The sequence below is a fragment of the Dryobates pubescens genome, chromosome 1 (genome assembly GCF_014839835.1).
Source record: "Dryobates pubescens isolate bDryPub1 chromosome 1, bDryPub1.pri, whole genome shotgun sequence".
NCBI classification, from domain to species: Eukaryota; Metazoa; Chordata; class Aves; order Piciformes; family Picidae; genus Dryobates; species Dryobates pubescens.
Genome location: NC_071612.1, coordinates 6,724,591 through 7,012,948, shown reverse-complemented (window position 1 = coordinate 7,012,948; position 288,358 = coordinate 6,724,591). Strand labels below are relative to the sequence as shown.

The following is a 288,358-nucleotide window of genomic DNA, read 5'->3' as shown; positions in this document are numbered from 1 at the left end:
CAAAGTCTGCACATGGGGCTTCTGTCTCTCCTAGCAGCTCTGTCATCCTCAGGCCCAGCAATAAACCAAGGAACACGGTGACCTTTCCATGCAAAGAGTTGAATGGATAGGGGTTTTTTAAAACTAATGGCTAAATTCCAGATCCTAAACTGATGCCTTGGTGTCTGAATAACAATAGGGCATACAGCAATAGGCAGAGTGGATTTTCCCCAGCTGATTGATTACATTCCCAAAGATGCATGCATGCAAGTACTGTATATTGATTGCTGCAGATATTGTAGCATGTGGCTGTGTGGTTGTCAGTGGTCTGTGGCTCCAGTCTAAATGTCAAACAGATGTGAAGCATTTCTACATTGTTCACAATGCATAAATCAAGGTATCTAAAGTGAAGGTGCTTAAAATAAATCACTGTAAACGTGAGGGTGAGTTTGTATGCCTATTAGGTTGTGTTATTCCTCCTGTGTTTGGGACTCTGATGACACATCACACCTTACCTCACAGTTTCTGAGACACACTAACTGCTGATGTGCTCCTAGCTCAAAAAAAAAGGTGAGATGAAAAGACATTATTGCAACTTCTGTTGAAGGAGGTCTAGCACTGACTCACCAAAATTGTATTTTAGGTCAAAGATTTCTGGCAGTCTTCTTGTGCTTCAGCAAAGTGCCCCAAACCAGAGCAATCACTTGGAACTAGATAAGCTGCAATACTGAATAATGGCTGAGATGCAGGGAAATCCTCTCCCCATGGGCTGTGCCATACCCATCCCACTGGTGAAAGAAGGAAGACTTCTGCTCCTGGCATTGAGTTTCCAGTCTGGTTATGCACCTCTGCGGGGCAGGGATGAGTCACTCCCCTTTTCACTAACAGAAAGGGCATTTCATTATGCACAGATGATGTTCAGATGACTGCCTAGATTTATTCATGTCTTCACTCCTGGATCAGGATGGGGCTTGAGAAGAACATGGAGAAAAGCTTTTGGTTTGGTTTCTTTGTAGATACCCTTCTGGCAAGCATAGGAGAAATCTTGTTTGGGTTTTCATATCTGTTTTTTCAAACTTCAGATTCAAGTTAGAGCCGAGCATGAATTCTATGGTTTGATTATACATAGATTCCCTGGAAATAGTAGGTCTTCATGAATAAAAGTGTTCATGGGAGTAAGCTAGTGTTACTGGATTCCTTAGCTCAAAATAAGGAAAAAAAACAATCTCTGAAGCTATCCAAAGGTTTTGAGGCTGATATTTATTACATAGCACAGCATCCTGCACTTCAACTTCCAAGTGGTATAACCAGTTTCACAGCTGATGTTTATAGGGGAAAAAAAAATAGTGATGGTTAATACTGAGATGGACAGCTTTCAGTAATCTAAATTAATAACCAAAAGAGTTTGCCCAGCTTCACACAGAATTGTGTCCAGGTTTTGACATTTACTTACAAGGTTTGCAACTGGTATCTGTTATATATATATCTATATGAATTTATGCATACATAAATAAGTGCATGTGTGTGTAAATATACAGACCTATAGATCACAAAGTGCTCTTTGAGCAAATGCAGTCTCCTGGAGAACCACCAGGATCCAAATCTGGATTCTAATCCCATGCTCAGATTCCCACTGCTGGCCCCCATGCAGGTGCTCCTGTTCAGAGTGGAAGGGTCACGGGCTGCAGGCTGGCACTGGCATACACAAGCTCACAAAGATGTAACTTTGAGCACATGGTCACAGGGGTATATGCAGGAAATAAAATGGTACTGAAACAATGCATTTGTGTTAAATAAAAATGCTGGCACTTAATGAGCCTTATCTTTTCCTGTGAGATAGGAGCAGAGGAAGATGAGCAGTGTGTTTATCATGCTGAAGGCATTTCAGGCTTTGACCAGAATGGAAATGAGAGGAAGGGAAGAAAAAGGATGGAGGTAGGGGAACAATATTCAGAATAGGGAACAGCTTGCCAGCTTCCTCCGGGGGTAATGGGAAGAGAGAGATTTTCATTAATGGATAACTGGCATTCCTCTACTTTTCAATTTTAACAAACCTTCTAATGATAATTACAGACTTTCTGTATTTATAGAGACCCAGTGCATCTGTAGACAATAGCATCATCTACCAAGTCCTTTCTTCTGCCACCATCCCAATTCAGCCATTATCTTTCATGCCCTTCATTAAAATATGAAAGGAGGTAGGCAATATATAGCTAAGCCATTTCCCAGTAGTAGGAGGGGAGGATGAGAATTAACTCTGGCTAAGGAAAGCCAAAAGAAAATCTGAAGAAAGAGTTAGAAAGAAAGGTAAGCAGAGCTGTGCTCACACAAATTCCTGCTATCAGCTCAGGCTTATGCTTCTGGGAATGATCAAAGTTGGAAGTAAAACCAGAGAGGACTATAAACTCTTAGGGTTGAGGCTCCTGAGAAAGAGGTCCACAGCCCATAGGGATTTTGTCTGCACCAGCCATGACTAGCCAGGCAAAATTCCCATATAATCCTTTTTCTTGGTTCTCTTCAATGAATGACCACCTTGGTGGGATAAAAAGCTGGACATTTTAAACCTGTGCTCAGCAGAATTAGACAAGTGCCTCCTGTGTGGATTTATGGAAGCAGAAGGGGCACAAAGCACTACAGCAGAAGACAATCATGGGTCATGTAGCAAGCACCTGAGCCAAATCATGCTTTGGGGAAGCACACCTTTCTGGTTGTATCCAAGTTCTTCTTGGACTTCCATTAAACACGTTCTCCTGAATTATTACAGAATTTCCCCTAGTAACTTGATATTGGGGAGATTAAAACAATTAAACAAATAAAGGGCAGGGGAGGGGTGAGGGGAACCAACCCAATAGCTTAAGAAACTTGATTTAAAGGAATTTCTCCCAACAGCTGGCATCCTCATGTGTCACAGGCTCAAAAAATTAGTAGTATTCATAGAGAAAAGAGTCTTACATTGAAATGCCTGTCAGACTCGTATCTCTAGCAGTATACCAGAACATTTTCTGTGGATTGTGGACACACTCTCCAAAGCTCCTGGCTCCTGGCTGTCTCAGAGTTGTAAACCAGAGCAGTCATCATTAAAAGGCACTTTAATCTTGGCTGTAATTTTTATACTGCAAAAAGCGTTTGGATGATCAATTTGCATTAAAATAAGTCATCTAAAACATGGCACCTGCAGCCTTGGAGCTGTGTTGGAAACTGTCTGCAGCTGAAGTGCACTGCAAAGAACATATTTGGGGAGGTCATCCCTATTCCTGTCTACCCTTAGGGCCCCCTGGCATTTTTCTTGTGCTTTTATATTTTTACTGTCTTGTTACAAAGTCATAACCATCTCCTTGCTCCAACCGGCCTGAGCACATCTCTGAAATCACAGAATCATAGAATTGTTAGGGTTGGAAGGGGCCTCAAGGATCATCTAGTTCCAACCCCCCTGCCATGGGCAGGGACTCCTCACACTAGATCAGGTTGCCCAGGGGAAATCTTCCCCTTTCTGTATACCTAAAGCAGTTTCCTTTCTTTTCAATGTATATACTATGGGTTTAGTTAGAAGGCACCCCAAAAATATCACCACAGCATCTGAGACATGAAATACCTTGCTTGATTTATAACATCTGTGAAAAGAAAGGGCCATAGCTTGCTATCAGCTTTCTATCTGCTTATAGACCCACTATAGTTGGGTTTCAGCAGCAGTGAAGGCTCTGGGGCACTTTCTCTCTCTGGAAAGCAGTAATATGAATAAATTCATACAGATCAAGTCCTATAGCTTGAAATTGCTTCTCTAGCTCTGAAGTGTAAATATTTCCATGTTGCCTGAGTGATCCTAGCCATCTATGGCTATTTCTTTTAGAGTGCCGAATATCTGTTGCCAATACTTTGGGAAAAAGATAGGTCCCCTTTGCTGTGTGTGGGAGCTGCAGAGAAAGCTGCCCTGTTTTGCTGGAAAGCCTCTGGATTGTGGCAGCAACAAATCCACTGCAGCAGAGAAGGCAGAGCCTCGCATCCTCCAGAAGTGCTGTAGAGGTTTCTTTGCAGTCAGTCGTCGTGTTCCACGCTCTGGTGACATCATTTGTCACCTGTCCTTCAACAAGGTTATCTAATGATAGTGCTTTATTGATATTCCTAATGGTCGCAGAAGAGGACATTTGGTGGCAATTCTTCAAGAATTGGTTAAAAATAGCAACACAGCTAGAAGGCTAGGCAGGAAGATTGTAAGGAATCTTACAGAGAATTGCTTATCCACGGTCTCATTTCTGAGCCTTTGTTAATTTATGAGTTTATAAACACCGTCAGAGTGACAGATTTGATGTTCAAGTTACGGAGGTTATGGGACAAGGGGGAGCTAGACTGTAGAAATGAGGGTGTATTTGCTGCTTTCTGCAAATCTGAAGCACTTCCAGAATGATTTTTCTGTTCAGTTTTGCCTTTCTCAAAAGCTCTGAGTGCTTCCAAGCTAGCAGGCAGTTCCATTTTTATTTAGCGTTTGTCCACTTCGTCATTCTCCAGTTTGCATTTTAATAACATTACCAGAGGAGGCCATTTAAAAGGAAAAGTAACTTGTGTTCTTTCTTTGCTAAGATAAAAGCATTAAAGGAACCTGAGTACAGAAAGTGAATACATTATTAGGGGATGGCATTTCTAAGCAGTGAATAATGATGGTTGTTGCTGTAACTTACTGTCATTGGAGGAAAGCCAGAGCTGCCAGCTCACTGCTGCCCTAGTCCAAAATTTCTTACCCCATGGACCACTTAGCAAATGTACATTGCTGTTCGTTGTCTTATTGGTAGAGGGAAGGGATGCCTGCCTTTGTTCCTTGGCTTCCTCCACCCCTGCAATGGAGTAGAGCGCTGCAGGGAAGGTGGGCATCAGGTGCAAAGGCAGGTATGCCTGTTAGAATGCTGGTTCATACTGCACCTGTTGGTTGATGACTTTGTTTTATATTACTTTAAAAATGTGAAAAATGTGTTTCCTGTTGTGGTTTTGTATGACGATGAGCTGCAGTGCTCCAGACTGAGAGCAGAGGTCTGCATAACAGGGAATTGTCCAACGTGGAGTGAATGTAAACCATAGAATCATAGAATGGCGTGACTTGGAAAGGAACTTAAAAGATCTAGTTCTAACCCCCTTGCCATGGGCAGGGATGCCTCCCACTGGACCAGAGTGCTCAAAGCCTCATCCAGCCTGGCTTTAAACACTTGGTCTTGAAATGCTTGCATCCCCTGACAAGAGCAGGATGTTTTTCAAGGGCAAGAGCATGTCACAGTGCAACATAGCTCCTGAGGCTTCCAGGGGTGAGACTCGGGCAGCAGCAGTTATTTCCCTCCCTGATTGCTGGTCTGAGTCTGAAAAACCTCAGGCAGGAGATTTCAGCATTTGCCTTCTGCTTCCTCCATGCCAGCCCCCAGAGCCCTTGGGCAGCAGGCTGGATGCTGTAGCTCTGAGCAAACCCTGCCAGCTCACCAGCAGCACCACGCATGTCTCCACCGGTGGGGCTGGGAGGCTGAGCCCCAGGAGCCCTGCACATCGTCGCCTGCTTGGCCGCCTCAGCCCTGACAAAAATAACATTTTGGCTCAGAAAGGCAGGAACGAGACACACTTCCTCTGGTAATGAGACCTGCTGCAGGATGAAAAACACCCCTCATCCACCCTGTCCCCTGCATCATTATTTTTTAATTGCTAAATGATTTTTTTTTCCTTTTTATTTTTTTTTCTATCTATTTTCCTTCCTTTGCTCCTTTGAGCCTGGCGCCAGGCTGCTGAGCTGTGCCGTTACACAACCACCGCCAGCCGTCTGCCTCGGGGAGGCTCACCGTAACCCAGATGTGTCACATGAAAGTTGGGCTTATGACAGTCGGAAATGCTTTTGCCTACTTCTTCAAAAAACAAACCTTCCCAGCTTCATCCTACTAGTAGAGCTCAGAGTAATCCCTGCACAGTGCTCTGAGCTGCTGAATGAAAAGGATCCTTGCTGCTGTTTTATGTTGCTTTCCAAACAACTAGGTAATTAGGAAGAAAGATGAAAACTACAGCACTTGGAGACTGAAGCATCATCCCCCTCCCCAGTGTCAGCCACCAGGTCTTGATCAGTTAAACTGCTCAAGGTCATTGATATAAACCGATTTTTTAGAGCTCTCACCACAAAGTCCCCAGCATAACACTCACAGAATTACAGAATCACAGAATATCTTTGGTTGGAAGAGACCTTCAAGATCATCCAGTCCAGCCTTTGACCCAGAACTGCAAGACCAGCACTCAACCACATCCCCAGGCACCAGGTCTGTACACCATTTAAACACCTCCAGGGATGATGACCCTAGATGATGACTCCACCACCATTCCAATGTTTGAGAACCCTTTCAGTGAAGAAATATTTCCTAGTATCAAGCCTAAACGTCCCCTGGTGCAGCTTGCATCCATTTCCTCTAGTCCTGTTGCTTGCCAACAGGGAGAAGAGGCTGTCACTCTCATTGCTCCAACCAGTCTCCTGTCAGGCAGTGGTAGAGAGCAATAAGGTCTCCCCTCAGCCTCATTTTCTCCAGGCTGAAGGGCTCAGTCCATCTTTTCTCATACAAGAGAGAGCTCTGCTGATGCCAGTGAGTATGGCAAGCCTTTCCTGTGTCCAAAGCAACCTAGAATTAATATTAAGAAAATACCAATAGTTCTGACATGTATAACCCAAGGCACTTGCAATTCAGGCACTAGATACATAATACAATGAATGATCCAGGAAGAAATAATCCTTGAAGTGTAATGCAAAAAACAAAAACAAAAGCAAAAGAAACATCAGGATAAATTGCTGCATGAGTCAATACAATTAAAAGTCAGACCCAAACTTATTAGAAATCAATGAGTCTTCTCACTGATTCAGTGAAGAGGCTTTGAATCAGACCATAAATGAACCTCTGTGGCAATTTGATGGATATCAGAAATAAGTCTGCTAATGAGAATATTAGAAGAAAAACAAATCCAGCTCCAAAACATCTTCCTGTGATTAACTCCTCCACGCACTGCATAACGCAAACAAGAATTCCGCTGCATGGTTAAAGGTACAAATGAGTTTTAAGGAAATCACATTTTTACCAGCTCCAGCCCTGCATCCCACCCTAAGTTATTTCTCATCCTAAATAACAACTTCTCCTCCCATGAGAGTAACAGACAGTTCCTATGCTTAGGGCAGATCTCCTTAAAACTAAATCTGTCTCTCTCATGTGGAAGGGAAATCCATGCACGTACGGCAAAAATTCCCAGTGTAACTCCAACTGACTGGGCATCATGCTATGATGCAGGTTATATGCAGGTCTGTTAGCTGGTGACATTTGCAGTGCAGATAAGAATGAGTGGCAGTTATTTCTTTTGCATAATTGGATTGCCAGAAAATACATTCTTTCATCTTCTTGTTTTCTGATATCATAATCAGTGGTGTCACTGTACATTTCCATGCACAGAAACGCTTTCAGCTCTGTCCAATTTCTTGAACAGAAAAAAAATTTCCTTGAGCTTCTCAAGCTCCAAGTAAGCAGACATGGCCTCCAATTTATTTCCCTGCAAAAAATAAGTCACAGCCTTACTGCTCCTTCCATTTCCTAAGGATCAAGGCAAGGAGATCAAGCTGACAGGAAGGGAGGAAAGCTCTGAAGCTACCAGGCACAAAGGTAAAGCACAGACTGTGCCTGTGGTCTGACATCTTGCAAGCATCCATCTTTCAGTCCATTATGAAATTCTTCTACTTCTTTGCTGCAACAGAGGAGCAGGCAACATGGAGCATGTGACAAAAATGGAACTTGATTTCCATCAGGGTGTGGGATTGCAGGACAACCCTACAGGCCTGTGGTTTCAAAAAGTGCTTTGGACAGATGCAATAAACCCTCCTTCAAGCTTTTCAGCCTCTGGCTGGCTGTTCAGCTACTCCAACAAGAGAAAGGAAAAATAACTGGTGTATGAAATGTGCCTCTCAATAACACTTATATCCCTGGAAGAGGATTTCAAGAAGAATTTGTGAGTAAATTGGCTGGAATCACCTTCCAATTCTGTAGCACTGGCACATGCTATGACATGTCATGGCTGACCTGACTCACAGGTACTCAATCCTCTCTAGAGCTTTGCCATTAATTTCAGGATGAAGATAATAAGAAGTAAAATAGATTGAGGCACACTCCCTCCCCACAGCCCTGACTCATGCGCTTGGGTCCCTCAGCCAGGATGGAGAGGCACAGAGGGTATGGCTTTTTACATCGGAAACAGTCCTTTATTTAGCTATAAGCAAGAGATGCTTTGGCCTTCCTGGGCTGGGGTCTTTCAGTGGGACCTGGTGGTGGGCGATGAGTACATGGCTCTGACGCATGGCCAAGTCAGCCAGACTCCTCAGGGGTGCAGCACATCAGCTGTCACTACACATAGGCTCCATCTGAGGCAATTTACCTCCCATTTTTGGAGAGCTGAGGGGGTCTGTGTGAACATCAGTGGGGATCCATACAACCTGCTGTAACTGAGTGCTCCTGGCAGTGGGAGGATGGTGCTGGCAGTCCCAGCAAGGCTGAAACCTGGGGAGATAATTCGTGAGGATGACAGGATGCCTGACAGCACTGCTGCTATGGGGAGCCCTCCAGCCACTGCACCACGTCTAGGACTCGGTCACAGAACTTCAGCAATCAGAAAATCAGCCAGACATCAACCAGACCCCAAAATTATCTGACACTCCCTGGCAATAATTCTGTGGTGTCCTCTTCACTCTTCACCATTAGTTCTGAAGGGCTCTCTTTTTACTCCTTGAAAAGCTAGAAAACTGTGTTTCATCATGTCACTGGGGAGTTCAAGGAAGGCTGGTGTATTAATTAGACTTCTCCTCCAATTTAACCAGTCATTGCTCCAAGCTTGGGATGGAAACACAGCAATTAATCTTCTTTCTTTTTTTTTTTTTTTTTTTTTTTTTCCCCTTGGTGTTTCTTTCTTAAGGTTTTGGTTTGGTTTTTGGGTTTGTTTTGTCTTTTCTTGTTTGGGTTTTCTTGATTGTTTTGTTTGTTGTTTGGGGTTTTTTTTTCCCATCAAAAGATAACCATTTGAGTATCCCTTGTTAGCAGGAGAATAAACTTGCATTCAATTACTCAAGCTATTACCATTATTTATGGCATTACAACATACCCTGCAAATTGATTGTACAGCAGCAAGCAGCATGTTTAGGCCAGCTAAGGAAGGATTTGGGCTAAATAGGAGCTCTAATTCTAGTCTTCTAATCAAAGCTGTGTGAGTGCAGGAAGAAGATAGTGCCGTTCAGCCTTAAAATTGAGATAGTTCATGATTTACTGCAGTATCATTGATTCATAGAATCATAGAATCAAGAAGGTTGGAAGATACCTCAAAGGTCATCAAGTCCAACCTGTCACCCAACACCTCATGACTACTAGACCATGGCACCAAGTTCCACTTCCAGTCCCCTCCAGGGACTGTGACTCCACCACATCCCTGGGCAGCCCATTCTAATGGCGAACAACTCTCTCTGTGAAGAACTTTCTCCTCACCTCCAGCCTAAACTTCCCCTGGTGTTGTGGTTTTTTTTTTTAATCAGAGTATTATTAAATGCAAAATCTTTGCACAGCAACAAAGAAATCAAGAAGCCAAAACCATGTGGTGAGGCATTGACTAACGTTATGCTTTTCACAACCTTCATTCCCATTTTCCACATGAGCCATAAGGAGTGCTGGCTCTGAAATGCTCTGGGAAGAGCTAATGACTATGGCAAAGTTTTTACACGCCTTCATAACTAATGGAGAGTGGTTTGGCTGGCCCCACGCCAGCTCTGCTGTACACTGTGGCCATGATGGATCAGCAGCCACGTGCAAAGTTCAGTAACTAGTTTATTCGTGCTGCCATGCTCATGTGTTGTCCTGACACCACCACAATATGCTTGAAATTACTTCTGTATAACAAAAAATAATAATTAAAAAAAGACTGGTAGTTGCAAGGAGGAATTATTTTAGGTTTGGCACCTGGAGTCCATATAATTTCCAGCTCCTCTGCAGATTAGCATTTTGCATTTTAACCTTTACATCCATCTTTAGCTACCATTGTATCTAAAAGAGTAAGCTTTGGAAGAAATTGCAGACCTAGGCTAGATCAAGGATTTTAAATAATGTAAAGCTCTTAAAGAACAAAGAGTTCATTATGTAGTTTTAAAACTGTTCATTTATTTGTAGCCAGACCCTTAAAGAAAAATCTGTCAACGTGCACCCAACAATATCATTGCCCGAGTAGCCCTAACAGGGGAAGGATTCTGCTTCCTTTCCAATATTGCATCAAGAAAGCAGTGTCCAACAGCCAACAAAGCATTTTTGCAACAAGATTACAAAGTAGTTCCAACAGATTGAAACTAGAAAATGAAAAATGCTGATGAAAAATGAGAAATCTAAGTACTGTAATGCATAATTCCTATTTGCTTTTACTGTTCGAGGCATTGCTTATGTCTGGGATACACAGCACATTTCAGCTATTTATTTGCAATGCAAACATTTACAAACTGGAAGCCTATGAATCAGGCTGTTGTTATTGCTTTGTCTTTAACATCTGATTACTTCAAGTGATGTCTTGTTCTAGGTAGGAAGGAAAGCTGAGGTCTGTATTCTACCAGTCTGCCTGTTCATCTGCTTATCTCAGCCTTTCTGTGACGCCCATTTCTTTAGCAGGAAAAGACTCAACTCATCCTACAGCTCTAGAAGCTGTGGCAAGACTGCTGTGATGTGAATATTTCCCTGAATGGCCCTGTGCCCTTGTCCACATACAGCTCAGGGAGTCTGGGGCCGCATCCAGAGACGTGCAGTGATTATTTTATAACACATTTATTCAGTTTAATGTAATTTTGTGCTAAGCATACAAAAAACCCAACAACCCAAACCCCAAAACAAACCCAAAAAGTCAGAACCTGCTTACTGCCATGAATTTCTGAAATCAGTTGGCAAAACATCAGAGCTTGGATACAGGTAACAGATGCTAGGATGGTTAATAAATATGGTGATCCTGCTGTGGTGTGCAGGGCCTGGGACAGACCCAAGGCTGCAGTAGCACAGGCAGTGGCTTTAGTGGCCCCATGCTCCCTAGAGAGCAGAGCTCTGAAAGCAGACAGCACAGATTGGATTCAAATAGTTTCTAATTTATTTGTAATTTTGTTACTACAAGAAGCCATTAGTTGTGCATTAGGTTACCCCTTATCTTTGCAATGCTGTCATTTATTAGGTACTTCTCTGGATTAATATTTATTGTTATTGCTTTGTTTATTATCATTCTAATGGTTATTGATATTGTTGTGCTTCGTTTGTGTATCATGAACTTCAGCATATTAGCATCTGTGGTAGGACCAGGCAATGGCTAGGATGAAATTACTGCAAGATGCAGATTTTTCAAATGCTGTCTGCCCCATGCTTTTGGCTTTGAGGTAATGTGGGGATGAGAATGTTCGGCCCAAAGGTCAGCTCTGGGCACCCGGGACATGGCCATCATCCCAGGAAGGATTTCTCTCTGCTGCAGTCTATACCCAAGGTCCTCAAAGAAAAGTATCCCATTTTGTTTGCATGCTGTGCCCCAGGGAAAACTAAAGGATGTCCTCAGACTGTTCCTGGGATCAAGCTCCTTTAAAGTTTGCCAGCATCTAGCCAGTTTGGTAGCTGAAATGCAGCAGGGAGATGCCCATTTGTGTCTGCATTATTTACAGCAAGGCTGTTCCTGCCTGCCCAAGAAACAACTGCACTACATCACACCCGGACTGCTGATCAATTTCCTCTCCACAACTGATTCCTGGTTCTTCTCCTTAGTGCTGTTTTAGCCAAACCTGCTGCAGGGCCCAAGACACTGAGCTTAATGAAGTCTGTCCACTGACATGGTGATGTATAGCAGCTCAGACACCACAACTGGGAGCAGACCCTGCTGGCTGGGACTTCTACTGTTTTTTTAACTTGTCAGCCTCAGCTCAGCCCAGCACTCCTCATTATCTGCTGCCATAGATCAGACAACCTATGAGCTTCTCCAGCTGCCAGCAACTTGTGAGAAAATGTCTGAGACAGAATCAGGGGCCAGCTCACAAGGGGCATAAGCAGTTATGGATGCCTCACTCAAGGTGCACCCTGTTTCTGTTCACAGCTCACAGGATGCCCAGCAAAGGTGATGGAGATCAGGTTTAGGAAATGGATCAAAGTGTACGACTGTTTATTTGCATCTTAGGCTACAAGGCCCTCATTTGTAAGTGGATTTTTCTGCATCCTGAGTTACTTTAAATTACGGGATCTTGCTTTGACCTTGACACTTTTATGTGATATCTTCTTGCAGGGTTTTGCTAGCTTTCCCTTTAAAAAGAAACATCACCTAGGAATTCTCCACTCCAGATCCCAGATTAACTGTAGTGGCTATGGGTACAACCTAACCAAGAGCAAACTAAGCCAAGGGCCCATCAGGCCAGTATCTCACTTAAGTAACTATTCTGTCAATCCAGCTTGAGACTTCAGTGGTTTGGGGAATTTTGTTTAATTATTTTTAATTTTTCAGGATACAAAAAGTATCAACAATAGGAAAGGCAAAGAAAAAAGTGTAGGAAGGCAATCCATCAAGGAGATACAAGTCTGCTACAGGGACTCGCTGCCTTAACTATTCCCAAAGTGGAAAGCTTGTATCTTTGGATAGATACTGATGTCAGTTGTCAATGCAGCACCCTAAAGACAAAGTCTCATTACCTCATATACCTTTACCTTATAAAAATTTATTGTCCTACAGGAAAAGCTGTCAGGGAGATACTTTCACAGTATCACAGTATCACAGTATAACTAAGGTTGGAAGAGACCCCAAGGATCATCAAGTCCAACCTGTCCCAACAGACCTCACAACTAGACCATGGCACCAAGTGCCACGTCCAATCTCCCCTTGAACACCTCCAGGGACGGCGACTCCACCACCTCCCTGGGCAGCACATTCCAATGACGAATTACTCGCTCAGTGAAGAACTTTTTCCTCACCTCGAGTCTAAACCTCCCCTGGCACAGCTTGAGACTGTGTCCCCTTGTTCTGGTGCTGGTTGCCTGGGAGAAGAGATCAACCCCCTCCTGTCTACAACCACCTTTCAGGTAGTTGTAGAGGGCAATGAGGTCACCCCTGATCCTTCTCTTCTCCAGGCTAAACAATCCCAGCTCCCTCAGCCTCTCCCCATAGGGCTTGTGCTCAAGGGCTCTCCCCAGCCTTGTTGCCCTTCTCTGGACACGTTCAAGTGTCTCAATGTCCTTCCTAAATTGAGGGGCCCAGAACTGAACACAGTACTCAAGGTGTGGCCTAACCAATGCAGAGTACAGGGGCACAATGACCTCCCTGCTCCTGCTGGCCACACTATTCCTAATACAGGCCAGGATGCCATTGGCCCTCTTGGCCAATAGATAGATTTGATAGATGCTGAGTCCTTATTGCAACCCACCAACATCAAGGAAAGTCCTTCTTGCAAAAGGACAGGATGAAATCACTCCCTGGTCTTATATTGTAAAATATGTATTTGATAACTTTTACCTATAATGATTTTCTGGTCTTCACTGCCATAAATAATCTTGACAGCGTCACTCAAGCTTATTGAAAGCTAGGTCAAGCAAAACACATCAGACCAGTAAATTAAATTTCCTTACAAGAAGATTGACAGAACTGGGCACTGCCATTTGCCCTCCTTTCCCCCCTCTTCCTTCTCAAATGGCCAGAACTTCTTTTATGTTCTTTCCTGGCTCCTTCGGCTGGCTGGGAGCTGTCACCCAGGGCAGCAGTCACCAGACATTTTGGTTGGTTTTCCTTTGCACTTTTTACTACAATGATGCTTAAGGTTAAAAAATAAATAAATAATGAAATTGAAAAACTTCAGGATGTGAGGTAGGAGTCCTGAGATGGGAGCTCTTGACTTTCCACCATGGTCACTGCTCAAGCAAAATGTTCTGTTTTCCCTATCTATCTATCTAGCTAGCTAGCTAGTAAGCAAGCCCTCTGACATTCAGATACTGACCTATCTGATTCCCAGTATGAACAACCTCTTTAGTGCACGCATTTCCACAATCCCTGATTTTCACAGCAGGTTTTGCAATCTCCTTTGCATTTTTAAAAAGCTTTAATTAAAAAAAAAAGGAACAACAACACTGTGTAATTATGAGACCAAGAGAGGCCAATGCTTTATCCACACTTCTGCTCCTGGACCAGTGCTGTTGGCCCACTGGAGGCTCAGGCATATGCTAGCAAGGTTGGTTTTCTGTGGCTTATGCTCAGACATGTGTGTGCCATTTGTACTATATTTGTATCTTCTCTGTGATCGATACATGGAAGAATAAATAGACCTGTCAGTTAATTTCAGAGTGGAAAACATTTTGTTCCAGCATCTTCCCTTCCTTAAGGCAGTTGAAATAGCGAAGGTTTATTATTTTTATTCAGGGCTGGAGGTTACAAGACAAATTAAAATAACAGCACGTTCCAAATGAGATTGCAATGTATGTATTGAGTTTCTTTCATTTGATTTCTTTGACTGGGATATTAAATTGAATTGACTAGTCAGATACTTCACAGGGCAGTGAATTATTCACAGGAAGGCTTGTATTGCAGTTAATTTAGCCTCCTGCAGACCCCAGTTAAGCTGTTGCTTCCAGGGTCTGGCAAGCCACAGCTTTGGGTCTTCTGGACTGAATGTCTGCAACGTTCTGCAACATTTGGTGGTTTGGAGCTCTTGCAGTCATGAGCACCTGATGTGAAGCTGAGATGGGATATTCCCAGAGGGTGTACAGGGGAGGGTTAGCTTGCCTATACAGAAGTATGTAGATGCTGAGTCTGGCTGGAATTTAGCAGAATAAAATCTCACAAATAATATCTTGTGTACTAACATGCTCTCACTGTTTGCAGAAGTAATGGAACTGGAGTTAAGAGTAGCAGATGCTCAGCTCTGCTGAGAATTGAAGAGGCTTTATCCTCCGCCCAGACAACCCGGTGTAGAACAACTCCTTGCTGCAACAGAGACAGATTTCAGTCTTTTTTAGAGAAGAGCAAATTCCTCCTGCTCTGTGCTCGATACATCCCACTCCAGCTTTCCTCTGCACCATCGGTCTTGCTAGACCCTCCGTTTCTGTTGTGTACATAAGAAAGCAAAAAATAAAGCAGCCAGTTTTTACGGCTCCCGTTTTAGCAGTGTTTTCACAGTTACTATTGTGCCAGAACTCCACATGACACAAAGAAATCTACTAGGTCAGCGGCTCGAAAATAAAGTCTAATTTTATATTTAGGCAAGTTATATAAGCATTTGCTAATTAAGAAAAGTGTTTGCCTATCATTCTCCCAGAAGAGAAAAACACACACAGTGCTTGAAAGAGCCCTTAAAGTTAAAGCCAGCACTGCTCAGAGCTGCCCTTTCCATAAAAGATTTCTAAGAAATTTTTGCAGGCCACATCAATATTTAAAAATAAAATCAAGTGTTATGTTTGAAAACACAGTGAGAAATGTGTAGGGGTTTAAGTAGCACAGGATGATGATGTTAGCACCTCTCTAACAAAATCTCTGAAGCACTTGAAAGGACCCAATTAAATTAACAGGGACTTTTTGTTTTCTGCTTTTCATGCTGTAAAAGTAATTTGGCTGTCCTTGTCTGGTGATTTCAATGGAGCTGAACCAGGAACCAATTTGCCAGCAAGAGAGAGGCAGTAAAAATTTTTAAAGGCCTTGGGTTTTCACTCCACATGAATAATTAGTGGGATTGCTTTTGGAAAATAACCTAAATTCCGTGATGCATCTTCAGTCAATGGGGAAACATAGCAACATAGCTGCTCCTGGCTGGAGGGTGCAGCACCAGACAGCATGTTTCTGGGCATGGCAGGACTGGAAGGGCTCTAGTCTGAAACCTTTGTTTCCTCATGACAGATTAACCCAGACAGAGTGAGAGGGACAGTCACAGGGTGGCTGGGCAGAGTAAGCAGAGGATGGCAGGTTTGTAGAGTGGTGGTCTGAATGCTATAGCAAGCAGTGATTATCGTTACACTTGGTAATAAAAGTACATTTATAGATGACAAAGAACCAGCTGCTGTTTTATAAATGATCAATCCATCAATTCTACACTGTCAGAATTTAACTACAACAACAGCAACAACTCCAATAAATTGTAGATAATCGTTACCTGTATTGCATCCTGGTGGTGGGCTTTAATAACCATCCACACCACACACTCATTGCCTGCCTGTGCTTTCAGCTACAGGATTTAGCTTCGAGCTACAGGGTGAGTAACATGCCCAGCGAGCCAGCTTTCATCCCATATTAGTATCTTCTTTAACAGAAGATCTTCATTAGCTGTCTGCTCATTGCAAAATATTGGCAGAGGCTGCTGAAAGTTTTCTTTTGAAATGGCCCTGCTGAAGCAGCACAGGTTGTCTTTCTAGTTCAGTAATTTCTGTTGCTCACAGGCTTGGCTGAGCAAAAGTGTTGCTCCCCTCCTTTTGTACTACCGCTATCATTAGGGACTTCCAAACCCTTGCACCACTACTGACAAATCTGGCCACCTTCACATATTTTATAGCCTTTTTTCTTTCCTCCAGGTTTCTGAGTCCACTTAATTAATCATCTTTGTTCCAGTTCATTCTGCTTGATAATTAAGTCCATTTATTCCAACCAGCTTCCTTCAAACAGAGAGAATTCATATGTATGAAGGATACCTCTCAGCAGTGAGGAAAAGAAGTTGCTGAATGTTTTAGTCACATTGGCAGCAGTGAAAAATGTCATTTTCTTATTGGCTTGCAGGTACCCTTCAGGAATCATCAACTAAGGAATGTCTTTTAAAACCATGGCAAAAAATTCTTCTCAGACTTTTACTTTGACTAACTCAAATCTTTTGCTTAGGTGACTTTACAAGAACTAACTGACATTGTTATTGCAGCTTCATTATCTTTAGGGAGAAAAACTGCCTTTCCTAGAACACCCTGAATTTTCTCATCCCTCCAGTCTGCTTGGCCTTTTCTTCTCCAATAGATCTTCAGTCTGTGACATCTTATGTCTGTGGAGATTATTTCCCCTCCCAGGGCTCAGTGGTCATGAACCTGCCTGCCTTCCTGAGGCTGCTTCTGGAAATTAACTTTTCACAACAAACTGCTCACAATAAACAAACCCCAGCACCTAAAAGGATAGTTTAACTCCCTCCTGTTGCTCTGCTACCACTACCAGGGTCCAACACAAATTTATGGGGACCTTTCTTTAATGCAACTCTTTTCCATGTTTTGTTGGCTGGAGAGAGCTTTAAAATGAGTAGAAACTCACAGTTAATCTTCCCTGAGGTCTCCAGACCTACTGTGGCATTCCTCATTTGAATGCACCCTGCATCCATCACTTAATTTCCGACCCAGACAAAGCACAGCAGCTCCTGCCCTGCCTGGCTCTGGAGCTCTCATTACAATCACAGCCTGAGTATTAAAAAAGGACTAACACCTCTGAGATCACTGTCAGTCTAAAACATTCTTACTACACCTAATAAAACACATGTAGTTTCATAGGTGAAGACTTACTCTCTGAAAAATATCATTTTGTGACGATAAAACTATTCACAGTCTCCCATTTTGTGCTCAGCATTATTTGTGTATCTGTGAATCGCCTCCACTACCAAAAAGGGGACAGGGAAAAGCCAGCAAGGTTCCTGTGGGCAAAGACCAGCTGAATTTGTAGAAGGTTCTGTGTGGTTTGTGGTTTTCTGGGCAGTATTTGTATTCCTGTCATTTTACCAATGCCGAGTACATGAAGAACTCGAATGACAACAGGCATCACATCAGGTCTGTGAGAGTGAACTTTAATCTGTGCTTCGCACAGATGACAAAAAGAATTGATGATGAAGACCTCTGATTTACAGTCAGCAATTCAGTCCTTGGGAAAATGGAGAATTAATAATATTCAGAGGAATTACGTGGATTTAAATGGTGATATAAATCAAGGGGCAGGGCTGCACATTTAGAGGACACAGTCTCTAGATGCACCAAGGGAGGTTTAGGCTGGATGTTAGGAAGAAGTTCTTCATAGAAAGAGTGATTGGCCATTGGAATGGGCTGCCCAGGGAGGTGGGGGAGTCACCATCACTGGAGGTGTTTAGGAAGAGACTTGATGGGGTGCTTGGTGCCATGGTTTAGTTGATTAGATAGTGTTGGGTGACAGGTTGGACTCGATGATCTTGAAGGTTTCTTCCAACCTGGTTAATTCTATTCTATTCATGCCTTGCTTGTTCTGCCTGCAGCACTAAACAGGGGGAGACCTGAAGGGGGAAAGTAGATTAGATACCTTCAAGCTATCAGGCACTGGTAAACATAGTAGGGCTTGTGAATCAAAGTAGATTTGTGACTTTACAGGAAAGCCACCAAGAGATGGGATGTGATGAGTGAGTCTACATTCCTGGTCCCTCGCCATGGGCAGCTTGGTAGATTATCCAGCAATTAGGACTGAAGATGTGGCATCAGCCTGTGGTGGGGAAGAGATGTCCTGTGTTGGGCAGCTGTCACTCACCCAGTCAAAGCTTGTGACAGAGAAGAGGACATCTGCATCCCCTTTGGTTCCTAGCAAAGTTTGGAGTCCTCACTCAGCCAAGCTATTCCACCCTAGCAAGGCAGGGAGATCCCTAGAGGGCTACATTAGCTGAAGACTGGAAAAAACTCATTTATTAAAAAACTAAAATTATGTCTAGAATTCATTTGTGATGGAAGAAGGTGGCAGTGTTTCTGGCTGGCTAACGTGGCCTTCTTGCACATTCCTGGGGAGCAGAAGGTCTAAGGCTATCACATATGAACGACTTAAACACAAAGCCACATTGTTCGATGCTTGCATTTGGAAAGGCAAAGAGCTAAGTGTTTTAGTTCAATCGAAAAACTAAGTTTACATTCAGGTATTTGACTGATGAAAATAATTTGTTATACAATAAGCTTAAACTTTGTTTTAGAAAACACTTGCTTCATCATCTCAGCACTTGTATCCATTGTGCAATTCAAGCTTTCATCTCACAATCCTCTCTGGAAACATATTTTTAACAAAAGAGGGTAGACTCTTTAAAAAGGATTCTGCCTCCATTTCTTCACTCTTACCTGTAACTGATATAAAGAGAGGTGTAATTAGACATTAAAAAGTCAACACATTAAGCTTCTTAATTAATTATGATTTGCCTATTGAGTTAATGTCCTTGTAAATTATTCTGTAGGAGTTGTGATTGCCTTTTCCAGACATAATTGCATTGTTTATCTTATAGAGAGTTTCCACAGAGTTCTCTTAAGCTGAAGGTACTTGTTAATTGTGAGGATGACCCTTGCACAAAGCTGTCATTTGCACTGTCCTTTCTTGTCCTCAACTTCCAGATATGCAATTTACAAAACCCCACAAGGTGCCCATTTGCTTCTCAGGTACATTTTTTTTCCCTCTAGAATGTTATTACGAATATCCTAAAATCAGGACCAGAACCATAGAATATCAAGTTGGAAGGGACCTCAAGGATCATTTGATCTGACATTTCTTGGGATGTAGACTTATATGCCACAATTAAGATCCTTTGTATCTCACATTTTAGATCCAGTTTTTAGGCTCCAATCTTTTCATCTTTCAGGCCATGGGTTACATATGTTATGCTACAGCTACCTGTAGCTGTCAGAAAGCAGCACCACTGAATTTCAAGCTATTTCCCAAGGCTACAGGAAATAAACAGGCCTGATTAAACTCTTCCAGAGGAGAGCAATATTCCCTGTGAGCGTACACACATCATCCATCTATGATGACTACTAATTAACAGGGCACATATTACTGCTACCTGATACTGCACAGAGTATTGCAATGAGTGATTAACTTTAAATAGCCTGATAATCGAGTGCAAATTAGGAAGGGATGGAACTGGGATGCTGGAATCATTAAAAGACCAGGCAACCTCTGTTTCCTAGAGACAGAGACCTTAGTGGTGATCTTTGGTGGTTGACCATGCAATCTTCAGAGGAGGATGTGTGAATGAGAGAGGCAAGGAGACAACACTCACAGAGACATGGGGAAATTGTTCCTTGTGACTCCCAATTTGGTGTTCTCCATCCTTTCATGCTAGGCTGCAGAAGATGCATGTCTATACAGTTTACACAGCAGCAGGCTCTTGTACCAAGCTCCTCTTGAGAAGTGGGTTTGACTCAGTCCTGAAGGCCAGCAGCTGTCAGGTGTGTGCTTTGCCAGGGCCTGGGACCATGCAGAGCCTGATGCCAAGGCTCCTGGTGCTTCTTGTTCGAAACCTCTGCTCCAACCCCATTGCTTTTTTCCACATGGGAATTCATGTACAGCTGGGTTGTAAGCCCTACTCAGAAGGCAATTAATGGACTTTAATCCAGTTCTTTTGATGCTTTTGGTGAGCCTCTGAATATCTCCTGGGGAAGGAAGCTCCCAGCTGCATTTATCTTGCTGAATCAAATGGTACAAGCAAATTCAGGTGGTTGCTTTTTATAAATTAGAGCCCATTTCTAAAACAAGGCATAATAGTAGCTCCACAGCACTGATGTGGGGAATGGGAAGGACTGCAGCAATATCTGGTAACTTTTGAAGTTTTCTCTGCTGTGCTTTTTGTTTCTTTTTTGTTCTCTTAAGGACATATGGTTTGATAATGAGACACATTAGAAAAAAATCTCAGTGAAATTCTCTTTACTTCACCTTTTCCCTTCCCCATTTTCAAGATGAAGTAGATCTGCTGAATACTTTTCTTTTTCCAGTGGATCACTTCTGCTCTCTTAGCAGGAAACTCTTCCTCCTCACATCCTCCTCCTCTTTGGCAGCATTCAGATACCACGGTTGTGGGCAGAGGGACTCGCTGTGCTGCTGAGTTTCATGGGTGCTTTTCTGTGTCTGAGTTATTTCTGAGACTAATTAGCTTTTCAGCTCTTCTTGACAAAATTTGTTAAGTGCCTGCTTAAACAAAACAAACAGCAAAAGCTTTGAACGTTTAGAGAGATGTCATTTGGGGCTTTACCCCCCTTTTTAGTTTGGCACACCCCCTGCAGATCAGCCCTTCCTCTGGTACCTGCCTTGTCTCAAGCAGCTGCACAAGGCCTGCACATGTTATTTTCCTCTCTGCTGTCAGCTATTTTCTCCACATCATTTACTACTTCAAATAACACTTTGAAAAAGGAACTCTGATGTCTGCTTTCAGATGAAAAATGACAGTCCCTGGGTAACCTGTTCAAGCACATTGACAGGAAAGCTGTAATTTCAGGATGGCATCTTTCCTTCTACAGTCATGAGATTTATTGCAGTTGAATGGAACCACTGAGAAGTTATTTTAGTCACAAGTTTCAATAGATATGCAAGGAAATACCCTGGTAGACTATTGAGGAGATACAGTAGAGGCAGTTTGTGCAAGCGTATCCACCTTCCTCCTAGAATCACATAGCATCACAAGATACCTTCAGAAGTGTATTTCTCCAGGCAGTCTCAAAGAACTGCTTGGTTTTGTAAGATTTAATTGTTTCACTCCTTTTTCAGTTCAACCACTGTGTATAGAAAGAGGGTTTTTTTTTTTAGACTGTCTGTATCTACATGCCTTTAGGTGCTCCTGCAGACACCCCTGGGAAAGGAGAGGATGTAATTCCTGCTGTATTTCTGCAGCAGAGTGTTCCGGGCAAGAAATAAAGCCCTGAACATGTAATGAGGCAAGAAAAGGTGCGAAGCTGTCCTGAGCACTCCTGTGCACAGGAGGGTTGTTGTGCAGCAAATCCAACCAACAGCAAGTGTGTTGGAAATTTCAATCTCACCTTGAGGGTTTTCCTACATTTCCAGCCAGGCCTAAGTCCTTTCCAATAAGTGGAGAGAAGCCTTTGCCCAAAAGGAAACAGATGAAAGTGCCCAAAGCATTTGCAGCTTTTTGGCTGCTTGAAAATAGAGGTCATCTCTTAAGAGGCCATGATCAACCAGGTGACTATTGAAGAGCTGATTGTTTTAGAGAGAAAACTCTGCGGCACACAGGGCACAATGGGAGTGTTGGCAGCCTGTGAGCACGGTGCCATTTCTGCCACAGTTCCGATAAACACTTTGAAAAGCACTTCCAGTTAGTTTAAATTACTTTATTCTCTGCCTCCCCGAACTCTGATCACTTGCAAATTGAAGTGCTCTTAAAAACTTTAAGTACTCCATTAATTTCAAATTGCTCTAAACTGTACAAGCCCAGAAACCCAAAGCACTCTTGAAATCTGAAGCGCTACAATTACGTTGAACCACACCAAAAAAATGTGGGTTCAAAATCCATTTTATGTGCTTGCATCCCCCCCCCCCCCCCCAATTCATATTTTCCCTCGCAGTAAAACAATCAGAGTAGAGACATAACATCTTCATCCCCCTAGGAAACCCCCAGTATTCTGAGAACAAGTCTTCACCCAAATTGTTAAAACAAAAAGAAACAACTTGGAAATAAAAATCAGTAATACACAGCACTCACCAGAACAAGTGTGTGCCACCACACTCCTATCTACCCAAATCTAAGCTGCAGGCAGACATACTGTGTTTTCTCCCTGTTACTGGTGACTATTAAATTCCTGAAGAGGCTGGTGCTGCTTCCCTGTGCCCACCAGCAACAGACACCCTGGGCTGCTGATGCAGTATGTGATAGCCACTGCCTGTGAGTGCAGAAACCTTCCTGATTTCCATCTGGATTGATGATAAGCTTCATCCCTGAAAAAACAGCACTGAGATTCTGATCAATATTTTATTAAATCCCATGTGAACAGAAATGCAGGGTTGATAAAGTCCTGAAGTTATTGGCAGGATGTAGCCACAGAGTGTTAATGTTCCCACCCTTGGCTCTTGCTGTTGCAGCCTCATGCTGTGGCTGAGCTACCTGATCTCCATTGGCATCACCTCTCTGATGAGTGAGCCCAGTCATCTGGAGGCCCACAGACCAGCCACCTGTCTCACAGACACCTGAGCTAGTTGTGGCCATGCAGCTGTCTGGAGGAGTGCACGCCAGTAGGGATGTTCAACAACTTTAGAACTCATGAAGGCTTTCAAATTTCACAGGTTTTGATGCTATAATGTCACTACTTTTGGTGTTTCTCGCATCCTACCTGTGCTCCATCACACCCTGATGAATCCAAGGTCAGGTCTGACCCACCTGGGTATATCAGATATTTGGATAAATTTTCCCCCACAAAGCATGTTCCCCACTTCCATGGGCAGGACACTTGGGCACAGGGCAAAAAGAACAGAGGTGTCTCTAGACCAGCTCATGGGCATAGTAGCTTTGGTTTGCTTCTTTAGAGAAAGAGGAGGGGTAGAAGGTGCTCTGACTTCTTTTGTATTAAAAATGAGCTTGAGTTAACTGAGATACTGGAGATGTCAAGCTCAAAGGTGGATGTGACACATTGCACTCCTGTGTTTCCAACTCATACCATCCTCACTCGTCTGCTCAGCAGCTGTGCTGGCCTTCTCAGAGGACAAGAAGTAGACTCATCCTTGGAAACATTCAAGATCATGTTGGACAGGGCTCTGAGCAAGTTTATCTTGTTGAAGATGTCCCTGGTCACTGCAGAGTGGTTGGACTAGATGACTTTCCAGCCCAAACCAATCTATGATTCTTTAGTGTTGCGGGAGAGTTCTGAGCCCCACCTTCCTCTTGGCCCTGGGAATTGAGACTGCCTCACTTGTCTTCCAGATGATGGAAGCTGAAGTAACTCTTGTGCACGTACAAATGTTTGGCAGCAGAAAGCTTTCCACAAGAAAGAAGAGCAGTAAAAATAAGTTTTCAGACTAGCACCTCAAGAGATTGGCCAGAGCTGGTTGCTGGGCTGGCTGGGAACTGTGTGTGTTTCTTACTACCTATGTATCATATCATCCTTGGGAGCTGGGACTCCACTGAGACTCTTTGCTGTGCACATCAGGCCCCTGGGCTGGTTTGGCAGAGCAGAGCTGGGTGCTGGGTGCTTTGCCAGCATGGACAGGGTGACAATCAGGAGGCTCCTGCAGCCAAGCTGCTCCCTGCTAATACTTAATCAAAAGGAAATAGCCTTTTGGCAGGGTGTGGGAGGAGCTGCATGGTGCTGTGCTTCACCAGGGACAAGTCACGCTGTGATCTTCAGCTGCTGGAGGAGAGTTAGGGATGACTAATATGTAATAAAGCAGCACAACAGGTTTGGCCCCCTGGTAAAGCCTTTGATTTCAGTGGCAGCCGTTGACAGATGAAACGAAGGAATGCTTCACATGCTCAGATAAAGCTGTCTGAATACTATCATAAATAGAAACTTTAAACAGAGTTTTCCTAGGGGGAAAATAAAAAGGGGGAGGGAGGGGGAGGGGCTGAGACACAATAGGTGTGCAGGAAAGCTTTTGGGGATTTCTGTTATTTGTTCTACATTTGCTTTCCCAGAATTTCTCAAAGTAATATTTATCACAAAATAAATAATTCAGTATCTTTAAAAAAACATCAAAATATATATGTATATGTAGAAATAAAATGTAATCATTACTTCCAAGAAACAGTATCAAATATTTAGATTTCCCCCTTTCTAAAGTTACTGTTTCCATCACAGGATTGTGGCCTCCTGTGTGGCTGAGCAGTGCGACACTTTCATCTTCAGTCAAAACAACCATCAAATACTTCTGCAGCCCTCCCTGCCATCGGGAAAGCTGCTGTTTAAAAGCTCTCTCTGCATTTAGGCTCTGATCTCTCTGCTGTGTTCAGCTCAGGAAAAAAAAAAACTAAATTGGAAAAGCAATTTTTCCTCTCTTTGGAGAGATTTTTTTTTTTTACAAGTCCAAGTGCCGGGTGCTGCACTTTGGCCACGGCAACCCCATGCAGAGCTACAGGCTGGGCTCAGAGTGGCTGGAGAGCTGCCAAACAGAGAGGGACCTGGGGGTGCTGATTGACACCCGCCTAAACATGAGCCAGCAGTGTGCCCAGGTGGCCAAGAGGGCCAATGGCATCCTGGCCTGTATTAGGAATAGTGTGGCCAGCAGGCGCAGGGAGGTCATTGTGCCCCTGGACTCTGCATTGGTTAGGCCACACCTTGAGTACTGTGTCCAGTTCTGGGCCCCTCAGTTTAAGAAGGACATCGAGACACTTGAACATGTCCAGAGAAGGGCAACAAGGCTGGGGAGAGGCCTTGAGCACAATCCCTATGAGGAGAGGCTGAGGGAGCTGGGATTGTTTAGCCTGGAGAAGAGAAGGATCAGGGGTGACCTCATTGCCCTCTACAGCTACCTGAAGGGTGGTTGTAGCCAGAAAGGGGTTGGTCTCTTCTCCGAGGCAACCAGCACCAGAACAAGGGGACACAGTCTCAAGCTGTGCCAGGGGAGGTTTAGACTCGAGGTGAGGAAAAAGTTCTTCACTGAGCGAGTAATTTGTCATTGGAATGGGCTGCCCAGGGAGGTGGTGGAGTCGCCGTCCCTGGAGGTGTTCAAGGGGAGATTGGACGTGGCACTTGGTGCCATGGTCTAGTCGTGAGGTCTGTGGAGACAGGTTGGACTTGATGATCCTTGGGGTCTCTTCCAACCTTAGTTATACTGTGATACTGTGATACTGTGATATTTTCACTTTGGGAGCTTGGCATCTTCACTTGCCTTTGGCACAGCCCTCATTCCACAAGTACGTCAAAGTCAGACTTTGAGCCCATGTGCCCTGCAGTGTCCCCATGACTGCATTCAGGGAAAGATGTGCCATCAGAGTCTTGGGGGCACCGTGCATGGGATGGGTGGTACATACCTAGGCACCTCATAGCCAGCAGGGTTGTTTGGAAGGACTAATGGCTGTTCCAGCTGGCTCTGGCATGCAGAGGCTCAGTGTGGGATCAGATCGTGGGATCATAGGGGCCAGCACAGCCAGGCTTCCCTCACCAGTCCCATGGCTGTACCAGGGGACAGGGTGAGGGCAGTTTTCTCTGTGCCCCATGGAGCTCCCTGTCCCTGCCAGCTCCTTGCTGCACAGCACATCCCCATTGAAGTAAGAGGAAAGGGAGTCAGGTTGTTGCAATGATTTTCATCACTAGTCCTGCCTTATTAATGCCATGTAATCAGTCAGTCCACAAGTGATTAATAATGGCTCTAATTGCCTTTCTTCTGCTCTGCCCTCCCACTGGCAGGTGCATCTGCCTTTCCTGAAATCCACGTGTATGCTCCAAGGCAGTGAGCATGTAACTTCTGCATGGTTTTCACCTTGCTGCCTGGTTCTGCACTGGCACCTAGTATGTGATCAGGAATGGAGATGAGCACCCCATTTGTATTCAGACCTCTCTATTGGTGCCAAGGACCTATTTGGTTTATTTGTCAGTGATGGTATGGGTTAATTTATGCTTCATTTCAATGTTAATTACCAGGTCCTCACCCCAAAAGATTCTTTGCTGGTATGAGGGACATGTATATGCATTAGAAATGTAATAAACTTCAGCAGCTGAGCCATTTTGTTCCCAGAAGCATGCAACTGAATGTGAGTTGGCTCCCTGCAAGGTGCTTGTCAGCACAAGGGGCCATAAAGCACAAGCAATGCAGGCATGATGTGGAACCACGGTGAGATGGCCTCACAACTTGGCCAGGGATTGAGATGCAGCAGCTCCAGAGCTGCTTGTTGGCAACAGGAAGGACCAGCACTGCTTCTTTTCTTACTGAATGTGAATCTGGTAGGTCCAGCAGACATTACAGCGTGGTTTAAAATCTGCCAGGGCTGCACTGCTCCTTCAGCCCACCCCAGCAAACCAGGTTTAAAACGGTGATCTCAGCGCTGTTGCCTGACACAGGAACACGGCAGATCACCTCGGATATTCTGGTGTGGCTTTTTCTGAAGAGCAGCAAAAAGACAGGGAAGAAAAGATCTGGGAAATACTCTTAAACCGTGATTAACATGTTTGATCCAAAAACCTGTTTGCCAACATCACCTCAGTTATATGAGCGGCTTCAGGATAGGTCTGTGACATCCAGACCTTTGCGAGAGCTGAACTCCGGATATTTGATATTTACCAAGGCTTCATGGCTCTCAGTAGCTTAAGAGAAATGATTTGGAGTAATATCTGGATATGCCATTTCAGAGGGTACTTAATAAATATCTTGTGTCCCCAAAGGAATGATGTGGCAAGCTGGTGTAGAGAGCAGGCTGTTCACCTCATTTGTACCAGCAGTGCATCACGCAGGTGAACTTCAGCAAAGACTTTGGTGCTGGGGTGCCCAGGCAACCAGCACCAGAACAAGGGGACACAGTCTCAAGTTGTGCCAGGGGAGGTTTAGACTCGAGGTGAGGAAAAAGTTCTTCACTGAGCGAGTCATTCGTCATTGGAATGGGCTGCCCAGGGAGGTGGTGGAGTCGCCGTCCCTGGAGGTGTTCAAGGGGAGATTGGACATGGCACTTGCTGACATGATCTAGTTGTGAGGTCTGTTGGAACAGGTTGGACTTGATGATCCTTGGGGTCTCTTCCAACCTTAGTTACTGTGATACTGTGATACTGTGACCCCCCCAGCAACGTGCCTGTAGTTAGTTATCCAAAGGCTGCACAACATGAGCTGCTTGGATGTAAAATACATCCTAAAGCACTTTAACCATGATCAGCTACTAGAAAGAAAAATAGCTGGAAATCCATCATTATTGCATGGAAGCCAAATGACTGAAAAATCATTACACGTGCCAGCTATTCAGTGATGTGTGATGAGGGGCTTCAGCAGCTGATCATGGAAGAGGTGAAACTACTCTGAAAAAGAGGGGAAGGGGAAAACCAGAATAATCTGCTTACACCAAAAAGAACCCTCTCCCAGGGATGAGACTGGTTTTGTTGTGTGGAAGTAACTGCTTAAAAAGAAAACTATTGAACTTGTTGAAAAAATGGAGATCTCGGTTCAATAGGTAGAGTCCTGACAACAATGACTACAGTCTCCAGCTGTGCCTTTGCTCTAATAAAAGGTCCTGTTTTTCACTGCAAAGCCTGATGAAAACATTTCCACTGTGAGCAGATTCACCTCAGCACTTATGAGTGTTCTGCTGTGGCCAGCAGCCCTCCCGACACACAGTGGCTCAGAAATAATTGACTCAGGACTCCCCCTCTATTTGCCCTTTGGCCATTTTATAACTGATCGCCCATCCTCAAATATATCTCTCAGAAGTTGATTTCTTCAGCACATCTCCACCATGTTCCCAATCTTGCCAAGTGCAAATGCCACAATCTTTTTCCGTGCATGACCTTACCTAAGACTAAAAGAAAATGTGCATGGTTTCATCACTTTCAACTAAGCAGGACACCTGCCTCTGCAGCAGGGACGTCTCCTCTTCACCACTCACCCCAGCGTAGGTCAGCAACCAGCCATGTCTGATGGGATTTCATGTGATTTTTCCAGGTAACCTCTAAAACACTGCTTGCCTGGAAGTCAAGGGGTGATTTCTGTGGAGATCCCACATAGAGTAGAATAGAATAGAATAGAATAGAATAGAATAGAATAGAATAGAATAGAATAGACCAGACCAGGTTGGAAGAGACCTTCAAGATCATCGTGTCCAACCCATCATCCAGCGCCACCTAATTAACTAACCCATGGCACCAAGCACCCCATCAAGTCTCCTCCTAAACACCTCCAATGGCGGTGACTCCACCACCTCCCCAGGCAGCCCGTTCCAATGGGCAATCACTCTCTCCAGGAAGAATTTCTTCCTAACATCCAGTCTACACCTCCCCTGGTACAGCTTGAGACTGGGTTCTGTTGTTCTGGTGCTGGTTGGCTGGGAGAAGAGACCAGCCCCCACCTGTCTACAACCTCCCTTCAGGTAGTTGTAGAGAGCAAGAAGGTCTCCCGTGAGCCTCCTCTTCTGCAGGCTAAGCAACCCCAGCTCCCTCAGCCACTCCTCGTAGGGCTTGTGTTCCAAACCCCTCACCAACTTCATTGCCCTTCTCTGGACACGTTGAATCATGTCCACATCAACCGGTCTTTGAGAGGTAATTAATTCCACTCCTATTTAAATCACTTTGTGTTGATTTTGAACTGAATTGGTTTCTTGAACGTCACATTGTGGAGTGTAAAGTAAAATATTTTGCAGAAGCTTAGATCAACAGTCTTTCCTTTATTGAGCAAATTTGTAATCTCATTATTTAAAAAAATTAAAAATAAAAAAATCTGGTTAGTTTTAGAAGCTCCATTCCCCCATCAGCCCTTCTTGATGGGCATTAAAGATACTAGCCTTGCCTAATTCTTAATACCTGCAATTGTTTCTCATTGTCTGGGATCCATTATCTCCCCAGGATCAAAGCTCAGCAGGCCTATTAATGTCCAAATCACCCAAATTTCCCTTAAAAAAGGCAACTTTTCCTGCTGTAAATTTTGCCTGTACTCCATGATCTCTGCAAAGCCAGCAGTAGTTGGTCCAGATAAACACAGTGAGGTCTCTTCAAAACACTTGTATGCAAATTATTTAGACTGCTGCTTTGAAGGTGCTTAGCTGCTGTAACTAGAGCTTGCTACCCCCTGAACTTCTGCTGTTATGCAAATTGTTGTATCATCATCATCTGATGGGAATGCATCATTTGTGGTTGTTTTTCTCCCCAGATGCAGAACCCAGGAATATTTCATTAAAAACATTTGCCTTTCTGCATAATTATTACCATTTCTATAATTTCCATTTGGTAGCAGTCCAGAGACATAGTTTGGCTTCTCTTCTTCCCTAATATATTTTAAAGATTTTGTTTTCTTACTGCTCTTTTCTCGGTAGCTGTAGCCAGTCTCTCGTATTCTTTTCCTTCCCTTATCTAATTTATCCAGTTTCTAATTTTCATATTACACTAATTGCAAGTTTCCCTTTTTTTTCTTCTTCTTCTTTATTTCCCTCCCTGTTTGTTTTCTGTTTGGATGCAAACATTTCTCCTTTCATTGTTTCTCTGAGACACATTCGATTTCTGTAAACATCTCATGGCTCCCCTGCCAGAGGAGGGCCTGGGGCTTTCAGAGACTTTGTCTGCAATGGCCTACAAAGGTATTTCTGTATTTTCAGAGTTCTGTTTCACAGTTTTCCCCAGTCTACAATTGTTTTGTACTGTTAAACTAGCTTTTTCAAGGTACCAAATGGTTGTGTAGCTAGCTGAGATTTTCCGGCCCTCCCCCCCCCCGGCTTTACTTGGTCTGGTGCCCCTAGATGAATGGCTGCATCTCTGTCCTAGAGTTAATTCCTCTCTGCCTGAGAGCAGATACTGGCTTGTTTGGTGCCATTTGTTGTTTCATTAATTGGAATAAATTCTAAACCTTCAGTGGGTGTTGAGAAGTACACAGAGATGCCTGTTTCTGGCCAGCCTTCCCTAGACACTTTTTCATCCCTAGTTTCCACCTCCATCAGAAGAGCATCCTGAGCTGTACACATTTGCTGGTCTGGGAGAACAGGTGCACTCAGTTAGCAACTGATCACTGCTAGGATAAACAGCACAGAGCTTTCTGACTTTTCTGCATGGAGTTAATTTCTCAACTGATGAACATTTTCTGCTGGACAGGCAGCGCATTTTTGCAGTTATTTCTCTTTCTGTCTTTAGATAACAGACATATGTTATCAAAGGTCATCCTATGGCCATTATTGAGGATGTGACTTTGGCCCAGCTGCTGCTGTCAGAGCATGCAATGTTCTCAGTGGTAGGGTTTTACAAGAGGAAGAAAGGTTGTCAGGAATGTCTTGACACAAATAATGATACGGCAGTGTGCTGCCTTCCTTCTGTAGAAGTGTTCACTTCCATTGTGGCTCTACCAAAAAATGAGTGATACAAGCAAGGAAACCTGGCAGCCCATCCAGCACTCAGATGGGTGCCCTGGAGCTGCTGCCTTCCTGGGGTCACCTAGGCTTGCAGATCTGGGGCTGGATTCACAAGGGCCAGCACCTGTGATGCTGAACATTTCCTCTCTGGCTGCCATCTCTTCTCCTGCGTCTCGTTCAGTTTCTAGGGGTTTAACACACAGTGTCAGCCTTGAGGGAACTCCCTTTTTCACCCCCTCCCTAAATACAGGCATTCCAGATTTTATGAGTGCTTCTCAAGTAAGGAGCTCCCAATACAAAACTCAGCACATCCAGATAGTATGCGAGCCGGAACTTCACCCTGCTGGTGATGTCAGCAGGAGAGGAATGCCAGCAAACCATGAAGACAACACTCTCCTCTCTGATGGAGATGCCTTTCTTTGTGTTCTGCTCAGATTGTTTAAAACAAAATACATCCATTGCCTTCACACTGCACAGTCTGAATCTTCAAAAATAACACTTGGGTCATGAATAAATGGAGAATAGCATGTTATACTCCTGAGAAGTTTGAGTCTTTGGGGATATGGTTACCCTCTTTTGTAACTGCTGGTTCCATGTTGGAGCCAAATAAGTAGTTCTCCAGTAATTTATGTCATTAGGTTGTAATTATTTTCTAGCAATACTCTAGTGCTAGGCTCGATGTAAATACAGAATGTAAAAATATCTCATGTGCTAGGAACTTGCAGTTTAAGTGCCATATTAACAAACACAGGATCACAGTGGGCATCTTCTACCCATAGTTAATCATCAGATCAGGCTGATTGTAGAAGCCAGCACAATTATGTCACAAGCATCAAATCTGCTCACATTAAAATTCTTGTGGAAAGCCATATATACATTTAAGCCAGAAACCTCCCACCAACCCCAGAGTCTGAGTTAAGTTTACTTCAGTGATAAATAGAAAACAAAAAAGCATCCTATTAAAGCAAAGCATTGCTAGCATCTTTCTCATCTTGCACACCAGCCCATGCATTTCTCAGCCACTGACCTCCTCAGGAATGCTGCTTTTCTCTATTTACATCAAAACCTTCCATATGACCAACTATAGCTCACTCTGCAGCCAGCGGTGCAGAGTGTGGGCTCTGTGGTGACCATTTGCCAGGTGAAGGGTTGTGTGCGCTGGGAAGGACCCACATTTCCAAAGATCATGGCATCTAGGTACCTACAGCATCAAGGTTGTTCCAAACAGGCTCTTATAAGAAGGTATTTGTTGGGCATTTTGCGTTCTCAAGACAATATCAGAATCCAAAATCTTCTTTGCAGAGAAGATCTTCGCAACTCCTCCTCTGCAGAGAAGAAGTAACTGAACAGCATCTCCAGGAGCCCACTCATAATGATGACCTCTACATACACAGTAAAATTGATTAAATGTACACTTACTTCCCTGCAGCTTCAGCAAGGCCAGCAGGTCAATCACATTAATATCAGATACTCTGTTTTACTGGCAATTTCTTGCAGAAACAAATGTCAGCATGGCCACAGTCCAGGAATTCAAAGATTCACTGGAGAACTCAAACGTAAATGGATCATATCTTGTGGTTTGACAAAGTGTTTTCCATTGATATTTTTCCCTAGGCTCTTCAAGCTGTGGATGCAATACAGGATGTGCTCTATGATTAGGAGAAAGGTTTTGTCAGATGAAGTGTCTTAGCACAACATAGAAGGAAGTAAAGTGCAATGGTTTGGGGGATGCGATGCATCTGCCCTGACACTGGAGACATTATTTGAAGTATCTCTATAGCCATTAGTGGCATGGGCTGCTTTCATAGCTAAGGAGACAAATCAAGACTGCTAAGGCAGGAGCTATCAGACACATTTAAGGTACCTATCATAAAAGGAGATTGACCATAGCCTGGAAGCACCTGCTGTGGTCTCTGCAAAAGATGGTCCTCTTTATAAGAAGCCAGCAGTTTCAGTGACAGATGGCTCAGAGTTTGCTTGCAGCAGAGCTAATGAGACAGCCATGGCCCCATCAGCCCTTCCACTCTTTCTCCTTTTGCAGATTCCTGTCTGCAGTTCAGTCTCCTGCTTCCTCCATCACTTCCCTGCCCTGAAACAGCCCCTGTGCTGTGAGCAGTGTCACTGTTTTACCATTGTGGCTACATGGGCTGGAGACCTGAAGGCAGCAGAGCTTGGGGATTTCTTCTGCCTTGCTTCACTGCCCCAAACCAGACCTGAGACTTCCATACCACGTGCAAACCCCAAACTCCCAAACTGTAAAGTCTACAGTGCAGTATATTAGCAACACACCACACATTCAAATGTGCAACTTCAAGTATTGTAGAACAAGGAGTAAATTAAAGGTGAGTGCTTCAGTGGTCCTGTCCTCTCCTGCCCCAGCTTTGCACTAGCAGTGTGACACTGACTCTGTGCAACCTACCAAACAAAGCTCCAGCATCTGTTGAAACCAGCAAAATGACTAAGACAGGAAGACACTAGCACAGGGGTGTTTGCATGACTGGCAACTGCTTGCTAAATTTCATGTTTTGTTTACTCATCTTCATCCTTGTCAGATCAAATTAGGCTTCAAAACACTTTAAAAATATGGGACAAATCCAGTATATCATTAAGGGAAGATTCATTATCTGTGTAGCATTATTAAGTGTATATCTTGTACCCTTTTTATCAGCAGTTCTTTGTAAGTTAATTACCCAAAGCTTTTCTGCACCAAGATCACTAATGAAAGCTTCAATGGGTTGTAATCAAGCAAGTTTTTGCTAATACAGTCAAGTTCTTGGATTTATTTTTAAAGGGGAAAAAAAGAAAACAAAGAAGAGTAGTTCCAGGTCTCTGAAGAATACATGTTGTGTTTGCATTTCCAGAGGCTGGCTCATTTCCCTCACCACTGTGTCCCTGCACTACTCTTACAGACAGGGTAAATACAGCTGTATGAAGACAGTTGCTCACCAAAGCCCTCACAGTACCTGTAAATCACAGGACCTGTAAATCACAGGCAGCAGGAATTGTTTGTGGTCTCAGCTGTTTCCATGACTGGTTAAGAGCCAAGCTCCCATTTCAGACATCATTCTGCATCCAGTCCTGAGCAGCTAAGCCGGCTGGCAAGGCACGGCCAAGCAGCAGGGCATGGCCAGCTGCACACGGGGGATTTATGAGCCAACAGAGAATGTTGTAAAAAAAAGTGCAGGCAAAAATAGAGAAATGACAAGAAAAATGTCCCAGTGCTGTTCTTCAAATAGAGCAAAGCAAAAAGTGGAGAAGCTTCCAGAGTACAAGAAGAAAGAAAATAAGCCAACAAGACCTGAAAATAGCAGCAGTATGGGGAATGTATTGCAATTCCCTGTAAGGGAAATGGTGGTTCCCATCTCTGTTGTGTCCACCTGCAGAATGTCAGTGCTGAAATGCTCACCCCATACCCCCACACAGGCTGCACACCTCAGAGGGCACCAATCCTCTGTGCATCACTCCAAAAGGGGAGTGCATGAGCATGTGAAAGAGTACATCTCAATAAATACTGGGGATGGTGAAGTTTTGGGGCCTTCTCTGCCTCCATGCGGCAGGGATATTGGGAAGGGCTGCCCACAAACCCTGCTGTTCCCTGCTCTCTCTGGCTGAAGGGATGATGCTCTGCTGAGAGGAGCAGTAACAGCAGTTCCTCAGTCATGGGAAATTAGATAGCAAGACATGGTCCACTTATGGATGCTGTGACACATGCTCTGAGGGCTTGATAAACTGCAACAATATTCACCTAGTCATCCACTTTCTGCTTCAGAGAGGGAAAGGGCAGCAAATATTAAGGAAAGTGACCTTAAAAGACCTTTCTTTATATCTACTACTCCAACACTTTTAAGAGGTGAAGGACAAGAGGAAGGCTAGAAATAACCATGACACCTTTATTGGTTTATATATATTTAAGGCAGAGAAACATGCTATCTCATATGTAGGATATATGACATAAAATAAAGTTGTCTTTGCAGTGCTGTAGAGCTTTACATAAAAGACTGCAAGAAAGCCAGGCAAGCATTCAATGAACCATCCTGAGCTTAGCATTTTTTGGTACTCTGGTATAATTTATTGCCTCATAAGAGGTGGCTTGACCAGAGACCATACATATCTATGCAGGAGCATTATATGCTGTCACCTAGCAGGAAACAGCACAATGAAATGGGAGCTGTACCTAGTTAAAAGGCTGAAAAGACTACACAGAAGGTTTAATAAAGACAATATTAAATAAGCTCTGTAGGTATTCCAGCCCCCCCTGCATTGGGATTGGGGATCATGAGCACTGTAAAAGTGCGTGCGTGTTCGGTCAGGAATTATTGGGTGAAATTCAGGTTTGGAGGCTGCAGTCGGTATTGGAAATCCATTCTCATCACTTGTGACCAAAACCATTTGATTGTATCCTTCGATTTCAGCTCAAGCTGTGTCATCACAGAGCAGGGAAGGTTGGGCATCTTCCTCTCTCTCTCTGTAGGGAGGTGTCCCAGCACATCTGAGGATCTCATTACCTTGCTTGTCCTTACAGTCACGCCATAAAGATGTGGGGCTGACTCAAGCTGTTTTCTTCTACCACGTAGCCTGAAGAGCTGCAGAGGAGGCATACAGACCTGGTCCCTCTGCTCTACACATAATAAAACAGTTGCAGTAAATCAGCTTGCTGGAGATTACACCAGTGAGGCCAATAAAGCACCAAGTGTTTAAACAGTGTTTCAGCCCTGTTCTTCAAAATCTGATGTTCAGAAGAACTCTGCCTTGATCAGCACAATCCTATTAGAGAAATGAAGCCTGGCTCTCCAAAACGGCCCAAGTTTAAGACTTGTACTTAAGATGTGAGATTGGCTGATGAAGAGAGGGTGAAGAGGGTCTAGGTGGAGAAGCTCCCACTGAAACTGATGGGGAGCTGGTGGGTGTTCTGGAAACCCAGCACCCATGTGGCTGCAAGCTGGGCTATGCAGAGCATATGCAGCCCTTGAGGCAATACCAGATGGGAAGAGCTGCATCAGCCCTGGGAGATTGGAGCGGCTGTCCCTGTTCAGTACCAGGATGTTGCTGGTGTCACAGACCAGCTGCTGCAAACCACCTGCTGAAGTAGGATTTTGCTATAGTAAAAGCCATGCTCTAATTGAGGGTGGTGGTAGAAGAAACTCAGCAAGTTCACAATCTGAAAAACTATGTCCTGTGACACTGCCTACCTGTCACAGCTTGGTTTGCTGTCAAACAGGATCTTTATCCTGCTTATGTGTAACATCTCTGCAGACAGTGTTCAGTTCAGAGTGCTGCCCAAGACCAAGGCAGTTAGATGTTCCTGTGAATCACAGAAACCATGATACTGCAGGAGAATTATTTCTGTTAAGCAATCTGACCATTCTTATAATTTATTTATAATTAGCAGTGCTCCAGGATCATTACAGAAGACATTATCTTTTAAAGTTACAGGCTGAGGCAGTTCTATAACAATTTTGCTGCTATTATTATCCTCTTAACCACCACTTACATACAGAAACATTCATTTGTTTGTGTATCCATGTACATACATACAGTGCTTGGTATCAGCCCAGGATCAGGTTTCTTAGTGAAGAAGAAAATTTTGCAACTAACCTGAAAGATGCTGCTTGCGACAGCAAATACACAGGGAGTGGTGGGAAATGCAAATGCTGCACAAATGTTTGAAAGCTATCCAAAATGATGCTTTGAAAACCTACATCAAACCTTCCTGTTCTGGTGCTGCTGCTGCTGCTGTGGGATATCATGTACAGAGATGTCAAATTACTTAGCTAAGGCTGAAGTCTGTGCTGCTCAGCAGCTTTCCCATCAGTAAATTAGAGAATCAAAGTATAATCAAACTATTAGAGGAGGTTTCCATGTTGTAAAGAGGCATATTTCCCTGCATTAATATACTTTTAAGGGACAAATTCACCCAGCAGTTGCTTTAACAGCTTGTACAATGTGCAGTGTGAGCCCAGCCAACACAGCCAGCAGAACAGACCCAGAACTCTTTGCTGCTCAGGAAATTTGCTTTCTCTGTGCAAACTTCGGGAGCTTTATCAGTCTGTAATTTTACCAGGGCTGTATTTGGGCTGCGTTTCCCTGTGAGCCTGGATGAGCTCTGTCTCATTCAAGTGAGCACATCCCTGAGGGCAGATGGCTGCAAAGGGGTGCATCTTTCTCATTTGCCTTGTCAGGGAAGTCAGAGTCCATTGAAGGAGGGGTGAGTTGACAGCAGGGCTTGTGCCTGTGGGCACTCTTCACTGACTTTTCAGGGCTGCCCTAAGCCTCCCGAACACAGCAACCTCCACCAGCAAAACCACAGCCATGGGCTTCTTTAGATTTACATTGTAATGCCCTGGTGTTGCATTCCTAACTTGCCCATAAAAACGTATGTGTAGCAGAGACACTGAAATATCTCTGTGATTCAAAGGGGAAGGCATAGAGCTGAGTTTCTTTTTGTTGTTGCTTGGTATTGTCAAACTTGGCAAGGGATTGGTTAAAAGCAGGTTTCAACCTCTTTAAAATGGTGAGAGCCTAAAAGTTTCCCAGGAGATCTCTCCAGGAATTTCACAGGAAGCCTGGCTGTGATGATACCCATGCAAATAACTAAAAAAATGGTCCTTTGGAGTTATCAAAGAGGAAGTCCTTTGAGAAAACTTAATCACATCCAGCAGTTGCTGGAGAACTCAGAAAGGCCCCAAGAGCTCTCCTTCCAATGGGCCTTGGTGTGTCAAGATGCTCATCATCTTTTCCAAAGTAACCACAGGAGAAACAGACCTTTCCTAGGTGCGTGAGCTTTCAGTTTGAGGAAACCCCCACCCTCTACCTCTGCAAACTCTTTTGCTCTTGTCAGCCATGGCCAAGCTCCTGGGTGGGATAGTCAACAGGCTGGATGTCATTTGCATCCTGTCTGATGGCATCAGCAAAGTCTTTATGAGCAGCATCGAATCTGCTTGCAAAGTATGAGCCCACCCTTTGCTGAATTAATAGCAGAGACATTTCAAACCGCTGCAAGCCATGGCCCAGCCACCAGCAAGGATGCTCCACCAGCACCCCAGAGGTAGCTCTGGGAAGCAAGCAGGCAGCCGGCTGGTATTTGTGTCAAATTGTTGATATGTAAGCAGGGAGCAGGCTGTGCATTTAAATCACTTTCACACTAAATTTGGAACAGAAATCATTAAATATTTATTCTGTGCCTGAAATACTGCTCGAGCGTCCTACTTACTGATATTACATATTAATTCACATAGATTTTGCAGTGCTGATAATGTGTTCATTTTAAAATGGTGACTCTGAGGCATTCATGATGATTGGGCTGTTTAATAAAAAGTGAGATTCATAGCCCCAGAGGTATCCCATCTAGTCAGTTCTGTAAACCTGAGGAAGTGGCTTGTGTGAAGGGAGATTTAAGGCTTTATAATTACCATGGAAAAAAAAACCCATACCGCTAGCTGGAAGTTTTTAGTGATCTGTTAAAGACCAGTAAAATCAGCCCTTTCAGCACGAAGATACTTCAAAGTATAGTAGAAATTAGGAGTCATTTTCTTAGCAATGGGAGTAGTGTACATTCAGAGAAGCAATCACTCAGCCAGAGCATAATTGCTACAAATTGACTGCTGCCTTCCCCAGGTGCTTTCCTGAAAGGTGAAGACCGGCTGAAAAGACTTTTGAAACTTAGAAATAAGTAAATAGATGCACTTTGACTTGCAGTGACCCCAGGGATGGCAATCAGGCACTAAACAGCAGCAGCAATCCAGCCCAGGTTTTATATGAGCCTTGTGAATGCTGCAATTATTTCCAGGCTGCAATTATTTCCAGGCTGTGGGCTAGCAGAGTAGGGTGCATTTAATAAATCTCCCATGGTTCTCCTATCTTCAATAAACCACAGTCATTTTTAATTATAGACACCTCAAAAGCTGGAAGACAGTGCTGATTGTGCAGCAAAATATTGCTACAATCCTCTCAGCAATGTTTGGAAAAGGATTTTGGTGCTGAACCTGACACGGATGTGATGCTGCCAGTCTGGCCAGAAAGTGGAGATAAACAGCTCGCTTGTGGATTTTGCTGAGTAGCTGCAGACACCGAGTCTGCCCTCTTTCAGGGCCTGCTGGGTCAGGCTAACTTGGTGTTATTTATTTTAACACCTGGTGTAGTAAACCCTGGGAAGAGGCTTCAAAGACCAGAGCCAGGGTCCGAGCCAAGCACATCCTCGATGGCAAGCAGCTTGTGTCCAAGCCCAGAGGAGGAAGGCAGCAGGGCAGGAGGGCCAGGGTATGTAGTATGTTTCCTTCCATGGTTACGTCTCCACATCTCCTGCTCTGCATTATTAAAGACAACAATTCAACCTCTCCTCCTCTGCCCCTGCCCTGATATGCCTCTCATGGTTCATCACCCAATCTCTCCCTGCAGCGTTTGCTCTCCCAATGCCTCGGAGCAATACCGGGCATCTGGGAGAAACACATGAGGTGGATCATCACGAGCATTGGCCTCAAGGCACAGGCTAATGATGCAGAAGGTCTGCAGAAGGTAAAGGCCTGGGGAGGAACAGCATTGCCTTGGGAGGCCAGGGATGCTTCAAGCCCAGCCACCAGCACCCCACACACAGCCACAGCTGCCATGTATCTAAATTCAGTGACAGGGTGGAATAAGCACTCCTACCTCAGCACAGACAGCTATTTCTGACTCTGGAGCCTGGCTGCTGTGTGAGCTCTCATTTCCCTGCTGATGCTAATCAGGTCTGGAGAGCAGAACCCAGCACCTGCAAAGGAAGGAGAGGCGAGAGAAAATGATGGCTCAACAGACCATTTTGAAGGATTGAAATGCTTTCCCAAAGCATCTTCAAACAAACTACTCAGAAATAGATTAGGAGGTGACCTCATTGCAAGCCCCAGTTTCCTGGTGGCTCTGGCAGCACGGGGCACTCTGCCTCTCCTGGCAGGAGGGATCTGCCAGTCCCCAGCAAGCAGCTGCCACCAAGCAGGACAGACATAACTGGTCTCATCATGGAGACCCTCAACTGACTGGAAGCTGCCCTCTGAGATGGCAGTTTGCTAAAGAAAGAAACTTTCTTGTAGAGGTTATGCTTCAGGGAGCCCTGCGCTGTAAACATTTTGTGTGCAGAGTAGGGAGAAGGCTGAGTAAATGCTACAGTACTGTTAAGAGAAACTCCAAACTGCAGCAGTGGCAATCCAAGCTCTTGAACTGTCCACAGCTGCACTGGCTGGGTCTCCTGCAGTTCCTTCCTTCTCTATTCTAGGCTTCCTCGATGCTGAGAGGTTAAGCAAGGCCAGCAGCCCTCACTGGCCCCTGATTTGCTCCCAGCACAGCCCTGATGCAGCCAGGATCCCAATGTAAATATTAGCTGAACATGCGTGAACAGATGAAAAGAGCACCAGTTTAAGCCATTCTGTTTGGAAAACACAGCAATCTATATAACACTGTTACCAAGAAACAAGGATTGTTTTCTGTGCTATTTCAGGAGATAGTGAAACAACTGGAGCCTGGGACACACCAGGATTTCTATTTCCCCCTCTAAAATTAGTGTAATAACAAGCAGCAGTGTTTCACGGTGGCACTCAGCAGCCGGACTCTATTCATGACTAAAAGAAAGGATGTGTTGCTTGAACTTGCCCACTCACACAATTCCCTTTATCCAGGGTCCTAACTGCTGTTCTTTAATCTGCCCAGCTGTCCTGCCCCTCACAGCATGGGTCCAGGGACATCACAGTCAGACCTTAGGAGAAAATACTGGGTACTACTTGTTTTACACCCTAAGTCAGGCTGACCCTCAGTAGCATTCTGCTTCCTTTTTCAGGTGCTGCTGAAATGTCTCATTTTTATGAACTGGAAGATATGTGAAGTAGACTCTTTGCTACTTACTTTGTCTGTTCTTTTCCCCTTCCATTGTTGCCTGCTGCTGTACAAAATTCAGACTTGTCTTGTAAAATTGCTTTTCCAAAACAAGAGGTAAGGGCCAAGCAAATACGTCCTGTCAAAGGGTCAGGGATGTGGTGAGTAACATGGTCACAGATATCGGACTCCTATATGCACTGTGAGCAGCTGCCAGCAGGCAGTGTGGAATTCCTGAGTGGCTGGCACTGGGTGGCACCCAAAATCAGAAACTGGTCTGCAGTTGGTCTCAAAGTGAGGGTGAACCCCTTCTGAGGTCCCTGAAAAGCTCTCCAGCTTTTTCAGATCCATACCCAGCATACTACAGGCAAATCATCCCTGGCTCATTTAACCCACACTGTCTGAGCTAGGCAAGGGACAGAAGCTAGCAGATGTGGTGGATGACTGGTGGGGAGAAGCAATGAGCCCCCCAGCACCAGCAGCTTACCAGGCTCTCTCACTTTCCAAACCTCATGTTTAATGCAAGTGATATTCTGTAGCAGTGAGGGCTTCCAGAAGAGGCTGAACAGCACAAGAGATGCACTTTATGCTCTCTTTCCTCTTCTAGACCATCCCTGCAACTTGCTGCCTTTGGTGCACAGAGATTTTACAAAGGAGCTAATTGCTTCCAGCCCTCATAAATATTCTGTTTTAGGCCTATAACCAGGATTAATAAAAAGAGTGCAAGTCTGTTTGCTTTTCATGCACGTGAGCCTCCCTGTGGGAGCTATTTGGTTAAGCTCTCTCAAATGGCTGCTTTAAATAGAGTTTACTCTTTCTGAGATTTTCTTCCATACCATAGGATCCTGCCAGCCTGCCTTCAAAGGCAGTGTCACAGCATGAGTTGCCACATACACAGGCATTCTCTTTCCAACACAAGGACCTCTGCTCCAGCTCTTCTTTTCTTTATGACTCTTTCCACAAATCATTATCTACACTGATTTTCCCCTCCAAGGGGGAATAAATGGTGAGAGGGGTATGAATGATACAGCAGTGGCTTTTTCTAATATCAGCAGGTTCCTCCCTATGACACTGTACAAAATAGAAACAAATGTGAAACGGTTCACAAGATACTTCTAATACCCTTTAACTGAGGCTGCTTCCAGTCTCCGAGGTCACCTGGGGTCTTCTTTACACAGCCACAACGGTTGCAGCTGAGAGGTGAGAAGTGTTGTGTTGATCTGCAGGGATGGTGCAGGCGCTGAGGAGTGGGTGAGTATTTGCTGCTCCTTGTTTGTTGTGTAAACAGGAGCAGGCACAGAGGTGGAGTATTCCCACACGGTGCGCTCTGCCTGTGGCTGGAGCCCACAACAGAGCTGGCAACGCAGGTGCTTCAAATCTTATTAGGTAATTGTTATGGAAAGCACTTTAAGAACAGCAATTAATTTGCGATACTGGGAACAAACAGGTAGGGGCAGATTTTTTGAAACTCCTGGAGCCTGCTCCAAAGTGATAAGCTAGAAAGGACCATGGGTTTTGCAGCTACGTTGCATCTTGAAAAGGAACTACTCAGTATTCCATGTCCTTTCAACCCAAACAGTCTCTGGTTTAGTATCCTGAGCAAACAGCGACAGACACCAATAAAATATCAAAAATGACTTAGCTAATGCTCTCATTCATCTACATTTGCCCACTCATAATGGGCAGAGTCCAACAGCATGAGATTTAACACATCCAAGTGCCGGGTTCTGCACATTGGCCACAACAACCCCATGCAGAGCTACAGGCTGGGGTCAGAGTGGCTGGAGAGCAGTCAGGTGGAAAGGGACCTGGGGGTGCTCGTGGATGGTAGACTGAACATGAGCCTGCAGTGTGCCCAGGCAGCCAGGAGGGCCAATGGCATCCTGGCCTGCATCAGGAACAGTGTGGCCAGCAGGAGCAGGGAGGTCATTCTGCCCCTGTACACTGCATTGGTTAGGCCACACCTTGAGTACTGTGTCCAGTTCTGGGCCCCTCAGTTTAGGAAGGATGTTGGCTCGCTGGAACGAGTCCAGAAAAGGGCAACAAGGTTGGTGAGGGGCTTGGAGCACAAGCCCTATGAGGAGAGATTGAGGGAGCTGGGGTTGCTTAGTCTGGAGAGGAGGAGACTCAGGGGTGACCTTGACAGGATGCTTGGTTGCATGGTTTAGTTGATTGGGTAGTGTTGGATGATAGGTTGGACACGATGATCTCGAAGGTCTCTTCCAACCTGGTTTATTCTATTCTATTCTATTCTAATTACACAACTGCCCACCATGAAATATAACCAAGTGAAAGTTACACACACACGACTTTCGTGAGGGCTCCACTTGTGTTGCTTCTTTTCCTGCACCATGCTGGTTGTGGTGCAGATGATTTGCTGGCTCGCTTGGCCCTGTTTCAGGCCATCTTTCTTGATGGAAAGTTCATGTTTTTAACAGGGCAATATTCCTTGGGAAGTTTCAACACCATGTCAGCCCTTAGCTCCTGAAAAAATACCACAAAGATGTGTACAGGGAGGCCATCACTGAATTTCATTGAGAATCCTACTCCTCTTCTTGTCATCAGGGGGCATCCTTTTTTTGCAGCTGGAGACACTCTAATAATGCTGTGTTGTAGTAGGATGCACACAGCTGCAGGTGGGAGATGTTTCAGGGGAAGCTAGATACACCTCTCTGGAGAAAAATGTGATTTGGAAACAGAGGCCCGAGACCTTTTGACGCTCGTTCTTTCCTTTACTCAGGAAAAAGCATTCATGTTGTAACCATACATTCAGACATAACCACTGGGAAAACATGGCTGTGTGAACTAAGGAAAAAGAGATTGTAGATCATTCTGAGGGTAATGTGTCCCTGCTCCTCTGGACCACCAGTGCTCCCAGATGAACCTTGACTAATCTGCACCTGGATGTTGTCAGGCTGTCTCAAGCATATCCAATTTCCAAGTTCTCCAGTGAGCAAAATCTTACCCACTAAAGGATAAATATAATTCTGAAAGCTCCTAAAGGAGAACACATCTTTTGGGGTAGTTGTTTGTATCTATTTTGCAAAAATTACTTTAAGAAATCTTTTCTGACAATGTCAGAAAAGTCAATATATCTCTATAGACAATTATGTAATGTTTATGACGTTCCTACCAGAAGTTGTTTCTTTCATCCTCAGCTGCTTTCCTCTGGTGAATCCACCTCTGCAGAGTTACCTAAACCGTCCAGAGCAATCACCACTGAAAGAAAGCCTTCCATAAAGAATGGCCCAAGTTTCCTCTGATCATCTAAGAGAGTTTTGTCTGTCTGGGACAGGGAAGATGGAGAGCCACAGCTTTTGAACATCTACCTTCTTGACTATGAAGGAGAGCACCTGCAGCCTCAGGTTACAGAAAGCAATTTCCCCAGTCTTCAAAGAGTAAACAGCATTTCTTTTTTGAAAATCCCAAAGGAAAAGGCTTCTCTGTGGTGGGATTACCTACAGATAATATCACTTTAGGCACTAATAGAATCGATTCTATTTTTTTCTGCCACTGCAGCTGGCACAACTGGACTCCAGACAATGAGATTTTCTAAGGGGTGAAAGGAAAATGTCATGAATTAAAAACAAAACAAAACAAAACAACAACAACAACAACAACAACTTAAAATACAAAAGAGAACTTTTCTAAGGAAGAGATCTTTGAGATATTCCCATCATCTTTGTGGTAGTCGTCCTTGCGTTAGTCACGTTAGGGGCCACGTGCCAGGCAAAATGGCAGGAGGAGGTGCAATACAACCTGTCCCCATTGAAAGGTCTGTCACACAACTATATGACATGCCCCTTGGGTGAGGAGGATATCATCATAGCAATGATGTCATGGTACTTTTATCTGTTTCTTTGGGGAGATAATAAATAGGGAGTCATGAAGTGAAATGATACTGAGGAAGGCTCTGAGAGTCTAAAATACCTTTTCTAACCCCAGCTTAGAATAGCCTCTGTATGCCAACACTACACAACCCTTTCCTTTACCAGACTGAAGAGAAGGTGCAAACACAGGAAAGTGTCCCATTCTGCCAGCCATCTTCTTTGTCTTCCCTGCAACCAACCCTGCCACTCACCCAGCAAGCTGCCCACCATCACCATGGGCTCAGTTCACACTGTTTATTTCCGAGTGCCATGCAGGCTGCAGGTTGTCCTGACACAATGCAGGGGTGGCTTATGCCAGCTTTTGCCAGCCCAAGGTTTGGATCAACAGTATTGGCAGCACCTCCAGAGAAACTGGGTCATAAAGGACCATCTCTGGAAGTGGTCTCAGATGAAAGCAGTAGCTGGGCAGAGAAAGCTGTGTAGTTGTCCCAGCTTTAGTTTTCTCCAATCTGGTGTGCAGTATTCATTTGGCTTGCTGACTGCTGTTGCAGAAAATGTAGCATTGCTTTCCAGGAGTTGACAATGAGTGATGGAAACAAGAAGGGCTTGAAAGTGAGACAGAACTGGAGCTGTGTCTGCCTGGTGTGTCGGTGCATGTCAGCACCTGGCAACTTGTAGGAGCCCATCCACACCGCGTTGGGTGCAGGGCTCACCTGGAGTAGGCATCCTTGCAGGAGGAGAGGGCTTGAGACTGAGCAATTGGCAAAGATTGTACTTTGGAGAGCTCACCAAGACATATGAAGGGAGGACACCCTCCAGAGGGCTGGTCTCAAGAAGACTGAGCCACAGATATGGCCATGCAATGTCAGGGATGCAAGGCAGCAAATCCCACCCTTTCAAAACAGGATTCCCAGTGAGGAGCACAGAGAAAACTTTGCAGAGCTCTGGCAGGTAAGGCTGACTCAAACAGAGAAAGCTGTTGTTTTCTCCTGTGCCAATTTTTCTGCCGCTTCTTGTGGCTTTCAGAAATGCAGGGCCCTGAAGTTTTCCCAAACTCATCTGCTACATTGAGCTTTTAATTAGAAGAAGGCAAGAAGCTTAGAGAGCCCAGCTGATGTGACAATCCTGAAGCACGTGGTCTGAAGCAGCACCCGTCTCCCCTCCCATGAGCTAATCTCACAGCCTCATCACCAGGAAGCAATGTTTACCTATTCTCCCCAAAAGTGAAACAAACATTTATTAACATGTATAACAGGTGACAGGTATTTTGACATTTACAAAATAAGCCCTTGCTAATTGAGCAGAAAAACACAAACCTTGAAAACACCCACCCACCACAAGTACACATGTACACACAAATGAAGTCTCAATCAGACCTGAAAAATCACTGAAAAGTAAAATATTGAAAACACACACACACACACAGAGACACAGACAGAGTCTTCACTGATTCATCCCTTAGAGCTACTCTTGAAGCCTTCAGCTCGCTCCAGGTAATCTTCAAAGCAGAACACCACGATATCATTACACGTGTAATAATTAGTGACTTGTGTGAAATATTTATTAGCAGTATTGCTTTTCAATTAAGAGTTTTTAGCTGTGTTGAGGTGCAAGAAGAGCCGCTTCGGCAGAGAGCTAACTTCATGAGAGCCCCAAGTCTGCAGGGATTCGTGTGGCTCGCAAGGCGGTGGGGACACTGAGGGCACAATGTCTGTGTGGGGTTGTGGTGACGCCGAGAACACAACAGCATTTGCGGGGACACCATGAACACAGTGACGTCTGTGTGGGATGGTGGGGGCATGGTGGGCACAGGGGTATCTCTGTGGGGCCGTGGGGACACCATGGACGCAACGGTGCCTGCCTAGGATTGCAACAACTCTGAACAATAGGTGTCTGAGGGACACACCATGCCACCGTGCTAGCAGCGTGTGGCTGTGGGGACACGGAGGACACAGCAGTGTCTGGGTGGTGACATCGAGGAAACAGCGGTGCCTGTGTGGGGACAACCGAAGCACACTGGTGCCCCGGTGGGCGTACAGCCCGACGCCGGCCAAGCCGTCTGCTGCCACCGTCCCTCCTCAGGTTCCAGCCATGTCAGCGCCCCCAGCAGCTGCCGCGCCCCGCCGGCCCCCAGCGGACATGCGCGGAAGGACCGCTCGCTAGCGCTCTCTCTCCGCCTCAACCCCCCACCCCCCACCGCGCGCCGTGCAGCACCGTGGCCAGCGCCCGCGCGCTCGGGGCGGGGCGAGGGCGGGGCGGGGAGGGGCAGCGCGGGGGCGCGCGCGGGCGCGGCGACGAGCGGAGCCGGAGCCGGGCAGAGGCGCGCCGAGCCGAGCTGAGCTAGTGCAGCCCTAGAGCCGGCCCGGCCCCGGTAGAGCCTAACTGCGGCCGCCGAGATGCTGGACCCGTCGTCCAGCGAGGAGGAGTCGGAGGAGTTGGTGGAGGAGGAGAGCGGGAAGGAGTCGCTGGCGCCCGCCGCGGCACGGCTCTCGCCCAGTCGCCCCGGCGAGGGCCCGGGAGGTGGCGGCGGCGGCGGCGGTGGCGGCGGCGGCGGCGGCAGTGGCGGCGGTGGCAGCGGCAGCGCTGGGCTGCAGCCGGGCGGGCGCGGCAGCAGCGCTGCGCGGCCCGCCAGTCCCAGCCCCTCGGTGGCCAGCGAGAAGGAGAAGGACGAGCTGGAGCGGCTGCAGCGGGAGGAGGAGGAGAGGAAGAGGAAGCTGCAGCTCTACGTCTTCGTCATGCGCTGCATCGCCTACCCCTTCAATGCCAAGCAGCCCACCGATATGGCCCGCCGGCAGCAGAAGGTACCGCCGTGCCGGCTGCCCTGCCCTGCCCTGCCCAGCCGTGCCCTGCCTGCACGGCCAGGCCTGGCCTCCACTGCCCGCGCCTTGCCCTGACAGCTCCCCTGCCTGCAGCTCATCACCCACCCCTGCCTGCAACTCGTAACCCACTCCCGCCTACTTGCAGGCTGACTCTGTCCCCCTACCCACTAGCAGCAACCTTCCTGCATGCCTAACCCCATCCCACTCTCCTAACTGCCCTAGTACCCCCCCTGCATGCTCCCTCAAATACCCTGCTGCTCGCATCCTTGCCTACTCCACTGCCTCTATCCTGCGCTCCAGCAGTCCCATGGAGGCACTCTTCAGGCCTGCAGCCACCCGGGCATCCCAAGGGCAATCCTGGCACAGGGCACCTTGGGCCGGCATAGGTGCAGTTTGTTGCAAGCAGCCTTGTCCTGGGGTGCAGGGAAGCCCCTTGCCACCCATCCTTGCTGCTCCCTGCTGTGGTCTCCTGCGTGGAGCCGGAGCGCTGACATATGGCATTGCTCCTAGTTACGCAACATCAGGATTTGGGAAGTTAGAGTTGTTGGCCATGTAAAGGTTGTCGAAAGGAGAGAAGTGGGTTATGTTGTTGGGAAACACCATGTGGGTGTCCTTGCCTCCTGCAAAGGGACTCTGCAACTCCATGCTTGCTGCAAACTTTGCTTAACTGAGAGTGTCAGCACTGACTTGGGGAGTTACCGAGTCTCATTTCAACTTCTTGCAAGTATTTATGCATGGTGAGCTCCCTGATGCTGGTTTCCTGCTAAAACGTGGCAGCAGAGCTTTGTGACGAAGTCGCTGCTACAATCCTGACTCTTCCTCCCTCAGGGCGTCACCGCGGCAGGGCTGTGCGCTGCTCCAGGCAGAGCAGGGCAGGAGCTTCACCTGGGCTCTCCATCCCAAGGAGCCTTCTTGGAGCACGTCTCTGCTGAGGCACAAGCTCATAGGCCATGGCAGAAATTAAGTTTCTCCAGCATGTCAAATTGGGTGCCTTTCAGTCAAATGCAGCCAACTTTTTCCCTCTGGCAGTCAGAGTTAGGTCTGTGATGAGATGTAGCTCTCTGGAACAGCTGGCTGATGGTTTTTGTTTTTTGTTTTCGGTTGAGTTTGTTAGACTGCAGTTTTAGGCTTGATGCTGTTCTGTGTTCACAAATGACCTTTCCAGATCAAGCAGACTCCTGGCTGTATTGATGCAAATGACATTCAGTTCTGCTACACCACAGGACTATTATTAGTCATTGCAACATACGGAGGTAGGAAAGTGTATCCGTACTGTGTGTAGTTTCAAGGCAATATAGGACAATCTGGTGTTGCTGGAAGGTTGAACGATCTGCTTTTGTTTGCTGAGCAAAGTGCATAGCTGAAAATGTAGCTAGGTTTGAAAATTTTTTTTAATCTATATATTTTTATTTGCCTACAACTCTTTCCAATAGATTATAGATTTTCAGAATCACCTTGGCTTCCCCTCCCTTCCCCCCCGTGCATCTTCTTCATATTAGAAAAACATGCTGGAATTTAAGTAATTGCTAGTTTTGCAGAAGTTGAAACAAACAAACAAGCCCTGCAACTGTTTCTTACATAAAAGTGAACAGAGATTGAAAAGGAGTTTTTCCAAGGGAGCATCTAAGCAGTCTGCAGAAGAATGGCTGGGAAGAAGGGTGGATTCATAGTCCTTGAAATCAAAGTACTGTGCTATGAAGAGACAGAAAGAAGAGAGGGAAAGAGAAAAGGAGGGAGTGCAGTGCAGGTGAAACAAAGAAATGGAGAGTAATGAGGAAAATTATAACCTGGCAGCAGTACTCAGGGGAATGGGGAAGTTACGTAGGATCTTGGTGGGATATAATCCATGTTCTGTGAAATGAACGTAAGGAAATGCATCTGACTTATTTATACAAATAGCTACAATAGGTGTCTCTCTGGCACTTACCATCTCCCCTCAAACTTAGCAGTGAGGTGGAGCTGGGAAAACTAAATTTAACTTGACCACAAATTAAATTCACCCTTTAAAGGTGAATTCATTCTGGGTTTTGGCCTTCCGTGTATCCTTGTGTTCAGCTGTCATGCGAGTTCTTGGGAGTAAATCCTTGCTCTTTTTCCTTAGTCCATACTTCTACTAAAGTCAGTTGAAGGACTGCAGTTTGTTCGTAGTACATGTGCTCCTCTGCTTTTCTCACACATCTCTCTGTCATGGTGGTCTGCCACACTGAATGGTCTCTGTGGGGACTTTGAGTATTGGTGGGCCTTCGGTAATGTTGGAGATACCAGGTGCTCCAAGACTCAAGGGTGAAGCAAATGCATTGTGCTTCTCAGAAGAAAGGTGGGAGGAAACCAGGCTTTGGTCCTGCTCTGATGGGATCTGTTGCCTCTGTTTCCTTATCAGCATAAGAGGGATAAATGCACTGCAGACATGTTTTGGCAGAGCTGTGCAGTGGTGAGGACTGGTGACCTGTCCCCAGCCCTGCTCAGCAGGTCCTGCCTGGTGCTGGGAGTAGGAGGTCTGGCTTCACCTGACACAGTTCTCCTCTGTAGCATGGGAGATGCTGTCACCTCCAAGCACAGCCCGAGTAGGGTGACCATGGCTTTGCAGGTGAGGCTGTCACCCTGCACAGCAGATGCCTGGTACAATTCAGTCTCTCTGGGTTACCTGGTAAGAGTCAGCCCATCTCCATGGGGCCTGAGATGGGCTGCATTGCCTGCAGCCCTCACCAAGTTCCTGGAGCTCGAGATGCTTCTGTAGCTTCATCTGGTTTTGCAATTTTCTCTGAGAAGAAAGCAATTGATTTTGTTGCAGTCGCAGCACTGAAGTTCTTGCCTGGACTGATGATCACCATGGTGCCTCCCCTGAGGTGTGTAATCCTTCCTCCTTGATCCTGCTGCGCTGTGGTATCAAAGCTGGCCACTACCCTGAGCCCCAGGGGAGCTGCATATTACAGTGGTGTAATGCACGGGCACTGTGGGTACCGGATATGTATCAGCATGCCTGTATGAAGTGCTCAGGAGCTGGAACATGTGGCTTGGTGTTTTACAGCACTCATGAACCACCTTGGAATAAAAGGAAGCATGTACTTAAGGTACTGTTGCAACAGAACAATAATTACATGCTGTTTGATAAAACATAGCATACAGGAGAGCAAGGAGAGCAGAGGAAATGTGTGAATGGACCTCGTAGCTGGGTATATACCCCACGTGGGCATGACAGCGTTGTTTGTTTACACCAGCAGCAAATTCTGTTTCAGATTTCAAGATGAATTCAAGCACATGCCACTCGGAGCTGGTATCTTTCTGATTCTGACACCCCAGAAATTTCAGCAACAGAGCAAAAATTGGGTTTTAGATCAGTGTGTTCAAGCCTACACTTTCGCTTCAGGTTTATCTTGATGTTTATGTGGTAAGGCTTCAGTTGAGTAACTACACATCTGTGATGCCTGCCTGTAAGTTCTTTTGTTTACATCTCACTAGCGTTGTTTCCTAAGGGAAATACAATAAAAGGACTTACTAGATACCTGCCTGCACTGCCTTTCTGCTTAGATTTGAAGCCACTACTGAATTCCAGACACATTTGACAAGCAGACAGTGGTCTGCAAGACCTAAAAAGCTTGGTGAAAATAGATCCATTTTTATCTCCTACCCAAGGTGGGAGGAAGGTGGCAGTGTGCGGGCAGCCCTTACTAGGCACTTGAGAGTCTGAGCAAGAGATCTACTGAACATGTGGCCCAGGAGGAAAAGCTCCCATCAGAGCTTACATCTTGGCTCCAGCCTTGCGATGCAGCTCAGGAGGAAGGTGGCTTTGCCAGATCTGTTGCCCTCAGAACAACATGTTTTAGTACTGCAGATGGCACTTAGCTTGGTAATTGCCTGCCCAGGATGTATTTAGTGTTTTCTCTCACTCATGCTGACTTGTTGGAAGTAGAGTTGAGATGACTGGCCGGGCTCGGTGCCTCTTCCTGCTTGATCCCAACTGTCTGAAGCCTTTGAGAGGAAAGCTGGGGAAGTCAGTAGTGATGCAGAGCAAACACCCATCGATGTGGGGTTTACCTCTTGCTGAATACCTCCAAAGCACAGCAACCAAAAGGCACAATGCAACCCAGGAATCAGTTTTGTTCATTAAAAATAGAGTAAACTTCGAGATCTCCCCCAGATTTTCACCAGCCTTTTGAAAACACTCATTGTGAAAGAGGCAGCAGTAACTTGGTAGGAGATAAAACATGGAGAGCACCTTAGATCAGGCATCACTGCAGTCGTGATTGCCATCACCTGTTTTGCTCCCTGCAGAACGAGGGAGCAGGCAGGCAGCATGTGGGAGAATTAATCGGTTCCCAGTGGGATAAATGTGGGATGGAAAAAGTTCCAGCTTAGTTGCAGATTACTGGAGCTGCTCCTGGGAGAAGTGGCTTGTGATTTGGGTCCTTGTGTAAGCTGTGGGATGACGTCGGGTGCATTAGCAAAATTCGCAGTCAAATTCAGCAAAGCGCTTAAGCTTGGGCTTTGCTGAATAGTGATTGATTTAAGCCCAGTGCTTAATGCAGGACAGGTCTGAGGGATCAGAAACTGATAAATCACTTACGATGCATCTTAAAATACCAAATTTCAGCCATTTTGACATGCATCCAGATGCTATGGCAGTTAGGAAGACAGTAAAGCTAGTGTGGCCTTCCAAGTAATGACATACTACTTCTTTATCATGGCTTTGGGTTGTTGCTCTCACACCGTATTTATACAAGTTCTTTCTTACAACCACTGACACATTATTCTTCTGGGATGGACTGTGACTCAGGTAGTGTTGGGACTTGTTTTAGCAGCTTTCTGCTGAAGGAACTGCAGGTTTTATGATCAGAGTCTGGTCCCCAAGGAACCCTTGACGGTGTGGTTTCCTCTTCTCTGCAGGAGAGGAGAGGTAAAGATGTTGCTCTGTTGGTTTTTTTTTTTCTGTCTGTTCCTTGATTGATCTTTAGTGCTGTTTAAGAAGGAGGTGCAATGTCCAGGCAGATCTCAAGCATGAGCTGGACCCCATTCATGGCTCTGCAGTTGCAGCAAAGTTTACAAGACAATTAATAGTGCTATGCCCAGTGCTATACCTGGAAAGAGTAGTTAGGGGCTGCCTTTGCTGCTTAGCTGGTTCACTGTGGGCATAGGGCACTGCCACCACCAAATGAGAACTCTGTATGTGGCTGGGCTCTCAGCTAGGGCTGTCCCCAGGCTAGCTCTGTGGTAACCCTGAAGTGAAGATGGTCCCCACCAGCATTTCACTCCTGCTTGGAAGAGCACTGTCATGAGGAAGAAGGTCTGACGCAACTGAGATGTGGTATTCCCTAGCAGAATGGAGCACAGAATGTGGCTCAGATTGTCTGGAATCTGCAGTAAATGGTTATTTTCAGTTAAAATGCTTATAATTTATTTTGCCATGCCTTACCTTGATTTAATTCTAGCAGATGTTAAATATTTTCATACTTTGGCTGTTTATATACTTGTAGCTTATTGGATTGGGCCGCAGGTAGTTAAACAGGCTGTGAGGCTTTGGCTGTTGTAAAACTTTGCAGCCCTTGATCTGTAGCCTGACGATTCAGTTTTTGTGGGCGGCATTTCTTGGGCCAGAGATGTGTACTGAGAGTAGAGAAGCCTCATCAGATAGTGCAGCTCCAGCTCCAGCTAAAGCTTGTTGTTTCCATAAGTTATTATTTATGGCCTTGCTTTGCATAGTCTAGACGCTGTCCCTGAAGCACTTTGCCTTTTGCACAACTTGTAATTCCTTCTGCTGAATGATGAGTCACTTGTTCTCTGGTCACCTAAGTGGGAAGCGGTCAGCAAGTCATTTCTCTGCTTAATATTTTTGTTAGCTGGAGAAGTATGTAATTTGTTTTTGCTGTGGTTTAGCAGCAGGAACCCAGCCATCCCAACATTGCTGCTAGCAGTGTATGTACACAAACCCCTTACAGCTACTGCCAATGCTTTAGTCCAGGGGGGTACAAGGTAAACATCTTATTTCTATTTAATTATGCAAATCTGATTAGTATGTTAAGACCAATCAATCTAGTATAATCAATAAAGCTGTTGCTTGGTTGGTATCGATGTGAATTCAGCTAGTGGCAGCGCCAAGGTTTCACCCACGCAGTGATCTCTAGCAACTGCTTATATGTTAGTGTGTCTTAGAAAACTGAAATAGTGGAGTTCCCTTAAAACAGCAGATGAGGGATCTTCCCTGGTGGTGAGTCGGTCCTCTTCGTTTGGCACCCAGGAGGATGGGTGGCTCCTCTGAGGTGAGATTTCATGGGTGGCCCCTCAAAGGTCTTCCCTTCCTGGAAAATAACCAGGGTGAGGTACAATGGCAGGTGACACCTGTCTGCGGCTCCCAGAGAGCATGATGCAGGTGCAGAGCAATTAGAGCTTGTCTCCTTGCCTTGGCACCTCCACACAGCATATGGCATCAACAGCTCCAAGTGGGTCAGAATTGGGCCAGCCTTCTTCTAGGACATGCTTTGAGGTCCAGAAGCAAGGTCCAGCTGCATCTTCATGAGCGTGGAAGAGGGAAATGCAAGAGGTGACAGGTTCCTGGGGATTTTCCCTGTGTTGTTACCTTGTAGGTACTGAAAAAAATACATGGAGCATCCTAACCTGATGCTTGCTTTGGGAAGAGTTATTTGTGAGCACAGGATATTTGGGGGCTTTTCCTGAATTTTCTTGTGGATTGAATGGATATCGTTCTTAAACCTGTATGCAAGTGCAGTGCCTGAATGTTTGATGTGAATGTGTGAAATTGTTGTTTGAAAAGGTGCTTTTGGTGATATTATTTGTTTTTTTTTGTCCATGTTTCAGACTCAAAGTCAAACATTTTCTACAATTTAAATGCCAGGTTTCTCTTTGTCATTGTTCAAACCCTGTCTTTCTATGTCACAATAAGGTTGGTAGCTTGGACTTTTAGCATGAGGTATATAGTGACCCTTGTGAGGAGACATCAGTACAGGCCAGCTGCAGCCTGGAGGGGTTGGTAAACTGCCCTGACACACAACTCAATGACTTGAGCCATACAACTCTCTGACTTGACCCATGTGCTTCAGCATAGTTGTGTGATCGTGATTACTTAAGTGCTGAACAGCTGCCCCTACTCAAATGTTAGTGTTTGATGAAGAAACTTAATGAAATCTAGCTATGCCCATGTTTTATCCTAGCCCAAAGGGTGAGATTTTTCAGAATGACAGTGCTGCAGTGTTCATCTTTGGAGACTGGGGATGTAGTGTGCAGATCTTGAAGCAACCACACTGACTTTGGTAGGACTTTGGGCTGATGCCAGAATACGTTGGTATAAATACCCGGGCAAACAAGGCTTGTCTGCTAGGGGTCCAGCAGTGGCCTTTTGTGTTCTCATGTGCTAAATTAGGATGGCAGTCAGCCAAGGGCAGGGCACTCTTTGTCTTTAGAATACAATGAGACAGTCTTTGTGTGATCAGGCTTTGTGTATAAACTCCCTCTTTCCACCTCCTACTCCCTTCTCAGGTGGAATTTATATCCAGACTTGATGGTTTAAGATGAGCACCAGGTGTGAATTTGATCTGGTTCTGTAGAAGCATGGAACAGAGTGACCCCATCACCTGCTCTTTGTCTTCAGCCAGAGGAAAGATCTTGGGGAGGTGGAAGAACTGAATAAACTTTTTGGCAGTGGAAAAGAAACACTTGTTCTGGAAGTTGTCATTGCCTGACGTAGTTCTGCAGGAGAAAGAAGCCCTGCATCCAAAGTGGCTGCTGCACTGTGGTGTGCACAGGCTCAGCTCAGTCCCTCAGAGCGGGGCTTGAAGAATCATAGAATCAACAAGGCTGGAAAAGGCCTCAAAGATCACCAAGTCCAACCTGTCACCCAACACCTCATGACTACTAAACCATGGCACCGAGTGCCACATCCAGTCCCCTCTTGAACACCTCCAGGGATGGTGACTACACCACCTCCCTGGGCAGCACATTCCAACAGCTAACAACTCTCTCTGTGAAGAACTTTCTCCTCACTTCAAGCCTAAACTTCCCCTGGTGCAGCTTGAGACTGTGTCCTCTTGTTCTGGTGCTGGTTGCCTGGGAGAAGAGACCAAACCCCTCCTGGCTACAACCTCCCTTCAGGTAGTTGTAGACAGCAATGAGGTCTCCCCTGAGCCTCCTCTTGTCCAAGCTAAACAATCCCAGCTCCCTCAGCCTCTCCTCATAGGGCTTGTGCTTGAGGCCTCTCACCAGCCTTGAAGACAATCATTTGGGTCCAAATTGCCTGTCTGGTGTGGAGGAGGAAAGGCTGGTTTCCAAGCTCACACTATGAGGAAATACTGAAGCTTTTTGGTTAAGAAATGTCTTTTTGAAGAACTGTCTTTTTGAAGTGTTGCCTTGCGAAGGACCATCAGCAGTGTCTGCTCGAGCATCTGAATTTGATCCCAAGCCTGCTGAGCTGGAGAGGATGGTGCTGGGAGTTTGCAGATCCTGTAAGTTTGTAGTAACCACTGAAGTCTATTAGTGGCAATGTGTGTTTACAATCGATGAGGCATGCAGGGCACGCCAACTCCTGTAGGAAGCAATTCTCCCTTCCCTGGGGAATTTATCATGTTACCAGTCCAGTTGATGCAAAGTTGGTGTTGCCCTGAGATGCCTGAGGATATGTGTGGGAGTGCAGGATTTTTCCATTTGAAGCACAAGATGTGGCCATAGCTGCATTTTGGGGTCCTTAAGATGGTAAAGTCCTGCAGCCCAACACGCAGACTTACCCACCTGTGTTTCCCGGGGGAGCAGTCCCTTGCTTTCCTTAGAGCTGTTTGGAGAGGAGCAGTGATTTGCCTCTTTTGGGAGGGATGCAGACATGTGTTCACTGGGGTTGTTTGGGAGCCCAGGGAGTCACAGACAAGGTACAGACTTAGCCTGGCAACAGGAGGGGGCAAGCTTCCTGGTTAGTGGCACCCTGGTGAGATAAATGGACTTGGGTTTGATATTTGGCTGTCACTGGGAACATGATCTGATGCTCCTAAATACAGCATGATGCTTACTGGAATGGGATATGATTGTTAGCTCAACAAGGTGGCAGCACCTTGAGTACTGTGTCCAGTTCTGGGCCCCTCAGTTTAGGAAAGATGTTGAGATGCTGGAACGTGTCCAGAGAAGGGCAACAAAGTTGGTGAGGGGTTTGGAGCACAAGCCCTATGAGGAGAGGCTGAGGGAGATGGGGTTGCTTAGCCTGGAGAAGAGGAGGCTCAGGGGAGACCCTATTGCACTCTACAAATACCTGAAAGGAGGTTGTAGAGAAGTGGGGGTTTGGTCTCTTCTCCCAGGCAATCTGTGGCAGAACAAAAGGACACGGTCTTAAGCTGCACCAGGGGAGGTTTAGACTGGATGCTAGGAAGAAATTCTTGATAGAGAGAGTGATTTGCCATTGGAATGGGCTGCCCAGGGAGGTGGTGGAGTCATCATCATTGGAGGTGTTTAGGAGACTTGATGGGGTGCTTGGTTGCATGGCTTAGTTGATTAGATGGTGTTGGATGATGGGTTGGACACGATGATCTTGAATGTCTCTTCCAACCTGGTTTATTCTGTTCTATTTTGTTCTATTCTATTCTAGGTCAAAACCTTACGGTTTTTCATCCTATATGGAGAATATATTTTTCTGTATGTGACTTCATTGTCCTTTCTATGACCCATCTCATTTCCAATGGGTGCTTTGTTTGGAAACAAACTCTTATCCCAAGGAGAGATTCAGGGGAGCCCTGCCCAGCCAGTTGGCCAAACACCACAGGGAAGAGGTTTCTGGGCTTTTTGTGGCCAACCTTGGCACATAGCTGGTGCAGGAGGCTGTGCAAGGGAGAACCTCCTTCATAAGCAGTGGGAAGCAGTGAACAGCAATTCACTGCTTGCCTCACACTTCCCTGTCTGATGGGTGAGGGCCAGGAGGGAGAAGGACTTCAGACATTATATTTTAGGTGCAGCAACTATTGAATGATTTAGGAACAGTTAAGTGAAGCTGTTCAGGAGTTCTGTTAAGACTTCTGTGGATGCTGACAGCGGTTAGCTTTTGCAAGAAAAGGGTTTCACTTTGGTGTGCTGTGGGGAGGGTCAGCTGCTCTCACACCTCAGCAGCAGAGGATTTGGACAGCTGGGAGGTGATTCAGGCATCACACAAGCAGAATGCCAAGCAAAAGACAAGTTTTCCTCTAAGATGCCAAATAGCCCTTCCTGATTCATCAAGAGAGCAGGGCTGCTGTGCATATTGCACATGCTGAGTTTGCCTTTGTTGCCGATGCCCCTAGATTTCCCTTCCCTCCTAGCAGACGGCTCCCACCCTTCTTGCAACCAGAGCCGACAGACTCATCGCTGCCTTGGAAGGAAGCTAATGGGGTGACGCAGCAGGAGCCAGCTGCTTTGCTACCTGCTCGGTGACAATGCAAGGATGAAGGAAGGACGCAGCCAGCACTTCTTCAGCCACAGGAGAGGCTACGTGACCCGCCGGTAGCGCGCACTGCAAAAACCAGCGCTGTGCTTCCCACCGCCAGCACCGCAGACCACCCTCTGCCAGTGAGACCTCTAGGCAGAAGCCATCTGCTGCTGCTATCCGGGGATGTGCAGCTGTCTGGGCTGCACGGGGTTGTTTCTTGGTGCATAGCCAAGAGCTAGCTGGAGTTAGGACTGCAGAGACTTTGTGTGTGCTCAGTCATTCGAGAGGGCAGAGCAGCTCCCGAGCGTGAATCAATGCTGATGTTCTGTGGTGGGAAGGAGCAGGGATCTAGGAGAGGCACCAGGCCTGGCTGAGGGAATTTGGAGATGGGAAGTGATGGCTTGCTCCTTCCCTTTCTCAAGCCTTTAGTGCTTCTATCTGTAAATTTTCCCTCTTCAAAAAGGTATCTGTGAAGGAGCCAGGGCAGGGTGCTGCTCACAGCTCCAAGATGCAGCTGTGTTTTCCTTTTACATCTCTCATTTGCTTTGCAGCAAGCGTGGCCTGGGGCTTTATATAAATGATGGGGAATAGTACTTTTCTAGCCTCTAGCTGTCTCAAAAGAGAACTTATGTCCTCAAAAACTCGGGTTGGTCATGCAGTGGTGATTTATGTTGGCCAGGGATCTTACTGGTACAATTTCAGCTCATTGTTGGGTTCCCTGGACTTGAGTGGTGCCTTCTGCCCTTAAAGATGTAGGTCATGGTGCTGCGGAGACCCTGTCCATATCTTCAGCTAAGATCTCATGTGGTTTATCTGTTCTGAGGGCTCTTTCTCCAGGACTTCTTGTGGCCTATTCCTTCATGCCTGAGCTGTGTGTTTGTGAGGGAGAACATCTTACAGGATTGAGTGCATTTGCTTCAGCCTGACTGGCATAGGGAGGGAAGGTTGGGCAGAGAATGGCATCAGAAAGCTTGTTCTTTAAACGACAAGCTAGCTGTGTGCACTGGCTTCCATGAGCCTGTAAGACCAAGACATGGGCATCCCCCAAGGGTTACACCAACATGGGAGGGGTTTATATGTCTCCAGTGCAGTTGTGTTCCTCACTGCGAACAGAGCAAACATGCCTGAGGCACAGGTAGGGGACAGAAGGACCATGCAGTGGTGGCAGTCTGAAGAGCACATTGGAGGATGGGGGAAGTAGTTCTGGCATTTGAATTCCACTTTCAAACCTCTCTTTTTGCTTGCTGTTAGATGCTGTTACAAGTGTGTGTGGGGGGTGGGTTATGCAAGGGTTATGAGCTGAGCAGGGCAGGATCTCCATGGGTGCTGGAGAGCAACGTAGTGTTAGAGGGTTTCTCAATCAATCAATACAGGCAGCCACTGAACTGCCTGGATTCCAGTGCCATATGTGTTGCTGGCTGGTGTAAAATGTCTGTTTCTTTCTAAGGCTGTTTTGTGTCTCTGCTGCTGAACTTTTATTTGGATCTTCAGAGGCTCAGACCTCTGAAGCCTCTGTTGCAAAGTTCCTGCTTCGTGCATATTTCACGCAGAAGGGTGTGTGCGCCGGAAATTCTTCCTGTAACCTCATCTCTCTGTAAACTCTATTCTCTCAGTTTCTGTCTCACATCAGAATATTCTCTGCACAGAAGTCACCCCAAAAGTGAATCAGATCCTGCTGAGCAGGACAGTCTTCCCACCACCTATTTATAGTGCATGCAATTACCCTCCATGCATCTCAAAACTCTAATTGCCTTTTTTTTGCTGTTTAGCAGTGTGTTAAAGATTTGTGAATGCTCATGCCTTGTTTTCTCATTAGTTCTATTTATTTCTCTTTTGGCTCCCTTCCTCAACCTCATCAAATTTACCATCTCCTTGCCTTCAGGGCCTTGAGCAGTTCTGCCACTTCTTACTTATAATCCCATGCCCTTTCTGGTGTTTCTGCTCCAGATGCTTTGTGTTCCCTAGTCTTGCACTGACCTGCTCTCAGGGCCCATCTCCTGGACAGGGCTCTGTGCCCATTGTGATGCCAGTAATCCCTTTGCTGGGCAAGGATGGCTCAGACAAGATGCCTTGGCGTCTCCTAAGCTGGAGCTGGGCAAGGCTGCCCAGGCAATTAGGGGCAGGTACGTGATATGGGAATGGGGAGCAGTGGTCAGGAGTCTGGAAAGGAGCTGATAATAGGGATTGGGAGTTGATAAGCAAGGTGGGAGGCAGGCACTGTTGCCTGAGGTCTCCTGCATGGATTCCTTTTTGTCAGGATGGCCCAGGAGCTGTTGCATCACTAGCAGTTCCCACATGACACGGCCCCTCTCTAAAGCCACAGTGTGTTGAGCTGGGGGTGCTTACAACTGGTATCATTGGGATTGGATTTGTAATGCCTTTGCATGTATCCTGTACCTGTTTTCATCTGTTTGCTGTCTCTGATGGCCACGTTTGTGCTTGTACAGCGTCTGGCACCCTGTGTAGATAACTGGGAGCAAGCAGTAGCCTGGGTTTGTCTCATATAATTTGTGAGGGCAAAGTCCTTTTCGATGCTATTTGCTTTATGTTGTAGCCTTGTTGTGTGGCATTTCCATAGTTTGAATTAATTATGCCCCGAGGTGCTTGCTTGCTCACAGTTGTCCGGGACTTTATTGCCCTCCTTTTGTGTATTGAGGAGCCCACACAACTCTGAATCATCAGTAAATGTAATCATGGTGCTTGATGTTTGTTCTTCCAAGTCCATGATATATACAATAAATGAAGCTGGTCTCAATACCCATCTGTGCCTCCCCCTTCAGCACCTGCCATGCTCCAAAACGCTTCCTCGCTGTGCACGGCCTCGCCACTCGATCCTAACAGCATTTGTATTGACCTGAGGAATGAATATTTTATGTAAAATTGTATCAAAAGCTTTCTCACCCTATAGGTAATTTATGGCCAGAGCTTGCCTGCAACAACCTTAGCACATCTGCTAAGCACGGCGTCAGCTCAGCAAGGACCTGGTGACCGAGCTAAGCAGCCTGTGGCACTCTGCAGGTCGCAGGCTGGAAGCAATGAGTGCCCAGCGCTGCCAGCCAGCGTCCCTGCCTGTGGCCAGCATTAGCCTGTGACCTGCTGGTACCTGTGACATGGGCTGTGCGGAGCTGCCCTAGGCTGGCATCCTCACCAGTGGGCTCTAGCCAAGTGCAGGGTTTTGTTAGTCAAAGAGAAAGTTACTCAACTGAAACAGAACTCCCTGATCTTGAAGGGGTTTGCTGCTTTGAGTTCCTTGTGCTCCTGGGTGAAAGAAGAGGCAGAACTTGTCAGTTTGGATACTACTGGGGGCTTGACTTTGGGCTAGGTTACAGGCTCAGCACCCTGCTTGCTCCTTTACAATCTCTTGCAATTCACCAGATCTTTCTTAAGGATTTCTTTTTCCCCTGTGGAATGCTGGGAGACAGAGCTTATGAGATGCTGAGTTAATAGCTTAGCACAGGGTGTGCATATCCCTGGGAGCACCAGAACTGGGCCTGGTGACAGTGGCTGTGCCATAGCTCAGACACTGAGTAACCACAGGCTGTACCTTCTCTCCTCTCAGCAGCCTTTACAGCTGCTCCCTCTTATAATAAGACAATTAATAGTCTTGCATAATTCATGCTTACAAATTGTATGCACTTGATGATAAAAGGAGCTGGCATTTAATTTACACACGTGGGACTTCATATAGATCTTAACAACTCTCTGCACAATAGCTGTGCCCCCTTTCCTTCTCTCTGCCTTTGGGAGGGTGGGCAGCAGGCTGCCCACTGATTCTATAAGCAGGGAAATGTGGCTTGTCCACAGCTTGCTCCTCTGTTGTCTTCTGAGCTTGTCACAGGTGCCACCATCCTTCAGGACAGTGCAGCAGGGGGAATTAGAATACATACATAGAATACATAGAATAAACCAGGTTGGAAGAGACCTTCAAGATCATCGCGTCCAACCCATCAACCAATCCAACACCGCCCAAACAACTAACCCACAGCACCAAGCACCCCGTCAAGTCTTCTCCTAAAAACCTCCAATGATGGCGACTCCACCACCTCCCCAGGCAGCCCATTCCAATGTGCAATCACTCTTTCTGTATAGAACTTTTTCCTAACATCCAGCCTGAACCTCCCCTGGCGCAGCCTGAGACTGTGTCCTCTTGTTCTGGTACTGCTTGCCTGGGAGAAGAGACCAACATCTGTCTGTCTACAACCTCCCTTCAGGTAGTTGTAGACAGCACTAAGGTCACCCCTGAGTCTCCTCTTCTCCAGGCTAAGCAACCCCAGCTCCCTCAGCCTCTCCTCATTGCACTATAACGCAGAAGCAGGGCAGGAAAACTTATTGTTCCACTTCTCTCTTTGCTTTTAATGCTCTCCAACTCAACTGCCCCATGAAAGTAAGGCAGCCTGGAGCACTGAGCCTGGTTTTGCATTGCTGGGAGTGTGTGAAAGAAGGCTGTGCTCCAGATGGGTGCTCTTGGATTGCACATGCATGTTCTCCTGCTGCCCTTGCTTAGGGCATTCTTGCTGCAAACCATGGCCTCCAGATGTTTGTCCCATGGGGATTTCGAAGGCTTGCAGGGACAACCAAAATGGGACTAACAAGAGGTAGGCATTTGAATTAGTGTAACAGTTCAGCTGCCCCCCATAAGAGCAGGAGAAGAGCAGGGCCTCTACTTCTTTCCTATCAGCCAAATGCATAAATTCAGTGGTCAGCAAGAGGCAGATGGCTTGCTATTTCTGTGCCCTTGTGTTTGATTGCTGCAGGTCTGGGAGGGAGCTACAGCTGCTCCAGTAGTGTGGTAAATCATCTCCATTTATCTTCTGGTGTTACGCCTCGATGATGTCAGATGGTCTCCTTGCATTGCATATATATTCAGACTAAGCAAATCACAGTGTTTTTTCCATTAAAATTTAATGATGAAAGATGACACTAAAAGTGATTTCTTTTTTCTTTTCTTTTTTTTTTTCCCCCCTCTCCTTTAACCAATTGTTTCATTTGCTGTATAGCCCTCATGCTAATGGAGATAATCTTTCCTTGCAGTGGCTCAGGAGAACAGATGTGCCTTCTGAATTTATGTTCTTTTACCTGGACAGAATCTTTCTTGTGTTTTTCCCCATCTCTGGTCACTTGCTTTGCTTTTCCAAGGTGAAACTTGTGACAAATATTTGCCTGGGGAGAGAGACACAACCACCTTTTTGAGAAGATTAAGGCCTGTCAGGCAGCAACCCTCATTTCAATTAGACACCAAAGTGGAAATCGTGTAGTCTTCAGCATATGTCAAGGTGAGAGTAGAAAGGACTTTAATCCATTCTAAGACTTGAGTTGAAATCCTCCTGCCCTTTAATTGTTCTTGGTCAGTTATGATGACTAGGAATGAGGTGGGGTTAAGTCAAAAAGCCCACCAGCTGGCTTTGGTTTTCTTTCATTATTTTCAACCCCAAGCAACACTACAGGCTTGGAGAGCTGTCGGCAGAAAGGGACCTGGGGGTTCTAATCGATGAGCAAGCAGTGTGCCCAGGTGGGTAGGAAAGCCAGTGGCATCCTGGCTTGTATCAAAAATGCTGTGTCCAGCAGGAGTAGGGAGGTGATTGTCCCCTTGTACTCGGCTCTGGTGAGGCCACACCTCGAGTATTGTGTCCAGTTTGGATACCTCAATACAGGAGAGACGTGGAATTGCTGGAGTGAGTGCAGAGGAGGGCAATGAAGCTGGGGAAAGGCCTGGGGAATAAATCTTAAGAAGAACAACTGAAGGAGCTGAGGCTGTTTAGTTTGGAAAAGAGGAAGCTGAGGGGAGACCTCATCGCTCTGAAAGGACGTTGTGGAGAGGCTGGTGCTGTTCTCTTCTTACAGGTAATTAGTGATAGAACAAGAGGGAATGGCCTAAAGCTGTGACTGGATAGATTTAGACTGGACATTAGAGAAAAAAAATTCACAGAAAGAGTGATCAGGCATTGGAATGTGCTGCCCAAGGAGGTGGTTGAGTCACCAACTCTGAATGTGTTTAAAGGCAGTTTGGATGTGGTGCTTGGGAATATGGTTTAGGGGTGAACTGTGTAGAGTAGGGTTGGACTTGGTGATCCTGAGGGTCTTTTCCAACCTGAATGTTTCTGTGATTCTGTGAAAATTGTGCACAGGAGAACTCTTCAGTGATATTTTCTGTCATGTGTTAAAAGGCTTGCTGGCTACATATGGTGCTTGCTCAAAGGCTTGCTTGTGTCATCCCTCTAAAGACACAAAAATGACTCTGAAAATTGTGGCTGTAATAACAGCTCCCCCAGTTTTAACAGCTTGATTATTATTCATTTTGGCATGGGGTGGTAAGTGGTGTGTGAGCTGGGCTGTGGTGTGCATGACACAGGGGTACAGGCTGTGCTTTTGGGTTAGCATCCCTACATCATGTCTGGGAGATGTGGGGGGGCACAGTCTCCTCTCCCTGGAGAGCCTCAGTCACTGGGCTGGGTGTGTGCCTGGAGTGCAAAGCCATGGGCATGGTGCAGAGGATGTCTCATGTTTTGTGTTCCCATCTGTCTGGTGATGACGTTAGTTTTGTGCATTTTGACCAGAACAACAAAACCTAGGCATTTTTTCAGGCTGGCATCACCAGGGTGCATCCTGGTTTGGGCATCCCAGCTAGCAGGGCTTTTCAATGTTCACTCTTGGTGCTTTTTCTTACATCAGCTTATTTCATGGGAAGGATCTTGGAAAACAAGCACATTTTTGAAGAAGGAAAAAAAAATCCAGCAAAGGCAAGTGGAACAGGGATGCTGTGGCCATACCTCCCCAGGTGGCCGATAGGATCCTAGTCCCAAGTGCTGGGGTTGACGTGGAAAGGAAGGGGAACTTGTTACAGGACAGCAGGTCACAGGAGCAGCCCCCCCAAGGCCAGCAGCACCTCCATGACTTGGATGGGGTAGTGATGCTGCGAGGGAGGCCACAGCCAGAAGTTGCTGAGCATCAGCATCTAGGCAAGCGGTTGGACTTGATGATCTCAAAGGTCTTTTCCAACCTCGACAGTGCTATGGTTCTTTCTCTAAATAACAGGACAAGGAGTTTTTCCCATGCTGCTGGTGCCTTTGGGAGATGTGAAGCATGGAGCTGAGAAAACAGTTTGCTAAAGCAGAAAGGAGCTCATTAGCCCCAAGACTTTGAGGGGCTGAAGGGAGAAATTAGTCACATGGATACTTGGTATGGAGGCTTTTCTTCCCTTTGCTGACTTTGAAAGGGTAAATGGGAAGGCTCTGAAATGTTTTCATTCTCTCTGCTTGAAGAGCTGAGTTACAGTTTTACAAGAGGTAATGCAAATGAAAGATCTTGTTTCTGCTCCCCGGTCTCTCTTCATGTATCTGCTTCTCCGTCTGGCTTTCTCAGCACACATTAATGAAAAGTTGGGGGTGAGAACCAGCAAAAAAACAACTTGGCCCTGTTGAAACCCTGTGTACAAGGTCGTAGCTGTTTATGTAGCAAATCTCACAGGACTTGAAAAACGTCCTTGGTGTTGTCTTGTGCAATTTATCAGGGGTGTTTATGGAGTCGCAGCACTGCGTTGCACCAGACCGTACGCTGTGGTTGTACGGCCTGCCTCTTTGTACCGAGCTTGGGTGACTCAGGTTTGTAGATACAAAGCTCATAAACTCAATGAAAAAAATAACAAAAATGGGGATTGTGCAGCTATTTTCATAGCAAAACAGTGAATTATTGTTTCATGTAGACCTTGCATTAGACAAACTGCTCTAGACAGAGAAGCTCTATGAATGACTGTGTTCTTGGGAGCTGGACCTTGCCTGAAGGTTATTTGCAGGCACTCCATATCACCCACTTCCTGAGGGTGTTGAGCAGCTTGTGAGCCCCCTGTGGCTGGCAGGTCTCCCCCAGCCCTATGGGGTTTTTGCAAGGCAGATCTGGGCATTGTTCTTGGCAGCTGCTGGGAGTTAGGGACAGAGCTGAGGTGGGAAGGGCTGCAAACTGGGAGGAAGAGGCAAGGGAACAACCTTCTGCATCACGAGGGCTGCTGCTGAATCACTGTTTACACTGTTTCTGTACCTGCTGACTTGATGCATGGAAATAGAGTAGCTCTATTATTAGTTCTTACCTTGTGCATTCATGCACAATGCACACTGAAATTAGACTTTTTGTGATGGAAGCAGTTTCTTGCCTAGACAAGGAAAGTATTTCAGAGTTGTGGTATAGTAACTATTTCTTCCCCTTTTAACGTCATCTGCACAAGAAAAGAGTTGGGGAGAGCTGCTTGCTCAATGTAGTAGTAAAGCAGCAGGAGATGGACCTGAGTGCCTTGCAGCTGTGTCTTGTCCTTGGTGCTGTCCAGATGCAGTCCTGCCCCACTGCCTTTCTGGCACCCGAATTGCAGCTGCCAAATTTGATTCCATATCCTGCTGGCTTACTTTTCCCTCTCCTTCAGAGCTGATTTGGTACCTAAATATGATCTATTAACTACTGCACGTGTTTTGGTTTGCTGCTGTCAGTTTTTACTTCCTCTGGTGTCCTTTGCCCATCTCATTGCTCATTGATGCTAGTGGAGCAGTATTGAGCTCTATCAGCAGAGGAGTAGGTCCCAAGATAAATCCAGCACATTTGTGTTGGCAGGAGTTGTGTGTTGGCTGTTACCTGCTGCTGCAGTTAATTGTGTTGTGAAAATAGGCACTGCTTTTGCATATGAGCTGGGATGTTGAAGTGAGGTAAAGTGGTGAGCCGTCAGTGGCCAAAAATCCCACAGATTTCATTGGGATCTGGTTTATTCCATTTGTGCTATGGGAATGCAAAGGTGGCTGCTGGTGGAATATTCCAGTGACAACAAGCCCTTCTTATCCTAGTCTTACTGGGATTGACAGTGGCATTTTGGGAAGAGAAGAAATGAAAAGTGCTTTTAAATGTCTCTGTCATCCATGTGGCAGCAGCTCTGTGACACTGTCTGTCCTCAGCTGCTGTGGGTTCAGACCCTGGATGGGATTTTCCAGAGCTGATGAGATTATTTGACTTACTAATATTATTTAGGAGATGCATTTTTCCCTCATTAGTGCCCTCCTGGTGTGCAGGGTGCTCGTCCCTGTCACCAGAAAGCCTGGGAGCTGGTGCTGGTGCTGAGATGAGTGAAAGGATGCATAGAGCAATAGCAAACTGGTGTGAGTGCTGTGTCCAGTGCATACAAGGAAGTGTGACAAAAGGCTCATCAGGATTCCTGCCTTAAAACCCCTGTGCCCAAACCCTTAATGCGATATGTTCGTCTGTGATGTTCTTCCAACTGCCTTCTGGGCAGAAGAAAGTGGCAGGGGAGACCCTGCTGCTCTCAAGTTCTGGGAAAGCTTTAGCATCAGGTGGTGGGAATCACAGCTTTGACCCCAAGATCTCTGTAACATCGGTTTCTGGAAAGTCTGGTTTCTGAACTGCCATCCCCCAGCACGTCTCTTGCCCTAAACTGCTTGCAGCAGACCTGCAGCAGTCTTGCTTTCCTTACCCAGCTTGTTCAGAGAGTCAATATCCAGAAACTGTCATTGCCTTCAAGTTCAGATCCATTTCTCAAATAACAGATAACCATGCTGTGAGAGTTTGGATTGGCCAGGGGGAATGACATAGTCATTCTGGTACTCAGTCTGGCCTGATGGCTTTTGGCTCCTTGTGTGCCCTTTGTCATTACTGTGTCTTGGCAGCCGCACTCAGGAGAGCGCAGTGTCCTTGTGAAACCCTCGCTGGCTGGGCTCCTCCTCTTGTCTCAGGGATTTCAGGCATGAAGCAGTCACATTGCTGCAGAATAGCTTTGTGCCTCTGGAGCTGCACATGGAACTGCTGCACTGGCTTCTCCCAGTATGAAAAGGCTTGTGGAATTGTTTGGAAACTTCCCAGCAGGACAGAGCTTTGTTTCTCGTGCTCTTTGTGTTTGCCAGCCCAACTTGTGAGCTGTCTGCTAGAAACACACACGTGGATGTAAGGGCATTGGCTTCGTGTGCACTGGCTTTCCATTAACATTTGTGGCTGTCCTGTGGAGGGGCATCACCAGTCTGTCCTGGAAACCTCTGTGGCAAAAGGTGGGGAGAAAGGGAAGAAGGGAACTGAGGAGAGATGAGAGGAAGGTACTTGTGTTGAAGGAGAAATACCATTTGCTTTTGCTTCACTTGCCTGCAAAGAGATAAGGAAGACCTTGGGTCTGTGCCAGGATACTTCCACTAGCAGCTAGGAATAAGGTAGAGCAAGGGATCAGAACATACCAAGGAAGGGTTAGTGCTACCAAAAGATATAGTAGGTACTGAGTGGGAATCCACCCAAATCCCTGTCCCAGGCACTGGATTGTGGTGCCTTGTACCTGATGCTCTCGGGGCTGTGATGCTGGCGTGGAGGGGGGATGTGTTCCTCCTTCATGGTTCTCAGAGATCACTGGCAATCTTATTAATGACTCCTTAGAGGAGCAGGCTTAGAGGGTTATTACTAAGTTTGTATTGAAAAGACTACTTGTTAAGTAGGTTTTCCTAAGTTTTTTTAGACATGGATCCACACTACTACTCTCTTTTGGGGGAAGAAACACTGAAGGTTTGGGCACTTCATGTCCTTCTTTTCTGGACCCCAAGCTACATTGCAAATAACTTCTCTACAAAGATGTTGAAAGCCAAGCATCATGAGGGTGAATCTGTGTGAAAAGAGCTCCAGCTTTCCCCAAGGATTCTGTCTCCAGGATTATTCAGAGACTTGCAAATTAGAAGGGTGCTGAAACCAGTTGTCTTGATGTTCATTAGAAAAGGATTTGATGATATGTGATATCTTACTGATAACTGCCCAGGCACCATTCTACATTGGTGGTACTTTTCCAGTACCAATGGTATCAGTGGCTAGAGCTCTCTGCTTGGCTTATAGCTATGCTCTTATTTAAGGCACAGAGAAACCAAGGCAAGGGGAAGAAAGGCTGAGCACAGTCCATGTGGGGAAGATGCTCTTGAATCAGTACTGGGCTCTAGCTCTTTCCCCACCATGCCTGGGAATATGTCAGCAGTTGTACTGAGGATGCTCTGGTGCTTGGCATGGGGTACGTGACATCTTCTCAGACACCTGCTCAGAGGGCTGGTGGGTCAATACCTCCTTACAGCAAATCCATGTGTCTGGCTTGCCTTTTGCTCTCTAATTGCTTCCTTCTTACTTCCTATCTGCATCCAGTAAGCAAGCTGCTGTGATAGTTAATTACTCTTCTGGGCCGAGTGCTGTATTATAGTCTGGTCTGTCAATACTAATTGTTTTATAGAAATATGAAGTACCACTTTCCCTTCCCTCCAAGGACTTTGAGATACAATGTGGGCTGTAATGACACCACTTGCCCTTCTGTCCAGCATGAGCAGGAGAATACAATTTCCCTTTTGCACTGGGTGCTTAGGGTTATCTTTTGGAGAGCCATGAGCTCTCTGCTCTGCTTTTTGAGGTCCATTTGTCTTTCCATGCCCTGGTTCCTGGACTGTGGTGTGTTTATAACCAATCAACCACAACCTAAGACTATTTTTGTACTGGTGAATCCAGACAACCCTTCTTTATGCTGTTCCCTTCTTGGGTGGATGTGGTAGTTTCAGGCTATGCCTTGAAAATTTTCCACAGATCTTGAACAGAAAGTGTTAGAATGTAAATAAGTCACCATGTAAAGAGGAAAATAATGATGAGCTCTAAACAATCCCACTGGATAGATAACAGACATAAAACTTAGCTCTGTAAGCTCTCTTTCTCTCTTTAGGACTTCCTTGCTCTGGCTGTTGTTTCTTCTGGCTCTTTGCTAACCTTGGCTGCATTGCTCTGTTTTGTCTAAGTCTAACAAATGATTCTCTGCTTTTTCTCTTGTCTCTCTGTATCCAGGGGCGTAGAGGGAAGGGGGCAGGGAAGGGGAAGGTATTAGCAGCTCCCCTGTTTTTTGGCCAGGGGGATTCTTGTGCTGTTTATAAATAGTAAATACCTGTAAATATATGCAAATGTTGTATATTTTGTATATATTCATTGCATTTCTCACAGAATCACCCAGATTGGAAAAGACCTCAGAGATCATCAACCTATTACCTAACACCACCTGGCAACTAAACCATGGCTCCCAGTGCCACATCCAGTCTTTTTTGAAGACCTCCAGGGATGGTGACTTTCATTGTAGATTGTAGTTTTGCTTGTAAATATGGCTTCATTTGCTTTCCAACTGAGCTGGTCTGGCAATTGAATGCTGGGGGGACTTTTCAGCCCACCACAGTGGAGGTCCTTCCTAGCCTGTATCAGAAATAGTGTGGCCAGCTGAAGCAGGGAAGTCATTGTGCCCCTGTACTCAGCACTGGTTAGGCCACACCTTGAGTACTGTGTCCAGTTCTGGGCCCCTCAATTTAAGAAGGACACTTGAATGTGTCCAGAGAAGGACAATGAGGCTGGGGAGAGGCCTCAAGCACAAGCCCTACGAGGAGAGGCTGAGGGAGCTGGGGTTGTTTAGTCTGAAGAAGAGGAGGCTCAGGGGAGACCTTACTGCTCTCTACAACTACCTGAAAGGAGGTTGTAGAGAAGTGGGGGTTGGTCTCTTCTCCCATGCAATCTGTGGCAGAACAAGAGGACGCAGTCCTAAGCTGCACCAGGGGAAGTTTAGGCTTGAGGTGAGGAGAAAGTTCTTCACAGAAAGAGTAATTTGCCATTGGAATGCGCTGCCCAGGGAGGTGGTGGAGTCACCGTCCCTGGACGTGTTCAAAAAAGGATTGGACGTGGCACTTGGAGCCATGGTTTAGCTGTCATGAGGTGTTAGGTATTGGGTGATGGGTTGGACTTGATGATCTCTGAGGTCTTTTCCAGCCTGGTTGATTCTATGATTCACTGATTCTTGCTTTTCAACCTTTGGCTTAATGAATAGGTTGTCCAAAAGCGTATGTCAGTACGAAGAGGCTGTTATGTGGCCATCTCTTGAGAGTGCACACAGTAGCATGTAAAGATAACATCAAAAAGGAAACCTTCCTTTCTCATGCATGAAAAAAAAGTCAGCTCTTGGTGTTCAGTTCCATCTTCGCTTGCTTGTGTGGGCTCCGGCGGCCAACCACTGGTGATGGCTCTTCGCAGGAGGCTTTATAGTTTTGGTTGCGTTTTTATTGCTCTGGAGTAAACCCACATTCATTCATAATTAAAGGAAATGAGAATGTGCCCCATGTGTGTTCAGCTTCAGGTTCCGTGGTGTGTTTGTAGTGACGAACGTTGTGGGACTGTGCGCTGGTTCTCCTTGCCTGGCTGGAGGTTTTGCTGTTGGCTTTTGTCGTTAACATAATTGCGCAGAGCAGGATGAACTCCCAGGTGAGCACGAGAGATTTGTGCTAAATGTTGTGCAGAGATGAAATAGGAGAGCAGGGAAGGGTTTGCTCCCTGGTTGTGAGGGAAGCCCTGCTGCTGGGATGGTCCAGACCTAATCCTGACCGCTTTGCGGCTTCTTTGCACAACTTGCAGCAGAAGCCTCAACAGTGAGGTATGGGTGTGTCAGAGGTGCCAGCGTGGTTTCAGCAGAGATGGGGAGGGTTTGTTGGCAAAAGGATGGTTGGCAGTCGTGTTTCCTGATGAGACAAGGAGGATGAGAGGTGTCTCAGCCCCTCACTGTCGCACCTACTGCTTGGCACATGCCTCTATATTGCTCAACACCGCTGCAGGAGCACATCTTGACACTTAGATCAGAGCTTTATCTGCTCTCAGCTGGTTGAACCAGGCAAATGGAGACAGGCTGTGCAGAAAGAGGGCTGGATGCAAGGGTTGATGGTATTCCTCTGTCTTCCCAGGGGATTCTTGAAACATTGGACTTGCTTTCAGAAAATAGTTGAACTTCTGTTGCTATCAACGCTTTTCAACAGCAAGCGTGGGATGGCAGACCCACAGGGCCAGAAATACTCAGAAACTGAGGACTGGGAGGCAGGAGTGCTGATCTGTGAGTTGAGGGGTGGTGCCAAATGACTGCTGTCTACTCCCACTGGCATGCCATGGTGCTGGGACTGCCGGACATCCTCAGTGCATCCTGGTCGGTCTGAGCAATCTTTGTTCAAAGCCTGAAAGTGCTGCATGTAGGGTAAGATTATGCGGCTGTCAATGCAGGGCACAGCTGTTTCTCTAGAGGAGGTGGAGGAGAGTTTGCATATACAGGATTTATAAACAAAACACACTTCAGTATGGGCTGAACCTTTCCTTTATTCCATTAAAATACAAGGCAGAGGGGAAATTAGCTTTTAGACTTGGACTTCTCTTGTTGGCCTTCCTCCTGTTGAGGGCAGGGTGTTTTTGTAACCAGAGATTTGTTGTTTGGTTTGGAGTTCGTGTGCAAGGACTTATATCCCAGCTGAGTACTCTCAGTGACTTCTCAGCTGGTTTTCTCTGCAAAGTTTGATGGTGCTGTGACATGCAGAAAGTCATGTCTGTGACCTTAAAATGCATCCCACCTTCAAACCTGCTCTGTCTGGGGCTTGAGAAAGCCTGTGCCCATGTCCTTCATGTCCTATCAACCCAGGCTTGTTGAAGGCTGCATGCAGATTGGTCTCTGAAAACAGTTTTCTGATCCTGGCCACAAATCTGATTATGGTTACATTAGGGAATGTAAGTATGAGAGGCCGAGTCAGTACTTCAAGTTTGAGCAGGAAAGGTCAAGTTCAGTTGATTTTTAATCCTTTGACAGCAGCAGCCTCCTATCTCATACACCTGTGTCTACCGAGGCGTAGGCAGGAGTGTAGAGATCGGGCACCAGCAAGGCCAGGCTTTGCTTCCAGGACTTTTCTGGGGAAAAGAGGTGGGAATGTCTTGGCCTTCAGTTTGTTTTGAGATGAGGGCTTAGAGCTACCATCACTCAATGAGACCTGATGCTGTTGCTTTGTGCCCACTGTCAGTGGGATGCCGGGGATTCAGCCCTGAACTGGATGAGAGTGATGACACCTTGCAGTTTGGGACCAGCTTCTGGAGGTTCATGGCAAAACACACATGGGTTCAGTGGGAGTGGGGCCAGCTTCCAGGCCCTGTGACACAAGGACCTGTGTTTTGGGAAGGTGTGGGTAGCGTTCTTCAAAGGAGAGTGAGGCTCCCACACATGGACTCAGGGATGTGCAGCAGCTCAGGATGCCACCAACAATACTGTCTGCACCAACACATCTGTGTCTGCAGATCTTGGAGTGAGCTGCAGGTTCTGTTAGTATTTTGAGGCTGTTTCCTTCAGTTCCTTATTGAAATGCATGTGGTTTTCCTCATTTAAAAAGATTGTGTGTATCAAAAAGCTAATGATCACAATACCTGCCTTCCTTTTCCCCAACAAATATGACAGCAATGATATGAATCATTATGTTGCTGATTGTAAAATTGCTACCTTCAGGCACATCTTTATTTTAGGGTTGGATTTTTTGGCTGCCACAATTTATAAGAGAAAGACAGTTGAAAATTTTCTCCTTTGGTATGTAGTTTCCACAGCTCTGAAGTCTCTTTATAAAGTCAAGCTGCTTTGGCTGCCAGGCTGGAAGAAGCTGAAGATTAAAGTGCCTTTCTTTCCCCCCCTTTAATATGCAGCTGTGCATATAAGTATATTGTGGCTTTCCTGAGGCAAGATAAAGTCATAAAGATTTCCTGGTGGGCTTTTGCCTTGCTCAGCTATTGTGGTCCTTGCTGCAGCAGACAATGAATACCCTTTCCTCAAGACATTTTGCTCACCTGTTCTAAGCACAGTCACCTTCCTGCGGTTTATGGCATGGTCATTGTGAGACTAAGGACCTTCCTAGCACTGAGCTGCAGCAGCAGCTCCAACAGGGCTTGCACAGGCAGGGTTCTGAGAATCTGGATTTGGGTCGCTAGTTTTTGGAGTGAAATCTCAATGGGATTTTAATGCAGTGTCATGTGCAAACACAAAGGATTTTCTGGTTTGGTTTCTTTTTGGTTTGGTTGGGGTTTTTTCATTTTTAGCTTCTTTTTCTTTTTTTCCCCTCCCACCTTTGTGGGGAGATGTAAGTGCCTGTCTAGGAAAATCAGGAGCTGCAGAGTATCAGAAATGCCACCACCATCTGCCCACCTCCCAAACGGCTGAGGTCTGTGTGCCTGGTGAATGACGACAGTGAGCCCTATCAAGGGTATGGCTTGTATTTAATTCTGTGTAACAATCCCTTTAATCTAGGATTATATCCAGTTGTTTTCCTCATGCAGGCTGTATGCTGTCAGATAAAAGCAATAGCAGCTGGGAGGAGAAAAACGGCTCTGAAAGGTGGCTGAAAACCTTGAGTATCTGCAAATGCTTTTGTCAGAGGCATGAACCTATCTCACAAAAAAACAGTCCAGGCAGGTGCAGGGGCTGACAGGACCCTCCAGCTCTGACAGATGAAGACCCTGCAAAGGCAACTGGTTGCAAGTGAAATGGTAATTGCTTTCCCCTCACTGAATGAAATCTTCTCTGAGGCGATTACACAGATTAAAGCTTCCCACTGCAATGTACCAGAATAAATATAGCCTGTGCCTCTTGCGGGGGCTGTTGCGCAGCAGCGTGGGGCTGCGAGGTGCCTTCTGCAAGGTATGGCAGGATAGCTGGAGTCAAGAGTAGAAATCTTGTAAAAACAGGGCTGAAAGGACCTCAGGATATCTGATCATCTTTATCCCTTGAAGCAAGATTGAGTGTGCCCAGCTCGTTCTTGGTGGCATTTCTCCAGCTGTTCCTGCCAGGGGCGCAGGGACACAGGCTTCTGGACTTCTGTGTCCTTATGGGGACAGGGCTTTTTCCTCAGTATCCAGCCTAGCTTCCTTGCTGTAACACCTTTGATTTCTTGACATGTACACAGGGAATCAATTACTTTCTTCTTTGCAGCAGATTTTTTCCATGTTTTGAAGGCTCTTGTCAACTCTCAGAAAACATTCTGTGGTTCCCTCCCCCAGGCTCATGTTTCTTGCCTTGCTCACTTTCTAGGGGGCTCCCCAAGTGGCTGGTGCCATTAGGGTGGATCTGCCTTGCTACAGAAAAAGGAGGATGCTCCTCCTGCCTCTTCCCTTGCCTACCTATCACTTTGTGATGCTTTGTCTTTTTTTTGTTTGTTTACAATGCAATACAGCTCCTTTTGCTTGTGCTCAGCCTGTAGTTCTCTCCCCTGACAGCTGAATAGCATTGTGCAAATGACTTAATGCACCTCCAGCCAAGCACTTTACATTTTAAGTTAAGCTATTGCCCTCAATAATGGAAACGTTTTGCCAACTCGATAATTGGTAGTAGATGCCACTTTGACCAAGGTGCAAGGGAGACTTTGCTATGCCTACACAAAATCGTTTTCCTTGCTTATCACAGCATGATTTAAGTACCTGGTGTTGTTAGTGTTGCTTGATTAGGTTACGTGCTATGTAATTCCAAGTACAATTTGTGCATGGTAGTCACATAACACAAATTAAACATCTCTGAAGTGTACAGGAGTCACACATGTGAGAGTCATAGAAATCCTTTTCCACTCTAATTAGCTCCTTTCCAGAAGAAAAGAAAAAGGCTTAAAAAAATGCAGCTCACTTCAGTGCGTAGCAAAAGATAATGTGTTGTGTGGGCTTGGACAGTGCCACATGATGGAGCATCATGCTGGGTGGTACAAAGCTGTGTCTCCTCCCTGCAGCATGAAGTCTGACATTTCTAAGGTGGCTGCAAACCTGATGTGGGCAAGGAGGGGTACAGCAGGAGTGGAATACCCCCGCTGCACCCAGCTTCTCCAGACACTAGCAGCTTGGACTCCCTTCCCAAAGCTCAGTGCCCAAGGGACACAAAATTGTGCCCTTTAAAGAGCCCTGTAAAAGGCACTGCTCTTGACTTTTATGGATTATTATGTGAAATCGTTTGAGTTAGGAGCACTATGGGGCACAGGCTGATCAGGTTTCTTACTACTTCCATTCTGCACCAAGTGATACAGGGAGGTCACGAGAGTTTAGTTATCCTCAGCAAAAAGAGAAGCCCTGGAGCTCACCAGGGTGCAAATGGGACAAGGCAGCTCCCTGGGAAGCACAGGCTGCTGCAGAGGCAATTTTAGCCAAAGAGATTGGAGTGAACTGTAGGGGAGCACTCAGTAGTGCTTTGGATTGTGAAGGTGATCTCAGCACCTTCACCCCCTAATGAATCATCAGGGGGAAAAAAAAAAGTGTTTCTCCAGCTCAGGGCTAGTTAGGGTAATTAAAGGTCTGTTGCTCTTGCCAGAAGTTCAGGCAGAATTTGATGTAGTCAGCTAAGTTATTTGCTTAAGTGATATAATGTTGTTACGCCTGTTTTCCTTGAGCCCAAATTTGTGGTGTAAGTAACAGGACGAAATGATCTGTTGCTGTCTGTGGAGACCCGATGAGAAATGAGTGGTAGAGATGGTGGGGAGGCACTGCAACCTGGCAGGGGATCTGCTGTGAGACTTGATGGTTTTGCTGCAAATTGTAAGGGCCAGGGATGTGCCGACAACTCGCCTCGTGTGGCACGCTCGATAAACGGCCACCGCAGGCTCAGCACCTGCTTATTAAACTGTGCTGAAGAAAATAACCTTGACATCTAGTTTACCTGCTCTCAGAGGACTGAGGTTTCTATCTGGCTTTTTCTCTAAAGAACAAAAATCTGTATTTGTATCTTGGGGATGAATTTTCTCTAGGCTTTTACGTAACCCCAAAGCCTCGATGGCTTGAAGCACTTGTTGTGGTGGTGGGCTTTTCCTTCAGTCTGAACTGCTGGGCCATAATGGGGGATATAAAATAGTTAAGTTTAAGGTGGGATTAGTTTCTGTAAAGGTGCAATGATTGTGTAACTGCAGTCTGCTAAAAACCAATGAAAATATCAGCAGCTGTATTTCCCATGGTATCATGAATTTTACAAGGCAAAAATAACACTGAAGTATCACTCTGAAACAGATGTGGGCACAGCTGAACCCACCACAGCATGTGGTGCTGGTCTTGAGCAAGGGCAAGCAGAATCTCTGTCTCCGAGGTCCTGAACTTAAAGGTATCTGAAAATCACAGGAGTGTCTGTAAGAGGACACGGTCTCAAGCTGCACCAGGGGAAGTTTAGGCTCAAGGTGGAAGTTCTTCACAGAAAGAGTAATTGGCCATTGGAATGTGCTGCCCAGGGAGGTGGTGGAGTCACTGTCCCTGGAGGTGTTCAAAATAGGATCAGATGTAGCACTTGGAGCCATGGTTTAGTTGTTATGAGGTGTTAGGTATTAGGTAATAGGTTGGACTTGATGATTAGAGGACACAGTCTCAGGCTGCGCCAGGGGAGGTTTAGGTTGGATGCTAGGAAGAAGCTCTACACAGAGAGAGTGATTGCCCATTGGAATGGGCTGCCTGGGGAGGTGGTGGAGTCGCCGTCATTGGAGGTGCTCAGAAGGAGACTTGATGGGGTGCTTGGTGCCATGGGTTAGTTGTTTAGGTGGTGTTGGATTGGTTGATGGGTTGGATGTGATGATCTTGAAGGTCTCTTCCAACCTGGTCTATTCTATTCTATTCTATCTCTGAGGTCTTTTCCAACCTGGTTGATTTTATGATTCTAAGATGCAGAAACCTGAATGAGTAGGTTGCACAACAAGGACCTTACAGGCTTCTTCTCAGAAGATGTTATGTACATTTAGCTAGGAAGCAATACTTCTTTCTGGCTGCTTGCTACAGAGCTGTGCAAATGAAGCCAGATATAGCCAAAGAAATTCCAAAACAATACCTTCTGATTTTAAGCCTTTGTTCTTCCATCCCTGTGGAATTTAATGTGCACCATTTATTTTTCTTGTTATACTGAGTCCAAGCCTTTGCTCTTCCATAAATGTACTTTTCTTGTGACCTATGTTTGCACTAGGGATAGAAATGCAGCCTTAGTTCCCCATCCCAAGGATCTTAGTGGTGTTGGCAATAGTTGTTCATGCAATAGCTGCAAGAAACTCTTTGGTAGCCACTTGGCTCCTTCCAGCTTGTTCCCCAAGTCTGTACCCAGCCCCCACATAGACACTGGTCCAAGGGTTGACTTGTGCCATTGCTAACACCTCACTGGCTGTTTGCACCACTCCATCTCTGACTCCCCATCCCAGAGGAGATCCAGCCCTTCTTTGGAGCCTGTTGAACTTGAGTCCTGGCTGTTCTCTCATGCATGCAGTCACTATGATTTGTGTGGTACAGCTGCCGGGACTGTCTTAATGCAGTTCTGTACTTATCAAAGGCAATCATCAGTATGGGAGGCTTTTTGGCTTCTTGGCTGCTGCTTCTGTCAGTAGTTCCTATTAACACTAATGGAAATCATACTCTGGCATCAGCAGCACAACACCCCCTGCCTGGTGCTCTGCTGTCTGACAGCGTGATGCTGCAGGATTCACAAGAATGGGATTGTGGAGGTAATTCCTTCTGTGTCACACAGATTTTACTGTGAGGAGTCTTGCTATCCCTTCATGCATACTGTGCCAGCTTAATGTTCTGTTATTTTCTTTCTTGAGGAGAGCCCAAAAAGCTGAAGAGCATCATGTGTGTTAATGCTGGTTCTGCAGGCACCAAGAATAAGAGAAGAAAAGTCTTGCTTCTTTTGAACTCCAGCCTTTGACATGGCGCTTTAGAAGGTTTCTCTGTGGCCCTCTGTAGCTACAGGGAATGTTGATCTCTCTTCAGCAGCACAGCAGCAGCCGCTGAGCAGGAAAAGCAGCCTGCGTCACCCATTCAGATATCAGCCCATAGGCAAGAGGATTTGTGCAGAGCCTTAGCAGCTAATTTGTATACAGGCTTAGCAGCTACCAAACCAATTCAGAAGCCTCCTTGGTCTTCCAAACAGGCTGGTGGGTGCCTTGCTCTTACTGACTCACGTTGGCTAGACATGAGTCTGGATTGCTTGAGATAAGCACCTTCATTCTATCCTACACTTAGTGCATACATCTGTTGGCTGTTAGCCTGCAGCGTGGCAAAGGCATCTTTCTGTGCTGGTTTTATAGCTTTCTGATGCTATCTTACAAAGTTTTTTTACTTTTTTTGTTGTAGCTGGATGAATTTGGATTCATTTTTGCTTGCTTAAATCTCATTTCTGTGAAAATTGTCTAAGGAGTTAATCACATGGCTCAACAAAAATAGTGCATGGCTTGAAAAGAAGTGATCTGGAAGATTAAAGAAACAAAAAGTTATTTTTGACCCCTAAACTTAGGAGGAGCTTAGGTGTGCCCCAGGAGAAATGGGAGAAAGAAGTGAAATTGGAAGAAAGACAGTAACCTGAAAGAGTGACCTGAGCCAAACAGTTCTGTGTTTGGACTTGGGGAGGTTTGCCAGGGGGTACATACTCCTGAGGAAGACTTTGGCTTTTGAGTCAGTGAGGGGAAAGATATCTTCTCCAGTACTGGAGCTCGCCCTTTGCTTCCCAACAGGCAGTGATGCTGAAGTTCTCAGTTTCCTCCTCCCTGGCTTTTCATTCTGAGAGTTCTTGTGGGGGAAATTTGTTGCTAACTTTGGTTTGCCACAGCGTGCATAATCTCTGGCTTTATGAGCCTGCAGCCAGGATTCTGGCTGGAACCTGGCAGCTTTCTCTGCTGTGTGGGTCAAGCCAAGTGCTGAAGCCTGGCTGGAAATGAATTGGAGACAGAACAAAGTTTCATACTGCTTTGTCCTTGTCTTCTCAGTGTGGGCAGGGTAGTTGCCCACTCAAGTAACTGAAGACTCTGAAGTTTGGAAACTGTTTTAAAGGAGTGGCTGAACACAAACCAGCACTGGCATCATTGAAAACACTGCCAGTGGGAAACCAGTGCTGCACTGCAGGGTAGAGGTTTCTGCATGTGCCTTTGCCAGAGCTTTCCTTTCATGCACACCCTAGCCTTGCCCAGCTTTCTGCAAAAAACCTTCTTGGTCACAGCTCAGCTTGGTTCCTTCTGTTCTACGTGGTTTGGAGGCCATACCAGATGAGCTGCCTGAGCTGATCAAGCTACTGTGGTGATTCTTGCAGTGCTTGCCTTTACCTGTGCACCCCGAGGGCTCCCCCCTCTCTCCCCACGTGGCAGCATGCCTCCCCCCTCACCCAGCTGCCGGGGAAGCTTATCCCGAGGGATGTGAAGGCATTTGTGGTGGAGACAGCCATCACTCAGGGCCGCCTCCTCCTGAGCAGGCTGTGTGGGCCACTTTGGCAACACGTCCCAGGGCCGTGTGCCTAGGGAGAGGCGATGGCTGGCAGTGCCGGTGCCTGCCCATCGCTTAGCACCAGCAGCCAAACTCCCAGTTCCTCTCATTCAAATGTTTTGGGGCATTTTCAGGTAAAAGAGTAGGTTCCTAGATCCTCAATTCTGCAGCTTTTATTTAAGCAGTATTTCAGATGAGTATTTTTCTGTACAATTTCCACAGGTAACAGTTCTCTCTGATTCTTTGGCGTAGGCTGAGTCTTCTAATAGGAATGTTTGAGTTTAAAATAAAAAGAGTTAAAAAAGCAATCTCTGCTGTAGGCTGAGGTGAGCTGGAGTTGCTGGAACTGTGTGTGCATGTACAGTACAGCGTGGGATCTGTTTCGTGGTGTTAAGTACACAGGGTCTTCTGCTCCAGCTGCCACTGAGCTTTGGGATCTGCCACCAGTGCAGACCTGCTTCCAGGACACAGCCTGTTCCTCATGCTTGCCTGAAGGAGGAAAATGAGAGCAGTGACTCAATACATTGTGCTCACTTTGGGAGCTTACTTTTCCACTTTCTGTAGTTTTGACTCTTAAGGTTTCAATGACCTCGTCCAGGGCTTCTGAGAGCAAGAAGTGAAGCTCCAGTATGGAGAATGCTGTAGGCAAGTTTTGTCACAGCTGCCTTTTACAAAGAACAATTTGATTTTGTCTTTTCCTCTTTCTGTGTGCCCACGTGTTTTCTGCTCCCACAGAAACTCCTCTGAAATTATATGCTTCAGATCTGCAGTAGCTGTGTTGCTTTACGTGGGGGTTTCAATTTGTACTCTTGATGTGCAGACAAACTCATTACCAGATACAGTAACATGCAGTTCTTCCCTCTTGCCCTTTAGGATTGTGCTCCACTAGATGTGCACATCTTGCTTTCCTCCCTGGGCTTTTTCAGCCAGCAAGAAGGAGGACACAGAACTGTTGGAGCGAGTCCAGAGGAGGGCCACAAAGATGATCAAAGGACTGGAACACCTCTGCTATGAGGACAGGCTGAGGGAGCTGGGGTTGTTCAGCTCAGACAAGACTCCGGAGGGACCTTACAGCTGCCTTCCAATACCTGAAGATATACTACAGGAAGGCTGGAGAAGGACTTCTCATGAGGGTGTCCAGCAATAGGACAAGGAGGAATTGTTTGAAGCTGAAGGAGAGCAGAGTTAGACTGAATCTTAGGAAAAAGTTCTTCAGTACAAGGGTGGTGAGACTCTGGAATAGCCTGCCCAGGAAGGCTGTGGTGTTCAAGGCTAGGTTGGATAAGGCCTTGAGCAGCCAAGTCTACTGTCTCTTCTCCCAGGCAACCAGTACCAGAACAAGAGGGCACAGTCTCAGGCTGCGTCAGGGGAGGTTTAGGCTGGAGGTTAGGAGGAAGTTTTACACAGAGAGAGTGATTGCCCACTGGAATGGGCTGCCTGAGGAGGTGGTGGGGTCGCTGTCGTTGGGGGTGTTCAGGGCGAGGCTTGACAGGATGCTTGGTTCCATGGTTTAGTTGATTGGGTAGTGTTGGATGATAGGTTGGACACGATGATCTCGAAGGTCTCTTCCAACCTTGTTTATTCTATTCTATTCTATTCTATTCTATTCTATTCTATTCTATTCTATTCTATTCTATTCTATTCTATTCTATTCTATTCTACTCTACTTGAGAGTTGTCCTTGCCGGTGGATGGAGTAGATGATCAGTGAGGTCCCTTCCAACCTAAGCTATTCTATGATTCTCTCTTGGAGGCATATCAGACTACACAAAGGAAAAACAAAACCAAAAAAAGCAGGAGAAAAGGTAGCAATGTACACAGCAGATGAAACCACAAGAACTGGCACCGCCAGATGCAAACTGAAACTTCAGCAAAAGGGATGAACCCCAGCCCAGAAACTAGGGGAGAAACAAAAAATCTGGATCAGGAAACTTTACAAGCTATAGAGTATATTACAAGTCCCATAAACCCTGGGCAACCCCTTTCCTGTCACACAGGGAGCTTGCTAGTACTGTTTCTGTCTCCAGGCTGGCTTGCAGATGTGTGCTGGGGAGGCAGGTTGAACTGGGCCATGTCTGACTGCATTTGCTCTCTCTGCCAGGGAGCCAGCAGAAGATGGTTTTGTAGTTGGGTCCTGCTGCATGGGGCCGGGTGACTGGTTCTGGGTCACAGTGGGCAGCTTTGGGGGATGTTGTTTAGCTCTAATTGGACTTGGCAGGAAGTGAAAGGCAAAAGACATTGAGTATTCCAGCTGGAGGCACCAAGAGCAGGGGTAGTCACTCAGGAAGCTAGGATGTCCCTGTTGCTCCTGCCAGATGCCCCCAGGGGTGGTTTCAAGCACACGTTGGGGATGCCATTGTTTATTTCACTCTACCAGTGGGTTTTACTGTGGGGAAGGTCCAAGTGCCCTGTGTTGCCTGGACAACTCACCCTGGAGATCCCTCTCTTTCCAGTGATTCCTCAGCAGATCTCTCTGCATTGCAAGGCTCAGACTGATCACTGCAGCCTCCAGAGCCATCATCCAGCAAATGGCCTTTCTCTTGAAAATCATGCAAGGAGCTAATTGTCCTCTTTGCAGATGCCAGCGTGGGGCCTGCACACGCTCCATGTGCACCATAGTGAACATGATTTCCCTAGCTACATTTCATTTATATTTACAGGCAAAACTGAGAAAAGGCCACTGCTTCCTCCAGCCTCCCCTGCTGAGTGAAAATGCTCTGGACCTGGAAATCTGAGCACTTGCTTGAACTAAACCAACCTTGGTTGGTATGTCCCCTTGAGGCTGTAACCCTGCCTTTGTGCTGCAAGATTTACCTCTCTCATTTTCACCCTCCTGGCAAAAACTGGGTCCAAAGACTAAGGCTGTGGAAAGAAATTCAATAATTTTAACAGTGCCTTTGCTTAAAATAAACAATAACAAATCACCTCAGTGGAACAATGTTATAGTAAATGGTGCTCCCTAATGCCTGTGAGGGAGCAGCCACTCATTCTCAGCTATTTCAGGTACATACCAGTCACCACGCAGAGGTCTATTCCCTTTTCTCTGCCTGGCAGTGGGGATGGAAAGTTGTTGAAATGTTCTGTTTTCTTGTAGTAGTTTGCTGCCTCAGAACAAACTACCTTTTACCAAACTTTTAATTCCAGCTCCAAACAACATGCCCCTGTAAAATCTGAGATTACTCACTTTAGCAGGAAATGTGAGGAGGAGGAGGAGGTGCACTACAGTTTCACACCTTTTCTCTCTTGCTTTTCCATCTAGAAACAAGTTCTGTTCTGGCTTGACTGATTGATTGAACCTTTTTCAAGTGCTGTCTGAAGGAGACAGCTTTATCTTTTACTGGATCAGAGAAGTGTTTGGCTCTTAAACAAATGTTGTTAAAATCTGGGGTGTTTTCTTGCATTTTGTTTGTTTGCTGGAGAAATCACAGCACATGCACAGAGTAAGGGAAAATTTCAAACCTGACAAGTTGTACTTAGCCAGAACCCTGGTCAGATCTCTTGATAGGCTCCTTTGAAAATGTGCTTTTTCTTTTTGGAAAAGAAGTATTGCTCAAACCTGTGTGTCCCTCCCCTTCCACCCCTGCAGCCCAGCTTCATTTTGTTTTAGGCAGCAGCCCTCTGCCTTGGGGGGTCGGTGGTTCCTCCAGCTCTTGAGTATCATAGTCAGGGTTGGAAGGGACCACAAGGATCATCTAGTTCCAACCCCCCTGCCATGGGCAGGGACACCTCACACTAGATCAGGCTGGATCTGCATCATCCAGCCTGGTCTTAAACACCTCCAGGGTCGGCACCCCAACCACCTCCCTGGACAACCCATTCCAGGGCTTCACCACTCTCATGGTGAAGAACTTCCTCCTCACGTCCAGCCTGAATCTCCCCACCTCCAGCTTCATTCCATTCCCCCTAGTCCTATCACTACCTGATATCCTGAGAAGTCCCTCCCCAGCCTTCTTGTTAGGCCCCTTTCAGATACTGGATGGCCACAATTAGGTCACCTTGGAGCCTTCTCTTCTCCAGACTGAACAGCCCCAACTCTTTCAGTCTGTCCTCACAGGAGAGGTGCTCCAGCCCTCTGCTCATCCTCGTGGCCCTTCCAGCACATCCGTATCCCTCTTGTAATAGGGCTGATGGGTTTGTGCAGGATGCCTACAGCAGGGCTCAATGCTTCATCCATCTCCAACTGGAAGCTTCTCTCCATTTATCGCTTAACACTCACCAAAAATATTCCCTATGCTGGTATTTTTTTTTCCAGACCCAAAGTGACACTTTCACAGAGGCTGAGACACACCAGGAGCCTTTGAGTTTCCATTCATTTGTCTGTCATTTCTGCTCAGCAATAACTGTTTTTAAAATAGCTTGTGGCATGGAGGAGAATCAAGAGTTTAATGATGAAGATAGTACAAAAATGACTCCAGTGATGGGAGATGTACGTTACATTTTTCTTTTCAATAAAGGGACAAGACTGGGGATTTTGTTTGGAGATCTGAAGTGTCAGTAGGGGTTCTTCAGCTCTGGTTGTTTAATGTTTTCAAGTCAGCAGGAGCTGCTGTATACGTTAACCAGGAAGGGCGATTAGCTGCTGTGGTATGTAAGGTCTCCCTGGAGTGGGAACATCAGGATGGAAATAGTTCAGAGAGTGATTTAAAAGGCTCTTTCTAAAAGTAGCTTGCTTTTCTTCCCGGATAGCTCACCATCCTAGTCTGAGAGACTCTCAGTCTTTTCATGCATGTAGCCAGTTCTGGAGAGCAGTGAAGTGCTGTTATTCTCTTTTCACAAGCAGGAAACACAGCACAAAACAGCAGACAGTTGGGTTGTTTGAGACCAAGGACCTGCCTGGGTCCTGGGACACCATCCTCCTCTACTGAAGACTCATCAGCATGGACCAGCCTTGTCTTCCCACCCCATCCCTCAGCCACTTTTAGCATTTAGTATGTTTATGAATAATTAGATGTCCTTACATTGTGTTTGGACCATGCCTAACCTCTAAAGTAGTCCAAGAATTGAGATGCTTGGGACCTCAAAGATCATAGAATCAATAAGGTTGGAAAAGACCTCAAAGATCATCAAGTCCAACCTGTCACCCAAGACCTCATGACTACTCAACCATGGCACCAAGTGTCACATCCAGTCCCTTTTTGAACACCTCCAGGGACGGTGACTCCACCACCTCCCTGGGCAGCGCATTCCAATGGCTAACAACTCTCTCTGTGAAGAACTTTCTCCTCCCCTCGAGCCTAAACTTCCCCTGGCACAGTTTGTCTTGTCAGCAGTGTGGGTTACCAATCTTCTGAGTACTGTACTGTCCAAATAACACTGACCAGGGTGGTGGGAAAAGGTTTTCCACTGTTACTTTGTAGGAGCGGCTGAGGAGATGTCTCTGGTCAAAGGGATGCTGGCCACATTGATCATCTGAGTCAAACCATGCAGTCTTTATACAGTTCTTTCTTTTGGGTACCTGGGCATCATTTGTGAATGTACTTTTGTAGCACTTGTAGGAGATTTTGCACAACCCCTTTTTATTATTAAATAAATAGAGTATCAACTATCTATTGCAGATGATTGACCTGAGAAATTTCACATGCCAGTCTCTGTGACTGAGCAGGAGGCTTAGGGCTTTGTGGTCACTGGGTAATAGATGTGCAGCATCCATACCCCAAACTGACTTTTCTACTCTCCTTGTCAATAAGGCTGTAAAATATCTAAGTTCTGGAAGCTGACCCCAGAATATTATGAAAGGAAAGGAATATTAATGCCAGTAAGCCAATGTGTCCCTGAATTCTCCAAGGGACCATGGAAAGGACCACATGTGCCCTTCTTCCCTATGTGGAAAGTCAGAGGAGTTAATAGTATCTCTTGTTTGTAGAGTGGTTAACCCAGCCTTAGTCCTTGGATAACCCATGATGTTCTTCAGCTCCACACCATGCCTTTCCACTGTGCAGCATGCCATGGTCTTGAGGCACAAAAGTATGGGAGGTAAGGTCTTGGAAGCTGTGTTTTGTCAACACTCACAAGCTTCAGGAGACCATGTGTTGTTTTCCATCCACAAGAAAAAGAGAAGGAATGAAAATGTTACTTCCAAGACTGGCTGCAGGGCTGAAGATGATGAGCAAGATCTCTCACTCATTTTTGCTAGTTTAAGGGTTTTTTTGAGGTTTCAGAGCAGCAATGGACTGTACCTACCATACATACTACACTGCTGGAGTAAAAGGGCAGACCAAGTCATTTGTATTACATTTCTAGAGGGCTCCTACACCAGTCAAAGCAAACACAACTTCACCTGCACCTCTGACCAAGACCCTTGCTAGCAGAATTTTCTGGAGAAGGTTTGTAAGTGGTTGTGTTATTTTTCCCTCAAGATTCAGAGTTAACCAGAGGGGGACTGGAGGGAGCAAAGAAAGTGTTTGGGCTGGAGAGAGGAGGAGGAGACAAGCCAGCTGCAGCATCTAGCCTGGAGGAGGCCTCAAGGAAATAAAGGAATTTGCCTCCTGCCTTTGGGGCACCCAGTGTTGGAGGACTTTGCATGTCACCCTGCCCATCCTAGGCAGCCTCCATTCTATTTGCCTCCTGGTTTTATTTGCTAACTGTACTTCTGCTGGTATTTTTATGGGTTTGGTTTTTTTGTGTTTTATTAACAGAACAGCCACACTTTTACCACAGGCAGCAGGATGCTGTGCTTTCTGCTGAAAGCTGCCAGATCATGATGATGTGTTTTATGCAGCAGAGCTCACCAGGCATGGCTCTTGTCACAGCAGAAGTCACCAGGGAGGTTTCTTAGAGCAGCACTTGCCCCCTGAGCCCATGCTCAGTCACTGGCCCAGTATTTCATCATTGCTATTTCTTGCTTATATTTTGTGCTGGCTTCTCCATTCTGAGATCAAAGTCCTGTCTTTATTGATCAATAAAAAAATAGGGGCGTGTATCTGTTAGATCATATAGAGAAAAACACCCAGCAGGGCTGGGTTGGTCTGTGGCATCTATTGCAAACTCACTCTGCTGATGGCTTGCTTAGGTAAAATAAGATCATAGTTGGGAGAAGTCCCAGTTTTTCTGTGCTTTTGTCAGGTGGCTCCATCTTGGGGTTATTTGCTTGCACACTAGCTGCAGAGGAGGAACCAGCCAGGAGAAAAGAGAGACAATCAGGAGATGGAAACTTGTGGATAGGAGCAGAAGTTCCTGCAGCTGCCAGGGCTGCATTTTTCAGTAAGTGTGTTTGATCTTAATAGAAAAGGGGAGCCTTTGCAAGGGGAGATGCAGATTGCCATACGTGCACATGATGGCCACACCTGGTACAAAGGTAGCAAGTGAAGCAGGCACAGTGGCAAGGTATCTTTTGATGTGCCTACATCTAAACTTGCCTTGTGGTGGCAGGTTGCAGAAGGAAATTGTAGCTTGGAAAGCACGCAGGAGAAGGTTGTCATGGCAAAGGCCCAGTCCCAAATCATGGTTTTACCTTCCTCTTTTACCATTGTGCATCACTGTGTCAGAAAATAGGAGCATCTGTAGTATTTTAGGTCTTTTATGTATGTCAGAGAAGTGCACCTAGCTGGCAGAGAGAATCATAGAAAAGAGATGCACTTGGGGATTGAGAGGACAAAAAGAACATCCATGTATTTCAAAGAGAGCATCTCTGAGCCTGTGCTTTGTCTTTTCTGATAAACCTTCTACTGGATGTAGTCTGGAGCAGTGGAAAGGAGAGATCTGCTCTGCTTGATCTAGAAACTCTGTGACTGCAGCTGATCTAACCAAAGGGTTTGATGTTTTACTTTCCTGTTTCTTATCCAGCACTTGAACCTCTTTAAAAAAGAAATGGCCCATCAAGTGCCAAAATCATTCAGCATTCACTGTTCATGCTGCAAAGCTGCTGGAGTTTGCTTGTAATAACAGAGACATTAGAAGTCCTGGCAAGGATTGGAGCTGATGCTGTGGTAGTGCTCTGGCTGGGTGGTAGCTCTGCAGCTGGGCGGAGAAGAGGGTTTCCTTTCATATGCCGGCAGCTCTGGTGGGTTTTCTCCCCCCTGTGGTTGTGTTGCTGAAGCAGATAATGACCATTAGATTGGGAAATACTGTTCTTGGATTGTTGGCTTCCTGGGCAAGAGGTTGGTTCAGTCTCTGAGCTGCAAATCGGTGCGGGGCTGCTGTGTAAGCTCCCAGGGGCTGTTTGTGTTGCTTGTGCCTGCACCCAGTCTGGCCCAGGCAAGTGTTGCTCCTTGGAGGGTCCCTCTTGCTCTGACCCATCCCCAATATTGCAGTGGGCTGAGCAAGCAGAGCATGAGCTGCTGCCTGCAGAAAGGGTTGTGTGTGCCCTTCTCTGTCCCATATGTGTAAACCCAGGCACAGTGATGGCACAGTTGTGCGGTTTTTTCTGCAGCAAATCATCTGGGGACCTCTTCTGAGGGAGGAGAAGGGGTCAGCAGGGCTGGTGGCTGGTGCTGTACAAAAAGGATGAGCATGACTGAAGAGAGTGTGGGCAGTGTGGATGCACCAAAGCCTGTAAATCACGGGCAGAGCCAGGAGGCAACAAATCAAGTGCCCATGAAGAGGGAATTGTACAGACAGTGGTGGATCAGTGGGTGTGTGCACAGTGATCCACGTGTGGGCAGACTGTGAGCGCTGGCTCGGTATTCCTGACAGATCTATTGTGGCTATCAGAAACCAAAGCACAAGGAGCTCTCTATGGCAGCAAATTTTAAACCTCTCTGAAACAACCAGAAAATACACTGCTGGGTAGCTGGGAAAGGTTCCTGGCAGTTAATACTGATCACTTATGTTAGCAGGGTAAAGCCAGCAGTGTTCAGCTGTCTGCAGCACAGCCGCCTTTGCCCACAAGAGATTGCAATGAAACCCCCCAGTGTCACCTCCACTGTGGTACTCTCCCTACTGAGGGGAAAGCAGCATCAGTGCAAGGAGAATCTGATGTGTTTTCCCAGTGCAAAATAACCTGAAGTTGGTTTTGTTTTTTTTCTAGTCTCATGCCTGTTGCTGGGGCTTCTGGCCTCTCCCTGGAGGCCAGCACTCAGCTGCTCTGGTACCTCTTTCTCTCCTTCCCACATTATTCATGTTATGGCTGGTTTTCAGACTGTGGAAGCAGTGATGATGAGGGATGCTTGTTAGAATGGTCTAGCTTCTTCCTAAATCACCTGATGCTGAGGAGTAATAAAGTATTTATTAGATGTTACAAAACCAAACCTGGAACAACAGCAGAGTGAGCAGTTAAATGCTGCTCCTTGGCAGTGGCTCCTGCACAGCAGGTGCCCTAAGGAGCTCTGTGTTGCTCTTGGTCATGTGCTGTAAGATGGTCTCTCTAGAGAAAAGGCAGAGGTGCTTCCCCTGGGAATTACCTGGGGTCCCCAGCTTAACCAATTCCTTTGAGGCATGGATGACACTCATGGGCTGAACCATCAGGGACTGCTGTGTAGCACTTTGGTGCATCCTCACATTCTGGCTGCAAGGCAGACCCTTCCGGTGGGATGCATGGGTGCAAGAGCATCCAGTCCTCAGTCAGAGGTGTTGAAGCATGGCAGTAAAAGGGATTGCATCTCCACCATAGGGGTGCCTTTTGCTTGAAAACTTCCTTGTACAGAGTTCAGATCTGACTGCTATTCCAGCAGCTGTCACATTGATGGATATGGCTTTGTTAGCTGGTTTGAGTGTATGTGTGCACAGCTGTGGATGAGTTATTCTGTGGCCTGTCACTGACAAATCAGTGTTTAGCTCTAAAATGTTTGGCAGCCTGCAACCTAGGATGGCCTCTCCTTGTAAGTCTTCTGTTGGCTATGGTATGGCCATAGTGTAATGCAGGTTGCAAAGAACTTCTGGGGGTCTCTGGTCCTGCTTTTAAAACAGGGCTCCCTCCAAAACCAGATGATGTCATGCATTCAGGCTGTGAAAACTTGCAAGGTTGGAGTTGCTACAGCCTCTCTGGGCCCCTGTCTCAGTGCTGGACCACCCTCATTGCAATATTGTGCAAAAATGCATAAGAAACTCTCCTGTCTAGTGGCTTTCAAGGCATGTAATCTGTGGCTCTTGGACACCGAATGCTGTTGATGTGCATCATAGAAAGCTTGGAAAGACAACTGTCCTGTGAATGCAAGTCATCTTGTTTTCTTAACACATTCAGCTTTGAAAGTTTGCTTGAAAAGAGAGAAGATCTGCACAAGTTGTTCTATTTCTTGGAAGTTCGACACGTGTAAGTCTGGGACCCTGCTTCGAGGCCACCCACGGTACGGTGTGGGGTACATAACCCAAATCCACCTAACGTTGTGTTGTGTGAGGTAGGCCCTAAGCTATCAGCTGTGCTTACTCCAGCGTGCTCAGACACAGCAAAGCATTCTGGAGAGAGGATGGGGTAGTGAGGCACGTTGCCATGTGTAACTTTTTTTCAGGGACCATTTCTGCGGCGAGCAGCTGCTCTTTGCAGTGCTCACGTTCCCCGCATGTAGGCGAAGTGGAGTGGAGACAATGTGCGGAGTTGGTGCCAGGTGTTTGCTGGCTGGAACGGCTCCCGAGAATGTGCCACGGCTCTGTGTGCCCAGGTTTGCATTTGGCTCTGGGTCAGATGGAATGTGTGCAAAAATAACACTCAAAAAGAAAGCTGCTGGTGAGCATTTGTCCTGAGGAGGTTGGTGTGACATTTGCTGAGATTCGCCTCAAGCAACTTCAAGAAACTGACTCCATGATTTGCTTGTGACTGTGCTGGAGACGTGGCACATGCCAGAGCTTGTTCCAGCCTGTTTCTGAGGTTGCTACATTGTGCTGGGCATGCAGGTTCTTTATTTTATTCTTTTATTTTTAAGACCAAGAAGTTAGGAAGCTAATGGATGCCCAGATCTAGGCACTGGTGTGCTGTTCCCCATAATTTAGTCCATCATGGCAATGACCTCTCACTGACAGGCTTCTTATAAAAAGCCGTGCAGTCCACTGGGGATACCAGCCCAAAACTCTCTGGGTGCCCTGCCTGATACCTGTGCCAGGAGTTCATTATCCCTGACTTGGTTACACTTTTAATTTGCCTGTGTGTATCTGGGGTGACTTAAGTATTTGCATGCCTCAGACACATAGAGGCTGTGAAATACCCTGCTGCAAAAACACACCACAATATTAACTGGTGAGAGTTCACCTGGGTCCAGAGCCCCTGTATGGAGCAGGTCCAGAGGAGGCCACAAAATTGATCAGAGGGCTGGAGCACCTCTGCTATGTAGAAAAGCTGAGGGTTGGGGTTGTTCAGCCTGGAGAGGGGAAGGCTCCAGGGAGACCTTATGGCAGCATTTCAGCACTTAAAGGGGCCTGTAAGAAAGATGGAGACAGATTGTTTTTAGCAGAGGCTGTTGTGGCGGGACAGGATGTCATGTTTTTAAATTGAAAGATGGTAGATTTAGGATAGGGATAAGGAACAAATTTTTTACATTTGGAGTGGTGACACACTGGCACAGGTTGCCCAGAGAGGTGGCAGTATTCCTCATCCCTGTAAACACTCAAGGTCAGGTTAGATGGAGCTTTGTTTGAGCAGCCTGATCTACTTGAAGGTGTCGCTGCTTACTGCAGGGTGGGTTTGGCTAGATGATCCTTAAAAATCCCTTCCAACCCAAAGCATTCTGTGATTCTCTTCAAGCAGGGTGTTCTGCAGTCTGTGTGGAATGCTGTTATTTCTTTAACAGCTCTCATGCACTGAAAGCAGTTGTAGGCAAAAGCAGTAAGGACTGGGAAAGCGAGGGAAGGTAAATAAAGTAAACCTCTTCCATTCACCACAGTACTCCTGCTTATTCCCATGTCTCCACTTCTCTCCTGTGCAATGGCTGCTGGATTTGTACTTGTATCAGGGCAGGGAGCCTCTGCCCCACCATTCTTACGTGCAAGAGGCCTGCAACCCCACAGGGTTTCACCTGTTGGCAGAGCCGGTGAAAGGCTGTGCTATTGTACTGGTGTGTTTTGAAGGGGAAGTGGTTTTGTAAGCACACTACTGAAGGTAGCTGAGAATTGGCTTGTAGTGGCTCCTTAGTGGCCTTTTTGGATCTGCAGAAGCTGTTGGTTTGCTTTATCTAGCTGATCACTGGTGCCTCTAAGAGCAAGAGATAAATTAATGCTCCTGCCTTTAAAGCACTGAAATTCTCAGGTGAGCATCCAGGGTCTGTGCTCTTCTGGGCCCATGGATGGGTTGGGCTGGATGTTAGGAAGAAATTCTTCACAGAAAGAGTGATTGCCCATTGGAATGTGCTGCCCAGGGAGGTGGTGGAGTCACCATCATTGGAGGTGTTTAGGAAGAGACTGGATGGGGCGCTTGGTTCCATGGTTTAGTTGATTAGATAGTGTTGGATGATAGGTTGGGCTTGATGATCTCGGAGGTCTTTTCCAACCTGGTCTGTTCCTATTCTATTCTATTCATTGCTTGGCCCTGCTTTGAAATATGACATGGGGGCTGAGGCTGCTCCCCTGCCTCTGCCAGGGAGGTGGTGCCTCCTGGCTGCCTGCTAGGTTCTTCTGGGGTTTGGCAGCAATGCCCTTGGCACCTGACAGGGAGGGATGAGACATAAAACAGGAGACGGAACATGCCGGACAGATTTCATTGACTGATGGGTCTGACCACCCTCTGCTTCCCAGCTGGTGCTGACTTTCTGCTGCTGTGCTGCAGAAGCTAAATTTGAAATGAATGCAGTTTAATTTCAGCTCAAATTGACTGCTTTCTCACTAATGTCCATGACAGTGGCACAGGCACAGATCAATACACCAGTGCTGTTTCACGGTCTGGTGGGGATGGAAGACAAAGGCTTCTGTTAGCCAGGGCCTGGGCTGTGCTGCAGCCTGGTGTGATAAGAGGGGATTGCCTTTTTCCTGGATGGGGAAAACACGTAGAGCTTGGGGGCGAGGAGAAGGCAGCTGACACTCTGGTAGAGACAGATCTGATGATTCATTTCCACAGTGCCCAGGAGCTTGCGTGTCAGCTGCGTATTGGGAGCTTCTAGGAATTTCAAGAAGCATCACTCATTTTGAAGGTGGCCCATTCAATTCTGAGGAAGGAATAGAAAATATTGCTGCTAGATGGCATTATAGGAATTGAACAAGCAAGGGAGGTTGTCCTGAGAGATAACCTGGAAAGAAATATAATGAAAAATGCCACACACATTTAAAAAAGCCTAAATTAAAAGCCTCTTGGCTCAGATTATCAGTGCTCTTAGCATGTCTTTTCTTGTGCCTCAACATGCTGATTTCAGTGTTACCTGTAGTTTTCCTGTTTCTTTTCTTGCTTTCTTACAGCCTCTATTTCTCTGTCATTTCACAATGGTTGCTAATGCAAAATCGTTAATACATTTAATTAACATCCTGCTTTTCTCTCCTTCCACCTAATTAAATGCTTAATAAAAACAGACCTAGCGCCTTCCCACAGGTGTCTCCAACCTGACCACTACATTGTCTTTGGCTTCTCTTACTGCTGACCCAGTTTTCTTTGCAGTTCCATCAGGACCTTGCACTAGCTCAGAGAGGTTTGGAGCCTGATTTATGTCTGATGCTGTGTGTATTGCCTAAGAGCTCATGATATTTAAGGTGCTACTGGCAAACTGCACAAAGGGGTTTAGGTGCCTGATATGGCAGATGGACTCTTAGAGCCAAAAATTAGATCCTGCCAACCTTAAAGCCAGGAGGTTTCAGCAGTGTTTTTCCACAGGGCTCTGTGCAGGTGGTGCCTAGGACTGAGGGGGGTCTTATTAGAGAGACAGTCCTTGCTCCAGCCCTGTGATGCTAAGCCTTGATGTACATGTCAGACTCTGAAGTGTGGGGTGCCGTTTTGGGGGTGGGAATGAGCTGTCTTTCCAGGGATGGCAAAAGCTGTTCCATGTTTTCTGAAGTCTTTCTTTATGTCACTTTGATGAACACCTCTCCATAAGCATGAGGATAAACTAATCCCAGATTATCACATCAAATTGGCATTGCTCACTAACCCTCCTCAGCATGGTGCTGTAGAATTAATTACCAGTATTCATGATGTTCGTTACTGCAGTCCCTGAACACCCCACATGGAGCATCATCCAGATCTAATAATATTTATTGTTGCATTTTTCAAGTGGTCCCTCTCCTGCTTTTTATCACTACCTGTGTTTACCAGTCTTCATTATGCTTTAGTCATTTGGATGTCTGTAGTTTTCAGTACTTTATTCAAAGCTATTTAGACACTTAGAGCCATTAATTTTAGTTTTCTCTTCCATTTTAATGGAAGCTTTCTTCCACTGGCATGTAAGTGAGAAGAAACCACTCTTCTTTAGACCTTTTGGTCACTAGTAAATAGTTGTCCTAATTCTTACTGCTTTTTTTTCCCTTTAAGTTTGAAGCTGTCATATATACATCTTGTGTGTGCCTTTCTCTCCTGTCTAAATTAATTCCTATCCTCAAACCAGAAGCGACCCTGCGGTAAACCAGGCACAACTACATTTAAATCCCTGCAGCCCTTCAACACGAATATTATCTGCATCCTAAGATGTTATGCTGGCAGTGCTGGTACATAAGTTATGTGCCTGCTGTGACTTCGCACTACAAGCTGAAGAAGTGGAGTTTTTAGCTCTATCTGTTTCTAAACTGACAGATAAATTGGCAAACTAACGGCATGTTGTCTTATGAGGCTGGAATAAATCCTTGTACGCTTTCTACTGATGTCATTGTGCCAAAATTAGAGCTGTCTTGCAGGTTATACCAGCTGTATGCTGGACAGAAACTGTTTTGAGCAGCAGAAAGAGCAGAGAAAGTCCTTACTAGAATAAAAAGAATAGATCTGTCCTTGTGTGATTTCTTTGGCATTAAATTCTTTCACCGCTGTTCCTGACTGGTGCTTTGTATGTGACAAGCAAGGAAATAAAAAGTCCCAAGGCCCTGGAGTGCTGATGAGTGTCATCTTCAACAGCCAGCTCTCAAGGCTTCCTGTTTGGTGATAAAACCTCATCTTCTGAAGGGGAGATGCTAAGTGGGGAAGAGATTGCACTGGAACAGTTTTTTCCAAGCATGCAAACAGCAGCTTGCTTTTGACTTAGGTGTATCTGAAGCAGTAAAAGTTGTGTGCATTTTTGTGGTGTCAGATATGTTTAGACATTAAGTTAGAGGTGGTTTTAGGTGCCCACTGGGCAGTCTGATCTAATGGAGGATGTCCTGGCTCTCTGCAGGGGGGTTGAACTAGGTAACCTTTGGAAGTCCCTTCCTACCCAAACTGTTCTGTGATTCTGTGAATCATGATGCTTAAATGAACTTGCCAGGGTGCATGTGTGCACGTACCCACAGGTGGCTTGTTCCTCATCTGTTGCTGCTGTCCCCAAAGGGAAGCGGAAGGCATAAGTACCTCAATCAGATATCACAGAGGAATCAGTGGGGGCTTTTCCCTCATACATAAATCTTTCTTGACTAATTTCTTCCATTTGGCTTGTTTTGCAGATAAGTAAGCAGCAGCTCCAGACAATCAAAGATCGTTTCCAGGCCTTTCTCAATGGAGAAACCCAAATTGTGGCAGATGAAGCATTTATAAACGCCGTCCAGAGCTACTATGAGGTAAGGAGAGACAGTACAATATCCATGTGAATCCCTGTTCTCACCCCTGTTCACAGATGAGGTCTGATTCTAAACAAATGGATTGTCCTTTATGAAATGGCACAAAGCAAAGGCAAGTGCAAGGCCTCTTCTCTCTGGTGTCTGGTACAACACAAAGTTTGTGAGGTTCAGGGTTTGAGCACGCAACCATGTGGCAAGTGTGGCAACCCCTACACCATGGTGTATTTTACAGATTGATTATGGAGCAGATCACCCTTCCTTTAAACTGAAAAATATCTTCCTGATAGGTTTAAGCAGTGTGCTCCAAAAAAAACAGGGAAGATGACACAATTGAAAATAAATGTCACATACTGTATGTATGAAAATTCTCAAGAGAAAACTGGGCAGCACATTCAGTTCTTGCTGAAGCTTTTCCATTGTCTCTAATTGACTGTGGGATTTTCAGCAAGAGCCTTGTCTTTTCTGTTTGGTATGACAAGTCCTGTAAAGCATAGAGGGAAGGAGGAGGATGTATATCTAGAAAACTAGATACCAAGGAACATGAAGCATCATTTGTAATTGTGCAAAAGAATAACTATGCAAATACGTCTGTTTGCACCTCTTTGTATGCAGCCCATAATGCTGCTTTTCATTTCTCAGAAGGAAAGAGCTTCTAGTTTTGAAGGAGATCAGTGTTTGTGATCTGTATGAGAAGTGTTGCTTACCTTTTTGCTAGTCCTTCTGCAAGCCATTTCTCTTGCTCCCTAGAGCTGTTCTGTCATAAAAGGTGAGGATTTTGAATTGCCTACATGAAATATTTCTCTGACAGTGGATTCTAAGAGGGGACCAAAATCAGATATTAAAACTGAAGAGAGTTTTAACTGTATAAAAAATGTGGGCAGCTGCTTCTGTGTAAGGAAAACACAAATTATCTCTGGATTAACTGTAGTAAACCAATCTAGTAGTTACTACTTCATCATTCTCTGTACAGGAAGGAAGCTGAGAGTTACTTACATCTCTTATCAGAAAAGAAATCTCAGTTTATCACAGCTTCACCAAACAGATGCTCTCAAAAAAAGTTTTCAGAATGGCATGAGCTGCATTTTAGGATATCTGTTCCAATAAGATTATTAGGCAGGAAAGTGAAGCTACTTAAAACCAGGCAGAATATAGCCTTGTTTCACTGGTGGGTCTAGCTGAAAGTTTGTCCTGACTAGTTCCAGAAGTTGTATGTATTCTTACCCCAAGTCATCAGATTTACACAGAGCAGTTGATCAGGACTAGATCAGTGCTAGATGTCTGTAAAGCCTGTGTCTTCGGTTCAACTGGACAGTCCATTAGCTCTGTCCTACTTAAAACAGGCCCCAAAAGGCATAATGCATTGCTCTGAGACCTTTAGCATGACTTTCTTTTTCTTCTGTTTAACTGTTGGTATCCTTTAGTTTACAGCCATGTACTTTCAGCTTCTGTGCAGCTGTAGCATGGGTGCATGAGTCTTCCATCTGGAGTGGCTTAAGGTAAAGCCTCACTGCAGAAAGCCTCTGCCCCCTCACAGTGCCTCAGCAGCACTCCCCCTGTCCTCTCTTCTCTGCAGAGTGGTGCCCACCCTTGTTTGAGACATGTTGCAGTCACAGCAGATCCTACTTATCCCAGCTACTCCATATCTCAGGGTTTTGAGCAATTAACCACCCCTTAAATAGATGCTATGTGAAAATTAGCATTTAGGTACTGATTTATAAAGCTGTATGATGGCTTGGAAAATGCTAAAGCTTGACTTTTTGCTCAGCAGAAACTGGCCTTCTCTGTGTAAGACATGACTGGTGTTTCTAAGGGGTCTGCTTAGGAACATTGCAGATTAGGTTGATATCCTGGGGGATGATGGAGAAAGAAGGAGGTAAAGGTGGTGGTGTGGGTCAGGAATGTGTTTGGTCTTGCCCTGAATGTGCTCAGCCACATTCTGCTGTTAATGTTGCTGTCAAGGGATAAGCTTGTGGTTGTCAGTCTTAGACTAGTTCGTAGGCTGCCATCAAATGAAAAGATTGAGTGATCTGAGCAGACTGTGCTGCTGGTCTGCAAAGCATCACTGTGCCTTCAGGAATGCTGCAGACCCATGTGTGTGAGACAGGCACAGCACACTCCAATACACACTCCAGGAGAGCTTGTCTCATGTCCTTTTACTTCTAATGAGTAAAGCTTCATCTGTCAACTAGCACTCCGTGCTGCAGTCCCTTCAGTGAGTATTATGGAAATGCTTTGTTAGACTCATTTCCACTCTGCTGTTGGCAGATAGAGTTGGGGCCACTCGTGACATTGAGGGCTCATCTATGGATGTGGCAAGAGATACATGACCCAGTTAATAGAAACCAGTTCTCTTCTGCATGTGTTGGTGTAGGATTTTGCTTCAGCAGCTCTTGACTCCTGGCAGTCCTTCTAGGCAGTCTTGCAGCTGGGCAAGTCCCTTGTTATCCTCTAAATAAAGGAGCTTGTTCTGCAGGACAGAACACCTCTTTTATCTTTCTTTATCTTCCTGTTTCATAGTCTTTTTCTGCTGCCTTGTATCTGACTGATGCTCCACCACACCTGCATCTTCTGCCAACCACAGCTCTCCTTTGTTGGCTGCTCCGCTGCACCCAGGGTGGATAAATTGGGGCTGAGGGAAGCTAGGGAGCCAGGTCCCTCTGCTCACAGTGGCATCACCCCAGCCACAGGCATAAGGACCACAGCTAATTGCATCTGCTGGTGCTGGCAGGTGTGGGAAGTCATTAGTGCTGTCACACAGGGTCAGACCATCGGTATGCTGAGGCCATCCTGGGCTGTGCTGCCAGCTTGGATTTTAACAGTTCTCACCTATTACCTAAAAGCACCTCTTTGCACTCGGGGGTCATCACTCATAGTAAAACTCTGCAAGGAAAGAAAATGTGTGCTGGTATAAATTCAGTGTGGACCTAAGAGGCTGCTGGTGGCATCCTGCTTATATCATCTGCAGAGTGCCCTCATCAGCTCAGTGGTGTTGGAAGGAAACAGCCCAGCTCTTCCTCAGCACCATTTCTGGGCTGGTCTTGGAGCAAAATCCACTACTACTCCTGACAGATGCCTGTGCCATCAAGCATCTGGGAACACGGAGTGCCATGTTGCTGAGTGGTATAAAAAAAATATCTATGATGTCCTTAGGTCATCCTCAAACTCTTTAATTATTGAGAGCTGACAGATACACCCTGGTGCTGGCACAGCTTCTTCCCAGCCTTCTGTATTCATCTGTCCTCAGCATCATTAATAAAACAGCAGTTCTTGCTGGGCAGTGATTGCTCTCTTGTGTTCAAAGCTTGGGAGAGGAGAGCCAACACAATATTCCCCTGTCCTTCTCTCACCCTTCAGTTCTACATTGCTCCTGTGGCATTTCCTGGTGCACAGGGGGTCTCTTATGTTTTGACCCTTCTGCTGTTGTTGCAGTGGGAAAAAACATCTTCAGCAAGTGCCTTCTCCCTCCCTTCTGCTCTCAGGGTCCTGCACCTGGCAAGATGCTTTCTCTGTAAAGCCTTCCCAGGTGGCCTCAACCCACACTGAACCATCCTGTGCTGCTTTAGCAGAGCCAGAGCGGGAAGGGATTTAGCCTCATCCTTCTGTGGCCATGCCACGTTTTAGTGACCCTCAGATCCCCAGTTACCTTGGTGTTTACCCGGCAGTTTGCAAAGTTCAGGCCGTTCCTCTTTGTCCTTTCTTGGGGTGTTTTAATGGTGCTCTTGCAGTACTGGTTGCCTAGGTTGGAAAGACTAGGCTATGGGAGAAGTGGGGGCACAGACATTATTTAACTGAAGGTAACAGTAAATTAATTAATACAATCCCATTCCTGTCATGTGGCAGCAAGGCAGTCTGCAAAGTTCTCTTCTGGTGTAGTAGCTTGGTCCCTGCACTGGTCAGAGGTTTCCCAGGGGCCTGGCTGCCAGGTGAAATGCAGTGCAATGCTGTTGACTTCAGTAGGATGACTGGGCTCCTTCTATCAGGGCAGAACTTGGCTAGGTGAATGCAATTGTGCAATAACTCCCTTATTAAAATATTTGGTGGAGCAAAATATTACCCTGCTTTCCCCAAGGGCATTAATGTATGCAGTGAGGTGCAACCACAATACCAGATGAAGTCCTAATGGCATCAAAATGGTTTGGGTTTAGTGGACACAACACAGAAGCTTCACCTGATTTCATTATGCTTCACAAGGCACAGCTGAAGCCTCTCTCCACCTGGCAACGTGTGGTGGTTGAGTGAGGAGTTGGGAAGTGTTCTGGCAGCCAGTTAGCAGATTTCCCAGCAGCAAAACCATGTCTCGTGGTACTTTAAGGGATTTTTCTTTCCTTTTCTTTTCTTTTTTTTTAAAGTGACACCATTTGAAGTCATCCTTTTCTTTGTAGGTGTTCCTGAAAAGTGACCGTGTTGCCAGGATGGTGCAGAGTGGAGGGTGCTCAGCCAATGACTCCCGGGAGGTCTTCAAGAAGCACATTGAGAAGAGAGTGCGTAGCCTGCCGGAAATCGATGGCCTCAGCAAGGAGACAGTCCTGAGCTCCTGGATGGCAAAGTTTGATGCCATTTACCGTGGGGAAGAGGACCCCCGTAAGCAGCAGGCCAGGATGACGGCAAGTGCTGCCTCAGAGCTCATTCTCAGCAAGGAACAGCTCTACGAGATGTTCCAGAACATTCTGGGGATCAAGAAATTTGAGCATCAGCTTCTGTACAACGCATGTCAGGTAAGACCTTTCTCCCAGCCTGGCTGGTAGTGGAAGGGGGTTTCCTGGGGAAGGACTTGCCAAGGGGAAAATACTGCTGTTATGAATTGAAAACTTTGTGTCTGACCAGACTGTTTTTCAGAGAGCTTCCACTAGGGAAGGGGATTTTGGTTTGTGGTGGGACTCCTGCGCTACCACTTACGTTCTGGCAGTGCAAGTGGGCTTTCGCTTGCTCCTGCTTGTTTTTTCTTTCATTTGGTTGCTTAGAGGTCTCTGCAGATGTTTTTGAAGGTCTTTATATAAAGTTTTCTCTCCTGAAATCCCATAGGATTACTGAGATGGGAAAATTTTATTCCTCCATCTCTGTGTCTGGATGAGCAGATGGTGCCTAAGTGGGCTGTTTTGCTGGGACTTTCTTGTCTTCCCTCTTTCACATCACCAGTCTAAATGAGAGAAGAGCATTCTTGCAGCCTGCAATAACCTTATTTGTACTTGAAGCTCAGATGCCTCCGGGCTGTATGCCTTATGCAAACTCACTTCCTGAGGTTGTATGGATTCTCCTTAAGTAGAGGGAGCCTCTGTGATGCCTGTCTGCCTGTGGTGGAAGGAGAGAGCATCCCAAACCCCCACGACCCCGGGGTGGCTCTGCTTGTGTTGTGACTTCCCAGACTGATTAAACTCTTCCCATTCCTCTCTTTTGCTCCTCCAATAAGAACCAGTTCCCCAGATACTTGGAGCTGGGACTCTGCAGTGCTGCTTGTGTTCCTAGCAGCTTTTGCTGAGGGCTCTGTGTGGCTGTCCAGGCTGATGGTGACCCAGATTATGGTCCCCTGCTATTGGATATAAATATTCCAGGCGGGATAAAGGATGTCAGAGTCTCGGGGAGGGCAAGGTAATGCTGTGGAAAGTTTTCAGAGGAGGAGCAGACCTCAGCCTCATCCCTGTAATTCAGGGATTCTACTTCTCATTGAAATTAATACATTTGAAACCAATTCTGTCTGTCTTCTGTCTAGACATTTCCAATTCTTGTCAAGGCATGGAAAATTATGTTTGATCTGTTTTTCTCCTGTAAAGTGTTTAATTATCTTACATTTGATCTTCTTCAGCTCAGACCTTAGTGGCAGAGTGGGAAGAGGGTAATAAACGTCCCTGAGTAAGGTGTCTTCATAGCAAAAAAGCAACAGCAAGGACTACATCAGTCTTCACAAATTGTGTTTACAAACCAGATTTTGTGCCTCCATCCTCCACTGGAGGATTTTTTTTTTTTAATCAAACCCACAATGTTTTTGGTGATGTGCTGAGAGCTGAGTCAGTTCTGCAGTGGTTTTTGTTAACTTAAACCACCTCAAGCCCTGTGTCTCTCTTTCTCCCTTGCCCTGTGCTTGGCTAAGGAACTTGGGTGGTTTTGTGTGAGTGAGTGATCTTCTTCCTTTCTGGTTCCCAGTGACACAGAAACAATATTTAATTACAGCTGCCCTGATGTCTGCTTATGAGAGCCTTTCTGGCTGACACCACAAGCCCAGTGGCTGCTCCCCATGAATTGCCCTGTTGCATCAAGCAACCTGTTTCCTGCAGTAGGTCCTGGGTTTACTCTGAAAGTGAATGATTTAATTGTGGGTCTTTTCTAATACTCAGAGGGAGCAAACCTATAATTTAAGCTTTTAGAGAAAGATGTAATTTCTGTTGAAAGCAAGTATTAGCACGGGAGCTGCTCTGTTTTTAATACCTGGATACTGAGGATTAGCTATGCAGAAAGGAGAGCTTTTTATACAAGGCACGGCTCAGAAAGCTGTGAGGCCAGCAGTCATTCAACTGTTTGATATTTTCCTGGGGTACAGTGTGAGTGGTTACAGTGCTGTGCTGCTGCTGTGGTGCAGTGGAAACCTTCTGTCCTGGTTTGAGGCCAGGCAGATCCTCTCTTGCCCCTGAGAGGGGTGAAAGAATGACACTCACACAATGACACTCACACAAATGGATTGCGATGGGAAGTTTAAATGGAAAAGCAGTGAGTGTTTTACAGAAACTTCAAGCACAGTGACAAAAGAAACCCAAAGCATAGAGTCCCCTACAGCACACCCAAAAGCCTCCCAGCACTTCCCTTCTCCCCACCTGGGGGTATACCCAACCCCCCCAGGGCTCGCTCTTCCCCCCGCTGCTAGGCTGGTCTCAGTCTGGCCAGCTCTGAGGCTGCCCCTCCCCCTTCTCCTCCTGGCATTAGGCCTAGCCAGGCCTAAGAGGGCTTGAGATACTCCCCCACTGTTACCTGAGAGGGAGCATCTCCCATGGGAGCAGAGAGGGAAGAAAGAGGAAGAGAAAGACTTTGCAGCTGGATTTACAGGGTGCAGGATATTATGGGTATGAAATACGCAGCTTCCTGTGTCCACCTACTGGGCTGGAGACTCGGGACACCGGAGGTGTAACTTGTCTGGCAGCAACAGGAGGCACCCAGCCTCAACTGCCACACACCACCCCTTATTTCATACCATAATTCCTGCACCCAAAACATATCATCAAATTAGAAATCTTCAGATGATATGTAGAGCAAAGTCCAAGTCTTCATCTGGGTGTCCTTCCAAACAGTCTTCCACCTGCCCTGTGGAGAGATGAGGTGGAAGCAGGTTGCTGCTGCTCCTACTCCCATTCAGTGCTGCAGGGAAGGCAGCAGCAGGCACCTAAGGAAACTGCAGGCTTTGCTGCTACCTGTGCTTCAGTGCTTCCTGTGGTCATGTCATCTGGGCTATACCAGAGGGATCTCTGGAGCTCTCTGGCCACTCTCAGTCCTTAGGAGAGCAGCAGCAGCTACTCTGCACTTCTGATCTTGCAGTAAAATTGCTGTTGACCACTACTCCTTCCCACAGGGTCTCAGCAATCACTTGCAGCCATTCTGCTGTAGGTATAAGTAAAATCTATTAACATACAAATGTTTGTGTTTGCTGAGCTTGTATGGGCAGTTCCTTGCAAAAGTCAATGGTGCATGACACTTGACTAGCATGTTTTCTAAAGCAGAGCTGCGAGGGAGAGCAGAATATGATATGCAATGAGAAGTGATTCTGTAACCAGCCCCTTTACCCCCATGAAAGCTTCTTCCTGATCTCTCAGGATGAAGCATTGGCATCACCTCTGAAACAGGATTATTTTTTTCCTTCCCTTTTGCCTCCTAAGCATTAGTAGCAAATTACTTCCTACTCCAAAAGTTCTTGATGTTTGCACAGGCCAGATTTCAAAGCCACAACGGCAGCTGGGTGCCTGATTGCTGCAGGCTCAAGAATGTGCTGGGTTGAGGCAGCCCCCTCTCTCCCCACCACGGGCAGGAATAAAACACTCAGACAAACGGATTGCAAAAGTGATGAAAGTTTAAATGGAAAGCAGTGAAATGTTACAGAAAACCCAAAGCGCAGTGACAAAGGAAGATCCCAAAGCAAACCCAGAGGCATCCCATTCCCACCTGAGGGTACACCCGAGACCCTCAGGGCTCCTTCTTCCCCCTCCCTCTGCTGGGCTAGTCTCAGCTGGCCAGGCCTGAGACTGCCCATCCCCCCGTGGCCTTGGGCCTAGCCAGGCCCAAAGCCAGGAGACATCTCCCCCAGTTACCGGCTGGCGGAGGAGGAAGAAAAAAGAGAACGTGCTAGACTCCGCACTGGATCTTATAGTGGTGCAAAGAATTATGGTAGGAAATACACAATTTCCTGTGTCCATCCCTCTGGGCTGGACTTCTGGACACAGGAAGTGAACACAGCAGGGGGGCACCCAGCTCAAACTGCAACATGCCACCCCTGTATTTCATACCATAATCTCTGCACCTAAACACATCATCAAATCAGAAATCTTCTGATGACATGTCCGGCGAAGTCCACATCTTCATCTGGGCGTCCACTCAAACAGTCTCTCATTCAGGCTCAAGTGTCAGTCCATTCCAGTCCTTCTCCTCTCATCTAACGGAACCTCTCGCGATGCAGAGTTCACTCTTCTGCGGTGCAAGCTCTTCATGGATCCGTTGGACATCCTGGTCACCTGGAAAGAACCTCACAACTTCTCAACCAAACCTTCATTCCCATTTCTATCCACTCAGCGGCATATTTCCACCCCTGGGGCAAGTCAGCCAGAACAATCAGGCTCTGCTGCTTTTCCACCCCTCCAGGAAATAGCACGCTGAGCCTCTCTCAACAGTGCACGGACCTATCCCAAGCCCAATGCTGACCGCTTTCAGCCGCGGCCCGAGGCTCCACAGACGCATGCCACAGGTACACCGCCCCTCCACTGGGCGTTCGCGTACCGCAGATGTGGCAGCTCCAAGTACACAGCCCCACCCCGGGAGAGGGAGGGGCTGCTCCACAACCTGCTGAGAAGGAGGGAGGTGGAGCCAGGTGCTAGGCGCCATTTTCGGAACTCGTCCGTAAACGTCGGGGAAGAGAACAGGGCTGGCCCCGCCGCCGCTCCGAGCGCACGGCCCGAGCCGCCGCCGCCGCTCCGAGCGCACGGCCCGAGCCGCCGCCGCCGCTCCGAGCGCACGGCCCGAGCCGCCGCCGCCGCTCCGAGCGCACGGCTCGGCCCTCCGGCGCCGCAACCCGAGTGCACGGCAGGGCTCCAGCCACCTCTACCGCCGCGGTACAGAATCAAAATCGCCTCCACCCCTCGGGCATTCAAACGGCTCCTCCAGCGAAAACCATAAACGCGTCCCCAGGGCCCTTGAGAACAGCTTTCGAACTGAGTTCCCGTTCGCCCTTCCTGGGTATCGGGAGCCGGGCTCGCCCGCTCCGCCGCGGGTGGCCCTACCCCGCAGCGAGAACGGACCTGACTTTGATCTGCTCGCCGCTGCCCCTTCCCCCACTTCACCCCCCGCCGCTTCTGCCGCTCCGCAGAGAGTAAAAGTGGAGGAGGGCAGGTCCCGCATTCTTAAGCGATGCCCCAGTTCCGATGGTTAAGAGCCACCCCTGCTTGAAATAGCAGGAGGGGCTCCGTGCCACCGGCTACGCACCAGGTATCCCCCGGCAATCCACGAGAACTCGCACAATCGCCCCAACAACAACAACACTTGAGCCCCAACTGCCAGAAAAGCCAGAACGACGCCCAGAACTAAATTTAAACTTTCTTATCTTTTGCAATCCGATCTCCAGAATGCACACACTAACAAACTCCTCTCCTGCCTGGCTCGCCAAGAATGTGGTGGGTTTAGAGGCAGACCCCCTCCCCACAACAACCATCCTCTGCTACCAAGAATGTGCTGGGTTGAGGCAGCCCCCTCTCTCCCCACCACGGGCAGGAATAAAACACTCAGACAAACGGATTGCAAAAGTGATGAAAGTTTAAATGGAAAGCAGTGAAATGTTACAGAAAACCCAAAGCGCAGTGACAAAGGAAGATCCCAAAGCAAACCCAGAGGCATCCCATTCCCACCTGAGGGTACACCCGAGACCCTCAGGGCTCCTTCTTCCCCCTCCCTCTGCTGGGCTAGTCTCAGCTGGCCAGGCCTGAGACTGCCCATCCCCCCGTGGCCTTGGGCCTAGCCAGGCCCAAAGCCAGGAGACATCTCCCCCAGTTACCGGCTGGCGGAGGAGGAAGAAAAAAGAGAACGTGCTAGACTCCGCACTGGATCTTATAGTGGTGCAAAGAATTATGGTAGGAAATACACAATTTCCTGTGTCCATCCCTCTGGGCTGGACTTCTGGACACAGGAAGTGAACACAGCAGGGGGGCACCCAGCTCAAACTGCAACAAAGATGCAAGCCAAGCCTTGGGCACTGCCCTTCATGGCTTGGAAACTCTTCTGTGCCATAACCCCTTGGACTGTGCTGAGCTGCATTCGCTGACAGCATCTCTGATGTGGGAGGTCTGGCAGCAATTAGGGAGCCAGAGGCACCTGCCAAAGCCACAGCACTAAAACCAGATACATCTGGAGGGAGGAGAATTGTGTGCAGAGCATTGCAGTAGCCTGGATGGACTCTGGGTGGGAGAGGACTCAGAGCAGCCACAGGCAGGATCAGTTCCTTGCTTTCCATGTACCTGTGTGCTATGGCCATGGCAGGTCCAGAACATGTTTCTGCAGGACTTCTTCCAGATGCTCACTCTCTCCCTGAACACAACCACTTTGCATTTTCATAAATTTTCATCTGCAGCATCTGTCTCTCCCTGTTCAACAAGCCATCTTCTGTAAACAACTCTGCTCTGCCAGGCTGTCCTGAAATGAGCAGCGAGTTCCCTTCCCAGGTGGGTTTGCAAACAGCCCTCAGCTTGTGCCTGCAGCCAGAGTTGCAGCACAGATTACACCCATTGGCCTTGGGACACTGCTCCCATAACCTCTAAAAGTGGTTACTTATTTCCATTGTGCTATTGTGTTGCAGTCCAGATCACATTTTAGTCAGCCAGCCTATGAGCAGTACTCATTTGTCTCCCTGTGAAGACACACTGCCTCGGTCGGTCCAGCTTTTGTCTCTGATAGCAGAGTTTGGTAGAATTGCAATTTAAATCTTTTCCTTAGTAATTTGATTGAGGCTTCTCTTGCCTGTTTCATGAGAACAAAATACTTTGTATATTCTGATCCTAAATAAGCTTTAAGTAAAGGAAGACACAGTCTGGCGTTCTTCTGGATGTGCTGACATTGCAGTATTCCTAGAGACACCATGCAGGCTCCAGTTGTGCACAGGTGGGTGATTTATATGTTTGCTTTCCTCAGGCAGTCCACAGGCAGGTCCTGCCTAAGCCCACCACAGACCCTGGCGTGGCAGCCTGTCCTGGTGCCAGCCACAGGCTTCATGCTGATACTGAGCAAACCTCTCATACAAATCTGGGGCACATCACAAGCTTCCCAGCAGGAGGTTTGGCATGATATGAGCTATGCTCATTTTTGACCTAAACTTGTCTGCCATGCAAGGGAGGAATTGGGAAAGGGATCCTTTTCCCTGGCAGGATGCCTGAATGCAATTACTCTGGAGAACAGCAGCACAGTGCTGATAATGCAGTTTGTTAGTCAGTCACCTGTGCTTAGAAAATCAGAGCCTGTCAGCTTCTCCCACTGCTCCTGTTGGCTGGGAGTGGAGGGGCAAGCTGGTCTGACATTCTCTTTTTCCGCTTTAGTGGGCAGGGTGAAACTGCCCCAGAGGCTGGGCGAAGGGGGAAGGGGTGAGAAAGCTTTGCTTAGTTATTGTCCCCCTAAAGCATGAGCAGGAATGGTGCTGAGAGCCCCAAATACTTCCTTGAACTCTTGCAGTCAGGAAGAAGATGCTTTTCTCTCTTTGTCCTCCTGTTAGATCATCCTCACTAAGTGCATAACCATTACGTCACTAGGATGGCATTTCCAGTCACTTCTGAAAAAAATATTTTGTTTGTGCAGAAGGAAGATGATTTCTTAAAGGTTGTTTGGTTTTTTTAATGCAATATCCCCACCTGGTATGAGATAAGTGTATTCTTAATGTGATAATGGTGATAGATTAGAACCTGAGATAGCAACAGAGCAAAAGGGATTGATGCAGTTGGAAAGGCTTTTAGGAAACAGAGATGGGAAGCATTGTAGCAGAATGGCTGTGGAGATAATGGTGGTGTTAAGCACAACTCCTGAGAAGAACATTTTAAATAATACACAGAGGCTGAAGTTTTTTGCATACCATGCTGTGTGGCTTGGTGTTTCTGCCCCACTGGAGTCAACATGGGAATTGAGCTCGAGCAGTGAGCCACTCTGCGGTGTGAGAGGTGTGGTGAAGGAAGAAGTGTGTTCCAGTCTTGGGTTTCTGGTCCAGAACCCCTTGGTGAGACATGAGCTTAGCTCTTCTGCTTTGTAATTTGTAGCTCTAGAAGAGTCATACAGGAGCTGTTTTCTGTAAGTGCCAGGAATTCCAAACCTGAGTCTTTACTGCAGTTGCCATTTCCTGAAGCACAGGCCATGCACTTCCCACTGACCTTTGTGACAGCTGAATTGCAGAACCACCACTAAAATTCAGGCTGTGGTGGTGTTCTCCTCTCGTTCTTCCCCAGCCATAGGGCAGTGATTTACTTTTCTAGCTCAAGCTGTGTTTGCAAGTTGTTTTTAGCTACAGTGAGAAGAGAAAGAGCTAGTACAGTGCTGTTCAGCTAATCCAGCAGCAGCAGCTGACATCTAGACCACATCTATGATGAGCTGCATGCTTCCATCCTCCTGCTCCAGAGCAAGCACAGGACTCTGGGCTGTCCATGCAGGTCTGTTCAAATTCACAGGCTTCACAATCAGACTTTCTCTTCTTTCCTTCCACTGTGGCACTCATGCTAAATGTGCACAAAACCTTTGCAAAGCTTTCAATTTCAACTATTCCATTAGCCATGAGATTTGAAGGCAAACAGCTAAATGTATGCATGTTGAAGTTGCTGAGTGATGCCTAGTAGTGCACGGTTGTATCTCTTTGACATCTCTCCCTGTCCATCCAGGTAAAGGTAAAACATCAGAGAAGTGTGCATGTGTAGCTGAACTACAGCATAGACCAGGTCCTGTTCTGTTTGGTGGCTATTTCACATAAAGAAATGAAAGGCTCTAACTAGTGCAATTGTTTCATAAGTTTCAGGTGCCTGGGATTTTGGATAGGAAACATTTCAACCCAAATTATGTTGACCAGTGCTGCCTTAAAACTAGAATTCACCGTTTTGACATTTCTTTTTGCAGCTGAATTAGGACACTGTGTCCAAAGGCTGACATTTCTCACAAAGCAGAAAGTTCCCCTGCCAAACAAATTGGTTTCAGAAGTGTTAGCAGAAAAGTTATTTATGATTTCTGTCCTGAATCAAATGTTTGATTTTAGCTCAAGTCAGTATTAGGGATGCTTTGCTGAGGTGCTGTCTCACCTTCTGCCTCTCTTTCATCTCTGCAGTTTAGATGGTTTTCCTGAACTTTGTTTCTTGACTCACTGTGTTGTGTTGAGCCCATTGCAGAGATGCTGCAGGGGCACTTGGAAGATGCAGCCCAAGTCAGTGCAGAAACAAGGACAGAAGCTCCTGTGGGGTACTGTAACAACTCAGACAGTTGATCTCAGTATAAACATTTGGGTTGTGTGTATTCTCCCCAAATCAAGTATTCCTAGCCGTGCCTTGCAATGAGAATTGAGCCCAGCGTTTGTGCACAGCATGGAGTTACCTGTCTGTGCACATCTCTGTCTCCCTTCAGCTCAGAGCTAGAGGAATTTATGTCAGACCACTCCCTTCTCCCTGCTCATCACTTTTAAAGAACATAAAGCAATTCCTTTTTATTCTGGCTTCATCTTGAAGCTGTATGCCTATGAAATGGCCATCTGCAGTTCTGGGCATTTAAGCACTAAGACTGGCTGTAATGATCACCCCAAGAGGGTGGGAGGTTTGTTTCAGCCCCAGCAAACACAATGTCACAGGCGTGGTGGCAAGCCAGGACAGCTACAGGGCTGCAGACAAGGACCAGCGATCCTTCACAAGCTCCTTTCTCCAGAGCTGGATACCTGGACAACTGGCAGCTTTGGCCAGCACTACTGTCCCCCTTGCAAATCCCCAGGGCATCAAGCAGAAGCCTTGGCTTCTTTTATACCCCTCTTTCAGTCCTACAAAACACCTTTCAGTATAGCTCTGCCAGTTTCCACACTGTAAGCATTCTTCCCCCACACACCTTAAAACAAAGCTGCCACCAATAAAAACAGGTTTTGAGATGATGAAACCCCTCAAAATCCATAAAGCATCATAGTCTGTTTTCAGTAATTCAGTATTTATTTCCATGGAAACGAAAATGGCAGCCTGGAGCCTTCTGCAGGCTTGTAATTACTCCTGTAGCAGGCAGTGGCAGCCGCAGCATGTGCCTGTCAGGGCTGGAGCATCTCCCACTGACAGCGGTGATTTAGCACCCAATGGGGAATTGCAAAAGGGAACAGCTTTGGGAAGTGAAGAAGTTCTCCCCTTCAGAATAATGAGGTGTAGATACACGTGGTTCCCTGGGAAGGAGGGGGAATTGCCCTTCTTCAGCAGCTCGGGGCGCCGTATTTTGAAGAATGATATTGGCAATGGAAGGGCAGAGGAACCGAGAGGGACAGTGCAATGTCAGAGATGGGGCAAGCGTGATGTCTGGCTCTGCTGGACCCCCAGCTGCCAGCCACCCTGTTTGGGACAGGTTTTCTTACAGAGGCTATCCAGGAGGTACTGAACTGTCCTCTGATTGTCCCTGTTCTGTCCCATGCAGTGCAGAAGCAGTGATGCTGCATGTGATGCATTGTTTAGTGTCTTTATAATTAGGAGCAGGAGAGGTGGTTGAGATGGGATGTCTGTCTACTTCAGCATCCAGCACCCAGTCTTCTGCAGCATCCAGTGGAGAGCTGCAGGGAGGAGCCCAGCCTGTTGGAATGGGACATGGTGGACCTGGCAGCAGGGTGGTGTGCTGATAGTGGCTTTTGGGGGTGGGAAATGCTTCAATTACTCTCTGCCAGGGTGGGACCCGCTCTCCTGAGCTGTTGTCACCAAGTGTCCGGCTTGCACAGACGCGTGGACCTACACGTGCATCCATTAGCTGCGGGATCAGCTTACGTTCTGTGCTGTTACGGAGTTAGAGAGCAATCTTGGCCCCTGTAATTAAATTTAAAGCAAATTAGCTCTTCTATTAAACAAAATAAATCTGATGTAGCCTAATGCTGTATTCTCCAGCTATGGCTGATCAATCGCTCCTGCAAAGAGCAGGCAAATGCTGCTGAGCAGATGGTCTTGGCTGAGGCATGGTCAATTAAACTAATTAAAGATGCTTTCATTTAATCAGAGGGTGTTTTAACCCTGTTAGCTGCCAGTTGGGGATGTATGTTTTCGTGTGCTAGGAACTTCCAGTTCTGGCCCTGCTATGGACATCTTCTGGTTTTACAGCCCCTTTACAGAAACCAGGCTAGAGTGTGCCTCCGAAGAGCAGATGTTCAGCAGAGAAACTATAGCGTCATGCAACAATAGTGAAGACTTGCAGAGGAGAAGTCAGTCGTTTTCATCTAACACTAACCAGAGATGTTTATTAGGCTGAAGAAGCCTTCTGCACTGAATCCTTCCCACGCTACCTCCTGCCAGCTTTCCCTCTGGATTTCGGGGTGTGGATGCCTCTCTGCAGCCTAGCCAAATGCCACTTTGTTCCACCAAAACAAAGGGTGGCATGTTGTGGCTTATTATTTAAAGGACAGTAAATGGTTTCAGCATCCAGGCAGATTCTGGAGTGGAGAAGCAGCTTCTTACTTCTGCTTTCTGCTGCCCTGCAAAATGTTTTAATACATTATTTGCTGCAGGAGTCCACAGGGACTTCTCCAAGACAAAGCCCTGTTTTAGTTTGCTGAAGAGAGCGCTTAGTTGTCACAACCAGGAACCCTCACCATTTCCTGTCCCCACTTTCTAATCTACTGTGCTACTCCTCTGCCCTCACTGTTAGTGTGACACCACTTGTCAGCAAGGTGAGACCAAGAGAGCTTTTGGTCTAATGGAAGAACATGAAGAATTATCTCAAGAAGCATCAGTAGGGAAAACTTAATTCATGCCAACCATTATTGATCCCCTCACTGGGCAGCACCAGGGGGCTGCGACACGCTGGGACCAGCACTCCTCTACACTTCCAGCTGCTTGCACAAATTCAGTTAGAAACAATTGGGCTTTATCCAGGGGCCACATGGGCAACTTCATGCATCAGACTGGATCCGTTCTGCTCCAGCAGTATTGATCCCTGCAGGTACATTAGGGCAAAGTCAGGATGATTTTCAAGATGTTCATCCTTTGTGAAATGGTTTTTGTTCATGTGTTCAGTGAGGGGATTTTGTGGTGCAGTAACAGCGGAATGCTCTTGGTTGTCTGTGTGGACTGATTAATTTTTGCAGTTTAAGGTTTAAATTACCATCAAGATATCTCTTCAGTTTTATTTTTGTTTCAATTGGCCCATGAATACTTTTCATCATCTGCATTCCTGCTGCAAAGGAATGCATAAAAAATAACCATGCTTACCTTAAAATATCAATGACTTGACATTTTCAATCTACCTTAACCCCTCTATTTAGAGACTACTAATTGTCTGCTTTCACTGAATATCTAGTTGTTGGCTGACTTTCATGCTGTTGAGCCAGAGTGTTTTTTTCTCCCCTATGAGATCAGAAGGCTCATTTCAAATGGATATTTATTAATATGATTCCATTTCCCTGCCACCACCTTGCATTTTGGAAAGAATAAGTTGAATGGTGAATTACTGGCTCTAGATAAGAGCAACTGCAGAAAAGTATGAAGGATTGAAGTAGCTGATGATGTGTTGATCTGCTGATGCTGCCATTTGGAGACTAGCAGAGGTCTCTGGGAAGGGAGACACTTTAGCTCTGAGATTGTTAACTGGGTGTCTGCTGCTTTTACAAGTGCCTGGCTGCTTCCACCTCTGAGCTTTATTTTAGGAATAGAGCAGAGGGCAGGGTCGGGAAGATGGATCACTCAGCTGTGCAGAGGGAGATGCTGAAGCAGTTGGAAGGGTTTTGAAGGAGCTAGAGAATTAGGAAAAGCTCTTGGACATCATTAAATTTGATGACATTTGGGAAGTATAACTTGAAACTCTTTCGGTGGAGAGGAGATTTGGGGTAGCACAAAATGTAAACACCAGAGATGTTATTGGCAGGGAGGAGATGACTAAAAGAAATGGAGGAGCAAGTGGAGAAGAAGCTGTTGAACTCGGGGAAACCATTGAAATGAAAAACCCCAATGATCTCATGAGGCATGATGGCACTTGGCAGAGTGGCCCAGCCCAAAAATACCTGAACGGTCTGCCCAAGGAGAAACCAAACCAAATGCTGTCCAGCACGGAGGGTGGTAGGCAAAGGCAATACATAGAATCAGATATTTATTGTTCATCTCCCCCCAAAATAACCTAAAATGTAACTGATATGGGTCAGAGTGTGAGGTCTGAGTTGGGCTTCCTCATGGTCTGGTTCTCAGAGGTGGGACTTGAGTCTCAAAATGTTTATTTTGATCAACCTCTCTTGCTTCCCTAACTTTGAATTCAGTGTAAGCCACCATATGTAAAAGCAATTCCTCAGCATGTCCTGTGTTTTATTAGGGAAGGAAAATGTCACTCCTCCTCTTTGTCTTTTCCTCAACCAGAGATGGTGAGCAGAAGAAGACGTGACAACGAAATGACCCCATTGGCTCCTTTTGGAGAATGCAATCTTGTTTTTCCTTGGAGCAGCATTTCTTCCCAGCAGTACATGTTCCTGTCAATCATCTCAGGAGGCCTTGGGAGACAGAAGGGGTGTTATCCAGACCTCTCCCTCTTTAAGCAAGGAACTGCTAGCTGCAAAAGAACCCATATGTGATGCTTATCTTAAGGAAGGCTGGAATACTTAATAAGACATAACTGGTGCATGACCCTGCTCTATGTTAATGCCTCTCTTTCTCTTCCGTGTAACTGGAAATACAATGCAGCCGCTAGCATCTCATTTTGTATGTAGGTCTTTAAGTCTAATTTGAATTCCACATGAAAACCTCAGTGCTTTGCAGCACTTCAACCCTCCCTTGTGTATTTTATCACTGAAATCCTGTTGCTTCCTGGGGGAACTTGCAATGCCTATCTCGTGAGCAAAACTGGGAAGGTACCGTTGTAGTGGCATGTAGCAGGGTTTATAGCCGGTCATGCTGGAGGCTTGTGCAAGAATCATAGAATCAATAAAGTTGGAAAAGACCTCAGAGATCATCAAGTCCAACCTGTCACCCAACACTGCATGACTACTAGACCGTGGCACCAAGTGCCACATCCAATCCCTCTTTGAACACCTCCAGGGACGGTGACTCCACCACCTCCCTGGGCAGCACATTCCAACGGCTAACAACTCTCTCTGTGAAGAACTTTCTCCTCACCTTGAGCCTAAACTTCCCCTGGTGCAGCTTGAGACTGTGTCCTCTTGTTCTGGTGCTGGGTGCCTGGAGAAGAGACCAACCCCCTCCTGGCTACAACCACCCTTCGGTAGACAGCAGTGAGGTCTCCCCTGAGGCTCCTCTTCTCCAGGCTAAACAATCCCAGCTCCCTCAGCCTCTCCTCGCAGGGCTTGTGCTTGAGGCCTCTCCCCAACCTCATTGCCCTTCTCTGGACATGCTCAAGAGTCTCAATGTCCTTCTTAAACTGAGAGGCCCAGAACTGGATACAGTACTGAAAGAGCTCCAGGGTCTTCATTTCAACCAGCATTGCCTGGCTGGGGAACCTGGACTGGTTTTCACTGAGCTGTGCTAGCCTCACATTATACACTACTCTTCCAGCTTTCTTTTCATCATCTTAGAGAGCTCATTCTTGTGGCATACATCATCCACTAAGCGAATATTTTGGAAGTTCTGTATTAATATTTTAATGAGTTTTCTTTAATCTTGTTTCTGAAAGATGTGGTTTCTCTAAGGCTGCTTTTACCCCTTTGCCATCCATATTATGTTCAGTATTCCAGAAAAGAAAAGTATTCTTTTTTTTCAAAGAAGCTGTGTTATCCCCCAGTCTTTTCCTCCACTCCTTACATTTAATTCTTCAGACTACCAGTGCTTCTGTCTTACTTGACAAATGCTTCATGCCACAGCTTGGGATGTGATAGACAGTGTCATTTTAATTCAGAAGGAACTTCAAGAGTCGGATGGATCAGGCCACAGGAAGTACTGCATGAATATAAAACACAGCTGGGTTAATCTTCCAGCCTGCATCTAAAGTGGTAGCAAAATAAAAAGAAAATAGGTGTATTTCTTAAGAGAAACGAGGTGCCAAGCATTTTATTCTAAAGAATATCAAAGCAGGCGCATACTTGGCCCCTCTGAGCTGGCTATAAATTGGGAAATGATCCACAAACTAGATTTCATGCATTTCAAAGGCTCAGTCCCAATATCTCAAACTACAGGGAATGCAACTTATGTAAGCTGTCCCTTACCCCTATTTCAGTATTGAGTTTTCATATTCAATATACTATGTTTTTTCTGGAACATCTGATTCTACTCATGTTTCATGAGAAATTAGAGTGCAGGCTCAATAGGGAATTAGATTTAAGACAGCTTCAAATACAGCTTCTCATGTATTTAAAAGGCAGCTATAATAGCTTAAAGTCATATAAAAAAACTGCTGGCCTCCATTGCACAGACTTTGTTGTATAATGTAAGGCTGCAGTGATGTTTCCTAGCAGGAGTGATCTGTGCATGTGCTTTTCATGTGTCAGCCTTTGGTCCAGTTCTTTTGTCTCTGAAATAGAGGGCAGTAAGAAGATGGGGAGGTTGTGTCACAACATTCTTTGTCATTTGGTGTGAAGCCTTTGTGGAAACGTCATTGCAACGAAAGAGAGAAAATTATTGCACCCCTCATTGAACAAAGAGTGGGATGGTGTGACAGCCATTCCTTCCAAAGAGTATTTTGAGATGGAAGGCTACATCGAGCTGAATTGAGCAGTATGGGAAGACCTAGAAGACAACAGAGAGAGGTCAGGTATAGGTCTCTCTGGGGTTTGTGCAGCCAGCTCAAAGTCAGGCCTCAGGGGCATGCTGTAGGTGTTCTAAAATTTGAGACTGTTAATGTTAAATGTTGGTAGCTATGGTAGGGAAGTGAGCAGTTGCCCATTGTGGCTGTGTGTAAGCTCTAAGTGCAGGCAGCCTAGGACCGTGCAGTGTGGAATGGAGGTTGGAGTCTGAAACCCATGGTGCCCCTGTGACACTGGGCTCCCAACCATGACCAGGTTCTGCACTTTATAGGCTTTTGGGAGTTGGGGCAGCTGAGCTGTGTGCTTGTGTGTTCACACTTGAGCCTTAAGCCTTCCTTAGGGCGTGCAGAGGGAGAAGCAGCTGAATTGTAGGCATTGTAGGCAAAGAAGAGCAAAGTGCGGGGGTGTGATTTTACTGTCCTCTTTGAGCATGCAGCCAGGAGAGTAAGGTTTGCAATGGAAAAAGATACTAGGAAGGAAGCAAGCATTGCCAGACAGTGACCTACAGATTTTGTGAAGACCTGGACACACAGACTTTGCCCAATGTCCTGCTGAATTTTGGTTAAATGTAACCTACTCATTGTTGTGGGTGCTGGGGCATGCCCCATGCTCATTTCTGCATCTTGACCTGTGTTTACAGCTATACTGGCAACAGCAGCAATATTGCAGGTCTATCCAGTCATCATCAGTCAACAGGAAGGGACTCTGTACTGAGGGTATTTTGCTCCAGGTACCACCATAAAAAGGTAAAACACAGAACACAAACCAAGTATCCAATCACCAACAAAGCTGGGAGATCTTGGCAAGTAACACTACAGTTCCTGCTGGAGACGCTGGAGGGAGGCATCAAGTGTAAGGCTTTACTCCTTGGCTGTTCCTTAGCAGAAGGAGCATTATCAGTGAAGGGTTTCCTTGTTCCCAGCTTGAGGACCATGAGCTGTTATGGAGGGGTTCACTAAAACATATTTAGGTCAAGAAGCTAGTTAAGTCCAGAGGTGACAGCAAGAAAGTCCTTTGGGTGGTTTCAGTTACAAAATTCTAATAGTGGAGAAATTAAATGGTCTCTTGTCTATTCTCAACACCAGTCATTTATCCTGCTGATATTTCTGCCAGTTTGCTGGCGAGCTCATGTTGTACAACACTGGTGAAATAAGCTGCAGGCTTAGCTTAGTCTGCCATTACCAGGAGTCTTGCACTCCTGCATGCAGAGCTGAGAGCAGGACTGACAAAATAGCTGCGAAACACAGATGTCGTTTCATGGAGAAGCTATTGACACAGTGATTTTATTAAATCAGGTGATGCCTGTTGCATTTGATGAAATGTCCTTTGCCAAATGCAGCACTTTATTTTATGTTTCAAAATCGCATTCAACCCTAGTGCTCGTTATTTCTGGTGCGGGGTGCAATACCAGCAGCAGTTCCTCACGGCTGTACCCACCATCTCCTTGTGGCTTGAAGTCCAACTTCTGACCTTTCCTCCTCATGCATATCCAAATCCTCAAAAATGTGAGATCCTGAGCAGCCAGTCTCAGTCACCTTCTATCTCGGTTCTTCATTCCCCCTTTCTGCTGGTGGATTTTGTCTTTACTTGACCTTTTCCTCCCTAATGGCAGATTTTGTCTGGGAACTGTTATGCTCAGATGGTTAAGTAGCAATTGAGTGTAAATTAGCTGTGGCTGCCACTGTCAAAATGATTCCAAAATAACTTTGTGGAGGAGAGTGACCATTGGGTCAGACAAGAGCAGCGTGTTTTGGATCTGCTTGGAGGGAACAGAGTTAGAGAGGAGAGTACAGATTAGATTAATAGAAGAGCATTGCACTCTAAATATTGGTTTATATGCTGTCACAGATCTGTAATAAAAATTGTGGTGGCCACTTGTGAGTATTCAGCAGCAGTAGTATTTGGGAAAGGGTCTGTTTCAAACTCTGTGTTTCCCATGAACCTCTGCAGTATTCATGATGAGGACTGCCTGGTTTCTTCGAGGCTGGTGCAGTGCCTTTCCTCTGGGAAGTCCCTATTGACTGCATGGTCCTTATCAAAGTGAGCCAAGAAAACTGGCCACCATTTTGGCTAGTGGTTTAGCTAATTGATGTGCTGCTCTTCTCCCGGGGTGGCAGTGGCTGCAGCCCTGCTGCTCTCCCAGCACCGCCTAGTCAGTGGCAGGAGGTGACTCTGCTCCTTTCCCCTGCATTTCTTTTGCCAGCCATGTAACTCCTGATCTTCTTTATTACCACTTAACGTAGGCAATTGTTTGGGGTCATTGCCTGGTCAATCTGTTCTGCCTTTATGTATGGCAATTGCAAAACAGCTGGGGATGTCTGCCAGCCAGTAGAAGTCTTATTTCTGCTGAAAAAAAAAGAAAAGATATGTTCAAGGAGATAATTGGGATCATTAAACTTTCCTATTGTAGTGCCAGGGCAGTTTCATCCATTGTATGGCTAAAAACATAGGCAGCATCAATGAACAAAGAAGATAATCTATTTCCATCCCAAATACACCGTCAGAAATGCTGCCATTGTCACGTCAGAGCACAGGCCCGGTCTGAGCAGCATTGTTAGTCATCTTGGGCAGACCTGGGCTTCAAAAGAAGGGTGATTATTTTCTGGATGACGACAATCAAAGTACATTTTGTTTGGTCCAGATCAGTGATTATCAGCCTCACATGGAGCGCCGTGTGAGCCACTGCAAGTCAGTAGCTCTCCCTGATACCTGGGAGGGTTGGTGACTCAATGCCTGAAATTTTGTCTCCTGGTGGCAATAGATGCACAAGATGATTTAGGGAAGGGCAACGCAGGATGCAAGGACAGGAGAGCAAGCACATCTGCCTCACTGAGGCTTCATGCCATAACACATGCTACAGCAGAAGAGAATCTCTCCGCTGTTGCATGAAATTACTGGATGCTAGGTATCAATCAAGAGTAAAGTGCTCCTGTTCAAAGACACAGGGTTCATAAGAATTGTTAATAATGATACTGCTTCTGTGCAGAGGCTGCTGGGGGAAGGGGTGTATAATGGCTAGTGATGGGTGCCACTGAGCATAGGAAGAGAAAAATGGGTCAAAGTCCTGCTGGAGAAGAAGTACATGTCCATTGACAGTATCAAATCAGATGTAACTGGAAATGAACAGGAACACACTCTGCTGGACATGAATTGCCCCATGCCAACATGATTCCTGCAGAAGTGAAGAGCAGTGTGGTACAGCAAATAGCAAATAACAGCAAGGGGTGAGCTCAGAAAAATTCACCCAGCAAACCAGAGTTCAGCATGAGAAGGGAACATTGCCCTTTAAAAGTGACATTAGCTGTCTGCTGCAAAGCCATCTTCAGGCTGTAAGGATGCCTGCCTTAAAATTGAGCAAAAACCCATCCCTCTGACCTGACAGTAGCAATCTGTGTGAGAGCTTTTCCAGCTGCCCTGGAATGTCTTGATGTGAAACCTTCCCTGCTGCCTCTCTTGGGCAGGACTTGTGGACACAGTTGAACTGGAAATGCGGCCAGTCCTGTGTTGTTATAGCTGTTTACCTACTCTGTTTTCCAGCATTTGAAACAATTGTGCCACCCCTGCTTTTCTCAGGATGCAAGCTGGTAACCTCCAAGATAACTTCCAGCAAACTTTAGAGGAAGTTCAGCTCCTTTTTTTTTAATCCTTCCCCTCGTCCTCCCTTTTTGTTCTGTTTTTCTTTCTTTCTGCTTCAAAAGAGACTCTGGAGAGGATTGCCAGGGAAAGCAAGCTAGGAGGAAGTATGAACTGTCATAAGTGTTAAAGCAGGAGTCAGACTTGCAATAAGGTTAACAAGGTGCCTGGGAAGGTGGTGACTGAGTCGTGAAGGGTTTTCAGAGTGCTTGTGTATGATGCCTTGGGGGCATCAGTTTTGCTCAGGAGGTTGGTGTAAGCAAGGAGTACAGAATACAGCAACAGCCTCAGCGGGTGTGCTGAGGTCGTCAGCCACGGTACCAAGCCTTCGGCATGCTTGAAGGTTTGCCTCTTACAGGAAAGCATGAAAGAAGAGCCAGGCTTTGAACTCTGTGTGCATGAAGCAGGCAGCACCAAAGATGAAATGAAGACTGAAGGCCTGAACAGCACAGTTGGAAGAGCACATATATTCAAAGACAGAGTCAAGGGGAAGAGTGCTGAAGAAGGGATGAGGAGGATGTTTTGGGATCTGATGAGTGTAAATTAGGGACTCTCCACCCTTGCAGAATGTTTGACTTTCAGAGCACCCTCTGAAAAGTCTGTGAGTATAATTGTGTATGAATCAGTCTGAACTCAAGGGCAATGCTGCAGCTAGAGTAGCTACTCAGGTCTTAGCTAAATAGGCAGAAGAACCTCAAGAAACATTGGGGGATACCACTATCCTTCTATAGGGCAGCAGAAATACCTCTACTGTATCCAGCTGTGCTATAAAAATGCCTTGGAAGGGCCTTGAGGGTTGTGTAGACAGATAAGGAAGAACCTAGAGTTCCCTTACCTGGGAAATGATCCCAAGTAAGTTGATCTGTTTACAGAGGTACTGGAGTGATCTTTAATTGTCCCTGCACAAGTGCAGTAAAACTGTGGGATCAAAGCAGATGCTCTCAGCTGCGCTTCTGATAGGGCTGGAAGAACTGGGCAAAAGTTGTGACAGCCTTTCTCTCTCCTGAAGGATACACTGGATGTTTTCCTATCTGATAAGCTTGAACTTGAATGGAAGAGATGGCCTTAACACAGCAACTGTAGGCTGGATTGTACTAGGGGTATACAGGGGATTGCACAGGAAGGGGCTAGTAGTTCATTTTTGCCTGGGAGCCTGTCATCCTCGCATGGCTGGACAGGTTTTGGACACCATGAAAGTATCAGTTTGAATACAAACTCAAATTAGTTCACTTATTTAACTGAACTTTGTCTAGGCTGGTTAGTTCATTACAGTCTGGAGCAAGATTGTGGTGGGCTCTGGTAAGGAGCCCTGCAGCCAGGAGGGTTGGACCTGTTCCCTGGTCACAGGCAGACAAAAGCCAGTGCTGTGGAAATACCTGGGCTAAGAAGCAGGAGCACTTGGTACTGCGTGGTGATGCAGATGAGGTGATGGCAGATGAAGGGACACTGCTTTGCCAGATGAAGCTTGTTACAAACTCCCATCTGCTTGGAAGCAGAAACTATAAGGTTTGTGCTGTGCAAGTAATTATTTGTTATACATTTTTAAACATGAAATCTAGTCCAAACGGCAAATATTTTTAGCGTGCGTCATTGTGCATTTGAGAGAGCTGCCAGCAACATAAACCTGAGTAACTCTGCATGATGATTGGGGTGGGAATGGGAGGTGATTATCCTTCAGTGCCAGCCTTGCAAACCAGCTCTTGCATCAGGTGTCCTCTGCGCTGATTTTAGAGGGTGCCTGCAGAGAATATGGTTCACGAAGAGCAGTGGCAGTTTTGTGAGAGGTTTGTTTGTCCTGCTGATGGTGGCAGTGAGCACAGTGGGGTGTGCTAACACAGGAAAAGTAAATACATTTAAAGAGAAGGATTTTCTGCTTTGCCTATTTTCCCCTCCCCCCTTCCCCTACCCATTTAGGTACTCTTCAGCTGATCTCCTACTTGCATGAGGTAGCATCTTGCAGAGCTGGCTGCTTTCTCACCTGCTCCATTCATTTTACCTGTGACAGAAAACACACTTTGGCACAGCTGGGAGGTGTTTGGCTGGGTGGGAAAGTGGCTTCAGAGAAGATGGAGAGGGCAACAAGGTTGGTGAGGGGCTTGGAGCACAAGCCCTATGAGGAGAGATTGAGGGAGCTGGGGTTGCTTAGTCTGGAGAAGAGGAGACTCAGGGGTGACCTTATTGCTCTCTACAACTACCTGAAGGGGGGCTGTAGACAGGCAGAGGTTGGTCTCTTCTCCCAGGCAACCAGTACCAGAACAAGAGGACACACTCTCAGGCTGCGTCAGGGGAGGTTTAGGCTGGAGGTTAGGAGGAAGTTTTACACAGAGAGAGTGATTGCCCATTGGAATGGGCTGCCTGAGGAGGTGGTGGGGTCGCCGACGCTGGGGGTGTTCAGGGCGAGGCTTGACAGGATGCTTGGTTGTATGGTTTAGTTGATTAGGTGGTGTCGGATGATAGGTTGGACACGATGATCTCGAAGGTCTCTTCCAACCTGGTTAATTCTATTCTATTCTATTCTATTCTATTCTATTCTATTCTATTCTATTCTATTCTATTCTATTCTATTGCTGGTTTCCTTCCAGTGAAACATGGAAGAGGTAATCTCATGTCTCTTAATTTTCAGCAAATGCATCCCGTGGAGCAAGCCTGCACACAATTTATAACATAGGCAGATTTGGGATGAGTGGAGCATTTTTCAGATTTTCAAGGGGCTGGTTGAGTCATTTCAGCAACATTTTACCCTCTACTCTAAATCCTCCCAAAAAAAGAGCGAATGAATGGATTTGAAATGGATCTGAGCATTTTCAAACCAGAACGGCTTAGGGTTTTTAGATGGCAGAAAATGTCGTGAGGAAAACTGTCTGGAAATGAATGTGTTTTGGGGGGGTTGAGATCTGTTGTTGATTTTGCTCAGCCTGTGAACTAAATGATTCAGTTATTCCCTCAGCTTTCATGCAAGGTCACAGTGCAATCCTCAGTTGATTTCCTTGCATCTGCGAAGCAGCACTGGCAGGTATCAGAGCGTTCCCCAGCTGTGCCAGTTCCTACTCTCACTCTCCTCCACCTTTCTTAACAGCTCATAGCATTTGTGTCACCAGTCCTGTCAGAGGCTGCTTTTTGCTGTTGTTTTTCATTATAACTCCAGCTGGAAGGAAAGGGGAATGCAGAGAGGGCTAAATTTTTTGCACAGGTATGCAGCCAGGGTAGCAGTTGTGGTTGCACACGGTTTTTTTTCCAGTGCCCTGAGCACAGCTTCCCTCCCCTTGATTTCCACAGAACTGCTTGATTAATAATAAGGAAAAGAGGGGAAGTTTTCAGCTGCAGGCTCCATGCATGTGTATTCCTGTGGTTTTATGGCCAGCAAGAGGGCGGCTCCAGCAGTGCAGTTTTGACCTGGTTACAACCAAGAATGCAGAAGAAGCTGAATCCCTTAAGAAAGTTTCAAGCATTGCTTTTCTCATTAATGCTTCTCATTGGTGTGTTCTCTTAATTTCTACAGTGACCCTCAGCAGCTGTCTGAGATGGGCAGTGCTGTGGACTTGCAGTCACATTTGCATTCTGGCTCACATCTGGATTCCAGCTGTATATTCTGCACTACTCTCTCACGTGTCCTTGATGCTTATGAAGTGCATTACCCTCAGAAGCTTAAAGGGAAGACTAAGGGTAGAATACACATGAAATGGAATCAGAGAACAGCTTATCACTTTATTTTTGCAATGCACTGCCATTCGGGAAGCCCCAAGAGACCTCAACAATAGCAGCAACTATAATGCTGTACTCTCAGTGTGCCCAATATTTTTTTCACTAACTCAGTAAGCAGAAGCCTCCTGCCCTGCTAACAGTTTCAAAGGAAAGAGGTCATGCCTTGCTGAATGTAGTTTGAAATAAGCTACATTTCCTCCGAAAGCAGGAGATGAGAGTGCTCCTTGCAGAGGATCTGTCTGAAAGAGTTACTGTGCAGCTACTGTGAGACCTGTCCCACCACCCAGCCCATGTCCCATCCTTAAATCAGTCATCTTGTATTCATGGGACTCTGCTGAGGAGGACTGTGCCACCTCCCCCAGCCCTGTCCTTGCCTGTGCTCTCGTGGCATGCTGCTTCTTCCAGAGTTCATGGGTGGTGGGTGCTTCTCCTTCTTCTCCAGCTGTGTTGCACCCTGGCATGTGTTCAGGTAGTCCGGCCTGGATTGGGATGAAGTTGTTTGTTTTAAATACAAAGAATAATTAGTAAACCAGTGTGAAACACAGCTCTCTGCTGATGGGATGGTAAAGCTCTGCCTGGAAGCTCCATCTGTACAGAGCTCTAGGGAAGGATAATGAGGAGGCAGTGGGTAAAGCCTGGGGTGGGGAGGAGAGACTGGGAGAAAGCCAGTGGTAGGTTCTTAAACTCAGTGCAAGACCTTCAGGGCAGCACTGGTCCTATCTGCCTTGGTCCCCCCGTAAGCAAAATACTGGTGTCCACGTCATGCAGTACCTGCAAAGAGGCTGGGAGCAAGCTGTGTGTGGGGTTGCAGACAATGCTTTGGAATGCTCAGCAGCAAGCTGACTCCAGCCGCCATCTCGTGGTGATCACCGGCTGGGACTGAGGTCTGCTGAGCCGTGTGCTGTGGGACAGACAGGAGGACACCTCATCCCTCTGCTCTGCAGGCAAACGGCTCTCCTGCACCTGCCGGGACAGCAGAGCAGCTCAAAAGCTTCACGTAATAATATCCCACGTGGAGAAAGATGTTAATGACAGGCAGTGCGACTGCCTGCCTTTTCCCGTGGCTGCTCCAGTTAAATCAGCTCACATTAGCTGCAGTTGTATTTAACACTGTCTGTCTACACGGCTGAGTTTTTAGATTGTTAATTTTCCATTGCAAATCGCTTAATTATGTCTGGCTTTTTAGAAATATTTGCAGTGTGAGTTAATATTTTCTGTTGCGTGCAAGACACGTTCTGGAGGGGGGGAAATAATTGTTCTTGCTGCTGTGCAGCAGGTCTGGCAGGAGCCTCCAGAGCCTTGGCGCTCTCTTATCTGAAGGCTGCTGCCTTTTACAGCTGATGTGTCAGAAACTGTTATGGTCAGGAAAGCCATTAGGATTTATTTGGCTCCCCGACAAAAAGAAAATGTTTATTGTCCGCAGCACGGTGAGACTCAAGGCTCGTGACACCGCATTGATGTGCCATTGCTGTGCACCTGGAGCCTGCTCCCTGCAGCAGTATGAGCTGTGGAAGAATTTTAAACTGTGCCATTCTCAGGGACTTTGACCCCCAGGACCCTGAAAGCCCTTCCCCTGTTCTCACAGGGGGATGCCAGCTGCTCATCCTCCCATGCCTGAGAAGGGCTGTGTGTGGTTCATGTCCAGCAGATGTGGTTATTTGCCTAGATGAGTCTCTTGCAGGATTTATGTAGTCAAGGGTAAAAGACCAAACATCTCAGCTTTTTATATGCCCATCCCCAATCTGTGGCTCCTCTATTCATGGATGTGCTGAGTGAGGATGTCTGGGGCAGGGAGGTGGATGGGTACCTCTCCCAGCAGCTCCAAGGACAGCTCCTCAGCTGCATCCAACATTACACTGATCTTTAGAGCTTCCTGGGACCCTTGACTAGTCCACAGATTCATCAGTACTTAAAAACCCTGTGAGATGGCCAGCCTACAACAGCAGGAATGGAAGGAAGCACAAAGCACCATCAGGACCTTGGTGGGTAATTGCTTTTGGGGTGTATCTCTCCCTGGAGCAGTGCCTTGTCCTTCAGGGTGCATCCTCAGCCAGTGCCTGTGCTCCCATGGGCAGCGTGACTGTACCAGGTCTAGCAGGAGCTGGTAAGCATTGGCACAGGTGGACATCAAGGGTAAGCCAGGCATGCACCAAGTGTGGATCCATGGTGGGATAGCACAATATCCAGGCTATCCCAGCTTCACAAACTGACACAGTTTGAGTTGGTTGGAATAAAGCCAGCACAGGCCTAGGAGTGCCAGCATTGTGCTCCCCAGGCTGCTGTGCAAAGGGAGGAGGAGTGTCAATGCCACATTGCAGGAGCTGCTGCTTCCAGGCTGAAGCATTTTCTTCTGTAGTTGTTATGGTATCTGCAGACATACATTATTCATCTTACATATAATATGAACACGTAATAGCATTTTCCATACTGTGTAGATGGCTTTCTAGGCTGACCATCCTCACTAGTGAGGTAACCCCAGGGGAGGACCTGGCCCATCTGTTAAAATCTCGCCTTGCATGGTACCTTGTGCTGAACTCCTCTTCCTCTCACCTTGTGGACTAGCTGCTTTTAAAAGCATCACTTTCTTGTTCCCTGTGTTTATTTCTTCATAGCTATGCCTCTTGCTGCTTTTCTGTGTCTGCTTCAATTCTTCTCACATCCTTGATCTTAATACAGGTGCCAGAGCATCTTGCAAGGGTATTGTGCAGGCTTGAATTCCATATGACAGTTTGTAGCTCCACATGGCTCTTTGCAGAGGTGCCATACATCCTTTTTGTGCCTCTGGTTCTTCAGAGGCAGAATAGATCCTGTTGGAGGATGTCATGCAATAAAAGAGGTTGTGGATGTTCCCAGCTAGCAAAGTTAGGATCCACTCCCTGTTCCTTGTGGGGTTTTTTCATATTTTGAATGCTAATTATATAAAAAAGAAGTGGCTTTTCTGAAGTGCAGTGATAAATTAGATAGGATTGGTGTGGCCAAGGGTATTGCTTCTGTTTAAAACTAGGAAATTGCCCACAAGGAAGATTTCTCTGAAACCTTTGAATGACTCTGAGCACAACTGTCAGGGCACTGTTCTAAGAAAGGGTTTTCACCTTTTAATTAGCAAAGTATTATAATTTGTATATTACTAATGCTGATTACTTATTAAAAATTAAAAGATGCTGTTCTGTATTGGCCAAGAGGATTTACAGATGTGATGTTTCAGCTCTGGATTTTAATAAATTGATATCAATTAGTGGAATGTTGGATGTAACCTAGAGGGCCTGAAAATAGCTGGGTCTGCTGCGGAAGGCAATTCCCTTCCAGTTCTCCATTGCTGTAGGAAGGGATTTAATGTCAACATGATACTGAGATTCCTGGAGGAGTGTGGTCCTAGTCACTGATAGGACCAGCAACTTCAGCTCCCTTGGGATGCTGTTCTCTGAGAACATGTAGCAACCTGGAGAAGAGTTGGAGAAGAGGATGCTCAGGGGCGACCTCATTGCCCTCTACAACTACCTGAAAGGTGGTTGTGGCCAGGAAGGGGTTGGTCTCTTCTCCCAGGCAACCAGCACCACAAGGGGAGACACAGTCTCAAGCTGTGCCAGGGGAGGTTTAGACTCGAGGTGAGGAGAAAGTTCTTCACAGAAAGAGTCATTAGCCATTGGAATGTGCTGCCCAGGGAGGTGGTGGAGTCACCATCCCTGGAGGTGTTCAAGAGGACATTGGACGTGGCACTTGGTGCCATGGTCTAGTCATGAGGTCTGTGGAGACAGGTTGGACTCGATGATCCTCGAGGTCTCTTCCAACCTTAGTTATACTGTGATACTGTAACCTCTTCACATGCTGAAGATTTGCTGCCTAGAGGCATAATTCTCCTAACTGCTTTCTCCCTGACCTCATGAGAAAGTCTGTGGTGTCAAACCAGTGTGAAACATGTTAAGCCCATTCAGGAGAACAATCTCTGTAGGTCTCTGGCTGTGATAATCTAAATTTCACAAATACCAAAATGACCTATGATGGGCACCACTGCAGTTTTCTCTGACTTGGTCCTCAAAAAAGTGGGATCTGTAACTTTCCCTCTAGGTTCTTTGTCCTCCTTTTCTGCTGCTGTTTAGCACAAAAGGGAATCAATCTTGCACTTCATGGCCAAAGTCCCTGCTTTGCTAGTTTTCCCCTCAGAGCTTCTGCAGAAAAGCATCTGTTGCCATGCTACTGTGTGAGCCAGCACTGCAATTCAAACTCCAAGGGATGCCCCAACCTCTCAAAAGTATTTGTTTTGGAGGATAGCAGTGCAATTTCAAGCTGCATCTCTGTGGCAGGCTAATTTCTTTCTGAATATGGTTTTCTTAATGAATAAAAGTGATCATCATTCACAGGATGAGCTGTAGCTTCTCTTATCTCTATGTTTGCCTATATCATCATCCCTACCAAGCATGGTGCTGGTCTTTGTTTCACCACCTGGTCTCAGCCCCTGGAGAGTATCTGATTTTGTGTCAACAGGGAAACCAGCTAGGAAATTTTAAATTCATGGCTCCAGGAATTATATACCTATATTATATGCAAATTGCTTTAGCTTCAATGGTGAGAGCCCATTTTTAATTATGAGACAAGTGTATCTACCATTAAGATTTTAATCAAAAGAGGAAAATTCAAGGCTCTGTAAGAGCTCTTTTCCAGGATGACCAGGATGAGTTAATTGCAACTAATTCTCGCTGTTTGGAACTGAACAGTAGTTTATTATTGTGCATAGGAAGTTCAGGTGATTCTTTTCCTGTTAACTGTTGTGAACTTCAGCACATGATAAGTTGTAAGGAAACACAAGCAAGCTCAATGCCTTGGGCTGCACAAACCAGCCAGAGCTCCAGTTTCTTCTGCGGTGCTGCAGCTCAGCATATACTGCACACATGGCTTTGAACATCCTTATGCAATGCCATAAGAAGAGGGTATTAAGGCATGCCCAGAGGTCGGAGCCTTTGGACAGCTTAGTTTTTAAGCTCTTTTAGTGTCATGCACCTCCCATGGATGATCTTGCAGAGGGATTTGCAGGGTTCAGAAGTTCTCTGGCCACAGATGGAAAGGATGTGCCTCTCAAGTGGCAGTGCTTCACCATCCCTTTTCTTAACAGCTTGCAAAACATTTGCAAAGGCAGGCAGTGCTTTTTTTCCTTCCCCTCCCCGTTTTGCTGAATCTGGTTTTTCATTCTCTTTGATTTATCATTACACATAAATCTGGAGGTATCTTTGCACAACCTGCTAGAAATCTGCATGCTGTGTTTGCTTGTCTCAGCTTTCCTCAACCCTGAGGCGCAGCCTCGCAAAGCTGCAAAGGGCTACGGTGGTAGGCAGGTTGGTAACTGATAGGGCATGAGGGTTGTCCTCCTCTGCTACACAGGATCTGTGCTGATCACCAGCCTGCCCTTGCCACACCACCAGCCTGTGCTGGGTGATTTGTCAGCATTCTGCAGAGGAGCAGCGTGGACCCATGGGTGCTGCTGCTGGCTGCAAGGACAGGAGAAACCTCTGCCCGCAAGTGCTACCAGTGTTCCCCTGAAATATATTGGAAACCAGCACAGGCTGTGGGATAAGCAGTTATCCAAAAGGCAGCATATAGACTGGAGTTAATTTGAGAGTGTGTCTTTTGACCTCACCTGGTGAAGCAGGCACAGTCCCAGCATCTGTGTTGGATGCAGTGGCCAAGCCCAAGCGACTGGTGAAGCAGAGATCGATTGCAGTGTTGTAAGACTCAGTGCTTGGCTGAGGAAGAGCTGCTCTGCATCCTGGGGAATATTTTCACCCATGAGTCTAGCTCAGCCCTGAAGTTTGTGAACCGTGAAATAAGATTTCTCTTACAGAGGGAAGCGTAAGCCCTTACTGAATTACCCAACTCCTCTCTGCTGTTCTAAATCACACACTCCAGGACCCCCTGACTGCTCTCTCATGGCAGCAGTGGTTCATTAGATAACCCAGAATAACAGGAGTGGGCACCCATCCATGGCAAACAACCAACAATTCGCAGCCACAGCTGGAAGCAACTGCATTTGTACAGCAGGGCTGATTTTACCTACACAGGAGCAAGAGTGTTGCCATCTTTTGGGGTGCTGGGGTCCCATGCTGCGCTGGAGCAATAGGTGTGGATTATAATTCCTTGAATTTAAAGCAATGCTACATTGTGCTGGAGATACTCTGCATGACTCTGAGCCTAAAAATCTGCTTCAGGGAAGTCTGCTGAGGAGAGGTGGCCTTGAGCATCCCTGTCACACAGTAGCATTAGGAGAATGATCCTTCCAGGATGCTTGGGGATAGCACAGTATTGCAATCTCAAGAGCCAGTGGCAAGTACATGTCCTGCTGGGTGCCTCTAGCTCTTCCAAAATACTCTCTTGAACAACATGAGTGATGACTGCTGAAGCCATGGTCAGGCTGTGCTGGTGCTGCCAGTTTTGCTGACATGAGGAGATGTGTACCATAAGGAAGCTGTCTTTGTTTCCTCTTTGTTCCCATTTCAGATCCCAAAGCAGCTGCTGGTCCATGGGTTGTAATTTGCTGCTCAGAAGATTAGCATATTGCCCAGGTGCCCTACTGAGGCAGCTTAGCATCCAAATTGGGGAGGGAATGTTCAGATCCTCCTCTGCTGTCAGCTTCAGAGACACTGGCAGAGGTCAGGACCTCAAGCACTGAGCTGCCTCCCTCATGCTGCCCTTTGCTACTCCTGGAGAAGAATATTTATTGTTGGTGGGAAAATGATGCTACAGAGCAATCTGTGACATGGAGTGTGTCTCAGGAAGCTGTGTGTGGTTCATGGTGCTGCTTTGTCCTGTCTCTTGTCACTTTATCTCCTACAACAGTAGCTTTCCTGTAACAGAGAGCTTCCATGCAATGAGTCACTTTGGGGGCCATGTGTTTGTTTCAGCTGGAGCACCCCACTATGCTTATGCTACAAGTTGTAAGTACACGTAGACTGATAGATTAATTATTGATGGGGGCTTATGAATTTTTCAGTGTTTTCTCTCATGCATAACAAAGTAAAGCCACCTTTTATGAGACAAAGATATCTCCTAAAGCCCTACATCAAAGCTGCAAAATTGTCACCCATAGTGTGATCTTGTTCAGCCTTCATGTTTGCTTTGAAATACTTAATCAACCATTTGCTGAGCTACAGGGCTCCCAGCATGTCAAAAGATGAGCTCCTTGAAACTTACTCTTTGAGGCTTTTGGCACCTCTAGCCAAATACATGACACAGGTATTTGACTGTGTTAATTATTTTGGGTGGACTTAAACAGGGCTTAGAAAGGATATGAGTGGATCACAGCTTTTGTCTTTGCCCTCCACCCATGGAAAATAATTCACAAAGTGGTGTGCTGGACACAGGGACAGAAAATTCATGTTGGAGACTTCTAAACATGCCCCCAGCCAGGGCAGTCCCTGCTTGGTAGCAGCCTGTGTGCTCCTGCCTTCAGCTATACAAGAGGGATTGTCAGTCCCCAGGTGCCAGTGCTGTCACAGAGGGAAACCAGCGCAGATGGTGGCTGCAGATTTCACGGAGACCTGGACTAAAGGCATTTATTTGCAGAAGGTGAAGAGCTGGGTTTGTTTCTGTTCCCAGTGCTGCACAGAGCAGGTCACTGCAGCTCAGCATTCACATTACCAGAGCATTTAAAATGCAGTTTTCCAGAACCACAGTGCAAATGGCTCGTCCTCTGCTGGAGCATGAGGCACAGAAGGACAGCTGCATTCACCACCTCGTTGTAACCTTTCTCAAATTGAAGGGAAATACCTTCAGACATGTTCCAGTTATGCTGCAGGAATGTGAGTGCTGTAACAATTGCTGCCCTTACTGGAAAGCAGAGATCAGCAGCAACAGTGACTGGCAGGAGGGGTTCAGCTGTTCAATGATCCCAGTGGTTGCTGGCTGGGCTGATGGCAGTTACACCAACAGCACCTGTCAGGTTCATGGCACATGGCATAAATGCCAGGCTGATTGTTGAAGGTTGTATCTCTGTGTTGCATCCTGTCATTATAAAGCCTTGTAGCCTACAAAGTTATTTCGTTATAAACTTTTGAGGTATTCAGCAAGAGGTGTCCAAGAATAGAATAGAATAGAAGGCCAATGGCATCCTGGCCTGCATCAGAAATAGTGTGGCCAGCAGGAGCAGGGAAGTCATTGTACTCAGTACTGGTTAGGCCACTCCTTGAGTACAGTTCTGGGCCCCTCAGTTTAAGAAGGACATTGAGACTCTTGAACATGTCCAGAGAAGGGCAACGAGGTTGGGGAGAGGCCTTGAGCACAAGCCCTGTGAGGAGAGGCTGAGGGAGCTGGGATTGTTTAGCCTGGAGAAGAGAAGGTTCAGGGGAGACCTTATTGCTCTCTACAACTACCTGAAGGGTGGTTGTAGACAAGTGGGGGTTGGTTTCTTGTCCCAAGCACCCAGCACCAGAACAAGAGGACACAGTCTCAAGCTGCACCAGGGGAAGTTTAGGCTCGAGGTGAGGAGAAAGTTCTTCACAGAGAGAGTCGTTAGCCGTTGGAATGTGCTGCCCAGGGAGGTGGTGGAGTCACCATCCCTGGAGGTGTTCAAAAAGGGATTGGATGTGGCACTTGGTGCCATGGTTTAGTCATGAGGTGCTGGGTGACAGGTTGGACTTGATGATCTTTGAGGTCTTTCCCAACCTTATTGATTCTATGATTCTATGACAAGAGCAATGTGATTTCTAACAGTGCAGAGCTCAGAGCATGCATAGCTCACCTCTGTTTGTTAGAGTATCACCATCAGCATGTTTGGTGGCATGGCCAGATCCACTCTTCTCTCGCTGCCCAGCTGAGTGCTGTGTACAGTGTCATTAGTGCCACTAACGTTGTCCTCAGGCTGGAATGGTCAGCCCTGACTGCAGCCCTCTCGCTGTGGCTGATGGCATGAGGGTTGTACCCTACTTGGTCCCCTGGCCAGTTGGTCAGTCTTCGATGTTAATTTGAGTGAAACTGCTTTGGGCAGAGCACAGAAGGGAAGAGGAGGGCAGCCTTCGATGCCCCAGCATCACATTTGGAGCCGGGGCTGTGATTATAAATGTTTTGGCTTTAGGCTGTGATAAACTGAAGTTGGAGCATTAAATATATAACACTTTGGCTCCAAAACCAGAGAATTTAAAGTCTCCCTTAACACTGTTCATGTCCTTGAACTGCCTCCAGCATTTCCTGGGGTGAGTGGAGGAAAGCCTGGGCTCCTGGTTTTAGATACTACAAGGCTTAGGTTGGTGATACGTGGGAGGTCTCTGACACAGCAAACAAATAGTTTAGGCATGGATTTGGAAGGTGCCAACGTGTCTTATTGCAGATAGTATCACACAGGTTGGTTTGTTTTCCTCTGCTTCTGCCTTTCAAAATTGTAAAGAGATTGTCTTCCATTTCTCTGGGATAACAGGAGTTAAGTCTCACAGTGAATTTGTTTCAGGGTCTTGGAAGCAAAGGGTCTGCTTCTGCAGACCATCAGCTGATTCTTACCGGAGATTAAAACTGTTGAACATGCATGATGAACACTTCTAACCTGTTTCTTTCCTTTCCTAGTGCCCATTAAAAAATATTCCCTATTAACAGTTTATGTGTAAAACAAAAATTCAGCTTCTGCAAGATCTTTTCCTTGCAGTTGATGGGTCACCAGGGCTTACAGTAGGCTCATAGAATCCTAGAATTGTTAGGGTTGGAAGGGACCTCAAGGATCATCTAGTTCCAAGCGCCCTGCCATGGGCAGGGACACCTCACACCAGATCAGGTTGCTCACAGCCGCATCCACCCTTGCCTTAAAAACCTCCAGGGATGAGGCTTCTACCACCTCCCTGGGCAACCTGTTCCAGTGTCTCAACCCCCCTCATGGTGAAGAACTTCTTCCTAACATCCAGTCTGAATCCACCCATTTCTAGTTTTTTTCCATTCCCCCTAGTCCTATCACTCCCATACGCCCTGAAAAAGTCCCTCCCCAGCTTTCTTGTAGGCCCTCTTAAGATACTGGAAGGCCACCACAGGGTCTCCTCGGAGCCTTTTCTTCTCCAGACTGAATAGCCCCACACACCTCACAGTGCCTTCAGCCCTGGGCTGGCAGCAATGCTGGTCAGTTTTGAGTTCCACTGAGAATGTGATTTAGGTGTATTTGTTTGGTTTTCCTTCTTTCACTTTAGCAACTGTTACACTAACGTCGATAAGCTCTGCGGGGCAAGGGGAGAGAACTAATGTCGTATGCCGGTGGGAGTATGAAAGCAGCTAATTTACCAGCAGGCAGCTGGGTAATGATCAGTTGAGAATTGCAAATTATGTACGTCACACAGTTGTGGCACGTTGCTGAAGAGAAGCCCGGTGCCTGTGACAAATCATGTGTATACTGAAATGTATAATACTTTTCACATTCAATTGGCTGGGGCAACCTTAATGATTTATATCTTTGCTTTATTCAGAGCAAACCCATAACAGAGTCATAATGCAGAACAAAACTAATTCAAGCTTCTCTTCGACTTTGTAAATCATTTATGTATTTGGCTGTCATGTATTTGAATATAAAGTGGGCATGCATATGGCAGGAAATAAATAGCTCATTCTCTAGTTAAGGAATTGAGTTTTAATGATATTAAGGTCTGTGTTGCTGTACTTGGATGTTTGGTCTTGCTTCAGCAGCACGCTTTACGTTTGCCTCTTGCCTTACTTCACAGAGGTTTTATGGGCACCAGCCTCACTCTCTTGAAGGCCTAATGTAGTGTTATGACTGTGTAAAACTCACTCAGCTTGGTTTGATGGCAGCAGGAGCCTGTCCCAGGCTGAGGAGCAGTCAGTGGCTGAGCTGCTGGGCTGTTACTCTTAGTCTGCTTAAGTGTTCCAGGAGGACAAGCAGGGGTTGCATCAGTATCCTTTTCACAGATAAGAAAATGTCCTGTTGCCCACTGCAGTGACTGCTTTCCCAAAGGTCAGGTTTTGCCACAGAGCTCTCACACAGAGTCTTTGAAAGTATAGCCTGGTAAGATTACTTTTTCCCCTTTAAATACCAGGTTACCTGGCTTGGCCTTACTAATTAACCTTGGGAAACACAGCAGAATATAGCCTTGAAAGGAGCACATTCCCCACTCAACCACAAGCAAGGAAGCCACTGAGGGTGATTGTTGCCTCCGAAGAAAAGTAATCTTCTGCAGTCAGATCTTCCCCTGACATGGCTTTTGACACCTGTAACATCACTGGAGAACATCTGCAAAATCAAGATAGTGCAGAAAGTGTGAAGCAGTTTGCTGGCTCATTATCCCTCCACAAAAACAGCTCTCCTCCACAGCAGCATCCTTGATTTCTAAATTTAGGGCGAGAGTTATTTTGGGTAGCATGTGATTAACCTCAATTACTGTAGCTTGGATAGAATTCAAATAATGCCCCCTCCTTCAGAGTTGCAAAGAAATGGAAATCTGAGTCTGTACATTTCCTGTGCTTAGTGAAGCAGCTCTGAGAGATGTTTGCACATTGGTGGAGGTTTCTCCATGAACAAATGAGGACAGCTGATCTTGAAAGGTGCCGGTGCTCTATGGTTCTGCATTGGCTTTGGGACCAGGATTGTAAAGATGAAGGCAGCAGGTTATGTGACGCAGCTGATGTGAATGAAACCTGTGTGGCCACAGCAGAGATCACTGAAGCTGCAGTGGATTTGGGTCGTGGTCAGGACACTTTGTAGTTTTCCTTCCTGATTTCAATCAGTCATGGAGGCTAATCAAAACTTAAACTTTCCCTCAGTCTTCACTGTAATGGATGTCAGCTCTCTGGAAAATCATCAGTGTTGAATCAATGTGCAAATACAATTGTGCATGTCTGCAGACCTACACAAGTGTGTGCATGAGAGGGAAGACGCAGGATGCACAGACAGACACCCAAGAAGATGCTGTGGAAAGCAGCAGTGCTGGGGAAAAGTGGTGCAGCCCATCCAGGGAGTGCTAATGGATGAGATCATCATTCATCAGGCTGAGAATTGAAACTTTGGTTTTTGCTGTAGCTGTAACTTTCCAGTCTGCACTGCACCAGCCAAGCCTTTCCTCTGTCAAGCAGTTTGTCTCCAGAGGAGGATAAAACCCAGGAAGGTGGTTAGCACAACCCCAAGCCAGCCAATACAGCTCATTTCTGTGTAGCAGTCGGTGGGACAGCTGACTGACAGCAGGTTGCAGCAATTGCTTTTCCTGACAGGCAGAAGGGACCAATATTTTTGCAAATGAAGGTGGTGTTTATATTGAGGAACAAGCCCTGAAGTCACATTTGCTCAAAGAGGTGAAGCAAAACTGTGAGGTTTTGCACCAGATTTGGCTTAGTTTGGTGCCTCATGGCAGTACTGTGACCACCCAACTGCTGCACAATTCTAGCCTTGTGCTGTGGCCACTAAAGAGTGGCTAGTCTGGAAAGCAGCTATAAAATTGCCACCTCATTACAGCAGCTGTCAACTTCTTTGGGGACTAGTTGATTCTGTGCTTTTTGTTGTTCAGTAATTTATGTCTGTGTATTCCCACTAAAAATAACAGATCTGCTCCGAGCCCTACCAATGGGAAACTGTTTGCAGCAGTTACTGTGCCCCTTCCATGTGTTCTGTAATTACTTGCTTAACTGGTAGAAACAACATTTTTACCCTCAGAAGATATTTCAAGGCCAGGCAGACACTGAACCATGGGGCTGTGGGCAATGTGGTGCAAAAAAAAAAAAAAAAAAACAAGAAGAAAATCTGCTGAAGGCTGCAGGAAAAGCAATTGCACAAGTTGGGTGGTAGCACAGGGATGCAGCAATATGGGGGAAAGAAAATAAGCAAATGCTATCGCTGTGCAGATCTGCTGAGCTGCCTTCTGTCATTTTCTGGATAGCAAGCAGAACATGATGATCTTTGACTTGGGGACCTGGAACTGCTGTGTGTCCTGTCCTACCACAGTGGTGCTGTGGCTGCCTAAGCACCAGCAAGGTGATGGTCTCTGGAGGGCACCCCGCTTTTCAGGGCTTCAGGTGGTCACCGGTGTAGGCTTACTGGCTCACAGGGCACAGTGGGTGTAAGACCTCAAGAGGAGGATGCTCAGCCCCAGGGAGGCATCTGGGCAGGCATCAAACCAGGGTCCCACACAGTCCCCTGGTTGTATCTCTCTTGGCTAGTGAACACTGTATGTGTCCTTTGTTGGGGACTTGAGATGAAGATGCTCAGCCCCAGGAGGCAGCTGGGCAGGCATCAAACCAGGGTCCCACACAGTCCCCTGGTTGTACCTCTCTTGGGACAGTGAGCACTGCACGTGTCCTTTGCTGGGGACTCTGTCCTAGAGCAGAGTCCATCACCACTCCATCTATGCTATACTTAGTTGAGGGTGTAATATCTTCATCCTGAGCTGCTTGTGAAGGTGCTGCACTGCTTGATTTCTCACCTTGATTTGCCTTTTGCTTTTATACAGCTGGACAACCCAGACGAGCAAGCCGCACAGATCAGACGCGAGTTAGATGGACGTCTCCAAATGGCAGAGCAAATTGCCAAGGTAAAGAAAAAGAAGTCTTCAGTGTTAGTAAGCTCTTAGTATAGAATTACATAAGCAGTTTGATGCAACCCCCAGGTCCTGTCCTTCTCTCACAGGTCTCTTCTCCCAGGTAAAATATATAGGATGTTTAATTTTAAAAATTAGCAGATTTTTAACTACAAAGAAAACAAGAGCTGCAGATGAAGCTCTTGTGATGTGCATTACTTGGGGTGCCCTGATGAGCTGGGAGAGGTTAGGCTCCTGCAAAATCCCTTATGAATCCTCAGTGGTGGCGGAAGATACTGTCCTGAAGTGCTCCAGCTAGATCTGCAAATGCATGTCTGAGCACCATAAGGCAGTAAGGCAAGTGGTGGCATGTAAACAGGATCCAGGAATTGCCCTGATGGAGTTTGTGCCCATTTGCTGGGAGCCACAGTTCCCTGCCCTTAGGTAGATGCTGCCTCAGGAAAGGTGCTCCAATTGTGTTGTCCCAAACAAGTCCACGCTTTACCCAAGAGCAGTCAGGCTACCACTGCACCATGCAGACATCACTGCCATTGAGAGCAGCAGGTGTGGGACCTCTGAACAGTTTTCATGAGGCACATAGCTAAACTCTTCTGTAAGGGACAGCTCTCTAGGAAGAAATCACACCGTCTCACAGAACGGATTCACGTGGCCTCTGATGGATCATAAATGGTCAGAAACTCTGAATCCTGTTGACATCAGTACAGCTGAGCTTTTTCCTTGCCTCTAATCAAGTGCTCTAAGTCACTACTCAAACCCTGATGGGCCTGAAGTCTTTGGTAATGATCTATCTGGCTGTTCTTGATAATCAAGAAACCATTATAAGAAGGAAAAGAAATAGGTCTAATCAGAGAGACATAGCTGAGGCTACAGTCTTGCCTTTCAGCAGCTGTCCTCCCAGCACTGCTCTGTGTCCAAATTGGTTCTGTTGTTTGTTTTTTTTTTTCTGAGAAAGGTAATATCAGAGCTGTTTGCAACCATCCTGGTATCCTTGAGTGTGAAAAGCAGAGAGATTTCATTTATGGTCAGGTGTTAGCAAGGATGCTGGCAGCACCTGCACAGTTCCTGCTCACTAATGCTTCCGTTAAGCAGCTAGAGGCGTTGCATCTTTGGGAAGGTAGGTTCTGGTTTTCCCCACTTCAGAGACAAAAATAGCAAGGTGGCCAAGGACCATGTGCCCAAATGATGGCGCAGTGAAGCAGCAAACCAACTGCAGCTCCTTTGTTCAGCAGCTGGCCCTTTGCCATTTGACTGTTAAGAAAACCTACAGCATTTTTTATTTGTGGTAATAAATGTAAGTCCCTGCACAGAGTGCTGCTGCTCTGGTTCTGAGAAGGGCAGCCAGGCTGACATTGCCTGGTTTCATAGTTTCATTTTCTCTTTATGGCATGTGGGACAACAGTATGCATAGTTCAGTAGCAGGCAGCTTCATGAATTATTTTTTGCAGAGGAGAATTTACTATTTCAAATCCTTCCCCAAGGATGCTGAAAACAAACCGTGCCACTGCTGGCCCTGCAAGAAACAGGCAGGGGAAAGCCCTCAACACAACCTGACATTTTCCTGTGCAGAATTCATCTTTCAAAATACAGCTGTGCAGCTTGGAGGGTGGTATGGAGTAAAATTGACTTACCTGTGATACACTTGGCAGGTATTGATATTTAATCTCTTTCACAGTGCTGCTGCAGGCTTTCTCTTTAGAATGTCATATCCCTTTAGCACCTGCCTAGAAGAAACCTTGTTCTTTCAGACCCATGAATACCATCTTTTGAAGGCATCCAAATGACCTTTTGAGTCCTTCTCTGTATCCTACTCTCTGGGCAAGGCTGCTTTTCCTCTAGCATAGAGCAGGCTCACAATTCAGCTCAGGGAAAGGATAGCATTTCAAATTTTATCTCCAGTTTGCAGCTTTTAATGCAGATTTGCTGCCCAGAGAGACTTAGTGCTCATAAAACCAGCCCTGAGGTGGCCTTCTTGGAGATTCCATGCTAAAGTAAATTAATGCCTCATTAATAAAGAAATTTTCAGTGGGACATTTGTACTTCAGAGACAACAAAGGCTATGGAGTCTTGTGACCTTGAACAGGTCACTGTGCACACCAGCTTTCTTGCCTCTGGATACTGGGGCACAGCTCTGTGTCTTTTTACCTCCTTGTGAATCCAAGAGAGAGCAGCTCAGCACAGTGCCAGTGCAGCATTAGGCAGGGTTCCCCACTGAGCCTGACTCCATCAAAGCACATAAGCCCAGCCTTGGAGCCCGCCGGCTGGAAGTCAAGCAGATGTTTTAGAGCTGAATCTGGACAAGCTTTTCACTCTGCATGTTGTGCTTTTCCAGCAGCTCAATGAGGACAGCATTACAGCTGAAAGCTTAGTGATGCCAAGGCATCACTCTATTTTTCTCTGCAGCAGTAAGTTCTCTGATCTCCTCTGGTGTCTTTCCACCCATCCAGTCACCTGGCCTCAAGGGCAACGAGGAGCATGTGAGACTATGTGATGGTACCAGAGCAGTATGTCCATTTGGGGTTGGACCCACTCTGTTCCAGCCTACTGCACTGGTCATTCCTCTGAGTCTCTTAACTTAGCTTCTCTCCACACCTCTCCCCATTTCTGGTCCTTTCCATGCTCCAAGTACATATGGAAATGATACCCTTTCTTGATTGTTCCTTCCTCCAAATTTCCCCTAGCTCTATCTCCAGCCTGATGGGTGACTTGGGATCACACAGGCATCTCTGCATTCCCATCACTAGACCCAGTCCTGCTTAAATTGTTATGTGTTAAGTCCAGACTACCCGGTCTTATCCTTAGTATGGGAAGTTGCTGGTGGCATACAGTGAAATGTCTCAGTCCTTGCTGCACTTCTGAAGAGGTTTGTGGGGCCAGTGTCCGAATTGCACTCCATGGAGAGATGAACAGCAGCAGAGTCCAAAAGCAATAATGTTTGAACATAATTTGCAGCAGTAGTTCTCAAAATTTACAAAGCAGTTGTAGGCTTTTTTTAATTAGGGGTGGCTTGTAACTGATATAATACATAGACAATAACCCAGGCTGAGTAGGTAGTTTATCTTATCAGAGGTCTAATTTACATGAGGGAATTGCCTCCCGAGATTGAGACTGGAAGCAGAAGACTATATTTTAGCTGCTTAGTAAAGTAACAAGGGCTGCTGTGACCTGTGCCTGTAAAGGGTAAACTATTGAGGCCTGATGCAAAAACCAGTGCAATACTTTCTCAGCATCCTGATGACAGCCTTCTAGAAGAAACATGACCTTGTTTTCTTGTCTTGCATGCATTTGATGAACTGCTTTTTACAATATTATGAATTGCCACTAAGATACTTTGCACATCAGCATCAAGTTCCCTGGCTGCAGACACTGCTGTGCAGTTGTACACCTTGCACCGCCTCTTATAACCCACTGAGAGATGTTCAAACCGTGAGCAGATTAGGGGCATGGGCAGAGCTGTCAGAAGGCTCAAACAGGTAGTGCTAACTAAGCTGCAGCATGTGCAGCAGTTCAAAGCTGAGAACACACGTGAGAAACATCACATCTTGCTCTCAATGTCACCTTTGGTTTTAATGTTTAAAGATCTTGTTAACAACAAGCAGCACTGGAAGGTCTCACAGTGAAAGGTTGTCTTGCTAGAGGGAGACATGGGCACTAGCAAGTAGTGAAAAGGGTGGCTTACCCCTTTGTCCTGCTAGAAGGAGGACCATACATTCATACCCACGTGTTGCTGTTTTTTCCTTCCTTGAGTTCCTTTCACACCTAGAAAAGCAATGGAGATCGGAAGTGTTTTAAAAAGAGCTGGCATATATTGGTAAACAAGTGCCTAATTGTGAGCATCCTTTGAATCATTAGTAAATTGCTGTCAGTCACAAAGTTCAGCTCAGGTCTGGCCTGGACTGTTTGTAATTTTGAATACCTATACATGAAGAAGGCCATTAGCAGAAAAAATCAATGATTTGCAAGTGCAAGAAGCAATAAAGTTGGATAAGTACCAAGCAGTAATTCTATGAGAAGCCAACAATGATGTTTCTACATTGCACAGGGGGAAGCTGTAATTTGCCCTCTGATTTGTGGGAGTTCCTTGCTCTCAGACCTCTCTGCAGGTGTTCCTGGGGGATTCTCCCAGTGCAGCACATGATTGCTGATTGTCACAGCCATTCACTCCGTTGTTTTTGTTTCCAAATCCAAGGAGCGCAAGTTTCCCAAGTTTGTGTCCAAAGAAATGGAGAACATGTACATTGAGGAGCTGAAGTCTTCTGTCAATCTTCTGATGGCAAACCTGGAGAGCATGCCCGTGTCTAAAGGAGGCTCCGAGTTCAAGCTACAGAAACTAAAACGTAGTCACAACACCTCAATAATTGACATGGGAGAGGAAAATGAGAACCAGCTTTCCAAGTCAGACGTCGTCTTGTCGTTCTCCCTGGAGGTAAGCTTCACACACGTGGCAGTGTGCACAGTTCAAGGGAGTGAAAAAAAATCACAGCAGCCAACTTCTCCTCAGTTCAAACTCACATTAGGTGGAGAGAATTCAGTAGAAATCTCTTTCTTATCTCCATAGGAATGGCTCCTATCTGAGTTAGCAGGAGCTCTGCCTATGGTCAAATACTGTGTCTTTTCTGGTGTCTCACCATCTTGTTGGAACAAACTGTGTGAGATAAACTGTCTGGCATTTCCTGCTGACTATATCATAAAATCCTAGAATTGTTGGGGTTGGAAGGGACCTCCAGGATCATCTAGTTCCAAACCCCCTGCCATGGGCAGGGACACCTCACACCAGATCAGGTTACTCACAGCCACATCCACCCTTGCCTTAAAAACCTCCAGGGATGAGGCTTCTACCACCTCCCTGGGCAACCTGTTCCAGTGTCTCACCACCCTCATGGTGAAGAACTTCTTCCTAACATCCAGTCTGAATCTACCCATTTCTATTTTTGTTCCATTCCCCCTAGTCCTATCATTACCTGACACCCTGAAAAAGTCCCTCCCCAGCTTTCTTGTAGGCCCCCTTAAGATACTGGAAGGCCACCATAGGGTCTTCTCAGAGCCTTCTCTTCTCCAGACTGAACAGCCTCAACTCTCTGACTCTGTCCTTACAGGAGAAGTGCTCCAGCCCTCTGATAATCCTCATGGCCCTTCTCTGGACATGCTCCAGCATGTCCAGATCCTTCCTGTAATAGTGGCTCCAGAACTGGATGCAGTACTCCCAAGCGTGGTCTCACCAGAGCAGAGTAGAGGGGGAGAATCACCTCCCTCGACCTGCTGGCTATGCTTCTCTTGATGCAGCCCAGGATGTGGTTGGCTTTCTGGGCTCAAAACTCTGCTTCATTAACTGACTTCATGCAACTTGTTGCTGAGCATATCCCAATAACCTGGAGCCTGCATTGTCCCCAAAACCAGTGCAATAAATGTCAGTATGTGTAATTATTGCCAGTCAGAGATGTCACCGCATTTCCCTGCGTGCCTTGCTGCCACTTTGGAGAACTGTTAAAACTTGCTGGAGTTTGAGTGCACCCAACAGATTGGCTTGCTGTTTGTGTGGAAATGCTGTGTTTTGCTGGCTTGCTCTTTGCTTTGTGTTGAGCACCGACTTTCTGCTCAGCACTCTGTTGAGCAGTTTGTACAGCCCAGGGGAAGGCAGGGTGCTGCAGGGGCCTGCCCTTACCTCTGACAGGGGCTGTCTCAGTCCTGGAAGAAACGTTGCTGCTGTAGCTGTTTTCAGCCAACTTAATCATTCTGTGCAAACGTATTTGCAGTCTAGGCAAGACATTTACTCCAAGGAGTCATCAGCACACCCATACAGAATTGTTGTTGTCTGTCAGTGAGTGGGTTTATGTTACGTTGTCAAAACAGCTACCAGGATGGGGTCAAAAATGTAGGATGCAGGAAAATAAAAGTATTCTATTTTTGTTCAGTTTCCTGTTTATTTCTTTTCCTAAGGCATCTCTCATTATATATATCATGCCAATGCACAACTTAATGCTAGCTGTTCAGTCTCAGAGTTTAACTCATTAGATATCTGAAACCATCTTTAGAATATTCAGCTCAGTCTTATATTAAAATAGGGCTGTGAACCCAGAAATGATGCCTTCAGCAGCAGCAGCAAATAGAGCCTGAATTCTAAGCATTCCCATGTGGAGGAGCAGGGAACTATCACAAAGCAGTAGACCTCTCTGTCGCAAAAGCCTGTGTGGCATGTATAGCTGTGCAAAAAGGGACTTGCCCTTACAATAGGATGTGTCAAACACTTTGCTCCAGCTGAAACCCCATCTGGTGGGAAGCAGAAGCTCAGTGAAGCAGTGACTTCAGGAGCTGGCAGGTCTGTGCACTCCTCTGTGCACAAAACTCTTTCTGCAAGAGATCTTTTACTGGAAATGCATGCTCAGAGGGTTTGTGGAGCTCTGTGTGCCAGGGAAGAATCCCTCAGGGCAAGGACAAATCAGAAGACCTGAGGAGAGGAATTTTAAACCTCTGTGTATATACTTCATAGACAGCTGGAATGAAACATGAACAGAAAGTCCCACACTGTTTCTTGTAGAAATGTTTAAGGCACGTGGATAACAGGATTAATCACCTGTGGAAATAAAGGTAATTAACTGCAAGGAACTTTGATGGTGATATCTTAATAAAAATAATGTCTTATAAGAAAGCTGGAGAGGAAGTTTTTACCAGGGCCTGTAGCGGCAGGACAAGGAGCAATGGTTTTGAACTTGAAGAGTGTAAGCTGGATGTTAGGAAGAAGTTCTTCATAGAAAGAATGATTGGTCATTGGAATGTGCTGCCCAGGGAGGCAGTGGAGTCACCATCACTGGAGGTGTTTAGGAAGAGACTGGATGGGGTGCTTGGTGCCATGGTTTAGTTGAGTAGATAGTGTTGGGTGACAGGTTGGACTCGATGATCTCAAAGGTCTTTTCCAACCTGGTCTATTCTATTCCTTTCTATTCCATTCTATTCTAAATTTAGCTTCAATGTAAGGAAGAAAATCTTTACGATAGGGTGATGAGACTGGAACAGGTTGCCCAGAGAAACTGTGGATGCCCCATCCCTGGAATGATTCAAGATCAGATTGAATGGGGGTCTGAGAAACCTGATCTAGTGAGAGAGGTCCCTGGCATAGGGATTGGACTAGATGATCTCCAAAGGTCAAATCCCTAAACTGTTCTGTGATTAATCTTGAGAATAGGCATTTGTCACAAGATGAGTAGCTGTGTAGGTTTTTTTCCAGATTCCTTGTATTAAGGCACTTTTGGGTGGGTCTGAGAGATGCATCTCCTGAAGCTTGGTAGAGCCCTGAGCATTCAAAGGTTTCAACAAGTCCATATACAGTCAGAGGGAAACCTATTGGTCTCTGTACAGATCTCACTGGCTGCCAGGGTCCCCACTGAGCCTGAGCAGTGGCACTGACTGTGCCCACCTCCTGTCATGAACATCCAACAGCACATAGAGGATTCCAGCAATGGATGACCCTGTGGGGTCAGCGTCCAGAACAAAATCTGAAGGAGGCTGCTCCTTTTACACTCCTTTTTCTTTGCCATGCAGGTTGTCATCATGGAGGTGCAGGGTCTGAAGTCACTGGCTCCCAACCGTATTGTGTACTGCACCATGGAAGTCGAAGGTGGGGAGAAACTGCAGACTGACCAGGCTGAAGCCTCAAAGCCAACGTAAGTCTTACTTTATCTTTTGCTCTCTCTACACTGCTGAGTTGCTGTGGAGAGCTCTGGCACCTGCATAGTGAGGCTAGAGAGGCCTCTGAGAATCAGGGGAGAAATGTGGCTTCCCTGTATTTAGAGTGTTGTCCTGTGACTAAGAATGGCACATAAACCCTGACTGAGAAAACAGTGTTAATGACAGGCTTATGACTCTTGTAGCCTCTTGTAGCGACATAAATGTGTGCCTAAACATAAGTGCTTTGCTAAGTAGGGATGGAGTTAAGCATGTGCTTAGATAAATACTTGACTGAGTGTCATTCTGAACTGGTGACATCAAGTGTAGGTACATAATCTCATCCTCACTGTCAGGGCTTCCGTGGTCCTATGAGAAATGGAAACAGCTGGTGGAGGCACACTCTAGCAGCCACAGCTAGAGATGGGAGAGAGGAGCTGGGGAAAGCCCCAAGTCACCCAGTTAAAGTTTATCTGAGGTCACTCTGCCCTGGTCCAGTTCAAAGACAGAAAATTGTTCTGTCCTCCTTGACCTGGTTGCAAAATCCCCAGCCTTGGCACCATGCATGGCTTTTTCATCTCACCTAGGTATTGTTATAAGCCTATTAGTAGTGATTGATCTTTCTTAATTTGGAAGGAGAAAACATTGAATTGGTTATTCCCTTTCCAAATTGTGGGATTAGTTAATTTGAAACACTGTCTGTATGGGTTTGAGGCGGTTTTCCTCTGGTTCACTGCAGAGATTTCACACTTAGATTAAATTCTCATTGTGCATCCTCACAGTGGAGAATTGCCAAGGTGAGATGAAGTTTCCTCCAGTGGTTGGGAGCAGTGCAGGAGGCACCATTGTTGCTCTTTGTTCCCATATTCCATTCTCTCTGCATGACTAGTCCCTAACAGCATTTCCCCAGGAGCTTCTGTGTTATATGTGAGTGCACAAGTGCTACAGGCAGGCAGTAGAAGCCCAGCTGATGTGGGCAGGAGGAGAGCAGGGCCACAGGCAGGCTGCCTTCCCTCCATGGCTGTCCTCCGGAGGAGGCACAGAATGTGCTGATGCCTTGTGCCCTGCACTGTAGCAGAGGAGCAGAAATCTGCAGTAAGTGGTTTAAAAACAATATTCCCAATCAAGGAAAGTGCTGCAGCCTGGCTTACTTTTCAAAACACTTCAGAAGAGGAAGTAGGAGAGCTGTGCTTGGAAGAAAATTTCCATAATAACCTGCAGTTGTCACTATTTTAGGTGTTTTTATTGCTTCGTTGGAGAAAGTTGAGCTCTATATAGGGGAAATTACTACTAGCCATACTGAAAAGCACACTTCTGTGCTTGTTTAGCTTGGTCTGTTCATCCCACTTTTGCTGAATGGGTCTGCCCTTCCTTATGCAAGCTTTCTTGCTGTCAGCCATAGAACCACTTACACAAGCATTGTTTTGAAAATAAGGGCTACAGGAGTGAGCTCTTTAATCGAGTGGGTCTTTTTATCATAATGAAATGTACAGTGTCTGGGCATGAAGCCATCAGCCCTCAGGAAAATGCAGCCAGTGCTGAATGCTGCGGTGTGGTATGAGTTATGCAAGTCCATCACACTCAGCCGTCTTTCTCTGTGCACTGGCTGCCCATAGAGGTGTGAGTCAGGCTTGAAGTCTTCAGGGTTGCTCTATCTAACATTGGGATAATACTTACAGAAATGCATTAGGAGAGCAGATTTGACAGTTGCATTCCTTGAGGGTCCTGGGAGTTTTTACTTGCAAACCCCAAACCCACCCAAGTTTGGGCTCTAGAATAACCTTCCACAGAAACCAGAGACCAGCACAGAAAGCTTGTCCTTTTTCCCTTTTTGCATTAGAAGTGTTTCTTTCACCTTGCATCCCCTTTGAGACACAACAGCACAGACCCTGAAAAACAAAGCCCTATGAAACCAGTTTGCTGCAGTTAGACTCTCCTCTTCAGGAGAGAAGGAAAGAGAGGTGACGTGTTTGTCGTGTTGCTTAATACAGGACTTGAAGACCCTCGGGTACTTCAGTGATGAAGGCAGTGATGGAAACAGCTCAGAAAAGTATTTGGTGCTTTTTTGTGCTATGCTGCCTTGCAGACATAAGATTTCTAATCAGCCAAAGCAGCCTTCTGAAGTGTCTCCTTAGATACTGGCATCACTCTTACTGAGGTCATTCACACCATGTTTGTTTGTGTACTTTTTATCCTAAGCAAAACACTCATTGATAAAGAAACTAGCTTAGCAAAACCATACTGGACTGCTCTCCAGGGGGGTTCACTCCCCAGGAGTCCCAGGTTTTGTGTGCTTTGGCAGGGGATGCTGCCTGGCCTAGGGTTGAGGAGCATTCTGCAGAGATTTGGAGCCTCACCACTATGAAAGCATAAATACTAAAGCAGTTTACCCCTATACATCTCTAACTTCTGTATCTCAGAGGCTTAAAAACCAGGAGTGCAGGTTAAGTGCCTGTATCTCAGAAGATGCAGTGAATGCAGTTCTGGAAACAGGCAGTATTTATTCAGTTTAAACTGTAAGACTTCAAGCTATTTGAAATTCAGTTTTCCACTGTCTGGTGGCTCTACAATCTATAAAAGATTAAATTGCTTATAAGCATCAGGGGGAAAAAAGTACATTTGAACAGTAAAATTCACTAGAAAACTTCTCTTTTTTTTTACAACAACCCTTTGTCCTGGGAAGAAAGGAGAGCATCACAATGACACAGAACCTTGTGGGACAGTTTTTTACTGAAGAATGACTTGTGTTCTCACATGCCTTTGACATGGCAGCTCTCAGCTGGAGTACCCAAGTTACAGCACACCAGTGGCAGCAGCTGCTCTTCAGCTCAGTGCTGTGCCAGGGCTGCTAACCTGGGCTCCTCACCCCTAATGGAAAAAGTCAGGTTCCCTGCCAGGGAAGGACTTCCAAAAGCATTGGCCTAGGTCTGTGAGAGATTTGCCTTTCCTCTTCCCTGGTGCAAAACCAGTAGTTTTGACAATAAGGTGTTTGAAAGCATCATTGTAGATCCTGAAAGAGGTAAGGTAGCAGCAGGATTAGCAGCCACACATACCAAGCGGTCAGATGAGTTGTGTGTGAGGAGCATGGACAGCAGTAAATATTGGTCTTCTATTTCTTCTCTGTCTCCATGTTGGATTCCTGACATTCTAAGCCAAATCCTTTCATGTGAGGATTATCTGCCTCAGCACAGGTACAGGGGATGGCATAGTTCTAGAGAAATCCAGACCTGAAATAGCAAGGGTTACTGCAGATCAGCCTTGCAGTGTATTATTAGTAGTGCTTTTAATAAGTTGTGTAAGAAAAAGCCTTTGTATTATGCCCTAACCCGTAGATGCCTCTACAAAACATCCCAAATCTCAATGTGAGCAGGATTTTACTGCTTTTTGAGCTAGAACTGTATTCTTGCAGATCACTGAGAGGTTTATATTGCCCTGCTTCCCCATGTGTTGGCCTGATGTCTGCCCTCTGCAAAGCGTGGGGGTGAGCTTGCTCTGCACATCTCCAACCCTGCCCTTCCAGGAGCTGTGTTAGTAATGCTGCTGCTTGCACAGCCTGAGAACAGCACAAAAGGTCCAGCCACAACACCCCTCTCCTACAAATTCTAAAGATATATTTAAACAGTGACCTGTGCTTGTAGCAGTGCTCATGGTCTGTACCAGTGGTTCATCTTCATTTCGCCTTTCTGTGACGTAAGCAGAACAAAAGGAAACAAACAACGGCAAAGTCCTGTGTGCCTTGTGACTCAGTGCTATATATCCATCTGCATGCAGAGATATCTCATGCTTCCTTGGCTCACAGTGAGGATCAGGTGTACCTGCTATGAGGTGAGCTGAACCACTTGTGTTAAAAGCAGTAAATAACTGGTGGGGAAAGAATCTGGCCAACCTCTCTGGGTGTTTTGGCATGCCCAAGAAGAGATGGAGGTGTGGGCTGCTCCTCTGACTCTGGAAGTGGCTTTGTTTTGAGATTATGTATTCCCTGCTTGCACAGAGGCCTCTTCAGTCCTAGTGCAGTAGCTTGGAGTAGGAGAAGAGAGGATGGAACTTGTTAATTTTGAAGGAGGAGAGAACACTCCTTATTGTTGGGCTTTTTTTTTTTCCTTTTTTTTCCCTTCCCCATGTAGTCTTCTTGAGCATGTGCTGTAGGGCAGTGCTGAAGAAAGCATGCTCAGCAGGGCTCATCTGACTCCATTTTTATGTTGTTTGCCGTGACCAAGAGCTTGGGCCTCATGCCCTCTCCAAAAATTCATTTGTGATAATGTCATGTCTTTGGTAAAGTTCTAAATCTCTCCATCTCCGTTCCCTTAGCCACCACACTATGAGACAGAGGTGCCCTGTATTATCTTTGTGCTCACTCCAGATGCTGCTCCCTGATTTGCTTTCAAGGTATTCTGACAGCTCAGCTGCTTATCTGTGCTGCAACAGGCTGCCTTCCTTAGGATCCCTACAACAAACCTCCAAGTGTATCGCTTAGCTAGGGTCTTCTTTTCACACTGGTGTGTTGCATCCATCAGAGCCCCCTGCCTGACTGTGATGAGCAATGAGAACTCCATAGCATCCTTCGCCAGCACCATTCATTCTGGGAGATGAGCACTGAGCAACAAAGGGAGAAGTCCTGCAGGAGGGGATGCTAGTGAGAAGAGATTTCCTTTCCCTCTTTGTGGAAGGGGGAAATCTGGTCTTTTCATTCAGGAATCCTCTGCCTCAGGCCCTAGAATTTGAAGTGATGCTCAGTGGTTTTGCACAGAGTAGGAGCATGATGGGACTGCTTTGTTGCAGTCAGTGTTTTGTGGTTATGGTTATCTGGGAGATGCTGTGAATGCTTGCCCATTTACAAAATGCAAATAAATACTCCATGTGCTTTAGAACTCATTTAACTCCACTAAACCAAGGGGGTTTATACTGATGTGAATGAGAACAGAGTTTAGCCCATAATTCATGTTGTGTGTCCCTTGATACAGCTATTGGTGCTGTGCCTCGCAGGTCTCTTCCAGATGTGTGGATCTGCAGCCCCAGAGGTTGCCCACCACTCTCAGCAGCACTGTCCTGACTGCTGTGACAGCCTGGTGAGCTCTGCAGACAGACAGGAGAATCAGCTCCCTTAGACTTACCATCATCACCTGAGTGCTCTCAGCCCATGCTACACCCAGAGCTGTTTCTGTGTTGCAGAGGTGTCACACCATAGCAAAGCTCAGGCAGAAGGCCTGTGTGGCTCCACGATTTTAAGCATTCATTCATGTTTGATTTTCATGCCTAGCTAAGCCCTGTGTAAGCAAAATTCATGATGCTGGGTAAAAAAAAAATAGAACTAAAAACAAAAAGGTAATTTTAGGAAATAGCTTTTCCTTAATTGCAGCTTGCCTTTCCAGTTGCATGGCTTCATTTCACAGCTGTGCAGATGTTTATAGCTCTTCTCCTCAGGAAACCTCCAGAAGTGTTATGCATGTGTCTAAGTACAAGACTGAGTCAGCCCTGGATACAACTGACATCAGACACTGCCACTTCTGAGATACAGTTCTCATCCCTGCGGTGAGGGTCTAAGCAGAGCGTTGGTCTGCCCCAAGACATCTGCTGGGGGAACGTCTTCCAGGAGTGATCTTTGGCTTTGCTCTCTGTGAGCACAGTGCAGATGCTCTGAGGCCTTAATGTTGGTGGGCCAAGAGCTGACAGTGGCAGGAGTTTGAGGGGAATTGCTTTTAGCCTCTCTGTCCAAGGCTGAAGGGTACAAAGTGATGTCCAAATTCTGTACACAGTATTTCTTCACTTAGAGCTGTTTAGTGTGTCTAGGAGCCCAATTTCCAATGAGACTGTGTGTTGGATTGGTTGATGGGTTGGACGCAATGATCTTGAAGGTCTCTTCCAACCTGGTTTATTCTATGTATTCTATGTATCTCTTTGCACCTGAAGGGTTCTGCTGTTAGTTTGGTCTGACCTGCTCTTCAAATCCTGTTTTGTGCCTGTCATAGTATTTCCATAATGGTCCTGAGATTTGTTATGACATTCCTATTTCTGAAAGTGGAGGCTGTGGACAAGTCATGAAGCACAGCAAAAAATGCAGTGAAAAGTTATTACCCAGGTGCAAGCATGTGATCTGTTTTGGGAAGTCTTCACACAAGTGATTTACTGGCCTTTTTAATTAGACATTCAGAACTGCTTCTGATGCTTCCTCATAGCTGCTCTGCAGGAGTGGTTCTTACACAATTCATCTCTCGGGGACCATGGAGGGACAAAACACCTGCTTTAGATTTTTTCCCCAGAATAAAGGCAAGGCCCCACAGGGATTCCTGCACCCTCAGTGGCACTCAGAGTGCTGCATCACCAGGATACAGCCTCCTGGACAGAAGGGCAGTAGCCTGCTGGGACTGCAAATCGTGATCCCAGGGATGGTCCTACTCCCAAAGGTCACAGCACAGTCTCTCCTCCCTCCTGTACTATAAGTGTTACACTAGAAATTGTGTTGAAGAACAATGAGGGCTTGTTTCTGTAGACTTAGCTCTTGTAGCTGGATCCTCTGGTAACAACTGCAAGCTCTGGCTGTGTTTTCCCTGACCTTTGGATCATGCACAGCATTGCTTTCACATGGATTCTCTGGTGTCTAGTGAAGGGTTGAGCTCATGCACCTTCTCTTTCACAGATGAGTGTCTCTCTTTTCTCACCAGCTGTCTAATTTCTTGAGTGTTCCTATTCACTTGGGAATTATGTATTCCTGTGATAGCACGTACATTCAAATTTAAGTATTCCAGAAGGTGTGATGATGCTCAAGGCGATTTTCATCGACACCCGTCTGCTTCAGCACTCCTATGCATGCGACCTTAACAAGACCAAAAGGACATTGAAAAGAGACAGATTTGGTGATCTGAAATAGTAAAAAATTAAGAGGACTGCAAAACAGAAGTCCTGGGATAAGTTCAGTGGTCTTGTTTAATGCTCATGTTTGGTGTTTAAAAACAAGAACATAAGCCACGCCTTAGTGCAGGTTGTGCACATCACTTGCCAAGGGAAAGGCAGGGGGTGAGACATGTGAAAAGTGCCCAGTTGTTGGCTTATTTATTAAGTGGTGTGTACAAGTAGTGCACATCATTATTTAATGAGAAGTACTGCTATTGCTGCTTGCAAAGCAACATAGGGAGGTGGAGGGCATGCTTTGAAGTATTGCTACGCTGTCCACTGATGCCTGGACAGAACACTGGGAGAGGGAATGGTTTAATGGGAAGGCTGACTTTGGCAGTGATTTCTCAACATTGTCATTGTCCTTTCTGTGAAGGTAGGGAGGCCTATTGCCTTTGTAAATGAGCTAGGTCTCCCAATTAACCGTAGCACTGTATTGGGAAAGCATTTAAAGGGAGCTATGCACTGTTGTTGCTACATGGGCAAAGAGGACAAGAACATGGAGAAGGGAGCGTGTGAGCATGGCTGGAGCACAGAGGTACATGGCAGCATTTTCTTGAACCCCTTCCAGAGCAACTCTGAAGTGTTTCAGATTGAAAAAGTCCATGAAAGGCAAGGCACAGCATATAGCAGTGTCTTGCCCAGCTCAACTGTCCTTCTCACCTTTGCCAAAAGACTTTGTAGGCAAATGAAGTCAAGAGCATCTGCAGCAGCTCCCATTCCGTGGCTTAGAGGAGGTGAGAAGGATCCCAGCAGCTGCACACAGCCATCGCAGCTGCAGGATCCCCTGGGTTCTGGGAAGAGATGGTGGTTGCTGAAGGAAAAATGCAGTCAGAGTTGCTGAGCACTGCCACCATTGTTAGACCAAAGACATAAAATGCATGCACAGGAGAGGAAACTAAAGACATGTAATTGGTATATTTGCTCTAGCTCCATTCAGTGGCTGGGTGTCCCTGGTCCAGTGTCTGGCCCAGCCCTTGCTTTGAGTTTCATACCCATGAAATTAGGGCAATGCTTCTATTTCACAGCAGGAAAAATGCTTTCATCTGCTGGAAGAGCCCTCTCCTCCCTACTGACCCAGGAAGATGCTATGATGACTTTGCTTTTAGGCTCCAGAAGTTAGATAAGACAAACCTCATCCCAGGTGGCTGGCTCTGGGCTTCCTGTCCTGGATCCTGTCTTAGAGGAATATAGGACAGCAAGAAGTGTGAGTGGTGACACAAGAAGAGATGGTCTCACACCTCTTGTTCCTCTCTGTAGCTGATTTTGGAAGGCTACCTTGTGCCGTTTTCTGCTCTGTTTACCTTTAGGAAATATTTCACTGCTCTCTTTCACTGAGTTTTATAAACCCAGGTCTAGACTATGCTGGCACAAAACTAACAACATGTATTTTCAGGCAGAGGATTTTGATCTGCTTTTCCATGGTCTGTGCTTGTGAGAGTTTCTGTAAAGCTGGACTGAACAGCCTCCACAAGTTTAAATCACAACCAGCCCCTAACTAGCTTCAGTTCTTTGCAGTTGTGTTTTCTTCCAGGGTGATAAGATTTGATAGTGGTGATTAACCATATCTGAATTAAACAATCATTTTCTGAAATTAGCATCTCTGTGGCTGGTTCAGTGGAGCCTCTTTGACCAAAGGAGACTTTGGATTAATGTGTGTGGCATTCTAGTCCCCTCCTACAAGAAGTGGGAACAGTCTCAGATAGTAAATGCATACAGGCCCACTTCATGAATGAATCCCTAACCCGTGCTGCATCCAAAGCAGATAGACTGATGAAACACATACAGTAGGAAGCCCTTGTAAAAGCAATTATGCTTTCAGTTCAGACTTCTAGTAAAAAGTTTCCGGGCTTACATTTCCATTTCTTCCTGCTGAGCTTTTCTCCTCCACTTGTAATATCAAGGTATTAAATGAGAGCACAGGGCACAGCGATCATCGTTCAGATCACCCGAAGTAATCACGCTGTTTACTTGCCCTGTTTATAACCCCAGAGCAGCATTGCCAACAGTGCTCATCCAAACCAGCCGCGGGAGTGCTGCGGTAAAGCACAGCCCAGGGTGGAGCAGCGTGAGATCCTGGGCTGTGTGATCCTGGGCACAGGAAGTGAGCCTAGGCTGGGCGAGGCATGGCAAAGGGACATCTCTGGGGCAGGAATGCCATCTCGTGGCCATAAATAGCTATTATGTGATTAAAATCCACCTCCCATCCCTTCTTGCAGCTTCCCCATAACACTTCCCCTGCACATCAGCTGTGCTTAGGGAACACATCACACCGAAGTCGAGCTCTGTATTTTCTGTATAGCAAAGATCATCCTTTTCTGGGTTCCTAAAGCTGTGCCGTCAGCCTCAGCAGCTCTTCTTGGCTGCGGTGCCCTGACAGCCGAGTGACATGGTGCTGGCACAGGAGTGAGGTCTGCAGGGACTGTGTGTGAACCACAAGCAGATCAAGAGCAGACCTCCACAGGCTTTGCTTTGCTGCAGTCTCCATCAGCTTTGCCCTATTCCTTCTGCACTTTGCACACTCAGACGCAGATGTGATGCTCTCCCAGACATATTTCTCTCTCAGCCGGCAGCCGTAGTGTTGCTGTAGCCAGTTTGAGGATGTGGGAGTTGCAGCTCCTGGAGGGAGAGATGGTTCCTTTTATCAGCTGTCTGGTACTGCTGACTGCATGATGTTAAGCAAGATGGTGTCTGCATACATGACACTTACACTGTTTCTCAGAGCCTTGGGAACAAAAAACGGACAGGCCATGGCATGCTGGAGATCAGAAGACATCTTCAGCTGCTGCTAGGAGGAGCTCAGTCCCTAGGGCTGTGCTGTCTCTGCTGACCTTTTGCATAACACCACAGTGTTTTCTGAAGTGTTGTTTTGGGGCAGAATAACACTATTTTTTAAGCAAAAGAATTACCCCTGGTGCTTTTTTTTTTTTTTTACAGAGGGAGCATTATGTGCTCAGCAGGGATTAGGGTGTCATGAGAAATGGTGGATTCACTCAGAGAGCCCCTGGGTTATTTCATCAGACCAGATGCCAGTGCTCTGTGTGGAGACTTGGCCTCACTGGGTTTAACGTAGCTCCAGGAAAGGCAAGTAACAGCCACCTCTGCCAGCCAGTGCTTGCAGGGATCAATGACTTATTGGTCACCTGCACAGTAACTACATTGGTGAAACCAGGTTTTACCAGCCTTACAAAATCTGCTCAGGAAAGTCGAAGAGGAATCAGAGCTGTTTGTGCTGTCACTCCCACTTCAACTCAGCTTCTTCCGAGTGGATGGGACTGAAAGGCTGTTCTGTTAGCAGAAAGGGAGGAGGGGAGACAGTTTGATCAAAAATAGTCCCCCTTGTCAATCTGTGTCTGATCGCTTCAGTTATCCTGATCTGAAGATTAGTAAACACATTGAACTTTCACTGTGGGAGGAATCCCAGAGGAGGCTGAGCAGCTCTTGGGAACCAAGCTGTGTGACAGATGCAAACCGTTCTCAATCCATTTCCACAGGCAGAGTGTAAAGGAGCCTTCCTTAGCACCTGAATTGTATTTCCTAGCCAAAATCATTTTCACATGAGCAGAAATCCAAAAGGTTCTTGTCATCTATATATAATCTTTGAGGTTTTCATTTTGGGTCTTTTTTTTTTGTGCCCCTGCACACCTCCAGCACCTCTCTGTAGCAGTGGAAAGATCCCCCCTTAGGGCAGGCTTCATTTCATCTGCTTGCTGCCTCCACTGAGTATTAATTATATCTCTCCTTATTACAGTATCAGGAGTCCAAGGCAGGTGACTTGGGCACATGTACAATGTATTACAGTCCTCTAAATTTGTGGGTTTCCACACTTGTGATCAGTCTCATGTCTCAGCATCCTCTCCTGGCAGCTAAAGATCAAATTCTTTCCTCAAAGCCCTAGTTTCATTTGAGGGCCTCTGCAGCATGTGAAATCCAAACTCAATCCCATAAAACCCACCAAAAGGATTAAATTACTTGCTGTTTTGCCAGTAGATGGCTGCTGCTGCTGGGGGAAACCAACACTTCCTGTACTTCATCCACAATGTGATGCCCTCACTGAACACTGTAGAGCAGGTAGCCCTTTCTTTGATGTTTTTACTCAGCATTTTATTTTGTTTCTAACTGAATATCTTGTTATCTTTCAATAGCAGTATCTCTTCAGATGGTTCAGTTTTTTAAAAGAACTCAGCTGACCTCATCTGAGGTTTGCATTAGGTCACAAACCAGTCTGTAACCATCACCAATCCAAGATCCCCAAACTGGTTGTAGTTCATGGCTTTCTACCACTGAAACAGAGTTGTGTGTGGACTTATATGCCATGGGTCTCCAGCTGTGTGACCCATCTGTGTGTTTTCTTGGAGAGCTAAGAAAAGGCCTGAATTCTTCTGTTGCCTTCAGGTTTTTTTCAGATCCCACGGGCACAAAACAAATCCCTGTTACCATTGCCAATACCACTGAGAGCTGCAAACTAGGCACGTTTCCCCAAAGGCTTTGGGATGCTCTGTTTCTCTTTACTATGGCTTTGTGATCCAGCTGGTGCAGATATGAGCACCTGCCTCTACCACGTGTTGTGGACACATCTGTGCTGTCACATTGCCAGTTCAGTGCCTCACCAACAGTGCTCCCAAAGAGGAGCTAGCTGCCTGCTCTAGGTGACTTTGCTTTAGCAGGGGGTAGGACTAGATGCTCTCCAGAGGTCACTCCGAACCCTTACCATTTTGTGATACTCTGTATGCAGCCACCTGGCTGCTGCAGGAAGACAGATGCACTGGATGCTGCTTGAGGTGGCTGTGCCCCTGTGGGGATGCAACCAGCTGCATGCCATGTTCTGCATTCCAAGGATATGCTCCTGGTGTGGGAGGGGACAGGCAGTGCTGCTGATTCTGTTGCATTTGGAAAATGATACCAAGCAGATGGCTTGATAAATTAGTGCAAATCTGACCAACATGCAGAAATATTACTTTGCAGGACTATTTTACTTGGGCTGTAAACTTGGGGGTCAAGGCAGAAGGGCAGCATCTAAAACAGAGAGGTATTATGTCCCAGGATACTGCTGTGTGTGTTGGGCATAATGCACACCTGGAGTGAACCCGCTGAGGGAAGTGCATAGCTCTCCTTTAATACACATTTTTGCTTTCATGTTCTGTTTGTTTTCACATTTACCCTATGCAAGCTGGCAAGCAAACCCACTTCAATAAATCTATCTGGAGAGGGAGAAAAGGTGTCCTCTGGCAGGTTTGAAGCCCATGAGAACCGGTCATAGATCATGTTTAAAAGTCAACCCTGTCTAAAGCACATCACTCTCCAGCTGCTCCCATGTTAGCCTGCTGACAGGCCAAGCTGGTTAGCAGGGCTGATTCATGGCCCAGCAGTGTAATTCAGTTGCACTTGTTCATTACTTATAGAAATCACAGACATTGATGTTCTGGCTTGATCAAGTTACAGGAGCAATGATGGACAAAGGGTTATACTGCTTCAAATTAGAGAGGGGCTAAGGAGACTTGCTGGAGACCACAGTGCATGACTGAATTTAATGCATTCTCCTGGGTATTAACCTGCATGTTCGCTTAGAGGAAGGTCATGCGTGCTAAAATTTCCTTTAGAGGAGTGTAGAGGTGAATAGAAATTATTAAGTCAATGACTCTCAAGGACAGCAGAGAAAATCATAGATAAGGCCACATAAGTGGAATATCATTGAGGAAAGCCATTGGAGTCAGAGACCCTGCTGCCTTTTTTTGTCTGTTGGTTTGGTGGGGTTTTTTTCAGTATGAGTGCAGTCAGGATGAGGATGCTTGTGCAGAGTTTTGCTCAAGCCTTTTCATATCCTAAACAGTTGTTTAGTCATATGCTGTGACGTAGCAGTGCTGTGATGTTTGACTTTGGGGTTTTTGGCTGTGTAGTAGTTTAACTTTTTAACTGCTGTGTCTGCATTTTGGTAGCGCTCTGAAGCTACTGGGGGCAGGAGTTGATCTGCTGGCGGGTAGAGAGGCTCTGCAGAGGGACCTCGACAGGCTGGACAGATGGGCAGAGTCCAACAGCATGAGATTTAACACATCCAAGTGCCAGGTTCTGCACATTGGCCACATCAACCCCATGCAGAGCTACAGGCTGGGGTCAGAGTGGCTGGAGAGCAGTCAGGCTGAGAGGGACCTGGGGGTGCTGGTCGACGGTAGACTGAACATGAGCCTGCAGTGTGCCCAGGCAGCTAAGAGGGCCAATGGCATCCTGGCCTGCATCAGGAACAGTGTGGCCAGCAGGAGCAGGGAGGTCATTCTGCCCCTGTACATTGAACTGGTTAGGCCGCACCTCGAGTACTGTGTCCAGTTCTGGGCCCCTCAGTTTAGGAAGGATGTTGACTTGCTGGAACGAGTCCAGAGAAGAGCAACAAAGTTGGTGAGGGGTTTGGAACATAAGCCCTACGAGGAGAAGCTGAGGGAGCTGGGGTTGCTTAGCCTGGAGAAGAGGAGACTCAGGGGTGACCTTATTACTCTCTACAACTACCTGAAGGGAGGTTGTGGACAGATGGATGTTGGTCTCTTCTCCCAGGCAAGCAGTACCAGAACAAGAGGACACAGTCTCAGGCTGCGCCAGGGGAGGTTCAGGCTGGATGTTAGAAAAAAGTTCTATACAGAAAGAGTGATTGCCCATTGGAATGGGCTGCCTGGGGAGGTGGTGGAGTCGCCATCACTGGAGGTTTTCAGGAGAAGACTTGATGGGGTGCTTGGTGCCGTGGGTTAGTTGTTTGGGCGGTGTTGGATTGGTTGATGGGTTGGACGCGATGATCTTGAAGGTCTCTTCCAACCTGGTTTATTCTATGTATTCTATGTATTCTCTGTATTCTACAGCCAAAGATCAGGATGTAATGCACTTCACATCCCCAGGATGAAGACAGTTGCTTCTGCAGTGACTTTATAGCAGGAAAAGGTCACTTTTCCCACAGCAGCAAGGTGAAGAGCCCAGGCAGTCTTCTTGTTTTGTCCATAAATTTGGAAGGACTGAGTAGCATCAGACTGAAGGTTTGCCAGATGATCACCAAGATGTTTGAAACAGCTGACAGCAGCTTGGTCTGAGCAGCCTGCTACCACTGGTGTCACTTGCCTTCCATGTGCCAGTAAGGACAGTGCCTGTGAGAGCTCCCAAATGCTCCTGAAATCAGACAGATAATTCCATTCTTCAAGTGCTCCATGTTAGATGAACCCAAGAAGGCAGTGAAAGACAGGGCTGACCCTTGTTCCATGCTGTCTACTCATGCTCTCTGGATATGTGTCATTTCATGTTCATTGACAAAAAAATCTCGGTGCTGCAGGCTGTTTGGTTGGTAACTGTTGGCACCTCTAGATGAATGTGTAGACACAAAGTCTGCAGTCATGTTCCACTTATTTAGCTCATGAAAGGTAAAACAAGGGCCAACATTTGTCACTAGCACCTGGGACATATCTCATCCCCTGGCTTTTTGCAGCCAGATTTGCCTTAATTTTGATGCCTAACTAGAAACTCTGGAGTTGCAAGTAGATCCTTGTGATATCACTGGAACAGCAGAGATGCCATAATTCTATCAAAGTCCTGAGGCAGCACTTCTTGGTCAGCTCCAGGCTTTGGGATGCGCTGGGCAATAAGAAGTGGTGGATTGAAGGTTTCACATGGGATTCACAGAGAATCATACAACCAATAAGGTTGGAAGAGACCTCAAAGATCATAGTTAATATGGTCCTAACTGAGAAAGTACTATCAGGACTTTTCTGCTGGTGTACTTCTCTGTGACATGTATGTATGTGTGTATGTATCTCCTTTAGGCACATTGGTACTGTTTGTCCTTGTTTGCAGATGTGTTACTGCTCTGAAGTGTCAGTGTGAGCTCTGTAATATGGGGACAAGACGGCATAGCTACTTCATGAGGAGATTTTGTCCAGAATGGGCTTCAAGGCACTTTCCCAAGAAATAAACTCCTGCAGTGATAACTTACTTAATTATTAAATATGGAAATGAAAGCTTTACATTGTTAGTCTTTCAGAAGATCCCAATAGCTAATTAATTTTCTGAACAATAATTTAATACACAGCACAGATAAACTGCGTACTTAGATCGAATACAAATGATGTCTCAGTGCCACGAATTATGGCCTTATGCTGAGCATCACTATGGCAACTAATGACATCACTGCAGGCTTCAACCTGCACGAAACCCAACTTCTGAAGGTTGCATTTGTTGGTGTGGATCTTTTCAGGGCTTTTGGGGGTATGGATACATAAGCACCGCAGTGTTGTCAAGGGTTTGCTATGTATGTTTACTGCCATTTGAAACATTTATTCCCTTTGTGCTTAATGTTGTTCTCATGAAGGAAACCTAATGAAAATTGCTGTTTGTATGTGGTTAGTAACATTTGTTGATAACATATGGTCTGGGAATGCTTCGGCAAATAAGAGCTTTTTAATAGTAAACAGAGATATGAGTTCTATGAAGCACATGCTGTCAAAATACACAGAGTAAAGTTGGATATTTTCTTACTTTTGCCTCTTACCCAAGGCAAGATTATCTTCCTAATTTCCCTGCTTGTGTTTTTTTTAAGAGAGAAAACATAACCTGCTCTGTAAGGGTCAGGTATCTTTAAGAGAACCCCAGGTGCATGCTCAGCAATGCAGCTCGGATGAGCCCTCAAGGATGTAACAGGGCAGCAGATCCAGCTGTAGCATGCTGCTTTCTGGGATGGGAAAAGAGCTCAGGAGAGAAGTCCCTAAAACAGAGTGCAGTGAGCTGTGGCTAGACTGATGCTATGTCCCCAAAGCTTCCCCACGTGTCAGAGATGAGAGAAGAAACTTCTAGTGTGACATGTTCAGCCCATTACCAGAGCTCCCTCCAGCAGCCTACAGTGCTGCTGCAATTGCCACACTCTTGTGGGGAAGGTCAGTTGTGGGATGGGCTCTCCTTGTAAGACTTAAAAAGGCGAATTTGGTGATAGGTGTTGGCAGGCTGTGGCTGGGACTCTGTGCCTGCAAGGTCCCACATGGAATGAGTTCATGTTCTCTGCACACTCAGACAACTTGCAGGAGCTTGAAGATGTCCTCTAGAAACAGGCAAGTCAGAGGGAGTCATTCAGCTTCCTTAGCCATAATACCAGGCAGGGAATGACTCACGAGTACAAATAGTGGTCTTAGTTCATTGTGCAGTTGGAGAGGTGGCCACTTCCTGTCTACTACCGTCCTATCCCCATGGAGCTGATCTGCTTTGCAGTCCCAACTAGGATTACTCCAGATGTAATGTCTTGAACTTAAACCTGTGATGGACTGGAGGGCTGGGCTAGGACTTAGAAGAGGACCCAGATTAAGCTGGGGCTTCTTCAGAGAAAGTACAATGAGCCTGGAAAGAAGAATTTATAGTCAAGGCAGAGGCATGACTGATTACAGATGTCCTATGCACAGATGTCCTCAGTCCTCAACTTCTGTTGTGACTGCACAGGCTACCGCTGCAGGAGACACATTGTTCTTTCTAAAACAATAAAGTTGTCTCAAATTTGGTTTCATGCTGCTCCCAAACATAGCTCTTTTTTCCCCTGAAGAGCCATCATGGGTTTTCCAAACATCTGTCCTGCATTTGCCAAAGAAGATAATCAATGCCTGTGTCACTCAGAGAGCCCTGCCACTTTGGCTTGTGCTAGACAGGATGTTTTCAGTTAACCATTGCATGCCCAGGCAGCAGCAGTGCTGACCAGCCCATCACACTGAACATGTCTCTTGTCCTTATTTTCACAGCTGGGGCACCCAAGGAGACTTCACCACAACACATGCGCTTCCTGCAGTGAAGGTGAAGCTGTTCACGGAGAGCACAGGAGTGCTGGCTCTGGAGGACAAAGAGCTTGGGAGGGTAAGGAGGTTTTGAGTCTAGCAGCATTTCCTTTCGGCCCTGCTTTTCAAGAGAAACCTCTCCTGTACGGAAATATCTTTGGAGCACAACGTGCTCTGCTTTTTTGCCAAGCTTCAGGAGGGGGAAGAAAAGCAAGTTCCCCACTGCTGGAGAGGAGTGCATCTCGCATGCTGTCTTTGTTGTGAGTTTCTAATGGCAGCATTTCAGCTGGCTGTGCCTGTGCTCGGCAGAGGCAGAGGATCTTGTGTGCCGTATTGGCAGGCCGGAAAGCCTTAGAAGTTGCTTACGGAAATGGACATTCCCAAGGCAGAAAAGGGGATTATGCTGAAGCAAAAAGAGGGGATTTAAGTTTGGCAAGGGAGTGTTAAGCTGCTCTCATATCTGCTGAGCAGCCGGTGCATGGTTTGAGCGTTTGAAAGCACTGACTCCAGTACTCACTGCAAAGGGCTTGAAAATCCTGGCTTCCCCTGGGGATTGTGGCTGAACTGGTGGCTTCAAGTGGGGTGGGACTGTGAGTGAAACACAAGGGTTCATTACCCCCATCATGGTGTAATAGCAGAGCTCAGATTCCTGGGGTACTGGCCACAGAACCAACCTTTCTACTCCATCTCTACCCCTCACCTGTGGTCCCTAAGCTAGCACCCTGGGACTGGTGGCCCTCCATCACTGCAGCCCACAACTCCATAATATCTTTGGATAGCACTTTCCTGTGGCTTTAGGACTTCCTGTGACTTCAGCTAGTCTCTCTGGAATTTTTTTGCAGCTGTATCATTTGTGTTTCCTCAAGTGTAAGTTCTGGCAAATTTCCTGCCATGCCTTCCTCAGGTCTTCAGACATGTGAGATCAGCATGGTCAAGACGCTGTGAAAATCAGTTCGGGGTGAGAAAGGCTACATCTTAACATATAGGCTTGGCACCTCCCAGGGCACAGCTCAGTGTGGCCTGAGTGATGTCCAGGAGCAGCCTGGGCTCTGTCTGCACCACACCTTACACTTCAGCCTGTCTTCATGGTATGGCCAAGGAAGGCACTGAGCCTGTGGCAAGCCCAAGTACAGAATTTCCAGTTAGTGACTAATCTGTTGCTACATTTCTTGCTAATTCCATGGCAGCATGTGCCTTTGCACAGGAGAGTCTGTGTCTGCACAACTAAGTTTTCCCTGATAATGTGGTTTTGTGTTCATCATGTTCACACAAGTGCCAAGTGTTCTTTCAGGTCCTGGCAATTTAATTGATATCTTTATGGTGGAGAGCACTGCATGTGATTTTGATTCTATAATTTATGTTCATGTTTTCATGTTCTTGTAGCACCCTCTGTTCTTGCACTTGAGAGGGAGAAATGCAAAGCTACCCCTTCTTTTTTCCTCTCAATCTTCCAAAAGAGTCAAAGTCCCTCTGGACTTTCCTTTATTCTTTTCTCCCTCTTCTGCTCCCATTTTGACAGAGGGGATGACCCCACCAGGCTGCAGTACTCCAGCTGAAGGCCTACAATTGCTTTGCTGCGCAGCTTCAAAGTTGACCCTTCAGTGCTGGGTTGAGGGGGGTTGGACCGGGTGATCTTTGAGGTCTCTTCCAACTGGACGCATTCTGTGATTCAGTGATCATAAATGTTTTCAGGATTATTTTCAAAACCTCCTCCTTCAAACAGCCTGGCACTCCTGCCTTTATCCACTGAGGCACGCTCAGCAGAGCTTTTCACCCAGCCAGCTGCGATGCCGGCCAAAGCTTTTTTTCTCCCCTGAGTGGTTACGCTTGGCGCAGACCCATTTATTTTGTAAGTCTTGTTTCCATGGACAGCCATGAGCAGTGCTGACTTTGCTGGTCTCGGGAAGCAATTAGCCGTGCAGGTCGTTCTGAGAAAGATGTCAGGCCCCAAAGCAGCTCCTCTTGCCCTGAAATGCTGATGAGCCAGCCCCACCAATGCGCTTTCATTCCCAGTCCAGCGGGAAGCTGTCCCTTGGCTCTGAGCTTCTGCAGGCCAAAGGACATGGGCCAGCAGTGTTGAGCACAGGGAGCTGAGCAGTGATGTCCCCTGGCCTGTGGCCACCAGTGCTTTCAGTCGGCCACACTTCAAAGGGCTGCTTGGTGTGCCCACAGCAGCTGAGAGATGCCATGGGTCTGCTCAGGCTGCATCAGGATTTCTTCTTTAATGGAGTAATGAAACCGGGAGTGTGTTAAGCTCCTGGTTTAGCTGTTGGAGTGGGCATGAAACTGTGTGCACAGAGCAAGGAGGAAAGCAGGTTTTATACACAAAAACTGCCGTGCCCAGCCGCCCTGTGAGAAGTGGCTTTGTGCTCTGCCAGGCATGCACAATGCCCACTTTCTGTTGCAAGCGTTAGACTGGCAGCCGGCCGGCACTCCTCCTTTTGACACTTCTATTGAGGGGAGAGCTTGAAAATGCTCCCAAGCCCTGAACTGGTGGATGGGCAGCTGAAGGCATGGGAATACATCCTGGCCCTATTGAAGCCAGTGGCAAGGCTCCCACGCACTTCATCTGCTGAAAGCAAGAAGGGGAAGAGCCATGAATTACAACAACACTGAACAAAGTTTGTACACCTTTTGATGAAAAAGAGTTAGAAATCAAAGTAGAGAGCATCCCAAACACCCTGAGTGGTTGCTGCCTTGCCAAGAGATGCGGTTCACTGCTAGTCTGCGTGCTTGCATGGCCTGCCTTGCAGTGGGGGTCCTTGGCTACTGGTCAGAGTTTGAGTCCATCCATGTTTTTAACAATGCCCCATGTAGGTTTTTTTTACCAAGAGTGATCCAGTAGAGACTGGTGTTGCTCAGTTATCTATGTAACTAATAACAGCATCAGATTCCTGGCAGATAAGGTATTAGTCTTACTCAATAAAAGTTGTAATAAATAATGTTGATGAGTAAGAGTGAAGTCAAGAATCCACTGATGTTAACCTCAGGCTTTGGAGAAGGCAATAAAATAACTTTTAAAATCATTTGTCAAAGGATAATAGCATCAAGGATATTTTGGTGGAAAAGTGCCCTTAGGTTGTTGACTCAGCAGTAAAGTTGAAGAGCAGAGAAATACAAGGTTATAGTCTGGGATGGAGTTTGACAGGAGCACACACCACACCTGAGTGACAAACGAATGACAGCAGCACATCAAATGACTGCTGCCACTGAACTGGGTGGATGCTGCCATCTGTGAAATGGTTTGTTTGCATAAAGTCTAATGGATTTAAAGGAGATTCATCTTACTACAGGACAGTGCAATCTTAAATGAATTCATGTTAGACAAAGTCACCTCTGAGAGTGAAAGCATTGGAAGAGGAAGGGCTTAGGAAGGAGAGGGTTAAACACTACTTCAGAGGACACATGAATGGATGTGATGTAGTTCTGGGAGAATATTTTGTGGCTTGCTTTCTGAGAGAGCAGATCTGCTTTGTAGGGGTAATAGGTGAGTGGAAAAAGCACAACTCTGATCAGGAAAGACGACTCGCCTCTTGGAGCCTTTCAGATTCTTTGATGAGCCAAACCAACAACATTTATGGTCATCTTCACAGCTCCACCATTGGTGGTGTGCCGATTTACCCCATCTGGAGATTGTCCCATCGCTTCCCTACTGCATGAAATCAAGGCAGAGTCCTGCAGCCACTGATGTTGTGACAGGGGATGCAGATTTTGTCTACTGTCATAGTGCACCGGCCTCCATAAAATGTTGTTTACTGCATCCAGTCTTATCAGTACACAAATATTGAGCCAGCTTCCCCACAACATGAGAGCAGCAATAAATAACCATTTTAGGAAGGGCTTTCTGAGCCCTCAGTACACCTTACATGGGGAATGTCAGGAAGGTTGGAGGCTGCCCAAGTTCTATGAGTCTGAAAGTTGTCAGTTGGAGTGGGCAACCTTAGCAAAAGCTTGTTGCTGATTTTTAGTCCATCATCATAATTTCTAGACTCTTTTATCTGGACAATTTTTTCACCATGGTCTTTCCTTAAACAATGGGAACTGATAACGAGGTTTTGTGCCACACAGCCCCATAAACAATGGCACTCACAGAATATATGAGCAACTCTCAAAATAACAAGCTGTACTTTTAAAAAGCCATAAAGATCCATCCTCACTGACGCGAATAGAAATTTCCAGACTGACTTTTGGGGCAAAAATAGCTCATCTGATGTTGGTGTTCCCCATAAAAGCCCATTTTGTGAATAATTCTCCCTGTAACTTTGTTGGTTTTGACCTTTGCAGGTTGTTCTCCACCCTACTCCGAATAGCCCAAAGCAATCAGAGTGGCACAAAATGACTGTTTCCAAAAATTGCCCGGATCAAGACCTGAAGATCAAGCTTGCTGTGCGGATGGATAAGCCTCAAAACATGAAGCACTCCGGGTAAACACTTGCCTCCATCTTACCTCTTGAACTCTTCATCTTCCCTTTTGAATATCCATAAGAGATTGTCTCTCTTGTTTTTTTTTAAAGTGCCAGGAGAGAAACTCTTTCCTCAACTTTGCAGGTGGTCAAAAGAAAGATAAATATAAAAATGGTATCAGTTCCATTTTTCATAAGGCACTTTCCATGTTCTAAACATAGATTATTATTTTTTTAACACACATCAGCCAAACAGTTTAAATTTTAAGCAGTATTCCTCAGGAAATTGCTAGGTTAGGTTTTTTTCCTCTAAGGAAATAATAGGTGAACTGCCTGACTGCTATTGAGAATGGTGTAATTTCCTAAGTTATTCTGTGTTTCCCTGTATTGACTTCTCAGAAGTAAAAGCACAGTGCACCTTCCACTTGAAATAAACTCCACTGTGATTACCATTATTGATACAAACACCACTTTTAAATATTAGTTGCCTGGTCTAAGCACTTGCCAGGAGTAGGACGGAAGACCTGGAAGGTGAAACAATAAACCTCTCCTCTCCAAAAATGAGGGTCAGAGGCTTCCACCGTCGTGGAATAAATTAGATCATCCTTGGAAAGATCTAGCTAACGTCATTGGCAAGCTTCTTTCTGTTAGCTCTTCAGAGCTGAGGATGTCAATAAAATAGAAACTATAAAAGTGACTTTGTTTCTTATTTTCACAGTGTTTTGGTAGATTTGATCTATTATCAGATGGTTTGGATCACTCATTCTGTTTTTTAATTCCTTCTCCTCCTATTGTCTTTGCTAGTGAGATCAGAGCCAATGGCAGCCACATGTGAAGTTTATTTTTTCACCACAATCACAAACATCAAAAGCAACAAAGGACAGTTTTTTGTTTCCTTGACCACATCTGACAGCAACGGACCTGAGCAGTCTTAGATTTTCTTAGGCTTCCTTCAATTAACATTTGATTTACAAGCTGCTGCTTAAAACCCTGGGGTTTATGATGCTGGCTTGCTGTTCAGAACTGAGGTTGTCGTTCTACAGATGTTAGCAGCAATAGCAAAAAGGACACTTATTATCCTGTCCTTGATGTAGCCACGAGCTCAGTGCCCACATTAGCATGACTTGGGAGTTGTGTGGCTTAAGCATTCACCTAGATTATGCTGGATCTCTACTGGCCTAAGGAACCACTAACATAAACCAAAAGGAAATTTTTTTCCCTATGTATTAAACCAAAGTAATTATAACAATACATAAAAGATAGTGATGCTGAATGATGTCCTTGTGTTTATTTTCAGTCTGGTGCTTCCACTATTTTCACCTGGTTTCTGTTACAGTGTCACAGAGATTAAATGCTCGTTTTGAACTTTACTTTTTAAAGTTAATTCTTCTGCTGTATAAAACAGTGAATTCACTACTCCTTAGAAATTTTCACTTTGCTTCAGTATCTGTAGCCAAGCAAATTTCTAGGAGTTAAGCTGTTCGGTGAAGTGTCCAGTTTAGTCAGTCCAGTGGATACTGGGAACCTGGGTACTGGTTTTGATGTAGTAAGTCCCCCTGTATTTGACAGCTCACCTCAAGCCAATGGTTTTGTGAAGGCTTAAAGCAATGTTTGGGGTTTCTCTCCCTTAATTATTCCTTTGTAAGTGTATTTTTCACCTATCTGACCATATTGTAGCTGTTACCTGGCATTAAAGAGCTTCTAATTTCTGAGCAAGTTGTGAAAGGCAAAGAGGACACTTAATGTGTAACATTAAGTCTCTGGGAGCGTTTTGTGCCACTTTCTTTGCAGGCTATTTGTCCAGGCTAGAAATAAACTTGACTTGCATTAACTTGACTTGCCAGGTGTAAAGAAAGCATATTGAAAAGCAAGAGAACAACATATGGTCACTTGTGTACTGAATTCACCTGTTCTGTTCTCCTAGGTATTTATGGGCCATTGGTAAAAATGTTTGGAAGAGATGGAAAAAACGATTCTTTGTCCTGGTCCAGGTAACAGATTTAACTAGAAGTGGTCTTACATCACAACATGAAATACTTAAGTCTTTATTCTGGCCATGTTTAGTAGTGTGTAATTGATGCTGAGCTGTGCTTCTGGGTAGGGTGTCTGTTTAGCCATGGATCTTTTTCTAAGTGTCTGTGTCTTCTCAAGGATATCCCAGTTGCAGCCTCTAGCCATGAGTTTCCTGATGCACATGAGTGCTTGGTGAAATGGAGAACTGATTTTAGTGAGGAATTGATGAGATGAGGAGGAAGATTGGTCTGTCTTGGCTGGAGGTACTTAAGTACAAATGCTCCCTTATGAGCCTCCAGGTAACATTTGAAGTCTGTTGAGATTTACAGAAGTCTCATCACTGGCTGCGTCAGAGTCAGTATATTTATTCTGCTTTCACTTGCATTACTGCCTCCCAGTGTCTACAGCTCTCATTGATCTTTTGCAATGTCTCCCTCCCTTCCCCTCTCCCTTTGCCCTCTTTTTTCCCCCCTGAGCTTTCTGCCCTCCCAGTTTAGGTAGATCTATGTGCTTGACCATGATTAAGAATTTCAAAAAAACAAGCAGAAGATGTCCTTTGTGATCTGAAAAGATCAAGTCATTACTTGGTGGGTTGGAGTTTGCCTCACCTTCCAAAGGCCAGTTGAAACCACTTCATTGGCCACAGAAACACAGGTCCCCAGTCTGAGCAGCTCTGTGTTTACACCAACTTGATGAAGCCACAGAGGCCTCCTGGGCTTTCTCTCTCTCCTCCTTGCTGGCTTCCTCAGGGTATGTTGTTTCCAAGTATGAGAAATGCAGGCTTTGTGCAGGGTCCTGTGATGAATGCAACACAGACCTGCTCTGATGGAATAACATGGGATCCAGCTGGGATCTTGTCCCAGCATGGATCCAAAGTGATCAGGTCAGAGGGTGATATTCTACTGTCCTACTGTCTGCTGCAGAACAGCCAGGATTTCACCTGTGTGTAAGAACAGAGATGGTGTAAACCAGGTGCACCAAGTTCCACATCTGGGAGGGAGGAAGCTTGTGTTCTGGCTTTAGTGTGCCAGTATAGAGAGAAGTAGATGCAGCCCTTCTTCCACCTTCCACCTTACCTTCCCTCTCTGGAGATATTCAAAACCCGCCTGGATGTGTTCCTGCGTGATCTGCTATAGATGATTGTGCTCTGGCAGGGGGGCTGGACTGGATGATCTTTCAAGATCCCTTTCAGCTCCTAACATTCCATGATTCTGTGATTACACAACTGGTTTCTCTGGTCCTAAATCACCTGGTGTAAACTGGTTAGTTTGTTTTGAGTTAATCATTACACCAAATTCAGCTGTCACAGTAGAAACCTTAACTGCATTCCCTGTTTGTTTGTTGCTGCCAGCTGACCTATGTGGCACGTAAGTAAATCCATCCTGGAGAGGTAAAAGGGATTTGTAACGTGCATGACACATGTACTAGGAGACACCAGTTCAGTATCTAGTCAAATAACTAAGTATGATCAGGAACAACAGTTTAATTGCTTGTTTTGTACTCCAAATGGGATCAAATTTGCCACAGAAATGGAGAGTTCATGTAGAGCATCCGCAAGAGATGCCTCTATCTGCCCAAATAGTATATTTAGATTTAGCTGAAAGTGGTGGATTTAGGATCTGTGTAATCCATTCCTAGAGGCATCTGGTTTGCAAATGAGCAATGCAGAGAGAGGGTCCCTTGTGAGATGGAGTGCTTGGCATGTCACCGGGGAACCCAACGTCCTTGCAGAGGTAGACCACTGGAGGCAAATTCCAATTTGCCTCCTAGGTAAGAAGCAGCAGAGACCACAATGAAGGAAGCATTATGCAGTGACCCTGGTCTTGGGCAGGGATTGAGGGATTACTTTTGTCTGTGTGTTTCCTTTATTATCTTCTGGGATTGAGTCCATCATCAGTAAATTTGCAGATGACACCAAGCTGGGGGCAGGAGTTGATCTGTTAGAGGATAGGAGATCTCTGCAGAGGGACCTTGACAGGCTGGACAGATGAGTGGAGTCCAACAGCATGAGATTTAACACATCTAAGTGCCAGGTTCTGCATGTTGGCCACAACAACCCCATGCAGTGCTACAGGCTGGGGTCAGAGTGGCTGGAGAGCGACCAGGCAGAGAGGGACCTGGGGGTACTGGTTGACAGTAGGCTGAACGTGAGCCAGCTGTGTGCCCAGGTGGCCAAAAAGGCCAATGGCATCCTGGCCTGCATCAGGAAGAGTGTGGCCAGCAGGAGCAGGGAGGTCATTCTGCCCCTATACTCAGCACTGGTTTGACCACACCTTGAGTCCTGTGTCCAGTTCTGGGCCCCTCAGTTTAGGAAAGATGTTGACTTGCTGGAACGAGTCCAGAGAAGGGCAGCGAAGTTGATGAGGGGTTTGGAACACAAGCCCTATGAGGAGAGACTGAGGGAGCTGGGGTTGCTTAGCCTGGAGAGGAGGAGACTCAGGGGAGACCTTATCGCTCTCTACAACTACCTGAAGGGAGGTTGTACACAGGCGGAGGTTGGTCTCTTCTCCCAGGCAGCCAGTACCAGAACAAGAGGACACAGTCTCAGGCTGCACCAGGGGAGGTTTAGGCTGGATGTTAGGAAGAAGTTCTATACAGAAAGAGTGATTGGCCATTGGAATGGGCTGCCCAGGGAGGTGTTGGAGTCACCATCACTGGAGGTGTTCAAGAGGAGACTGGATGAGGCACTTAGTGCCATGGTTTAGTTGATTAGATGGTGTTGGGTGACAGGTTGGACTTGATGATCTCAAAGGTCTTTTCCAAGCTGATTAATTCTATTCTATTCTATTGTCTATATTGCTTTTCTCTGAGGGATGATTCGTTCCTGTTCGCCCAAGTTCTCAACACCTTTTTCCTCATGAACAGGAATTCTTCAGAGCAGAGAATCCTCTTTTGTAACATTATTTCTCCTATAAATAAATCTATTGATACTCCTCTGTGCACAGGTTTGCTGGTTTAGGCATGGGCTCCTGTGTGTCTTTCAAGGAGCCTTTCTCCTGGCCATTCTGTGTGGTTGCAGTTACTTCTCTAGTTTTCAGTTCCTGTCTATTTTGTCAGCTTGCTGTGGAACTGAAGCTCTCAGAGTTATTCCATGTTTTCTCATGTTACTAGGTCTGTATTCGTCAGTTGGCATATAAGAGCAGGATTTGGCCAGAAAAGCAAGTCATTTGAATAAGATGAGCAGACTTTTGCCCTCAGAGAGTCTCTGTAGCCCACCTCAGAAATTCCAGCTGCCACTGCAGCTTCTCTGTTATGTTACCGTTTGCTCAACATTTGGTGCAATGTAAAGTGTTCTGCCGTACATCAAATATAAACAAGAAACACTCTCTATGCAGTCCCTCAGATGTAGTTTGAGCATATTGAACATGTCAGCAGGCAATAAAGATGGAATAAAAATACTTTGCTGTCCGTATGTTTGTCATTTGCTTTTCATGCAATGCAAAGGATGGGTGCTGATATGAACAGGGATTGGCAGCAAAGGTGTTGATGTCCAGGATGCTCTGAACTCTGCTAAACCAGAGGCAGAAAATAACCCCCACAGGAAGGTGACCTGACTCCATTACATAAAGAACGGACAGGGAGCACCCCCTGTTTCAGGAGCTTGCTCATCTGCACCAGGCTCTGGCTTGCACCAGAGCTGAGAGATGGAGTCCAAAGCATAACATCCATTTGTGGTATAGTGGTCTGGTCAGACTGCCCCAAGAGGGCAGGGCAGTGTGTTTGAAAGAATAGCTAAACATTTCCTTTCTGATCCCTTGACCCTGTCCCTTACCTGTAAAATCTTCTGTTGCAGCTCTGTCTCCTCTGCCATCCCTGACTGTGTAGCCTCCTCTTCCTGGTCCCGTGCCCTCTCCTGCTCCTCTTTCCCCATTTCAGATGGACGCTGCCGCAGTGCTATTGGATGGTACCGCTCTGCTTTCTGGTACCAGCGGTTGAGAGGTTCATGAGAATAACTACTCAGACTCTTCATAACCATCTAAACAAGGCAACAAAGGTGGCAAACTGCATGGGCGGCACCAGGGAGGAAGGTGTTGATGGCAGTTTATCTCTTTTGTGTCAGTGATGCCTCACCGGTGTGAGTGGAGGGTTTGTGTGCATATGTAGAAAAAGGATGCTCTGCAGGGAGCATTTCCCATTGGCTATTGCTGTTTGGCTTCTGTTAGTCCTGGAGAGAAGGGGAAAGGAGCAATAACTGCCTTGTAATTTGGGTGGAATAATCCCTCGCACCTTCTGTGTCTGTGTAGCTGCGAGGGTTGTGCAGAAGTGGAGAGGGTTTGTTTGGGTGTAGTGGATGAGAGCGATTCCTTTGTGCTGTTTCGAGGACTCAGCCTCACCTCTACAGTGCATGCATTGCTAGGTGGACTTAGTTCAAACCCTCAGGGAAGGTTTGCAGCATGGCACAGCTGGCAGAGCTGGTGCATACACTCTTCCAGCATGCACTCCCACATTAAGAGGGGATAGTTTTCTCTTCCGAATGAATCGCAGTCCTCTCTGCACGCTGCCCACCCTTCTCGTAGACACCCTTTGAGATGAGCAGCAGAAGAGCAGAATACTGATTAGATGTAAATTACATGGCAGAGACTCGTTACTTGCCTAATTTTAAATCCTGAGATATGCAGTGTGAAAGTGATGGCAGAATATGGCCCTGAGCTTGGATGGAAATGGTCCGCAGCATCACAAGTGAGGAAAATGCTTCGTAAAGGCAACAGTGAGGCCAGTGGCAGTGGTACGCGAAAGCAGTGGAGCAATTAAGGGCAAAGTTCTCTGTGACTGGTTAAGAGAGAAAATGTCCATCCATCACAGATGTTTCAAGTATTTCCTAAGTTGCTATGTCAGCTCCCTGTGCACAGCCTACAAATCTCAGCCAGTTTGCCAATTAGACCCTTGGTTGTGCAAAAGCTGGAATTTTTGATAGCTGACAGAGCCTGTATTAGTTCTTTGCAAGGTCTGAGGTGCTGTACTGGCAATAACACGATTGTTGGTTCTGGTGGGTTTGCTGGCTTTGCGATAGGAAATGTCATGTAATGATTCTTAAGGGCAAGTGAATTAATTACATCAAGATTTCAGACTGAATCTGTTCTTCCCTTGTCATAACCCCATTTCCCTGCTCTGGCAGCATATGGGAAGTAACACTCCATGGTACCTGGTTGACATGTCTACAGAGTAGCTTGAAGCAGTTTTCAGCTGATTGTGTCTGATGGTGTTTGCAGAATGTTGTTGGAACCAGATCAACTCTCTGCAGATTAAAACCAGTTGCAGTGTCTACGCCTGGATCTATTGTTCCAGTGACAGACTCCCTGAACTCATTATAATTTAGACTAACAGTGACAGTTCCTGCTTTTAGCAAAACTCAGCTGACTCAAGAGCAAATGAAATGAAGTAAGTGTTCAGTAACTCCAACTAACCAACAGAATTTGAAAATAATTCAGCAAAATTGCAGTGTACTGCACCAGTGGTCATAGAGTGTGGTCCTCAAGTCAAAGCAAATGACCCGTAGCTGGTCCCCGTGATCATATTAAATCATGTTTTCAGTTAAACCCTCACTGAGAGCTAAGCATAGGTGGCAATTCTTGAGAAACCTTGAGTGTCAGTGATAAATGCAAAATGTTGTAAACCGCAGGGTAAGCAGACGCCACATCTTGTTACACCTGGCTATGGTAGGTGCTGCATGTCTGATCTGTACTCACGGGATGGCTTCCCATCTCACAGCTCTGCCCAAGGAGGATTCATGCATACCTCCTGCTTGAGGGAAGAAGTTAGGACAACTGCTATGTGCAATTGCTTAGGGCTGGCTGGGTGTGCTGAGATGGGAAAACTGTTGTTTTCACCTTTTTTTTCTTTAAGCTAGATCATTTCCTCTGCTCATTTGTGTCAGGAAAGGGCTCGGGAGGCGACGTACAGCTGCAACCAGAGGACAAGAGTCTCCCATCAAAGAGGAAAGCTGTATTACAAATGGCAGTATCTTAGCACAGTTTCTCTCCCTTGGGACAAAATGCATGCTGTTAATCTAGGAAAGGTCCATTTAAGAATTTAACCCAAGTGGAGCGGTGTTATGTCAACAGTGGGAAATGGGGAGGCAAATGACTGAGCTCGGAGTCTGAGGCACAACAATTAACAGGTTTTAGCAGGATCCCAGGGAAAGTGGTGCACGCTAGAGCAGGAGTCTCTGGTGGAAAAACAAGGACAAAGTCAGGAGTGGTTAATACATATCTACTGTATTTATTAATCAGTTGGATTATATAGCTGGTGACAGAATATGGTCAAGTGCCAAGAAAGTCAGATCTAATTTAGCAGCCTGAAAATATTGAACTTTGGCATTTGTCTCCCGCTGTCTGCTTCCGCTTTCCTGAATCTCTTTGGGTTTTAGTCTTTTTTCTACTTTCTTTTCCTTCTATTCTTGTATCTCAAATTATTTCTTAAAGCTTTTTTTTTTCCTTTTATTTTCTTTTTTAATGAACCAGCCAGGGCAGCCTTGTATTATTTTCCTTCTTTTAGTTTTTCTTAGTTCAGCTTCCTTAGATGCTCCTTTCCTGGCCTTCATCAAGTCCCTGGATGAAGTCCCAGCTGCTTTGAGAGTTTGTCCCTCACTGGGCAGAGATTTCTCCTCTATCTTCCTTCAGTTTCCTCTCTGTATCTGTGTTTTTTCCAATTACTCAAACCATTCATCTTGCCCATCCCATCTGCTCGCTCACTCTCATACTCAGCTATGGTTCGGTGTGAACTCAGCAGGCTGTAAGATTAATTTCTGTTATTAACTGTTTCACTTGTCTGGCCATTTCTAAGCTTCTGCAGAAAGTAGGCTCTATAAAGCACAGTATTTTAGAGGGCTGATGAAAGCCAAACTGCAGTCTCCACTTTACCCTACAGTGCTGTTCATCAGTGAAGCATGACCTTGGTGCATTTTGTCTGGTTTTGCTTTACCATTGTTTGTAGATGGAAGGAGCCACATTGCACTGGTAGCCAGGGCTTCAACTTCAGCATCATTCTGAGCTCAGGCAGGTAATACTCTGGGCAGCAGGACATGACAGACAGGTTGGTATGCCAGTGCTTGAGGTCAGTAGCTGGAGTTGTGTAGGTTCAGACACTCTGCATGGCACAGTCAGCAGCTTTTCCAGAGGCCATCAATAGTTAACTTCCCCCTCCAGGCTGATCCTGGCCTGCTTCCTGCCAGCAGGTGCTTGAGTGGTCCTGAGCTTGAGCTTCACAGAGTTGTATGAGTAGAGGAGAAGCAGGACATGATCTCAGATGAGCTTATCACACATTGCAAACCTACCTGTAGATTTCTCTTAAAGGTGTCTTCTAATAATGGTGTAGAGCAGCCTCTCCTAAGGAAATCATATGAGTGCTAATAGGAGAGACTGATTTGCTTTGCCTGCATCCCAGGATGGCTGCACCAGAGCCTGCTGTCTACATCTGCCTTTTATAACTTTTAACATGAGAAGAATAAGCTCTGAAATGCCTGAGTATGTTTCTGTGCATTACTGTTGTGTCACTATCATTGGCTTGTTGATAGGGATGAAGAATATTTTCTAAGTCCAAAGATGAGAGAAATTATTTTTACATGAAGAGCCTGAAATTCAGACCTCAAGTTCAGGGTCAGTAAAGAGGAAACAGAAATATTGGATGAATTTTACCTGTTGCTGTGGAGCATACAGGAGAAAAAAAAAATATTAGTTGTATTAAAGCTTTCATTCACAGTTCAGGAATTAAATTTATCACACAGTCCCTGCAGCTCAGGCTGTCTAACACAGAAAAATCAAATCCTTACCGCTCAGCTGAAATCTCCAGGATCTTACCATAAATAAAGCACATTCAAGGGTTTCTCCAGGAGATGGCAGCAGTATACTGCAAGTGCGACTGAATGAACACTGCGGGAGTCGTCTGAATGTTGTGCTGTGGGGCACTAGGTTATTTTTAGATTTCTTCGTGTTAATCTTTTGGATTTCTGTGTTGCCGGTACGATGGTGTGCATTCAAAGTTCAGAGCATAGAATATGCACTGGGGTGCTCCTGCTATTGGTCTGTTACTTGTCAATCTTTCGTCAGTGCTGGTAGTTTTAAGGAGGATGCAAGATGCTTAAAGCATCACTTTTAGTCTTACTCCCACAAATGTGTTAATGATAGGGTTTATTCTTAGGTAGCTTTTGGAGCTGTTCCTGGAGGAAGGCACGGTGCAGGCAGGGCTGCTGAGAGCAGGCTGGCAGCTAGCAGAAGCCCATAGAGGGCAGCAATAAACCGAGCGCTGGCTGGGAGACGCTGTGCCAATAGTCGGGTCCCCTGAGTTAAATAAATGTCATTTTATTAGTGATCGATGCCACCAAAGTAGGTGCTGCATGTGTATTTGGAGCCGAGTGATTTGTCTAGAGTTTGAAGGCAACATTCCCCAGCCCAGTCCCTCGCCACTCTTCCAGAATCTCTCTCGACTTCTCGAACATGACGAGCACGATCCACTGCCACCCACCAGAGTTTTAAAGTTTCCTCCAGAGGTCAAGAAAATGTCCAGACACATAAAATTACGTCAGGCGTCCAGGATGTGACACAACCTTAACAAAGTCATTGAAATCATTTGACAGTAAATTTCCCCGTGAGTTCCTAGCCTGGGGCACGGAGAATCCTCTCCTCTCCTCTCCTCCCTGGACGAGCTTCTGGCCGACCATCCAGATTGCGGCATGCCGAGTACGCGCGGGGTCTTGATGCGGCCTGATGGCCTCCTAAAGGCGATTCGGGAGCCTGGCAGAGCCCCCGCAGCTGAGTCGGCTTCCGTCAAGAGCTTGACATTGAATGTATCGTGTCATGCAGATGGTACCTCAGAGGAGTGAGAGCTGCCATTTACAGCACTGATGACAACAACTGCCGAGATCAGTGGGATCTTAAGATTGCTTTAATATGACTGGCACCTAGCAATTTAGCTCACATTGTTTGTGACAGGGTGTCACTCTTGCACTTGTCTGGGGATGAATGATAGAGGGTTTTAAAGTGTGGAGCTTCCTTTTACGGAGGAAATTAAACCACTGTATGTACTGATGCAGAGAATTAGATGCCTGCTGCAGCAGGGTGTGTTAACAGAGCTTTGCAAAAGCCTTGTTGAAAGTTTAGTCTGTCTGGTATAGGCAGTGACCATCAAAATTATGCCCCCCACCCCTGGTGCCTGTAGATGTGCCATCAGCATGTGGCATTTGTAAGGACTTTGGATTTGCCTTGTTGTGACCACCTGGTGCCATCTTAGCTTTGTGATTTTCTCCAGGTTAGTCAATATACATTTGCTATGTGCAGCTACCGGGAGAAAAAAGCTGAACCTCAAGAGCTGCTGCAGCTTGACGGATACACTGTGGACTACACCGACCCGCAGCCAGGTATGGGGAAGCTTGTGGCCAGGCACAGGAGTACCTACGGCTTGCTGCTGCACCCACGGGTGCTCGTGCCTCCCATGCTGCATACAGCTCCCTAACAGGAGTCCTCTCCCTCTCTCCCTTCTTGCAGCTGAACCATGATCAGCATTCTTATAAATATGTTTGTGTTTATGCTGAGCATTAGCTGTGCATGACTTTACTATAAATAGATCTAAGGAACTCTGCTAGGAGTTGCACCAGGGAGGGGAAAGACTTGTCTCTTCTAGGGAGCCTGAGTTAGACACTCAAACCACAATGCAATTTGATTGTTAACTGGATGCTCAAATCAAGTAATGATCCTAACCTGTGCCTTCAAATTATATTCCCTAAATAAAAAGTTAGCAGTTATGCTTGTCTTTATTGTAGAAAATATTTATGGGACCAAAGCAGCACTTTTGCCTACCCTGTTTTCTCTCTGATGGATGAGTGAGTGAAAGGGGCAGGCACAGGAAGCCCTCTGGTACCTGGAGGTACCTGTTGAGTCATGAGACCCTTCTTCAAGTGGAGGAGTGCCACATTTATTTCAGTGGAGTGATGTGTTGAGCATGGTGATCCTCACCATGCCCTTGATAATGGCATTCCCAGAGGAGATGAAGAATGACACAGTAGGCTGGTTGTCAAGACCATGATTCCAGGTTAATTCTCATGTTAGGGAAATGGAAAGATGGGTGCTGGATCAGGGCCAAGAGAGAAATAAGCACACCACCCAAGCACCTTTTGTGCAATCTGAGCACTGATGCACTCAGTTTAATGAGAAACCTCCTGCCACAGGCCCTAAACCCCCATTTTTAATGGGGCTCCAGGAGTGCAATTCACATGGGACCTGCACAGATGGGGCTGTAGGTGAGAGAAGCAATTAATCCCAGTGTGTTGGGGCATATTTTGGTAATTGCAGCACAGGGTCCTACCTGGGGACCTGGTGGGCTGTCTTGCAGATGAGTTTGATTCAGGGGAGGGGACTGAGTTCAGCCACAAGCTGGGGACTCTTAGGGTGGTGGTAGGGTGGGTAGCTGGGGAGATCCTTTTGCTGGCCTTAAAGTCTGTGAAACTCGGTTGTCACTTCCTCTCCTGCCAGGTTTGGAGGGCGGCAGAGCATTCTTCAACGCAGTGAAGGAAGGAGACACGGTGATTTTTGCAAGTGACGATGAGCAGGACCGTATCCTGTGGGTCCAAGCCATGTACCGAGCCACCGGCCAGTCCCACAAACCTGTGCCACCTACTCAAGTGCAAAAGCTAAATGCTAAAGGAGGAAATGTACCCCAGCTAGATGCCCCAATCTCTCAATTTTGTAAGTAAATAAGTTCTTTTACAAGGCAGAAGTCTTTGATGGAAAGATTTTCTGCACTGATGTAAATCAATATTAACTTACACATTTCTGACTCCAAAGTGAATGTTGTTTTTCATTATCATTGAGCTGCTTTTTTACATCAGTGGATCCAGAAGCAGTTAACCTGTGTGTTTAGCACAACCAGACCTGAGAAACAAAATTCCTTGGGGAACTTGTCAATGAGTATTTTTAAAGTGCAATACTTGATGAAGGAGGGACTGGGATCTGAGAGCCTGAGACCCAGCTTGCTTTCTGCAGACACGTGTTTTACCCACACACAATAAACTGCACGCCCAGATCAGAGCGATTCATTAGTGCCATTAGCTGTCTATCAAAGGCATCACGTGCTCAGAACTACAGGTGCAAATCTTGCAAGTACGAAATGCACACACAAAAAGAGGTCTCCTGTTGAATATTCAACTGTAGGAAAACATATGGTATTTTTAACAGGTTGCTTTGCAGGCCAGTTAGATGTGAATTTAAAGCAAATCATCTTTTAAGTCATAGCTGTGCTGCATGTCCTGTGCAGTTATACCCAGTTTGCTTAATTTGAAATTTAGAGCAATTTCTTTTGTCTTGCAAATGTAATTTGATTATAAACCAGACAAATGCCTCCTCCCTCATTTTTCCTGAAGGTCTTGATCACACGTCTGGAGCCCCTTTGTTATGTAACACATAGCAGTTCGTGCTAGTTTCAGCAAAATTTAAGAATTAGTATCATTAAATATAAGCAGAATGAGGGAAAGTGGTAAATATTAGCAAATTCTTCTAATTAAATCAGATTTTAACATTTAAAATAATCTCTCTAAAGCTGTTCTTTAGTATTTTGTTGTAAAGAACTCAGAAAATCTGTCCCTTGCTTATCAATATCATTTCTCTTTTATGTTGGTTTAACTTCTTCATGCCAGTATTTATAGAAAATAGCAATGCAAGACACAGAGCTGTATGATCCATCTTACAGTTAACTCTGCTTGCTGCTTTGGGGCTGTTTTTTTAACCCTCTTACCTCCTGCATCGTTTGGACTCCCTTCTGCCTTGCACGGCTGCTGCTGTTGTGGAGGATGCAGTGTGATGCAGTGTGATGCAGTGTGATGCAGTGTGCTAAACCACTCTTCATCTCAGTAGGATCACTGCCTTTTAGGGCTGCAAGTTGTAAATGATTGGGGTCAGGAAGGAAGGACACCTCTCAGAAAGCTGAAATGGGATGTAGGAATTAGGCTCTTGCAAGTGCAAAGTTTGCTGGCTGTGATGAGCCTCCAGACCTGGCTGAGTCATGCTGATCAGGGAGTAGTCCCAGGGCTGGTAAGTCTCTCTGCCCAGGTTCTCAGATGTAGCAAGCACAGGTATTTCTACAGATGCTTTTTACATGGGAAAAGCCTTTAAAGTGCAGCAAGGGAGAGCAGCAGAGAGATGCTGCTTATGTCTCCCTCTCCTAATGCAATGCCGAAGGATGCTCTTAGTGTGCCATTGGTGCAAAGAGGATGCACTTGTCCCAGTATGACTCCTGTGGATTAGGATGAGGGCAGCAAGAGAGCATCAAACTGCAGAAACATTTTCCTTCCACCCTTCTATCCCTGCAGACAAAAGGCCTTGAGAATTTTTTTGCTGGGTAAATTCCTTCCGTTTACGGACTTTTTACTTTGCTAGACTAATATGTGGGGTCAAGGGAAGGCTCCCTTTCCCAAACACATAATAATTGCTTGGCAGCAGCAGTAGCAAAGTCTTCCAGGAATTTGGGGAGAGGAGATGCCAGGGTCATGAACCTTTGAGTTGCACACAACTTAGGCTGCCTAGCAGAGGAGAAGAGGCAGCTGGATTTTCTTAGTCCTTTCCGGGACTCAATGAGTTTGTGAGTGAGACAAGAAGTCTTCCTTGCATCTCACCACAGCCTGGCACATCCACCAGGGACATGTGCTGCTCATGGTCTTGCAGACCTGTATCAGCCTGACTGTGCTCAGAACAAGACAAATGTCACAGGTTGGACTGTGGCTTTTCCATCTCACTTGCCTGCCAGGACACAGGGATCCCTCATCCTCAGTTCTGGTGAAAACAGCTGAGACTTCACTCATGGTCCCTGCAGGGCATCTGAAGGGGTCAGGATCTGAAGCCAAGTTTCTTTCACTTATTCTCATGACAGTGCTAGGTCCAAATCTGGATCATTTAGCTTCTTTTATGCCACCACCCTCTTAACATCCACAATATGTTTTCCCCATAAGCTAAGCAGCTTCAGGCTCTCCTTTTTGCTCCAAAGAGTGGGAAACCCTCTTGGTTGTGTTGTGCCGAAGCCTGGAAGGGGAAAGACAATTGGCTCATCAGTCTGATCATGACCTGCTGCTTCAGCATCTTTTGGGCTAGGGTGTTTTGCCCTCATTCTTGCACCTTCTCTCTTAGATTTAGATCCCTCTGGCAGCTTTTGTGCGCAGGACCTTCATCCTGCAAGAGGAAGAGGGCAGCATGCCATAGCACACCTGCATCTCACAAGCAAAGGCTGCTTGCTTTTCATATTTCAACATTTGTACATGGCAATGCTCACTGCAAAAGTCATTGGACTCAGTAGTTACTAATTAGAGGCAGAAGTGAGTCACGCATGTCACACGTGATGCCTTGTTGGGAGTCTTAATGCACAAATGCATATCTCAGTTCCTTCAGTCTTGAAATTCAAACACATCAAGTATTGCATTTGTAAAAGGGTCTTGGTTTGTTACTGGGTTTTTTTGGCTTGCTTTGGTTGGTTTGTTTGGTGGGGTTTGTTTGGAGTTGCTTGTTTGTTTGTTTGGATGTGTTTTTTTCCTGCAGAAAGGTAAGGATTTTTGTGAGATATTTTATTCATGTATGTTTATACCTGTCATAATTTTTGTGCTTATTAGAGGCTATGGTGAATGAGGATGTGCAGAGAAGTAAATGTCAAGTCATTTGACAAGTAACTGTTGTTCTAGCTTTCATGTTGTAGCAGTCCAAGATGGCACATGCACATGCATGCACATGCAGAGAAATCCAGCCATTCCTCTCCTGGGATGGAGCTGTCTGTTAAACAGAAACTTGACAAGAATGGATTTTACTGTTGGGGAAATTTGGGAGGAATATTTAACTCATTTGATTCCCACCTCCTCTGGCATGCAAGCTTCGAGCAGTACTCAAATTCCCATCCACAGTTTGGTAGCAGCCCTTGGCTTGGAAGTAAACAGACAGCTCCGAACCAGGATGGAGTTTATTTTATTTGCAATTTAAGTGCTGGGGGGGGAGGGGGGAAATTTGTTAATTTTTGTATGACTTTATAATTCCTTTCATGTGGGTGAACACTACCTGTTAGAGTGAATAGTTTTGCTTTGGGTTTTTTTGCTGCAATTGAAAAGGGAAACTCCATTGACGCAAAGCTGTGCTTTTCTCCAGTGCTCGCATTATAAAAGGAAAAAACAACCCAAAACTCTTCTTGTGTGCTGTTGCAACCATGCACAGTGTTCTGGTCAATAATGCTGCCAATACGTATTAACACCCTTTGGCAATATTGAAGCTTCATAAAAGTGGTCACTTGTCTGAAAGCACCAATCTTTGTTTGCTCTGTATTAGCGATGCATCCAACAAAATTCCCAAACACGCTCAACGTTCCGGTTTGGTTGTTTGGTTGTTCTTTTTGAAACCCTTTTCTTTTTAACATGAAAGATTGGTCTGTACCTGTTGTACGTATCACTTGTGGTTAGATTTCATTTTTTTTTAATGTCTGTTTATATTTAATGACTGTTAATCACACCATATACTAAGAGTTGGTCGGTTTTAGAATGTGTTATGGTTTGTTCCCCCATAATAATTAGCGAGGTTTATTGAGCTGCTTAAGAAATTTTCAGCTGTAAGTGGTTTGGTTTGTTGGTTTTTTTTGGTTGGTTGGTTTGATTTCTTTAAGTTTCTTTTTCATTCTTTGCTTGAACCCAAATATTTAGCTGCTAGGTTAGGGCTCCTGTCTGCTTTCCTGAGCCTTGTTGCTAGTCTTTATGTTATTCTGGTTTGTTCCTTCTTACCCTGCTAACTTCTAGCTGGACTCAAGGGTAAGTGCTTCCCTGTAGCTAGCACAGCTCAGATAATCAGACTAGATTATCTGACATATGCAATGTGCTCTTTTTTTTTTTTCTCTTAAACCTTTCTCATGTTTAGATTTTGTAGTACAAACTTTCCATGTTATTTTCCTGAATTGAGATTTGAAATGTAAGTTTCCATACTGAAATTAGGATGCATGTGATGTTTGCATAATTGCCTTCTCTCCCTGGCTTTCACATTGGCATCAAGTGATCCTCTTAGTAAAGCCAATCATTAACATTTCTATATTTCATTCCAAGATGTAAATATTAGTTAACATCACAATAAAACTGTAAATAATACCTTCTTTTGTTTCATGGAATTTACATCTAGTTGACTGCTTCCTGCCTGAAAACAGATCATTTTGCACTCTGACAATATCCTTTCTCTCCGTGCCGATGAGTAGCTTGGTGCTGTGCACTAGTGTGTGGGGCTAACCATGGACACCTCAAAGCATAGAAAGGTAGGGCAGGAGGCCCTCAGAGACCTAGACAAAGTGTAGGGCTCCACAGCAGCCCCCCAAAAAACCCTCGTGAAAACAAACTTGAGTCATCGAGGTTTGGTAGTTCCTCCTCCCACAAACTCAGTAGGGAATAATTTTGGCAGCAACTGGCAGCTCTCTGGGTCACCCTGGGTTTTGGAGATGCTTACCCACTCTGACTTAAATACATTAGTCATAGAAGGGTGCTGCCATTTCCCCAAATTATTATAAATTAATATATTAGTGTGGGTCTCAATCACCAATCAAAACAACACTTCCCACAGAATAAGCCAGAGGAATTGTTATTTTATCTTCTCTCACTGTAATACCTACTTTGGAAAAGATGAAAGCCCAAACTCGTGCTGTTAAAGAGCTTCTCCTTAGTCCTTGTTCAGTCTTAAATCTGCCCAGCACCAATCCTTTATTGGTGTTAAAAGCTCCTTCTCTAACACCTGGTGGGTGCCTGCTTTCCTTTAGGAGGGAATAGCATCAGTGGGTCGTGAGAGCTGGCAAATATGTATCCAGAGTATCTGAATGCAATTATGAGAAGGAACAGGCGGTGTCATCCCTCCTGGCCATCAAACAAGACTCCTTTTATTTTTCCTTCTTCCTCCTTTTGTTTCTTTTTTCTTCCTTTTTTTTTTTTTGTTTGGTTTGGTTTGGTTTGGTTTGGTTTGATTTCCCTCTGTGTGTGTGTGTGTGTGTGCGTGTGTGTATAAATATACCCCTGGGTAGCAGGCAGAATTCCTTCTCAGCAGACACTTTCTTTTTTCTTTCTTTTTTTTTTAATTTATTTTGTTTTCTAAATGTTTGGATTTCCAAAGAGGATTTTTATTATAATTTACTGAAAGAAGAAGAAAAAAAAAAAAAACAAAACAAACACAAAACACAAAAAGTTTTAATTTGATGGAAATACAGATTTTTGCCACTTTGAAAGAAAGAAAGAAAGAGTGAATGAATGAATGAACTTGGGTCTGGCAACATTACATGTATTTGCACTACAATGCATTGCTATCCTATTAGATTATTAGTTTTGTGCTTTAATTGCTTTGTTTATTTATTTTTAGATAGTTAGAGATATCATGAGAACGCTGCTGTGTCTTCTGTATTGTCAACTTGCAGATGCTTCATTGCAGGAATGCAGAATTAAAATGCTAACTCGATTCTTACTTAACTTGCATGGATTTACAACTAGCCTGTAAATCACTTCTACATGCTCTAAGTAGCATGGGACTCTAACCTATGGAATCCAAATTCACAGGTTTCCACAGTCATGCATTTCAAAAATATTTTTAAATAGCTGTAAAAATGCTGTCAATCAATGTTTCATATTGCAAATAGCTGCTCTAAAACTGTGGGTTTAACTTGTTGCACAAAGAACGATGCAAGTGCTTACCACAAATTCTTTTCCCCTTGACTCTCAAGTAAGAGATAACTTAGATTTCAATTCGGTGCCTCGCGTGTCTGGTGATTTACAGGAACGTTCACAATCGGTTGTTAAAATTGTAACTTGAGCAGAAAAGAGTTTGTTTGCAGCAGGGGAAGAGCCATAAAACACAGAAATAAACAGCCAATTAAGAGTAAAGCTAGCTCCTAATGTGGGATAATATGAAGAAGAATAAAAATAAAGAGCTCTTAGATACCCAGCTGAGAGGCGAGTTCAGCCGGCTGCAGCGGCTGCAGCTCAGAGTGGGAAGGAGGTTTGCAGAGCCCTAGACACACACACACACACACATCACATCACTTTTCAGAGGTGGCAGTGCTGCAGCGCACAGCAAAGAGGTGACTTGGTAAGTCACCAGTCGGCACTGCCAGCAGCTTGCTCACCAGCAGCAGCCTGGCATTTTAAGTCCTAGTACAGAGTTATTCTCCCACCCCAGAACACCAATATTTGCTGATAATGTCCCTGGCTCCACATAGCTGAACAAAATGAGGTTTCTAGGCACTCCCCTGGGTATTTCTTTCCTGAGTCACAGCCCAAGAATGTCTTATAACTCCGAATAAGCGGGCAGAGCAGGAAGAGATCTGCACAAGCAGCCGGTCACAGTGGGCACTCCATCGCTCGCCTGCCATGCTGCATTGCTGGTGAGCACCGTGCAGGCTGGAAAACTTCTGATTCACCCAGCCAGGCCAGTGAAGAGTTTTCTAGAAATATCTGTAAATGAATAGCTGCCATCAATCATTGTCATTCCTTTATTTCATGTCTCCTGATGAGGTTGACTAGTGTCATTGTTTGTTACTGTCCAAACCACATCTTCATTCTTGTAATGTCAAGCAGATATGACAAGCACACATTTTCCAGATGAGTAAGATACAAAGTCACCTTTTAATTTACAGTTGTTTAGGGTTTTTTTGTTTGTTGGGGTTTTTTGATAAGCAAACATGTCGTAAAATTTACTGAAGGTTCAGTTGCCTTTGGTACTAAAACAAAGTCACTCATTAATGGAAAGAAATCAATCTTGAGTTAAGAAATTCTTACAAGAAAACGGCTACCTAAAGCCTTTCATAACAAGAATTCTTTTACAGAGCTTGCCCCCTGCTAATATCTTCACCACTTTCAGAGCAAAATCTGCCAAAATTATTGCTGGAGCAAAAGAAATGCAGAGGGTAGGGAAATACATTATTTTTTTTTAAAAGTCATAAATAAGAGAGAGATTTGACTGTTCTGGCTCTTGCTTTTTAAGTAACAGTTAGGTAAAGAGAAATACAGCCCTCAGAGGACAAACTGGTGGGACAATCCTTTGGTTTTCGTTGTGGTGGTTGTAATCTTTGTGCTCCTGAAACTGACAGATTTTAAAGGCTCTGATTTCAGACACTTGCAGGGAGGGACTAGTTAGTGAAGTCAGTATAAAATACAAACAGGGTAAAAATGAACAACCTGAACCTGGCAGTATTAAAAAAAACAACCCTCCATAATGTCAGTGACCAAGTGTTACATAAAAGGCCAGAGTCAGCAGTTTTCCAGAAGAGAGGTTTGTGGAGTTTGTGTTGCCCATTTCCCTCTGCTGGCAGCCTCCCGTCCGAGACCACCATCAAACACCTTTCAGCTGTAGTTGTGTGCCGCTTGTCTAAATATGTAAGATAACTTTTGTGGGCCTGCAGCAGCATTTTGGCTGGGGCCCCAAACAAAGAAGCACCAGCAAGCTTGGCACAGCACGTTGGGAAGGGATTGTAAATTACTGGAGCATCATATAACTTTCTTTCTTTGGTTTCTCCCTTCTTTTTAGCTAGAATAACAGAGCAGGGTCAAAAAAGCAACTGTATTTGATGGGAACAATTGAAAGTGCTTACAAATTTGCTCTATAATTTGGATGTCAATATTGGTCATTGTCATTTGGAACTTTGTTTATAATCTCATTCAAACTGAGCAAGCTATTTTCAAAGAGGGTAGATTGTATGTAGAACTTACTTCATTTACAGATGTTGGTATTATATTAAATCACAGATCAGCTGTCTAGCATGGAATAATGATATATTTAGCTCTATCCTCTTTTGTTTGGGTTTTCTTTTTGGGGGTGGGGGTGGTTCTTGTGTTACCTAGGAAATTTAGTGCCTTTGATGTCACTTGAGTCCTAAATTTCATTTACAAAAGCAAGTCTTTTGGAAAAGTCAAATGCAGATCTAAACTGCATGTTGCATGGGGTGTTTGTTTTGTAAGGGAAGGTGAGTTTAGTGTAAGATTGTCCTTTGTAACCTGCTTCTAGTTATTAGTCAGAATTTTAAAAGTCTGGCCTAGGGCAAATATTTCATTTAAGAGAAACACACATGTGTATTACCATTCTCCAAAGACATCTCCTGTTCACACCATGTCAGCTTTATCCCCTGGGTGGGCACCCACCCAGCCCCTCAGCTCTGCCAGTGCAATGTGGGTTGACCATGGCAGAGCTGCAGTACTGGGCTGCTACAAAGAGCTGTGGCTGCTCATCTTGCTTGCCATGGAAGAAAACCACATTTTAAAACACCAGCTGAGCAGGAGTCATACAGCTCATATTTTTTTGGTCACTTGAGCTCATACAATGTCATGTCTGATGTCTCTTCAGGTGGTTTTTCTCAGGTGGGGAAATCTGGGGCAATGGACTTTTGAGCAGGCACCGAAGAGGATGCTCAGTAAGGTGTAACTTCAAAGTGATTAATGAAAATAGAATTGCCCCTGGTTATGGACAGTTGTGAAAGCTGTTTAATCATTGTGTCTGTTGACCCACTTGGTGGGAAACTGTCTGTGCCCCTGCCTCTTAAAAACCCCAGGAGAGACCCTCAGCTCCACGGAAGCCAGGAGAACTTGACCTGGTTCATTCCATCCAAAAGTCCACTCTCTGCCCACCTTGCTCAGAAAACATAAAGTGGGGAAAAGCTTATTAGCCTGGCATAAAAAATAATCGTTTCAAGCGTGCTTTCTAGCACATATGCTCAAAGAAGTTCACCAGCTAAAGGGCTAGAGGACTCTTCAAATTTCCAGCTGATTTACTCAGCTCTCAGAGCCTCGTTGGCTGAGCAGGAGGATTGACAGTGTATCAGGACTTCTAATTGAAAAATAATAAAATCTCTGAGCGAAGCTGGCAAATGAAGGCCTCCAGCCAATTTGTCAGCTTGCAGTCAACTCTGAGGAGCCAGGCAGAGCAGCAAGCCATTAAAAATAGTCTAATATCTGTTAAAACATTTTGTGGACACTAAGGATGGAATCCGAAACAGCACAGACAAACTCTTTGGGAGCAAATGCAGTCAGATTGATCTTGGCCCAGAGGGACAGAGACAATGGGGCAGAAGGCTGTCAAAACAGACAGGAGCCAGCCCATCCTGTGAGCCCCGGGGCTGGGTGGGCTTTATATCCCATGCCCAAGGATGCTGGAGAGGTGCTGTGGAGGTGAAGCACTTATCAGGGAGGTTGTCCCTGTCCCCCAAGCCAGCCCTTGTGCTGCCACATCACTTGGCACCTTTAGCAACTTCTTCTGTCCCTATGTTGAATGCACGGAGCTGCCAGCGGAGGGAGGATTGGGGACCAGGGATGGAGGCAGCAGGACCTGGCACATGAAGCAAAACAGGGTAGCAGACCCTCAAAAATTAACCAGCTGTAGGAAAAAAATGAGTGTTTATTCAGCAGGGTTTTAATGAGGAAAATTGCCAGCTACAACTGAATTAAGTATTGGTAGCAGCTAATTGAAATGTTACATGTTTTAATTTGTCTGATTTCTTTCCAGTGGGTGATGTTATTTATGTAGTTTGTATATAGCTAATGACAGACTATACAGAAAATGTAAAAATTGCTTCCAATGATCAATAATATCTGAGAGTACAGACATGAGAGAGGTATTTAGGAAGACATGCCATCCTTCACAGCTTAATCAGTTAAGCACATATCAAAGAACATTGTCTCATTATCATTTAAGATCTTTTCATTTTGTTTTATTATTTTTTTTTAATGAAGGATTTCTGTTTCTTTCTGGGAACGAGGGATTTTGTTTTAAAACAAATACGGTTACCATATACTACTGTTGCGGAAAGCTGCATTTTTGTGTCCTTTCAGCCACATTGTTTCAAGGCCACCCAGCTCCCTTAGGAGGCTATAAACAGGGAAAGGATTTAAATCTTGTTTTCTTTGTCAAGGATTTGGCAAGAACCCATATAGTAGGAAGCTGAGCATAGACAAAACCGAGTGAAAGGTGTCCTTTAGTTCCCCGGCCGCTGGTAGAACAAAGCCTGCTCCCAGCGGGGTCCCGGCTGGCCGCACCCAGGCCGGCTTGGCGGCTTCATTTCAACTGCTGAATTTGGTGTATTTTTAGTTAACCATGTTGAGATTAATTAATTAGCCCCTAAGAGTTAGTGCCCATAAACGTTGCCCAAAGCAGAGAAGTGTGAATACGTTGAGGTTGTTAATTCACCCAAAAATGGCAGCTCGTAATCCAGGGAGAAGAAATTCAGTCCCTCCGTTGGGGTGAGTGGCAGCTCCGCCACACTATCAGGTTACTGCCTCAGTGGCAACAAACTACATCTCAATGTAACTTCTTAGCCATGCTTAAAAGAGCATCTTTCTATTTCAGTGAGGTAGCATTTAAAGTTGCCATTAGGGAAAAAATTGCCATGGGGAGACAAACATTGGCATGTGGTTAAGGAGCAACTGGTCTGATACCTAGGGGAAAAAAAACCTAGTAAATATAAAGGGCTAGAGCTGTAACTTCCTTAGAAGGGCAGAATCTATTATAATTAAGCACAACTATCTAAATAGGAGCTAATTTACTGATGTGAGCCAAAATTCTGTTAACTCATAATGTATTGCAAGATACAGAGTAACTTCTTGGGTTTGTGTTCTGGTTTTAAGTACAGAATAAATGCACTCTAATGAGCAGTTGACAAGATGTTAAGTCTCAAGTCTTTTGCCTAAACGCAATACGACAGTCCACAACTGATGCAAGTTGACAATGGGAGGTGAAAAATGTACTGTATAGCCTGCAAAGAGAAAAACTAATGGCAATGTAAGAAAGAGGAGATATGTAGCTTTCATGCTTCATACTGTATATTTTTTTTCTGTTGTATTTGTCAACTAAAATGTCTTATATCTCTCTAAATGGTGTCTTTCTCTATATGTATAAATGAACAGATGCAGATAGAGCTCAAAAGCATGGCATGGATGAATTTATCTCTTCCAATCCCTGTAACTTTGACCACGCTTCACTCTTTGAGATGGTTCAGCGCCTCACTTTGGACCACAGACTTAATGATTCCTATTCTTGTCTGGCAAGTATATTCTTTGGTCTCTAGTGATATAAACAACAAGCAGCAAAGTCAAAGCTAGTGCGAGTGGGGGCTAAATGCCCTTTTGCTGGAAGATTGACTTCTGTTTACACCAGGTTTCAATTTGGCCCAGAGGTATTTTCTTTTGAGAGGCTACCTGCAGTGAACTGGCTGCTGTTACTCTCCAGTTGCACTGTCTTTATCATTTCTGTTTGCAATGCTTAAAATGTTTCTTCCTTGAAAGACAAATTTCAGTGTGTGGATGTGAAGTAGAGAGCAATGTTTTGCAGCCTCCCACACTGCCTTCCAGAGTCTTCTGGAGGAAAGAACAGGGGGAAAAATGATGATCTGGCACCACCTCCCATGTCAGTGGAGTCCCACCAAGAATAACAGTGGCCCAGCTTTGTGTTTCTTTTATGAGCAGGAAACCCAAGCAGGCAACAGATGGGACTAGGTGGATAACTGCAGTGCTGCTGCAGTCCATCCATGCTCATGTAGTTGCATGTCTGTCTAGATTATTCTTACTAGCACAGGTTGCAGCTCTCAGCCCACTGTTCTGTAACATGGTCTATAAGGCAGTGGCACTGTGATGCTCCAGGAAAGCTTGTAGTGCTTGGGGACTCTTAGGTACTGTGAGGGTTCAAATGACAAATGGACCTTTAACAATACAACCTGAATAATTAATTTTTAGCAGTTTCAGTGAGGAGGATGAAGAGGCTCTTAGTTTGAGGAGAAAACAGTAGGATGAAGCCTTTGTAGAAGGGCCTGAAACAGGTCCTATCCTCAATACAGACAGATCCTGACCTGCCATCCTCGTAGTGTTGCACAGAAACCTCCACATTGGGATGTCATTGTGGGCTTCTTCAGCAGGGGGACCGCGCGGTGCCAATAGCCTTCATCTTTTGCCAGCTGTACAGTCCGTGGATCTGGGGCTCTTCAGTGGCTTGCTGTTAAAAGCAGCAACCTGGGAACACAACTGAGCAGTTAACAGTGAGGCCGTCAATCTCAAATCTTGTCCTCCATGTCCCTCTCCACCATGGTGCTCCTCTCACCTGCTGTGCTCCTTGCACCACATGCAAGAGCTGATCACTCAGAAATGCTAAGATCCAGTAAATGCCATTAGTGGTAGTGAGTTGTCACGTTCCTGACAATAGGTAGGGCTAGGAGGAATGGTTGTGGATGTCCCCCGAGGTAAGGTTGGGGTGGGGGAAGGCTGAAGCGTGCTCAGATACCCAAGTGGTACAAGTAGGCTTGGTGGGAGCATTGTCAGACCTGCAGCAGGTTTCTCACCAGTTCCATTGAGGTCTTTGCTCCAGCAGGCAGTGAATTTGGCATGCAGCTTCTGCTCCCCACGCATGGCTGATCCTAGGAAGTCCATCCCCATCCATGCATGTCTGACAGGTTGGCTTGCAGCTGGTTTGTCTCTGTGCAATTTTGGGCCTTCTGAGAGAGCCATTGAATTAAATTTGTGGAGAGGTGCAAGGCTGTTACTGAAAATGATTAACAATGTTTCTCTTCAAGAAACCCACCAGCCACCCTTCTTGTTACTGAGATGTTTAGGCTCTTGCTAGAAGCTACTGAAGCGGTGGATCTCCCCTCAGCACCAAGACTTGTGCCTCACCAGAGCAGAGCATCACCAATTAACCATCCTCTTTCAAATCACCTATTGCAGAGTGTTATAAAGAAGAGAACAATCATCTGTGTTCAGCTATGCTTAGATTTCAAATGCTTCTTTACTTATTTTAATATGGTTGTGTCCTGATTGTGGCATAAAAAAACCCAGACTGACCTCAAAATCTGGGTTCAACTGCAAAGAGCTCCCATTGCACTTGGTATGTGTGGGACATTGGTGATACCACCGCACTGACTTGCCTGGAGGAGTGATGACCCCATGGTAAGCCTGCTCTGTCCGCTGTGTGCTGCTGGGCAATTGTTATTCTCCCTACAGGACATTCCCATGCCAGGTCCCGCAGAGTTTTGCATCATCTTTTTGTTCTCAAATGTGGACGTGGAGGTGCCAAGGAAGACTTGTCCAGACACAGTGGCTTACCCTGGCATAGAGGAGAACTCATCATCACCTTCTTTCTGTGGAACCAGGTTAAACAACGTTGTTGCAAGCCCACTCGCTGGCGGATCCTGGCATCCCTGTGAAAACAAGCAGGCTGGCTGAGTAATCTCAGCTGTGCAGAAGTGATGTTTGCTGGCAGAGAGCACTGTGCTGGGAAAGGGGAAGAGCGTTTTCTGCAGAACTTGCTGAGGGCTCCTGCACATCGTCCACAAACTGGTAGTACAGCTTCATTCACAGCTCTTCCTGGACTTTTGGGAAGGGTCTGCATCTCTTCCAGATCAGTATGGATCCTTTTGCCTGGATGTGTGCGTTGTTTCTGAGCCTGCCCTTCATCTCTTCCCAAGAATTCCCAACCCATTGCCGGCACTCAGCTCATGCAGCCAGGTCCCTGCTGGAGCTGTATTTCCCATGATGAGTCAATATTCATGGGATTCACATAATGCAGCACAGCATGTACTGAGGAAAGGTGGTCTTCCAGCATTCCCAGCCTAGCCGAGATGATGTGAAGGAGTCAGGTTAAAAGGTCCATGCAGCAGGCCACCAAAATTAAATTCTTTCAGTTTTCCTATGGTAAATGAGAAAATTCAGCTACTGAAAAGTGAAAAATTTCCCTTAAAAAATCTGGTTTTCACAAAAGCTGCATTTGCCATCTGAAAAATTGCCAGTGTTTCACAAACTCTGACCAAGCCATGCTTTACCCAGCTCCAAAGCTCCCATTGCACACCATGCTGCTGCCTGGGACATGTGTCCCTATCTCTGTGCAGTTCAGCTTGTTGAACACAGTCAAACTCCCTGTGCTCTGTAGCCTTCCTCCATTGTCCCCTTCAGGTTTCCTCATGCTATTGAAGACCATCTGGGAGACCACACTGAGCTACACCTAGCTGCACTGAGGAGAGACACCCGGTGTGTCATCACTATCAGCTGCGTTTGCCAGACTGGCTGGTTGTCAGCTGGTTGTGCCAGGCAAATCTTAATCAAGAGCCAAGATCTGCCTGACGATGTGGGAGAGTTATCTGAGTACCACCTTTCAACAAACCTTAGATTTTTTTTCTGGCACTGTGGGTAGCAGCATTTACTGCTCCTTTGGAACCCCATTCAGCAGCAGGTTTCTTATTTCCTACCTCTGCCATGTAAAAGAAGACCACCTGGTCCCTGTGGGCTCTGGATCTCTCTACCCATAGTCTGCTTGCTTGTGCTCTCATGAGGTATGAGGCTCATCACTGAGCCTCTGAGCTTCTGCTCATGCTTCCCCTCACTGAGCCGTGGCAGCAATCTTGAGTGTTTGCCCCCATCCCTTCTGTCTGCCTGAGGACCAGCACTTCTCAGACTGCGATGCAGGAGAGCAATATGTGGTGCTCCAGATCACTGGGTCCAGCCTCCTGCTTCCTTTGCCCCAGATTCTGAGTTTGATACTTGGCTCCACTGAAATCAGTGCTAGCCTTCCTATGGATGCCAGTAGGGCCAAGATTTCTCCCCAAAGGGAAGACTAAGTCCTTTGTCTGCGTTAGGTGAATACTGCATTTCTCCCCCAGTAACCAAACGCAGACCGCTTCCTATTGCAGAGCAATCACAGCATTTCTGTATTTTTTCTGTGCCAAAGACTTCTGCGAAGAGAGACAAGGTGAAGAGACAGTCCAAGGGTACAGCAAACAGGCAACGTAAATCCAGAATTGGGCATAATGCCACCAACCAAAAAGCAAACAAAAATACCTTTAAAAGTGGTGAAGGCAAATATACCCCTCCCCAAAAAAATAGCCTTCCAGAGTGCCATCCCATCTGCATTGTTCTGTGTCTTCATTTTGAAATGTGCACTTCTAGTGATCCCAGCTCTGTAGCTACTCCCTATATCTATCATTTTCCCCTCATTATTTTAATTCTTTTCTCAATCTGTTTTGGAGTTGGCCCAATAAGGATGAGCAAATTCTTCTCTATGTCTTTGAGCTCTTAATTGATATTTCTTCAACTCTTTTCAAAGCAGCTATTTTGGCATCTAGAAAAGATTTGGTGTCATCTGAGTGGTAGAAAATATATTTTAATCTTTCACAGCAGTGTTGTTTCTAAGATGTAGCATTTGGGGTAACAGATGGGGTGGCAAAGAAGTTGCCTATAGGGGCAGTGCTCTGCCTCAACTACTCTCCCGCCCGCTGCAGGAACTTTTCAATTAAACGATGAAAGATTTTGCAGCTTGATGCATTCCAGAGCTGCGTCTTAGCAATTGTTTAGCACCCAAATTTCCATGTAAATATTGACGGTTTTGCAGCATTTTGCAAAGCAGTCTACAAGAATATTCTTGTTCTTGCTAGCGCCTTTCCCCGAGGCAGAGGCACGCTTCTCTTCCACTGTCCCAGGACGTTCGCCAGAGCTGTCCCCTCGCAGGCACAGGTGTCCCCCTCGGGAGCCTGGGCATTGCACTACAAGCCACGTGTCACCAGGCCCTCAGGACTGACAGGCAGAAATAATCTGAGGTTTCTGGACAGATAAAGACATGCTGCTGGTGAGCAGAGCTTCCCCTTGCCTCAGTGCCGAGGAGGTGGGCGATGGCAGAACGCATCACCAGTGGTACGCAACGAGGACGATGGGAAACATCCCTTTCTGATGCTGCAGAGCTACCTTCTTCTGTCTACAGGACATTCCTACCTGCCAGATGCAGGAGAAGTCATTATTCAGTGTAATCCTCCGTACTCTCAGATCAGTCTTCTTGCTCCTGGCCAAATGCACAATCCCATCCCCGAAATGTTTCATGCTGTTTAAATAACCAAACCTTTGTCATCTCTTAAATCTCTCAAAGGTGTACTTTTTTTTTTGTCCTTTGTTCACAAGGCACTGACATGAACTGGATTAACTTTCCAGCATTTTAAGTGACATTTCCCTTTAATGGTAGCATAATATGTTGCTGTTAACAGTTGCACTGAGTATATGCTGTGTTTAGGTGATGATATACAGGTTGTGTTGTTTAAGAGTGACCTCTCTCTTTCTTCCTTAATGTAGCCTTAGGTTTGTATTTCTTTTATTAGAACAGTTGACCACTGCACCTCCAAATCTGATAGCTTTCGCATTTAACAACTCATATTTAAAATCAAGTCTCTTTATTTCTAAACAGGGCTGGTTTAGTCCTGGCCAGGTCTTTGTGCTAGATGAGTATTGTGCACGTAATGGAGTGCGAGGCTGTCACAGACATCTCTGCTACCTCAGAGATTTGCTAGAGCGCGCAGAAAACGGAGCTATGATTGACCCCACCTTACTTCACTACAGCTTTGCCTTTTGTGCATCACATGTTCATGGCAACAGGTAAGGAATTCTTCTTGGCTAGCAGCTCCCTGCCAACAAGGGATGACTTTGTCAAATATAGGTTTCCTTGGATAATGCACAACAGTCCCCAATTTGTTTTCACAGTGGATGTTTGGCAGCAGCGCTTCTAGTGGCATAGTCTGTTTGTTTGTTTGTTTCGTTGCTTGTTTAATGTAAGCAATAAAAATGCACATAGAGGATCCAAAAATTAGGGGTTTTAACTTTCTTACCCAGGAACCTGCTAGATGCAGTTCTGGACAAGACAGAGTTGAAGTACATGTGGCTATCACAGGTTGAATAAACAGAAGCAAATGATACACTGTACTGATTTAATTGCTGTGCGAGAGGATCTGACAAGTTGCAGCAGTGAAATTTTCAGCAGTATCAAACTTCAGTGTTCAGAAGGGCTTTAAGCCCTCAGGCACCCATGTCTCATTTAAAGTCCGTGTGACGTCAGTTTGGAAATTGCTTAGACATTACTGAAAATTTTATATTGCTGCTGTTGCAAAGCACTTTCAAATCCAGAGGCAGTCCATGCCTTTCTCTCAAATGTGGCAAACCTTTGATGGGAGGAACCAGAGCTCTGCTTTCTCCTTTCCTGTTTATTTTGTTGACAGCTCTCTAGCATCTCTTGCAGCTTCATTTCCTGCTGTTTTCTGTTAAGTTGTATTATATACTTTGAGATGTCGCTCTCTATCTTGCATATGCTGCTGAAGGAAGGAAGGAATGTTATAAAATAATTGTTTTCATAAACCCTCTGGTAAATACCATCCTGAGTTATGACACACATTGCCCAGGTTTCACGTTGCAAGGCTGCCACTTGCTTTTGCAGTTACTTTCATACATCTTGTCATGGAAACCGAGTTTTTGCTTCCTTAGTTTCTTTTTTAGTTCTGACTTTCTTTTGCTTGTTCGTTCTTTCTTTGCCAATTGTTACTTGATTTCAGTTATTTCCTTTCAGTTTAATTTCCTTTTGTTTTATTTTGATTTCTTTCATGCTTTCTTCTTATTTCTTTCACTTTTGCTGCTGGCCTTGCACCCCCACACGTTTCAATCACTCCCCAAAGCCAACTCATGGCAGAGTTACTTGGTGGGTCACAGCCAAGTGCAGAAGGCGAGGGGGGAAAAGTGTCTCATGCCCCAGCCGCTGAAGCAGAGACAAAAAAGGATTCCAAAAAGGAGTCCAAAAAAAGGAAAGATTCCAAAGCCCAGCCGAATCCAGAGCCAAAAAGGTAAGCGAAAGCGTGTAGTGCACAGAAATGTGTTGTAGAGGGCACAGGGTCCTTGGTCACTGAGCACACTGGGCAGTTTGCATCATCCCCATGGCATGAGGAGGCCTATGGCAGCACCAGCATTTGCGTCTGTCACTCTCCTGGGAGCTGGATGGCATTTGGGCACCCAAGGATCAGGACATGGAGTTTTATAGGTGTATGTTTAGGTGATATCTCACACAGCATGTAGGTGATGGGACTGAGCAGGTGAAACTGGCTGTCCCTATCACTCCTCTTCCAAAGGCAGGGCTTGCACCAGCAGGAGGCTGTTGTGAGTACAGGACCTGGTTCAAAGCCCATTCGACCCATAACAGAGAGGAGGTCAAATTCCAGTCATGTACATTTTCACAGGGTCCAACACTGACAGAGCTGGAACCTCTCTTGGAGTGATGGCAGGAGGTATCTGATGGCACTGACAAAGGGAACACCCTGTCATTGCCTCTCCATGGGTCCAGAGAGCTTTGGGTACAGGAAAATGTCTTGCTTTAAAACCTGTGTGCTGTCTCCCATGCCTGCTCAGCTGCCCTGAGCTGTGTGTAGTTGCTGCACCATGCTAGGAGCACCCTTTAAAGGGGCAGCTCGAGCATGGATAGGCTATTTGAGTATTGATTTAACATGTTCCAAGAGAGGAATGAGATGTTGTATGATGACTTAGCTGTCTTTAGCTGCTGGTTGACTTCTCATCAGAAGGCTGAAGGTTCATATTCCTTCTTGGCCACTGCCATCTCTGTGTTGCCTGAGGGTTGCAGGAGGCTCTGTGCTGGAGCTTCATGGCTGTGACACTGCACTTTGCCCCCAAGGGCAGGTTCTGAGCAATGCCTGAGAGTTTGGTGTAAAGTCTGTAGGGTGTGGATTCTGGCTTCTGCTATCATAAAGTCACAGAAGGGGACCACAGGGGGTCTGAGGGAAAACACAGCTTCGTGTCTACTCTCAGAAAGATGAATATCAGAGCAGAGGAGTCACAATTTCTTCTCAGAAAGCAGTTAAGGACTCATGCATCGTGCGTTTGTGAGCTGGCTGGCAGAGAGCGAGGAAAAGCCAATATTTACTCATGCAGTCCTTAGTGGCAGTTGTGACGTGTGTAAAGCTGGGGTCTCTTTAGCTAACCCCTTTAGCTCCCACCTGCTGCGTCCATACATTGCTCATTGTCATAGGGTTGGCCATGCTCTCCCCAGGAAACCTGTAGCTCATGGGGGAGGTGAAAACTTCCCATGTAAAATTTGTAGAGGCGGGAGCACACCTGCCCCAGGACCTGGCTTAGTATCCAGCAGAACATCTTGGAGCAGCTGTGCATTGTGTTGTTATCAGCGTGCGTGGTGCTCTGGGAAGAATTCAAGTTACAAGAGTTTTTTCCATTCAACAAAGGCTTCTTCTGTCCAAACTGAGAAAGTGTCAATTTTCTTTACAAAAGGAAGTTCCTTTGCTTTTAGACAGTAAAAAAAAACCCAAATGGGTGGTTTAGCTTTCTGCAGAACGAGGTTGGCTGTCAGTCAGAATATGCCACCCAGTAATGAAGGTTGAGCAGGGAGATAATTTCATGTGGCTATCAATCTCCTGTATTAGCAGCAGACAGTGATGGAGCTGAGGTGGGCTGTCTGTTTGTATCGTGTTTGCATAAGGTCAGGCAGCGAGACAACAGTCGCTCGCAGTCAGCGGGGAAGTGCAGGCAGGCTGTGGTGCGGATGCTGAGGACAGCCTGAAGGTCAAGGCTGACAGGATGACAGGCGTCAGCGAGGGGACGATGCCTCCTCGCCTGTCCAGCTCCCTCCTCAGTGGCACGGCCACCGCACCGCAGCCAGGATGGGAGCAGGACAGCTGCTGGTGGAAATGCACCTCCAGCTTGGAGCTGACCCTGCAGCTGCAGCAGGTGAAATGGTCAAAATGGGATCTGTGGGCATGTTTTGGAGCCCTCTTGCTTTCTGTGTCAGGGTTTGGTCTCCCGCCCTCCTCTGGGCTCCTGTAGCTTATTCAGACCCCTGAAAGCCTGACATAATCTCTCTAAACCGAGGCTGTAAATCACTGCTATTTGCATTACAGTCTCCCTAATTTTTCTGTTATATTCATCCAACTAAAAATAGAGTTAAATGTAAATTCCTTGTCCTAAGTTTCACCTCCTGCAGATACCTGTATATGTTACATGCAGGCTGTCAGAAAGGCAGGGACCAGCCAAAAATTGCTTGCTGGATATCTACATGGTTTTCTGCTACCCAGGTACTGGCCCTTCACTAAGACAGGAACTTGAGGCTTTTTCACTGTTGTGGTCGCTAGGGAGTTGATGATAGGATTTTGTCCACAAGGTATCACTGGATGCCTTTTGTAAAGTCCTGTCATTATGAAAGCTGTTGGGATTTTTGATGCATTTACCTACACGACAGGTAAGAAAGGCACAGAGTTACTGAGGCATCCAGCAACCCTTCCTGTGTGTTTATTGACGAGTGTTTGCGTTTGGGACCACCACCATAGTAATGAGTCTGTCACTTTCCTCAATGGATAGTCCTCCAAACACCAGTGAAGGCAGGAAGCTGGAATGGTTTAAAGAGGACATAATTATTTGGGGTAAAATTCTAGAAGATTTTACATGATCACCCCGGTCTTTCCTTGCCTTCTGTTTCTATGCTATTGGTATCCTCACATTGGAGGGCTGTGACAGTACTTCTGGTGTCATTTGACACACGGAGAGGCGATGTGTTGGAAAAGCCTCACTGCTTCCCTGTCTGTGTACAGGGGAGGCATTGGGAAGCAGAAAGTTGAGCTCAACTTTCCCAGGCCCAAAGTTGGCTCCAAAACCTTGAGCAGGGGTTCCTGCCCCTTTTGAAGGAGTGGCCCTCAGGAGTGACCTTGGTCTAGCATGTGCCTTTTTTGGATTTAGACATATAACAACCTCATTTTTAAACTTTAAAACAAGCAAAAAAGGACTCTTTTTTCACTTGCTAATCCCAAACATTTAAAAATAAGACTAAAATCCCGATTGTGTCCACGCTAACTATTAGCAATTGTTGAGCTTATCAAAATTAAGATGCTGGATGGAATCTGTGATAGAATAGAATAGAATAGAATAGAATTAACCAGGTTGGAAGAGACCTTCGAGATCATCATGTCCAACCTATCATCCGACACCACCTAATCAACTAAACCATACAACCAAGCATCCTGTCAAGCCTCGCCCTGAACACCCCCAGCGTCGGCGACCCCACCACCTCCTCAGGCAGCCCATTCCAATGGGCAATCACTCTCTCTGTGTAAAACTTCCTCCTAACCTCCAGCCTAAACCTCCCCTGATGCAGCCTGAGACTGTGTCCTCTTGTTCTGGTGTAAAAGCACCTGAACAATGTCATTTTGTGTGAGTGGTTAGGTGACAATTTACCCAATGTCTAAGTAGTTACGAGTCTCTCTATTAATTTGGTTTGACTTTTCCTCTATAAGGTATGTGTTTAAAGCATCAAACTTGTTTCCAAGAAGCAGCATTTTCAGTAGCTAACATGAGCATCGGCTTTCGTTAGTTTCTCTCAACTGGAAGCTAGCAGAATTGTTGTTATTGTCATAGACCTCAAGGAACTGAAAAGCCTGAATAGCAGAATTGTAATTTTTTTCTGTTCTATTCTAATACATACCTGACTGTTTCACATAAATGCAAGATTTTCTTACACCTAGTTAAAAAAAACACCACAAAAAAAGACATTCTTGGTCCCTCAAAAGAAGTAGTAGGTATGTGAATGCTTTATCACAATGTCTTCATGTGCTAGTATTTTGTGCTTAGTTTCCACGTCCCATTCGAGCTTACCACCCTGGCTGCGGTGAAGCAGGTTAAAGCCTGGCAGAGTATAATACCCATAACCTTTTGTTAGGTGCTGTCTCTGTGTCCCAAGCAGCTCTGTGATAAGTCCCCAGTGACAGTGTGTGTGTTACGGCTGTCTGTCGAATAGGATCTGTGCTGAAGGGTGGTGGTTTGCCAGCCACCAGCAGATCACCAGCTCCATGCGGACACTGACGTGATTCATTACAATGGGTGTAGGATGGCAGTGCTCAGAAACCATCCGGTTCAGCCGCGGTGCGTCAGGGGTGCAGATCGCACATGGGAAGCGATGAGCTGTGACTTGGCTCGGCGCTGCGGTGTGGAGGAGAGCCCAAGCCAAAGGAAGGCAGGAGTTGGGAGGACGAAATGGCTCCCGTGCTCTGCAGCATCTTGAGCAGGCTGCTGGGGTGCGCCCAGGAGAGCCAGCGGAGGGTTGGACTGAACAAAGGGCTTTCAACCAGCTTTTCCTGCAGGGTGTGAATTCCCAGAAGAAAGGGGAGTTGGGGAAAAATCGATGTTTGCTGAATAAGCTTTTTTTTTCAAGGGGTCTGAACAGGTGGGCTCTTTCAGGTCAGATTTGCTGGGGGGAGATGTAGGAGGCAGCAGGCAGGCAGCTGTGGTCCTGCCCACCTCCCCAGAGCCAGTCTCCATGCAACCGGTGGGACTTCGCACAGGCAGGTCTTCCTGCAAGGGATCCTTTGAAAGCCTCTCCTGACACATGCCGTCCAAGGCACTAATCATCGATGTTTACTGTATAGCTCATATGTGCTGCACCTGGCAACCAGCAAGGGAGCTGAAGGCAGCACGTGTTTTATATTTGAGTTGTTACTTAAAAAATCAAATTATTTGCATCAGTTTTTGACATTGTTTTTTTTCTCCTTGGCTCTGCATGCCAGGGCTCACAGTGCGTGCAAAGATCTGTTTGCTACGTGTAAGCAATATTTTCCCCACTTAAAAAAAAAAAAAAGGGGCAAAAAAAGAAGAAGTGTAGACAAGTTTAAACATAAAAGGTGTAAAAGATGATGTGTCTTTTCGTTTAGAAGCCGCCATGGTATTTCATACAGGCTTATGTCAAAGAGATTAAACCACTGAAGCTATCCCGTATATTTATGATTGCATACAAATGCATGCTATTGCTTCATATATTAGTCTTTGTTAAAAAAATCATTTTGATATATTTGTTTTAGCAGCATAACTAGCCCTGGGGGCACTGGGTATAATTAGAAAAGGGCATGGGGGGAGGCGGGACTCGTAGAATAAAGCAGTGGCCTTAGGATCCCAGGTCCTAATTATAATTTATAATTAGCCCTGGAATTTGCAGAAACCATCTAAGCTAAACAAGGGCCATCGTTTTTTGCTGTTTAAATTGCAACCATTATTTTTTTGTATTTCACCACCTGCTTTGTTGATGTTGTTTTCTTGGCTTAAAACTTAAAAACAAGGGGGATTAGGAAAGTGGCATTTAAAACTTTCCACATGAAATATTTACAGTGGGAATTTACTAGTTTAGAGCCAACACAGTGAATCTGCAGCAGAAGGAGTCATCTGAAACTTGTTTACTTATAATTAAAATTTTCCTTATTTATTTTTCTTGCCTTTTTTGCCCTTCTGCTTCCCTCTGTGCCCACAACTTCTGCCATACACCTCCAGTGTCCCTGAGCAGGAGCTGCGGAGAATCAGATTAAATTCTCTCTCCACAAAGATGGAGGTGCTTGTGTGGTTTGTTGACCCAAGTTCATAGACTCAAACCCATTGTGTCCCTCATGCATCTGTATATACCACGTACACAGAGAATTTTTTTGCCCCTGTTGCTCTCCTCTCATCACTGCTTCAATGTACTAATGATTGCGAGCGCAAACATCCATTTCCTCCAGCTGCATTTTAGTCAGCCTTGCTGCAGCATTGCTGCTCACTGGAGGAGTTGATGCTTCTGTCCGTGAGATCAAAGAGCAAATATCAAAGTTGGTCTGGAGACCTTTGCTGAAAACAAAATTGCCAATAAGCATCAGAACGAGCTGGTGCAACTTGAGCTACTCCTGGGGATTTTTTTCAGCCCCATCAGCCATGTACTGGAATTGTCTAGAGCACAGAGTGAATCTTAAATTACAGCAATGCTGAGCTATATACCCTTTGTGTTCTTGCAAAAGGGAAAATAAATATGTTCTCTCAAAAAGATTACATTTTAAAAGTGTATTTGACTTGAATATTTAATTAGGTTTCAAAATTATCAAGCTAATAAATTAAGTGCAGGGCTTTGGGTAGTGTTTTTTTTCCAGTTCTATGTATATCCTGCATTTGTCACTAATTAATGAGTTCCTAATGCTTCAGCTTCTGGGAAGATGAGCAACAAAGATTAACATAACTACTAAGTCTGAAGATGTGCAGCTGGGTTATAGTTTTTGAAATTTGACAAAAACATTGGAAGTATTATTATTTGTGACATGGCTCAAGATGGGGGATTGTGAGGAAAGCAAAGATGACAGAACTGGTGCTAACCACTGTGACAACAACTTGAAAAGCAGCCGACATGACATCTTTCCTATCATGCTGCCGAAAATGTCAACTTTGTGAAGGACAGTGAGAAAATGGTTTGCCGAAAATTTGAAAGGTAGATTCAAGAGATGCTCATCATGTCAGATGCAATATAGTCCACAGCTGGGTGAGAAAGGGAGTCCTTGCCGTGGTGATGACTCTCGGTTGGCAGGCCCTTCCAGACATCCACGCTGCTCCAAAAATGGCTACAGCTGACCTGTAGGTTGTCTCAAGTTTGCTGCAGCATGATATGTGAGAGCAGAGCGCGTTTACACCATACAGCGGGCCCTGCGTGGAGGGAGCAGTGGCCAGAGCCACTGGGTTTGATGTCCTCCTGGCTCACAAAGCCCCTGGGAAAGGCCAAGACCAGGGGATCAAGCCTGTATGGTCTATGCACTCCTTGGTGGTTGGATTGGCATCCCTTGGGGCACTGTGACTTGTGTGAGAGATTAATTGGCCAGAGGTTCCCTCTCCAGTGCCCAGCATTCATCTTTCTTTGAGTCAATGTTTTCAAAGTGATGCTGCTAGAGCTTCCACTGCCCAACCAGGACGTGACTGATGCTGGTCATGTCTGCCTGTTTTAGGTGTCTACTATGAGTAGACTCATTATTAATGAGTCTTGGCAAAACCAAAGCCCTTTGAATACAGTGAGAAACTGTGATTCGTGTGAGAGGGCTGCAACCCAACCCAAGCTGTCAGATCCCACCATTAAATCTCACCAGTTGAGCTTATTGACCCAGCAAAGGGTAACATAACTTTCAGACCATTTCCAGTCCAACAGCAAATCACAACCAGGGCAGGCAGCTTTTCCTACCTCGTTTGTCAGCACTGATACAATTAACCTAGTGACACTCTGTGAGCTGTTATGGGTGCAAGGGAAGAGCCAAATGCCAAAAGTCAAATGAGGTCTTCAACCCTGCCCCTTCATGTACAGCATTTATTGTGGTCTCATTTGAGTTATCTGCTCTTCTGCTTGGGAGCAAACCAGCACTGTGAGGTGCACAGTATCACAAAAGGCATGAAGAGCTCTGTCTGAATATTAAATATTTTATGGAACTTTGGAATAAAAATACATTAAGCATGTTCAGACATTAATTTTTGCTCAATATCTAATTTAGGTTTTTTTTGTGTGTGTGTGGCTTGCTCATTTCTTCAAAATAACTAGTCCTAATTAGGTACTAATGAGACCAGATCCATACTTCCAAACTTGTTTATGAAATGTGTTCCCCAGCTGAGACATTTTATCAAAGTTTCAGCCTAAATCTTTTTTTCCTTTTCCTTTTTTTTTTTTTTTCTCTCCTTAATACACAAATGAATTTGGCAAATACTCAAGTAAAGATTTCTGATTAAATGCTGTTTAAATTTAAAAGCATGCCCTGGTATTCAAGTCTTTTTTCTGTGTCCATGTTGCAAGTTTTATTAAATGTATATTTAGCTTTAAAATTTTGCACTAAATACCATGTACAGTTTGCAAGTTCCTCTTCCAAAATGTTTTAATGGTTTATTCACCTGTGTTGGAATACCAGAGTTCATGTTTATGATATTAAGAGCTCTAACTAAACACAGGGTCAGGAGAAGTGGTTGTACAGATTTTATAGCTTTTAATTTTTTTATAGCTTGTTGGTTGGTTTGAAGTTTTGGGTTTTTTTAAGTTTAGGGCCTTTGATTCTTTAAGAGGAAAATAAAGCCAACCAATTAACCCCTGACAGGAGGTTCATTAGAAGCTTTGTAATCCCTTGCCAAGTCTTTTGTATAGCCAAACCAGTCTAGTACTGTCGATTTATGGAGCTTAGGCTGAACACTGGAGGAGGCCTTTAAGTAAGAGCATTTGTTCAATTTTAAGACGTCTTACATTACCTAAAGAGTGCCTGTGCCGGCAGAGTTGTCCAGGAGTACACAAATCTGTGGACTTTGCTTGCCGGCAGTGGGAAGCAGCGCGGCTGATTGTCTGCCTGGCCGATTCCTTTGGTGGATGGATTAGCCTCGCTCTCTCCTCTCACCCGGGATTCTGCTGTACAGCAGAGTCTTGCCGTGTGGGTGTGGGGAGGAGGAGGGGATTGCTGCTTTCGGCTCTCAGATGGGTTGGCACCAGCAGAGAATGGGGTGGAAGAGCACAGAGACCACCGCATCATCCAGCCCCAGGAGAGCTTCATCAGTGTTTGCCTGCACACTGTGCTCTGTGAAAGATGAGCAATACCCCCAAGCAGCAGGACCTGGGTGTCTCACGACACACTCCTGTGCACTCCTGAAATACCAGAGTGCCCTGAATAGTCAGAAAATCTCTGATAAAATGTATCAACCTGTTACCTTTTACAAATCAAAATTAAATTACTGGAAAGGCATTGCATTTTCAAATACAAAATGCATGTCACTCTGGAGGCATATCTCAGCAGAATGTATTGAAGATGGTTTACTTCAAGACATCCCAGTAATGGGGTGATTCAGTGGTTATGAAGGAGTGCAGAATTTTATGTTCTATTTGCATATATGCCTGTTGTCGATATGCTTTTCTGCTGTGAATTGTATTAAGGTAGCAGCTGACTTTTCCTACAGAAATTCACTCCCTGGTTTGTCAGCAGTGGGCCCAATCCTTCGGTGAGAGCTGGCACTGTGCTCCCTCTCATATACCCATAAGGAAAAGGGCATTCTGCTTTTTCCAACTTCTCTGTGTCAGAAAAAAAAATAAAGGGGAGGGGAGCCCACATCCAGAATATCCCTCTGAGACAAGATATTCATTTATTTGGTTGGTTCTTTTTTTGTGATCCCTTGGCAGTTTTCCTGCTATGACCACCTGTGTCCCTGTCCCAGGTCCCATAGTTGGTGACATCCCTTCCAAAAAGGGTAGTGTGGTGTGTACTGTGGGGATGAGTTTCCAGGGTAGTGAGATGAAGTCTGAATCATTCATGGCATTTCTCCTCCAGGCCTGACGGGATAGGAACTGTGACCGTAGACGAGAAAGAGCGATTTGAAGAGATCAAGGAGCGACTTCGTTTGCTTCTGGAGAATCAGATCACCCATTTTAGGTAAAGGCAGAGAGCCCAGGCTGAATGTGAGAGGACTCATTCCCCCCAGCTCCCTCCTATAACCAGCAAACCCAAAAGGCAGGTTTTGAATGCATGCAGAAGTTTTGTGTAAGTGGCACAGACCTACACAGGGCAATGACACTTCCAATGTTGCATGTCTCTAACTGGAGAGTGATTTTAAATATATAAATTTAAAGGATCTTTCAAACCATTTTCTTCTCATAGGCCTGGTAATATTTTTAATAAGATATTTAAACAATAAAAATCCCTCACCCTCTCGTTTCTCTGTTCCCTTCTGCTCAGTTATTACCTATTTATTTTCCCTTCTCTCTCTTATACATCAATTACAAACCAAATCATTCTGTGATGGCATCAGGCAGGGCTTTCTGCAAGGGTGTCCTAGTTATAGAAAGGGTGGATGCTGCCCCCTCCTAAAGGGATGCATTGCCCCCAGCACACCAGCCAGGTTACTGGGCAGCTTGTACATATCTGCATGCAGTGAGGTGATGTGCAAATCCACAAACCCAAGCATCCATACACAGAGCTCCCGTGGGAGCCCTGAGGAGCTGCCCCTTGGCAGGGATGGCAGCTTGGTCACCTGGTCACCTACAGCCTGCTGCATTGCCAGGACTGTGACTGGAAGTAAATGTCCCTTCCAGAGGGGCTTTTAAAATCTATATTTTACAAGAAGATGGTATTTAACTCTCCCCTGGGGGATCTAAAAATTCTCTAGGTGACACCCAGACTTAGTAAGCTGCTAAAACTATCACCTTATTACTATCCCTTGGTGCGCACACTACCAAAGCCAAACCCTTTTGGCAAGTTACCCTGTAGAAATTGGTCATTCTGGGCAGAGGGACTTGATAATTACTTGGGCATATTTAGGAAAGCACCTTTACAGCACTGGGAAGGCACCTGGTCTGATGTTAACATGATGTGATTTTTCTAGGTACTGCTTTCCATTTGGCCGTCCAGAAGGTGCACTAAAAGCTACTCTGTCGCTGCTGGAAAGGGTAAGTGTGAGAACAACAGAGGGTAGTTAAAATTACTTGTATTCATGTATCTTCTATCCAGAAGAGCCTGAGGAACTGTTGGTTTGCATAGGACATAAAATTAGCGATACTGAATACTGGAATGTGGGGATTTAGGTGGAGCTGTTACCTCTCCTGCTTCAGCTCAGAGGCCACTAAAGGCAGCACAGCCCATGTCTGTGCTGGTAGTTAAGAGTGGAGGATATTGCTGGTAAACATCTGCACTGCAGACCCTTGTAAGTGATGCCTGGCTGATGTCCACTGAAATTCCCATCTTAAGGCAGGCTCTTTCCCCTTGAGCACAGGAAACCTGCTCACCATCATCCTCCCCATCCCTATTTCAGCCTTCCTGCTGCTGCAACTTCCTTCTCACTTCTGGTAACGTGCAATATGGCCAAGCCCAGACTTAAACCCAAGTCAATCAGCAAACCCTAGGGAGGGCATAACATTGCCTGACACTAAATGAGTTGTGATAGATCTTAATGTCATGCCCTGAAAAATGAAAAGCACGGATTTTGGAGCATGCCTTAGGATAGATACAGAAGTGGAATACTACAGCAGTGGGGTAGGTCCCACGTCTCAAGCTGGCTAAGGTGACCTTGTAGCAGATCCTGCATATTGTACGCATACTCCCAGAGCCACACAGCACTAGTGTAGGAATGGATGCCTGTGCTAGGCTTGGAGAAAAGCAGTCCTGTGTGCCTGATGCCACAACAAATCAGATTTTCTTGTGTCAAGGTTCTGATGAAAGACATAGTTACTCCGGTCCCTCAAGAAGAGGTAAAAACAGTCATCCGTAAATGCTTGGAGCAAGCAGCTCTGGTCAATTACACTCGACTGTCAGAGTATGCCAAAATCGAAGGTAAGGCTCTTTCTATGTGCAATTAAAATTTTGTTACCTTTCTAGGCGGCAACTGTGGCTGGGAGCTATTTAAAAGAAGCTCATTTGTTACTTGTTCACTTGTCAATAAAACTGATGCGATTCTGAATCATTTTTGCGGTGTTGGCTTTGGAGGCAGATAGGAATGGGAGCTACGCAAAACGTTTCTTGTTGTGGAAAAGAGACATGAAACAGTTAAAAAGGAGCTGTGGAGCTTTTTTTTTTTTTGGTGGTGTTTGATCGTTAGTGCATTTGGCCAGTGGTGTAGTGTTCAGACTCATGTCGTGGTTTTAAAAACAAACTGAGAAATACTTGGGATGTCATCTTACAAGATGAAGGTATAGTGTAGCTAATTGCTTGTGACAGCGGAGTTCAGGAAACAAATGGAAAATAAGAAGCTGGAAAACCGTTTAATCTATGTTTAATCGTTTGTAGCCAATTTAAAATGTCTTTTTTCTGGGAGTGTTTCGTTGTCTTTGCAGTAGATACATAGCAGTCATTGATCAGTGATCCCATACTTGCATCAGATTTCTCTCTTGTCACTCTAAATCTGGCGTAGCTGATATTATTGACCTTTTAAATTATGGGAGAATAATAACCAGTGACCAGAGACACATGTAGCCATCAAAAAGACATTTTAAAGCTTGCTGGAGGATATGTGTTAGCTGAAGCTCTACGATCCAGTCGTTCTTTCTGTGTTAATCAGTTTATGTTGGTACCTTGTTGGCTGCTGTTCCCAACTTGAAACTCCTACCCAACTTTATCCGAGTTCCCAACTGCTTAAACCTGTATGTTCCAGATGAATGGTATGTTCTGCTCTAGACTTTGGGTTTCTGTTGTGTGTGATGTGAAGCTTTCCCACAGCTGAGATTATTGTTGTATGCCTCTAGGACAATATTGAGAGGAGAGAAAAAAAAAAAAACCAACCAAAAATCACCAACCACCCCAAACTTCATCTGATTTGTTCTTTGCTCATTTACATGAAAAATTGGGTTATTATATGACAAATTGTCCAGGTTCTGTACATAACATGTCCTCTCTTTTTCCATTTCTTTCTGTCTAACGATGCAAATTGTGTACCAGTGGTAATGAATTCATTGTTATGCATCCAGTGAGAAACACTTAAGAATTGGGCACTAAAAGGATGTTTATCAACTCTTGACTTGGTAATGAGTGACAAAAATAGAGAAGGAACGAAGGTTTCATAAGCACTGTATTATCAGGCAATTTATCAAAGTACTCAACTTCACAGGATATTTTAATTGGTGTATTCTGTAAAATGCAATGTTTAAATATACTTGACAAGGTTGGAGAAGGACTGAGAATCAAAAGCAGCTTTTCTGTTGATGGATGCTTCTACCCAGGGCTGGCTCCCTTAGGTTCTCTGTGTAAATATCACTAACTCGTTGGTAAGATTTGCTCTCTTCTTTCAGATAAATCTATGCAAAAACAAACTTTATGATCTGTAAGTAAAAATGCATTCATTTCCAAAGTAGAACAGTTAGTGTGTACTTTTCCTTTTGTGCCTCAATTCTTCTTGGTTGTGTGAATTATCTGCCCTCCTTTTTGCACTGTGACTTTAGGTCTGGGAATACTTTGAAGCAACAAACCAATTTTTTTCCAGCTACCTTTTCAGAGAAATAGTTCATTCCACACTACCTGCTCTCTTCTGCTTTTCTCCTCTTTTATCTGTGATTGGCCACAGCCACTTTTTTTGATGCTATCTCTATAAAAGTGGTTGTCACACCAAGCATGCTGGGATTGTTAATTTGAACAACCCAACATCCGCCGGCTGCATGCATCAGGTTTTCTCTCATGAGCATAGACCACTACTTGTTCAAAGACTTCCTTAGAAGAGCAAATAACAAATTCACCTCGGTGAGATGCGATTCTGTGCCATACGGGGCTCTGAAATCTTGCATTTGAAAGCTGACGTTTGAATAGCCACACGTTTGAGTCTTGTCAGATATGCAGAAGCAAATCAGTGGCAGCAGTGCTTGAGGCTATGCTTATGAAGAAATACCTGTGAAAGCCTTAGATACTGAAGGCTGAAATCCTTAGTATCTTGGAGCCTTAAACCAATGATACTCTTATTTCCCTCTATTCATGACGTTTTGATCATTATATTCTTGCAAACAGTTCAGAGCAAACCTCTAGAGTCATGGTCACAGCTTCTCTTGTGACTCATGGGCATGCTGAATGGTTAATCCAGTAGATCTCCAATTTTAACCCTCCTTTTTTTTTGTTTTGTTTTGTTTCTTCTTTTTATTCTGTGTGTATCCCAAAATACTCTACGGCTACTTTCCTTTTAACCTAATAAAAAGTTTTCCTCTGACCTATAACCTCTTACCTTTGACCTAAGCCTCTTGCATGCCCAAATCCTCTTTTATAGGGAAAAAGAGAGAAATGTATGAGCATCCTGTCTTCTGCTTGGCCTCTCAAGTGATGGATTTAACCATTCGTGAGTACCTACCACCCTCCTCTCCATGCTGTCCTCACTCTTTCTGTTTTCATTACCTCAAGAAAGTCCAGATCCAAACCAACTCACTCTCCTTGCTTCAAGTCCTTTAGCATTGGCTTGTCTGTTGCTTCTGTCTGTGAAACCCAGTGTGAGAAGTCCAGTCACTTTTTATCAGCCTAAAGCAGGTTAGACAATGAACCCATCTGTTTGTGATAAACTCAGATCCGTCTGTAAGTTTTTTCAGTTCTTCTTTATGTCCGTGACCTGAATGCATTTTTACTTTGCTTCTGTGTAACCCCAATTTGTAAAGTGCTTGTCACTGGTACACAATCAAAAGGTAGCAGCTTCATCGGGGAGAAGTGAGCTAGAGGTCAGAAAAAGGACACTTGGAAAAAGCCGTTCCTTTGCCTGCGTAGAAGATCTTTACCCAATCCTGTGTACGACATCATATGAGGCTGTCCTTTCTCTGTACATCAGATCTTACATGTCTCCTGTCTGTTAGCTCTCAAGCAGAAGGATGTGCTTTATACTCACTCTCCTCCTCGATATTTTTTACTGAGTCCTTTGCACCGAGCTCTGGAGGGGACACCCCAGTCCCGCTGTCACTTGGAGATCCCCTCTGTGTCCTCAGAGCTCGCCCTCTCTGGTTTTCTCTTTGTGCAGCGTTTTCTTTCACCTCCGTGAAAGGAGCTTCTTTTGGTAACCCCATGCTTTGGGGGGTGGGGGGCGAGACGGGGCAACTTCTCTTCTTTTCAAATGTCATATATCACGCATAACTGGGGGGCTGTGCGGTCCACTTGCTCATTAATCCTGCATATCTGTTCTTGTTTCTCTCTTTTCTCTCCTTGTTGCTTTCTCTCTTTCATATAGAGAATCAAAAGGATGCAGGTGAACAATTGTATATGCATTATAAATTGCTAGGACTGTTGAGTTATATTTATTTCGTTTTCTTTTCTCATAGCTCCTTAAGATATGTACTCCTTCAGGCTGAAAATGGAGATGCATTGATACTTAAGGAGTTAATTTGTGCTGTCTACGTAATCTCCTTTTCCTCCTTCCTTAGAATAGAGTGTAGATTAGAAATACCTTGTAGAAATGTAGTGTCTTCTTAGGAGACAGTTTTAGAGGAGAATCTAGTCTTTGTAAAGAGAAAGTTTCTTGTTCTGCAAAAGCACTGCAGCTCATTTTGGGTGAAAAGATGTTGGTGATTTGGCCATTTAATTTAACACACCTAACAAGCACATTTATAGCTAAACTAACACTCATTTTTGCTTTTCATATCTTCTGTTTTATGACCTGATGGGAGGACTGGGTTTTTAATATTATTTTTTGTTTGGTTTGGTTTTTTTGTTAATGTGTAACAAACTACCCAGTGGGACAGAAGTTGTGTTTGTCTCTCGTTTATAACTTGTGGTGACATGTAACAAGGCAAAGGCGCAGCTCAAGTGCCCTTCTCTTCAGAAGGGACGGTGGAGCTCTGCAGCCCCTGTTTTCGTTTCTGTTGTATCTCAGAGTCCTAGTTGGAAAGTCCTTGAAGCCTGACCTGTTCATATCTTTTTTGTGAGTAGATTGTTCTGTTTTGTGGAAAAAAAAAAAGAAAGAAAGAAAAAGGGAGAATTAAAAAAAAAAAAAGGGGATGGGGTTGGTTTCAGCTCTGTTTTGTAAAGGGAAATGGCTTTTCAGAAGCAGCACTGAGTCTGAACCAGGTTCTGCCCTGGCTTCCCCAGGCCACCTCAGCTCAAATCTGGCCCATGATCTAAAGCTGTTGCCTAACAGTAAAATTAATTTTTAATGCAGAAAAAAAAATATTTATAAAATAGGGAATAATGTTTCCCTACAGCTACGAGAGGTGCAAATAACCCAACAGCCAATAGAGCCATCCCAGCTGTGACCATTAAGCGAGTACAGGCTGTTGTGCACTGAGCTGTTGTGCAGTGACTGGCAGCAGCAGCTCATCATGTGCTCACAGTTCAGAAATTCAGAAGGACATTTCTATGGCCCAGCTCATTTTAAAATAAACCTGCTTCTTCTCGGTGCTTGGAGTGAGTGAAAGGACACAGAGAGTTTGTGACTCTGCTGCTTCGTGCCCACAAATCTCCCATTGTCTTAAATGAAAAATTTTCAGGCAAGGTCAGCAGGACTCAGCTTGAAACCAGTTCCTCAGCTTAAGTGGAGTCAAAAGTGACTGGGTTTTGGCCTGACTTTTTATTTATTTTGCCAGAAGCAAGAATAAAAATGAGATACTGAAAAAAAAAACCTTCTCAAACACACAAATGTCACCCTTTGATGTCCTTTCTCCTGGAAAGTGTTTGGTCTCTTGCCTTGCTTTAAAAATATTGATTTGAAATAGGACACTGAACAGAACACTACACTAAAACAATTAAAGATGAATGACTTGTTTTAATTATTAATCAGACAAAAATACTAACACTCAGATTAATAAGTGCAACCTTTTAGTAAGTGTTCGTCTGCTTATTTATATAAGTCAAGAATCCATCATTCCTTTCAAAATTAATAATTTCTCCATCCCTTAAACACAGACTTTGTGAAATGTGCTGCACTGTGCCATACTGGGGCATCCCAGGAACACAAGTGCCACTTTCTCTGCAGGAGTTGGGTACAGGCAGCTCTGGAGATGATGCCAGCCAAGGTGATAGCTGTCAGCTTGACAATTTATTATGTTTAGTGTAGGAGGGTTTTTAAGTTTTCAGAACAAGTATCTCTCATATTGTGATTTGGTTTTGGTCTCTCTAAAGAGAGGCTTCTTGTGGTGCTGCTGAGTTGATGCATAGAGATGAGAAGTGAAGAAGATGTAGGGATGGAGGCAGCTTACTTTGCTGCTTGGTGCCAGGGCAGCAGAGCAATGGGACACAGACTGCAAATGGAAAGTAACTGGGGAGCAGATAGACCCACTGAGGTCCTATTGCTGTGTTACTGAGAGAAACCAGCTACTCTTGGGCTATCCAAAAGTGCCAGGTGTTTGCTTGTCCCACAGACTCCCCAGACCCTGTGCTTCAGAAAGCAGAGCTCTGGATGTGCAGCATCACGCCAGGCTGTGTGTCTGCTATGCACCATTCTCCCTGGATCTGTCTGTCCTTCCTTGCCAGGCAGGTGAGGAAGTCTGACTTCTCTCCAAAACTGACCCAGTGATGCAAAGCTGAAACCAGGTCAGTGCAGGGATCAGTGCTGCCCATGGAGCAGTGAGGGACAGCCACAATGTTCAAGCAGAGACAGCCATCTCTTAGGCACCTGCATCAGGCTGGTGTGCACCTACTAGAGAAGGACTGAGAACAGTCCCTCAGCCTTGGCTGGCACTGGCCACAGAGCATCTTGCATGTAGCACTCAACTCAGCAGACATGGAAAATGTCTTCAGCTGAGCAAGCATGTGCAGAGAAGTTGGGTTTTGACTGGAGCAGCATGTCAGGTTGTTAAGAAGCAGTGGTATTTTTCTAGACATTCATACTGGTTCAAGCTCACTTTGTGTCACTCACCTTCCCTATTTCTAGTTCTCAGCCTGGGAAGCTCTGTGCACATATTTGTAACGCTAGCAAGTGCACTGAGGAATTCTAAGATGCCTGGAGATTAACCTGATCCTGTGTGATTTGTCAGCCCAGCCATCCCTGAGCAATCACTCCCAGCATTTGTGATAAACCACAAAGCTTAAAAAGAAAATAGAATTCCGTTATCCAAATAAATAATGGATGCAAAATGTATGAAAACATCTGCCTTTGTATGTGGGAATGGAGACTGAAGTCATTAATAGATCATGCACTTGAAGTCAGGTGTAGCTGCAACTTGTGTTTGAATTGCTGCTTTATTTGTTCCATCCCTGAAGTGGTATTCAGTTGCATTTAACAAAGAATCATTTTCAAGATTGCATGCAGCAGCATGAAAGTTATTACAAGAGCTTCAGAAATCACAAAGATCTGCACTGTGCTGTTATCTTTTTGCAAGTCTCTTACCAACTGCAGAGCAACTTGCTGCCTGAGGCATGAGATAGAATTCAGATACACAAAAATTCCTCACTAGGCTGAATAATGATCAGAAAGTCAGGAGATCAATTTTTCCAGCATGCTGAGTTTTGAGAGCTGAGTTAGAATCTTTCTGAGTTGGAAAAAGACCAATTCTGTGATTTTTTTTTTCCTTACTTTTAAGGCAAGACATCTTTTCTTTTTTGAGAGAAAAAATGGTATCATTGCTGAAATGTGTTTCAGAAACACACAAATTCACATCATGATTGTAATAAAAGGCTGCTTTGCCTCGTCCTCAGGCTAAGTCTGGTATTCTCTATGGTTGTCTTGAGAGCAGCTCCTTTTTTATCATTTTCCTGAGTGGCTCACAAAATGAACACACACACACATAACACTTGCATACCAAAGCCTTTGGCAGGGGTCATACATTTTTAATTATTACAATTGTTTAAAAAAAAATACCAAAAGTTAACAATTGCAAGTCTCCTACTGCAAGTGTAATTCTCACTATTGCTGGTATGTCGATAGCCCATCTAGCAGAAATCAGGATGCTGAGTGAGAAATATATAAGTTGGGGGTGGGGGGCAGAAAGCCAAAAAAAGCCCATGGTCAGTCACACACAGTGAATTGTATGCAACAGGGATGCCCAGAATAGCACAGATTTTCTAATATACCTGTTAGACTCACTGCAGGCTGAAGCTTATTGCAGGCATGACCCCAGAATTTGCCAGTAATTTGGGTTTTCTGCGAGTGTTTTATTTGCAAGCATTGTGCAGAAGCATAAAGACGTTTAGCAGAAAGTGGTCCAGGAAAGCCCTTTGTCAGGTTGTTAGTAAGGAAGAATCTGCTCCTGCCTCTGATTTCAGTGCTGGAGGTGTTCAGATTTTATCCATGTGGCACGTGAGCAACAAATGCAAGAGTATTTCTGATGCTGACTGGCTGTGGGAAGGGACTAGACAGTAAAAGGACAGAGATGAGAGTAAAGCCAAAGTGAAAGAACACCTGCCACTCACACTGCATCACTGGCATGAGCCGGAAAACCCATCCAGCCTTATGCATCTCTTGTGCTCCCAGCAGGAGCTGAGGCTCAGTGAAAGGACCCAGTGAAAAGACCTCTCGTGTCATCTCCAAGACCTGGATCCAGAGGAGCATGTAAACTTCTGTGCCTTGCAGGGCATTGCAGGCACAGCCCCATTTCTATTTAAATGTACAGAGGAAATGGATCCTTTTCCTTAGCCAGACTGTAATCTTTCACATTTTCTTCCAATAAAGACGCAACAAAGAAAAGTGTGGGATGGGGCTCACAAGACATTCAGTACCCCTAGGAAGAGCAAGAGCTCTTCCTCTCCTCTTGTTCCACTCCAGGTTGTTTTGCAGCCATCATGCAGCCCTGGATTTAGGTCTGAAAGAGTTAAATGAACAAAAAATCTGTATATTTGTGCAGATTGCGCCAGGTCAGAATTACGTCAAGAATTTGTTGCTTAACCTGCCGTGATCCCTTGTGGAAGTTTGTTTTCAAGAGCTGGTGGTGTCAGGGAGATGGTAGGGGCAGGGCTGAGGTGATGGGGAAGTCTCTCACAAGCTCCCAGAGAAGTGAAAGCCACCCCGGGGCACTCTGCTGACAACCGCTCAGCAGGAGCCTCCTGCAAGCTGTTTTCTATGTGCTGCAGTAGCAATTCACGACATCCCAGTACTGCTGCATCTCTTGGCTTTTCCTCCTCTTACTTTGCTGTTAATGACTTTTTCCTAATACAGAAAACACTTGCATAGGTCAGCCCCATCCAGTACTGTGCAGGTCTGGAAGTCCATGAAGTCGGAGATCTACTTTTCAGTGGGAATGAAGGAGCTGGATTCACGGTTAAGGGTATTTGGGGGTCACAGCCCCATGAGGCGCAGCAGGATGCAATTCTGGGACACTTTTTCTTTTTTCCTTTGATGCTCCTAGAAGGAGCTCTTTCTCTTTGTCACACCCAACTTTGGAGCCCAACAGACCTGGATGGGAAGGGGTTCCCACCATGCAGCTGCAAGATGCGTGTGGGCGATCTGTGGTCTCCTCTCCCCGTGGTTCCTTCCCGTCTAGGGATGCTCATGCAAACTACTCTCCAGAGTGATGGGCAGTAAAATATTCTTCCTACATCTACATGTTGAGCTCAGAAGCCATCAGTGACTAGCCAAATTGAATTCTTGCTTATGTTTTAAATTACAGTGAAAGTCATTAGGCCAATGCCCAAATAACAGTTATTTTTGTCACTTCAGGCTGAGAGGTTTGTTTCTGGGACAAAGCCACCCATGTAAACATTGAACAAGGATCAGGATGACTCTCGAAATTGACAATAGATTTGTTTTTTCCTGTTATCAGAAAACAACAATAAAAAAAAAAAGCCAGAAATCGGTAGCTTGAATCTGAGAGCCTGAAATAAATCACTACAAAGCTTAAAAGACTAAAAATACGTGTGTGTGTGTGTGTGTGTGCGCGCGCACACGTGAGCATTGTGTGTGTGTTTACGTATGTATGTGTATCTATCTCGGTGTGTGGAGAGGGGAACCAACCTAACTCATACTCTGTAATGGTTTACTTGAATATTCTTTATTATTCTTTGATAAGTGTTATAATTCTGTGAGGAGTAAAAGCAATCAGAAATCTACTTTGCACAAGCCAACTGATTTTTTTTATTCTCCCCCCCCCCCCACTGGAAAATGCAATCAAAATGGCAAGGACTTTTGGCAATAGAATGTCCAGATAAATATGCCAGATTCCTTGCAAATGGCATTATTAAAAATAGTCACAATGCTGCTAAAAACTGTTATTAAATGGAATAGAAACTATTGTGTTAATATATTCACAGTATATAATTTATTCCCTTGGGTGTATGTAAAAGGAAAGGCTATTTTCTTTGAATTTTTCCTATGCTGATATTGTAAACTATATGACAGATGGGTCAAGTCCTGATTGCAGTATTCTAACATTTGGAATAGCAAGTAACATATTTGATAGAGCTGGCAAGTTTTTATATATGATTCAACCCAGAATATAAAAGCCACTAGAATTCCAAGTTGAAAATAATTAAATGAGCTGGAAACGATCAGGAACCACACATTTTTAAGTGACAGATTTTTTTACATGTTTAAATTGCACAAGAATATTTTATAGCTCCCTTTAACCAACAGTGACGTTTAATTCTAAAATGTGTAATAGATATTTGCAAAGCAATTAATTCCTGTGGCTCATTATTCTATTGCTAAATGTACCTAAGCACTGGGGCGCTGACTTCAAGCCATCTTTTTCACCTTTTCTGAATTCCAGAGTTTTAACTGAATCAACCAATTTCGGTTTCCTCACCTGGCTGCATGAAGCGCAGGTTCCTACTTGCATTGAATTTTTAGCTTTCTGATTGCACAGTGCCGTGGGACGTTCGAATCTGCTGGCTTCTAGAATACGTGTTGTCAAATGGTGTCATTGCCGTGTAATACTTCAAGTACCGATAAGCAAAAACCCAGCAGCTTTATTCCATTTGTATTTGACCATTTCTGCTTATGTTCCTTTCGAAGTTTCCATCCTTTTTTGTCACTGTTTATGAAGTCATTTGTCTCTTTACTTTTGGCGTCTCTCCCTGTCACGCACAAGCAGCCCGTCCGTCCAAGCCTAAGCCACCGGCTGGGCCACCATCATCTCCTCAAACGCAGACTAACATGATAAATCATATGTTCAAAGGCATGGCCAAACAGCCGCCAAGTACTGTAATAGTCTTCCTTCCTTCTATTCAGTGGTTTGCTAGTCTAGCAGTTGCTTGTGTAGCGGTAGAAAGCTAGTTCTCATGTGCCGCTTTATACAAAATACCTAGCGTGACGTGGTAGGTGGTAGAGATTTAGAGGTAGCATTGATTTCAAAATGTCCACATTTTTTTTGTCTAGCAATGTCTGACATATGCAACATTTTCAAATATCAACGTCAGCACAAAATAACATTGTTGTTGCATAACATTTTGCATGAAAACTATAAATATGTATGAGCTTTACATGATGTTGGATGAAATGTTTGATAAGTATATCGTATACGTTTCATGTAACTGTCAGTGCTCCAGCTATCTTAGCAGAATATTCTGATGTATAGTAACTTAACCAGGGAAATATTTAAAATAAGAAGAAAAAAAAAATTAAGATTGACATCTGCTGGCTGCCAAAGTTGTATAAGCATCAATATTTTCTTTAAAGACAGCATCTCTGAGCAGTTGTTCTTATTAACACTTTTGTCTTTTAGTTGTATTTGAGAGCAGATCAGTGTTGCAAATGAGAATGGGCCTGATGCTGCTCTGATCAATGCAGAAGCTTCCCCTTGTCCGTGGAGGTGCAGAAACAGCCAGAGCTTACTAAGGGATATGTCTGTAGACTCCTTTTCCAAAAGAAAGCTGCTTCTACTTCTTGCAGCTGAATTGAATAGAGAAAGAATGAGGAGTTAACCAGCAGTTCTCCAGTTTCAGTATCTGCCCAATAAATTATAGTGAGGGGAATGTAGACTTTTTTTTGTTTGTTTCCATCAAAGGAAGAAACAAAAGGAGAAGAAAAGAAAACAAAAGTGGAGAAGAAACTCCCAAGGCCTCTATCTGTGGCATAAACCAGCAAAAATGTTCATTTGCATGGTGCTTTACCACGTTGCATCTCTTAGCCAAACTGAGCACCTGCAATGCCAGGCTTCAGCTGGTCAGGTTGCTGAGCTCCTCTGAAAACCAGCCTGTGTACCCCTCACTCGCCTGCCCAAATGTGTGCATATTACAGCTTTCCTTTGCATGGGAAATTGGTTACCTGTAAACAAATAGTCAGGGAAAACTAGGAGCAGGCAAGATTTTGGGGGATGTTAATTAAGTTCTCGAAGCTCACTGAGCCTTCAGCAAGGCAAAGACTTCACCCTAGGTGACCTAGTAGAGCAGCACAGTGCCACCTGTGTCCAACCACATGTTTCTGTGCCATCAGTAAAGAAGATGTAAACGCTAGCAAAAACACGTGCATGCAGAAGGCAGGAGTGAGATGCCCAGCCAGCACCTTGCATGCTGGCTTGGCTAGCCAGGCACATTTGTAAATTCCAGGGTGTAACTCAAACTACAACACGGGTGGTTGCTGGTAACCATGCTTCAGTGCATGCATGCTAGCATTGTGCCGTGTTGGGGACACAGGAGTCTCTTGTACACTGTGAACTGCAGATTCATTTGGCTGTTTGATTTCGGGCACTACACCCACTTTTGATATCGTGGAGAGTCCACATTGTACAGCAGTGCAAAAGGTATGGTGTAGCTACCCAAGTGCAGTGCTGTCCTTCCCTCTGGCTGCACTGGAGAGCCAGGACTGGCACCAGGTTGTTTAACCAGAGGGATGCACCTGTAGTTAATATGGTGATGTGCTGCAGCATAGGTAAATCCCCAGGGAGCAAGTCCCTGCTCCACTTCTCCTCGGGGCAACCATCACAGGGAGGTTTTACACACCATTGGCAAGTGATCCATGGTGTCAGCTCACAGAAACCTTTCAGTTACCCTCAGCCAGCTCTGCAGAAGCTCTCTTTCAATGAAAATTTTCCTTTTTCTCTAGATTATTTCTAGTGAAAATACTCCAAATGTTCCAGATTGTTAGTGCCTCAGATATTGAACGTGTAAAGAACAATATGAATTACCTGGAAGTATATAGTTTCATTGGGGTTTTTTAAGTTTTCAGAAAACACTGCAAAATAAGCTCAAGACAGCTAAACACCAGCTCCAGGATTTAAACTCTTTGGTTTGTTTGCGGGGTTTTTGCTGTAAGTTGCATCTGTTTTCCCGTATAAATCTTACCTATGAGCACCTAGCGTGGATTTACCACTTTCCACTCCCTCCAGCATGCATTAACTCCTTGATCTTTGTGGAGTTAAATCCTGGAGCAAAGGCAGACCTGCAGTTTTTTTTCTCTCTCAGTAGGCAGGTGACATTTAAATTGCTCGAGTCTGACGACTTATTAAAAGTGCAGACAGATTTGTTTGAGCTGATCTTCAATTGATCTTCAGATTATTTATTTTTTTTTAAATAATATAGAGATGATTTCTATAAATGCATCATCTACATTGAAGGCTACATATTGTTCGTATATTAGCAGCCAGATGCTGTCTTTAGGGAATGCAATGTTCTTATTTGAGCTAATAGAGTGGCACCATCTCGCCATTAAAGCAAAACAACTCTGACAGTATCGTGAAATTTGGAGCTGGAGCACTGTATTTTCATAGTAGAATAACGAATGTGGCTTAATGGTTTGCTCAGTACTAATTATATAAGCATTTAACACATGCATGAAAAGATCTTTAAAGCTGTAGAATATTATGGGAATTTGAATTTTTAATTTTGGTTTTGCCTTTTTTTTGTTGTTGTTGTTGTTGTTGTTTTAATTTTTATTTAAACCTCTAAAATAACTTACTGTACATCTAGCTTTTCGTTCTGCCTCCCTTTTAACTCAAGTTCTTGTACTACAGAAAATGTAGGCCGGTTAGTCACACCAGCTAAAAAGTTAGAAGATACAATACGTCTGGCAGAGTTGGTAATTGAAGTCCTACAGCAAAACGAAGAACACCATGCGGAGGTGAGCAGCGGTGCCCTGCGAGGTCGTGTCCCCCAGGTCTTCAGCGAGCTCTGGTGGCTTGCTGGGAGCTTTGTATATTTTGTGTGATGTCTTCCCACCTGATGCTGGGTTATCTTCTTCAAAAGCCAAAAATACTCTGAAATAATGGTGTTTGAGCGTGATGAAGGCAAGTCCAGTCCAGGAAGATTGCTTTTGCAGAGGGGAGGGAGGGCTGAAGGAGGGATTAATTAAGTTCTGCTCTCCTCTGCGTCAGTCTGCAGCCTTTTGTACAGCGCCAGCAGGAGCCGAATCTGGCCAAATATATTCACCAGCAACTACATACAAGAGCAAGGCTGTCCACTTTCCAGAAAGGTTGTATTTCCAAATAATGTCCTGTGTTTGTGCCTCCAGACAGCGTTATCAGGGTCCCTGCAGCAGCAGCTTACTGCTTCTGCTGTCCAGAGCTGGAACAAGGAAAACCACCACAAACCAAAGCCATTCTTTTTTTATCCTTTTCTGAGCGTTCAGGTTTCCAGGGGTTTCCCTGGGCCCCTGCAGTACATGATTAACTCACCTGGTTTCCTGTTGACCTCTTCTGCCTTGGCTTATTGGGAATACCTCAGTTACTGGTCACAGAGGTTAGGATGAACTGTTCTCTGTTACTCATTTTTTGGGTTACCTAAGGCCTAATGCAACTACTTTTAACTCTTCAAAGCACTTTAACAAAAAGATTCATGTTTTAGATCCACTGAAACCATGTCATAGTCAAATACAAACCACAAAATGATGAGGCTTGATCCTGGAAACACTTGATCCCACAATGTGGTGGGGTGACAGCTGACATTGCTGGCTATAGTCCTGCTCTCAGCCCAAGCAAGTGACAGTGTCCCTGTGTAAGTATTTCCAGGATTGAGCCCTCTGTTCTCTTTAAATCTGGTGCTCTTGGATGCGCATTGGAACGCTGATCAGTTTGAAATTCAGAGTGAACAGTTATTGGTTATGCCTGTAGGTAATGTAGCACTCATTCACTATTTTCTCTTTTCCTTCCCATTTAGATATATATATATATAATATACTCACTATATTTTGCATTAAGAACATTTGATAAATAACTTCACAGTGACCTAAAAAATCATTCCAGTGTATATTACATTTGCAGTCTAATTTAACTTATTGGTAATTCACAACAATCCACAACACCCAACTAATGCCTGATTGCATATTTAAATTTCCTCCCTGTTTTTCTACTGTTCATTCATTCAATCTTGGATGATGCTGGCAGGGGAAAGAGGTATGTGACTAAACCGAACGAAACGAGTCACTCCTGTCATATTCTGTGCATGCCCTCTCAGTGCCATGTTTCCTACTGGGATTTTACCCGGGTTGCCCTGGCTTCTGTAACCTTTGACCGAGGAATGTAACAGCAGCTTGGAGTCGGCTGCTTGCAGAGCTGGTAGCCTGACACAGGAGGGTAAATGTGGCATAACAGTCCGGTCCATGCATGTAGCAATGGGTATATTTTACAAGCGCTGCAGTTACATCGCAACACAACCCTACCTGCCTGGACTTTCTCCTTAGCCTGTTGTTACCTCTGTCGTTTTGCATTCACCTGACTTCTAGCACACTGTGGTGGAGGTGGACTAAGTATTACACCAGTGCCTAGAATGGTAGTGGTCTTCCTCTGGTTTTGTCTGTATGTGCCTTGTACTGGATATACAGTATTTATATGTAGAGAGAGAATATCCAGGGTGAAGAGTGCAGTAAAGTGCATTTCTACAACAGCCAGGGGTGCTTGAGAGCGCTGCTCCACCTACTGCAACCTGTCCAAGGATAATGAGAGCTTTATTCCACTCGTCACCAGCACAGGCTTGGTGTACAACCAGCCAGGAAGGAGCTGTTGTTAAAACAAAGATGACATTGACAATGGTAGACTTCTGACAGAAGCTGTTACAGGGCTGGTCGTATTCAGCCAGACACGCTGACGAGATCCTCATCAAGAGGAAGACTCAAAACTCTTCTCTTTTGTGTCACAAGCTTTTGATTAGAGACAGAAAGTTAATGCCATCATAGATAGGGGACATCTTGGTCCCTTGTTCTGAATGGTGACCTGGAATGGTGAAACTAATCTGTCTCCAGTAGTCCGGCACACTGATGGTACAGAATCCCTGTCCTGAGGGTGGCTGTGGCATTTCAGCTGTGTACAAGCAGTTGGCCAGCTATCTGCACGCTTGGAATTGCACCCAGAGGAAAAGAGAGAAGAGGCTGGGTGGTTTATCACTTACTTTTATTATGCAGTTGCAAGAACATGTTCTATTCTCACTGTGCAATGAGAATTGCTGAGGTATTGCACTTTTTTGTCTCAAATTATTCCAGGTGAGGGGTTTTTGGCATGTTGTCCATTCACCTGGAGAAGGTTTGACCTGCAAGGTGCCCTTTTTTTGTCCGCTTTGGATGTTCAGCAAAAAAATTGAATTGCACTGCGTAGTGAAGACGTGCCCTCATTTACTGAAAGCCAACACGTTTGGCAGTTAAAACACATCCCTTTTTTCCCCACACGGACATCCAGGCAGAGAGGAGATGGTTCCTAATGAGAACCCGGGATATTAATACTCAGAGCATGGAAAATATTCAAAACCCATTACAACAGAAGAACCACATGTAGTCAGTTGGGTTTGTCTTACCTGAAAGAGAAAAGCATCCAGCACAGGCAGAAATACAGCAGAAACACTGTGCCTACATCTGTGGTCTGTGAGAGCAGCAGGTCTCTGGCATTGTGTCATCTCTCCCATCAGATGTCTTCTAGCTGCCTTTCCAGTCCTCTGGATGACTGATGACAAATGCCAGAGACGATGGCATTCACCTATTTCGAAACTGGTGTTTTCTCTCTCTATGTATACATATGTGTATATGTATATATGTATTTTAACTTCTTGAGGTCATACATATATACATGTGTATCCATCTGTAAAATATACAATAATAGGTGTGTTTGGCTAGAAAGCACACTTCCCCACCCCCACCCCCCTCCCTTTACATTGTGTTTCAAGCAATACAGGTAAGTAGATGGTAAATAAATGCTATGTTACCATCTTGAAAGACATTTTCAAAGTATGATGTTACTGCTGCCACTGCAGGAAGGTCCTGCTCACCAGGGCTAGGGAGGAGGAGGTTTGAGGATCCTGATATAAGTTGGAGACTTATGGAACTAAAATATGACTTCTTCAGCAAAAGAGAAACTGTGTTTGGGCATATTATATTTTTTTTTCCACAAATGATCACGTTTTTCCTCTTAATTTCTCTTAAAATGAGCTGCTTTTTTTTTTTTTCCTCATTTTTTCATGGAAGCAGATTTTTATTGCAGGATTGAAATGTTTGTGTTGGAATTTGTTGCAGAAGATGTTCTTTGGCCTCCCCTCTTTTCCCTCCCCACAAAATACCAGGTGCCATTGGTCTTTCCTAGCGATTGCTCTTTGCCGGCAGACCTGTGGGCAGTATCTGATGGGGACGCAGTGTAGCAGGCTCTTGGCAGTCAGAGGCACAGCCATTGAAAACACATCTGTGCAAGAATAGCCCTGGCATCCTCCTTGAAAACCTCAGATGATCACTACTCATTTTGAGAGGATCCTTCACAGCCCCATGGCTCAGCATCCACTTGTTTCCCAGCTGCGGTTTGGGGAGAAGGTTTGAGCAGGCATCAGGAGCAGATATGAGTCTTGATGTTTTTGATTCCTGTGCATTTTGCAGTGGTTCAACACCTCCTGATGCTGCACTACCAGGCATTCAGCCATGCACTCAGCTGGACACCAAGACCAGATGTGTGAAGAACTGAAGAGCATTGCCACATGCACTCAGCCTTCCAAGCTCCCTCATCTCAGTATCAGCTTTTCCAGAGTAACTACTCTGCAAAGAGCCAGGCCTATTGTTACCACTGCTCCTGAGCTTTCCAAGCACCCCAGGACAGGTCTTGCTGCAGTGGTGGCTGATGACTTCCTCCCCATTTGGGAGGCTGGGGGCAGTTTGCAGATGAAGGAGCCCACTGTAGCCACATTGTTGTCATGCCATGGCCACAGGGACACTGTAACCTGCTGGTGTTGCTGCTCCAGGCATGGCATTTGCCCAGCCTGCCCCTAGGTGCACTGAAGCCATGCCTTCATGACATAACCCACCTCATCCACATCTTCACCTCCATGACAGGGTAGGCCCAATACTAATTTGGGTGTTAATTGGTTATTTTCGTTATTTTATATCCTGGATATGTTCTGGATGCATAACACCCAGTGCCATGTCCAACCTATCCACGTCTTCACAATAGTTTTATATCAGCTCATGGAATAATTGCAAGGCAATGTTCTGTATTTTGGGGGAACAAAAGAGTGGGAAATAATCCCCCCAAAAAAACCCTGTCAATATCAGTGGCAGCTGAGAATTGTGGCCAAAATAGGAAGAATTGAAGAGGTCCATGGTAGTAACCTGGCTTAGGGGCACTGCTCCCCTCTCCATGGCCAAATGAACCAGCAGCTGGAGTTGTGCTCTGTACATCAATGCAGTTCATCATTGAATCAAAGCTGAACCCTGAGAAATTCCATTCTGCTTATTTATGTCCACTAAAATCTACAAAAAAACCCCTCCCTGACTGGCAGTTCCTCTTCCAATGAATTCATCTATTCCCCAGTCTTACCCGTTTCATCTTTGGTCTTCTGCCTATGCTAGAGTTTCTTTTTCTTCCAAAGTGCCAGAAAGCTGTTTCTTAGATCCTTTTAAGTCCCTGAGTAATTTCCTATCGCTTCAAAATGACAGCACATGGTCCTAACGACAGCACTTCTCATATTGCATGTTCCCAGCCAGAAGTGATTACTAAACACGCATGCATGCGTTCGCAGCATTCACATCTGAGCCGTGTACGATGTGAATGCCACGTCAGAGAGCCCGCACAGTCAATTTGAAGGACCCATGTGCATGAGAATGAGTTACTTCACCGGCATTTTTTGGTTTTCAAGTTTAGATATGTTGTTTTGCCCCCTGCCTCTGTAAAAATCTAGGCTTGCTGTAGATTTATTTTTAATTTTCATTTTTTTCCCCCAATCTTGGCATGTTGATGATAGAGCTTTGGAATCACTTTCCTATCCAGCAACATTATGAAGGTGGTAGTATGTTTCTATGGGTGTGTATAGCTAACCATGTAAAATGAACAGTGCTGTTTACTGGTGATGTTTGAAGTATCTCTAAAGGAGAGTGTGAGTGATTCAGGGCAGTTATTAATGTCGAAGGCTTCTCATTTTTCAAGACAAGTAGAAGCAGTGAATCCCAGTAAAAAATAAACTGTTGGAAAACACAGCAGAAGGCCCGTAAGCTCATTGAAGAAACTCCAAAATTTCTGTACTTTAGAATAAGAACGAGTTAAGTTTTTTTTTCCCCCTGATAATTAGCATAATTAAAGATGAATAAAGTCATTTATTGTAAATTGAACAGATGAAACCTTCTCTGCCACGTTACAGCTGTGTGCCTTTACGGTGGAGCTCTGAACAGATCCTCTGCAAGAAACATACTTTATATTAAAGTAGCAGTCCCTAACTCCTGTGATGAGCACTCTGTGCAGGCTAGCACTTGAAAAGCACTGTTCTCTTTACAATAAAGGTAGTTGCAATGGGATGCATCTTTTTTTTTAACTTGGTTTGGTTTTGTTTGTTTTCTTTAGATATGGGACCTAACATCTTTCCCTTTGCTTTATTAGAACTAATACACTTCTTTGTTATCTCTTTCTGCCAACTCTGAAGGCCTTTGCTTGGTGGTCTGACTTAATGGTTGAGCACGCGGAGACCTTCCTGTCACTGTTTGCCGTGGATATGGATGCTGCATTAGAGGTGCAACCCCCAGACACCTGGGACAGCTTTCCACTCTTTCAGCTTCTAAACGATTCCCTCCGTAGTGACTGTATGTATTGTATTTTGATCATTTCTCTTTCAGTGGGCAGCTCAGGTTACTGACAATACTTTCAGCCTCTCCGTACTGTACAGCGAACCGAGATGGGTAGAGATTTACAGTACATCCTCTCTTAGCATCAGCTTGATTTTGTTCCATTTCACTAGAAAAAGCCACACAGACACCCTTTAAATCAAATGTCTCAGTCAAAGATAAGAAAATGAGCTTTTATTTTGCTTCATCTTCTCAAGATTCTTGGTAGTGGCTGCCTGATAAGCAGGGAATTAGGTACTCTATCTCGCTGTCATTAAATGTGTGTATTGTTTTATGTGTGTGTACTGCATTTATTAACATGGCATAAACCAGTCCCTGCTTTAAAAGATTTTATTGAAGGGAGGAAAATATGACAGTAAATGGGAGCAGGGGTAGTTCATAAGAATAGTGCTGTGGACAATAAGGCTCTGCTTCAAAGCACATGGGCCTATGCCTTCAAAACCTGTGAGGATTTGTCACTCTCCTGGGTGGTCTGACTGCTCCCTGGGGAGCTGGTGGCAGAACTGGCATTGCCTCCAGTGAGGTCCTAGAGCGGGGTGCCAGGGAGTCATCCTCAGAGAGCAATTTCCAGCATCATGGTAGATTAAATGATTCTCCTACCTGCTACAGCCATAGTGTTTGCCATGCTGTATTTCTTACGTCCATTTTATTCACAGGAAGTAATAATGTATTTGTAAGTTTGACATCAATAGAAAAGAAGATTCATTGTCTGTTTATTTGTTTGGAGTAAGAAGCCATTCCTGCTGTCTTTGTTGTAAGCTGGTGCCTGATGGCAGCTCCTGTTATGTTCTTGAAGTTGTTCCTGTTCGCTGACAAATTCATTGTGTAATGAAGTGCCACGGTGTGGTTTGTTACAGAGGTTTTTGTAACAGTAGTGTCTTACTATACTTTTATTTATCTATTCTAGATAATTTGTTGAATGGAAAATTCCACAAACACCTCCAAGACCTGTTTGCTCCACTTGTTGTTAGATATGTCGATCTGATGGAGTCCTCAATTGCACAGTCAATTCACAGGGGCTTTGAGCGGGAGTCATGGGAGCCAGTAAAGTAAGGAAACCTCCTTTGATACAATCACAATTTGAGAGCAAATGGATGGAGATTCATAGAGATGAAGTAGCAAACCTTAGACTGGACATGCAGAGAGTGATTTAGATTTTCTAGTTTAATGCTCAAAATAGAAGGCCGTATGTCTTCAGGGTTTTCAAGTTAATGAGGGAAGTGGTATTTGCTTTTTGAAATGCATTGCTACCTCACTTTGAACCATGTGCCTTTGTACATGGAAGCATCAAAATGTGAAAACCTTCTTAGTTGGCATGGCTTTTTGGATCCCATTCTAAAAGGCCTTTTCCACTACTGCTTTTGAGCTTGAATAGCTCCTTTTCAAAACACACCCCCCCCTTATTTCACTATATTCAGTCCAGCCCTATAACCTGTGTGAATCATTGCGATACTTACTCTTCCCAAAACTCATCACCCATCCATGGAGGGACAGTGTAGTGTTGTGCTGCTCATGTCAGCCCCACAGCTGATGGCTGCACCTGTTCCAGGGCAGCTCTGATGGGTCTTAGCTCCCTTGCTGTAAGATTAGGCATGTAGAAACCACAGTGAAACATGGTTTCACAAGCAGAGTCATTTATTACATTTGGGGAACTAGGAATTTACCAGTGTGAAATGAGTAGTCTGAGAGAACCCAAAGTGAACTCAAGAGCTGGTGACTGATAAAAATGTGGTGTGTGCTTTGGATTATTCTTGGTATTTCACAGGTTTGGAAGCATTGCTGAACCCTGTCATGCTTTCTCTAAAATGCCAAGTCAAATCCAAAGGAAAAATGTAGAGTTTTCCTTCTAATAAAGGTATTAAAAGAGGAGTATTGACTCTTTGCAAACAGCTTGACTCTGACAGTGCTTCTGACAGGGGACTGGGAGCAGGTGACCTCTGGGGAGACTATTTTCCCTGCTTGTTTGTGATTCTACAGGCAAAGTTCAGTGGTGCTGTGCTCTTGGAGGTTGCTGTATAAAGGAACGTGTGGTCTTTCAGGACTTTTCACACCAAATATGTTCCATTTACAGGGAAAAGATTTTGTTCAGCAGCCAGCCTCCCATATGCAACCTGGAGTCTGAGTACCCAGGTTTTTTCTTTTCTTTCTTGTACTTCTTCAGCATCCATAAGGGCTCTGCCTGCCAAATCTCAGGCCTTTTCTTGACACCTGATCATCCCCTCTGTTTTGAGTGGGGTTAAGTGGCTGGCATTCAGGAGCCTCTCTCACTTTCCATTTGCTGTCTTTGGTCTGCAGGCTAACAGGATTAAAAATCCTAAAAAATCTTGTTTCAAATAAGCAGATGTGACCCAGAAAACATACAAGAAATAGATCTTTCGAGTAGGAGAATGCCATTTTTACAGCCAGTCCTTCAAGCAGAATTACACTTCGAAGTTAGCATTAACTTTCGTTTCAGAGCTCTGCTTCAGTAACGAATAAGTTGTTTGTATTTCCTGGTCTCTTAGGAAATAGAAGAAGTTAATTCTGTGGACCTGTCCACCTCAGTCAAGAAGTCACTAGGCAATTCATTGTTTTTACTTTTGTCAGAAGCTGACATCCTTTTGGCTTTTAATGATCTTAGTGGTTTAACCTATAGAGATCCATAAGTACTTGCCTGTGGCACTTGCCTGTCAAAATGTTTTGTCCCTGGGTGTCCTATTACCTATCATGTTCAAATTATCTTTGATAGCTATAAAAGGCCTTTTCTTAGTTCTCCTGTAATTGTTATTCCCTTCTGGAATGGCCTCAAGTAGCTCCAGCGGACGTTCACGTTCAACGTTAGGAAAAATTTCTTTACCGAAAGAGTGGTCAGGCTTTGGAACAGGCTGCCCAGGCAAGTGGTGGAGTCACTGACCCTGAAGGTGTTCAAAAAACACGTAGACATGGCACATCAGGACATGGTTTAATAGCCATGGTGGTGTCAGGTCAACAATTGGGCTCTGCAAGCCAGTTCTACAATTCTGTTATTATAGCGTGCTTTGAGCGTTGCCATTTCAAATGAAAACCCAGAATGGACTTGGGTATTTCAAAGATTTTCCAGGAGGAAGGTGGCTGCTTTTCACAAGAAGCTTGTGTCCATCTGGTGAAAAGGTGCACCAAAATGATTATTTTTTTCACTAGTTAGCATTTTGTTCTTGTGTCTCACACACAGAAGTGCAAGTTGCAAATGCTGGTTTAATGCGATGAGACCTAGTGATGAAGGGCACCAGCAGATGCACAGAGGGTGGCATGTACCATGTAAGGGGAAAAAGGGCTGTCATTCCTAGCATCTTATGACACACTTGATGTGCTGGTCAGAACTAAATGTTAAAGCATCTTCATCTTTTGCCTCCTGAGCAGAATACCTTCTCCTCTTTGTCTGATATACAATGATCATGCAGAAAAACTTAGATTAGAGACTTACTTTGTTCCAATTTGTCCTTCTGGATCTACTGCCTTCTCCCCTCACCTGTCCATACTGCAGCACAGTTGAATTTTTGGCTATTGATTCTCAAATACTTTGGACCAACCAAATCCCATCCAAGACATCACCTTCCAGCAGAGTTGATTTTTGGGTTTTTTTTGGAACTGGCAACACTGCAGTATGTGTTTTCATGGCATTGCTCTGCTTCGAAGAAAGGCCTTGAGGTTGGCCAGAAAAGGCAGATAATTGTGGCTGCCCGTTCCACCGAGCTTAGAGTTGTCCTGCTTTGGATCTCTACAGCAAATTGTGAGAAAGAAATCTCATTATCTCCTGTTAACCGAGAAATTATTCCACAATGTACAATATAGTCTTTAGCAAGGGTTTCTCTATGCTCATGCTTGCAGTCAAGGCTGAAATATGTAGCCCTCCGTAACCTGACCAGATGGCAGTTTGCAAGCATGTATTTCTTCTATTTTCATTGCTGAATACTCTGCACCTTATGCTATGAGGAGTTAGGTATAGAAATCACAAATAGGGAGAGAGATACTGTTAAGGATTGAAAGCATTGGGGGGGGAAAGCATCGATGTAATGTGCTCATGAGGGCTATGTAATCTGCCTCTGCAGAGCTGCTGAATTTGCAGGGGGTCCGTGCCCTATAGCTAGAGCAGCTGGTGTGCTTGTATGAATCCACGCAGAGAAATGTGGAACACTTGTCCTTCGCACAGTCATCCAAATACGGAGGATACAGAGTAGGTCTGTTCTCTGGTGAGTTGAGAGGTCTTGGAAAAGTAGGGTTTGCAATGGTTTTGTTTTTTTCCTGCTAGCTTCTCGGAGAAGGCTGATTTATCTTGCAGCCAGCAGACACGTACGTGTGTGTGTGCGTCTCTGTGTGTGTGTGTCTGTGTTGAAAGATCTCTTGAGGCAATTGCTAAAGCCAATGCAATGACAACCAGTTTCAATTGCTTGACTAGTATGTTACTGACTGACCTATGGCTGTCTCTACTGCACTGTACTCCTGGCTTTAGCATCTATTAATTAGTCCCTAACCCTTTGCAAATTATTTATAAATGTATCATTAATATAAATGTAAGAACTTAAACAGTGTGATTATACTAATTGTATGCTGAGGTTGTGCTACTACAAGATGCTAGTGAAAAATGTTTCCCCTTAAAAGGCACACCGTCGTAGTGAAAATGAGTATCTTTGTTACTATTCTGGGTGTCAGTCAGAGGAAGAGCACAGATTTGACTGCCTACTTTGCTATCAAGCTCTTTGCTTCACATCAGAGCTTTTGTAAAGGTTTGTTCTTGAGCATTTGCTCAGCCTAGGCAGTAAAGTAGTGTTTATAGTGATGGAAGAGACAGGAGTTTGCCTCTTCCATCACTAAATCATTTTGGGCATCCTGTAGGAGCTGAGCATTTAAGTATGGACAAGAATCTCACTTAGCTCTGTTCTGAAGCCAGGAAGCAACTCAGTAAAAGTGCTGTGATTTTTCCGCCCTCCTTTTAATACCGTGGCAGCTCTAGAGGGGCAGCCCCTGTGCAATTGGACTTGAGTCCTGTGATCGGTGCTACAGTACAGCATGAGCGTTGGGATGTTGTCCAGGGTTATGTTGCCAGTCTGTACTGAGAATTCCCCAGCAGACAGTACAGGTGAAAACCATTTACACAGCTATCAGACACAAATGGGAGTGAATCAGAAGAAGCCAAGAAAACAAGCAGTACAGCTCCAGAGTGTGTGTCTTTTATCAAACGTATCAGGATCCTGAAGCTGAGTCGTCTTAAATCAGACAGCCCTCATCTTGTTGATGCAAATGCCCACATTCCCTGCCTGATGGCTGAGGTTATATTTAGCCATCTATATTAAATAGGCATGGCTGGCTTCTAGAAACAGTTTCCCATCTTGGACCTCTAGTTTTATGGTCTGAGCAACTGCAGGCTGGAACATTTGTTGGTAATATTAATCATTTTTTACAGGTCTCACTGCAACTGTTAGTCAGATAATTAGATTGGTTGAACCTGCAAAACTGTGCATGTCAATTCAGGAGAATATTTTTAAAATTAGTTACTGTATGTTAACATAATATACTCCATTATTTTGCTGTTTTGTTTCTTTTATTTTAAGAGCACTAACTTATTCTTGCAACATATCCTTGCATCAGCAAAATAATGTGTTGTATAAAAGAAATATGTTTCCGTGTGAATATAGTATACTGTTTACTCTAGAAGTCATATTTTATTAATACAGTGTTTTTATTAATATAACACTGTCACTTCTTGAATTTTAATATTAAAACCAAAGGTCCTCTGATTTATGTATTTACCATCTGGCTAAGCTATTTAAGTTGCTTTTCCTTATACATTTATATGTTGTCCACCTCTTGCTATTTCTTTATTTATTCCATATCAGTATCTAACCACATGCACTGCCATTTCTGAAGATTTAGCACTCTCTCAATCACTATGGAGTCTGTGTCTCATTCAATAATCACATCCTCTTAACAGCAGATACAGTATGAATGGAAACAATGGACAGCTTTGTTACATTAGTAAATTCTCATGTCTGCTTACTGCCTAACAAAGAGAACAAGCAGCTAGCACGAAGCCAGATCTGCTAAGAAACTAGAAACAAAAGAAAGCAAGAACATATTTCTCTCTTCTTTTTTTTTTTTTCTTCCCCCACCCCCCCACTGGAAAAATACTTTCAGTCACAAAGGGAGGATGAGGATAAAGCCTGTTCCCTAAGACTTGCCACTGACAACAAACTGAGGTCTTGAGGGGTGAGGTTCAAATCTTCTGTTGTTTTAGGAAACATTTATTCAGCGTAGCCAGCTCAATTCCATTCTTTTGGGGTTTTGATATACGAAACTTGCAGTAAGAAATGGAGTTCAAGATATGACTGAAGGAATTTCCTAAGATTGTAATATTCCTTGAAGGACATAGTGCATAATTTGATACTTTTCCAAGAATCCAGATAATGCTGCCTGTACAGTAACTAATGTAATCCAGGGGAATGGTAGAGACCACCTAAGGTGGCACATCCTGGTGTGGTCACTGAGAGCAGGAACATTTGAACACTGAGTCTGTGTCCTTGCACATCAATAGAAAAGCTTTCAGTAGTTTCAGCAGTACAGGGTGAAGGTGAAATTCTGAAGTCCTGATTCCGTTTCGCTGAGCCCAAATAATGCTTTGGTGAAAATAGCATCAAAACACCTGGCTTTGCTCTTCAAATGGGACTGTAAAGCCATCTGTGGATTGTGTCCCAGTGTACCATATAGTATTATTAGATTAAGGCAGAAACAAGATATATGTCTGAAAACAGCTTCTGATTCCCAAATCCCATGACAATTTTACTTTGCATAGAATCTAACTGTGATGACATACTCATTAAAACAAAATTAGAGCAATTATAACATCTAGAGACTTAGCATCCTAAAATATGTCAGATATTTTTGCAGACTTTGGCCATGATGTGCTGCTACACTCCAATTGTTCCAGGAAAGTATGTTGCATCAAATTAATACACTACACCCTGTTTTAAAGATCTCTGTTTGCTTAGTAGTTGCATGTCTGAAGGCATGATGCCCAAGTGGACATGCTTCCTAAATTAACTTTTGAAAGTCTTAATCACCCCATGGCCAATTTCCACCCAAGAAAAATGCTCATTTATCACTCCTAGATTTCATAGAGCCACAGAGTGGTGTAAATTGAAAGTAACCTTAAAGATCATGCAGTCCCGATGCCCTGCCACAGGCAGGGACACTTTCCACTAGATCAGGTTGCTCAAAGCCCCCTTGAATACTTCCAGGGATGGAGCATCCACAGCCTCTCCGGACAACCTGTTCAAGTGTCCCACTACTCTCATAGTGAAGAACTTCTTCCTTGCCGCTCATCTAACTCTTCCCTCTCTCAGTTTAAAGCCGTTACCCCTTTTCCTGCTTATTAAATGCAATTCATTCAAGTGCATACGTAGAGCTGGGCAACCTGCGGGACCCATTTTCTGCACACCCAGGAATGCAAGAGCAGGATGGGGTCATGGATCTTCACTGAGGAGAAACCTTCTGCTTCACCATTTAATTGCTCCAGAGGAGCATCTCTCTCTTATTTTTAAAGTACAAAATAAACAGATTTTGGTGTGAGATCACAACTTTTGAACTTGGTGGCAAGAAAAATTCCATCAGGACTTCTGCAGAGCTGAAATCTCAAACTCTGGTTTATCATTTTGAATGCCAGTTCTCTAGCAGATCTCTTAGTTTAGTTCTTTCATCCAACCTATCTAGTGTAAGAACTCTACACTCTAGTGTTAAGACCTGAGGCTCATTTCCTTGGGAGAGAGATTCTTCTGAGGAAAGACTGCTGTCTGCCATCTGAAATGGTGTCAGGACTCGGAGGTTGAGTTATTTTCCATGGGTGTTTGAATATACTCTGTTAATTTGCTACTTTGTGATTCTTCTTTCCTTTCTCCTTTTTTTCCTTTCTTTGCAGTAACTCATTTATTGCAGACTGCAAATCCAGTACACTTAAGCTTCCATACTCATGCTTCTTTCTGAAATGTTTTGCTTTAGTTTTTAACTGTCCTCGTGCTGTGAACTTTGCAGATTTGTTTATGAGTGTCATGTGCTTCTGCTACATCTGCATTGTCACTGTTATGGTATTTTTTCTTTCTGTCTGTTTCTTCCACAGGAGTTTAACAAGTAATCTGCCCAATGTGAATCTACCAAATGTGAATCTCCCTAAAGTACCAAATCTACCAGTTAACATCCCACTAGGCATCCCACAAATGCCTAGCTTTTCTGCACCGTCATGGATGGCTGCTATTTATGATTCTGAGTGTGTATTCAGTTCAAATTAGATCTCATTTAAATTTAAAGTAATCTTGGCATGGATATGTATTGTTTGTTTCTCTGCATTATATAAAACTTTAAAGAGTGATACAGTTAATTAGATGTTTTCTGAATGAGACGCGAGTGAATTTTTGGCATGTGTATTTTGAGGGATTTTTTTGGTATAAATCTTGAAAATTTGTCTTACTCCCACTGAGAGTTTGAGCAAGTATCTGGCTTTACAAAATAGCTGTCAACAATGGGACATGGTCTGAACAACATACGAACCACAGAACTTACAATGCGACGTTATATGTCTCAGCAAAGAGTTTTGTCCAAAAGAGAAGATGAAACAATTTCAATGCCAGTCAACCAATTTCTGTGGACCAGATGTAGATCTAAAAGTGAATTTTGTATAATTCAAGCTCTCTATTTTCCAGATAATGCTTTCCTTTTTTTTTTGTGTCTTGATTTTGATGAAATGGTTTAACAAAGACAAACGCCCTGCAACAGTTTTTATTCATTCTGGTGGAGGCCCCAGAAAGGAAAGAAAGCTCTACAGCCATCATTACAGCCTGAATAACGCTGATACCAACCAATGAAAGACATTTTCAGTGTGAGCTTTAGATTATGACCTGGAAAATCAGGGACAGTGTCAAAGCAGTCGATCTGTAGGAGCCTTGTGCTCTCTGCTCCCAGCTCCACGTGCAGGCATCCCAGGGTGCATGAGTGGAGCTCACGGGGGGCATGTACCACAAATCCTGAGCACAGATTAGGCAAGTTCTCTTCTTAGAGCAGATTTCCCTGAAGTGTCCCAGCCACCAAGCAGTGTAAAGAGTGGGCCTAACCCAAATCTCATCATTTGAGATAGCTCATCTCCCAAGATATCCTAGCAGAGGAAGTAAGATCTTGCCAGTTCTCTTTCTGAATTCCTGGAGGGTTATTTAGGGTTGGCATAGGGTGGTCTTAGCCAGCACTGCACAGATGTGTTGCTTTTTCCTTACCTTCTTCTCACTTAAAAGATAAAACTACCCCTTTGACTGTTACTGAAATGCCTTCAATTACATCTACACCTGGAGTCCACCAAAACACCTCTGCCATTAGCCTCATGCAGGCTGTATTGCAGAGCAGTAGTAATGAACCAAAGCAGAGCAAACACTAATGGTTGATGCTTTTTTAAATAGATTTTTAAAACTTTTTCAATCTTAGTATGGTTGTTTATGTTTCAAAGCTATACAACTCATATTCATGCTAAGATAGCTATATTAAAGGCTAGCTTAGGCAGTTGTCTGTAAAGAGTCCTTGAAAGTTTTAATCTTTCTCTGTGCATGCTTTGTGGTATTGCCTGTGAAAAGATAAGAATCATGTCATGTCAGAAAATTGGACAACCCCTCTGAAAATGCTTGAGCATCAATGGTAAGCTGCAAGCTGCTCACGTGACTAGAGTAATTGTGGTGCTCACAAGCAAAACATTAACAGTGCATCTTGGAAATGAATGTTCTGTATTGTTTCCTAGCACAGAACCTAATCAAAAAATGAGAAAAATACCAAGAATAATACTTTCAAAATTTTGCAACTAAATGAATGTCATAATGGTGCTGTTGTAAATACCAATTATTGCTATTTGTGCATATTTAATTACTTACAACATCAATTCGTGCAGTTCCAAGACTGGGTTTAGACTGTTTAAGCTCATTTATACCCAAGCACAGGTCTGAAACAGGCACAGCTAAAAACTGGCAGAAGACAAACATTTGAGACTGTTGTTCAAACTGGTCCCCCTGGTTAAAGGAAATGCCTGATTCTTAATCTTTTCATCAGCCTGGTTTCCTTCTACTCACCTTCCCCTCCATCAAGGACATGTTACCTGTTGCCTAGTGTCAGATACGTTTCTCCTACAACCAAGATGATTCATTCTTTATCTCATTAACTCTGTTAGCACAGGAGCCCAACAGGACCCCTCTAGCATGTTGGGACCAGGGTTCTCACCTTGCAGTAGCCGTGTGTGCATTAGCTCTGACCTCCTCTAGCATTAACTCAATGCAGCTGGCATCTGTCACAATAGAAACACCCGCCCTCACCTGTTTCTATAGATGATGTCAGCACGAGTGGTAATGCATGGTGTGTTAAATAGCTTCTAAATTACTGTGTTAGCATTAGTGGTATGCGAGGAGGGGGTTGAAACTCTTGAAGCTCCCTTGGTAATTGTTCTGGGGAAAAAAATGAGGGAGAAGGAGAAAGGGAGAGAAAAGAGTTACGGATGCATCAATTTCTTTGCACAGAGTGCAATCCAGTTCTGTATTTTTATTCTGTAAGTGGAGGTTTGAGATATAATTATACTGTGAAAAGAGCCGGTGTAGCTACACACTGCAGGACCAAAGACTTCCATCTGGGCAGGGGTGTGGGAACAAGAATATATGCTGGGGAGAGAAATTCAGTTTTGTGACAGATCAAAGATGTTGCAAAATGATTCTTTTCAAAAATGGAAATTTGTTGTCCCATAGATGCCTTTGCAAGAGGCACATCTCTGAAAAGGTACGGTGGTCAGTCCTGCCAAATCTCCTGGACATGTCTAGTGCCCTTAGTTCAATTGATTTACCCCAATTCTTTTTCAGCTGTTCAAGAGATAAAGTGTGCCCTCGCTCACCACTTGTTAGCACTGACCCTTACCTGGAAATGGGGCCTCACTGTGGGGGGAGGGACATGGCAAACTCAAGGTACAATTCAGAGCGGGGGGAGAATTGCATGACACCCTAAATCTTAATAACTGCATACAGTCTGGTATGGCAGTTATTACTGACTGAGGATTTTCTACCACGGTTTCAAGCCTTAATTCTTAATAATCACCCACTTCAATGTGGTTATTAACTAAGGCTGATTTTTACCATACGCATATTCTTCCTTTTAATATATGTAACTCATGATGTTGTCTTACTCATCTGGTCTGGAAAGTTTTGTGAGTTATGACAGCAAGGTAGATTAGGCAAATGTATGGTAAAACTCAAAATCCTGATGGTGGAGATTGCCAGCATTGTCCTGTGTATAAAACTACTGTCTGCTCCACACTTGTCGCAGGAATGGTCTCCACATCAGGTTACAAAGTGCCTGATGCCACTTATGACTTTTATTCTCATTTTGCCCTGCCAGCAATGGATCAGGCACTTCAGAAGATATGTTCTGGAAACTTGATGCCCTACAGACCTTCATTCGGGATTTGCACTGGCCTGAGGAGGAGTTTGGAAAACACTTAGAGCAACGCTTGAAGCTCATGGCGAGTGACATGATCGAGTCCTGCGTTAAAAGGTGTGTGCCCATGAGCAAACTAGATGCTCACTGGATGCAAAGGAGGTTTTTTTAATGTCTTATTATCAACTAGGTTTCATTTCACTCACCGTTTATTAGTGACCCCAGCTCACGTCTGCCCAGCACGGGTGTGAATTGTGGACTCTCCCAGGCAAGCATTTCTTTGTTGAGACTCTGGAGAGTGCACATTCACAGTAAGGCAATAAATCACCCATTCCTTCAAGTTTTACAGGCCATTACTTCTCTTTTGGTGCTGCACATGAGGATGCACATATCATTGTAAATGCAGTTTGGTGTCAGTGGGCTTGAGTGCTGAAGGCATAGCCCTAAGTAAGATCCCAGCACCCACCTGAAAACCACAGATCCGTTAAAAAAACAATCAAAAAAGTGATCCCAGAAATGGAATAGAGTATAGCTTGGCACACAGGTTTCACATCTGCTGCTGCCACTTGAGAAAAGCTGTTGTATCATCAGCCACATTATAGCACATTCACCTGCAGATCTTCCAAAGCAGAGATTTCTTTAAAATACTTTTTAAGATAGAGGCAGCTGTCATTTTGAAAGCAAAATGGTGAGCTTAAATTTCCAACCTTCCCACGGTAATTTGTGTCCATTTGCCATCAGAAGTGATGAGGCAGGAGGAAGAAATGAACTTTGCATTCCGTTGTGCAGAAATTAATAGACAAAAAGACAAACCAAAGGATAAAATGGATGCCAAATGCAGCTGGTACATGCTAATATTAGCTGCAATGTGTGATGTTGCTGTTCTGTACCACAATTGCCTGGCCACTTTGCAAGTGTGAGCATGGCATTTCTTGTTCACATGTTCCTCGCAGTCTGGATGTGCAACGTCACTGCAGGAGAAGGCACATTCAGTCCCTGAGATGTAGGCAGGAGATTCGCCCGCTGGAAGCCAGGCAGCTCAAGGCTTGCTCTTACCATTCTGGAGTGCACCACTCTGAGTGCACCAAGATGGTCGTGATGTCTTTGGCTTTGAGCAAATCCTCTTTTACTGCAGCAGCTTGTTACTGGTTCTTTGGCTGACGTGAACGCTGAACTTCAGTTGTCCTCCTGTTGTCCCTTCAGAGCAAACCTGGTGCTGGAGCTCTGCTCTCTGCTCTGCTCCCAGCTCCACCAGCAAAACACTTCCTTTCTCTTTTTGTTTGTTTGTTTTAAATTGGAGCCAAGACACCTTTGTTGCACCTGCAGTGCAGTTATAGCTGCGATGATCTGCAGAAATCAGACTAGGTTAGCTCAGCTGAGATAACTGGGAAGAATAAACAAGTTTCCAGGTACATCTGAAGAAGAGCTTATGTGCAGGGAAGCCAGGGCTTTTTTCCCAACTGCTTCAACCTTTCTTCAAATATGTTGTCCCTCTGTAAAAACCTGGCCCAGCTTGTAATGGTATGACTATATATAATGGTTCTGAGCATAAGTAAGTAGGAACATGCTCATCTCTGCAAGGAGATGGAAAATCCCAGTCACTTTGGGTCCTTTCAGTAATTATCAAGATTCTAGTCCCCGAGTCCAGGCTAAATCTGGCACTGGTAATTAAATCAGTTCAAATGCCACTGCTGATGTAAACCAATATGCTGCCTTCCCTATTTATATCACCTGCAAACAGGGCCTGGCTAAGGTTTCTTTAGCAATTTCAGTTTGACACAACATTTTTCTTCGCGTCTGTCTCTGAACTGTTGAATACCATGGAGGAGCCACCCCGCCTTCCACACTGGGTTGTATTTCAGTGCTGTCAGGAAAGCAGCCCTTCCAAGGAAGGCCTGTTTCGCTAGTAAATTTGGGCAGAAGGACCTATGTACCAGCTCAGATCTGATCCCAAGAACAGGAGTTTCACATTTGTAAATGAGTTTTCATTTGCATAACCCTTGGGGGATCATTCAGGATCAGTTATTCCTGAGCTGCAGCTGATATTATTTGTTATTTCTAAATTGAAGCTCCTATGTTAATTTGTTGGCGGATTCTGTCTGATGTGATAATTGTTCTGTGTTAGGTTGGATTAGTGAAGCACCTCTAGAATCTGCAGGGGGGGCTCCAAAGAAAGGCAAGGCAGTGCCTATCATACCACAGAGTTTGTTAGAGTCACAAATGCCTTGGTGTTCTAAAATATTACATGGGATCACATTATAGAGTCCTTGGCCTAACAAAACTCTTGGTGTAACATGGTTTTTAACTGCTGGAGATGTGAAATCTGAGCTCAGTGAAACCTCAGGGGAGCAGTGAGGTGTGGGCTCGTGCAAAGTGTGCGTTCCTACTGGCACAACAGCTTGTGCAGATTACAGTATCACCAAGGTTGGAAGAGACCTCGAGGATCATCGAGTCCAACCTCTCTCCACAGACCTCACGACTAGACCATGGCACCAAGTGCCACCTCCAATCTCCTCTTGAACACCTCCAGGGACGGTGACTCCACCACCTCCCTGGGCAGATGTATTCCAGAATAGGTGCTCTCTGGGGAAACCGTGTCTGTGAACTCAGGAGATAATTAGGAACACTCAGCAAGAAAATACAACCATGTAGACCTAAAAATGTTATGGTCTGGCAATGTCCTTTCAGTCAAGTGATGAACAACTGTCTGTTGTTTGCAGTTGATACCATGGAGCAATAGGAGCCTCCTTTAATTTTTGGGCTTGGTATTTGTCTGTGCTTATAAATCAGCTAATGCACCCAAATTATAGATGTACATTGACACTGCTGTTTGTAACATCATCACACTGTTTATCAAGCATGAGAAAGCCATGGTTTCCTTGAAACCATTGCACACTTTATAAACAGTGCATATTCAGGAGAGTGGGTTGCTTTTTAAACTGGGGAATCAGCTTTGGTAAAAGCACATCTGTACCAATTGCGCCAGAACACTCCCAGTGGCATTTGACTTCCTGATTTCTTGACCTCTTATCAGTCTTGTTTCACGTTATTTTGATTTTTTTTTATTGTTACTAACTTCAGTGTGTGCATAAAAGCAACTGAAACATCTCTTTCTACTCTCCCTAACAGAACCAGGATTGCTTTTGAAGTCAAGCTGCAGAAAACCAGCCGATCAACAGATTTCCGAGTCCCTCAATCAATATGCACCATGTTTAATGTCATGGTGGATGCCAAAGCTCAGTCGACAAAGCTTTGCAGTATGGAAATGGGCCAAGAGGTAAAAATGCAGGTTCTTCCTCTCACAGCTTTTAAAGGCAACGTCATGAAACTTCCTATCTCCTGCTGTGTTAGTTTCAGAGACATTCTATCAGTTGTGGATTTAGCCTTCCATGTAGATTGCGCAGATGAATATGCAGGGAGTTGATCTCAAATAAGTCTAATGAATATAAACTTTTGGAATCCCTGTCACTTAGGAGTGGCTTTTCACAAGGACTGTGGTATGCATAAGGTATTTCTTAAGCTTGGTTGATGCATGATGACCATATGTATTGAGTCATTAACTGCACCTTGGAGCCAGGTGTTGGCAATGCACTTTCTGTATATTGTTTTCTGTAGACAAGCATAAGGAACACAGAAGTGCCAAGTTGTTGCTGTGATGCTTGTAAGGAGAGAAAAAAAAACAACAAACCAAACCACAAAACAAAAGCAAAAAACCAAAACCCCACCAAAATAGGTAACTTGCAAAAGTAGACTGAAATTCCAGCTGCTGTGACTTCATTGAGCATTGAGCACACTCGATGATCCTAGATTTCCAGGTTCTTAATGACACAGACCTGCTTTAATTAATTGCTGATATGTTCTTTTCTTCCGAAGCCATAGCTGCAGGTTGAAGTTCATCGATCTATGAATTAAAAAGTAAATTGGACTATAGTAAATGTATTGAAATGATTGTTTTGCTACAGTGGCTTCAAGCCAAATTAAATATTCATATACCAGTCTCGAAAAAATTCACAAATGCTGCTTGACTCTCCTATCCTGCTGCCTGTCAGCATTTCCTAGATAAGCCCTTTTGCTACAACTTTCCATGGTCAGATGTTGCAGTGAATCATTGCAAGTTGTTTGGGTTTTGTTTTTTTTTTAGTTGTTTACCTCAATCTGTTCCTCTGAGAGGACTTGCTCCAAAGGCCGCTGGATGCAGCAGGGATCCATGCCCTGATGTCAGTGGGGTTTGGATGAGATCCAGCTATTCTTTTTATTTTTATTATACATGTTTCAGTTAAGATATTTTATTTGTGGCAGTCACTTGGCAAGAGGGGTTTCATACTGCTCATCATCAGGTTCTTCCCTTGTGCTCCAGGTCACCAGAGGCAGATCTTGAGTGGGCTTTTGCTGTCCAGGCCTGGGCATGACCTCCTCTACCATTTTCTGTTCTTTATTCATACCCATTTATCTCCCCAAATCTCTCAGCCTGCAGCTGCTGCAGCATCAGACCTGACAATGCCCTGTCAGCCAGGAAGGGCCATGATTGCGGTGCTCCCCAATGCAAACCAGGATCAAACCCCATAACACTAGCTGTCCCTGGGGATGGGGATGTTTTGGAGATCAAGCAGATTCCAATATCATGACAGAGAAAGCTCATTGCATTCATAAAGCTGTCAGGTTAAGTATTCAGATGGCACAAGGCTGATAACATCGACAGTGTCTGAATATGGTGTGACCAGGCACACACTGCATCTTTCCATGCTGACTTGTGATTCTCTGTGCTTGCCACAGTTTCCTTCAAGTCTTGAGCATCAATCACAACATACTTTCAGCCCAAGTCAAAGTGCAAGTGAGAAGGGAGCAGGCGGCAGCGTGGTCGTTTCTCTGCCAGTCTCAGCTGCAGTGGGGGTTAGCTCTGCAAATCTGCCTGTGCCGCTTCAAGAAGGTGTTTGGTATGGCAGCTTGGAGACAGCCTAGCTCCTGTGGCAAGCAGCAGTTGCCAGGGCATGAGGTTTTTAACAGATAGCTGAACTAATAGACCTGTAAAGCAGATGTAAATTATCAGTGCATAAGTTACTGTTTAGGGCTGCAGAATTTTATATACCCTCCCTTTTTCTTTTCTTCCTTTTAATGAGTGCTCCTGCCTTCCCCTCCATTCGCTCGTGCCACTCCATATTTCAGCTGCCTTCATCTTCTCCCCTTGAAGCTGTCTAAACCTGTGTGCTGAGAAGGTCCTGCTGGAAGAGTTCAGATACAGATCTGTCGTTACAGCCCATGAGGGGAGGACGAAACCACCCTACCTCTTGCAGTCCCTGAGGAAATGATGAGACAGTCGTATTCAGAGGAATGAGAAGACAAGTTTCAAGCTTGTGTCTTCCTCCATAATTCTGGGAGCTGGGTCTGTGCATCGCTGAGTCCCTCTGTCCCCCTGCCCTGGTGTGTAGCAGCCACATGGCTCTGCCAGGGCCACCTGCAGCCCCACTGGGGAGGGACAGACAGGGAGGAAAGGACAGACAGAACGTGCTGATGTGACCTTCCATCAGTGCCACAGCTGTCATGTGGCTCCTGAAATACATGGTGCCTGTGCAGACAGTTCACATTGCCCACCAGAGTGTTCAGGCAGGGGCATTTGCCCAGACCTAGCTGAAGACTTTTTTATTGGAACCAAATCACTGATTTTTCTGCTGGTGCAAGCTGTATATAGGCAGAGACTCAACACGTTATTTGACCTCACTGCCACAGTTTCCCTCTCACCCTAAAGGTCTTCCCTTTAAGACTACCTTCAGTTACACTCACTTTAACAGATACTTGAATGCATTTTGCAAGCATTCCCCAGTGAAACAAACACCCATCATTTCATTTCCATTTCCTTGTCTCTAAAGGCAGCTGTTAAAACATTTGGTAAACATACTTTACCATCTTAAATATTTATTTTTCCTCTGAATTTTTAATACATCTAAGGGGATAAATGTATGTATTAAATGTTTCTCAGTTGGTCTAGTATGTTTCTATTTAATATCTAAGGTCAGATGGTCCTTAGAGAAATACAACGTACACACAATCTGTTACATGACAAGGCAAGATACTCATCACATAAAGTCAAGTTGAATCATTGTAGTGCACTGATTATGGATTGTAATAATGGAGCTAATAGAAAGCTGCAACGAACCCAATGGAAAGCGGGGGCTATGCTGGCTAAAGCAAACCAGCTATGCGATCTTTAACCTCGGGCATTTCCGTAAGGAACCTGGAAGGAGCTGTTGGAAAGGCTGGCTTAGGTGCCAGGTGGCTGTGAAAGCAGCACCCAGCAGCCCTTTTCCCAATCGCCACCTTCCCTGACCCCGTCCTGGTCAAGGCTCATCTTCCTGAGGTGGAGCTGGGGCTGTGGCACAGGCAGCGCAGAGTGCACATTGCTGGGGCTGCCTGGAGCAGGACCCGCAGCCTCACAGGCCCAGTTCTACATGGTCACCGGCCCTGGCTCCAAGTCTGCCCCAGGGATTGCAGCTGCTATGGGAATGAGGCACCAGAGTCCTGCAACGCCGCCTTGGTGTGTGCACAGGGTCCTCTCCTGCTCTCCAAGCTGCAGTTTTATTCCATCAGGGCTCTTAATTTGCTTTTCAAACAAGCTTTTAAGTGAAAATGCACCACTCAGTGCATTCCAGTGTGTTGTTTTGCATGTAGCCAGCCATTTTTGAGTTAAAACTCATGACTTAGTGAAAGCAATGAGCTAAATCCTTGGTTGCGAGGTCTTACACACATGCAGAAAACACAGTTGCAGAGGAAAAATGCAGTGGAGAAGATACCCCCAATATATGCTTCTTCATCTCCCTTAGGAAGTCCTGTCTGTATATACCAAGGACATCAGCAGCTCCTACCCATACCCAGCTGTTAGAGGTCCCCATCACCCTGCAGCTACATCTACAGCTGTGCTGGGAACTGCCAGTTCAATCCTGGGAGCTGACAAAGGTTAATTCTGCATTAAAAAGATTAATCATAACGAGATCCCATTAGGGACTCCTATATGTTTTGACCTGCAAGGCAGGACATGGAAGTGGGAACTGCAAATGCAAATATATCTTTTCAATGTGTGTTTGTTCCTCTGGGCGGGCCCAGTAGATCACAGCCTGTGGCATGGTGGTGCCAGCCTGTCCTCCAGCCTGGGTGAGGCTCTGAGAGGCTCCATCCAGGACTTTGGCTGCGATGTGCTGCACCACGTACCCTGCCCTGCCTGTCCTGCCCCACAGCAAGGCTCACCCTGCCAGTGCATCCATCCCTGGTGAAGGGTGTGCCCTCAGTGCTGAACCCAGCCTGTCGCCAACCACCTACCTTCCTCTGCAGAGTGACATAAAGCCGTGAGACTGTCAGAAGTTAAGAGCAATCCAGTCCCTCCCCCCGCTTTTTACTGCAGGTTCTACAGGTAGCAGTCTCTGATATTTCAGTGAAAGGAGGTTTTGATCACATTTCATTTTCCATTGCTTATTGTTTCTGTGCATGCTGCTGCTGTTCTCATATGTCCCTTTTTTTAAAAGATTTTGGTTTATTTATTGTTTATCTTCATATGTTCTTTTTCCTGTCTTTTGCACTTTCCTCTTTATTTCTGTCCCAAATCATCTGAAAAGTTTGCTAAAGAGTGGGTAAGTGTGTCCTACTTTTATTTTCTTTTTCCCAAATTTCTGTATTAATATGTTACTGCCATAGGGAAAAAAAAAAAAATCCCCAGTGTAGAGCAGTTCAGAGACCACTGATCAGACACTGGAACCAACATCTAGAATTTGTAAAGCCCTTGCAGTCTTCCTTCCCAAAGTCTGATTAGTATTTAAAGCAGATTTGTCTCTTTCAATGTGATTTGATGTTAACATTTTAAAACAATATTAATGCCAAGTGGTAATGAATATAGTGACTAGCACCAGTGCTTGAAATGTTTGACTGAAAAATCACATGTTTTGTGTTGGAAAGCAGTCATAATCAGTATTTTCTCAGTCCATTGAAAATAAGAATATACTGTATGTTTTCACTAATTAAATCTTGTATTGGAAACAGGTCTTTTCTAAATTAGTAGAAGACTGTATTTTAGTACCTATTCTAGCCATATTGCAGCTGAATGCATCAGAGCTCCCAAGCTAAGCAAGGTTTGGCATGTGCAGAAATTGGGTGGAAGACTCAGAAACGCTGATGCTGCAGGCACTGGCATTGGTCAGCCAGTTCTGAGCTCGTGCCACAGAATCTGCTAACATCCAGGGCTTGGGGATGCCCTGCTGGTGGCTTTTGCATGGGACAGAAAAGACTCCTCTTGGTTTGTTGGGTGTTTTTTAAATCTTAGAGTCACTGAGCAAAGCATTTAACGAATGCTTAATTTGAACCATGTGCCTGCTGAACCCCATGTGTAACACAGGTTCAAGTGCTTTGCTGTGGTAGATGGGAAGGGTGCAACGTCATTCCTGGTAGTTCCACCCACTGCAGGCTCCCCTGGAGCAGCAAATCCTCCCCAGTCCCCTTCCAAGGCTGGCTGGATTGCAGTGCCCTAGGCAAGGCCTGCCTGTTCCCCTCTGGCAGCAGGTGTACCACGTTGTCATGTGTGATCCATGTGCTAGATGACCAGGATAATGCCCACAGAGCTGAAGCAAAAGGACTTCGGGGTCTCTAGGAGCAGTGGGTGCTGATGCTCACAGGGATGGCAAAGCCTCCCCTCTGATACCTGCTTGTGGCTCCTGGAGGTGTGGGCACACAGAAGAGGTCAGGGTTTGCCTGTGCTTCACAAACTGATGTAAGATCCTCCTGAATTCAGGGTCTCCCCTACGAGTTTGAGCACTCACTGGCCACTATAGTGGAGCACAGGGCAATAAGCAACATAATTCTTTGGTTTACTACGGCATATTGTGGTTTGCCAGGGGAAGAGGCTGACAACCGCAGAGCTCCTGCCTGTGATCAATGCTAATATTTTCCTTCCCTTCTCCTTTTATTTTTCTTTAGCACCAGTACCATTCAAAAATAGATGAACTAATTGAGGAAACCGTCAAAGAAATGATAACACTGCTAGTGGCAAAGGTAACCTTCGGCTTCAGGTGAAGTGATTCACTGTTAACATTGCATTTCTAATATGTGTGTTTCCATTAAAATCTGACACATTAAGATGTTGAATTGGCTTCTTGTTTCTCACAGGCAAGATCATACATCTCCCAGTCCTTTCATGGTGACTCTTTGATGATTAGGAACTGCGTGAGATGTAATACTCTGCTAGCAGGATTGCCATACTGGGCCAGAAGTGGTTTTAAGGAATGGGTGTTATGTTAATGGGGTAATACCCCATGGTCAGCACCATTCCATGACACTCAGGGTAGCTGCAGTCAGGGGGTGGCACTGCTAAATGCTGCTGTGTGGATCTTGGGGTGGCAGGCAGAGGTGGTCACCACTCCTACACAGAAGGTTGTGGGGACAAACTCACTCGTTGTGTGCAAGATCACCATATGCTCTTCTAAGAAATTAATTTAGAGGTGACAGTAGTGGGAAATACATTCCAAACTGTCAGATTTAATTGTTTAGAAATTGTTTTTCATCGGAGTGAGGTCCTGTAGCTCAGCTGTCAGCATTTCCCTTGGGTTGTTGTGTAGATCTGGTGTGCTGTGCTAACACAGAGGGGAACTGGTACGTAGGGAGAAAGATGGTGGGGTTTGTTTTCCTCCAGTTTCAAACTTTCTGAGAACAAGTCATCCCTATTATACAGTGAAGACCTTTAAACATAATCCACCAACATATGCCAGTTTGATTCTTCTGCAAGAATACCCAGCTAGCTGCATACTTGACACTGCATACTGGGAGCAAGAACCACCAGCTTCCCTGCCCGGAGAGGCTGTGCTGGTTTCCCTGCATTCTGTACTCGCCGCCTGTCCTCGGTGTCTCCCTGGACACCCAGGGGTGATTCCCACACCACATAGCACCCAAAAGACAATGCTCCTTCCCCCTTCTCCCCACTCCCCAGCCCACTGTGCTGAGGGACAGGTTGTCCGTTCCTTTGGCAGCGCTGAGAGCTCCACTGGCTGCTTTGAGGCTGATACTGATTTCTACACTCTTGCTCAGTTATTAAAAATAATCACAGTATTTTTTGTCTTCCTAGTTTGTCACCATTTTGGAAGGAGTCTTGGCCAAACTGTCTAGATATGATGAAGGAACTTTGTTTTCTTCTTTCCTGTCATTTACTGTAAGTACAGATAATATTTTCCTTTCTTTCTTTTTGTTTGTTTTTTTTTTCTCCTGAGTTGTAATCTCCAGTTCTTCCAGAACTAGGACAGCTACATAATCATTCTTCCATTTTGTAATGGTTGAATACTGTAACCCCCTCATGAGTAGACCAACAACCTGTATGCAGATACACGGTGTATAAACATCCAAGATGCACAGGTGTGGTAGCACAGAGTAAAGCCATCTCCAGTCATCATTCACGTTGGTGGAGTTTATTCTATTGAGGATGTGTGTGAAGATGTAAAAAGAAGAAGAGAAAAAAAATCATTGCATTATGTATGCAGCAAACCTCCCCCGCCAGGGGAGGTTTAGGCTGGATGGTAGGAAGAAATTCTTCATAGAGAGAGTGATTGATTGGCCATTGGAATGGGCTGCCCAGGGAGGTGGTGGAGTTGCCGTCACTGGAGGTGTTTAGGAGACTTGATGGAGTGCTTGGTGCCATGGTTTAGTTGATTAGATAGTGTTGGACGATAGGTTGGACATGATTATCTTGAAGGTCTCTTCCAACCTGGTTTATTCTATTCTATGCAGTTTTCCTAGCTGAAGAAGTTGCTTTGTTGCCACCTTGTATGATGGGGGCTTTCCTCTCAGTATTCTGGCCACGACAGTGACCATCTTAAATAGTCAAAACCAAAATAAGGTGGACCTAGGAGTGCCTTTGTGATTGTAAAAGAGAACAAGGTGGGGGAACTGCCATGAGGTTATGCAGCACAAAGTGCTTCCAGTGCCAAATTTCTCCCTAATGTTGCAGAAGCCATCCAGAGCTCATTCCATGATGTATTTCCTAGAAAGGCACAGGACAAGAACAATGGCTGTAAAAACTGTCCTCAGCATCCATCAAGCAGTCTGAGCTTATTCTAGAAAAGGGTTGTGACAACTTCTTAGGACAAATTTGCAAAGGTTGTCTGAAAATGCATGCAAGGAAGTTCACGAGAGTCTCTCTTTGCAAGCATGGCTTCTCTTACCTCGTAGAGAGGTGTGCACCCAAATGCAGGTGTCTGGGGTTGCTTGAAAAGTTGCACTAACATCTTCACCCACCATCCCTGCTGCCTGCATGTGCAGCTTGTCCTGCACTCATTTGTTCACAGAGACAGGGCAGGAGGCAGAAGGTCTCTCCAAAGTGGAAAGGCTTTCCAAAATCTCCATCAGAACTTGTCTTAGCTACTTGCAGTTGTCTGTTGTTTGCTACTCGTGGGCCCTTTTTGCTGAGTCTGTGGCAGTTTTGTAGGATCTGCTTGGTAGAAGGCATTGAGGTAGGAAGGCATTGAGGTAGCAAGAAACTGCTCACAGGCAGCTGTGTGCACAGCAAGTCTGGCAGCTTACCTGAACCACCATGAGGTTCAAACTAAGCATCCTAACTTCCACATGTGCTGGAGGCACTTTGTTCTTCAGAAAAAGGAGGGGGATGGAGCGTGTCCCTATCACTGCCCCGCAGTGCAGCTCTTCTCCCAGGATAACCCCTGTATTGCTACATCCCCGAGCTGTGCCCATCCCAGCTCAAATTGGTACAGGGTGTGGATTGGGCTGGGTACCTTTCCACAATTCAGTGCTGTGGAGGGTTAGGAGATGCTCGCGTGCCAGCAGCAGAGGATGTGGAGGCGGCAGCTTTCCAGGCATCGGAAGTACCAGCATCAGCTTGGGTAGACAGTATAACGTGCAGCCCTTTCTTCTCCATGAATGCAAGCTGCTCCTCAGCTGATGCTGCACTGCTCTCCCCACATCTTGCTGTTTACCCTGCTGAGTGCTGCTCCCTTTAATTGCCGAGCAAACCCCTTGGCCATGCCTGGGCTCTGAGGATGTGGCATGTTGGGTGCACGGGGTTCAAGCATCCTCACTCTGCTGCTCCTCAGAGTCAAGCAGACCACCAGCAACAAAACAGCCTTTCCCACTCTAACAACCCTGCAGCCTTTGAACCTGGTGTGACCTAGGCCCTCTCTCGATCCACCACAACCTGGTCCTACAGATTCAGTTTCCTGAGTTTCCATCTGGGAAGGGATGTGCATCCAAATATTAAGTGTGTGTGATGCATGCTTGTCCCCAGGAAGGTGCTGGGCCCTTGCTCCCATCGAGGAGTCTGGGTACACTTCAAGGGAGCAGGATTGCTCCTTTTTGAGCAAGGAACATCTCTCTCTTGGGCCTGCTTGTTTGCTGGGAGCCACTGCCCAGCACCAACCACAAGAGGAGGCTGAGGAATAGCCCCAACGCCTTTTGCACAGGGCTTAGAAAGTCTCCCTTGCCTGCAGTAGTAATGTGATTTGCTGTGTTTAGTCTTTGGAATGATAAATAGAGAAACTCTCTCTTGTTACAGCATGCTTGCACCACCTCCCACGTTTTCTCTGTCTGAACAAATACAACAAAGTGTGATGGTCCAAGCTGCTGAGCTCTAGAAAGCATTAGTCTCCCACCCCCTTCCACCGGCGTCTTTCAGTGCGCGTTTTCTAGGCGCTCTGCAAGTGACATGTAATTGGGGGTCTTGTGACAGACAGTTTTATCACCTAGTGGGATATCCTCATTTCCAATTCTTGCCTCGAAATTCAAGATAAAATTAATGCATCTGTTGTCCTAATAAATTCTCACTAGCCACTTCTCCTTGCAGAGGACTCTGAGGGGAAAACACTCTTCTAAATTTGGCCAGACTGTATTATGTTTTCTGCTTGCTGCCACATTTAAGTGCATCTCGGCGGCAGCAGCCCAGGCCTTGGCTGGACATCTGCATGTGCAGATCCACTGAGTCACAGAGCAACAGCTGCTAAAATTCCTTTTGAACTGGATGGCCTCTGTAGATGGAGAGTTACACCTACGGTAATTAAACCCAAAGATTCTCTATTACCTGCGGGAGGCAGAAGTAAAAGATCTTATTTTTGTTCTGTGCAAAATTTGTATGGTAAACTGAGACATTTCATGGCAAAGCCACATACTTTGTGAAAAACGGCAGCCTAGCAAAAATCACACAACATCCGGCAGTTTGGAAATTGCTCTAAATGTAGCCAAATCTGAGTTCAAAGAAAAACAAGTAATTATTCTGGTTAAAGGGGAGTGGGCAGGAGAAGCAGCTCAGTTTTTTGTGGGTGGAGGGGGGTGATCACCGGAAGCCAACTGAGTTATTCTTGTCGCCTCTTGTCTTTGAGAAGAAGGCAGTTTGAGATGGTGATGCGAAGCCAGATCTCAAAGAACTAAATCCATGCTCAGCTCACAGGTTTCCTGAGGTGCCGCTGCGGTACTTCATGCCCTGTGGGTATTTGAAGGTGTGTGGCATCATGCGGCCCTGAGTGTTGACCCCAGCTTTAATTTCTGTGGGCTGCCAAGCTGCAGCGTTTCCCAAGCTTTCCTCTGGTTGCTTAGCTGTGCTGCTCACAAAAGGAGGTGGTCTGGAGCTAGCTTGGGCAGCCCTGCCTGTGGCTGCTCCACACCGGCGTGGGTGTGCCGTGACTGCCTGCTCCTCCGGAGCTGCAGCCATTGGCTGGGCTCCAGCTGCCTTCACGCATGGAGACTGGGGCTCCTCCATTCCTTTTCAGCGGGAGCAGGGGACAGCACTTTGCTACCTCCCGAGAAAGTTGTGAGGATAAATGCAATGAAAGGGCAAGGTGTCCAGATGGATGGAAACATGGATACCTGCAGGAGAGAGGAGCATTTGCTCTTTGCTGGGAGAGAGGGCTTGGCACTGATTTTGCCACCTCCTTCCTAAAGTCGTGTGCTGGGACATGCCCTGTCCCCTCCATCCCTTCCAACAGCCAGACCCTGGGTCGCATGGCAGTGGCAGGCGCTCGGTGCCCTCCTCCTGCCCTTCCCTCTGTTCTTGCCCCCCAGCTCGGCAGCCGGGGCGCTGCCAATGCTTGCAGTGTTCACCTCGGCAATTACCACCAGTCTGGTCTTTTGTATCGCCTCATTGTGCTTAATTATGCACCCCCCACACACACCATATGAGTGCTTCCACCCACTCTCACATTCTGTCTCACACATACATTCATTCTCTCATTCGGGACACATAATTTATTCATCCCAAGATGCAACTGTGTGCGTGTTATATTTAGGCTGTTTTAATGGTAGCTTTAGAAATATTTAAAAGCAGGTGAGCTTTTACACCCAAACAAAGATGGCCGGCAACACTTACCCTAATTAAAAGCAGAAGCGTTGTAGAAAATCCCAGCCATACTCTTTCTACACACAGTGCCTTATGCTACAGTGGGAAAAAAGGTCTCTCTGGCCAGCTGGGCACTGCTCAGTTGGAAAAGTTGGCCCTGACATTTGGGGCCACCCCACCTCCTGTGCCAGGCGATGTGCACCCTACCGCGTGGCGAACAGGAGACAAAGGTGGGGTCTTTTAGCCCCCCCTGGCTTGTGAGGGCATCACTGAGTGCAGGGTCTACCCTCTGATACCCTCCCCCAGATAACATCTTTTTAAAGGGGTGGAGAATCACAGGAAACTGATGTTGCTCTTCAGAGCCTGGGAAGCAGAAAAGCTTTGGGGTGCTTCTCCATTGTATGGAGTGGGCACACTACCCCAGCACAGTCTGAGAGCTCCTGCCAGCATCAGGGCCAGCAAAAATGGGGAAAGAGATGTCCCAGTCCAAGTCAGGAGAAGCACACTGCATGTGGGCAGGGGCAAAAGTAGGGTCCTTTAACCACTTTCCAGTGGCCACTCTGGTGCCGTCCCCGCAGTCCCACTGTGCCCATGCTGTCAGGGAAGCTCCCATGATCCCCAGGATGCAGGTCCTAACGGGAGATGTGCATGTTGCCTTCAGAGACACGTGGCATCAGGTGGGGAACGAGGCCTCCAAGGAAAATAACAATGTCTACTTATGAACCCTGTCTTCCCCCGCTCGCCGAAGTAGAAGAGGGAGAAGCACAACTCCCACACTATCATCTGTTGCTATTAGAGCTTTAGCAGCAGTAAAGTTACCTCTCATAAAAAGAAAACAACAACAAAAATACCACCCTTGTCTATTCTTTTAGACAGGAAATGTAGTTTTTATCACCCTTTTCCCCTCCACTCAGCATTATGTCATCCCTAGTCTCGGAGGGAGAAGTTCTTACAGGTGTTTAAAGAAAAAGCAAAGACCTGAAAGCATGCTGATGGTGTAAACTCTCTTCTTGTTCCTTTTACAGGTGAAGGCTGCTTCCAAATACGTGGATGTACCCGTAAGCACAATTTAAATAACTTCTGTCATAGTAATTTGCATTGTGCTTAGGTTCATGGCATGTGCAGCAACCCACGTAGTGCATTAACAGCCAAGATTGAGCCATGGGCCTTCACATTTCTAACATTTGAACTGCAAGGAATATCTCCATGATGTTAATAATGAGCAGTTACCCTCTTAAGGAGACCTACAAGGCTGTTTAGGCAATAATCTGCAGATGGTGTCAAAAAGGTACCATATTTATGCAATTGGCTTGAATCACATTTTTTAAGGGGAAGGAGGGGGAAAAAAAAAAAAGGAGCAGTGCATTCTGTTAATTCTCATTTGGGCTTGTACAAATAGAGTATGATTTCCAAACAAAAAGGTCCAGACATGTTAGAACTGAGCCAACACACATCTAACACATTAACTAATCTATTTTATTTTTGTTCTTCTAATTGTTGGTTTATTTTACTCTTTCAGAAAAGGACTTTCTTTTTTTTTTATTACTTTGAGGAAATGGTGATGAGCTAGCAACATGTGTTTGCAAAATTGGTACTGAAAATAATTTTTTTCTCTCCCCATTTTTTCTGTAATTGGTATAGGGAAACTGTACAATCGTCTCCTCTAATTAGACCTTGATTCATAAGGAAAAGAGCCCTTAACATTCTTAGACAGAGCACTTAACTTGCCAGAAATTTACATTTAAATCGAGTTGAAGTGTAATATATGAGTGTTGGCTGGAATAAGGGGTTACTGTAGCATTTACAGGCGGAGAGATCCTGAGCAATTACAAATGGGGGAAAAAAAATACATGTACCACACCAAATCCTGCATTGAGTTAGACTGGAGGCACTGTAAATCAAGAATAATTCAGCTGAGTTTGGTGAGCTGTGTCTATAATGGATGTATGTGCATTTAACACCGATGCCATTGCTCTTCATGCTCTCACTTGAGAATGTGATAAATTCAGCAGGCATCGTGGACCTCATCATCTGTGCTCTTTGGCCCCAAAGAAACCTTTCCTTCCAAAGTGCCATATCTTTAGCCCAGCATGGGGAAGACAAACTCTTGAACTCTTGCTTGGTTCAAAATGTCCCACTGCAGAGATTGTCATCCTGTTCTCTTGGAGTAATAGGGGGGAAAAAAAGAAAGAAAAAGATACTGAAAGCATTAGAAAGAAGAGCTCAACATTTGGTTCTAGTCCTAGAAAATATGGAGATCCTTCAGCTGAAATTCCTAGTTATTTGAGTGCATCTTAAATATTCAGTCATCGGGAATTTGAGCACAGAAGAGTTTTTTTAGGGCAAAGTGTGGCTTTTTCCGAGGCCTCTGCATTCTTGGAAAGTAACATATGCCCAGGGAAACAGCATCAGTAAAACAGTCAAATTCCGTGTAACCATTTGAAGCTTTTCCAAAAGCATTGCACTCAACATCCTCCTGGGAGGTCCACAGCACCATGGCCATCCAGGAGGAGCAAGACTTTGCTCCCATGCTTGGAGCCAGTTAGACACTCCAGTTCTTTGTGTGAAACAGAGCACTGATCATTCATCTACCTTATTTTTCCATTGTTTCTCCACCTTCCCCTGGAGGCAAGGCCACATTGCAACAGTTCCCTTGGCAGCTCCAAAATTTTTTAGGAACTCAACCACTAGCCCCACACAGCTCCCAGAACTGTGTAGGACAATTCCCCATGGTCCCTGAGTCACTGCTCTTTCTGAAAGGAGAAAGAAAAAGCTTCTTGACCAGAGGACAGAGGGGAAATTCTGATTTTGAACAGGAACCCCTCAGTTAAATCTAATTCTGCAAATGCTGTTGCAATTGCCTGGGTACAAACCAATCCGTTTAATGCCACCTTGAAATGGGCACAATCGGCGTGCTGAAAATTGCTTGAAAGTGTAACACTTGACTACTGCCACATTTGTGTTGTCCTCATTGTTTTTCAAATTAATACCTTGTCATTGTTGCAGTAGGTGTTAAGAAATGTTACTGGCTTCCCAAGGGCCAAGCACTGGCCCTTTGCTTGATAATTGTTTGCTTTGTATTAAAACAACTCCCTTCCTACTGCTTTCCAAACTGTCCTCATTTTCACCCTGGAAATTACACAGATGTGTTAACTAACTTCAATTTACAGCGGCTGACAATCGTATCTTGCAGAGAAATGATACTCTGTGATCTGAGGTAAATCACAGTAATGGAAACTAATGACACTAGTTATTAACAAACTTGCAGCGTGCCATGGAAATTTAAGATTTTGTGGCAGGTCTTGTAATGACTCTTGTTACAGTATTTTAATGGCTTTCCTTTGAGAGGTAAGTTTGATTCCAATATATCAAGCAATGTGAACACAAACAGGATTTTTTTCTTCTTCTTCTTTTATTTTTTTAAGTATTTTCCTGTCTACCTGCTTCAGTTCCCATTTTCTTTAAAGAAATGCTGTTGTTCCCAAATTCTTGCACACTTCTAAGTTACGTTCTGCGGAGAGCCGTAGAGATGTGACAGCATAGGAGAGATTCCTGCTGTTTACAGCAGCTTAAACATGCACATAGACATAAATTTCCTGACTTACCGCTTTACCCAATTTATTCTTAAGAGCAGAAATAAATTTGACCTGAAGCCAGGGGTCTAAACAGAAAAAGAAAGGTGATTTTGGGATGCCTCCTACAACAGCTGCTCCCTACACACCTCTCACACTAGAAGAACCAAGAGCCCAGTTTGAGGGTTCTGAAGGTTTCTGCCTTTGGAAAGGTTTCTACCTTCAGAAACCAGAGGGCTCGCATAAAGAAGATGACCCAAGCAAACAGCAAATCCCCATCCCAGCTTGACTTATTAGGTCAACAGCACCAAAGGCAGCAAGACAACTTCTCACCATTGGTATGTTCAGGAAGAGCTTTATTCCTCTGACCAACTGCTCTAGCTGAAAGAAGAGGAAGAGCAAGTGTCTTTGCATGGTCTTGTGCTGCAGGCAGTACTTTCCTGGGCATGGGACTCAAAGCAGCAGGACTCGGTGTCCATCAGGTAAGGAAAGGGGAAACTGCATGAGGACAGCAGGAGGTGGAGGAGAAGGAAAAGCAGCAGCCAGGCTACACAGAGGAGCTGCTCCCTGTGCTGCTACTCATGTTTCTCTCTCTCTCTTCTTCTCTCCCCCATGCAGAAGCCGGGGATGGATGTTGCTGATGCCTATGTGACATTTGTCCGCCACTCTCAGGATGTCCTGCGTGATAAGGTCAATGAGGAGATGTATATAGAAAGGTTATTTGATGTAAGTAAATGCCTTCTCCTTCTTGGACACCAAGCAGGAGAGATCCAAAATGTGACAAAATAAGACAGGAGGATAAGTCACATTTTGAGAAAATTTATCTGTTCTAGCCTTTAAAAATAAATAAATCTTTCCTTTCTTTCTGACTAAGGCTCGTATCTGCTCTCTGCCTGCTTTAAATCTCTAGTCTACTGTGTCTTGGTCTGTCTGTGAGTGGATTTGAAAGGAACAGCATCTTCTAAGAGAGCCCTTTACTGTGTTTAAGCTTGCGGAAAATCTCTCTGTAACAGAACATCTTGGTCATTGTTCTCACTGCTAAAATTTGAGCCAGGATTTTGGCAGATGCGTTTGCTGAGGGCCATCTCTTCTGCACATTTTGCAGCATGCTTCTTTGACAGGCACTCCAAAACTGACAGCAATTAAAATGTACTAGATTTTCATTTCAAAAGCTGACCAAAACAAGAGGTGATTAGGAATGGACTCTCCTGTTTCAAGAGGAGCATCTTTTGGTGTTTGACACCAAAGGTAAAGTTGAGATTTGGTCTTCTTGATGAAGATGGCATGGGAGGAACTGGCCTAGATGCCCAGAGATGTTTTTCTGTTGCATAAGATAAATTCATCAGACTGGAAGAGAACAGTGACCTGTGATGCCTGTTTGTTTTGAATTTTGATGCATGTTAACCGATATCTCTGTTTCTGTTGCTCTTGTTGCACTATAGCCTTTCTGTCCTTGTAGCTGTTCTGTAGCAAAGGTTTTCTGTTGATGGCCAGCCTGTAGCATTAGTGTTGCAGTCTCCTTTAGGATATTTGTCTATATATTGATTTCTGTTCGAAGCAGCTTCTGTTCCTACTTTCCTTCCTTTCATCTTTCAGCAGCGCCATTTCTCAGTCTCTCAGCTCTGGAACTCTAACAACCTTCCTGGCTTTCTTTACTCACTCTTTTGCTTCCTCAGTGTGCAGGGAAAGCTGCTTTTCTTCCCAACCAACCTCCTCTTCCTCCACTCAATACCTCTCTTTCTGCGCATTACCTGTCCCTCAGAAACCTCTTCCTCTTTTACAATTCCCACTCTTTCTTTCCTCCATTCCTTACCGGATTAAAATGGAACTTATCTCTCATGTCAAATGTTTTATCACATTATGTCAAGTGGCATGAATTAGAGTCAAATAATCTTACTGTGTACATCTACTAGCATGACCCATATCCACCGAGAATGCCTCATTCATGCACGGAGCACGGCCGTGCCTCCCGTGGGTGCCACGCGTGCTCTCTCCGGGGAGAGTTTGCAGCGCAGAGCACCAGACACAAATCACCCATCAAGCAGGCACGGGGAGAAAAAACAAAACATAAAACAAAAGACTGTCGCTTCCATCTGCAGCCGGCCTGCGAGTGCATTGCTCGTTTGTGTTGAAATTTATTCCATGAGCAGTTAAATTTCCAGAGCTCATCTGGACTGTTCTTTTCAATGCCCACACTGCCTTTTCCCTCATCCTTTCCCTATGATTCACAGTTGGTGTGTTTGTACCCTTTGGGCCATTATTTCCTATTTTTCAAAAGGCTGTAATTAGCACAAATATTGATTTCAGTTTGATCTGCTCATATTTAGTTTTACCAAGCCATATTTTAAACAAATTAACAGTTGACATGGAAAAAAAAAAAAACCAACAAAAAACCAGAGAGCAGCTACCTTGGTGGGAAGCAAAAAGTGCAAAACCTTTCTTTCCCTCCCTGCTTTCCTCATGTCTCCCTGGTGCATGCAGAATAAAATAATCAAGAGGAGGGTTTTCACATGGCTCTGCCTGTCCTGCACGCCAGCTCCTAGTGCGTGCTGCAATGCATGGGAGCTGTTCCCATTCCCCACACCTGCCGGGCAATGGTGGGACCAGATGCCACCTTGGTTCTCAAGGAAGGAGGGGATGTGCCAAGCCCTAGCTGCCCCAAAAGTAGGATTGTTTATTGAGCAGTTGTGCGTCATCTTTGCCAGATTGCAGCTGAAGCGAATTGCTCCTGAGGTCAGACGTCAGCACAGCTGAGGTGCTGCTGGTGGGTCAGTAGCAGCAAGGTTTATGAGTACATGAGGGTCATCTGGACCCAGACCCCATTTAAACTGGTGCTCTTTGTTTGCCTGCATTGCGGTAAGGACCGGAGCAAATGTTTAACTCTCTTGTCCTGAGCTCAGCCCCAGCCCTGCAGGCCTTTGTGCAGCGAAGCACTGTGGCCACAGGGTCTGTAAGCTCCTTGGGTCTTGTGATTGTGATTTCCAAGGACATTTTAGGTGCTGGTGACCTTATTAATAAGAAACAGAAGAGGAATAATCAAAAATGGTATTTATGATGATGAATTAGGCTTGGGCCTGATTTTGTTCTCGCTTCCGCCAGCATGGCAGAGGAGCAATCCTCTTAGCTGCAGAGTTTCTCCAGGCAATGAGATTATTAACACTTTCAAGGCCAGCTCCTTGACTGGCTTAGTGCAGTGATGCTGGCTTAGGCAAACCAAAAGCTTCGTCCAGTTGTAGGATGTTATATGGTACTATGTGCAACAGTGGCAGGTAAACACCTTCAATGTGCCTGCAGGCAGTTCCTGTGCTCTCAGTGGGACCACATTAGAGAGATTTGCGAGATAGGGACACATTCCCTTTCTATGCAGCCATCAGAAGCACCAGCACAGAAGTGCATGGTGCCTCTTGTGTGTCCACTGGGGTTTGCAGCTACCAGGATATTCCTAATCCCCACATTTCTCTGCAGTCCTGCCCAGTGTTTCCATGTATTTCCCCTTTGTTTCCTCCCAGGAGCAGAGCCTGCAGAGTGTGTTAGACCATCTCCCAGCAGAAGTTGGGTTAATGCATCTCTTTTAGCATTTGCCATGGTTTCTTAGCTCAGAAACCATCTCTCTTCCCCTTCATCGTGTTCCCTGCTTGCACTTGCAGAACAGGGCTATACTGGTGTTTGTGGAAGATTATTGTAATATTTCTGTGTGGTCTCTGTGTTAATCCTCTTAATTCTCCAAATTAGTCAGGGGAGTTCCTCCTCCCCACCGAAAGCAGATTCATCTTAATTTTAAAAATCTGTATTCTTGGGATCATTGAATGAACAGATTGATCGTGGAGTTCTGCTGGTAATCAAAACCTAACTAGCTTTTTGGCAGTGCTGTTTACTGCAGAGTAACATGACTTATTTACTTGGCCTGGCTTACTAATTTGATAACATTTAAAGCTAAAACAGTGTAATAAGGCCCGTTGGTAGAGAGCCGTGGTAGCGGAGGAGTTTCAGAAGATTGTAGCACCCACTCCCTGCCATCCTGTGCACGGCTGTGGGTGCTTGGGGATTTAAACCACTGTGGTACTTTACACACAATGCAGAATGGACCCAAACTCTGAGTAGTGCCCCATAGGTAGTAATTTCTGTGTAGTGCCTGACAGAAAGTATAATTTTCTCACTTTTTCCCCAGGAAGGGGGCAGAGTTGGTGTGTAGAATGTTACTGTTTATAGGAGCAATGAGGCGAAGGCAGGCTGTATCTTAAACAAGGTATATCTTTAAACAAGAGAAAAGGTCTTCAGAGTGATCTTGAGTCTTCAGACCAGTCCTGGAACCTTCAGGTCCCTGGTGGCTTGGGACACAGAATTTTATAGGGTCAGAGTTTATACATCTGCAATTTTGCCTGAAGCCAGTGAGAGTTTACTGCTAAGGGCTCTGCCCTTTAGTGGAAGTTTATTTATAGCCGTGCGTATCTTTACACGCATCCTTAGATACTCACAGTATAGGTTTCAACCCATCACAACATATGTGATCCAGAAAGTCTATGATTGACTAGTAGATAGTGTGAATGCCAACCTTTCTTCCTCATAAATTGGTAAACACTAATGTGAAACATAGTGAGAATACCTCCTCCCCAGCCACGGGCGAGTAGCACGTACACAAAAGGCTACTCGACGTGGAGTGAGCTCCCCGAGATCCTGCGAACTCCAACATCCTGATGCAGTCCCTAAATAGCGCAGATGGCATTTTTCTCTCTGATGATTAATTCAATATCTTACCAAAAACAAAAACATGCTTTTGATATGAGAGATCAAAACACCAAGAGAAGCTCCTAAGATTGCAAGGACCTAAAAAACAAAAAAAAGAAATTAATTTATTTTTTTCCTCCGTGTACTTCTTGAAGACACCAGCCTGAGTAGAAGATAAGGATTAAAACAGATGTGCTTAGTGCTAGTTCATCTGCTTAAATCTAGCAGTCTCTGAGATCAGTGATTAAAAAGCCATCTCTAACTTTGATGAAATCCACTGCAGTGGTAATACTGCCTCTGATCGCTTTCTTATGGGCCTCATGTCTGCCTAAACCGGACATAGAAAACATTTCACTGGAGATGATACATGGATTATATGGGTCAATTATACACTTAATCTGCCTTCTGGGGATTAAACGGGCATAGATTGACCCTGCGTATTTGGCTTGTCCTTGGCAGTTATCAGATCAGGAAGGTTGCCTTTACCAAAAAGTCTGGTAAGAACTTAATCACGCAGTGATACAGCCCGCTGAGGTGGCAGCAGTCACCGTGCTTTTGCAGAAGGCAATTTTACCACTTCACTGTCACTGTGTATGTTCGGCTTCCTCGAAGGTCTGTGTCACAGCCGGGATACCAGACGGAGTATTTTCTCCTGAAACGAGAAAGCGAGCGAGCCCGTTCAGCTCTGCAAGACAGGGGCGGTTGTTTCTTTTCGTCTTTACAGCAGGGTGGGGTCAATGGGGTTCAGGCAGGCATAGCAGGAGAGCAGTGAGGGACGCTGGGGGTTTGCTCTGCTCTGCACCATTCTCAGTGCAGAGGGACAGCACTCCAGGTCCTCTCTGAGCAGCAAAGGAAAAGCCATGGCTCGAGTGTTAGAGGAACCGGCACAAGCCAGCTTGCCTTCGGGAAGGCTCAGGTCCTTGGTTGGAGTTCTAGTGGCAGGTCCTGTCCCTCAGGCTCAGCTTGGCTGGGTTTTTAGGAAGCCTCAGGGATATATCCCAAGGCTGATGTTGCAGCTGGTGGATTTTTGTTTCCTTTCCCCAGCTGGGAGCCCAGCAGGAGTGCTGGGCCTGAGGTCACAGCTCAGGACTGTCCTGGTATTTCCCAAGGTGGCTGCTCTTCCTGGTAACTGAGAGAGTGATTGCCCACTGGAATGGGCTGTCTGAGGAGGTGGTGGGGTCGCCGTCGCTGGGGGTGTTCAGGGCGAGGCTTGACAGGATGCTTGGTTGCATGGTTTAGTTGATTAGGTGGTGTCGGATGATAGGTTGGACATGATGATCTCGAAGGTCTCTTCCAACCTGGTTAATTCTATTCTATTCTATTCCTGAACTGACTTGTGAATAATCAGGATAGTGAGTAATAAGGATGCAGGGCACTGCACAAGGCTCTGTCTTCAGCAAAATCTTTATATAAACTTCCAGGAACCTGGCTGAGAACTTCTCACTGGTTTACTGGAGGATCCACAGACATGTCCTTCAGTGCCTACTGGTTTGGAGCCTGATACCACTCCAGAGTATATGGAAAAATTTTAAAAAGCAGATGGACAGCTAGGTCAGTTAATTCAGCAAGTCCTCTGCAGGCACTTGGGCATTAGCTTATTCTTAACATCGAAGCTTTTGCCTTCAGTTACCCACTTGAATTTTGGCAGCTCCTTCAAGGCATGCTTACAGGATCATGGCATTTCTTCTTAGAGTGTGAGCCTCGCATGGCACAATCAAATGCCAAAAGAGAACCCTTCTCACCCTCCCTTCTTCTTCCCCTCCTTGAACCCAAAAGCCTGGTCGTGAGTCAGTGGAGCTACTCACTGTGAGTTAGAATTACTCACAGGAGGACGGGTTGCAGGATCAGGGGAAGAACGGATATCAGACTGCACGCCGGGCTCCCTTCTAATATCTGCCTGAAGCCGCACTCACCGCTTTCTCTTAGACAGACAACAACCTGTTTCCCCTCCTACGCAGCTAGACTGCTCATTAGGGCACTAACTCTCTCCCACTCCCATCTTGATGTGGCCTCCACTGAGCTATTTCTTCTGCCTTGTTTTTTGCCTTTTTTTTTTTCCTCTTCTTTCCCCTCTCTCCCCCTTCCTGGGTGAGTTGTGAAATGAAGACAATTAGGCAGATTGATCCCAAGCAAGTGCAGCTTGCTTTTTTTCTCTCCATGCATCTTTGGAGGAGCCAGACCAGTGCAGCTTTTGCTGCAGAGGCTGCTGCAGCCCTTGGTTGGCTCAGAATAATTCAGACCTGTGTCTGGAGTCGACTACAGGGACCTTTGCAGGGAGGAAAATTAAATTGCAGTGGCAATGGTTCATATATCTTCTAGAAAGGGACAAATTCTCTTTGTTCTGACAGAGCACAGTGTGCATTGTCCTTCTGCAACCTCTTTTCCTTCCCACATGCCCTCTTGGAGCCACACAGGAGTTGGAGAGAGGAGCTCAGCACCAACACCCCTCCTCAGAGCCAAACCTCATCCTTTTATACTCCTATACATGAGCTTCCTGTGGCAGCAAGCATGGACTCGCATGTGGCCTTCTGCCTTTCCTGTATTCCCCTTAGCCAGGCTTCTTTCCTGAAGTGCTCATTTAAGTAGGCTCCATTTAATTTATTTTAGGGAGAGTCTTAATAAAATAAGTCCTAGCTCTGTCACTGGATTTTACGTGCTTGTAAGGTTTTTTTCCCCCCCCTCCTAAATGTCTTTATCAGAACAGCTTTTCATGTTCCAGTAGACATTTGGTTGAAGACAGTTAATTTGATTTCTTTTCCAGAGGAGATTTTCTATTAATCATCCTAAGAAAGCAGACTGATTGCTCTGTTACGTTAAGGTCAGCACAGGCTTGCTACCATCATCCACACAGTGCTTTTGAGCATTGGGGATCTTTGTTTTAGAGCCAGCACTAAGTGAAAGATCATTTATTTCCCAAAAGATGTGAGTAGCCAAGCTAGGCTTTGGGGAAGGGGTACAATCATGCTCTATTGCAGGCAGCAAGGCATCCTTGACCCAGAGAGAGCCTTTTTCTGAGCAGCCTCTCTGCTCCCTGATGGGGAGCTGCCCATACACATTTATGACTGTGTACAAGACGCAGAGCATGCTCTGAGCTGAAGCTGCCTTCCAGCTTCATTTAAGAGGCCTTAGCTAATTGAAGCTCCAACCTTGTGGGTTGTGAGGAAGGAGACACTGAAGGTGCTGGCATTCCCTGTGAGCCCTGACCCAGGCGGGTGCCAGCTGAGCCTGGGGGTGTGAGGAGCGTGGGAAGGGCCGGGCTGTGCTGGTGCACACAGATGTGCGGGGCCGAGCCCCTCGCTGCTGGCAGCTTTGCTCCCTCCCTCCGGGCCTTTGCCCAAAGAAACTCACGGTGCACGCAGGGGTGACCAACGGCCCCTGCATGGACAATGAGGAATTGTCTGATTTCCAGCAGCGCCTCCAATCCCCCTTTTCCTTTTCTTCCCCTGCAACCCAACCCCACACAATCACTGCCATTGCCTGCGCCAGCCAGCGGTGCATGCCAGATTAGCTGTCCCAGGTCACTTCGTTTCTCTTGATCTGCAGCTCTTTCCTTTCCTGGTGCTCCTTTAAACCTAACCCTGGATGTATGATATCAGCATTCAAATATGCTTAGCAGGACTCAGGCAGGGAGTGTGTTTTCTCCAGTGTGTAACCCCAGCAATGATACCAGGGATGCTGTTCCTTCTTGCACTCACAAAACTCATAGGACTGAGATCGCTGGGCTGCCTCTTACTGCTTTATTTTAATTTGCTGGCTATAGGAGAGCCAGCTACAGTCTACCACATCCCACTTTGTGACAGCTTTCAATTAATCTCCATAATGAGTATGATGCAAGTATTCCATAGCATGCATTACTGTATTGCACCTTCTTGAGCAAATTAGCATCCAGTTGTACCATCGCTGCTTTGCTCTAACAGGGTACTGGAACTGGAACAGGAAAAAAGCAGCACTCTGTGTGGATGTTGTATTTTACTAACCCACTTTATATAGAAACTCAGATTTTAACATGTCAACTTATTTTCTTTTTTTGAAAAACAGAAATAAGCAGAGAATATTTTATAGGTTAAAAAAAGTATCTGAGAACGAGCATCCATACAGAATTGGGTTGGGGGTGTGTGTGTGCCTTTGTAATTTTTCATGCAGAAGCTCTTTTATTGACAAAAACCAAGGTCTGCAAAGCAGCAGGTTTGGGGGGATTTATTTGACAGTTTTGAACAAGTACTGTGCAAGTGGAGAGAAGGCCCAGCACCCAGAACCAACCAGACAGTGTGCCCAGGGCTCTCTCCAGAGCTCAGTCCCCTGCGTGCGGGTACGTGGGATGCTGTGTGCCAGTGCATCACGTAATGGCAGAGTGTTCCAGCTCAGGGATGCACATAGCCAGGACAGGCTGCCTGAAAGGCAGCATCTTTTGCAGATGCATAATGCAGTGCCCAAGGACTGGGGCTGTCCTGTTTCAGAGAGGAAACAAGACATCCACTGAGGCTCCGAGCCTGCAAACCTGCAATACCTGCCTTTGCTTAGGCACAGAGTGTACCTGGCTTGAGGACATAGCGTGTAAGAGATTAGAGGTGCTGTCAGAACCAGTGTCACTGAGCTTCCTTCCTGGATCATTCTGACCACTGGCCACCACTTCCACCAACTGAGCCAGCGTTACAGTAGCTTTCTAGTGAGATCCACCCCAGGTGAGAAAGTTTAGGGCATTAATGTCCTGGCCTGTGGCTCTGTGCCCTCCCCTCTTCCAGGGATGGGAGTATGTGGCTGTAGCCTGGGCAGAGATGTTGGTGTCTGACAAGCAGCGTAGGCCACCCTGCTTGTGAATGCCCACACAGGTACAAGCCATTACATCCACAGCATTAGAGTTGTTCCTCCTCTGGTCAAGGTGCAGTACCACTTGCAGGTCCCTTTCTGGCTCTGGCTGGCTGTGTACCTGCCATGGGAAAGCTTTACTCGTGTGATGAGAATGCACAGATTGCCTGCAAAGCCACTGACGAGCGGAGTAAACAAACCTGCACCCACCGTGGCGCGTGGAGTCACAGCTGCACAAAACACATGTAGGTGTTACCTGGTTTTGTGCAGCACTGAAAGCAGGGACTGCTAGAGATGATCTGCTTAGGCACATTTATTTGCCCAAGACATTGATCCCTCTTTGCCTGCACAAAGAGGAATAAAATTATTTGGGGTTAAGAGTGGAGAGAGAAATTTGCAGCGAGGAGCATGCAGGGTGAGCTGTGGCCCTTTGGCAAGCAGGAAATTTGTACAATCCCACCATAAGGAGTCCCACGCCTGCCTCCCATTAACACCCGTGGCACCGACCCGCCGAGCCCCGGCGGGGCCAACTTCAAGCCAATTAAGGGTGAGGCGGCAGGCTGAGCGCGCCCCGTTGCCGAGCTCCCCGAGCAGTGGGTGATCTCAGGTGCCATATGTACTGCAAAAACCAGGCGGTGCTGCACCGCGCCCCGCTCTGCGCCTCGCCTTTCCGTCGGAATTCTCTTCCCTGTCTGAAGCCAGAGCTCTTAGGCGACTCAAAGTTTTTTATTTGTGGATAATTTTTGTGAAGGGAAGTAGAGGGGGGAGAAAAGGGAAAAAAAAAGAAAGATAATGTAATTCGGTGCTGCCATTTGCATCCTAGACAGATGATGAGTTGCTCTGGCTAGCGGCTTAACCCCATTATGCAATGCTGGGACTGTGACTTTATTAAATAATAATACAAATTATTTTAATATCGAGCCCCTCTGACTTTGTCACTTCCTTGTATAGCTACGATGTCGATGTGAATGAAATTTTGTGGTTAAGGAATATAAAGTAGAACAAAAGGCATCCAGAAATCGCAGCGCTGGGCTGGATGTTGAATACACTGTGGGGACTGGCAGTGAGAGAATTATAGTGATTCAGAAAAAAATCCCAGGGTAAATACAGTACAGCCACTTATGTCAGTAGTCGCTCAGTGTGAGTGTGACCTGGGAGACTCCAAACAGATACACAAGGCTTTGACAGAATGAAGCAGTAAAATTTAAGAGGGGAAAAAAATGAAGGGGAGAAAAAAAACAACAACCCTGAGATTTCAGGGGATTTTTTGTTCAATTTTTAGCACTTTACTGAATCTCTAGAATTTAATGTGGACTTCCATGGAGAGGTTTTGGTCAGAAAATGACGGTCATGTTACCTCTTGCGAGGACTGCCAGCCCAGGTGTAGGCAGAGCCCTGCCAGGGAGGAATGGTGGAAGGTTTGTTCGTGCAAGTGTAGAGTCCAGGATTTGGCAAAGGGCTCATGTACCCCAAACAGTTTTGCTCTTTGTGCTCTGTTTCTGAACATACCAAGCCAAAGACCCTATGGAGAAGTTAAATTAGCACAATGCAATCTGTTACCCAAACTTAACATTTCTTCTCTGCAAAAGAAGATACTTTTCCTAAGTGTGTGAGTCTGGGGTAAAGCACCTTTCTCGTCGCAAACCAAGGGCTGCCTGGCAGCCCTCACAGTGCTTCGCCGTTGCGTGCTCCTTAGGGCTGCACCAAAAGCCCCACTTTGATGTCTACTTTTGCATACCTAACGAGAGTCTCTGTACTTAAAATGAATTATGTGCAACAGAAGAAAAAAGAAAAGAATTATATGCAGCAGAAAAGCTACCTAATGATCGGGCGGTGTCATTAGCTGGTGTGCGGCAGCGTAGCAGGACGGTAACTATTTATTTACTCTTTGCAGATAATGTTCTGTTATTTCCTAGTCGTTGGCAATAGCAGGAGAACATCTGATATATACAATATTGGTGTGTATCCAATTGTTTGTGAACATCCCAAGTTTTGAAACATGGTTGTGAGAGAGGAATATAAGCTTAAGCTTGAAAGGCTAAAAAGCAGAAAGCCCCACACGTAAATGCTATTATGCACTTAATGAGGCAGGGTTTAAGGGGGGGAAAAAAAGGGGGGGGGGGGGGTTGGGGGGGGGGAAATCAGCCACACAAGTTGGTTTTATCAAAGAAAATGTATAAATAACAACCAGTGATTCAAACTGCCTCACAAAGGGAAAAGCAGGGACGGGAAGCTAGCACTTCACTTGTGGCATTCAGATAATAGTATTTACTACACTAATCTTTGGGGCTTAGCAATTGACAATCAATATATTATTATCAACAAGCGCTAATGCAAACAAAAAGCTTCCATTTCTTTTTCAACTGGGTTCTCCTAAGTCCCTTAAATTTAATTAAAACCGGACAGCGCGCTCGCTCTCTCTCTCTCTCTCTCTAGTACAAATTAGAGTTAAATTCATATTAAATATTTGTTCTACTGGAAAACAAAAGTGTCAGCTTGTGCTACTGGGTTTGGCTGCCTTTTTTTATCCCCCTTTCCTGCCTTGCCTTTTTTTTTTTTTTTTTTTACACACAGAGGGGGGAAAAAAAAAAAAAAATACCAGCTACTCAAAGTTAAAATAAAGTCTCTCTCCCTCCCTCCCTGTCTCCCAAGACTACTGTCTATAACATGTTGTTCCTTATAGAAAGTGGGATATGGTGGCATTTGCTTGATTAACTTGCTCGACAAAAGTGACAGCTGCTGTGGGTGCATGTAGCTAAGCTGCACAGCGCAGTTCCGCCTTTGTACATCTGTCAGCAAAAAAGGAGGAATAAAGAGTGAAAAGAGACAAATTGGTCCCAAAAGGCAATCCATTCAACTCAGGAGGTTTGCTCTATTCAAGCACTCGCTGGGAATCTCAAGTGCTAGGTAGCTTATTCAATTTCATTCATTCTTTAGAATGAGCCCACAAGTGTTTAATTTCTTATTCTGTTGAATAAAAAGGGGGAGCTTTTTTTTTTTGCCTTTTTTTTTTTTTATTGGAAGCATTAATTGTAAGACTAGCTGATCAATGCCTGTGATATTAACTCATTGCTTATTTTCTGATTAGCTCTGTGCTCTTAGGTACACGACCGCTAAACTTCGTTTCTGTACCGTGGGCAGTGTCACAGCAATTTCGCTGCGTCCAGGCGCAGTACTCGCTTCCCTGAGCCTTGGCCTCTGCCAGGCCAGGCTTGGGGGAATGGACCAAATCCTCGGCAGGTGTAAATCGGGAGTCGCTGGGTTATTGTTGATGCCACCCGTGGCCACGGCTGGGATGCAACCGAGCCAGATGCTCTTTGCCTGGGGGGCTGAGCCACTGACCTCACTGCAGGTTTAGCCCTCTGCAGCAGAGGAGAAGGGTTTGTAGCCCACAGCGCTGATCTGCCTTTGGATGGCTCTTCTGGACCCGTGGCAAATGGCAGGGGAAGGGAAGCCTATAAGAAAGGCACTGTGGAGTGATACTCGGCACAGAAGTTGGATTTTGTTGTGTAGTGGGAAGGAAAATTGATGAACGCGTGGTATGGAGATTGCTGCATGGGCAGGTCTCTCTTTGCCATCCAGGAAACATACACTTGTGTGGGAAGGATGTGCCTCCTTCATTGTGTGGCAGACAGTCCATCCCCACTTCCTCATCAACGCTGAGGACTGGACCTGCACCTGAGGGATGATGACTCAGCCCACTTTGGCTATGCCATGTTCTCCTCAGGGGCCAATGCTATATATCTTAAGAATTTTAGATGCTTCGGTGTCACCAAGGCCCTCTTCCTGCTTTTCTCCCACTCTCCTGGCTGGGAGATGTCATATCTTCTGCAGCAACCCTAAAAAGCAGTGTGAGGAATAGCCAGGGCTCAGGTCTGGCAGCCCAGCCAAGACCTTAGTAACGCTGACTGGAAACAGGGCAAGAGGCATGCTTCATCTCACCACTACTCTCATCCGTATCAGTATTCCAGCTGAGCTGGCCTTCAGAGAAGGCTTTCAAACTGGGATCATGGATGCTGCCATGTGTGTTCAGGCTTGCAGGGAAACAAAAGATTAGGAATCTGCACTGACCATAAGGCTCTGTGCTTCTTGCTTAGTGTCTTTACCAATGACTGTTTGAGATCAACAGCAAGAGAAACGTTGAGGGAAGGTGGAGAGGAACACTTTCGTGGCCACAGAAGATTGGAGGGACAAGAATGAGCCTTCCACGACTGCCATCCAGCAGCCTGGGCTTTGGGCTGGAGGCCTCAGCCAGCTTCATGTGTGCAGGGTGTGTCACGAGCAAACACAGGAGCACAGTCCCTGGGACAGGCAGACTTTACCAGAGGCTCTCCTGCTCCCATTCACTGAGCAAGGCTTCACACAACACCGGCAGCTGTGCGCGCAGAGCTGGTGCCCACAAAGCATGGTCCTGAGGTGCCGTGGCTGCATCCCTACCTTCCCTGTGGAGATGACACCTGCCAAGGGGAGGTGGCTGCTGTGAACGCATGTGACAACGCCGAATACCCAATTTGGTCTTGGAGCTGCCCAGGATGGTGATGGACATGGCCCCGTCAGCTGTCACGTACTGTCAGCAGTTGTAAATCAGCACAGCCCCACTGTGTTTTCCACCAGCTGAGCTTCTGGCCCATTGGATGGGGACACAAAGAGCAGATACAAAGAGTCGGTAATTTTTTAATTTTTCTTTCCTCCTGGCTGATTGAGTCGCTCTGAGAGAGAGCTGATACTGACAGCAGGCTCAGTTTCCTTCAGGAACTGAGACTCACAGCCCATTCCCCTCACCCTTCCCACCTCTATGGTCCCCTCACTCCATGCTGGCTGGCTCAGCCATGCTGCAGAGACAGCCACCCAACCTTTGAAACACCTTGAATTCAAGGGTTCATTTCAAAGCTGCCTTTCAGCTTTTCAAAGCAAGTCCGTGTCCTGGACAAAGAGAGGGAGCCAGCCGGCGTCCCGAGCCTCCTTCTGCAGTGTGTGTCACAGTTTTAAATAGATTTGCCCTGCTTGGATTGGTTCTGGTTGGAAAGCGAGTACTGAAATGAGAGGTCATAGGGGAGAGTTACTATGGTAATTGAGTAGTATCACCAGTAGTTTTGCTCTTATGAGCATTAAAGCACATAATAATAGACAAACAACAGTGGTTAAAGCAAGCAGGTAGGATTACTATGTTCTTTTGTCAGAAGTATATAATGTCTTGTAGTCAGTTTTAAAGACTTCTCAACCCCCAAATCCACCCAGCAGTCACCTGCTGAGTAATTTTGTATGCCTAATCTCTAGCCCTTAACTACAAGCCTTCTGCTAATTTGAGGCAAATGGGTATTTTTGACACTAAATAGGGCAGTAAAGAATCCCTGACCTAGAAAAACTCCATTCCAAGGCACTGAGAGCAGAAAAATATTCTTTCAGCATCCTTGTGAGACCTTTGGAATGACATAAAATAGCTTTGACTAAACTGTGCTGCAGCCTTCGATTAATGGTTTGCTGAAACTTGCTGAACATCCCTACTACAACTTCCCCCATAAAACTTGTCACTTCAGATTGCCATCAGCCACCACAACAATAATCATTTCATGCCTATTGCTAATTGCAAGCACAGCTGAGGCTCAGCGGGGTGCTCTTGCACAGTCCCAGGCCTTTATACCAGCCTCAATCTGTTGTATGGCACTTGTTCACACACAAAAAAACTACCAGTAAAGGCAGAAAGAGGCAGAGTCACAGGTTCCTTGTAATCCCTCTGCTACCCTGCTGACAACCCAGCCCTATAAGCATTCCTGGTTTTGTCCCACTCTTTACAAAAGCTGAAGTGACCTTAAGCTACTAGGATGTAAGCTTTTGAATGAAGAATACAGCTCCTTCAGGTGCCTTAAGAAGCAGTGTTGCATCTGGCTTACGAGATTCTGTTTGCAGCACCCCTGGGGTGAGCTGTGGCTTCCTGTAACATGTAAAATATGAGTGTGAACTCAAGGTTCATGGTAAGGAACAGGAGGTCATGCTTCCATTCAGCTCACACCAAAGAAGACGGGGGTTTGCAGATGTTCCTGGGTATGTGTAATGACACCACCTCCCGGAAAGCACAGGAGCCCAGCACAGGGCTTTTTTCTCTTGATAAAATGTGCCACACTCAGTGTGTTACTTGCAGATTTATTCATATCAATTTATGTATTCAGAGACAAACTTGCTATTTCAGCAACTTATTGATCATGCTTTTGCATTTTTTAAGGAAAAAAAAAGGTGTGGTGTGGGAACAAGGAAACTTACTGGTCAGACTGGCTGGGGTGTTGGATGGGCAGCCCTGGAAGCCCACACCTTGGTGTGGTTCACCTGCTCTGATGCCCATCCAGGAGCATCCCAGCCAGCCCATGGCCCATCTCATCTACCCAGGCTAGCAGCCAGCAATGAGGGTCACTGCGAAAGACAGAAAGGGAACAGGAAAACTAACCTGAAAAAGTGATCAAATTCCTGGCCCTGCAAATACAGTATCTATTTGCTGTTACTGCACTCTGATAGCATCCAAAGAGTGTCTGCTTGCATTTCCTCTGCTGTTAGCCAGGTCACACCACGCAGCAGGTAAGTGGGGCCTGTGGCATGCCTCTGCAGGAGCCCTGGTTCCTTTCCTGCTGACATCCCAGTGGATGTGTGGCATCCACCAGGATGCAGCCTCCACAGCCATTCCTCTCCTTGTGTCCTCAGACTGAGTGTACATTGTCCTCTGAGTGATGGGCAGGGATGCCAGCTAGCATCAGTGATATGTGTGCAGCAGTGAGTTATACGTGGAGTTGAGGGCCCTGGGAGCGTCAGTGAGGTCTACTCATTCTTTACAGCCAGGTGTGAGGAGTTATCAGAAAACATGCTTATACTAGTTACTTTAATGTATCTACTCCTCTGGAGATACTAAAAAAAACACCTAGGTGTGAACCTGTGCAACCTGCTCTAGCTGAACGTGCTTTAGCAGAGGAGTCAGACTAGATGATCTCCAGAGGTCCCTTCCAACCACCACCATTCTGTGATTCTGTGTGTCCACACCACAGCTTAGCTGGCGCTGGAACTCCAGCAATGTGCCTAAAATGTACTGCAGCTCATGGTGAGTCCACAAAGTTTGGGATTTAGGTTGTATGCTCTGCACCTTGTGTATGGGACAAGCCACAAGGCTGGAACTGGAGCCCTGAGGAGCCCTGCCCTCCCCAGCACGCACCCCGCTGCCCTTTGAGGAGTGGCAGAGCCACCCAGAGGGAGCAAGGCGGCCTGTGTCCCGACAGGACCACACTTTGCTCTTTTGTCTGAAACCATCACGTTTCTGTTTCAGAGCATTTGGCTTTGTTGTTGTTTTTTTAATAATATAATGATATGCAAATGTTTTCTTCTTTGGTAGGTTAGTCATGAATCAGAGGGCTTGTGCGTCTTATAGCACATCAACACTAGTGATAGCTAAAGGGAACATTTAATTTATGGGCTAACTTATTTTTATGAATATGCAGGGCTTAAATTCAGCAGTTGGTGTGTGCTCTATGAAGTGACGTGACGGTTTTGTGTATCAAGATCAATGAATTAGACTTTGTCTTTTTCTCATAAAGCAGAAAGTCTTTGGAGTAACTTAGCTTTGAGAGAGAGAGAGAGAGAGCTCCTTTCATGCAGCCGAGCAGTACGCCTGGCTGAGCCCTTGTCAGCTGGTGCTCGAGAGGAGAGAGGGACAACTCAGACTGGGCTCAGAGGAGTTTGTGTCTCCCCAGAATCCAGCGTGGTGGAGTGCCCAGCAGAAACACTGAAAAATGTTTGATGTTGCTTAATCTGAAGGTCTCAGAGCAGCAGTCACCTTGCCGATAACCTGCCTGCAGAGATTGTATTTCTCTCTCAGATCCACGTAGGTGTGGGTGGCATGGGGCAAACAGGAATGGCAGGATCTGCCCCCACCAGGGACTTCTCATATTGTCTAGAGGTGCCATAAACAGGCAGCAGATCGTTCTGTGGAACATGAGAGGCAGCAGTGGAAGGGAGAGGGCGTGTGTATGTAACATACGGTTGCTTCATTCCTCTGTGGGTTTTGATTTAAAGAGATGATGGAAGGAGGTGGTTGGGTGATCTGGGCATCCATGTGCCAGCACAGCCCTGGGTCACAGCTAATGTCACCCAAGAGCATGGCACATGTAAGCATGCAGAAAAGTGACATTAAAAACATTTACTGTTTCGCTCTGTTTTGCCCACATGGGGCCCCAGCATTGCAAGGGAACCCAGGCAGATCCCCCCGTGACAAGCAGTCACTCTGTGTCATCCCACCCAGCCAGCCTCTGACTGTCCTGGGTCATTGTCCCAGAATCCACAGGCACCTGGGGCTCTCTGGGGATCACCCAGGATGCTCTGATCTCCCAGACTAGTCTGAGGGATTGGAAAGTGTGAAGATCCAGCAGACCCTCATATGTCTGCTACGCTGGTCAGTCCTACACCAGCTAACCAGGGTGCATGGTTCAACCCCAATCTGATACCAGGACTTCAAGTGACAGCTAACAGTATCTGAGCTTGATTTCTGTTATGGAGAGAGCTGCTGCTTGCCTGTCTCAATTAGTTTCATTCACGCTCTTGGTTCTTGCCAGGCCTCCATCCTGGAGATGAAGGGCCAGCAGGAATCTCTGCTACAAGTTACAAAGGATCAAACAGAAGATCACCATGTGCCATTTGCTGACATCTCTTTATTTCCTCCATTTTATTAAGAGCTTGTGTAGAAATAGAAGTACAGAAACATCTTAATTGAAATTGGGAGGAGGAGGGGGGAACCCCTTCCTGTGAAGCATGACTAACCTCTGGGAGCAGCTCCCAGGTGCAGTACTGTTCAGTTCAGCCATGTGTGTTGAGCCCATGTGCTTGTGATGCTGGGCTGGTTTACCTTGAGCTCATTTGCCCTGTGCTATCTTGTGGGTGCCCCGGGACAGGAGTGTCTGTGGGCCCCAGTGCTGCCATCTAAACCCTGTTGGAGCCACACGTCCAGCAGTGCTATCTACCCTCTGCTCACAGGCAGGCACTGGCTTCTCAGCTGATGTTGAATGGTGGAGGGTAACAAGTCACCAGCCTCAATAGTGAAATTACAGTATATTCAGTTGTGTCCATTCACCTCCTGCACCAGCAGCTTCAGCAGCTAGAGGGAAGAGGGCATTTCTGCTCAAAGACCTCCACCTGCAGTTGCAGGGTGGGAGGGAGGCCGCAGTAGCTGCCTTATTCAACTGTTTTAGGCTAGTTGGGAGGAAGCTGCATTTCAGACCAACCTGGACAGTGCTTGATCAGGATTTTCATATACTGGTCTAGTAATTTCTTGTAATTTTCTACTGGTTCTAGATTAATTGCAGCTGGTCTGCAATACAGGTTGTGATCTCAGGGCAGGGGGTGGGGGGAAAGACTGGAAGAGAAGGGTGTGACTCTGCACAGAGGCATGATGGGTTTCTGTATGCAGACCACTTTGTAACCAGCCGTTGTACCCAGTGCCTGGGGGTGGGTTGTGATCCCCCCACCTCCACAGCCCCTGCTTTCCTTCTCTCCAGGGCTTGCTGCTCGTCTGTGTGGCGTCAGACGTGCCACGCCAGCCCTGCGTGAGCAGGGCACTGATCCACAGCCCACCAGAGACATCCTGCGCTGCGGGGCTGGCAGGCTGCTGCCACACAGCTGCAAGCCTTTTTCACAGGCAGCAAAATTTCAGCCATGGGAGGGGCCCTGTGAGTTCAGCAGCTTGAAATGAGCTCATTTTGTTGCTGCTCTTCCATTTTTCATAAGCGTGAGGTTGAAACCAAAGCACTGCCTGCACAGCCTGGGCAGGTGCCTGCAGGTGCTTGCACCACCAACCTCACCCACAGCCAAAGCTTGCCCCGCACCAGCCTCCCCTCTGCTCGCCATCAGAGAACCAGACTCACTCCATGCCTGGTTCTCTTTGAATTTCAAGACGGTAAGTAGCTTGAGTGTGGGTCTGAGACACTTAAAGGCAGGCCTGTGCTCTCGCCGGGGGGGGGATGGGTTAAAAAATGGCTTGGGCCAAACACACACCACTGCTGCCAAATCCCATAAACGGCAAAATCAAATTGCAAAAACCTTGTGGCATTGCTGGTGGCCATTGCCCCTCCTATTACATTTGTTGTTGTTGTTATTATTAAAATTAAAAAGCTCTTGCATGGAAATTTCGTGTCTCAGAGGGTGCCTGTGCCCCCCTCTAAGTCTGTTACAGCCCATGAACGTGATAGCTATTGGGAAAGGTTGGTGCTGACTGCTGGGTGCAGCCCTGGTTATTCGGGGCACGGCACGCAGCCCTAACGTGGGTGCTGGAGAAGTCCTGTCTCTCTTGCAGCAATGGTACACCAGCTCGATGAATGTTGTCTGCACCTGGCTGACAGACCGCATGGACCTGCAGCTTCACATTTACCAACTGAAAACTCTCATTAGGATAGTAAAGGTAATCGTCTGCTGTGTTCCCAACACCAGCTTGCTGTCGGAAGGAGCGTGTGTGCGTGTGTGTGCCTGCATGTGTGTGGCATGTTCTCTCAGGCGAACTGTCACTGGCAAAGAAACTAAGCCATTCATTAAGATTCTTTAAGACATTTGTGTATAGGGTGTACAGCAAGGGACTAATAGAACCTCAACGTGCACGGAGATGGAAAATGCAGGTGTGCAAATCAGAATGAAGGCACTGCTTTCACGGAAAAGGGGGGGAAATCTCTTGCTGTTCCACCCTACCTGTACAGTATGTGCACCAAAATTAGCCTTTTTGTGGCAAGCCATGTTGATCACACCCATAAACTCCAGCCTTCAAATGGGTTAAATAGAGCAAAAGTTTTTAACACTCTTTTAGGAGAAACATTCAAGCCCAGCTCTGGCTTGTGATTATCGTCAGAATGCAAATGAGGATTGTTCTCATAGTTAATTGAAGTCGTTTCTTTTACAATGGGTGTATATAATCAACTCTAAGAGATCACAAAGGTGAGATAACATACCCTGAAAGTAACATCTTTTTTTCCTTGAGTGCACGTGTATGTGTGTGTGTGCATGCGTGCCTTGGACTAATGATAATTATTTCAGTGTGAAATCACAGTGGTTTACATGAAATAATAAGATCACAGAAGGGGGTAAATATATTTTTGATCATTTTAGGTTCTATCTAATGCTTTTGGGTCTAGTATTTTATAATGTTTATGGTCTTGTGTGCAGTGAACACATTGAAGGCATGAATAAATTAAAACTGAAATGTATTAAATGTGCTTTTCATAACTGAAAACAACAGGCACAGACAAATTATTTCTACTTGTCAGCTAGCTAAGGAAAGCTTTCTTCCTTGTGCTTTATTTATACCAATATTACACTCAGAAGTTGCTACAACACATCCAAGGACTTTCTGAAATAGCAGAACAGTAAATAGTTTCCACACAGAGCACAGATCAGAAATAAATGAACTAGGAGGCCAGAGTCTTATCTCACAAAGCCGAGAAGTTTTTAAACACAAATTCAAATGAGAGATATTAATTGTAATAACAAGGGAAATAGAGCTAACCATGAAAATATAATTCCAGTCTCAGAACTAGGTGAAGAAAGAGAGGTTTAAGAAACACATGCTGTGTGCTTATGTTTATGCATCAACAATTTTTTCTGGTATCCTGGAGTTAGTTTATTTAATCCCAATACTGTAAATAGGATTGTTTAATGTGGAGCATTCCAGGAACGTGCAATCAGCGTCTGTGGTTATGGGCGGTAAGTGTTCTGCTGTGTGAAGAGAAGTAACTGGCAGTAAGGGCAGGATGAATGCAGACACGAGGGAAGATAGTTGGGGCAGAGCCTTACCTAATGCTTCAGTTTAGACCACAATCTACCATGATCAAAGCTTCCCTAAGCAGCCCTCAGTAGAGCCCTGCTTTGAAGCCTGAGCACAGCCACACAGCCTGGCCACCCCTGAAGTCACAGAGATGTGATTTGTTGCCCAAGGCACCCTAAAGGGACCTCTGCCATGGCAAAGCAGTGGCCAATAGAGAAGCCCTCCCCTACAGCCTTTGTGCTGCCCAGGATGACACAAAGTGTCCCCGGGGCCAGGATTTACCTTGGCTTCCCAGCATCTTCCATTAGTGGCTTCAAACCCTGGGTGCAGGAGCATGGCCTGACCCCTGCCATGAAGCAGGGAGGGCAACATCAGCCCTGACCTCTGTGCTGTCTCCTCCTTCCTCCATGCCTCTCCCCACTTTAGAAAACGTACCGGGATTTCCGATTGCAAGGCGTGCTGGACTCCACCTTAAACAGCAAAACCTACGAGACCATCCGGAACCGGCTGACGGTAGAGGAGGCCACGGCGTCGGTCAGCGAAGGCGGAGGGCTCCAGGGGATCACCATGAAGGACAGCGATGAGGAAGATGAAGAGGACGACTAGGGAAGCTGGCCCAAAGGGCCGGCTGGGGGTTGCCTGGTATCCGTGCATGTACCTCGTCTGTAACTCAGTTAGCCACATTAGGAACTCTTCTGTCAGCTCTAAATGCCCATGAGAAGTTTACCAATACAATGCCATGTTAGCTGTGTGGTAATAAGATTAGCACCTCTCTTTGATTCATTGGTTTCCTGATTTCATATCTATATGTTCATAAGCAATATGGAGCACCATTGTTTAATACTGTTAATGGGAAAAAAACAAACCACCCAAACCACTACATAGAGAACATGCTAGGTGTGTCCCTGTTATAATTAAAGTTTAAAACAATGCTTCATTAATGTACTGTATATACATTGATGGTAAATTGTCGTGAAGATGAGTGAATCGAGTCCTTTCATTTCTTTGTTTCTCTTCTGTGGATGCCAACTGCTTAAAATTAATAATAATAATAATAATAATTAAAAAAAAAAAAAACCAACCAAAACCCACACCACCACCACCACCACAGCTTTGTTTTTAAAAGAAGAATGAGACAATTACAAATGATGATTATTTTTTGTTCTCTCTGTTCATTTAAAAGCCAGAAAACAAACAAACCCAGACAGCCGTTTGAATCATCCTGCATCCTTGTTAATGTACCAGGCTCTTCCCTTCAATATGCAGTTAACTCCATAGAGGCTACATCCCAAAGGATTAGTCATTCTAATTGCCACACCAGATTAATCCTATCATTATGGAGACACCATGCCACATTGCAAGTCCAAAGCACTTGTTTTATGTTGAGGTTTTGCTCCTCTCCGTGTGACATTTTCTGTTTTGACTTTGGAATAACCGCGTATGTACAAAGACGACTTGAATTACGATCTTAGACTATACAGAAGGTGTTTATAATGATAGATTGGATATTTATTTCAGTAGATTGTACCCATGATTTACGAGTCCTCTGTTTCACAATGGGTTTTATATATGTCATGTACATTGCATTTTGACCAGTAACTGCATGTCCATCAGTCCCCTTCCTCCAGAGCTTTTACTTTCTGTGTACAATAGTGATCCATCTTGCTTTTTTTGCCTTATACAAGCCGACAGTTGTAAAAGTGTGAGAACTGTGGCTTCTCAATAAATAACTATTCAGATGTCCTAAGAATAAATTATGGAGTCTTTTTATGTCTGCCTTAGGAAAAAAAAAACCTAATATTACAAGCTGAGATGTAAGAGCCCCCACCTCTCAGAATAAAGGCATTTTCTTTTCTCATGGGTGTTTTTACAGTTTATTAATTAAGAAGATGGTCTCCTGGTTTGCTCCCCGAGGTCAGGGTGGGACCACACTGTCTATCCCTCAGGTACAAGAGCATTTCTGCACTCACCTCTGCAATTGTTTCCACCATTACCTGTACTGTTCTGTCCTATGATTTGTCACCGCACACCTCATTCATGGTCTCTTCTGATACGACCCTTCTTGTTGGGGCAGCCTTGCCCAACACTGACCTTCCACCAAAAGGCTTCGGTTTGTATTTTATCTTGTCCCAACTGCAGCAGCATGCAGGCCACTTAAAGCATGCAGCACGGGACAAACCCCCAGGTGAAATTAAAAGCAGGTGGGTTTGATGGAAAGCTCGTTAGAGTGGGAGTTTTCTGAGAAGTTTTGCAGTCACTGCCTCCCAGCAGCCCTTTCAAGCTGGAGATGACTCCTGCTAGCCTGTGTTCCGGTCATTTGAGGGAGAGGAGAGGAGAGGAGAAGAGCTGCTGTCCTGCACCCCAAACACAGCAAACCGTTGCCACCCCAGGGAACAAGGACACCACCACTAACAAAAGACAGGTAAGTGCTGGAAAAATACCCCCTCTGGATGAACCTGCCTGCTGTAATGGATTATTAAACTAAACCATCTTCCAGTGCCCAAGAACCTGGGTATATAAGAGGAGGGTACCTCTGGGAAGAGCTTGTGAAATGGCTGTTGAGTCCCAAATGGAGCAGGGATAGTTATGGAGCCTGGAGCAGGTTTACCTGCAATGCTGGATTTTTGGGTCCCTTTCCTCCATGGCAGAGTTTAGCACCTGTCTCTAGAGGTGCTCTGCAGCCCCATCTGGATGGCCATACTCTACACAGTCAACACCAATCCATGGCCTAGGTATGCCAGGACATTAGCCAGGCACTCACCTTAGGAGTGGGTGGTAGGCATATTTAACACCACTTAGGTGTTGGTAAGCCATCTGAAGCACTAGGATAGGTGAGTTTTGAACCCTGGCTGTAGCCCAGCAGACCAGTTCTTGGTTTTTTGTCTTGCTCCATGATGCTGGTAGACTGAAGCAGTGCCAGGAAAAGTCACCTCTGAGGACTCGGGCAGAAATGTGGCCTCGTGGCTTACTGACACTGGAAGCTATTCCCCCTTCTAACCCATACTCCAGCTGTGCACCAACTCCCAAGGGGAAGTGAGTCAGTAGTTGAGTGCTCAAATCATACTAGTTCTACTAAAACCAGTCCAGGTGCCTCTGCAAGTCTGTCACTGGGGAGCACACAGAAATTGGCTGGATCTTGACACTGTTATGCTTGGAGCCTTAAGTTGCCCCCTTGAGCCCTCACAGGACTTGCCTGACACAAAAAAAAGTCTCACCGGACACAAAGCAACAACCAAGCTGCAAGCATCACCTGGTCCCTTCTTTCTGGGTGGTGGAAATCTACTTGAGACATACAAATATTTGGCTCATGCCCTCTTCATCCTCTCCTTCAGCTGTCCCCATGGGCAACAGCTCCAAGAGAAGTTCCTGAGAAAGCCTTACCTGGGGTGGTCATCAGGTAGCAAAGAGCACCAGGGAAGTCTTGAATTTGTAGTTCTACTCTCAGTGGAGCAGAGCAGAGCTGGAGAAACAGCTTGATTCTGCTCTGGAAATGGCTCCCTACTTTTTTTTTTTCTTTCTTTTTTCTTTTTTTTTTAACATGAAATATTTATTGGGTAAAAACACAGCCCACTTCCACCTGCCACCTTTCAAAACAGTGAGCCCTGCTCAGTTTTTTGAATGAAAGAGTGTGGGCGCAGCCTTCAGGAGATGATCCTTGGCTCTGCATCACTAACACACATAGGTGCCTCCCTGAAACGGCGGTGATGGACACCCTCCTCTGAATTTCTGTCATCAGCAGTGCCCCTGTAACCTGTGACTGCAGCGTTTTGCATGTCCTCAGCCCCCTGTAAAGCACCTCAGAGACTCCGTAACAACCCCGAGGGTATGTCAGGCTTGACCACACTTTCAAAACAAGGAAGCAGTTGCCAGCTTACTGCTTTTAAAGGAGTTTGCATCCAAATGATGAGCTTCAAGTTACATACTTCAGTGTGAGGGGGGAGAAGAGCTCATGTACAAGTAGTGCTGCAAAGCAGGAATTAACCTCCCACTCCAGAGCCTGCAGCCTGTGTCTGAGCAAAGGAGCATATTGTACCCTGCTCCCCACTGCCTTTAACCTTGCAAATGGTTATGTGAGCGCTGGTAGCCCGACCCTGTCCTATGTGGGAGCTACATTATGGTACCAGGAGTGGGAAGTGCCACCTTGGCTTAATGCTGCAAAAATGCTTAATCCAAAACGGTTTGCTTCGGTTTGGTTTTGGTCTGAAAAATACAGCTCCACATTTAAAGCCATCCTGGCCACAGACTGGGCTTCAGACAGGACTCAGGCTCCCACAGAGCAAAGCTACAGCATCTGAGAAGGCTTGCTGGTGAACAGGAGCACTCTGGCAAACCCAGCCAAGGAATGCAAAGGTCTGCTGCTGATTTTTGCTTCAACCCATCGCTGCGATGGAACAAGCTCCAACAGTCAAAGGACTTTCTGCCAGTACAACTGCACCTAGATGAAGAATCTGCCAGTACAGTTATGTCAATCAGTTTGGGGGAAAGAGGAAAATTTCGTTCTTCTGCCAGCAAAATTTTAAATGATAGATCAGGCCAAAACTTCTCTCGTATTTACAGGGAAGTCCAGCGAAAATATCCTTTTTTTGACAGACTTACTTAAAGCATGTGGCATGGAGACTGAAAATGCTATCAACTATTTGACTGACAAGTGTCAGCAGCTGTTCATCCAATTTGTTTTATATTTCAGCAACTAACAGATTCTTTCCCCTCTGCTGTAATGCACGTCTCCTGGCCCATAGGCATCTCAGAAATTGCTTTTCTGTCTTTCCAGTGACCAAAACGTCAAAAATATTAGAAGACAATTTGTGTTCAGAAGCATAAACAGGCACACAGCAAAGCAAAGATGATTCCGGCAGTGCTCGGGCTGTGCTCATTTTTAAAAAGTCACAGCAAACCCAAGGCAAAAAATTACTTCTGTAAGCTTTAAAAGAAAAAGCTAATGCAAACAAAGCACCCAGTAAATCTGCACAGGTTAAACCACCAAGTGCCAAGGGGAAAAGCAGTCATCTAATGGCCAAGCAAAAGACGGCTGAGCCACATTTCCACCACTGCACTTTGCCTGTGAAGTTCACCTTCCTGCATTACCACCACCAGTGCTCATTCAGGAACCTGCTCTGTCATGTTGTGACTTCACAGACCCACCTCTGAATCAAGCTGAGTCCAGCTAGGAGAGTCCTTTAAGCTATTCTCAAAACCCAGCCTACTTCATCTTAGGTCTAGCAGCACTTTCAGAAATTCTTTGATCCCTGACTGCATATAATATAAGTTACAATCATTGAAGTTGCCACCTATTCAGACCTTGCTGGACTAACAGGCCTGCATGACACCTCCCTCCAGTGGGCTTTGTTCAGTGGCATTTCCTTTATCCAAGCACATTTAGGCTTTTAAGCTAAACCTGAAGTGATATTTTCCTCAGCCTTTCTAAATGATAAATATTCCATTTCAAGTTGTAAATCTGCATTTGTTGTAACTATGCAAAATATGGGAGAAAAAAAGTGCAGAGATTATATGCAATCTGCCAGCAGAGTTGTGTGCCATGAGGAAAATGCCTCACAGGTCAAAACAAAGAAAAACACTGAGCAACAAATTAGTTGCAGGCAGTAGCTAATATGGAGATCAAAAGATTAAAATCAACATGCAACGATGAAATCACTGGAATAATAGGAGCACTTAAGAAGATTAAGTCAATAACAGAGTCCAGTAGTACAAAAATAAGATTTTGATTATACTGTAAAATTTGATATTGGGAGAGCAAAAGCAATTACAACCACGACATGCTTCGCTCTTCCCGCCTTAGACCATCTTGGCTCATTTCCTATGCAAGGAATACAGTTGTTGAAATAAACAGAAATGTTATGACTCAAGTGCTCGATTCAAAAACAAACCAGGTGGTCAGATCAGATTGGGGACTGACAAGACAGGGTCTGTAAAAGGAGGACTTGTTGCAGATCTCAGAGGATACAACAGCTGGGGGGAACAAAGGCCACACCGTTTAGGACTGCTTTCAGCAGAGAGAGCTCCACAAGCAGCTGATCTTGGGGGGCTGTCCCAGACCGTCAGCTGGAGAGGAGAAACACACACTGGAAGGGTGGAAGAAGAAAATAGCTCAAAGGCTTGAACTGAACGAGGTGGTGAACTCTGATAACAGGGTAGGGTTTTTTTCCTACCCAGCTAAAACAGCAAAGAGTGCAGGTTTTGATTTGCAATGTGCATCAGAGGCAGACAACATGGCAGCCTCCAAGCTCATCTAGACACACAAAGGACAAGAACATGTCCCATAGCCATATTCATTGCTCCTGGAGGGTCATCCAGCAGCACAACCCAGTGGTGACTGGAGTAATGACCTGCACCAAGGGGCAGCTACTTGTCACCATGACAGCTCTATCCTTGGTCAGCTCAGGTGTGTAAGCAAGAGGAGATAAGCCAGTCCCTCTGACATATACTGGCCACAGCCATGGGCCATGAGCCTCATCCAAGGACTACAGGGCCAAAGGACTAGGCAGAAATGGTTATCCTAGTCAGGTCTTCCTTACTCAAAAAGCCTCAGAATCCTCAGTGGGTTCTGCAATGTTCTGCATTTCATGAGGAAGAGCCTAAGCAGCTCCCCTACTCCCCAGAGCTGATGGCTTGTCTGGGATTTTTCTCTACATCAGTTTTTCAGCATCACTAACTCCAGCCCCAAAATCAAAAGCTGGGCTCATAACTAAATGGAATAAATACATTATCAGCTATTTTTACAGAATTAGTGGGTGTTCTTGAACATTCAGGGAATACTTGGGTCATGCATTGAAGTTTTTTCTGGATCTCTAGTTTGGGCTCTAATTATTGGGGAGGTTTTTAGTGGGTCTTCTGGATCACATTTTCTGGGATGAAACCCATACTTTTCTTGTGCTCAAGTGGCACAGCAGCATTTTCACTAGTCGGTCTGGGGGGCTTGCCAGACTCTCTTTGACTTGGTCATCCTGACCAGGGATGGAATGCTAAAGCCCTGCCAATCCTCCATACCCTGCAAGAAGGAGGTAACATGCTGCTATCCTCTGTCACCTCAGTACCTGACAGCTCATGAAGTCCTGCTCTGCAATGGATGGGGACATCTGTGACAGCAGATCAAACCAGAACAAATAAAAATCTCCCACAATGTAACGTATGACATATCCAGAAAGAGTGGTCAGCACCAAGTGGAGAGTTAGCTACAGAAAGAAGATGGAAAGATTGGCTTTGGAAAGATTCTTACTCTCTTTGAGTTTTTTTCACTGAAAAAGCAAGTGATTTTGAAAATGTTTTCTCTGTCTCATTAAGAGGAGAATAATTCAAAACACGTGGGGTTTGTCCCACATTTTTTTTTTCTTGGTCCTCCTTCTTTCAAGCAAAAAAAGGAAGGAATAGGAACACAAAACTGAAGTGGGCTTCTACCCGGTTTCACTGCTTTTTGCTCCTTTTTCTGAAATGTTTTCAGTAGGAAAGTGAGAACAAGGCCATCCCCCCATTATATTCTCCTTCTCTACTTCCTCCCACCTTTTCTCCTAAATAGAAAATAAGGGGGGAAAAAAAACACCAAAGCAACCAAAAACACAAACCCAGAAAAACGTATAGGCTCCCACTCTTTCAAAACAAAAAAAATACATTTCAAAACATTAGGAAGGGACATCGCTCAGCTTCAGCATTCAGAAATTTAATACAGCACTGCTCCAGTGCTGCAATGTAAAGTATTACTGTTTCCAACAGTAAGGATGGAGAACAGCAGCTCACCCCTTCAACAGTTTCTTGTTTGCCTTACTGGACCAGTTGACTTCAGACATGATATGGACTCCACCAAAGCCTCGATTGCCTCCTGGGCCAGACCAGTCTCACATCAGGAGCTAGACTTCACCCATGATGTCTCTCTCCACTCCTCACAGGCAGGCAGTGTTTTTGGGGCACAAAGCCTGGCTGGGATCAAGCCGTTAGTTACCATTCCTGTTGACAGGCAAACTAGAATAGGCTCTGGCTCACTTTCTCCAAGCTGCGGAAGGAGGAATGAGCCGAGAAAAGAGTTCATTCAATTGCTTCTGTTTGGCAGCTCTGCAGGACTCTCCGCATAGACAGAAAGAGATGTGGCAAGTAAGGAGTTGCCATTTTTAGACTTACATAAGCCAGTTTGATTGCCATTGAGGCACTCCGTGCAGCTCCTACCACAGTGCCCTGCAGTTGCTCTACAGTGAGGCTAGATTTCAAACAGCTTTAAGAGCAGGTCCTATACCATCCCTTAAAATTAGACTCAGGTTAAAAATGTTGATCATCTGCCACCACTAACGAAGTCGGTCAGCACAGCCAGGGAGTGATTCTGGGACTGTGTGCTTCACAAATCCCACTAACCACATTCGTTCTGGGAGCCACACAGTGCTCCAAACCCTCCCTCTCCATAGTGTTTCACTATGCCAAAACAAAATAATTTTAAAAGCCCAAAACATAAAATGAATTAAAATTCACTGCTTTCACCTACACAGTAATGTATGTATGTGTAACTCAGTGATTGGGGTGAAAGAGTACTCTGGAGAGACTCGGCACCTCTGCTCCAGTCAAGGTGGCCTTGCCATGCACTGCCCCTGCCCCATGTGTAGTCATGGTACTCTCCATGGGTCCCTAAGAGTCCTGCAGGATGAGACCAACTGCCTGTGGGGGCTGCACTGCTGGTACTTCTATTACACGAGGTACCATGGTTTCAAAGGGCTAACACTCCAAACCTTGCAATCCTGATTTCCTAATTCATTGCTGGCTAATTTCTCTAAAAACGTTTCTGTCTCCGACCACTGCAAAACAAACTCCAGGCAAACAAGATGGGGTCATCCCTGGGGAAGACTCAGAGGATGTAATCACTGTTTTACACCAAGCCAGACCCAAGCCCAGTGTGCTTGTGTGACAGCACTGCAGCCCAACTCCCTTCGCAGACTGACCCTGGACCTTGGACCCTGCCACTGCATCTTGCACCAGCCACAAAACTACAAAAACTACATCGGAAGCTACCTCCCCCGGCTCACAAAGTCATCCTAATTGGCTGGGCTAGTGCCTCACCTGGTTATCCACAATCTTCTGCTACCAAAAAAGTAAGTCAATAACAAGCATTTACAAAAATACATGTAAAAAGCAAAGCAGTAAAGAAATCAAAGGCACCATTTCAGAGAGATTGAAGCATAATGCTAATAACTTGCGGCAGCTTCCACTGTGGAGTTTAAGCAGCTGCCAAGTTAAATAACCAGGAGGATCCTAAGTTATCATCCAGTGGACCATAAATGCTCAGTGTTGGGTACCCAGGCAGGGGCGGCCCGACAGATGTGGGGAGCCTGGCCGGGCCTGCGGGACCCAGTGCTCCCCGGCCGGCCGGGACGGGCTCCCATGGAGCCCCTCGTAGAGTGGGTCTGGTTATGTGGGGGTGAAAGGGAAACGTCCGCCGATTTTCGATGTCATCGGCCGGGGAGCGTTTGGGGCTGGAGAGGCCGAGCGCGTATAGGACAAAGTGATGAGAACAGGCATCAGACGAGACCCAGGGTGAGCCTGGAGAGTTTCGTGCAGGAGCCAGGGCCGTCCCAGCCAGGCGAGCACCGCAGTCGTTTTTCTGGGGAGGGAACGGCGTAAAAATAACTGTAAGAGCGATCGCGTCTGCGCCACGAGAGGCTTTGCGATGTAACCCTTCTAGGGGAAAATCCGCAAAGCATTTCTCCCCTCCAGTCGTCGGGGGTGAAGTATTAAAACCCTATGGGAGAGGCAGAAAGCACCGCCGAGCCGGGATCCTGCAACCCGCCCGACGTGGAGCCGCTCCTGCCTCCAAAAGCCGGGCTGGGCCACCTCTAACCCTCTAAAATCCCGCCAGCCTCGTTCAGCGCTGACGGCGAAGGCACGGCGGAGGGCCGGGCGGCGTGGCCGGGGCAGCTGTCTCAAAGTCAGTCACTTGTGATATGCTTGCCGAACAGCAGAAGTCGAATCGATAGAGACAGCCTCCAGCTGTGCCTAAACCTGTGATTTCAATTAAAATACTGAGCTCCGATGCCTGGGTCCTAGGTGGGATCCCAAAGCACGGAAACACAGGGCGAGCTGTATCCCGGTTCTTCACCGGCCAGGAGGCAGCGGCACAGCCCGGACCGGAAGCCGCTGCCCGACCTGGGGCTCCGCGGGGGGTGGTGCAAAGGGTCCCTGCAGCCGCTACTCGCCCCCGGGTGCCCCGAGGCCTGCGGGACCTGAACCCCCGAGCAGGGCGGTGAGAATGGGATCCTCGGGCCGAGAACCGTCCCCTCGGTTTGGGAGGCAATCAAGAAGAGATCCGGCCCAGAAAACATCCCGGCATGGGAAAAGGGCGGCGCGGGGAAGCTGGCAGCAAGCTCTCGGCCCCGGCTCCGCAGCCCTCTTTTATCCTGCCCGAAATCATCTCGTTTACAGAAAATATTTGTTTGCACTATTAGTTTGTACTGGAGTTAATTACTCAACGTGTGAGCGGGGAGTAATATGGATAAAAGCAGCCCCAGTGTTTATTGTGTGGGTGAGCTGTTGAGCGGTGCTTGAATAAACTGCAATTAGGGTTAGATAGAGATTAATTAACATGTGAGTGGCAAGGTGTAAAATAGTTCCCAACCCTCCACTCAGTATAATCTGCAGGCGAGGAAAAAGAAGTTTGTGGAGGCTAATTAAATACTTTGCTAAAGCCGGCAAGCCCCGGGAACGAGCGGAGCCCCGCCGCCGCCGCCGCCTGCCCACTGCTCGCTGCCCGGCTCGGCTCGACTCGGCTACCCAGGGCTCGGACGAGTTTTCGCGCAGCCTAACTACCGGACACATCTTGTGCCGCTTCATGTGGCTTTCCGCAGTCCCGTCCCACTCTTTCCCTCCAAAAGCGGGATGCTTTCCTCTCTCCCTTGCACGCTGACCCATCCGACACAGGCGGGGTGAGGACGGAGAGAACAGGGCTGGGGAGATGCCAACACCTGGAGCTCCAGGCAGAGGGACCCCCTGTGTGTCCCCCTGCCGGAGGCGGGGTGTCCCACTGCCCCGAGCGCGGTCCAGGCAGCCTCGGGGCAAACTCTCCCCTCCACCAGCCAGTAGCCCGCGGCGGTCGCCGCTTTCAAAGTTTGTTTCTGGAGCGTGTTGTGGTTCGCAGGTGAAAGAGCCTGTCTGCAAACAGCCGGCAGTGAGCTGCCCCGGCGGGGAGAGGAGGCGCGGCTTTGTCAGCGCCGCACAAAACCCCCGAATTCCTCTAAACTTTCTTAGGCGTGCTAGGGAGGAGGACAAAAAGGAAAAAAAAAATATATATATACGGGCCTTTTCATTGCTTGCTTTACCTCTGACCAGGCTCAATCTAAACCCTTTCGCTCCCCACCCCTCCGCCCCCCCCCCCCCTCCTCCACCTCCCCCGGATAATCCTCCCCTTTATTTTAGAAACACACAAAAACAGGTTCCACGCAGCGCTATAGTGGCTACAAGTGAAAGAGAATTGAGGGCCCTGAATCGCCGGGGGAAAATTGGTTCGGCTGAATAGCCCGCGAGAGGGACGGGGCGGCTAATCGGGGCCAGGGGAGGTGCTGCCGCTGCAGCCGGGCCCCCCAAAACAGGTGGACACGGGGCTCCCTCAATTACCGCCTCCTCGCTTCTGAGGTTTCTGCAAATCCTCCCCTCCCGCATCAAGTCGTTTTAATTGGAGAGAGCAAGGGAAGAACCCCCGGCATCCAGGCGCTATAATGTAGCGTCGCCTAGTTCTGGTCCTTTTCTTTTTTTTTTTTTTTTTTTTTTTGGGGGGGGGGGATGTAGGGTGCTTGAGGGGGGGAGGGGGTGGCTGGAGGTGGGGGTGTCACGACCAGGGCTAAAAGAGAAAGGGGGAGCCGCCCGCCTGGCCCCCTGGGACGCGGGCATCTTCTGGGGGTGACAATTTGCAGAACTCCTGTTCGCAGCTCACGGGTCCTTTTCTATTATTATTTTTTCTTAAACCAGCGAAACCCCGGCCCTGGACTCGACACCCTCAGCGTTTATTTAAGGCTAATCACCAGCTAGCCTGAGAGGGGAGAGGGGTGGAATTAAACTTAGTTTAATTAACATTAATACACTGTCCTAATTAATGGGTTGGCTATTAATTTATACATGCTGGGGAGGCTCGCAGATAAGTGACAATTTAT

The 288,358-nt window shown here is 45.6% G+C and overlaps 1 protein-coding gene across 12 annotated transcripts; it reads left to right on the top strand.

Annotated features, from left to right (window-relative positions):
* Positions 1-46,603: 46,603 nt before the first annotated feature.
* CADPS (calcium dependent secretion activator) lies at positions 46,604-277,089 on the top strand. 12 transcript variants are annotated; one of them, XM_054160939.1, is made up of 32 exons: positions 46,604-47,132; positions 94,983-95,096; positions 99,479-99,811; positions 135,927-136,007; positions 140,200-140,436; positions 143,547-143,668; positions 160,301-160,412; positions 164,618-164,757; positions 166,661-166,727; positions 175,993-176,101; positions 177,213-177,425; positions 188,606-188,742; positions 193,908-194,095; positions 204,613-204,714; positions 205,664-205,727; positions 206,484-206,607; positions 209,018-209,086; positions 209,957-209,974; positions 216,687-216,791; positions 219,543-219,649; positions 225,403-225,559; positions 226,509-226,650; positions 233,727-233,873; positions 237,014-237,169; positions 240,182-240,329; positions 244,654-244,668; positions 246,005-246,079; positions 247,146-247,229; positions 252,377-252,409; positions 255,542-255,649; positions 274,773-274,877; positions 276,654-277,089. In XM_054160939.1, exons 1-32 carry the CDS (start codon positions 46,728-46,730, stop codon positions 276,831-276,833), a joined length of 4,197 nt encoding a protein of 1,398 aa, XP_054016914.1. In that variant the 5' UTR covers positions 46,604-46,727; the 3' UTR covers positions 276,834-277,089. The 12 variants fall into 12 exon arrangements, with proteins under 12 accessions (XP_054016914.1, XP_054016919.1, XP_054016929.1 ...); XM_054160944.1 differs by lacking the exon at positions 209,018-209,086 and having other exon boundaries at positions 46,605-47,132; XM_054160954.1 differs by lacking the exon at positions 216,687-216,791 and having other exon boundaries at positions 46,605-47,132.
* Positions 277,090-288,358: the final 11,269 nt, after the last annotated feature.

Excerpts from the sequence above, each read along its gene's own strand:
- CADPS (XM_054160939.1), top strand. The coding sequence starts at position 46,728 with ATGCTGGACCCGTCGTCCAGCGAGGAGGAGTCGGAGGAGTTGGTGGAG. Across the intron at positions 47,133-94,982 it reads TGGCCCGCCGGCAGCAGAAG|ATAAGTAAGCAGCAGCTCCA; the intron begins GTACCGCCGTGC and ends CTTGTTTTGCAG. Across the intron at positions 255,650-274,772 it reads ATATAGAAAGGTTATTTGAT|CAATGGTACACCAGCTCGAT; the intron begins GTAAGTAAATGC and ends TCTCTCTTGCAG.